We start from the raw sequence: 288,358 nt of genomic DNA, 5'->3' as shown, positions 1-288,358 counted from the left end.
GAGTGAAAAAACAGGGGCAGTGTCAGGCGCAGTGGTGCATGCCTGTAATCCCGGTGGGAGGCTGAGGCCAGAGGATCGCAAGTTCAAAGCCAGCCTGAGCAACTTAGTGAGACCCTGTTTCAAATAAAATATAAAAAGGGCTGAGGATGTGGCTCAGTGGTTAAGCACTCCTGGGTTCAATCCCTGGTACCAAAAAAAAAAAAAAAAAAAAAAAAAAGGCAGGTGTGGGGCAGAATAAGGCCCAAAGAAATAGCTACTAGCTACTTTTACAAACATGTTAAGATCTACTTGAAAGTAACTCATTCATGAATCTGTTTACCTTGGAAATGTCTACAGCATTCATGATTTCGCTCCTGCTGATTTTCTTTTGCACTCCAATGTGAAGGTAAATCAGGCAAATGCATACTTGTTTTCCTGAAGACTCTTGAACAAAGTTGTATACAAACCAATGCTAACAGCTGCATTAAAAGTAGATGAGAGACTTATTTAGGATGAGTTTAGCACCTATAAAATACTCAAGTAAATTGTGACTATTACTTTCATTCAAATAGGTGATCAAAGACATCCCCTCCTTTTGATCCTAGTTGTTCCGATTTCTTTTGCTTTCCATCAGCAGAATTCACCAGGTCTATAGATAAAATCTGTAGAAAACTCAGCAATCAACAGGAGACTCCACCATCTTTAAACTACATTGCTCTGCCTCTTTTTAGCACCTTATATTTCCCTACCATGACATTCCTGCATTGAAATCATTATGTAAAATGAAATGTGAAGGGAAGGACTTGTCAACCCCAGAGAGATCTGAGTATTTACACACCTGCCTCTTTCCAGTGGGCAGTTCAAAGGCAAAGCAATCTAGTCACAGAGGGAGGAGAGTAAAACTGAAATTATGACTATTCAGCGTCTATTACTTTGAAGACCAAAGTGTGTTTGATCCTTGTTCTGATACTTGCTTCCTGGGAACACTGTGCGGAGCACATTTGTGCATCTTGATGTCCGCTTTAGCATTTGCTCCTCAGATTTAAAGAAGGAAAATTCTGTATTTAACAAACGCCAAGTGACAGTGAGGCAAATAAATACTAACTTATAAATGTAGTGTTTTTAACTCATTCGATCAGTAGATGTCATTACAGAAGATTTTGAAAAGGTTAAAAATAAGAAAGATATTTTTTTAAAAATTATATCCATACACCCTCCATCCAAAAAATAACCATCAATTATGTTTCAGTGCATTTTTCTTTGGGTTTTTATTCATGCACAGTTTTTTTAAACAATGCTGTGATCATTCTAAATATATATATAGTACATATATGCTTTTGTGCCCTATTTTCACTTCCAATTATAACACAAGCAAAAAAAAAATGCCTACTTTGAAAGTTGATGTGAGTTCAGGGTTTAGTAAAAATATGTGTTCCATTTGAACTGGAAGTCAGATTATAACATTACTTTGAATATCATACAGTGTATTTCCTCGTCATCCACTACTTTCTTTTCTGCTAGTGAAGGTGAACATTACATCTTCCCTAGATTTTAGAGAATGTTATTTTCTGAACAGTGAATATGATTGCTAGCAGTTATTACATTTTATGACAAAATACATTTGAATTAAGAGTTTTAAATCTGTTATTTTGCGCTAGGTCTGACATTTATTATCATGAAATATGTTTATTAAATTCATTAGCATGTTACCAAACATCTAGCATTACCTTTGAAATGAAATTATTCTATTTCTTACAATAATTGACTTCTGTAAAGCAATGATTTAAAGACTCCATATTACAAATATTTATTAAACTCTTCAATGTTATATCAGTTTTCCTCCCACACACCCATACTGCAGTCCTGGTATGAGACACATAAGGAAGAGTAATCAAAAATTAAATTTTTCTTTTTAAAAACTGTCAAAAGCTTGCTACATCAGCATCCAGCGACAGGAGGAGAAATGTCTCCAGTCTACTACACTCCCCAGCGAGCCAGGTTTTAATTTGTTAAGAACAGGGGGAAAAAAGCCTATAAAAATCTTGGCAAAATACAGAGCTGCTAATTTAATCAATTTTAGTAGTTAAAGCAGTGATTTCAAGTGCTAACACAATCTGTTGAAAGAACTAATTTCCAAGGTAGGGGAGATTCATTTATTTCTACTTTTTCTTCCCAGTTTTCCAATCTAAGGATATGTGGGAAGCCATCATGCACCCACTGAAAGATCTCCTCCCAAGACTTAGGAGGCAGATTCTATCTCCAGTCCTGAAGGAAAAACAGACGCTTTTCCCTGAGTAGGAGGGAGGGTCTTCCAGGTGCAAGGAAGTAGACCTCAACTGATCAGCACCTGAAGTGACAGAGATCTGCCTGAGGGTGCAGAAAGAAGCCACAAGGAAAGGAATGCATTGCCCAGGAGAGAGAAGGGGTATCCCACCTGATTCTGAAATCTGCCTGTTCTGATGGCCTCTTTTCATTGAATTTCTTTTACTGCAGTATAGTGGTACCATACTTTGATACACTAACTGATATGTTTCTAATTCTTGGTACTTCGTTTATATGTGCACTGAAACATTTACTCTCAGTGAGGCATCCATTACCTGGGAAAGGTTGCTACAGCAGAAAAGACTTCTGTATATAATAAAACCCTGGAGATCTTAGAGCATGAACAATATAGAAGATCTCTGAGCCACCTCTGAGACCAAATAAAGTTTACTTGAACCAGAAGAATAAAAAAGGAATCAGAAGAAGAATTTAGCCAGGCACAGGTGTATACATGCAATTCTAGTGACTCAGGAGGCTGAGGAAGGAGAATCTCAAGTTCCAGGCCAGCCTCAGTAAATAAGCCAGACCCTGTCTCAAAATAAAAAATAAGAAGGACTTGGAATGTAGCTCCATGATAGAGTACCCCTGGGTTCAATCCCCAATACCAAAAAAAAGAAGCAGCAGAAGGAGAGGAGTTTAGTACTGGTGTGTCCCTCAGGAATGGTCTAGGGACCTTTCCCAAATTTGAGGAGGAATCCAGGATGGAAGAATCTGTGATGCAGCCCCAGGAGAGAGCTCAGGGAGCTTCCAAGACACCAGGGTCTTTTCACCCAGCATGGTGAGGAGGAAGAACCCCAGGCTGCCTGCCTCTGCAGGTGGGACAGAAGGCCATCTGCTTGGGCCTTAGTGTGGGGAGAAATAAAACGCTATCCACACAACTGAGAGCAACACAGACCTGGGGTGGAGGCTGGGTTCCCACCTAGTGGGGATGTTTAAGAGAGGCTACAGGACTGGGGTTAGCTCAACAGTGCAATGGCCACCTAGAATGCGTGAGGCCCTGGTTCAACCCCAGCAATGGGAGTAAGGGAGGGAGGGAGAGAAAGAGAGAGGGTGGGGGAGAGAGAGACAGAGACAGAGAGAGAGAGAGAGAGAGAGAGAGAGAGAGAGAGAGAAGGAGAGAGGCTCTGCTATGAGGAGAGACAATGAAGCAGTCATCTGGACTGAAGACAGAGGAGTGGAATAGGATGTGGTGCATTTGGCAGAAGCTGGCTTGACTGAGGAACAAGGACAAGACACTACCCGTCCCCATCCCAATGCTGTGGCACCACGTAAGTCCCCAAATCTGAGGGAAAGAGCAGTGGCAACCCTAAACTGACAAAGATTAAGTATCTATCCTTGGTAGAATGACACTCAAAAAAGAAACTGAATTGTAAAAAAAAAAAAAAAAAAAAAAATGGAAAAGTGGAAAAGGTCCATTTCTAACAAAATTGATATGTATCATGAGATTTATGACAGTTACGTGTGTCCCACAGAATTTCCAGTAAATGTACACTACAGAGACACTTTTTAAAATGCCATATGCATCTAAAAAGAACAAATTAAAAATAAATAAAATGTCATAAGTATTAGACCTTGAATAAGAGTTGGACATCATGTAGGAGTGGGAAGAAAGGAACATCTCTCTTATATTCTGATCTTCAGATTGCAATCACAGCTTTTCTTCTTCAGGGGTGTAGTAACTATTTTCCTTAGGTTTTTTGTATTTTTTTTTTAAAGAACGGATTGACTGATTCATCAAGATTCTAGAAATAACTGAAGGATTGTATTATACCACCTGCTTTCATTAACTGCTCAGTTGGTGGACTGACAGAGCACTGTAATAATTTCTTCTCAATTGCTGTGGTAAAAGAATCCCAAATGTCACCACCATCATTCACCTTTCTATCAACTTCTGTCTCTGCCTGACCAGGAGGACCTGGGATAAAGACAGTGAGTGAGGCAGGTGTTGTCAGGAATAGCAGATAAGACAAACCCGAGGAAACTTCAGAAGAGCATTTATTTCAGATCTTGCTTTCAAGCATTTATTTCAGATCTGCAGCCAAATCGTTGAAGAAGAATGATGGTCTCTTCTATTTTTAAAAGATTCTCAAAGAAGGCAATCTCTAATAACCTGATTCAATGTATGAACTATGTTTTGAAAATGTTCTTCCTTTTAACCAAATATAAACTCAAATCTGTCTCCCTTTGTTCTCTTCTTAGTGAATTGTGATTTAAAACACACACACACACACACACACACACACACACACACACACACACATATTATACAATTCCATTTTGAAATCTAGTTTTTGGCTTAAATATTGGATTTTGGCTCAAAGATAGCATTTATTCTGCCAGAGATGTTGGACCTTTTTGAAAAGAAACTCTGGCTTAACTGGGGATTTTATAAATTGCTCTCTCAGAGGCAGATTACTGATGACCAAAGTGGTGATTTTATCAGTGTGAGAAACCAGGCGCTGGGGTAGCTAGACTCTTCTCTGACTTCTTGTCTGTCCCTCAGAAACTGCCTGTGTGGAAAAACCCAGGAGAGGACTAGAAAGAGTTCTCCAGTCCTAGCAGTTATAAGGAGGGAAGAAAGAAACAAGAAGCAGAATCTGAGGTGGGATGCCTCAGTGTCACCTGATGGGCACTGACTGTGACAGGGGAAGCCAGAGCCAAGATTTTGGTGGCAAAATATCTTGAAGTCTTCACACAAACCTTGGATGAGCATTACTCTGAATCAAGGGTTTACGATGAATTAGAAAGAGTATTGTCCCACAGGATTTTGAGTTCATTGATCCATATGTCCCTATCCCAAATCTCAGGGTCCCATTTCTTCTCAGTCAGGATCCTAATATTGCTATGATAAACATGACATGATAGAAAACCCAACCCTCTTTGGAACTCTGCTGCTTTTATAACGAAGTCCTGCTCCAGTTCCTCAGCATTTTCTCCAGCACCCCATTGCAGGTGATGAGAGTTTCTATTTGCTGCCAAGGAGGGCCTCTGGTTTTCACACTTCAGCTCCTATGGGTGAGAAATGACCCTCAGCCCTTCATTGTCTTTCTCAATTGCATCAAATGCCAGGGAAACAGCCATTCAATTCCCAAGCCCTTATATAATTACAATTTCCCTTAAAACTCTCAAATGCCCCTGCAATCCAGCCCCTTTCACCAGTTTTCCATTCAAATTTCCTGCTGTTAGAAGTTTTAACAATTATAACACAACCTCTTGCCAAGGGTCAACATTCTGCACTAGTGACCAAGTCTTCATTGTAGGCTGAGGGCATGATCTTGTGTGAGACAGTAATTCTTAGGTAGTCACCTGAGAACCTCCATCTGCCAACATCCTCAGAAGATTGGGGAAGGAATGCCTCAGCACTAAAGGGGGAATCCTGACATAACCATTGCATCAGAACATCTGCTGAATCAGAATCTGCATTTTAACATGACTTCTATTTGATACTTATGCATATTAAAGTTTTAGAAGCATTGGCATATTAGCTTTCTATCACTATAATGAAATACTTGAGATAATTAACATAAAGAAAAAAGGTTTATTTTAGATCACAGTTTTGGAGGTTCCAGTTCAAGACTGTGTGAACTCATTGCTTTTAGCCTTAAATGGGTGTGCCAGAGGGCAATGTCAGGGAGCACATGGCCAGGAAGCCAAAGCCTGAAACTAAGAGGCAAGGGTTCTATAATTCCCTGTGGGGCACATGCCCAGTGACCTAAGGACCTCTTACAAGGCCTTTCCCCTTAAAGGTCCATAGTAATTACTAAAAGCCTAACACCACCCTGAGGACCAAGCCTTTTAGACATTTGGGGCTCATTCAACATCCAAACCATAGCACTGGGGGTGTAACTCAGTAGTAGAGCAACTGCCTAATGTGCATGGGGCCCTGAGTTCAATCCCCATCACTGCAAAAACAAATAACATCCAAACTATAGCAGTTGGCTTCAGGCTAATTCTCAAACTTCTTCTGTGTGTACCAGGCATCAACCAGAGGATTTGTTAGACCCTAGTTTCTGGATTCTACCACTTTTGACTCTGTACATCTGGAGTGGCATCGAAGAATTTTCTTTTTCTTTTCTTTTTTTTTTTTCAAAGACAAGGTCTCTTTGAGTTACCCAGGCTGTCCTCCAACTTGCAATCCTCCTGCCTCAGCCTTCAGAATTGCTGGATTATAGGCATGCACCACACGCAGCTGATTTTTTTGTCTCTTGTACGGTGTATCACAAGGACCTAAAACAGTGCCGGATACATAGGAGACCCTCATTAAATACGTGAGAAAATGCAAAATCCAAAATTATTATATTTATTTATATATTTAATTTTTTTGGTGCTGGGGATTGAACCTAGTGCCCTGTATATGGTAAGCACATGCTATACCACAGTACATCGATTTATTTTTAAAGGTAAGCATATGCATTAGAATTTTCCAAAGAAACAAAACTAATAAAGATTTTTGAAGAATTGATTCATGATTGTAGGAGGACAGCAGGCTAGAAATTCAGTTAAAGAGTTAATGCTGCATTATAATCTTGAATCCACATTCCTCAGGACAACAGGTAGGAATCTAGGTAGGGCTTTGATGTTATGGTCTTGAGAAAAATTGCTTCCTCTTTGGAAACCTCAGTGCTTACTCTTAGTGCCTTCAACTGATTAGATGAAGCCCATACACAGTGTAGAGAGTATTTGCTTTACCCAAAACCTACTAATTATAAATCTTACTTACACCTAAAAAAATACCTCTACACCAACTTCTAGACTGGTATTTGGTCAAACAACTGGGCACCATAGGACAGGCAAGTTGAAACTGAGAATTAACCACCACAGCATGGGAAGGAAAATAAAGTTACACAATCCCTGTTCTTGAGGAGTGATGGAAAAGACAGGAAATAAAAAAGAATAAAGGGGCTGGGGATATAGCTCAGTTGGTAGAGTGCCTGCCTTGCAAGCACAAGGCCCTAGGTTCAATCCCCAGCACTGCAAAAAAAAAAAAAAAGAAAGAAAAAGAATGGAGCAAATGCTATGTTATAGAGGCACAAAGGAAGTTCTGTGAAAGTAGTTTTTTGTTGTTGTTGTTTTTTGGGGGGGAGGTACTAGGGATTGAACCCAGGGGTGCTTTACCACTGAGTCACACCCCCATCCCTTTTTTTATTTTTTATTTTGATACAGGCTCTCACTAAGTTTCTGAGGGTCTTGCTAAGTTGCCAAGACTGGCCTTGATCTTGTGATCCTCCTGCCTCAGCCTCCCAAGTCACTGGGATTACAGGGGTGTGCTACCACATCTGACAAAAGTGTAGAGTTTGTGGTGGGGGCCAGCTGGGGAGGCTTCCTAAGAAAGTGGTCTTTGAGATGTTTCACAAGAAAAATCAAATTTTATAAAGGGTGTTTTAGACTAAGGAAATACAGAATTCTGGAAATGCTTGGTATATTTGGTAAATGGCCAAGAGAATTCAGGAAGCAAATGCTTGTTACCATAGCATCCACCTCCTGTACCTTCAATTCAGTGCTAACACTATTCTGCCTTAATTTGTCCATTGTATTTACTTTTCCATGGATAGGTTTTGTTTCCTCACTTTTTTTTCTTGGTACTGAGGATTGAACTCAGGGGCAATCAATCCCTGAGCCATATCCCAAACCTATTTTGTATTTTATTTAGAGGCAGGATATCACTGAGTTGCTTAGTGCCTCACTTTTGCTGAGGCTGGCTTTGAACTTGCTATCCTCTTGCCACAGCCTCCCTAAATGTGGGATTACAGGCGTAATCCTGGGATTACCACACCCGGCTTGTTTCCTCACTTTTTTATCAATCATAATTCACAGTTTGCAGAAAGTACTTAAAACTGTATCCAATTAAAACAGTTGCCTAAGCTGGACTTACTTGTCCCGGGTCTTGACATCTGATCTTGTCATCTTTCTTTGGGAAACCTCCAGCCCCTAGTTAAGTCTGTGTAATTTCAGGGGATTTGATCCTTCCCAGGATGAGGAGTGGGCATGTTATATGACTTTGGCCAATCTCTCTTAGAAATAGGACTTGGGTGGAGTGATTGGGATAGAAAAGAATCAGAACTGTTTTTTTACAATAGTTGACCCAAAGGAAACTGCCCCTAGATGCTCAAAGATTTCTTTTTCAAGGCCTGAGTGTTCAGATTCTCCTGTGAGTATGTGAGCTACTACACAAAAAATTTCTTGCTTGCTTAATTTGGCCAGAAAACAATAACTACTACAATCTTGTCCTTTAGATCAGTTCATGTAATATTGCAAAACACCACTGTGTACATGATAGAGGCTAAATTTACGTGGAGAAAAGTGTTCAAGAAGAAATGAACAGTTTAATCATAACTTCTCAATTGAGGCATAACATACAAAGTTATTCATTGATGTAATATTGGGCTAATCTGTAATTGGTTGAATTTTGCTATGTGCTGGGGAGATACAAATATGAGCCAGGTGCTGGCAAGAGCTTGTAATCTAATAGGTAAGAAAGGAGCCCCAAATCAAACAATCACTAATTAGAGGGGCAGGCTCTTCTGTAGTTCCAGCAAGCAGCAGCAACCAATTCACACTGGTTTAAGCAATAAAAGGGATTTATGGGCTCATGCAACTTGGGAAGAATGTGGTAGACTGAGGAACAAAATTGTTGGATTTGCTCACACACACAAAACAAAGCATCTCTAGGCTAATACCATGTTAGTTTCTTTTTCTAGGGCTTCATACATTTCATACATGCTAGCAGATTCTGACTCAGAGAAGAGAAAACTTCTCCTCACTTCCATGTATACATATATAAATGTAGAGCCTAGATTTAGACTCTGTGCTGAATTGGTTCTATGTCCCTGCCCCTGACAATCATCAAGGCTGCCACTGTAGAGTGTAATGTTTGGCAATGCTGGGTGTATGTTACCCCTTGCCCAGTGTCATGGGGTACTGTGATTGGTATCCACACCAAATTTCATAGCCAGAGAGGAAAAAATGTGGAGGAAGAGTGAAAAGGGACGTTGGGCATTCAAAACAAATGTCCATTACTTTTGCAGGGAAAGTGGTTTCAAGTACTTAGGAGTTCAGAGTCGGGAGAAAGTGTTCACTTCTGGGGTCAGTGAAGAATTCCTGTAAAAGGGATCTTGGACCTGAGCATTAAGATAGGATTTCAGGAGGTAGAGCTGATGAGGAGGTTTAGGCAAAGGAAGAGTCGCTTTTTTTTTCTTATACCTTTATTTTATTTATTTATTTTTATTGGTGCTGAGGATGGAACCCAGGGCCTCACACATGCTAGGCAAGCAGCTCTACCACCAAGCTGCAACCCCAGCCTCAGGAAGAGCCATTTTAAAAGGTATTGCAAGAAAGCACAAAGAAATATTCAATAAAAAAATTTCTCCCTTCCATACCAGTGTGTGCTGGCAGGGATGAGGTCATTCTAGGGACCTCTGCTCACATTAGATCTTCCAGTCCCACCGTGGGCTCATTGTTTAGGGGCCAGGGAGCAAGAAGTGGCCCAAAGTGAAAAGTGAAAGATCTGTCTTCACTAAAGCCTCTGGAAGCATCTAGAGATAAGATGGTCAGAGAGACAGTTTGAGTGGCCTGATATGAGAGTGTAGCTCAAAGGGTAAGAATGTATTCTGCTCTCCTTGGTAGGGACCCCACAAGCCTGCAACACTAGGAGGTTCAAGAGGGCAGAGGGAAGTTTGGATACACCACAGCTTCCAGCTGATGAGTATCTTGAATGGTTTAGGTCCAGACCTGAGGCTCAAGACATCAGACATCAAGAACCAGTGACATCTGAACAGGGGGAGCAGCACCACCGGAAGAAGCAAGAGACAGCAACTCATAGGCATGGTAGCTATGGACGTCCTCATCCTAAGTAGTCAGAGTGACATCAGAAGGTGTCCTCATAGCCGGGAGCGGTGGCACACACCTGTAATTCCAGTGGCTCAGGAGGCTGAGGCAGGAAGATCTTGAGTTCAAAGCCAGCCTCAGCAACATAGTAAGGTCCTAAGCAACTCACTGAAACCCTGTCTCTAATTAAAACATTTTTAAAAAGAGCTGGGATGTGGCTCATTTGTTAAGTGCCTCTGGGTTCAAAACTCAGTACAAAAAAAAAAAAAAGGTGTTCTCATAGAGTGGTGCTTAGGGGCGTGGCTTTTGGAGTTGGCTTTCCTAGGTTTTATCCTGGCATTGCCACTTACTGGCTCCTTCTGGTACCTTCTCCACAGGGCACTGTAAGGACTTGGAAGCTGGGCAGAAGAGAGTAGGGAAGGAGGATGGCACAGAAGAAAAGAGAAAAGAGCCACAGAAATAACGGAAGTCTTTGCAGCAAAGCAAGGAGGGACTGGGAGACTGTTGGGGATTTTTTTGTGAGGTTGAATTCATCATTTTTACTCTCAGGCCTCTGAGACCTCAGGAGACATGAGTTATGCAGGCCAGACAGGAATGAAGCTAGAATTCACAGAAGATTCTGAATCTTAACTGAGAAGGTTGAATTTCACTTAAGAGGCTGTAAAGAACAATTGGAAGGAACTGTATTAAGATTAATCCAGAGCTCAGTGCAAAGAAGTCAGAAAACGGTAAGCTCCGAGAAACAGAGGACAATGAAAAGATTATTGCCATAGACTGTGGGGGAGGCATAGGAGCTAAAAGAGGAGTATGGAAACGAAGGGACAGATGTGAAAAAGATGCTTGGCGACGAACTATCCCAGGATATATAAAGCATCTGCTTGCCTGAGTCTTCAGTGTGTCCAAATCCTAGTGTTCTAGAAACAGTGCAGACCAGCACCTTGCCATGTGCAATCCAATAAGTTATTGGTTTGTTGTTCATGTACATTGTTTTAAACAATTAAATGGCTTTCCCAGACCAAACTTCTAATTATTTCATTGAACGACACATTGAATAATTCTCTAGCACAAATATCTGAATTGATTTCCTATCCCCAGATCATTTTACATGTGAGGTCTCAAACTATTCCATCATCTGCTGATGCATTATAAATCCAATAAATTATTAACAAGGTATGTGATGAGTGGTAAATATACTTAACATTATTATTTCTGTACTGTTGCTAACAAATGCCCATTTCTCTCATCATAGGTTTATTTTCTTTTCATATTGAGTTAAAATATTTATTCTCCATACTAAGAGAAGCTAAATAAATGGAAAAAATCATCAGGAAAAGAAATATGGCAAACAAATTTACTAACAAATTGTATCCAGATCACCTGGATTTAAGAAAGATATATTGACATTAATTGCTTTATTGTTGCCATTATTTGCCACTATCCTGGAATTTGGAATTTTTTTTTATTTTAACAATCACTCTTTTTAAAAATACATTTTAGTTGTACATGGACACAATACCTTTATTTTATTTATTTATTTTTATGTGGTGAGGTTTGAACCCAGGGCCTCACATGTGCCAGGCAGGTGCTCTACCACTGAGCCACAAGCTGGAATTCAGAATTTTGATATTAATTCATAAGCAAGAGTTTAAAACATTAAAACTGTAGTGTACGTGCAAATCTAAGTCTACAATTTGTCCAGTTATCCAAGACTCAATAACACCTACCTTCCTACACTATCAGGAGTATTAAATAAAGTGGCTTTGTTAAACTATGGACTGTGACACATACGTAAAATGTGCCCTAAAACATAAAGCTTTGGAGTATTGTTAATTAACGTTCATTCTCATCCATCTTGATTGGGCCAGGAAGATAATATACACAGTGGGCAGGTACCAGGTAATCCACAAATACTTCATCACTGGCACCAGCAGGCTTACAGCACAAAGCAACTTTCTACCTAACAGACTCTTCCTCTACAGTGGTCTCTGGATCCATTAAAAAGCAGCATCAAGCCTGGCCGTGGTGGCACATGCCTGTAATTTCAGGCACTTGGGAGGCTGAGGCAGGAGGATTTCAAGTTCGAGGCAAGCCTCAGCAACTTAGTAAGAACTATTTCAAAATAAAAAATGTAAAGGGCTGGGGATGTGGCTCAGTGGTAAAGTGCCCGTGGGTTAAACCCATGGTACAAAAAAAAAAAAAAAAGAAAAAAGAAAAAAGAAAGAAATAAAGAAAAGAAAAAGAACAAAAGAAACAAATCAATTCCACACTATGGGAACATAGGCATTCTGATATAGTTTTGTTTTTTTTTGTTTTTGTTTTTTTTTTTTTTTTTGGTACCAGAAATTGAACTCAGGGTGCTTAACCACTGAGCTACATCCCCAACACCTTTTAGTTTTTATTTTGAAACAGGGTCTCACTAAGTTGCTTAGGACCTCCCTAAGTTGCTGAGGCTGGCTTTGAACTTGTGATCCTCCTGCCTTAGCTTCCTGAGCTGCTGGCATTAGAGGCGTGCACCACTGGGCCCAGCTCTCATACTTTTGAAGACAATGAAAACTGACATATCTTTCTAGGGTAGGGCTACTATGAAACACATAGGATCTAGGAAGAGTACCCTTGCAAAAATCCATTTCTAGAAATTCATCCTGTAGGCATATTTTCACTGTGCAATATAACATATGTACACAGATATCTATTGTAGTATTGTTTATCACAGTAAAGCACTGGAGATTGTTTACGGAATACTATCTACCCATTGAAAGAGAGAGAGTGAGAGAGAGTGAAAGAGAGATCGTAAGGCTCTCTATATACAAATATTCCTGTTATCTATCACTCTGTGATAACCCACCCAATAATTCAGTGACTTAAAACAGTTTATTATTGTTCTTCTAGTTCTGTGGGTTGGTTTGCTAGGCTGGACAATTCTTTCCGACATACAATGGTGGCTGCAATGGGAGTCTTTGGAAGGCTCTATTGGGTTGCATGTCAAAGGGCAAGAACACTTACGTTGCCTTGTGTCTTAGTTGGCAGACAGAACAGCTGAGAACTAGCAAGAATCAGTCTCTGTCTCTCTCCAGGCAACCTCTCCTAGGTCTCCTCACTGTGTGGAGGACTTCTGACATGGGATTCTCTCAGAACATGCATTCCAAGAGAAATTCCAAGAGATTGGAAACAGAAGCTGCCTGTCCTTTGAAAGCTGGCACAGTGTTACTTTGCTACATTCGATTGTGTAAGGAGTCACAGGGCCACACCGATTCAAGGGAAAGAGAAATGAACTCTATGAGGAGAATGATCAAGATTTTTGCAGTCATTTTTAATTCACAACTAATACAATCACTTCCTAGATATCTGGGGGGAAAGGGAGAAGTAAAACACTGTGTGTTCAGTAGTGTATGTTTGCAGAAAGAAAGAATATTTTTAATGTTTTGGTATATGCACCAATAATATCTACAATGATATATAAAAATCTGGGAATAGTGTTTTGAGGAAGGGGAATTATTTGGGTGATAGGGCTGGAGCATGGAGACTTTTTATTATATACCCTTTGTTTTTAATTTTAACCATATACATGCATTACCTCTTCAATTCTAAATCCATTTTTTTGGGACATAACATTTGATACAATTTATGTCACAAGTGAAATACATGTTGCTTGTGGTGAATAATTTGACAATACTTCATGTAGTCAATTTTTAAAAATTATTATGTTGGGGCTGGGGATATAGCTCAGTTGGTAAAGTGCTTGCCTAGCATGCACAAGGCCCCAGGTTCAATCCCAGCACCACCACCACAAACAAAACAAAACAAAAAAAAATCAGTATGTTACCAACCTTGCAGCTTCTTCTTCATTGTAAAAAGCCTGTCTATAAAGTGATTCTGTTCAACTGGAACCAGTGGTCAAAGCCATTATAACTGCATAATAGAACATAAAACACAAAAAATGTTAGATCTTCAGAGAGTAATAAAAGGATTAATCCACCTTCTTTACACTTTTCATAAGCATAGTAAATGATTAACAAATATTTCTTCCAACAGTTCACATGAATTTTCATTAGAAATGGTGCAAAATCAGATGGCACGGCACACATCCATAGTCCCAAAGATTTGGAAGGCTGAGGGTTGGATCTCTCGAGCCAAGAGGTTTGAGGTCAGCCTGGGCATATGAGACCTTGTTTCTTAAAAAAAGTGCAAAACTTCAAGTTTAACTATTAAGTAAGATTTGAATGAACAATGAACAGGGAAGAAAAGGGGGAGAAAGGAGAAAAAGAAAGACAGGATATCTTGTCCCTATGTTTGTGAAGTGCTTTTATAAAAGTACTGGAGTTACAAAACTAGGTGTTTGTGGGCTGAGGGTGTAGCTTAGTAGTAGGATGCACACACACACACACACTAGAGGTTTTACTTGGTGTGACTATGAACAGTTTCTTCACAGATTTTGAGCAAGGATAAGGCTTATTTATAAATTATTGGCATCTGAACTAATATTGCTAATTTGGGAGACATTTAAAACATAGGTATTAAGAATCGTTTCCCAGAAATTGTCAGATAATTGCAATAGAACAATAATGAGAGTGACTTACTGCTTTTTTAAAAGTCTGTTCATTTTTAATGATGGCATCTTAGTCCCATCCTGATGATGGGAAATAGTTCAACTTTCTTTCTTTCAAATAAATTAAGAAGTTGAATTCTTTTTGAGTTTTTTTTTTTTTTCCTGCAATGCAATAAAAATGTCGTGTTAAAATATAAGATTGCCAAGACTGATACTGGCTTTTGAAAGAATACTAATAACTTAGTTGCTAAGAGTTTCTTTTTATACTTAGAAAATACTCCTGCTATCCTTAAGAAGTATTTTGAAGATCCAAAGAAAGAATTTTGATTGTAGCTTTTATACAATGTTGCCATTATTTTTCATGATGCTATTGCCAAAAAGGAGGGTACAGCATATGAGTACTATAAGCAGCTTGTGAATATCTTTGCTTACAACAGAATTTAGAAAAAGAAATGATAAATGTGTGCCATTTAAAGTAAGGATATTGTGAAAGAAAATTGCGATGTTTTATGGCAAAATGGATTCACTAAAATAGGAAAGTTTTAAGTAAAATGCAAAAGTAACTCACAATGCCTTCTCTTAATTTGTCTTGATTCAGTAGAAATAAGGGGAAGTTGAATGTAATGTATATTTGTTGGCTTTTTGGCTGTCCAGCATCCTACCCTTCTTTCTTCCCCCTTGTTGTGTGGGTTCCCCCAGCACACACCTCCCACTGCAGAAGCCCAGCACAGAACTACGAGGTCTTCTAGATGCCCTTTGGTACCTCCGCTGCACTGACACATGTCCTGGCTTGGGCAATAAAATGCCAGGATTTTGCATTTTAAGTGAGTGACCCAAAGACTGGGAAAATCTGGGACTGGATTGCTCTCAGCGGCAATAGCATGGTACCGAGACTACACAGTCTCTGGTATCTTACATCCATGGCTCCCTGAACACAATTTTTTCCAAGCCCTCTAGTCATCTGTCATTTTGGTAAGTCCCTAATGCCTAACCACATATTGAGATGTGAATGCAGTTGTATGTAACAGAAACCAAAAATAATGGGAACTTAAACAAGGTACAAGTTTATATCTCTTTCACATCATAGTTTGGTTAGAGGCATTTATGATGCTATGGTGGCTCTTAGTCACTGGGAATCCAGAGTGCTTCTAGATTTCTGTTTTGCCATCTCTTAAGTATGAACCAAACTGTCACACATGTGATGGGATAAAAGGAAGAAGTGTATGCTTCTGTTCTTTAAGAATAAGTCCAGGAACTTGCACATACTACTTTCACTTACATCCCATTAATCAGGACTTAGTCATATGCTCCAACCTAGCTGCAGGGGAGACTGAGAATTGCGGCCCTTATTCTCACAGGTCATGACCCAAGTGCTGCACTACTGAAAAAAAGGGAAAAAAAAAAAAAAAATAGAAATTGAATAATAATAAGCTCTCTCACACACACTTTCCATAACTACTTTTTTTTTTTAACTTGAGAGAGCCAGGGATGGTTTCTGTTCCTATCAACCAAAAATCATGTCTGATTCGACGAGGAAACCCTAAATGGAATGACTTGGCAAGGCAGTATTGCATTGCAACCCCTGGCATCACCACGTGGTTTCAAGTGTAAATCTAAAATGAGGCATCATCCTTAGCTTTCATTTTCCTTCCATATTCAATCAACTACCCAAGCATGCACCAGGCCCTGGACTCAATCCCTGGAACCATTAAAAACAACAACTCAGTTCTGCCCCTTTTGCTTCACTCCTGCAGTACGGCCTTGGGTGGAGCATTTGTCACTCTCCTTACTCCCGCCCCCTCGTCCCTCCCATTCCACTGTTCTCCTGTGGCACACATTCTGAAATCTAACCCTGCATAATGTTTCCCCCATTTCCCTGCATAATATTTCAATTAATTCTTCTTAAGGATAAAATCCAAACTTTCTTGTGTGGTAGACAAGGCCCTTCACTGTGTATCTCTTTCAGTCTTGTTTCTTGACATTCGCCATTGCCCATATGCCTGGTACCTTGGATATTTCCCCATCTTTCAGATGAACCTGCTTTGATGAGAACCCATCCCTGCTTGCACATGCTAGTCATGTAACCTGGAACTGCAAACAGCTCAGTATGGAAGGGGAAGAGAATGCAGAGAAGCATGCTGTCCAGACAGATAAGAGACTGCACTACCCCCATTTAAGAAGTATTTTATGAATGGAAGATGCAGCAGAGTGACATGATTATTTGCACTGGTTTCTACTCCCAATCCTAAATAGTGTGCCAGACTCCAGCTACAAGTCAACATCAGTAAAATGAAAGGTCACTACACATCATGTGGACAACAATGGATGATGATTTTTTCTGACCTATGTGCATTTCAACATTCTTTGATCATATACCTCAATGTATGCCATCTGTATGAGCTCAAATTACTATCATCTAATATGGTTGGAAATTACAGATAAATGCATGAAGGCCATGTTTTGTTTTGCCAAAATTTTGCACCATCTACAGATATCAATTAAATGAGTGATGTAATAGCCAATCATTATATTCTGATAAAATAGAAAAAAGAAAACATAGTTAATATGTGCAAATAACATTAAGGATGAATATAAAGTAAGGTTTTTCAGCAATCCTTCTGGCTCAGCTGTAATCCCAAGTCACTGGGATTACAGGCATGTGCCATAGTGCCCAGCCAATGCAAATGTTCATAAATTTAAAAACATTTGCTCTGGGAGTTAGTGGCCACCCATGTAATCCCAGCAACCAAGGAGGCTGAGGTGGGAGGATTGCACTTCAAGGCCAGCCTCAGCAACTTAGCAAGGTTATAAGCAACTTAGTGAGATCCTGTCTCCAAATAAAAATAAAAAGGGCTGGGAATGTGGCTCAGTGGTAAAGTATCCCTGGGTTCAATTCCAGTAACATAAATAAATAAATAAATAACATTTGGAAGCTGACGGTGTAGTTAACATCGGAAAATAATCATTAGAATTACAACGATTTGCTAAATCATACCACTGATAGCATCTCGACCATTTTTTTTTTACAGCTATCTATATTTTAAATGGCAAAATGTTAAAAGTATTCGATTTAAAATTTTTTTTCCACATTTTTAAATTCGTGCATTATAGTTGAACACAATATTTGTTGTTACATGTTCACATATGCACACAATATAACAATATAGTTTGGCCAATAGCTTTTCAGCCTTTTGGCTAAGATTATGTGTACTATCTGTTCTTAATCAGTTTTAACATCTGATACATCCTCTATCCCAAGACAATATATTAAATGGATTTTTTGAACAGGAAGATGGAATAAGGGTTTGCTTCATCCACTCCACACCACACATCAACCTGGTATCACAGTATCTCCAGAATCTGTGTGCTCCACCCCACTTTAAAAAAAGAGTAATGTTTTCTCAGTGAAGTGATAGTAAATGGAAATGACAAGTATGGTGTGGTGGCAAATGCCTGTAATCCCGGTGGTTTAGGAGGCTGAGGCAGGAGAATCATGAGTTCAAAGCCAGTCTCAGCAGTATAGCGAGGCACTAAGCAACTCACTGAGACCCTGTCTCTAGGTAAAATACAAAAATGGGCTGCAGGTGCTGGAATTGTAGCTCAGTGGTAGAGTACTTGCCTAACAAATGTGAGGCACTGGGTTCAACCCTCAGCACCACATAAAAATAAATAAATAAAATAAAGGTATTGTGTCCATCTACAACTAAAAAATACTTTACAAAAAGGCAGGGGTGGCTGGGGATGTGACTCAGTGGTTAAATGCCTCTGGATTCAATCTCTGGTACCAAAAGAAAAAAGAAAAAAAAAAAAAAAAAAGAAATGATGACATAAGGACATACATTACAAAAGCTTCCGCAGTGGGATAATACCTATATGTAGCAGAAAGTCAGATGAAATAGGATTAACAGAAAGAAAAACAGTAGAATCAGACATAGTAAAAAAGTTCCTGGTGAAAGATCATTACAGAAATGGATTACTGAACATGTTATAGACTCTCACTGGGATGGACAATTACCTGTCTAGGATGACTTAATTATGGTTTTGCCTAGAGGCATGAGGCTGAGTTGACGACATCTGCACTAGGATTTTATAGTTCTATTGAAAAGAATATAAAACCTGCATAGTTTTAAATTTAAATTTATTACAAGGCTTATAGCAGAATGCATTCATATAAAGATCAAAGTGCTGATTTACAGATAGGAAATCTATAACCAAGATTTTGTAGGATCCAGGTTCTATGCAACCTTTATAGAATATTTCTCTATAAAAAGCCTGATATAAAAAGAATCATAAATTTGATAATTCTTAGTAATCTAGTACTTTCCTTCATTTAAAGGCATATATTATACTGAAATAATATACTGCATATAAATGATTTAGGTTGCTCTTTTATAACTAAATATAAAATTAATAATCATAAATCTAGCTTTTTCAGTAAGTCTAGGGGCATGAGAGGAGTTAAAATCAGAATTCTTGGTGGGCATGGTGGTGCATACCTCTAATTCCAGTAGCTCAGGAGGCTGAGGCAGGAGGATCACAAGTTCAAGATCAGCCTCCTCAACTTGGCAAGACCCTGACTCAAAAAAAGGGGGGATGGGGTGGGAATGTAACTCAGTGGAAAAGCACCCCTGAGTTCAATCCCCAGTACCAATAAATAAATAAATAAATAAAATCAGAACTCTTCATTATTAATTTTACTTACATGATTGATGCTGGCAAGTTGGTAATCAATGGCAAGTTAGTTTCACATGGAAAAAGATTCTTTAATCATTATTGATATAAACAATGAAAAAGGAAAGAGGAGCTGGGCATGTGGCAGAGTACTTGCCTAGCAAGGACAGGCCCTAGGTTTGATCCCCAGCACCACAAACAAAACAAAACAAACAAAACCAACCAAGAACCAGAGAGGTAAATTTAAAAAAAAAAAAATTTAAATTTTATTATTTTGCATTAAAGTGACAGAACAAATAGATCTGTTTAAGAATTACAAACTATCCACACACAAGAATATACCAATATACCAAAAATTACTCAAAATCTTTCAATTAAGAAATAGCAGCCTGGGGGCCATGGGATGAAGCTCAGTGGTAGAGTGCTTGCCTAGCATATTCAAGGCCCTGGGTTTGTTCCCCAAAACAAAAACAAAAACAAAACCAGACAAACAAATAGCAGTCTGGTATATTTCTTCCCAGTCTTCCACATTCATAATATACATTTTAACAAATATCATGCTGGACATTTGTCCCTTAAGTGTTTGTTTTCATATAATTTTAGACTCACAGAGAAGTTGCAAAAATAGTACAAACAACTCTGCTCTACCCTTCACACAGATTTCCCAAATGTTAACATTTGATCACACTTGCTTTATCCTTCTGCTCCCTCTCTGAACCTTTTCAGAGTAATTCGACATATGACGCCCCTTTACATTTCTTCATTCTGTATTTCCTCAAAACAAGGAATTCTTTTGCATTAAGCACAGTACAATGATCAAAATAGGGAAATTAATATTGATACAAGACTATTATATATGTTTCATCAAGTCTCCCAACAATGTCCTTTTTAACAAAAGAAAATCCTTGGTCATGCTTCATATTTGGTTGTATCTTTTTAATTTTCAGTCTTCTTAGTAATTGTTTTTGAGAGGGGGTCTTACAGTCTTACTATGTTGCCCAGCCTGGTCTCCAACTCCTCCTGCTTCAGCCTCCCAAGAATCTGGGACTACAGGTGTGCACCACCCCACCCAGCTTGTGTTTCTTAATACTGACCTGTTTGAAGAGTACATGCCAGTTATTTTGTAGAATGTCCCTTAATTTGGAATTGTCTAATATTTTCTAATGATCAGGTTCAAGTTATGTTTCTTTCTTTCTTTTTTTTTTTTTTTTTGGCAAAAACACTACAGAAATAATTCATTCTTCTCAATGGATGTATCTGGGAGGCACCTGATGGCAATTTGTCCCATTACAATGATGTTAACTTTAACTAAAACAGTTGTGTATCCTAAATTTTCATTTACAGTAATATTATTAAAATTTCTTATGTCCTTAAAAATTCTTACAAATATCATTTGTCTATAAAAATATTTCATTTATGAATAATTTGTTAAGTGATAATATTTCTATTTCATGTGTCTTTGCATGGGTAAAAACTTCCAGAATAATGTCATATAACAATGGAGTCAGTAGACATTTTGTTGCACTCCTGATTTTAATGAAAATATTTCTAGTATTTTACCATTAAGTATTTTATTGGCTGTTGGTTTGAAATAAGTTTTGTGTAATATTAGGGAAACATACTCTATAGGTGTGATTAAAATTAAAGAGCCAAGAAATCCAGTTGTTCAATTAATTAATTCATTCACTTATGACCATAAATCTTTAATTGCTCAACCCCATCCAACATAAACATGTTGCACCTATGTATGTTTGAGCTGTATTTCTTTTCTTTTTTTTTTTTTTTCCGTTGGCAATGGACCTTTATTTTATTTATTTATATGCGGTGCTGAGAACTGAACCCAGTGCCTCGCATATGCTAGGCAAGCACTCTCCCACTGAGCCACAACCCCAGCCCTGAGCTGTATTTCTTAATTATATATTTTCTCTTGCCCTCTGGAAATTGTGTCCTTTTTATTCCTTTGGAATTTGCCATTCAAAAACTGCTCTCTTCACTCCTCCTTAGAATAAATCTATTTCATCACCAATTTCAAGTTCTTCCCTCTCTCCTCTGGGCTTTGTACAGTTGCTGACCTTAACTGAAGGGTGAAAGAAGAGGACTGTATAGAGGGTAAAGAGGGGTGGGAGGGGTGGGGGGAAGGGAAAAAATAACAGAATGAATCAAACAACATTACTGTATGTGGATTTATGATTACACAAATGGTATGCCTTTGTGCCATGTACAGAGAGGCAACATGTATCCCATTTGTTTACAATAAAAAAAAAAAAAAAAAAAAAAAGAAGAGGACTTGGTAGCTACCTTTAATCTATCCAAGCATGGATTTAGGTTGTCATCATTTCTTTGGTAAATGTTAACTGGCCAAGAATGCTGTGCCAATTCAAGTCCTCCAGGAAGCAGATGCTGAGATAGAGTTAAGAGTCAAGAAATTTACTGAGGCATAATGCTTGTGAAAGATGAAGGATGAGAGAATAAGAATCTAGCAGGGAGAACCTCAGCAAAAGATGCAGATCTGACAATGTCTTAGACAACCCACAGGCAGCTGGGAGCAAAGACTACACATTACAGAAGCCTTGCATGGGGCTGAGATGCCAGGCCATAGTGCCCTGCTGTGTTCTATCACTGACTAGGGACTACCCAGGAAAAGCACACTGAGGAGCTGTAAAAGAAGGCTGTCAGCTAACTGTACTCCCCACAGCTAAAGAGTTCTTTTATGAGTGGAGCTCTGGGCAGCTCACCAGCATGACCGCCATGGGTGTCTTCTGTACGGCAGGTGCCAAATTGCCTTTTCCCTTCTGAGACTACCATGTGGATTATTTGGAGGGACTGTTGGAGCTGTCATAACTCGTTTCCCAGTTTTAGGAAATTTGGGGTTTTTTTTTGGCAGTGAATATAAACTTTATTTTTTTATTTTAATTTATTTTTATCGTAAACAAATGGGATACATGTTGTTTCTGTTTGTACATGAAGTAACAGCATACCATTTGCGTAATCATACATTTACATAGGGTAATGATGTTTGATTCATTCTGTTTTTTCTTCCCCCCACCCCTCCCACCCCTCTTTTCCCTCTACACAGTCCCTCCTTCCTCCATTCTTCCCCCCTCCCACCCCCCATTATGTGTCATCATCCACTTATCAGTGAGATCATTCGTCCTTTGGTTTTTTGAGATTGGCTTATCTCACTTAGCATGATATTCTCCAATTTCATCCATTTGCCTGCAAATGCCATAATTTTATTATTCTTTATAGCTGAGTAATATTCCATTGTATATATATACCACAGTTTCTTTATCCATTCATCAATTGAAGGACATCTAGGTTGGTTCCACAGTCTGGCTATTGTGAATTGAGCAACTAGGAACATTGATGTGGCTGTATCTCTGTAGTATGCTGATATATATCAGCATATATGTATAGGCTGAGGAGTGGGATAGCTGGGTCAAATGGTGGGTCCATTCCAAGTTTTCTAAGGAATCTCCACACTGCTTTCCAGAGTGGCTGCACTAATTTGCAGCCCCACCAGCAATGTATGAGTGTACCTTTTCCCCCACATCCTTTCCGACACCTATTGTTGCTTGTATTCTTGATAATCGCCATTCTAATTGGGGTGAGATGGAATCTGTAAAGCGTCTGTTCATATCCTTAGCCCATTTGTTGATTGGGTTATTTGTATTCTTCGTGTAGAGTTTTTTGAGTTCTTTATAGATTCTGGAAATTAGTGCTCTATCGGGAGTATGAGTGGCAAAGATATTCTCCCACTCTCTAGGCTCTCTTTTCACATTACTGATAGTTTCCTTTGCTGAGAGAAAACTATTTAGTTTGAATCTATCCCAGTTATTGATTCTTGCTTTTATTTCTTGTGCTATGGGAGTCCTGTTAAGGAAGTCTGATCCTAAAAAAACAAGTCGAAGATTTGGACCTACTTTTTCTTCTATAAGATGCAGGGTCTCTCGTCTGATTTCAAGGTCCTTGATCCATTGTGAGTTGATTTTTGTGCAGGGTGAGAGATAGGGGTTTCGTTTCATTCTGTTGCATATGGATTTCCAGTTTTCCCAGCACCATTTGTTGAAGAGGCTATCTTTTCTCCATTCCATATTTTTGGCACCTTTGTCTAGTATTAGAAAATTGTATTTATTTGGGTTTGTGTCCATGTCCTCTATTCTATACCATTGATTTACTTGTCTATTTTGGTGCCAATACCATGCCGTTTTTGTTACTATTGCTTTGTAGAATAGTTGAAGTTCTGGTATTACAATACTCCCTGCGTCATTCTTCCTGCTAAGAATAGCTTTAGCTATTCTGGGTTTCTTATTCTTCCAGATGAATTTCATGATTGCTTGCACTATTTCTGTAAGGTACATCATTGGGATTTTAATTGGAATTGCATTGAATCTGTATAGCACTTTTGGTAGTACGGCCATTTTGATAATATTAATTCTGCCTATCCAAGAACATGGGAGATCTTTCCATCTTCTAAGGTCTTCCTTAATTTCTTTCTTCAGTGTTTTGTAGTTTTCATTGTAGAGATCTTTTACCTCTTTGGTTAGATTGATTCCCAAGTATTTTATTTTATTTTTTTAGGCTATTGCAAATGGAGTTGTTTTCCTCATTTCCCTTTCAGCTGTTTCATCACTTGCGTATAAAAATGCTTTAGATTTATGTGTGTTGATTTTATAGCCTGCTATTTTGCTGAATTCATTGATGAGGTCTGGAAGTTTTCTGGAGGAGTTTTTTGGATCCTCTAAATAGAGAATCATGTCATCCGCAAATAGTGACAGCTTAAGTTCCTCTTTTCCTATTCGTATCCCTTTAATTTCTTTAGTCTGCCTAATTGCTCTGGCTAGAGTTTCGAGGACAATGTTGAATAGAAGTGGTGAAAGAGGACATCCCTGTCTTGTTCCCGTGTTTAAAGGGAATGGTTTTAGTTTTTCTCCATTAAGAATGATGTTGGCCATGGGCTTATCATAAATAACCTTTACAATGTTGAGGTATTCCTACTATCCCTATATTTTCTAGTGTTTTGAGCATGAAGGGGTGTTGTATTTTGTTGAATGCTTTTTCTGCGTCAATTGAAATAATCATATTATTCTTATCCTTAAGTCTATTGACATGATGGATTACGTTTATTGATTTACGGATGTTAAACCATCCTTGCATTCCAGGGATGAACCCCACTTGATCGTGGTGCACGATTTTGTTAATATGTTTTTGGATATGGTTTGCCAGTCTTTTGTTAAGGATCTTTGCATCTATATTCATCAAGGATATTGGTCTAAAATTTTCTTTCCTTGATGTGTCTTTTCCTGGTTTGGGTATGAGGGTGATATTAGCTTCAAAGAATGAGTTTGGTAGGGTACCCTCCTTTTCTATTTCCTGGAATACTTTGAGAAGTATTGGAATGAGATCTTCTTTGAAGGTCTTGTAGAACTCGGCTGAGAATCCGTCTGGTCCTGGGCTTTTCTTGGATGGTAGGTTTTTTGTTTTTTTTTTTTGTTTTGTTTTGTTTTGTTTTTTTTTTTGCGGTACTGGGGGTCGAACCCAGGGCCTTGTGCACGCAAGGCAAGCACTCTACCAACTGAGCTATCTCCCCAGCCCTGATGGTAGGTTTTTAATGGCTTCTTCTATTTCATTGCTCGATGTTGATCTGTTTAAATTGTGTATGTCCTCCTGGTTCAGTTTGGGAGGAGCGTATGTCTCTAGAAATTTGTCAATGTCTTCGGTAGTTTCTAGTTTGTTGGAATACAGATTTTAAAAGTAGCTTCTCATTATGTTATATATCTCAGTGGTGTCTGTCGTGATATTTCCTTTTTCATCATGAATTTGAGTAATTTGAGTTTTCTCTCTCCTTCTCTTTGTTAGTGTGGCTAAGGGTTTGTCTATTTTGTTTACTTTCTCAAAGAACAAACTTTTTGTTTTGTCAATTTTTTGAATTGTTTCTTTTTTTCAGTTTCATTGATTTCAGCTCTGATTTTAATTATTTCCTGTCTTCTACTACTTTTGGTGTTGTTCTGTTCTTCTTTTTTTAGGGCTTTGAGCTGTAATGTTAGATCATTTAGTTGTTGACTTTTCATTCTTTTCTGGAATGCGCTCCATGCAATGAATTTTCCTCTTAGTACCGCTTTCATAGTGTCCCAGAGATTTTGATATGTTGTATCGTCATTCTCATTCACCTCTAAGAATTTTTTTATCTCCTCCCTGATGTTTTCTGTTATCCATGTTTCATTCAATAGCATATTATTTAGTCTCCAGGTGTTGGAGTAATTTCTGTTTTTTATTTTGTCATTGATTTCTACTCTCAGTCCATTATGATCTGATAGAACACAAGGCAATATCTCTATTTTTTGCATTTACTAAAGGCTACTTGGTGGCATAACATGTGGTCTTTCAAGAAGGTTCCGTGTGCTGCTGAGAAAAAAGTGAATTTGCTTGTTGATGGATGGAATATTCTATATGTCTGTTAAGTCTAGGTTATTGATTGGGTTATTGAGTTCTACAGTTTCTTTGTTTGTTTTTTGTTTGGAAGATCTATCTAGTGGTGACAGCAGTGCACTAAAGTCACCCAGAATTATTGTGTTGTGGTCTATGTGATTCCTGAAATTGAGAAGGATTTGTTTGATGTACAGGAAGCACCATTGTTTGGGGCATAAATATTTACTATTGTTATGTCTTCCTGATTTATGGTTCCCTTAAGCAGTATGAAATGTCCTTCTTTATCCCTTCTGACTAACTTTGGCTTGAAGTCCACTTTATCTAATATAAGGATGGAAACCACCGCTTTTTTACTGAGTCCATGTGCGTGGTAGGTTTTCTCCCATTCTTTCACCTTTAGTCTGTGGAATGTCTTTTTCTATGAGATGAGTCTCTTGCAGGCAGCATATTGTTGGGTCTTTCTTTTTAATCCATTCTGCCAGTCTATGTCTTTTGATTGATGAGTTTAGGTCATTAACATTCAGGGTTATTATTGAGATATGATTTTTATTTCCAGTCATTTGGCTTATTTTTGGTTTTTAAGTTGGCTTGGTTTCTCCTTTGAGTGGTTTTTCTCTAAGGTAGTTCCTCCCTTTGCTGACCTCCATTGTTGTTTTTCATTTCCTCCTCATGGAATATTTTGTTGAGAACATTCTGTAGCGCAGCTTTTCTATTTGTAAATTCTTTTAACTTTTGTTTATCATGGAAGGATTTTATTTCATCTTCAAAAGGTTAGTTTTGCTGGGTATAGGATTCTTGGTTGGCAACCATGTTCTTTCAGAGCTCGAAATATGTTGTTCTAGGCCCTTCTAGCTTTTAGAGTCTGGGTTGAGAAGTCGGCTGCTATCTGTATTAGTCTCCCCCTATATGTAATCTGATGCTTTTCTCTCGTGGCCTTCAAAATCCTATCTTTATTTTGAATGTTAGGCATTTTCATTATAATGTGCCTTGGTGTGGATCTGTTGTGATTTTGTGCATTTGGTGTTCTGTAAGCCTCTTGCATTTAATTTTCCATTTCATTCTTCAGGTTTGGGAAATTTTCTAATATTATTTCATTGAATAGGTTGTTCATTCCTTTGGTTTGTATCTCTGTGCCTTCCTCAATCCCAATAATTCTTAAATTTGGTCTTTTCATGATGTCCCATAGTTCTTGGAGATTCTGTTCATGATTTCTTACCATCTTCTCTGTTTGGGCAACTTTATTTTCAAGATTAAATATTTTGTCTTTGTTGCCTGAGGTTCTGTCTTCCAAGTGGTCTAGTCTTTTGGTGATGCTTTCCATTGAGTTTTTTATTTGGTTTATTGTTTCCTTCATTTCAAGGATATCCATTGGGTTTTTTTGAGAATCTCTATCTCTTTGTTGAAATGATCTTCTGCTTCCTGCAGGTGCTCTTTCAGCTTATTGGTATTATCATTCATTGCCTGCATTTGCTCTCTTATCTCATCCTTTGCTTCATGAATAATCTTAATCATGTATAATATGAGGTCCTTTTCTGACATTTCTTCTAACATACTGTCATTGGATTATATTAATATAGAATCTAGATTTGTTTGGATCATTTTCTTCCCTTGTTTTTTCATGTTGTTCATGTATCTTCCCCTCTAGCAGTGCAGATCTGGGATATTGCAGATTTCCCCCATAGGCTTATAGTGGCCCTATAGGTTTCCAAAACCCTTTCTTTAAGGGGAGATTAATGTTAGCAGTGCCCAATTCAGACACTATGCAATCCTAGACCAAATAGCCCCTATGAGGACAATAATAAAATTGTCATAATAAACAGAATGAGTTCAAATATTATCTTCAGTAAAACAGATTTGCAATAAGGTCTGCAGTTTCTAGTGGAGGACAAAGAGGATGCAGAGGGATGTAGAATGTGGCTGTTAATGGGATAAGAAAAGATTATACAGAAGTTCTAGATAGTAGAAAGAGTGAGAGTGTAATCAAAAGAAATTGGATGTTAGCATGTGAAAAAGGGAGAAAGAGACTCTGAGGGAACAGGTAAACAAAAGGAAAAGAGAGCAAGAAAAGGAAAGAAATAAAAACTTAAATTATTTCTATAAGGAGAAAAAAGAAAATCTACAGTATAACAGTCATATAGTAGTGAAACCTCCCAATGTTCAGTAGCCTGATGCAGGAAAGGTACCTGACAATGAGCTTCAAGCCTCCAGCAGGCATCAGGATGGGTTTTGCCCCACCTAAAGATCAGAGCTACGGCTTCCAGGATTATCCAAGATGGCTGCTCTGGCTTCGAAATGTGTTGGCAAATGGGGAGCTGCAGCTCAGGGTGTGGACGTGGTCAGCTGGAGGTCCTGGAGGTGGGATGCAGTTGGTCAGGCAGGGGTCCTGGAGGTCCGGTGTGTTTGGTGTGGTTGTGGGATCCTGGAGGCCGGGTACAATCAGTCGGTATGGGGTCCCAGTGATAGGGCGCAGTCAGTTGTTCTGGGGGTCCTGGCGGCAGGGAGCAGTCAGTTGATGTGAGGGCCCCAGAGGCAGGGAGTGATCGGTCGGGCTGAGGGATCCTGGAGATGGGGCTCAGTCAGTCTGGCCAGGGGTCCTATGGGACCTGGCTGTTGTCTCAAAATGGCGGCAGCCACGTGTAATCAAACCTGCAGGTACTATGACAGAGAACTTCCAGGCAACAGCAGGTAGCTGGTGCTCCACTGGCGGTCTGCGATCAGTTTGCTGACTGTTGTCGGACGATCGGGAGGTGAACCTCGTGCATTGGGTGATGGATAGGTGTAAGGCAGGCAATGGACAGGTTAGAGGCAGGCAAATGGCAGATGATAGACGCCTGACAATCTGAGCAATCTGCACTCAAAAAAGGCGTCGATATGCTGGCACACTGCAGGTCATCACAGCAGACAAATGGGATAAACACCAGGGGATTGATAAGCAGCAAAAACTGCCTCACCAAGAAACAGATATCCTCTGCTTGAAACTGGAGTTATGGAGTGACAAGGAACACAGCCTCCCTCTAGTCTGCCATCTTAGATCCGGAAATTTGGTTTTGACTTCACTTCTTCCACCTCTTTCCCCCATCTCCCATAGTACTAATGGATTCCCCAGCCTCTTGGTATCAGGGAACCTTTAGACTGGGGTGGTCTCTTGAATAAGTGCTGCTTTCTGCAGGCTTTCTCCCCAAAACCCTTGGGAAATTTTTGTACCTTTGTCCTGATACAGAGAATGCAGGCTGCTCTACCAGATCCTGTCTCTGCCTAGGCATCTCTCTCCCATTAGCTCTTCTCATGTGCAGAGAAGCACAAGCAGTAGGTCAGGTGTGCTGCCTAAGCATGTTCACCAGAGATACTGAAATGCCAACCACGCTTTCTTGCAGGGACCTCCACAACACAGTCTACAAGAGATCCTCTAAGCATCTCCTACTTTACGTGTCTTGTTGTGGGGAAGTGGGGGATTGACTCACCCTTCACCATGAACACTGTACTCCCCAGCAGGCCCATGATACTCAGGAGTCCACAGATGTGCTTTCTTAAATGAGTGATAAGGGGGTAGAGTTCTGGAACACACTTCATGATTGAATGTATCCTAGGTACAAATTTATATGAAAATCATTCAAGTGTCATAGCAGGAAAAAAAGAGTTGAAAGCTACTGTTGCAAAGACAATATAAATAGAGAAATAAAAAGGAGTAAGGATCATAAGAACCCTCTTAAGACTTTTGGGAACAAATAGGTAACCAAACATAGGTAATTAGAATAGGGAACATTTGTACTTTGCCTCTCATGCACTTATTCCTTCTCCAAGTCACAGCTAGTGTCACTGCATACAGTTGCACAAGTTGTACAGTATACAACCTCAAGGGGTGCCAGACACATTGCAAAGTGAAGGTAACCTTTGGAGCTGAGCCATGCAGTCTACATGACATTCACAGTAGACCTGGCTCCAGTCCTAGTGTTCCTTTGTGATGCCCAGCTCACCCTCTCACAGTCAGCACCATCTGATAGGATGCTACTCCTGGTCCTAGAACTATAGCACATAAACAGATCTAATCCATCCCATTCCATGGCCTCGCAAGTCATTAGGAGCCACATCAAACAAACCTAACTAGTCTGATCAATTTTATCATAGGACTCTTGATGGAATGTACGATCTCAGGACATAACTTTCCAGAAGAAAACTGATTTTCTTTTTACACCATACTTAATGAGGACAGCAACTATCAATTAAATGTGTCAAAATGAAGGACTTGTGTTTTTTCCAAGCAATGGTGCTGGCATCTTGACTAACTTAGCCTCTATCCTGTCTGGTATCTCTTGTGCTTATTTGATATCATTGAAATTAGGCTGCAAATAATCTAGTAAATATATTTTTAGAGGAAAGTTTTTCACTGACCAAAATGGAGACTCAACTATAAGCATTGCCATAATCTCTAATCAGTCAAGGCTAGAATAAAACAGACCATGATGTATTGGGAGGTCATGAGTCCCCATCACTGTAGGAGATCAAACCCAGACTGGGCAACTGATTGCTCATAAAACCTGAAGTACAGGGGATTCAAATGCCCACTGGGTGCTTAGACTGTTACATTGCCAAGGTGATGTCTTCCATGTGGGCTTTTAAAATAGTAAAGATATTCAAACATATGCACACAAACAGAAACATGATATTCCAAGAATTAAATAGATTGTGCTATAGATTTGTCTCCAAATTTTTTTGGAAGCATAAGAGTGTGAAGATTCTTTCTTTTGCAGGGTATCATTCAACTGAATTGTGATGCCAGTACGTCAAGATTATGAACCAGATTCTCGGTGGTTTTCTTCACAATTTTGTTGAGACAGTCTATTTCTTTGTGCATTATGTTATTTTTATGTCACTAATTTAAAATTTTATGAAGCCTCCTCCCATATATTTTCCCCATATAGCTATCTAAAAAGCACATACACAACACAGAGACTAATTTTTTTGTCATTTATGTCTTTTGCTTTACCAATTTATTTACAGATTTATGGTTCATTGGCTTTCACAGTTTGAAAATTAATGCTAAATCAATACTTTGTATAAATTTATTATGATTTCACTATAAATTATTTTGCAATAGATTGTTTGACTGATGTAGTGTAAAACTCTATTGTATATAAATGAAAACATTAAGCAAGTTGAAGGCATAAAATCAGCTAGCTCCCTAATATAGCAGCTTTTGAGTGAGAAACTATATAGCATTTTTATGTAGCATATGGGAAAACTGTGCAGCATGGGAGTTTTTAGCATTAATTCTACAGTTGTACTAAATCTAACATGTCAGTCTCTATCTCCACTCCAGCCAGATTTAAAGTGCGAAGTTTTCACTGCTGCACTGAATGCTGAAATCTCTAACATGGTAGTGTTCGAGGAAGCCCATCTTCATAAAGCAAGTCTAGACTATTTAGCATCTATACGTGGAAATCATCTTAACTACTGGGTATTCTGAAATGTAATTTTCTTCCAAATTCAGGAGTATTTCCAAAATTGCTCTAATGTTTTGAGCACTCTATTATCATCTTTTAAATAAAAGGAAATTATCAGTACAATGTAGAGAAAAAATATTTTAATTCTGATTACATTTTCAGGGCTTACCTTTTATTTCTGACATAACTCCCTGCTTTTGACAAATGAAAAACTGGAAACTGCGCAGTTGACTCGCAGAAGGAAGAAAGCATGCATAATAGCCACAGTATTTTTAAAGGCACATATGTCATAACTCAATGGATTTTCACAAAGTGAACACAACCGTATAATCAAGACACAGAATGTTACTGGCTTTCCAAAAGCTCGCCTCCAATTTGTCTGCAGTCACTAGCCATTCTCCAAGGTAACCACTATCCTGATTTCTGCTGGAGAAGCTCTTGCCTGCTTTTATACTTTACACAACTGGGATAATACATTGTGCTTTTGAGAATGAACTCTTCCACATGGTTTAAGTCTATGACATGTAGCCATACTATTACATGTGGTCTGTTCCTCCTCTTTGCCATATGCCACCCCACTGCTAAAATGTTGTACAGTTCATCCATTCCACTCTTGGTGAACATAGCTTCTACATTTTAGTATTATAAACAGTACTGCTACAAACATTCTCAAGCATGACTTTTAGTGAATACAAGTAAATACTTAGTTGGGTATAAATCAAAGTGCTGTTTTAATTTCTATAGACGTGTGGTTAAAGCATCTATCCCCTGTGCTTGGCCTCACGGACAATGGCATCTTTTTCTTTTCCCCCATTTCCACCCTCCAGATGCTGGGGATCAAACACAAGGCTTCACATGTGCTGGGTAAGTGCTCTATCACCAAGCAACTTCCCAGTCCTAAAGACATCTTTTTTCTAGCCACAATGTTAGGAAGGCAGCCTAGAGCTTCTCTGATACAGGAAGGACATGACATTTAAAACATCCTGGTCCTTAAGGCATTTGGAACATAGTCAGGTCTTCATGGATTTAAAGCCTTAACTCGGAAGTATAAGAAATTAACATTTATATCATTGCACTTAATTTATATTTTAAGTCTACATTCTACCCAATAGCAGAGATAATCCCAGTGAATATAAAACACCAACCCTGCCTTTCCTGTGCTGCACCTCACAGTTTCAGAGGCAAATGTGATGCAAGGGCTCTAGTTGCCATTTATTCAAATCAACATGTGCTGAGACACTATCCTTCTTGCCTGGGACCTGCTGGGTATGGGGGTACCTTCCTGGTTCTAGCTGCAGGTCTCTCTAGGTCTGCTGATCCTTTTGCCTACAGGGAGCAAGTGGCCTCTGAACACCCATCCATACATTCATATATACCCTTCCCTTGGGCCCAAACCTTGCCAACCCATAGACACTATTAGCCCAGAGTAGAGTAGGTAGACTGGCTCTCCATCTAGCCTTCTAAATCTGTTGATGGCATGACCTCTACACGATGAATCTCCTGGGCCTTAGGTTTTTAAAAATCAAAAGCCCAGGTTTGGGTTGGGAATGTAGCTCAGTGGTAGTGCTCGCCAAGCATGCAAAAGGCCCTGGGTTTGATCCTCCGCACTGGGGTGGAGGGGAGCCTAGGTTTGTATAACCCAAAAGCTTTTCACTGATATCACCCTTTGCTTAAGGAAGAGAATAGTGATAACCTGAGAGGAATGGAGGCGAAGGTAGAAGGAAATATTGTTCCACCACTTAAATAAATGTTTCAGGGATGTAGCTTCATGGTAGAGCACTTGCTTAGTATGTATGAAGAGGCCCTTGGTTTTATCCCTGGCACAGAAAAAATGTGTGTGTGTGTTTCATTCTGTCATGTCCTTGAACTTCCTTCATAATTTTAAATACATCCATAAATATATGCTTTTTTGTTGTTTTGTTTTGTTTTGTTTTGGTACTGGGGATTCAACCCAGGGGTGAATTACCACCAAGTCATATCCCCAGACCTTTTTGTTTGTTTGTTTGGTGCCGGGGATTGAACTCAAGAGTGCTTAGGCACTGAGCCATATCACCAAAACTTTTTATTTTTATTTTTACCTGGGATTGAACCCAACCACTAAGATACAACACCAGCCCTATTTTGTGTTTTATTTAGAGACAGGGTCTCACTGAGTTGCTTAGTACCTCGCTGTTGCTGAGGCTGGTTTTGAACTCAAGATCCTCTTGCCTCAGCCTCCTGAGTTGATGGGATTAGAGGCATGTACCACCGTGCCTGGCATAATTTATTGATTAAAAAAAAAAACACTTTCACAATACCTTCAAGTTTACCATAATTACAATTAGACTTATATCAGTTGAATTCAGTATAGACTTTGAGAAAATTGATAGTTGTTTGTTCTTTCTGACAGTTTCACAATTCTGGAGAAGAAAAATTCAATAATAGCAAACTACTATGAGCTCTCATTTATCACCACAAAGCTTACTCCAGATGTTTTGCTACAAACACTGTATTTCCTTAATTTTTATAGTAACCTCATGAAAGAGGGTATTATTCCTTCACTTTCTAAATGAGCAAACTGAGGCACATGTAGGTGAACTAACTTGCTCAAGGTCATAAAACTAGGATTTGGGACACTCAACCAAGTCAATGCAAATAATCCCATTTTACACTGTATCATTGCAGAGAAAGGACAGGTTCTGAACTCAAGGCAAAATGGTTATTCTTTTCTCCATTAAAGCATAAAAATCCAATAAGAAGTGTTCTTTCAAGTAAGAAAAACTCACAGCTCCTTAGTACTTCTCTCTGGATCTTAGTTCCCAGATATATAAACTAGGATCTATGGTGTAAATAGTAGAATGAATTGATTGAACTATTTGTTACAATCCCTAAGGTTAATTTGTAAAATGCAGAACTATATAAAAGCTAGCTATCATTGAAAATGTTTGCAGAAGATTTATTAACTAAAGTTGATAAAAAGCGATAAATAATATGGGACATAAACACACATATACCCCACACATAGCAAACAACCCCAAGTGCTACCATACTTGAGCAGATATCTTTAATGAAACTTAAGTTTAGTTAATGCTTTCAAAAATAAAAGCAGCTGGTTGTTTTAATACTACCAATGATAAAGTTTTGATTTAAAAGCATGGGGTGAACTAAAAAGAATAAATAAAAAAATTAAGAAAAAAATTGGGTAGAATTAAAAGTCATTTTTGTTTCACTACTTTACCCTTTGGTCCTAAAATAAGGGGACAAACCCCACATGTTCACATTTTGCTTCTAATTAAAGAAAAACGTGCTCATTGTAAAACATTCAAATCTTATAGAACTATACAACAAATAAAATGAAATTTTCCTATAAAATTATTTTCCCAAAGATTATGGTTACCAATAACATGGTATATATTTCTGTAGATTTTTTTTTATAGGTGGCCTCTATCTGTGGACATGTTTTTTAAAAAACGTAGGGGTTGGGGTATATGCATAGCATGCATGAGACCCTGGATTCAATCCCCAGCACCAAAAATAATAACAATAATAACAACAACAACAAGAGTAAATAAAAAATAAGCTGGGCCTGCTGACACATGTCTACTTGGGAGGCTGAGGCAGGAGGATCATTTGAGCCTAGGAGTTAAGGCCAGCCTGGGCAACACAGCAAGACCCTATCTCAAATAAGAACAAGGTAGTGATATATGCTACAATAAGGATGAAACGTGGAAACTCAATGCTAAGAGAAAGAAGCCCATCACAAAAGACAACATCACATCATCTATGATTCCATCTATATGAAATGTCCTGGAATTATTCTGAACATACCATCTGCTTTCTGGTGAGACCCTTCCTAAACTAGATAGACAAGGTCCCTGAAATCTTAGAGCTCTCATTTGAATAGTCAAAGAAAAGAAATAAATCAATAAGAACGTTGCAAGCAAAGAAAACAGAAGTGCTACCCTGCTGTTCCAGACAGAAATTTTTCATGTTGGCTGTGTGGAAAGACTAGTGTGACCAACATAGGATGACTCAGTGGGAGTAAAAAGAATTGAGGACAAGTCCCAGCTAATTGGAAGGTGGAAGCAGGAGGACTGCTTGAGCCCAGGAGTTCACGGCCATACTGAGCAACATAGTGAGACCACCTCAAAAAAAAAAAAAAAAAAAGACAGACTATAGAGTGGTAGGCAGGGGGCTGGATCATATGAATAAATAAAGACACAACTTTTAGTGTTTGTAATAGAACCTATTATTTTTCATTCTTGATTTTTTTCATTCTTGATTTTTAAATCCCTTTTATTATTGAATTGTCAGTTACTTTTAGGACAGAAAATTTTGACCCCAAAAATACGAATATATTTAGGCAATCAAATGTATATCCATGTCTTGAACTGAAACATATATATACATTACTCATTAACAAAGACAGAAAAATCAGAACACAAGATTCCTACCACCTAGCCCCTCAAAGGAAAGATATTTTTCATTCAGAGTTTTGTATTTTGTTTCATTATTTACTTTCTCTTGTTTTTGAAAACAAAAATTTTTATTTTAAAAAAATATATATATTTCTTAGTTGTAGGTGGACACAATACCTTTATTTCATTTTTATGTGGTGCTGAGGCTCAAGTCTAGGGCTTCACACATACGAGGTGAGCACTGAGCCACCACCCCAGTTCCAAAAGTTTATTTTTTCCAAGGAAAACAAAACTCCTTTGAAAAAGTAGAAATGTGTAAATGATCAGCTTATATTGATGTAATAAAGGAAGTTTTCTTATGATGATACTTTAAGTTGAAGAAAATTGCCTGTAAGAAAAAGATTGCCACATATGTGTTTTTTTTTTTTAAATTCTGCATTCTAAATGCTAACTGTAGCTTCTCTTTAATAAAAATATTTGTGGGTGTTTATGGGCCTCCTCTGGAAAAATTACAGGTAGCCTGGTAGCTTTATATTTATATGAAAGCAAAAGAATAAACTGAATATATCAGAAATGGGGTAAAGATTAAAGATCATACTCAAATCAGTTGAGAATCAGTTCTAAGCATAAATGAAGCACAATTAACATTTTTAGAGAAAAACTTCATAAAAATAGATACCCTAAGTAATTATTTCTTACTGCTTTTTTTCTTTTATTTTCAATGCTGGGGATAAGACCCAGGGCCATGCATGTGCCAGGCAAGCACTCTACCACTGAGCCACATCCCCAGCTCTCTCCCTGCTTCTTATATATGCTATCACCAAACCCACTGAAAATTGAAAATAATTATGTCATGCTGTGGGTAAAAACTTTAAATAAAGAGTGGTCAGACGAGAGTCAAAATTTTATAGTATTACTTCACTGACAAGGGACTGCTGTACAATCTTTCAAAAATTGCCCAATTTATTTACTCTAAAGATTAGGTCACTGTAGAGTCATCTCTTTGGACCTTAATTTTTTCATCCATAAAAATAGGGACTTCTTACAAATTTAAGTTTGGACTTGTTACAAATCTCATTCCTAGCAGCAAATGCTTATACATGCCCACTTTCTTATTGATTAGAGCGCCCTCATGTGTGTCTTTGTTGTAATGTTTAAGATATCGAGAAAGCAGCAATACAATTAAGTGTATTTCTGCATTTTAAAAATTTTTTTAGTTGTTGATGAACTTTTATTTTATTTATTTATATGTGGTGCTGATAATTAAGTCCAGTGCCTCACACATGCTAGGCAAGTTCCAACACTGAGCTACAATCCCAGCCCAGTATTTTTGCATTTATCAGTGTCAAGTATTATTCAGTAAATGCTAGAGAGTGGTTAATTTTACTGAAGTTCCATTTGAAACTTTCTCCATGCCAGATTTTATTCTAAAACAATGCAGTTACTATTGCTTTGGTTTAAATTTAATGATTTAAATTAATTTAATTAATAAATTTAATTTATTTTAATGACTTTTCCCTTTAGACTTATGAGATAAAATTTTCACTATAAGATTACTTTATTATCAGGCCTAAAAGAAAACATATAGCCAGTTAAGTAATTTAATATGTGATAGCTTAACATCACATTTTTAGTGGTAGATAATACAATTTTTTAATACCTTTGTTTCATTTATTTTTATGTGGTGCTAAGGATTAAACCTAGTGCCTCACACATGTTAGGCAAGTGCTCTACTACTGTGCTACAACCCCAGCCCCAATAATAAAAATTTACTTATTCAAATCATTGAAAAAAGATTTTGTCCTAATGAAAAAGACTACATAGGAGGGAATCTCAATACCAAAAGGGAATCTCAGTTTGTCTTTTTTTTTTTTTAACAGAATGCCTTTATTTTATTTGTTTATTTTTATGATGTGCTAAGGATCAAACTCAGTGCCTCCCACACGCTAGGCAAGCACTCTGCCACTGAGTTACAGCCCCAGCCCAGATATCTCCATTTTTGAAAAACTGCACACACAAAATATAAAAATCTCAAAAATCCATTCATATTTTAAATAAAATTAATTCAACAAATATTTATTAAGCATCCACCACTATGTGCCAGGATTGAAATGTCAAACTGTAGTTTCCACAGACACTAAAATAAAACAAAAATGTAGTCCTTTTCCTCCTGTAAAATGACCTCATAAGAATGGCCTCACCCAAGAGATCTGTTGTAAAGATCTAATAGCATGACACATGCAAGCATGTTTTAAAGAATGAGGTGTTATTAAAATGTTTACAAGAGAAACCTTGGTGACTCTTGGTGAGCACATTTCCAAAGGATTGCTTTGTGAGTGGAAAATTCTTGAATGTGAGGTTCTTCTGATTTTTTTTTTTTTTTTTTTCAGGAACTGGTATTTATTATCAAAGTCATATTCGATGTCAACAAGATGCCACAACTACAAAAAAAATTGCGCACATTGCAATCTCAATGCAAACAGTCAAATGGAACCCCAGTCATTAAAAAAGTAATTCAAATTACCCCAAAAAGCAACTGAATTTTTTAAACATCTTTATACATCCAGCCAACAAATTAAAATGGTTAACAAGAAAAAATACAAATTCAGAGGTCTGGTATTGATGTTTAAAAAAGGCAACTGCTTAAGCATTTCTATCGATTCGAACATCAATCTCTCGGCCACTCAGCTTCATGCCATTCATCATCCGGCAGGCTCTCTCAGCCACCTCTGGCGACTCAAACTTAACCACACCGCACCCCTTGGACTTCCCGTTCTCCATCTTGATGTCGGCGTACAGCACGTGGCCACATTCGTTGAATTTGTCCTTTAGCATCTTCCATGTAAAATCAAATGGGAGCTCCTCCCTGCTTTGCAATGATCTCTCCTCTCTTCAGTGCATTACTTAGGATTTCATTTATTCGGCCCATGTTCATCCCAGATCCAAATCGCCCCATGTTTTCCATACCACCACCAAAGGGTCCCTCCATGCCTCCCATTTTATTTATTCCAAATCCTATGCCTTCCATTCCCATTCCTGCAGGCCCTATGTTTCCCATTCCAATGCCTTTGTTCAGGTGATTGGCATCAATAGGCTGCCCTCCTGGTCCTAACCCCATGCCAATACCACCAAGTCCATGGGGAAGTTGCTGTGGACGTTCAGGAGGGAAAAAGTCTCCCTTTGGTAAGGCCCTCTCATCCATTTTGACGTGCATTGGTCTATCAAATAGCAATTGGCCGTTAAACATAGATATAGCTTGCACAGCTTCAATGGACTGTTCAAAAGTCACAGTGCCTATTCCACGACTTTTCCCATCTTTATCCTCCAGAATGTCTGCTCGGACCACCACACCAGCCATACTAAAAACTTCCTTCAGTTTCTTCCAGCCAACTTTATAATCCAGATTTGCTACAAATACTGTGCTTCCAAGTCTTCCAGCCTGTAATGCATGGATAATCTCATTTGGGATGTTAGGATTATTTAGGATACTGGGTGGGATATTAATCATTCCTAGGCCACCTGGTCCCATACCCATCCCACCAGTCGTAGCCATCACCTTTTGCATTGCTCTCCTGGCATGTTCACCATCAGGATCTTCTTTGACTTTCAGTGGTCTTCCACTCAGACTATGCTTGTTTAGAACTTCAGCAGCTTTTTTCATACTCTCTTCCATCTTGAATTCAACAACGGCACATCCCCTTGACTTTCCTTCAGCGTCCATTAAGAGCTCCACGTATGTTACCTCACCAACTTTTTCTTTAACCAGGTCTTTAAGTGACTGCCATTTCACATCAAAAGGTATGTTTGTGATGAAGGCTCTGTATCTTTTAGTTGGATTGGCATATGGCTCAAAACGATTGCCTCCTCTTTTTATGTTTTTCTCCTTTCTCTTTTCATTCTGAGTAGGTCGTTCTCCTTCACCCTTCGGGCCCGGAGCCCCGTTGCCGCTCGGCACGCCGTGCGCGCCACTCTCCTCCTCCATTTTGGACTCCGTCGCCGCCACCTCTGCCGCCGCTTCGACCCCTGCCGCCATTTTCTCCTCGTCTGGGCTTTGTGTGTCTGATTTTTTAATTGAATTTTTCTTCAAAATTTTCATGACAGGAGAGAAAGTGGGGTGATGGGATTATGTCACCTAAGAAGAGAAGTCTGAACTATTCTTTATCACCTCTTAATCTCTTTCTCTCAGCAAGAATATGGCATGGGCTGGTAGGAGATGGTAGCAGTTAAGTCAAGAGGTCAGACTGGCTGTACTGGACTAGCTGGAATGAAGCAATTACTCCACTCTGGCAGAAGCCAGTTTTCACCTTCTAAAATGTCCTGAAACCAGATACCAGCAACCCTTGATATTCAAAAGAAGGCAGCATATGAGATGTATGAATGGCTCTCTGATCCTAGAACCCTAAGGAAAATTGATTAGCCACCTAGTGTTGGGGATAAAATTCAGGCCCTCTTGCTCTCCAGGCAAGTGCCCTACCACTGTGCTACATCCCCAGTCTCTCTCTCTCTCTCTCTATATATATATATATATATATATAATCTATATATTTATATATATAATATATAATAATATATTTATTATATATAATAGTTATTATAATTTATATATATAATTTTTTTTTGGTTGTAGATGAACGTAATACCTTTATTTATTTATTTTTATGTGGTGCTAAGGATCGAACCCAGGGCCTCACACATGCTGGGTGAGCACTACTACTGAGTCACAACCCCAGCTCCATTCCCAGTATTTCTTGAGGTTTCTAATGAGAAAAATTCTAAGGACCTAGAGTTTGTGAACATTGGGGGACTGAGAACACAAGAAGACTAAGGGGACAATGAGTAATCACAACCACCGAACCACCTCACTTCAAATTTTTTTTTTTTTAAGGATAGGATATCATTTTGTGTTATTGTTTTTTTTTTTTTAATTTTTTTTTTTTAGTTGTTGATGGACCTTCATTTTATTTATTTTTATGTGGTGCTGAGAATAGAACCCACTGCCTCACACATGCTAGGCAAGTGCTCTACCACTAAGCCACAACCCCAGGCCTTCACCTCAAATTTTAATCTCTGAAACAATGTTATATCAGATCTCAGACCTCAGGGAAGGAACATTTCTGCCCCACTTCCTCAAGGCTACCAATTAAAAAAGGCTTTCCCAGGCCCATTGACTCCTCCTAGGAGGAGTGTTTAATACCATGATATTACCAGAGTCCAAGATACCAGAGTCCAGAGATATTCATTGGGCCTTATTTACTTCTTCCTGACTCAGGTATCATTTCTTTTCTGCCTCTTAAGGGTTTCCTCTGTAGACTGTGTCATGTTTGTTGCAGGAAGAAAAGAGAAAAAGTTCAACATAACAGAGTTCTGTAGTGGGAGTTAATGAATTTTCATTCCTTGAATAGAGCTCTATATAGCTGCCACAATCTGGAATGTCCAAGGGAGGAGGGGCCCAGGCATTCCTTTCTCCCTGAATTAACAACATAATAATACTTCAGAACCTCCTCCTAGTCTTCTAGTGTTTATTCTTACCATAGTGTAAAAAGATTATGAGAAAGTTCAAAAGGTTTTTCTGTCATATCCAAACACGTGAGAAATGACCAAACTTTTCTAGGTTCATTTTCCTTATCCCAGAATGGAAGGAAAAATACTGAATTTATAGGGAATTGGAAGTTGTACATCTTTTTAAACAATATTTTTTTAGTTGTAGATGGACACAACACTTTTATTTTATTTATTTATATTTTAATGTGGTGCTGAGGATCAAACAGTGCTTCACATGTGCTAGGCAAGTGCTCTACCACTGAGCTACAACCCCAGCCAGCAAGTTATATATCTTGATGAAATCAACTTTCACTCTAAAGAAACAAAATGTTCACCGTATTAGTTTAAAAACAGAATAGTAAAAAACCTAACAGGACCCAAACAAATGTTTAACTTAATAGATGATAAAACTAGGATTCCAGGGCTGGGGATGTAGGTCAGCTGTAGAGAACTTGCCTGTGTGAGGTCTTGAATTTGATCCCCAGAACTACAAAAACAAAACAACATACATAACATCTAGCATTTCAAAAACATGGTTTATTCAATAAATGTAATAAAATAATGGGTTAGATCTCTTTTATTTTTAAAATATTTTTAGTTGTAAATGAACACAGTATGCTTGTTTTATTTTAATTTTTGGTGCTGGGGAACAAACCCAGTGCCTCACACATGCTAGGCAAGTGCTCTACCACTGAGCCACAACACCAGCCCTAGATCTCTTTAAAAAAGAAGGGTAAATAATTATTGTATGCCAAAATAAACTGCATATATGTATATAAATTAAAGATAAAATAAGAAACCATGAAAGTACTAAGGGAAAGATGGATGAATATTTCTGTGATCCTGCAGTAAAGGCCTTTTAAAGCATGTATTACCAAATGCAGAAGCTATGAAGAAATTTTCTTTTGGCTATAGAGGAGACTAAAAGACATAAAATAATACCTTTAAAAAAGAGAAAAGACATATTATGTTCTTAAATTGGAATAATTAATAAAAGGATGGCAGTTCCTCTTAAAATAATAGGTATATGCAATTCCAGTCAGAATATCTTGATTTTTAAAAATCTGGATAGTAGCCAGGCATGGTGACACACACTTGTAATCCCAGTCACTCAGGAGGCTGTTCTAGGCCAGTCTCAGCAATTTAGTGAGACCGTGTCTCAAAATAAAACAAGATAGGCTAGGGATATAGCTCAATGGTAAAGCACCCTGGGTTCGATATCCAGTATGGGCGGGGGGTGGTGACGGGGAGAAAGAAGAGTAGTAGAAAGGAAGCAAGCAATAGAAAAGTAGACAAAGGATACAAAAGGAAAATTGCAGGATAGGAAATATTATGTAATAATTTAGGTAACATGTTAAGTGGTGAATTAGTAATGTGACTAAACTGAGAAGATTCAATATCCCTTCTACTGGGGTTTGTTCGTTCGTTGTTTTTTTTCCCTCCCTCCCTCCCTCCCTTCCTTCCTTCCTTCCTTCCTTCCTTTTCTTTCCTTCCTTCCCTCTCTCCCTCTTTTTTGGCAATGCTGGAGCCTGAATCCAGGGGCACTTAGCACCAGCAACATCTCCAGCCCTTTTTATTTTATTTTGAAACAGGGTCTTGCTAAGTTGCTGAAGCTGGCCTCAAACTTGGGACCCTCCTGCCTCAGCCTCTAAGGACACGTTTACAGCTGGCACCACGGCTGGCCAAATGGAGCCACGTCTTTGCTCTTTTTCTCTCTTTTCTTTTCTTTCTTTCTTTCTTTCTTTCTCTTTCTTTCTTTCTTTCTCTCTCTCCTCCCCTCTCCCCCTCCCTCCCTCCCTTTCTCTCTCTTCTCCTCCGCCCCCCCCCTCTTTCCCTTCAGTGAACTCAAAGGTTTCACCAGATTTGTACTATTGTTTTTTTCATTAGTTTGTTGACTCAGAGTTCCCGTAATTAGAATAATAAAACTCAACCATACCCCCATATCCCCAGACATGGTTTGGATTCTAATTTCTCTAGAGTGACTGTTTCTTCCTTGAGATCAGTCCAGTGTTGGAAAGCAGACTTACATTAGTCTCCAGGTAGAAAAACCTTGCCCCAGGTACCTGCTTTATATAAGGACCCAGTACTGAAATTATCAGTATTTAATAACCACTTTCCTTCAGTCTAGAAATTTAAAAAATCTTTTGACAGATTAAAATATAAAGAAATGTGAGGGGCTGGGATTGTGGCTCAGTGGTGGAGCACCTGCCTAGCACATGTGGGGTACTGGATTCAATCCTTGACACCACATAAAAATGAATAAGTAGAATGAAGGTATTATGCCCATCTACAACTTAAAAGAATTTTCTTAAAAAGAAGAAGAAATGTGAGCAATAAAAATATTTAGTGAAGAGTGCTTCCAAGTTTAGTTGACCTTCAGTTGAGCTAAGAGATGGCTCAGATATTGCTGATATACACAAAATACCAATAATTAGCTGGTGTGATGGCCCACACCTGTAATCCCAGTGACATGGGAGGCTGATGCAGGAGGATCACAATTTCAAGGTCAGCCTCAGCAATTTAGCAAGACCTTGTCTCAGAAAAAAAAAAAGTCTGGGCATGTGGTTCAATGGTTGAAAGCCCCTGGGTTCAGTTTTCAGTAAAAATAAATATATAAGTAATTCAAAATTTCATGCCCTCATTAAATTAGACCAAATCAGTCCAAATCTAGTCCACTAAAAAAATTTATGAAAATATTTCCATTCCATTATTGGGTTTTATCTCAGGTAGGTTCCTATGAATATGAGAAAATTTTCACTATATATATGACAATGCTATTTTCACTTTTTACATAGATGAGGGATTCAGCACATATATTTACATAGGAGTGTTTCTATTGTTTTAGTGCCAGGGACTGACCCCAGGGATGCTTTACCACTGAACTACATTCCCAGCACCTTTTTTTAAAAATTTTTTTTTAGTTGTTAATGGACCTTTATTTTATTTGTTTATATGCAGTGCTGAGAATCAAACCCAGTGCCTCACACATGCTAGGCAAGTGCTCTACCATTGAGCCACAACCCCAGCCCTCCCAGCCCTTTCTATTTTTCGTTTTAAGACAGGGTCTTGCTAAGTTGCTGAGGCTGGCCTTGAACTCATCATCCTCCTGCCTCAGCCTCCTGAGAGGCTAGGATTACAGGCATGTGCCACTGCACCCAGCTATATAACAGTGTTTAAAATGTACAAGGAATATGATTGTCATGAAAAAAGATTTTATGCTCACAGATCCCTAGAATCAGTTCATATGCCACATGAGATAGGGTCACACATGAAAATACCAGCATTTATCCTGAGAGAAATCGGGTGGGGTGGTTGGGAAACACGGCAAGAGTTTTATCATGGCTTGGTAGGAAAGAACAGGCAAGGCAGGGTAAGTAAGCTTAGGTTTGTCTAGCTTGACTAATTTGGTGGGCTCTGGGGTGTAGGGGTTGTCTGTCACCTAGGGCAAAGGAATAGTGGTCTGCAGTGTAAGAACTCAATAAATGAGGGAGCTGAGGGACCTGGTCTTTGGATTCTTTAGTCTACTGTCTCTAGGAATTAGCTCACTCTGGGAGGGGCAGCCCCTCCCCAGTCAACAAAGATGCAGATTCCAGAGCATCAACAATACAGGATAAAAGATATGGTTAATATACATACCAATAATGCTGTAGTGAGTATAAGGCAGAAAATACATGCAATTAGGACAGACACCACACATTCATATAATGTAAATTCAGGGAGCATTTTAGCATTTGCATCTCTGCCAATAAACTGATAATTAAGCTCCTACAACTGGGCTTCAATAGTTCAATTTCTATAAAAAAATGAATTATAAATTTTTAAAAATTAAAAAGAAAAAAATTCTTTGTTGAAAAGGCACAACCATCAGCTAATCATTCTCAAGTAAAATATTTAACTCATGATGTAGTACAGCTAACTCCTGAGGCTAACAAATTCAAATGGCTTTGATGATCATATTGTATCAGTGGCCCTTTATAACCAAATACTTTTCAAATTTTACTTTTTTCTCTGTATCATTAATTGATGACTAAAGTAGTTCTGAGGAATCGTGACAAAATAAGTAAACAAAAGTTTTAAAAAATAAGTAGAAAATGACAGGTATTTTTCATCTAAAGAAATATAAATAAGTAGTGGCTATATGTAAGGTGTTTTATATTTTTGTCAGTATGTTGTTCATATTGATACAAATAGAAAAGTCAGAAAAAATGATGTAACTATAAATGTGGGTTTGTGAGTAAAATAATAACTTTCTCTAATAACTTTATTTATTTTTATGTCACCTGAGGATCAAACCCAGTGCCTCAAACATGCTAGGCAAGCCCTCTACAACTGAGTTACAACCCCAGCCTGAAATAATCTTAAACAGCAATATAGAAAAAAAGAGTATCTTAAGTATGTCTATCAATTTTGAACAATCATGAACTAAAGTGGACAGCTAATTGCTTTGATTTTGGTACTAAAGTTGGAACCCAGAGTTATTTTACCACTGAGCTATATCCCCAGTCCTTTTTATTTTGAGGCAAGGTCTTGCTAAATTGCTGAGGCTGGCCTTGAACTTCCAAACTTCTAATCCTCCTACCTCAGTCGTCTGAGTTGCTGGGATTATAGGCATGTGCCACACCGGCTTTATTTTTTTTAATTTTATTCACTATCCAACATCACTCTTCCTATTTGGGAAATATCTTCCATTGAATATGCTCTGGTGAGAATCAAGTTCCAGCTTTACACCATGAAAACCTGTAAGACTAGATATTCCACCTTTTCTTCCAGGCTATGCTATGAATGTACAGGAATCTAGGTTTGGTCAATCAGATTCTGTCACAAGGAACGTGAAATGTTGAGCGAAGTTCACAATGACCCAAGGACAGTTGGAATTGTTTTGATGATAGCGGTAAGTGTTCAGATGCTGTGGTGGCAAACCCTCACCAGGTTGTTAGGTGGCATACCCTCAACTGTGTCTTCAACAGCCTGGTCCCACTTAATTGTTGCATGTTTTCCAATGCTGATTCTCCAGCAGTCCTGATAATTTTGTGAGTTCCCCAGTATCCTTTCAATAAATCCTTTCACTGTTCGTCCATGAGAATTTATCAAATCAACCATTGCTTTAGCAACATGAGAACAGAAATATTTCACCAAATATTATTCCAATTCTACATGAGTAATTGACTCCAAAACAATAATACTAGTATGTTCACCCAAAACCTTTCATATTATAGTTTCATTGGATTTAAACGATAGACAAATTTTTCCAGAGTGTAAAACAGTCTTTAAGATCACAGGTAAGGGGCTGCAGATATAGCTCAGTTGGTAAAGTGCTTGCCTCTCATGCACAAGGCCCTGGGTTCAATCCCTAGCCCCACCAAAAAAAAAAAAAAAAAAAAAAGATGCCTGGTGCAGTGGTGCACTCCTGTAATCCCAGTGGCTTGGGCAATTGAGGTAGGAGGATGGCAAGTTCAAGGCTGACCTCAGTAATTTGACAAGGCCCTAAGCAACTTAGACCCTGTCTAAATAAATAAATAAGATCTGAGAATGTAGCTCAGTGGTAAAACACCCTAGGCTCAATCCCTGGTATTAAAAAAAAATCAGGTGAAAGTAAAGTTATTTGTTCACAGATACAATCTTATATATAGAAATCCTAATTATAAAAATTATTATAAAAATCCTAATTATAAATTTTTTATAATTATAAAAATAATTATACTAGAATTAATAAACAAGTCTGGCATAGTTGTAGGATACAAGATCAGTAACTTAAAGCCAAGTACTGGGGATGTAGTTCAGTGGCAGAACACTTCCCTAACATGTGTGAGGTCCTGGGCTCATTCTCCAGCACTGCCAAAAGAGAGAGAGAGAATTGTATTTCAATACAGTGGCAATGAACGACCCAACAATAAAATTTATAATAGCATCAAAAGAATAAAACACTTAAGAACTAAATATAATTAAAGAAGTATTAGACATACTGGAAACTACAAAAGACTACTGAAAGAAATTAAAGATCTAAATAAATGGAAAGACAGTCCATGTTAAAGAGCTAGAAGACTTAATATTCTTAACATGAAATTAGCCTTCAATTGAATTTCAGGTTCAAAGCAATCCTATCAAAATCCCAGTATCTTTTCTTGCAGAAACTTGTAAGTTTCAGATAAGATACAAGGGAATCTAGGGCAAACATTAATAATTTTTAGTGTTTACTTAGTATATTAAGAAAGAAGAGAAAAATCGATTCATATAAAATACTCAGTTAAAACCTGTAGGCAGAAAACAAGTGGAAAAAAAAAAAAATGCAAGGGACTCAAAATAGCCAAAACAATCTTGAAAAGGAAGAACAAAATTGAAAGATATTCTCAATTTCAAAACATACTACAAAGCTACAGTAATTAAGATAGCCTGGCACTGGCATAAGAACACATATATGGACCAATGGAATAGAATTAGAGCCCTTAAATAAATGCTTATGTTTATGGTCAAATTATGTTGCCAAAAAATGCAATGGGAAAGAGAAGTCTTTCAATAAATAGTATTAGTACAACTGGATTGCTATAAAATTTATCTGGACTCTGACATTACACTATATATAAAAATTAACTCATGCAGGTGTGGTGGCGCACGCCTGTAATCTCAGTAGCTCAAGAGGCAGAAACAGGAGGAGTGCTATTCAAAGACAGCCCTGGGCAATTTAGTGAGGCCGTCTCAACATAAAAAAATAAAAAGGGCTGGGGATGTGGCTCAGTGGTGAAGCACCCTTAGGTTCATTACCTGAAGAAGAAAGAAAGAAAAGAAAAGGAGAGGGAGGGAAGGGAAAGGAAAGGAAAAGAAAAGAAAAAAGAAACACCATCAAGAGGCCAGATGTAGGGCTGGGGAGATAGCTCAGTAGGTAGAGTGCTTGCCTTGCAAGCACGAGGCCCTGGGTTCGATCCCCAGTACTGCAAAAAAAAAAAAAAAAAAAAAGGCCAGATGTGGTGGCATTTGCCAGTAATCCCAGTTACTCAGGAGGCTGAGGCAAGAGGATTGATTGAGACCAAGAGTTCAAGGCCATCCTGGACAAATAGTAAGATACTGCTCAGGAGATAAAAAAAAAAAGTCAAGAAAGTGAAAATGGGAGCTAGGGTTGTAGCTCAGTGGTAGAGTGCTCACCTTGCACATGTGAGGCACTGGGTTCATTCCTCAGCACCACATAAAAATAAATAAATAAATAAAGATATTGTGTCCATTTACAACTAAAAAAAAGAAAAGAAAAAGAAAAGAAAATGAAATGGGGTTCAATCTCCAGTACAGAAAAAATAAATAAATAAAAGATGATCCATAGGCCAGGTATGGTGGTGCATGCCTGCAATCCTAGAGTCTGAGGCAGAAGGATCACAAGTTCAAAGCCAGCCTCAGCAACTTAGTGAGACCCTGTCTCAAAAATAAAAGGGGCAGGGGATGTTGTTCAGTGGTAAAGCACCCTTGGGTTCAGTCCCTGGTACCAACAAAAAAAAAAAGAAAGAAAGAAAGAAAGAAAAAAAGAGAGAGGCATCTTCATAGATATAAAAAAGGGCAATAAGCACATGAAAAGATGTTCAACATCAGTAGTAATTCCATTCCTAGGTGTGTACTCAAGAGAAATGAGCACGTCCAAAGACTTGTATATAAATGTTATTGTTCATAACAATCAACAAGCAAGAAATAATTCAATGTCCATCATCTGATGAATGAATAAATGAAATATCCATACAATGGAACATTATTTGTCAAGGAAAACAAAGTACTGATATATGCCTTAACATGAATAAAACTCAAAAACATTATGCTAAGTGAAAGAAGCCGTCACAATGGCCAAATATTTATGATTCCACTTGTACAAAATGTCCAGAATTGACAAATCCATGGAAAATAGGTCAGTGGTTGCCAGTGCCTGGGGGAATGGGCAATGGAGAGTGACTGCTAATGGATATGGAGTTTTTCTTTTTTGAAGTGAAAAAGATGTTCTAAATTTGTAATGATGATGATTACACAACTCTGTGAACACACCAAATCCACTGAATTGTATACTTCAAAGGATGAATTTTATGCTATGTGAATAATAAAGTATTAGTTAAAAAAACACACTTGAGGTTGCTGTCTGGTACACAGAGGTGACCTTCAGATTCGTGCTGGTAGCAAAAGGGGAAAAACAACTGCAAGTGCAGCAACTGCTACTAAAGAAACACCAGCCGTTTCTAATTTTACACTGTCCTACATTTTGCTGTGAGTTTCGACGCTTTAGATAATGCTACACTAGAGGCCAAAACAGAAATGCCTTTTACATTTTATTATAACAGCTAAATTGGGAAATAAACTCACCAATTGCTTTTTAAAAAAGGAAATGAGATAAAAACAACATAGATGTAAGCGAGCTTAAATAAACCTTTGCTCAGTAAGATGAATGTCTCACAGGGGAGGAAGAGTTTGGTAGTAAAAATAGTTTAAAGTGTTACATTATTTTAAAAGGCATTTTCTTTCATTTACTGTGGATGGCCAAACATCATTTTAAAACATATGGTAAATCTGTTGGATAGTAAAAAGAAATGACATCTTGTTTCCATTTTCCTATTTCTTCCATTTAATCTCTTTATTGTAAATCATTTTCCATTGTGGGAGGATATTAAATTTAAATCAAATTGAGGGTAAAAAAAGCAGTGGCTATGTTCACAAATTCATTTTTCTTAGCAGCACTGCCTCCTACAGCCATTTTATGAAGAATACTACAACTGAGTAGTTAATATTTTTAAAGATTGTTCAAATTGGTCTATTCTTCCTGGATGTGTACAAATTAGGGGTTTCTTTCTTGGCAAACAGTTATTTTTGTAAGTTATAAAGCTTCTTCATAGGCTGGGAAGATAGCTCAGTTGGTAGAGTGCTTGCCTTGTAAGCATAAGACCCTGGGTTCAATCCCTAGTACCACCATTAAAAAAAAAAAAAAAAAAAAAAAAAAAGGCATATTTGCAAAAAGAAACAAAAAATTTATAGAACTAAGATAGCAACATTTTAAATAATTTTAATATTCTTTCATGAGAAAAGATCTGGAACTGGAAAGCATTTAAGGAATGGTACGAAGTTTTATTTGTAAAGATAAATAATTAACATGTATAGCACTCACCATGTCTTTAGTGTGTTCTAAATGCTTTAGCCAAGTATGTATACCCATATGTAAACACATACTTAGGCATATGAATGCAGGGATGTGGCTTAGTGGCTTCCTGAACATGCATGAGGTCCTGACTTTGAGTACCAGGAAAACACAAATAAATGAATAAGTAAATATTCTTCATCATAATCCTATTAAGATATGGGAAACAAGACAAGTGAGGTTAAATAATTTGTCCAGGCCAAACTCAAGGGAGTTTGGCTTCTTAGTTTACACCTTTAATGATTACGCTGTGTGAGCATCAAGAGCTCTGAGGTGAACATTAAACAGCTAACAGATACTTCCTACCTCTTGTTCAGTATTGACAAGTATAAAATATCAAGTGTTTCCTTTGGACACAGGATACATCTAGCACTTACTGTAAAGTTCTTTTACAGGAAAGGAGGTGACTAATTTCTGTTTTTCAACCCTCTTGACATATAATAAATTTTCTAGATTTAATGACTGATTTTAATTCCAAATAATTTTTCGTCTATAGTATATTAATTAATACATTAAAAATATGTACTGGGGTATGGGGTTGTAGCTCAGTGGTAGGCAGTTTGCCTAGCATGTGTGAGGCGCTGGGTTCAATTCTTAGTACCACATATAAATAAATAAAATAAAGGTCCATCAACAAAAAAGTACTGAAAATAATAAATCCATATATTTATTTTTCAAAGGTGAATCACTGAGTCATGTGCCAGGCACTAGGTTCGATCTTCAGCACCACATAAAAATAAATAAAAATATTGTGTCCATCTACAACTAAAAAGCATTTTTAAAAAATAATTCACTAAGATGGGAAACATTTCATTCTCAAAAAAAATTTTTTTTCTCTTCTTCCTGTTGTAGTTGTGAACGTTAGATATTTTTTCCCATGTGGTCAAAAGGTACCTAAGTATATGATTGCAAATGTAAAAATAGGGGCCAGAAATTAGGTATTGGCTGTTTTTCCATTTTCAGTTGTGTTTTAATATAAATGCAGGTACGTAAAGCATCAATACAAGTCAAAATGTTTCAGTGAACAAGTTTCAACAGTTCAACTTTATAACTATTATAAATAAAACTGTTAAATTTTTCTGGACAATGCCAGCATATGAATTTTTTAAACAAGAAAATTTCTCATTGATGAAAAAAAAAAAGGAAAACATACTTTGTAATATTGTAAAAACAATCAACTCCATCCAACTAATTACTTTGGAACAATTCCCCAAAAACAAAAATTGCTCCGTTATACTCACATATACATTTGTAAGCCCATAAAATAATCTGATTGATTTTATTTAAAATATCAACTCCAGAACCAGATTGGTCTATAACATATTTCTTAAAAACATTCATTTAAATCATTTCCATTTTGTGCCAACTTCAACTGATTGGTAGTGGAAGCCTGGAATTTTGTGCTAAGAGGGAATCTGAGGCTGTTCAGGCTGCACAAGAATGACTTTGAAATCAGTTGTCAATATCTGCCATTGTTATGAGTAGGTGGAGTGGTAATATAGTGCTATATATTTACCATCCCTGAATTAGTGCATATAATTTTCGTAAATAAAAAAGGATTAATGGTAGTTCCTACCCTAATGGAACAGATGAAAAATGGGAATATAAATATGCCAAACCAATAAAATCCATTTTTAAGTAAAAAGTAATGTCATTTTATTATCCCCCAAATGAGAAACTAACACTCCAAAATATATCTCAAATATTTAGGGAACAAATATCTGAGCCATCAGCTGTGTCACATATGGGTAAAAGAGAAAGAAAATAAATACTTGTGTTCAAAGGAAGTGAAAGGCCAAGATATAAAGAAAGTAGGAGATATACCCGGGTAAGAGGAGAGGAAAAACAATCTACGAGGGAAGGAAGATGAGTATGAAAAGTAGGGGGAGAGGGAGAGAGAGAATGAATATGAAATGTTTTCCTATCTGGAGTAAAGAGTATTTAAAAACATCCAGAATTTAGAAATAAGAGAGATTACTGGGGTCCTTTGGGAAGCAGGATGCCATTTAGACTCTCTGGGAATTACCTGAGTATGTAGGGGTATGCACCTTAATTAGACTTTCTATGGAAACTTTACAGGGGTAGTGTTAACATGTTGAAAACTGATAATACAAATACTTCTTGTCAGAGAGCAATGCAAATGATTCTAGTCCTTAGCAAAACAAATACAAATCTAGTAGTGATTCAATTGTTTTCTATGTAGTAAAAAAATTTAACTCTCAGCTGGATAAGGAAGTGCCCACCTGTACGCCCAGCAACTCAGGAGGCTGAGGCAAGAGGATCACAAGTTTGAAGCCAGTCATAGCAACTCAGGGAGGCCCTGTCTCAAAATAAAAGATTTTTTAATAGCTAGGGATGGTGGGGTCTCATGGTGCACACCTGTAATCCCAGTGGCTTGGGGGACTGAGGCAGGAGGATCTGAGTACAAAGCCAGCCTCAGCAACAGCAAGGCGCTAAGCAACTCAGTGAGACGCTGTCTCTAAATAAAATACAAAATAGGGCTGGGGATGTAGCTCAGTGGTTGAGTGCCCCTAAAGTCAATCCCTTGTATCCTCCCATCCCCCGCAAAAGAAGGTAGGGATGTAACTCAGTGGTAAAGCACACCTGGGTTCAATCTCTAGGATCACAAAACAAAAAAATAAATCCAAATATTTATGTCTCCTGCCTTGTAGGAATTTGCAATCTGTTAGCAAACTTATTATAGCATTCCTTTGAGTGACTATATAAATTCTATCAAATTTTTCTTTGAACTAGGCCTAACATCTTAATGTTCTTTAATTAATGAATTTAATAAAATTAATATTTGTTTATAGTTGTGTGAGTCATTCTCTTTAACTTTTATAGATTATATTTTAGCAAGAGTTGTATAGGAAAGTAATGATAAGTTAGAAAGTAGAGTTGTGGTGGATCTAGCAGACTTTGGATGCAATAATAGTGGGTAACAGAGGGACAGTGCAGGAGCAGCACCATAGAGTTAATATCTATACTCTTTTAGGATGATGAGATGGTGACTGAGCATTTATTACTCTACTGAGAATGAACAGAGCCTCAGGGACCTGTGGGATAGTATCAGATTGATGAACATTCATGTCACTGGAGTTCAAGGAGAAATATATATATATTTTATATATATATATTTTATATATATATATATATATATATATTTTTTTTTTTTTTGCAGTGCTGGGGATTGAACCCAGGGCCTTGTGCTTACGAGGCAAGCACTCTACCAGCTGAGCCAAGTCCCCAGCCTCGAAATATTTTTTTTTTTCCGTGAATACTGTCAAATTATGACAAACTTGGTGGCTTAAAACAACAGGAATTTATTCTCTCACAGTTCTGGAGTCCAGATATCTGAGATTAAACAAGGCTCAGTAGGACTGCACTCCTTCTGAGGCTCTATGGGAGAATTCATTCCTTGCCTTCTTCAGGCTGTCAGCACCCTTGGCTTGTGGCCAATGTACACAAATGATCAACAACCCCATGAAAAGATGTTTATCACTAACAAAATCAATGAGATATCAACTCATACCCATCAGGATGGTTACAGTCAAATACCCAGAAAATAATGGGTATTGACAAAGATGTGGAGAAATTGGAACTGTTGTGTAGTTTGTAGGCTATTTCTAAAAATGGTATGAACATATCAATTAAAATCAGAAATTGTCAGATTGAATTTAAAAGCAACCCATAGGCAGGTTAGGAATACAATGACAAAAAATACATAAAACAAAAAAACTAATCAAAAGAAATGGAGTTGCTACATATGGACAGGGATAAAAAAAGCTATTTACGCAATGTTAAAGGATCAAATCTCCACAATGATATAACAATTCTAAATGGGAATGAAACTAACAACAGATCTTCAAAATATATAAGGCAAAAAAATGACAGTACAAAAATTCTAAAGGAAAATACATGAGTTCATAATTACACATGGAGACTTTAATACTTCTCTCTCAGGAACTGAGAAAAAGCAGATGGAAAATTGGGACCTGAACAACACTACCAACCAATCTGACCTCATAGACATTTGTAGACTATGCTACCCAACAACAGCAGAATGCACAATCTTTTCAAGTATATCTAGAACATTTACCAAGACACATGATATTCTAAGTCACAAAATGAAATTTAAAGAATTGAAATAACAAAAAGTATACCTATCTCTACATATATCAGAATTAAATTAGAAACAATGATAGAAAAGTATGAGATTCCCAGATATTCAGAAATTAATTTTTTTTTTTTTTTTTTTTTTTAAGCAGGGATTGAACCCAGGGGCACTTAACCACTAAACCACATCCCCAGCCTTTTGACTTTTTTGAGACAGAGCCTTGCTAAGATGCTTAGGGCCTTGCTAAACTGCTGAGGCTGGCTTCGAACTTGTGATCCTCCTGTCTCAGCCTCCCAAGCTGGTGGGATTACAGGTGTGTGACACCATACCTGACTAAACAACATATTTCTAAATAACACATGAACCAAAGAAGAAATCATAAGGGAAATTAGAAGCTATTTTGAAATGAATGAAAACTTAAATACAACATACCAAACTATGATATTCAGCTAAAACAGCACTTAGTGGAAATTGTATAAAAATATATGTTTATATCAGAAAAGAAAAAAATCTTTCTAGGTGCAGTGGTGTATGCCTATAATCCCACAGACTTGGGAAGCTCATGCAGGAGGATCACAAGTTTAAGGATAGTCACAGCAACTTAGCAAGACCCTGTCTCAAAATAAAAAGGGCTGGGGACTCGGTGGTAGAGCACCCCTGGGCTCAATCCCCAATATCACCAAAAATAAAAATAAAAAGTAAAATAAAAAGAACTAATAAATTCACCACATTAATAAGTGGTAGAGCACCCCTGGGTTCAATCCCCAATATCACCAAAAATAAAAATAAAAAATAAAATAAAAAGAATTAATAAATTCACCACATTAATAAGACTAAAGAAAAGAAATCATATGATTTTTCAATAAAGACAGAAAAAGTATTTGCCAAAATTCAACATCCATTCATAATAAAAATTCTCAGTTGCCCAGCATGGTAATGCATGCCTGTAATCCCAACAGCTCAGGAGACTTAGGCAAGAGAATCACAAGTTCTAAGCTTGCTTCAGCAACTTAGTGAGACCCTATATGAATATTAAAAGAAGGGCGGAGGATGTAGCTCAGTGGTAAAGTGACCCCCTAGATTCATTTTCCTGTACCACCAAAAAAAAAAAAAAAAAAAGTAAAAAAACTCAGTTGTGTTAGTCTGCTCTCACTGTGACAAAATGCCTGAGATAATCAACATAATAAGGAAAAAAGGTTTGTCTTGACTCATGGTTTCAGAGGTTTCAGCTCATGGTCTCTTGGTTCTGTTACTTTGGAACTGTGGCAGTACCATCTATCCTGGCAGAAATGTTTGGCAGAGAAAACCTGTAACTTTGTGGCAGCCAAGAAGAAAGAAAGATGAATGGGATGGGGTCCCAAAATCTCCTTCTAGGGCATGTTTCCAGTGACAGCTTCTTCCCATTAGGCTCCTCCTACTCCCCCCTCCCCCCTCCACCTCCCCCCTCTACCCCCTCAGGAACATGGGGAGGATGTCTACTCTTACCATTCTTATTCAGCACAGTACTGGAAGTTCTAGTTAATACAATAAAGCAAGAAGTCAAAGGCATATGGATCAGAAAGAAATAAAAAGACCGTTCCTATTCATAGACAACAAAGTCTATGGCAATCTACAAAAAGCAAAACCCAAAAAATTTCTAACAACTCATAAACATGAATAGTTACTGTCACTTAAAAACCAGTTTTTACTCTGAATTTTCGACTTCCAGATCCTTACAGCAATTTTTCAACTGGATAGTTTCACCTATTAGTCTTAGGAACTCCTAAGGCTCCTGATTTCTGAAGTTGATTTATTATTCTCTCTCCAAATTTGGTCTTTAAAACAATTCCCTCCTCTATTTGGTAATATCTCCAATTTACTTACTCTAATGTTTATACACTTCCAATATTGATTTATCTATCCACCCAAGCTAAAAAATAAAGATTCATCAAAGACTCCTTTCTTTCTCACCCCACATCTAATTGGTCACTTAAGGTATCAGTTAATATTTGTTATGAAACAAGCTGCCCCAAGTCTAGAGGCTTAAAACAAAATATTTCAAGGGTATGGATACAGGTTGGTAGGAAAAGTTGATGTGGGTAGTGGGAGGAGGCGAGGGGTATAACTGCAATAATCCCCCATTCTATTGATTCTTTCTCCTTTTAACTTCTCCAATCTCATTCTTCCTTTTGAATTCTACTTGACTGATAAGTTTAAGACCTTATCCAACTGAACTACTTATAAAAGTCTATTTTAGCTTGCATTGTTACACTCTGCTAGCATCCGAATTTTCTGGAAAACAAATCTGGTCACAGATAACTCCTGTTTAAAACCCAATATCTCTGCTGGACACAGATACAGATGCCTGTAATCCCAGTGACTTGGAAAGCCAAGGTAGGAGGATCACAAGTTCAAAGCCAGCCTTAGCAATTCAGCAAGGCACTAAGCAACTTTGCAAGACCCCAACTCAAAATAAAAAATAAAAAGGGCTGGGGATGTGGCTTGGTGGTTAAGCACCCCTAGGTTCAATTCCCAGTAAGAAAAATAAATAAAAATAATAAATAAAACCCTCAATATCTTTCTTTTGGCCATTAGAATAAGCTAGAGAATAAACTTCTCCATAAAGCTGTTGAAATCTTTTATTTTCTAGCCCCCACTTTTCCAAAACTGAAAAATTATTTTCGTGATATTTCTTTCTTTCTTTTTTTGGTATCAGGGACTGAACCCAGAGGTCCTTCACCACATCCCCAGCTCTTTTTTGTATTTTATTTAGAGATAGGGTCTAAGTTGCTTAGGGCCTTGCTAAGTTGCTGAAGCTGGCTTTGAACTCGGAATCCTCCTACCTCAGTCTCCTGACTATCTGGGGTTACAGGCATGTGCCATCATGTCCAGTGAGCCATAGTAGTTCAATACCATCACTTTCCACTTAATGTTGTTTCTTATCAAGAATGGGGGTTCAGGGGCACACACATGTAATCCCAGTGACTCAGGAGGCTGAGGCAGGAGGACAGCAAGTTCAAGGTCAGCCTCAGCAACTTAGGACCTTAGCAACTTAGTAAGACCACATCTCAAAATTAAAAATTTATATATACATATATAAAAGAGCCAGGGATGTGGCTTAATAGTCAAGAGTCTCTGGGTTCAATCTCCAGTACCAAAAAACAAAACAAAACAAAACAAAACAGCATCATTGCTTGTGTCCTGGCAAATTTCAAAGTATTTTCTAAAATGCCATAAATTTAATGAAGTATTTCTTGCCTGACAAAGTTATAGGTTTCCACCTTTTACTTCCATTGCATTTCATGTAATCTTTAATAATTATAGTGTTTAATACACTGTAATTATTTGTTTGCATATCTATCTAACCACTTATTTCACTGTGGGATAGAGACATGTTTTTTTATTATCTATTTCTCCCATGCTTAGTACAATTCTTGACAGTGTGCAGCATGTGCTTCTTAAATTAATCAATTAAAATTAAAATGTCCATTCCAGCATTCCAAATGCCAATGGAAAGAAAATTTACCAAATAACTGTGGGTCACTAAGTCAAATCTAAACTCAGAGCTCTTCTTCAAATACTACCTTTTAGTTGTTACTGAAATGAAGTACCAAATGCACTAATAAAGTTCCAATATTCACTGATATGCCTTTAATGTGTTATGTTAAAATAAGAAATCAAACATTAGATATGCTAAACTTACAAATATACCGAATATTCACAAATTGTTAATGTACTAATGCATACTGGTTCTCCATTATGGCTGAGGTTAGATTGGGAGAGATTAATTTTTTTCCCATTTCCTAAATTCTCATACATTTTAAGGTTTAAAATAAAAATATTCAGGGTTGGGGATGTAGCTCAGTGGTAGAGTACTTGCCTAGCATGCACCAGATCCTGGGTTCAATCCCCAGTACTGCAATAAATAATATGATAAAAATAAAAATATTCACCAGGCCCAGTGGTGCAAGCCTGTAATCCCACAGCTCAGGAGGCTGAGGCAGGAAGATCTTGGGTTCAAAGCCAGCCTCAGCAAAAGTGAGGCACTAAGCAACTTGGTGAGATCCTGTCTCTAAATAAAATACAAAACAGGATGTGGCTCAGTTGGGCAGTGCCCCTGAGTTCAGTCCCCAGTATCCCCAAAATAAAAAAAATTCATGTAGGAGGAATGGTAGGATATATATTTAAAGAAATTTTCTTGAAAAAATTCAGTTCAGAGCCTGGCCCTCAGCTTTACTGACCCAAAAATCTAATTTGTCAAGAAGCTTAATGAAGCTTAGAGAGACTTAAGAAAAAGGGTCGGGCGTGGGGTGGGGGGTAGTCAGCAGCACCAGTTAATGTCTTAATCGACAGCAAAACGCACACTGGTTTTGGATTTTTTTAAAAACGTGCTTTTCTACGCACGGGAAATGATCTGGTAATAGAACTCATTTGATTTAAGCATAGCCTCAAAGTAGATCATTGAGGTTAAACAGGGAATTCAATAGTACTGAGAGAAAATAATAAATAATTTTATGGTTAAGAAAATCACAACAGCAACTCTGGCAAGTAAATGGTTTTAAAGCAAGTATTGACCAATAAGACAAAACATCATTTTCCTTAGACATTTAACTGATAGCATGTATGGGTATGGGAATTTCTTTTCTCTAGCGAGAAGACTGGCCTGGTGAGTTCAGTCCACCTCACAAGGAATACCTAATTTCAAGAAATATAGGAAGGCTTTTATCTATTTGACATCATCTCTAGAAAGGCGGGTGTGGTGGTGCAGTCCTGTAATCCCAGCGGCTCAAAGGATCCCAAATTCGAGGCCAGCCTCCTCAATTTAGCGAGATCCTGTCTCAAAATAAATAAAAAGGGCTGGGGAAGTGGCTCAGGGATAAAGTGTCCCTGGGTTCAATCTCCAGACCAAAAGTAAAAATAAAAATAAACAAATAAATAAAAAGCAAATAGAAATACCAGGTAAAAACAAAAGGTAGGGAGTAGCAGTTCGGAATGGAAAGGCTATACTGGCGGTTGTGGGGAACACGTATGGAATATATTCACAACCACAAACTAGATCTACGTTTTTCTTCCTGTTAAAACTTTTTCCTCCTTAGTAACCTTTTCATCTAGAACAGAGTGGATTAAGAGAATTACTGGAAGACAGAAACGCTCCCCACACTCCTTCGGTCCCCGGCAAACCCTCCAGCACTCTGAGCCCGCTGCCGCAGGGCCTGAAAGAAAACCCAGTTCGGTTCCACTTCTGCGCCAGCCACAAGTGGGTCAGGAGTTACGCTCGCGAAACCCGAACCCGGAAACCCTGGCTCTCTCGCTCCGCCCAGCCCCGCTCTTCCGGAGACGCGCCGAGCCCAGCCAACGTGGCTGCCTTGCTCGGGTCGCGGCAGGCGAGACGCCTCGGGAGGGGCGGGCCCCGGGACTCCGGGGACGAGGCTGGGACAGCCCCCCAGCGTCAGGCCCCGCCTCCTGGAGCCTACACGCTTTTAACCTTAAAACGTCCAGCCCCGGAGGCATGTGCCGGGCTACACACGCGGCATAGACGCAAGACGTGAGGAGACGAACTGTTTAGTGCACGTGTCCGCGGGCCGTCCCCAAGCGCAGGCCCCAGCCGCTCGCCCGTCCCTCGGCGCTGCGCGGGCGGGGGCGGGCCGCGCGCCCGAGGACGTCCGGGGAGCGCGCGCGCCGCCGCCGAGCCAGGCCGAGTTGCTGGCGGTGGGGTCTGAGCGTGATGGCTCTGACTGGAGGGCTGCGGGCGGCGTGCGCTGCTGTTCCTGCTGTCGCTGCCGAGGCCTCCGTCCGCTCCCGGTCTTGAGAGGTCAGGCCTGGGGGAGGCGGGCGGCGGCGGCGAGGGACTCCGGGGAGAATAACCGGGGCGCCGGAGGCTCGGACGTGGGTGGAGACCTGTGCTCGGGGATTCCGGAAGAGTTGATGTTCACTTTGCTTCCTTTTTTCTCCTCTCTTTTATCTGTGCGTGGAGTGGGAGGGGTTTATTTTATTTATAGAAAACACACAAATCATTCTGTCCAAAGTCGCTCTTGAGAGAGTTGAGGAAATAAAGCGCAACGTGGCGTCGGAGCCTCGGCGAAAAGCATCAAACCCCAAACCGCCACAGGGTAACTGCACAGCGTACAAGCCGAGGCATGAGCTAGAGTGACATGGAGCATGCTCTGAGGTTAACTCTCGCTTCCTCTTAAGAGAAACGGGAAAAGCAGGCAGTCTGGGATAGGCTCTGCGTTTTGTCAGCTGGCATTCCGATTCCGACATCCAGCTGCTAGGAGACCCGTGCTGGGTCCTTTAGGAACCTCCCTGCCAACGTCATTTCTGATACCCCGCCCCACTTCCCGCAACACACACACCACGGATGGTGGCATTTTTATTCCATAGACTGTGACTATCTTCATTCAGACTGAAGTGTCACCTAGCAATTACATGGTGAATCCCCAACTTATCCCAATTTTGAAGATATTTAGGTAACATTCTTTTGGGAGGAGACATAATATTCCTGGTAGCACCATTAGTTATTGGAAACCTTATTTGCTTTGGGGAAGCTCTTTCAGCATAAAAGGAAATTTATAGTTCACCTAAGTGAAATGTTAGTATTGAGGTTTAATGGAGTTTTTTTCTTTCTTCCTAGCATTTCCAAGTATTAAAAAATACTGAAATCACTCTTCCTTGTGAAACTTGTTTGATGTAGAATCTATTCAGATGAAACTGCTCCAGTTGGGTGCTGAGTGAATTTGCCAAACTATTCAATATAAGTACTAGTATTATATTAACATCTGATATATATTAACATCATGTCTATTTTGCCAGTGTCTTCTGGCATTGGAGAAGTGGAGGCATGTGAAGGTCATCTTTTTTTGGAGTAAATGTTTCCTGAAATAATTTTTTAAGCAGATTGTCTATTTTAAATATTTTTTAGTTGTATATGGACACAATACCTTTATTTTTATGTGGTGCTGAGGATAGAACCTAGTGCCTCTGATGTTTGGGTCAAGTGCTCTACCACTGAGCTAAACCCCAGCACGGAAGCACATTCTTGGCATTGATGAATTTAGCAATAAGTAAGATAACCTGAAAATTCATCTGTTGTGACTACCAGTGATTCCTTTTTTTCTTTTGCAGTACTGGGGATCGAACTCAGGGCCTTGTGCTTGCAAGGCAAGCACTCTACCAGCTGAGCTATCTCCCCAGCCCCCAGTAATTCTTTTATAAAGTGAATAAAGAACGTCTAATGAGCTGTGTACTTACTTGTATTTAACTGTTCACTTGGAATATTTTCTGCTCTTTGATTATTTATTTATTTATTTTTAGGAGACAGAGCCTTGAAGCAAAGAAATCTGGATTAGAGAAAAAGTATCTAAGGGCCATGCAAACCAACCGTAACCAGCTACACAGTCCTCCAGGAACTGCAAGTGGTGAGGATGTCTCAGCCTCCCAGTGTACCCATACAAGACTGACAGGAGAAGGTTCTTGTCTTCATTCTGGAGATGTTCATATCCAGATTAACCCCATACCTAAAGAATATGCTGAAAATCCAAGCTCCAGAAATATAAGGTCAAGTGTCCATAGCTGTACCCATGGGTGTGCACATAGTCGTTTCCGGAGTCACTCCCACAGTGAAGCAAGGCAGCCTGAGGATACTACCACAGAGTCTGGGGAACATGGAAGTAGCTCCTTCTCAGAATTCCGCTATCTTTTCAAGTGGCTGCAGAAAAGTCTTCCATATATTTTGATTCTGGGTGTCAAACTTGTTATGCAGCATATAACAGGTAGGGGATAATAAAACAATGATTTGCTTAATTGCTAAATTCAGTTAATTTTCTTTATTGGAAATCTACTTTTACCTATGTACTTGTTACTTATTTTCCTGTTGGCTTTTAAAATTGTATGTTTTCTTTTAATTCATATTATTAGCTTATAATATCCTCTTTTTTTTCTTTCAATTAACTAGAACTTATTTTCTAACAGGCATTTCTCTTGGAATTGGGCTGCTAACAACTTTTATGTATGCAAACAAAAGCATTGTAAATCAGGTTTTTCTAAGAGTAAGTATAACAAGCAACTAAAATTATTAACTGTTTCTCTGTAGAATTATAGAGAAATAATTTTGTGAGAAATAGAATTAGCTTTTAAGAGAAGTAGGAAATAGGATATGTTAATCCTTGATATATTTAATATTGTTACCTGAATAATCTGGAATAAATTATCTGTCCTGATAATGAATTGCTTCACCTTATTCTCTTTGTATATTTGGTTCCTAATAAAGAAAAAGTAGGCCAGGCATAAGGATGCATGCCTGTAATCCCAGCAAGTAGGGGGTTCTGAGGCAGGAGGTTCACAAGTCTGAGACCAGCCTCAGCAATTTAGCAAGACCCTGTCTCAGAATAATAAATAAAAAGTGCTGAGGATATAGCTCCATGGTAAGTAGCCCCAGGAGATGGGGCAGGGGGGTAGACAAAGGATTAAAAGGCTTAGACCACACTATTTGATCTGGTTTGGTTAGTGCCTTTACATTATGTGAGCTAATTTAAACATAATCTCATTAAAAATTTCAACTGATGCACTATAAGACTTAAAATAACTTAATAAAATATAGCATTGACTAAATGGATATTGAACTGTTTAGCTCTTATTTAAAGAAAATTTAACTTGAAGTTTGTCTATAATGTAAGAGTTCTAGTCATAAAAATCACGGGGAAAAATAGGAAGAGTTTATGAAATTTCACCATAAGCCTACTTTAAGGGAGATATCATGCATTCTGCCCTGGAAATTTATAGAACTTGTCAAACTAAAAAACTTTAATTCGTGATTTTAAACTAGTACAGATTGAGTATCCTATATCCCAAAATGCTTGGGACCAGTACTGTTTGAGATTTGGGGGGATTTTGGAATATTTGTACATACATAATGAGATATCTTGGGGATGGAATTCCAGTTTAAACACAGAACTCATTTCTGCTTTATATACAACTCATAGCCCAAAGGTAAATTCATAGAGTATTTTTAGTGTGTCCGTGTTTTAATTGTAACAAGGTCAGGTGTAGAATTTTCCACTTGGGCCTTCATGTTGGTGTGAAAAAGTTTTGGATTTTAGAGCACTTGGATTGCTAACAGATTAGGAGGCCCAACCTATAAAACTTTTAATTAAACTTGTAATTAAAACTTTACCTTACATTAAAAATAAATTATTGAATATATATGAACCCTGATTTACTTAAAATGCATTTTTGAAATTGTTTTGTGGAAGATGCACAAAAAAGGGAGCCGAAGAGGTAAAGATTAGTTTGGGTAGGTCCTTTATGTTAGCTTGTAGATGATTCTGCTTCTTTGAAACATTGATCTTATTTTTCATATTGTGAAGAAATTATATTTTTATAATTTGTTTCAAGTTTTGTTCACTAAAGATAAATAAAACAATGTGATATATACTTTAAGATACTTTATATTTTAAGGCTAATCTAGAAAGTTCATGTTAAAAAAAACATTAAAGTTTAATGATATTTGAAATTCTGGCATAATTCAAAGTAATAAATTATAAAATTATTTACTTTTCAGGAAAGATCCTCAAAGATTCAATGTGCTTGGTTATTGGTATTCTTAGCAGGATCATCTGTTCTTTTGTATTATACCTTTCATTCTCAGTCACTTTATTACAGGTAATTAGTCCTAGTATACCTTTTTTTTTTTGTAATCATATATTTCATAGCTCTTTGCATGTATCTTACTTGCACATAATACTTATTGTAATTCAGCTTTTACCTGTCTTCTTTCATGATTGCGAGCTTTGAGTGACTTATTCAGACTTGTATCCTCAGTTCCTTGGCACATAGCAGGTGCTCAATAAATATTTAATTTTTTTGATAAGTGCATTTTTGTTTAATCAGTACTTATTAAGTACCAGTAGGTGGTTATTGTTGGTCTTTTTCAGTTTCTAGAAATAAGGCAAAGATTCATTAAAAGACAGTAGGTAACAGGTTTTCTGAATTTTCAGCTTTAATCAGAAAATAATTATGGACAAACATGGGATATAGTTTAGAGGTACAGCCAGTACATTCAGATGAATTGGATTTTGTGGTTGAATAGGTGGGAAAGGCAAGAATGGGTTTTCAGTCTGAGCAACTGGCTGGATGGTGGTGTCATTTTATTGAGTTGGGAAGGAACTGGATTTGAGAAAAAATCAGTAATTTTGTTTTGAACATGTTAAGCATGAGAGGTCAAGAAGAATTGTTAAGAAAGCAGTTCTAGATATGTCATGAGCTTAGGGTAAAGGTTAGAGCTATAAATGCTGGTGTAATCAGCATTTATATATGGCTCATATTTTAAAACCACAGGACTGAACAGAACTAACCTAGGTAATACAAATAACTATGCATGTAGTAATACAAAGAAAATACAAAGAGTGCCTACTCTTAGACAAGACCACAATCAGAGTAGCAGCAGCAAAGGAGACTAAGAAATCATTGGTGACAAACAAGAACAACCAGGACAGAAAAAAGTTAGAGATTTAGAAAGAACAAGCTAGGGGTACAGCTCATTGTCTATCATGTGTAAGGTCCTGGGTTCAATTCCCAGCACTATAGAGGAAAAAAAAATCTAGAGAGATAGTAATTTAGGATGAGTAAATGGAAAGAGAAGTTATCTTTAGATCTAGTGATATAAAGGACAAAATTAATTCAGTGGAAAAGAGGAGATGGAATCCTGATTGGAAGTGGTTAAGAAGATAATGGCAGGGCTGGGGTTGTGGCTCAGTGGTAGAGCACTTGCCCAGCATGTGTGAGGCACTGGGTTCAATCCTCAGCACCACATAAAAATAAAATAAAGGTTATTTTGTCCATCTATAACTAAAAATATTAAAAAAAAAAAGATAATGGCAGATGTCTAGTATTCAGGTTTTTTAGTTTATAGGCTAGAAAGGTGTCAACCATAATAAGCCAGGAAGACCTTTTTCTATATCCTTTAAAAGGAAAAAGTTCCTTTAAAATAAATAAAATGACCCTTCATTCCATCAATCTGAACCCTGATATTATCTTGCCAAATTCATTTCTACATATCAAATTAAAATATTTATAGCAAATTTAAAACCCCTTTCAATATTTTACCTTTGTGCATTGCTCTGGTAAATTTTGATGGTTTTCTCTTGGTAGCTTAATTTTCTTAAATCCTACACTGGATCACTTGAGCTTCTGGGAAGTACTTTGGATTGTTGGAATTACAGACTTCGTTCTGAAATTCCTCTTCATGGGTTTAAAATGCCTTGTTTTATTGGTGCCTCCTTTCATCATGCCTTTTAAATCAAAGGTAAGAAACTAACTTATGCATTACTGGAATGATGTTGGCAACAAATTAATGCTGTTTAATCTTTGCTTAAAGATTTTGTAATTGTTTTAGTTTGTTAAATAATCTTGGTTTGGCAACCATTTGTTCAGGGACTTAAATCAAAATATTAACCTATTTGGATAAAATCAGAATTACTTCAGAATTTGCTTCAGGGAGGGGAAGAATAGAAGTTCAGTAGTTAGACAAAGGGTAATGAAGGCAAGGGAGAGGGGACAGGAATAGGAAAGACAGTGGAATGATTCTGACATAACTTTTCTATGTACATACATGAATACACCACAGTGAATCACCATAACATGTACAACCATAAGACTGGGATCCTAATTAGAATGAGATGTTTATATAAATAAGTCAAATATACTCTACTGTCATGTATAACTAAAAAGAACAACAAAAAAGAATTACATTTGCTTCAGAAGAATTGAAAAATCAATCCCCCCACATCAAATATGAGAAACTAATAATTTGTACTTCTGTTCTCCACCAGGGTATTATCAATTGATAACTGGACTATATGCAGTTATTCAGTGGCTTCCCATACTCAATAGAAACAAATTTTTATAATCAGCAAAAACATGTAACTTTTACCCATAGTACACACAAAACCTTTTTTCTATTTCATTCTTAGAAATACTTTGCAAGCAAACCATGCAATGACTGTAACGTGGGAGAATCAGGTTAAAATTATCAGTCATAAACATAATGAAGACTAATTTCATAGTTACTTATATTACTGCATCATATACTCATGATGTTTTCAGTACAATGCAAAGTATTTGTGCTATGTATTTAAATGGCTTGGGTAGCTGTATTTATTTTCTTTCTCCTTTCTTTTTAGGGTTACTGGTATATGCTTTTAGAAGAACTGTGTCAGTATTACCGAACTTTTGTTCCCATACCAGTTTGGTTTCGTTACCTTATAAGCTATGGGGAATTCGGTAATGCAACTAGATGGAGTCTTGGGATATTGCTGGCTTTACTCTACCTCATACTAAAAGTAAGTAACATTATAATCTTGCCATTACATAATGATTCATGTAATTATTGATTTTACATACTACTTTTCTTCTTAACTGTCTTAAGGTTTATCTTCATATCAGTAGTTTGAAGTAACTGCAAATTCTTTATCAGTTTGTGGTGACATAGCAGCTATAATCTTAGCTACTTGGGAGGCTGAGACAGGAGGATTCTGAGGTTGAGGCCAGCCTGAGTAACATAGTGAGACCCTGTCTCAAAGAGAGAGAAAGAAATGGAAATCCAGTAGTTCTCAGTTTTTATTTTGGGTAGGAGGAGTGGAATTTCACATAACATGAATTATCTAAGGGGGGGATAAACAAGTAGAAAAGAACATACCCATCCTCAACAGCAATGTTTGTTGTACACATAATTCTCAAACTAGTAGAGTATCTTGTCCTGCTTCCTTTCAGCCTGATCATTTCAAATTGATAATCACTTTATGAGACTTTAAAATAAAAATGTTAAGATATGAATCAGATGTTGCTTTGTCTTTGACAGGTTTGTCTTGAACAAATTGTAACTCTAAGTTTTTAAATGTACTTCTTGTTGGCTCAACTCTATAATAAACTATTCATTAGTTAGACTTGAAATATATTTAGAATAAATGATTATCTCTGAATGCAGTGAGCATTAGGGAAATATGGGAATTGAATAGCATTATAAGATTTCAGCTTTCATCTTTGGGTTTGGCAGATAGGAAACTTGAATTTTAAAAAATTATCTCTTATTTCCTGTTTCAGCTTTTGGACTTCTTTGGACATCTGAAAACTTTCAGGCAGGTTTTGCGAATATTTTTTACACGACCAGTAAGTACTTTCTTTTAGTTTAGGAAAAACACTTTTTTTTAAAACCTTTCATTATAAAAAAATTTAGTTTAGCAGTATTATGTGTATGAATTTCATGAGATGAACTTTTTAAGATTATTTGTTAGTACTCTGGCACTTGGGGCTATAATGATTTAGGAGTTTTAGTTCTGTGTTCAGTTTCTTAAATTGTACATTGAAGGCCACCTGTTAATCATTGCAGTGTCTTTTTGCCTTTCAAATCACTGGATGTTTCTGAGGATTATAATCACTTCTTTAAAAATCTTTGCATGAACTTTTTTTCCTTTTCCTTTTGACACAAATGGTGGGTTCAGGTATTTCCATTAACTCCCCATTCAGTAGCTTCTAAGAGAATATTTCTACTGTAATTTATTATATATTTAAGGAAAGTTCATTACCCAAAATCATGTCCCCATTACTCTGTTCTATATGTACAAATAATTTTCAGCATGGAATTTAATGATTGAGACTTCAGTGTCAATTATAAACTTGATTATTATGTGATTCTGTTGATGTTACAGATTATAGAGAAAGGTTATTATACAGAAGGGTAATTTATATTTAGTAGCCTCAAAGATTCCCAATACCTAGGAGTGGTCACCAACTTTCAAGGCTTGATCTTCAGCTCTAAAGTCAATTAGGTCCTTAAACAGTTAATGGGACTGACTTACAAGAATGCCAACCTAATAATGAACTGTTAAAAGTAAAAAGGAGCCATGCATAATGTTGCTTACATGTAATCCCAGCAACTCAGGAGGCTGAGACAGGAGGATGGCAAATTTGAAACTTAGCAACTTAGTAAGACCCTGTCTCAAAATAAAAAATAAAAAGGTGTAAAGTGCCCCTGAGTTCAATCCACAGTATTTAAAAAAAAAAAAAAAAAAAAAAAAAAAGGATTGTCTAAAAAATTATTTAGACTATCTGCCAGGGTACCTTTCCTCTAAGAGTCAGCAATATGGAAACAAGTTTTGCTACATCTTATGCACACTTTTCTTTTGGAGAAGATACAATATATTGAGTTTAATTAATACAGTTGATTATTTGAGAATCAGCCATTTTAACACAATTGATCTGGTAAGGTTTGTGCTGAAATACCCTTAAGAAAATCCCCTGTGGGTTAAGGATGTAGCTTAGTGGTAAAATGCTTGCCTACCATTGTGAAGCCTTGGGATCCAGACCCAGCATCACAAAATCCAACAAACACTTGAGATTCTTCTCTGTGAGACAAAGGAAGTACATGGAATCAGTCATTGATACTTTTACTCGTCTCCCCCATATTCTGAACATGTATATATATGTTCTTTAACTTTACCATGGAAATGGTAGTCTTCATCTAAAAAGAGTCTCCAAAATGCCAGATAAAAGTGATGTTTTAAAAGCTTATCAACGTAAATATTTGTAATGGACTCCTTTACTGAAGGGAAATTGGCACTAAGATCATCTAACACTGTCCTGACTTACTTATGAAATCCTTAGCATCACCAGTTTCAAAAAAGCCCTTAATTTTTCGTATTTTTATCCTTTGTATTTTGTTGGCCCTAGACATTTATGTACAAGAAGTTTAGATCATAGCTGCAGATGTGTTAAGTCATTCTTTACCTAACTTCCCATGACTACACTTAGGTATTCTTAGCCATCCTTTTCCCCATGATTTTTACAGAAAGCTGATCTCATTTGTAACATTTTGATTCTTCCAAATTTTGCTAAGGAGTCTTAGTTGTCACATCTAGTTCATGACTAAGTTTTGCTGAATTTGGTGAAGGACTTAAGATATTAAAGGGATCAGAAGCTTTTTAGGACATTAGAATAAAGGGATATTCAAAGAATTACACTATTGTTCATTCAGTTAGTTTTGACAGTTATCCTATCCCAGTGACATTTTGCAGTTATTTTCTTTGTAAAATTTGGTTTATACTTTCAAAGTACTAAATGCTCTTTGTGATAATTAGGGGTAATTAAAAATTATTTTTAGTTTAGTGGCAAGAACCCTTCATGTTGAACTTACCTTGAGGACCTTTGAAAAAAATGGATTCCTGAGTCACATTCCAGTGTCTGGGCCTAGTGAACCTCCAGTGTGGAACCACAGATTTTTTTTCCCACTCCACGCTGGGCCTCACACCACACCTGCAGTCAAATATCATTCTGTGTATGTGTGTTGTACTGAGAATTAAACTAAGGACCTTGTGTATGCTAGGCTAGCACTCTACCACTGAACTACATCTCTAGCCCCAGACATACTTCTAAAGTAAGCTCTCCTCATGAATTACATTTAACCAGCAAAGCACTGGATAGATTGCTTAATTTGGCAGTCCTGGGTAACATTATACATTGACATGGGTTTTTATAAATATTTATAGTTCAAATTGCTTAATTTTTTATAGCCACTTGTGTTGAATCTGAAGCACTATTACCATTTGGGAATCCAGTGGATTTAATCTTCCACGATCCTATTATTTACTACTTAATGATTTCACCTTCATGTAGTCAAGATGTGGCTCTGCATATATGGTTGAGCTGTAAAATGTATCCTAAGGGAAAGTTTTGAAATGCCTGATTCCTGGGAGATTTGAGAAGTACAGCATCACCTGTGTTCGAGAAACAGGAAAAGAAATTTGTAACTGAAAACAGAATTTACCTTCATAGAGTTACGGCGTGGCTGCCAGCAAGAGACAGTGTTCAGATGTGGATGATATTTGTTCAATATGTCAAGCTGAATTTCAGAAGCCAATTCTTCTTATCTGTCAGGTAATTATATTTTTAAGCAAACGAACATAGTACTTTTCTATGAATTACAAGTCATATTTATGTTTGTTGAATGGCAAAAAAAAATTGCACTGTTTAGCGGAAGGTAGCATTCAGAGTACATACTAGTAATTTATTTATGATTAGCAGTTTGGTAGATTGGCTAAATCTTGTCCTTTATGTTCTGATGATTTTTGTGCAGGAGTATATATGAAGGGGTAGAGAATTCAATTGGGGCAGATTGGATTCCAAAGTGATTAGAAAAAAGGCTGTTTTTAAAATTGGATACTAGTATTTAAAATAGTACCAACTTCCAAATGTTTTGGAAGTGTATAAGTGCTTTTTCTTAGACTTTACGGAAATTACTGGTAACTCAAAAGATTTATTAAGCTTTTAAGTCACTATAATTACCAGTCTTAAAGATATCACCTAGGGATAGCCACATTTTATTAAAAAAAGGCTAAATGGATAGTAAAGTCAGAAGAATACTAGTGGCTCTACCACTAAAACCATAGTCTTCTTGAATGAGTAGTACTTCTCCATTTTCTCATTTGTAAAATGTGGCAATTAGTGTCTCCAAAATCTCTTTCAGCTCTAAAGAATAGGCTTCTCTACAATGATGAATGTAAAATGTTTGCCAATATAAAATCTAATTCTTAATTCCATTACAGCATATATTTTGTGAAGAGTGCATTACCTTATGGTTCAACAGAGAGAAAACATGTCCACTTTGCAGAACTGTGATTTCAGACCGTGTAAATAAATGGAATGATGGAGCCACTTCATCACACCTTCAAATATATTAAGTTGTACAAACTATTAAGGCCACAAACACTAATTTCCTTTGGTTACAGGTGACTATGGATAAAGGCATTTGAATGGATTTTCAGGGCTGGAAGAAAAATGTTTCCAAGTGGGTTTAATTTACATGTGTAGTCCAGTTTACAAGATCAAATGAAAAAACCCTGTGTTTTAAAAAGTATATAATATTCAACCTAAGGAATATACAACATTTGTTCTATCCTAATTATTTGGCAGATAATTGCAGTGTTAAATTATAAATGTGTTCTCTTGTTGATGTTACCAAAACAGAAATTAAAAACTACAACTAGTAGTTTTAAAGGAGTGCAGGTGGGCTGGGGATATAGCCCAGTGGTAGAGTGCTGGTCCAACACACGTAAGGTCCTGGATTCATTCCCTACCCCAAAAAGAAAAAAAAAAAAAAAAAAAAAAAATTCAGGTATTCTTTCATGACATTAAAGGATATTTTTCACAATATTTTAAGATACATATTATATGAAATAATTTTCTTCAGCATTGACTTTTATAATTCCCATTGTAAAAATGCTTAAATTTTTCATAAAATTTGTATTTTTCAATTCAATTTCTAAATGCTATATTTTACCTATTAAAAGTTACATTTTCTAGGTGAAGATTAATTTACTGAGGATGATATATTTTAATATTGTATTATTCTCTATGGTATGATGAGTAATCAGCAAGAATAAATTATTTGAATTCATTGTTTGTGGACCTCATACATGCTTCCTACCATCAGCTTTAATGTTCACAGTCTTACTTTTTGTACAGTGCTATTAAGTATCTTGAAGTAACTTAAAATAATTCATGTAGGGGCTCAGGGTGTAGCTCAGTAGTAGAGTACCTGCCTGGCATGTGAAAGCTTCTGCTGGATTCAATACCCAGCATTAAGCTGGGGGGGAAAAAGCTTGCACTCAGGAGTGGTTATAGCTTTGGATAGTGTGATATGTTTGCCTCTAGGTAATTTGTTCAGGGTCATGGAAAAGAAAGTAAGGTACTTTATCTCTCCCCTTGATACCTTTAAGGAGGAATATGAAACCTTTAACAAAACCCTAAAGGGCTGCTTACTGGTTATATGTACATTTAGAATACAAGGCTTCTGCCTATTTCTTTATTACTTTCTATCAGTTTGTACACAAGGAAAAGATGGTGGGAAGGAAAAGGTCAGGAGAAAGCAGAAAACACATTGTAGTATTGATAAGAAAAAGCCTAAACCAAAACATGTATTAATATGATAGTGGCCAAGTGACTATAATCACTTATGCTTGGAGAATTACCCAAACTTACAAAGGCAACTTTTCCCCTAGGTAAACACTGCCAGGTTATAAGAATAACTATTTTCTATCTATTCAGTTACAATATGTTTAATTGCCTTTTCTACTTTGAGAATCACCATAAATATTTAAGCAAGCTTATTTGGCCTGAAATCACCTTCCTGGCTTTGTGGTGAAGCTCAGTTGTATTATTTAGGTATACAGCAGGGAATAGGTGAGGAAAGCAATTTAGAATTGAAATTTGGCTGTGAAAAACAGCTGAAATGACATCTAGTTCAGAACACGAGACAATACTATTTAATGGTTATTCAAACTACTTTGTACTGACTAAATAACAATGGAGATTCGTGGTCGACAGTGGTGAGGTTTTACCACAATGAACTGAGAACTGGGAAAATGTAATAGGAGAGCTATGCCATCTACTAAGACTGATGATGAAATAGAAGCATTTCACTACTTTCTAGTCCTTCACCTCAGAGCCTAAGGGAACAGAGCTCCAAAAATCGTTACTCTGTGAATTCAGATAACAATCTCTAACAGATTATTGTACCAGCACTGAGACGCTACCATATTTTATAGAAAGGCAACGTCGGTGAAAACTTCTGTAGAGGTATTACCTTGGCAAGTGTGATATGAATGCTCACAGAAGAGAAGTGGTTTGTACAAAACGGCCATTTTACACTACAGGTGAGACAATTAAAACAGATTTGTGGGGATGGAGATGCAGAGCAGTGGTAGAGTGCATGCCTAGCATTGTCTAAGACCCTGGGTTCAATCTCTAGCAAGGAAAAATGAAAAAACAGGTTTGTGCACATCAAACTATCAAATGTAGCTGAGTTGGGCTGGGGATGTGGCTCAGTAGTAGAGTGCTTGCCTAGCATGCAGCAGGCTCTGGGCTTGATCCCCAGCACTGCAAAAGAACAATCAATCAAATGTTGCCGAGAAGCTGGGTGCAGTGGCACATAACAGTAATTCCAGCTACTGAGGTAGCTAAGGCAGGAGGATTGTGAGCTGGAGACCAGCACAGGCAACATATGCAGACTCTGCCTCAATAAATAAACAAAGTAGCTAAAAAGTATGGCTAAACAAATTGTTGACTGTTAGCATAAGGAGGTATTCCTAGTGCTTTGTTTGAAGATAGCTTCCACATAACTTGTTGCATGAACTTTTATAAAAAAACAATTCAAGTTCTACTATTTGATATAACTTGGAAATAAAAGATATATAACATCCAATATATAAAATCACTATTAAAACTTGTTACATATTTAAACAGCTTCAATTCTCAGCAGAAACAGTTTTTACAACTGTTATTCCTTACATACATTAATAGTTTATTAAATATGAGAACATGAATACATCTGACTTGTTAATGAGAAAAAACTATATACCTGATATGTTACACAGTTATTTCTTCCTCTGTTAAGGTAATAAAAAAAGTCACTTCTATTTTATGTTCATTCAAATTTGCATTTAATTTCTATTTACATTCATTCAATCTGAAACCAAATATCTTAATACAGTAAACTAAATACAAGATGAAAAGCAGAAAAGGTATTACCCTCATAGCACTCCTAATAAGGCAGCTGAAGAATTTATTTAATAGATGCAAAGCCAACTTGGGATAGTAGAAACATAATAATTTAAAGAGCAAACACAAACAGATGAACCCATCTTTTAGATGTTACTTCAGATCATCAACTGAGATAATACTTGTGCTGTAGTGTTAAGAATCACACAAGAAAAGTACTGTATTAATCAGCAACAGAACCACAGGTCATGTGGTGACAAATACTTTTATGATAGTTTTGTCCAGCTTGCTAGTGTCTACTCCTATGAAAAAAGGCAGATGTTTGGATATTGATATTTTTATTTGAGAAGTTAACCATTTTCAAAGTTTCAAAATCCATTCTTCATAAATTCAACATTTCTCATGGGAATAATCTTAGATCAAGCCCTTGTAAGCTAGGAACCATATGACTAGCTGAATATTCAGAAAAGTAAGGTCCTATATTAAATATGAAATCCAAGGCTTAGGATATTAATACTATCTAAGATGCATCTTGTTTATAATCATTTATTACCTATAGGAAAGAATGTTGAATTTATGTAGTCTCATACATGCATCCTTCTCCCCCACCTCAAATTATCTTCTATCTTGAAAAACAATATGGAAAAATCCTTGAAAGATTCAAATTATTTAAGACCATAAAGGGGAAAAAGAAATAAATAACATAATTTTCCTAAATATCTGATTCAAGTTCAATAATTAATACTTTACATTGTTAATCACAGCTGGTTTATAAATCCCAGTTTAGTTATTCTGTAATGCTACAAACCTTATAAAATCAAATTAGTAAACTTCAGTTCAGTGATTACATTTTAATTAAAAAACTGCATGTATAAAATAAAAAAATATCCTGTAATAGCTGATTTTAAAGAAAATAATCAAGTGATGAAAGAAAAGCACTTAATCACTTTTATACACTTACCTGGAATAACCATAAAGAACCCTCTTAGAAACTCAAGACTAGTAATATTGACATCATATATTTTAAACTATGCTTAAATTTTTACAAATAAATATAGGGTAAGCCATATTGCATAGGTGTGTGCTTTCTGTCTGTGGCACTAATGTGACACTTGACATGTTTTCACAGTCATAGTAGGGGTATCCATTTATGAAACAATTTCTCAATAAACTTGACACAGCATGGGAAATTAATTTTACTTAATGAATGTTAAGTTAGAAAAACTAAATATCTGTGTGGATGGTAAGTGTGCAATTAATGCTTTTTATGCAAAAAAGTTGCAGTGTTTGCCACTATTGCTGGCAGTACTAATTATGAAAACATATTAACTACAGGGTGGTTATAGCCAGCCAATCACAGTGCACGTTACTAGCAGATAGGACTGAGGAGGAATATTTTGGTGTAAAAGTTTCACTGGAATTTGGTCAGGCAGTCAACACTACAGTTAGTAAACACATTTGAAAACAAGTTATCAGGGTAGCACAAGCCATTTACAGTCTGAAATAATGCCGATACATATCACCATAGCTTTTTGGATTTTTTTTTCCCCAGACATCACAATTGTCAGAGAACAAAGATCTGCACTTTTTAATTACAATTTCTGCCCTTAATCACATTTAGCTTCTATTTTACCAGGTACAATTATAAAATTCTCAGGAGGCTGCTGCAATAAGGGGCTGGGGGTAAGAGGGATTTTTCTGTTTTTTGTTTTTTTTTTTTTAATGGTTTTCTGTCCAAAGATGAACTTTTATCAGTTCTTTCATTATTGCCACAATTGAAAGGTATATTTCCAATCATTTTTCATGGTTCTTTTGCTTACTATCATCACATCTCACTTGAATTGCTTTTTAAATAAGCAAAGTTTTTCTCTTTTCTGACTGAATTCAACATGCATAAAGAATTTTATGGCTTGGATCCTATGGCTCAAAAAGGTTTGGAGAACATAGCAAGCAGCATCTATTTAAAAACATCCTAGGGTTGCAAACTATTACAAATTGACTTTGACACTCAGAATGAAGACATTATAAAAGACAAAAATTGAAAAAAAGAAGTGATAAGACTCAACTGCATGATCATCTACTTATACCAGTATGTGCTGAAATATATTTTTATAAAGCTCTGCAGATATTAAACCCTTTGACCAGCTAAAGTCATGGAAATGCTCTCTTTAAGGCAGGAAGTATTTAAGAAAGGTAAAGTCACCTTTATTTATTCTTTGTACCTGTAAATCACTTATGTAGATTTTGTTACAATTTCAAAAACAGTGTCCTGTTAACATGTTCCCTAAATTAAGCCACTAAGTTTTCTTATTCACTGTGGAAGACATTCATCAAAAGGCCATCAAGTATTTTTACAATCAAAAAAGGTAGCCCCAGTATAGGAGAAAAAAATTAAGACCTTTTTCCTTTTAAAAACTGTTTAGGAAAAAAATGTTAAAGAAGGTAGACAGCAAAAACAGTAAAACAAAGTAAAACTTAAATTTTACCAATTTGCCATAAAGAGATTAGACAGAGAGTGGACCGTGGCAACACCCTCTTCCCCTGGATATTCCTATCTCCCCCATTTTGCTGCCCTCAGTATGCATTTTATCCTGACTCTCTTCCATCCTTCCTCAGCCACAGGCTGAACATATTTGGTGTCTTGAACCAAATACTGGTATAAGAATAGGTGGTGATTTTTTTCCAGTGCAATGCAGGCCCAGTACAAGGATGAAATGTAGGACATACAACTTATGCCCATTCCAAGGCTTCCAGTTAAGCTTAGCACATAGCAGTACTGCAAGTAGAAATGATTAAATAGATTGTTGCTGTTGTTTTCCTAGTATTACAGACAGGTATTGCAGCTGGGTTACTAAAAATAAACCCCAGGTCCACCCCAAGCCCTCAAACGAGCCACAGCTGTGGTTAACAATGATTCATTTGCATTTTATTATTTCATCAAGAGAAGAAACAGAAGCTGTCTGGCTTTCTTCACACCACCAATAATTTTGCATTTTAAAGTTTGGGATGTTTTCCATAATGAGCTGAATCAAAAATCTATTTGAAAAATATATATTTATATAAAAAAAAGATTCAGGTTGTTTGCACGTAAAACATCAATTGATAAGTTGTCTTTGATTCCATGTTGCTGGAAAAAGTTTGACCAAGCTTGCATGCTAATTTGTCCTTAGTTGCAAGTATTATAGGCAATTTCATACTTTGCCTAATGAAAGGAAAACCCTTCTCCGACACAATCAGAATTTGACAAGTGATTCAGAAGCAACATCCTATCCTTAATACTGCCAGTTTCCAGCCATCAACGTGAAAATCCTTGATAAGGTTGAGAAGATGTTGCTAGGAACCAATTAATTGATGTGCCTAAGAGTTCTGAAATACTATTTTGCTCAAGTTTTTTTTTTTTTTTTTTTTTGCACCATTGATTGATTTTTAAAAATCCATGTTTTTTTTTCCTCTGTCCAAAGTGTTCCAGGTAATGACACTGACTCTTTGAGACTGTCATTTTTATTCTTCTTGTTTCATCTTGCAGGATGCTCACACATCCCCTTGCCCCTGCTTTTTTTTTTTTTTTTTTTTTTGCCTCAAATTAAAGCATTGCTCTGTCATAGATTCATTCGCAGGTGCTCTGGCCGTTTGGAGATCATGGGGAAAGCTTGTTTTTTGTATGGCCCGGAGTTCGGCTGTCGTATTGGAAGTGGTGCTGATGCTTCCCCACTCATTGTCACATCCATCTGCTCTATTCCACTTGTTTCCATTGGGTATTCCACAGGCGTCTGAGGATTTGCCGTGCTGGCTGAAGCACCTCTTCCCCAGAAATCCCCAGGAGAAAATTTGACGGGGCTTTAAGACAAGGAAGAGCTATCATTCATTTATCTCATGGAGCATCTCAACAAGAAGTATCTCCCTTAGATTTAAAGGGTTGGGGACAATATAACACTTTTTTCACTTAGTTTGTTTTTGTGTGGACTAGCATATAGGCAAAAATTTTGGTTGTACCATCTTTTTCCTAGACTAATTCCTGGAGTGTCCTAACTGACTTCTAAGTCCCTGAGTGATAAACAGGTAGGTTTTTGTTTGTTTGGTTTTGCAGTGCTCAAGATCGAACCCAGGATCTCATGCAGGCTAGGCAAGCACTCTACCACTGAACCACATCCCCAGTGCTTATTTTTGAAATCATTTTACTCCCTCATTTCAAACAGCTTCCCAATGCATTTAAAAATAAAACACTTCTCCAAATTTCTGCCATTTTCCTCCTCACTCACCACACTTCAGAACACTGACTTCTGTTCTTTTGCCTGCAACATTTTTGAACCTCCTATTTTTGCATAGCTGGCTCTTGCTCCTTATTCCTAGATGGTACTTCACTAGGGAGGTCATTCTCTTATTCCTATGAGTAGCAGTCTCCTTGTTGTCTCTTCTGTTTGCTACTGTCTTTTTTTTTTTTTTTTTTTTGGTGTAGGGGAGGTACAAGGATTGAACCCAGGGACATTTTACCACTGAGCTACATCCTCATCCACCACCACCCCCTTTTTTAACTTTGAGACACAGTCTCCTCAAGTTGCTGAGGCTGGCTTTGAACTTGTGATCCTCTGCCTCAAGCCTTGAAAGTTATTGGGATTACAGGTATGTGCCACTGTACCCAGTTTTTTTTTTTTTTTTAAATAAAGGACTTATTACTACTTATAGTTACATATTTTTGTATGTATTTTGATCTTTGTTTATTGTGAATCCCATTAAACTTTAAGCTCCATCAGGGCAGGGACAATTTCCATGTTATATGTATTACATAAACATATAACATGCAGTTCAGCTCCTAGTACGCAATAAATTGTTGAGCGAATGGATAAAGAGAGTATTTGCCAGCATAGCAGCTTACTTTCAGGAGGGAACGTAAACTAGTGTGTGAGACTAGTCCTGTGCAATTTGAGATGATATAGATGCTATAATTACATTAACCAAAGAGAATATGACAAACTTTCATTTATTTAACTTGACATAAGTTTCTTAAGCAATGCTCTTCTAAGTTTAAGGAAACAAACAAAAGAAACCTGAGAATAACAGTCTGAAATACCTGACAGGTGTTCGTGGGCTGCCAATAAATCTTCGTGGTGATCGAATTTTTGGTTCAAAGGAAAACTTTTCTTTCACACTTTCAAGTACAGATGGAGCCACGTATGTAAAACCCTGAAAAACATTTCTAATAGTGACCTACAGAATGGCATTTTGTCATATACATCAATAAAAGGGGTGTTCAATCTCTGATACGATGAACACAATGAGACACAACTAAAATCACCAATGTTGGGCTAAGAGTACAGCTGAATGATAGAGTGCTTGCCTAGCATGGACAAGGCCCTGGATTCAATCCTTAGCCCTGCAAAAAATATAAGTGTGTGTTTTTTGTTTTTTTTTTTGTTTTTTTTTGGTACTGGGAATTGAACCCAGGGCCTTGTGCTTACTACCAACTGAGCTATATTCCCAGCCCTAAGTGTGTTTTTTAAAGTAAGGAAAATTGTCAATGCGTATACTCTCCCATTTCCTTGATATCATTTTCACATCTGTTAATTTTCTAGCCATTTTTTAAGGCATAGACCTCAAGAAGGCAGAATTCTATTGAGCTGATATGCCAGCAAACAAAATTCTACCCTATTATTAGGGGTAGGAAAAATATACATTCCACATTAAGATGTTAAACAAACTCGAAGAAATGCTAAGAAAATCCCAGCGTTTCCAGACACATGCATATAAGCAACCAAGGTTATCACTCCCAAAACAATTTCTCTTAATTAGACCACAGTAAAACTAGAATCTTCAGACTTGGCACAGGTGATCTTTCTGGTTTTACACCAATGATTAGAAAGATTTTTTTTTTCTTGTGGTATTGGGGATTAAACCCACGGGGCCTCATGTATGCTAGGCACTCCAATATTCCTGCATCCCCAGTCCCGCAAATTTTTTTTTTTTTTTTTTTTTTTTTGATGAACAAGTATCAACATTACAAAAACCCTCAACTGTAACAGGCAAAAGTGCAATTTTATTAGCTTTAATTCTGTCTTGGACCTTGCTATTAGGCTACCAGCTGCCACTATCCTTGCTGTCAATGTTCAATCTCTTAATAATCAGTCTCCGGGCTTATCGTTTCTCCAATTTATTATTGTAAATAAGTAAGCATATACATTACAGTAGGCTTAACAGGCTCTAGGTGAAGAGTAAGGTAAAATTCTATAATTAATATGCTTTGTGACTTCAGAGGCCATTTCTCCATATGTTCTAGTATATCAAAGTTTAACTACCAAGAAGTACCACTGCATCTTAATTATCTTTGAATTTCTTTTAATTCTATGATGGGCTCATATAGTAGAATTTAAATATTTGATGATCTGAAGTTGCTAGAAGCAAAATCTTCAGGTAGGTGGGATATCAATTTTTTATCCCCCTGGCAGTGCTGGAAATTGAACCCAGAGCCTCACACATGTTAAACATGTACTGTACCACTGAGTACATCTCCAGCCCCTATTTTTTAATTAATTTTTAAAGAGTTCTTGGGAAGGATGGATAATGGATGAGCAACAGGAGGATCAGTGGAGTGAGTGGAGAGTAGGGGAGGTGGAGAGGAACTGGGACTAAAATGGAGTGGGTCAGATTCCATGTTTGTATGGATTTTGTTGGGATAAGCTCAGCTACTATGTATAACTATAATACTCTTAATTAAAAGACAGACAGAGAGACAGAGAGAGACAGAGAGAGACAGAGATATCTTGGAAGGCAGGCACGGTAGCCCAAAACTAATCCCAGAAACTCAGAAGGCTCAAACAGGAGGATTTGAGGCCAGTCTAAGCAACTTAGTGAGACCCTGTCTCAAAATAAAAAATAAAAAAGGTTGAGGATGTAGCTCAGTGATAAAGGTACCCCTGGGTTTAATTCTCAGTACTGGGAAAAATAAATAAGTAAAGTAAACAGATGTTGTGGTTGGGGGCATAGCACATTTAAGTACTTCTACATGGAAAACTAAGTATTACCACATATGAATCACTCTATTTTGATGTCAAATATTCACAAATGATGTTATGAATTCCCTAGAGACTTAGGTTAAGAGTACCAGCAATCTACTGCTGGGAATAAAATTCTGGGAATAAAATTGAAAGCTTTTCTCCCATTGCTTTTGCTGGGTGGTTTTGGGTTGGGATGCCAAGCCAAACATCATTTTAAGTCAGTGGCTCAACTGAAAAAGGAATCACACACTGAAAAGAATCACACAGTCACATTTTAACTGCTAAAATGGAGTGTTAGATTATGAACATAAGTTTTGTAGGTACCAATGTTAATGTTATTGTGGCTCAGTGGTAGAGTGTGTGCATGTTTGAGGCACTGGGTTTGATTCTCAGCACCGCATATAAATCAATCAATCAATCAATAAATGTCCATCAACTAAAAAAAAAAAAAAAATGTTAGCCAGGTGACCTACATGAATTTCAAAATAAGCAAACTAGCTTTTACTTAAATTTCCCATGGCCACATGGAAGTTCTTTCACTTACCAGAAAGACCTGGTTGGCACTTTCACTGAGAGTTGAGTCATCTGGGCTGTCAACAGGTGTCTGACGTGTAAACTTTGAATCAAACTGACTCACATCCTCTTCAGATTGCTTTATGAAAACAAAAGAATTAGAAAATGATGAACAATATATTACATATGTCAATCAAATGTGTTTGTTGTAAGCTCCACATAAAGCTCTTTTCATAGGGGTTGACTGGAATAAAATATCAGAATAGTTTTTGGCAGAGTAAAGAGAAAATGCAGTTGGAAAGTATCAACAAATTACATCTTCACATTCTACATATGCATTAAAATAGATTTCAGTATGTAGTTACCATTCCTATTAAATATGTGAATATCAATATTTCCCTCTCAGAAATCTTCAGTTGTGCCTAGTTCACTGCCTAAATCCCTATTGACAGATAATTTGCTTACCTCTCTACTGCAGGTTTGTAATAAACCTATAAAACTATTTAAGAAGAGTAATACCACACCTGTAAGATGCTCCAGTTAGGGGCTGAGGATGGAGTTTAATAGTAGAGTGTTTGCATAGCATATTACAGGCCCTGGAGTCAATCTCTAGCCCACCAAAAGTAAATAAATAAATAATAAAGTTTCTTTTCACAGCCTCGTTCACTTCTTTAGTTTTCAAGGAGCAAAAAAAATAATAGTCTACATTGCATGAGAACATTTTCTTATGAAAGAATAGTATCACCTACATGCTAACCATCAGATGTATTTCTTTAATTCATTCTCTCTTTCCAAATATATTTCATTAGACTCTTGGGCTAAAAAAAGAAAATTAATGACCTTATTCACAAAATACATTTTTAAAGAAAGACATCAAGACATAGTAACAATGATCAATCCAGTAATATTGAGAACTCTTAGAGCCCAGTGTCTCCACTTTACAGTAGAAGGAACAAGCACTCCTTGGAGAAATGGCTACAGGTATAGGGAATAAAATGTACAAGATACACACAGAACATCAGTTTCCTTGTTTTGCTCTCTGGAACAACAGCACATAATGTGGTCATGTTAATTGAAAATAGGAAAAAATGAGCATCAATAAACTATAATGGAATGAAATGCAAATGTGTTAAAGTACATGAATTTATGATACTAAATTTTTTTTTTTTAATTCATTGGTCAAGTTTGGAAGACACTGGGGAACTAATTCATTATTTTGAAAACTGGGAAAGAATCAATTCTGCCTTTCCTGTATGAACTGCACCTTGGGTAACCAAACAAGTGACAAGTCTCTCTTAGCTGAAAAATTTCAATATATAAATACATGACCAGTGTAATTCCACATCATGTACGACCACAAGAACTGGATCCTAATTGGAATGAGTTGTACTCCATGTATATACAATATGTAAAATATACTCTACTGTCATGTATATCTAAAAACAACAAATTAAAAGAAAAATTTCAGCTAATATAGAATAAACAGGTAAAAGAATAAGACCATTTTGCAAACCATTAATGAAATCATGGAACTAGGCTAGATTTTTCTCAACCTCAACACTACTGGCATTTTGGGCCTGATAAATCTTTGTTGTAGGGGGCTGTCCTATACTGGTCCCCGTGTATTAGTTATCATCCCCTCCTTCAAGTTGTGATAAAGTGTTTCTAGACAGAGCCAAATTGCCACTAGCATGGGAATGGTGGTGCATGCCTGTGATTCCAGTGACTCTGGAGGCTGAGGTAGGAGAACTTCAAGTTCAAGGCCAATGTTGGTAACTTATCAAGACCCTGTCTCAAAATAAATAAAAAAGCTAGGGAGTGTAGCTCAGGGGTAGAGTACCCTGGGTTCCATCCCCAGTACCCCCACCAAAAATTGCCCTTGGTTAAGAAATAATGACATAGGCATTGATCAATGATCACTGAAAAAAATATGCCTACACATTAGGTCTCCTTATCAAAGCATATAATACCAAGAGTTTAATCTAAACCAATCAAGCACCTAAATCTAACAACTGGTTTTTGGAAATACAGGAATCATGAACAGGGTCAATGACACCATGGGGATAAAATGAAAATGTGAGGAATTCTATAGGACAGATGGACCAGTTTCTTCAATAAATCCCCAAGGGAAGATTTGAACAAGGCTATCTATAAAAGAAACAGCAAACTATGTATAGACTGTGACTGAAACCTTATTAAAGAAGCCAATAGGATTAAAGAAAAAAAAGGAAATAACTGGGGAAACTGTCAACTCTAGGTGTGATAATGGCATAGTGGTTATGTTTATGTTTAAACAAGATAAACTGATCACTTTTGATTCCAGGCAGTAGGTATATGAGTTGATTTTTCTCCTTAAAATTATATATGCCAACATTTTAAAGCAGGTCAGCTTATGCTCTACAACCAAATCATCATCATCATCATTATCTTCCTCCTCTTCCTTCACCTATATCCCAAGAAATAGAAAAAGAATCTATTATTTCTTTCAGTATCTGAGGTAGGAGAAACGAACAAATACTAACTCATTTACATATCAGTATACTGTTATGGATTGAACTGTGTTCTCCTATCCCCAAATTCATCTTCATAATGTGACCTTATTTGAAAAGGGTTATTGTAGATTGTGATTAGTAAAGATGAGGTCACTGGAGTAGGAAGGAACCCTAATCCAATATGACTGCTGTCCTTATAAAAAGAGAAATCTAGGCACAGATATGCACACAAGTAGAACATCATGTGATGTGCCTAAAAGCCAAACAATATGACAAAGATTGTCAGCATGGGGAAGCAAGGAATATAGTCTCTCTTGCAGTCCTCAGAGGGAACCAATGCTGCCAACTTGATCTCAGACTTGTGGCTTCCAGATCAACAGAACAATAAATTTCTGTCAAGCCACCCAGTTTGTGGCACTTTTTTATTGTAAGCCTAGAAAAGTAACTCATATATATTCTACATTTTTTTTTTGTACACACGGTTAAATAATTTATATCTTTTGTTTTAAAAAAGAGTGAAAGATCACTCAATATACTAACAGGGAACTAAATGCCTGAGTTGAGTAATGTAAATTGAGTTGAGTTTTAAATTTAGCTATTTCCTTGATATATTCTACATTTTGAAAAAAATATTCCCAGAGAAGCATATTTAAAATGGATTTGAATTAAGCAAAACCAAATAAAGCCAAAACAACAACAACAAAAAAGTCTCAACCTTTAAAAATTTTTTTTGATACTGGAGATTGAACCTAGGGGAAGATTTACCTCTGAGCAGCATCCCCAGTGCTTTTTATTTCATATATTGAGATAGGTCTTACCAAGTTGCTGAGGCTGGCCTCAAACTTGAAACCCTCCCACCTCAGCCTCCCAAGCTACTGGGATTACAGATGTGTGCTACCAGACCCAGCAAGACTCATCCTTTTGAAATTCTTTTTTTTTTTTTTGGTGCTGGGGCTTGAACCCAGGGTCTTGTGCATGCAAGGCAAGCACTCTACCAACTGAGCTATATCCCCATCCCCTTTTGAAATATTGAAATCAACTTAAAAATCGCTTAAATATAGTCACTGAATGTCACTGGCATTAGTTTTTGAAAAGACAGTACAAAGATTCTGAAAAGAGAGGACAAAGTGCCTTTGAAATTTAATAAATATAATGTTTCTGACTGCTCTGAAATTTTTTTCTTATCCTAAAAAAGTACCAGATCCCTCAAAGTACATGCTTTCATGTATACATACCAACAGAGGTTTAAAGGGAGGCTCCACCTTCCGAGCCAGAAGTTCTTCCCAATTAATATGTCGGAAGAATGGATGAGCCTAGAAAAGAAGAATCAGACAAGTCAGGGGGAATAGACTTTACCAAAATAACATATTAATCACCTTTTTAAAGTTACAAATCACAAAATAAGCTAAACTGACAAGTGACTATATTCAACCTCACATATAAATAAAATCAGGATTATCTTCTCCCAAAACACCAAACATGCCAATCCTTACTTGAACTTCTCCAGCGTCCCCAGGACCAGCTCCAAGTCGAGAAGCAGCATTTCTTTTCAGCAGCTTTAGGGAGAAAAAAAGGACTGTTGAGGAACCTTACTTAGTCAAACTGAATTCTTTTTTCTTTTTATAATTTGCTTTTTATTTTGCCGTGAACAAATGTAATTGATTAATAATTAACAAATATTGTTTGAGAACAAAAATAAAATCTTTAAATTTGTTCTTTGTTTCCAAAAACTGCAGGCTTTTTTTGGTTCAATATTTATGTATGATTTTTTTTTTAATTTAAAATACATGACAAATCCTAACTAGTTCATTGCAATTCCAGTTACTGAGGTCTATAGTCCTATTTAAAAACTCTACCCATGGGCCAGGGATATAGCTCAGTGATACAGCATTTGCCCAGTATGTGTGAGGCCCTGGGTTTAATTCCCAGCATGATAAAACAATAAAATAAAAAGAACCCTACCTTTTTAAGTAGATCTCTGGCTTCTTGTGTGAGGTAGGGAGGCAAATTGAGTTTACATTTGAGGATTTTGTCAATTGTTTTCTTTCTATTCTCCCCAGTGAAGGGAGGCTAATAGAAAAGAGAGAACAATTAGCATACAAAAAATATTAAATATCAATATTATCAATTTCTTGAATTAATCAATTATGTACAGAGATCAGAAATGTATGTTGTGAAATGAGCAAACTCCTAAAGACCTGTAGTTTTAAAGCAATGGTACAGAGGAAATAACCATGCCTTGTAAGGAAGGCTGGGTTTCTTCTGCTAACTTGCCATGTGACTAGCAATGGGACATGGGATTTTATGCTTTCTTTTCTCCTTTTCTAAAATAAGTTCATTAGATTATCCTACATCTATTTCACAGGATTGCCACGACATAGATCATTTAAATAAACATGATTTTAAAACTGTGAAATCCAGTAAGGCATGGTAGTGCACGCCTGTAATCCCAGCAACTCAGGAGATGATGCAGGAGGATCACAGGTTCAAAGCCAGTCTCAGTAACTTAGTGAGGCTGTAAGCATCCTAGTGAGACTCTGTCTCAAAAGTAAAAAATTTTAAAAAGGGCTGGGGATATGGCTCAGTGGCTAAGCGCCCTTGGGTTCAATCCCTGGTACCAAAAAAAAAAAAATACATGCAATCCCAGTGGGTGCAGTAGTGCATGCCTATAGTCCCAGCAACTTGGGAGGCTGAGGCAGGAGGATTGCAAGTTCAAGGCCAGCTTCAGCAACTGAATGCGAACTTCAGCAACTTAGGCCCTTTCTCGAAATGAAATAAAAAATAAATAAATAAAAGGACTGGGAGTCTACATAGCTCAATGGTAAAACACCCCTGAGTTCAATTCCCAGCACCAAAAACCAAAAAAAACAAAAAGGAATCCCATAGAATCATAAAGCATTACAAGTGTTAAACTACTAATAAACAAATCTTTGGGCTTTGAGAATAACTTTACTGGTGACACTTTCCATAAGTAAAGGAAAGGTCTCTTGTTATAGTAGTTTAATAACTACTTGGCACAGATCGTAACACATGCAACATTTAACTGTGCACCTACTGCTCCAGTCAGCATGTCATACATTAATGCTCCCAAACTCCACCAATCCACAGCACGATTGTGGCCACTTCTCATCAAGATTTCAGGGGCCCTACAATGAGAAAAACAATATGCCTAAAAATTCACCCATTTGCATATCATCTGAATTAGAATTTTAAAACCAATATAAAAGCGAATGATACTACAGAAAACTAACACACTATTACATTAAATCAGGTGGAAGTTAGATATTACCCCCAAACCAGTTATATTTTCTTTTAACATGCAGCTCACATGTATTCTATTGTTCCACAAAATGTGTGTGTGACTGTTCCATCATGAATAGATTCTTTGCATAGTCCAAAATCTGTTAGTTTCACATGACCTACAATAAAAGATTAAAACATGCTTATTCTGAGAATTTTAAGTATACATAGTGTTTGCACATATCACACAAGACATGAAAATCTATCCATTTAACTTTTCCTGCCTTAACCTTTTCTTGACCATGTCAAGAACTAATTAGGGGGGTGGGGGTTGTAGCTCAGTGGTAGAATGCTTGCCTAGCATGAGTGAGGCACTGGGTTCAACCCTTAACACCACATATAAATGAATTAAATAAAGGTATTGTGTCCATCTACAACTTTAAAAAAAAGATGCAGGAAATCAGCTATTAAAAAAAAAAAAAGAACTAATTAGGTACCACCCATAAGATGGAGTGCTAAGTCTTTACAGTTAGGGCAGAGTTATCTTTTGCCAATGACATAATCTAATAAAGATAAAACAGAAAAAGTGAAACAGCTTGTCTAAGGCTCTGACTTTACCTACATAGAGAATCCTCTTGCATTCTGAAAAAGAAAGGTATTGGGGAAGCTTCCTTCTGAAGTTTGGTTTAAGTACATGGAAACTAACAAACATATTCTGTACCTTTTAAATGGAAGTTGTGGGACTTTTAAGTTCACTGTGATATAGCTTTATCACAGTGAACTTGAGAGTTTTAAATGATGTCAAAAAGTCACTATAACAAAATAATTTACTCTGCCAAATGCTTCCAGTTAGAGTAGAGAAATGAAATCACTGACTACCAAATACTAGCAGTTAGGGTTAGATTAAAACTGGCACGGCTGGGGTTGTGGCTCAGTGGTAGAGTGTCTGCCTAACACATGTGAGGCACTGGGTTCAATCCTCAGCACTACATAAAAGTAAATAAATAAAATAAAGGTATAGTGTCTATCTACAACTAAAATTTTTTTTTTTTTTTTATTTCTAGAAAATTGTTTTAAGAAATGGTTAAAAAAATAAAATTGGAGGCTGGGGATATAGCACAGCTGGTAGAGTGCTTGCTCCACAAGCACAAGGCCCTGGGTTCAATCCCTACACCACAAAAAAATAAATAAATAAACTTGCATGGGATGATCATCTCTGCTCCAGAAAGTGGAGCTGCACCTTACACAAAGATCATTTTAGTTCATATTTAGCTTTACTGAGCTGTCATTTGATCAACACCAGGGACCCTGCTATTCCAGGTTCATATAAAGAAAAGGTAATGGCCTATTGATTCAAAAGTAAATATATACTATATAATGATATAGAAGAGAATTATGGATTTTATTTTCATAGAACTACCTGATGTACTCAAACTCAGGGATCAAAGAATTTTACCATTTCATCATTCCCCTTTTTTATCCTTTGTCTTAGAATTCAGAATCAGAATCCAAGTTTGGGGATAGGGATTTGGTGGGAAGTGGGAAAAAGGGAGAGAAAGGGAGAGACATTGATTCCCATGAGGTACTTGGTTAACAATCATTTCTCCTCAAAGGAAAAAAAAAAAAGCATTGTTTGAACATTTATATTGACCCCAGTTGTCCATGCACCATTTTGGACCCAAGAATTTTAAACAGTTAACTATCTCATGAATGATTTTGTAGACATTTAAGATAAGAAGCTTCTACCAGTTCCCTAGGTACTCTGGTCTGCTACTTGCTCTTTCGGAGTGTGAGTAAATTGCCAAGTCTACCCAACCTAGATGACTACAGTTATCTGTAGTAGCATGCAGTTATAATCAAGGCTCACTTTGATACACCTATAGCTATACAGAATATTAGTCTCTTGGGGCTGTGGCAAGAGCAATTGCCTAGCATGTGTGAGGCACTGGGTTTGATTCTCAGTACCACGTAAAAATAAATGAGTAAAACAAAACATCTAAAAAGATAGTTAAAAAAAAAGAATATTATTCTCTTGATGTTTATATTTGTTGTAACAAGCAAACAACGAGGATTAACTGATAATTACTAAACATTTTATTTCCAAGTCTCTATCAAATATTTTGGTTCAATCTCAATCCTTTCCTTCTTCTAGCATTAGAAAAATTTATCATAACACGTTGCTTCTAGCTGAGTATGGTGGTATGCACCTATAATCTCAGCAACTCAGGAGGCTGAGGCGGGAGGATTGCAAGTTTGATGCCAGCCTCAATAACTAAGACCTGGCTCAAAATAAAAATAAAAAAGGGCTGGGAGCCCTATGCGGTAGCACATACCAGTAATCCCAGCGACTCGAGAGGCTGAGGCAAGAGGATCTCAAGTTTGAAGCCAGCTTCAGCTACTTAGCAAGGATCTTAGCAACTTAGTGAAACTCTGTCTCAAAATAAAAAATAAATAAAGGGGGGCAGGCTGGGGATATAGCTCAGTTGGTAGAGCACTTGCCTCACATGCACAAGGTCCTGGGTTCAATCCCAGCACCAAAAAAAAAAAAGGACTGGGGATGTGGCTCAGTGATAAAGTGCCCCCTGGGTTAAATCCTCCCTAGTAAAATAAATAAATAAAGGTTAGGGATGCAGCTCAGTGGTGGAGTACCTTTGGATTCAACCCCTAGTACCACCACCAAAAAGAAGTACTGCTCTAATATTAAATGTATTTTCAACATTAAACCCAGTTTATATTGTTAATTTATACTTTTCAATTAAAGGGATAAAATTAATGTTTGGACAGACCTATGGCTCACAATACTTTATGTGCAGATTTAAAAAGAAAAGAAAGAAAGAAAAGCTGCATAAAAAGAAGCTCTTTGAACTGAAGAAATAGCTTATTTTGGAAAGCACTCGCCTAGCATCGAATCCCCCACGCCTCAGAGGGAAAAAAAAAAAAAAAGGAGTTCTTTGGTTGGCTGGGGATGTAGCTCAGTGGTTAAGCACCCCTGGGTTCAATCCCCTATACCAAAAAACAAAAAAGAAAAAAGAGCAGCTCTTGCCAGGCATGGTGGTGCACATCTCCAATAATCCCAGGAACTCTGAAGGCTTAGTCAGGAGGATTTCAAGTTTGAGGGCAGCCTCAGCAATTTATCAAAAGCCTGTTCGAAAACAAAAAGGGCTGGGAATGTAACTTGGTGGTAGTACAATCCTCATGTACCACCAAAAGAGTGGCTATAAGCTTCAATGTCTTTTAATCTCATCTATCCTAAGTACCTAAATACTTAAACTCAACTACTATTACGTAACAAATTCCAAGGAAGGAAATGCATAATAAAAGGTGATATTGGGACTCTTGAAATGGACATGACCCTTGGGGGGTCATTTTAAGATGATTATTTACTGTTTATAATATATCTCCACCTTGGTGATTGAGCATGATGTTCTCCGGCTTCAGGTCTCTGTAGATGATCCCCTTTTGATGTAAATGCCCCAAAGCCATGGAGATTTCTGCCAAGTAAAAGCTGGAAATAAAAGTGATTTAATAAAATTAAAAAGAGTAATCTACCCAAAGCGGTTTATGTATGGAGCAAAATTCCTTGAAAGAAACAGACATGCACCAAAGACCAAATTAAAGGGGTGAGGGGATGTACAGGGAAAAGAGATGGCATAGGATGCTGCCAAAGGCATGGGACATTTATGTTTCACTCATTTTAGTGAAACTATACAATTTTTTATTTTGCAATTAGAATATACTGCTAAAAATGCAAAGATATTCACGATATGCTAAACTGTCACTGATCATGTTCTGTTCTGTTCTGTCTGTGTAGGAATTGGGTCAACAGTCATTCAGATCAAAGCAAATTCCTCCCATCCACCCTCAACTTTAAAATCCCATAGGAAATAGGAACTTTATTCTCAAAGATCAAGTCTTGATTTAAAAAGTTACCTTATAACCTGACCCTTAAAACCCATTCATCCCTTATTCAATACAACTGTATATTTATAGACAGATGCCCACAGTATCTGCCCTCCCTCTTGCCAGCCAGCCCACAACTATAAACTGTGTGACACTCAAATTTATCTACCTCAAAAGAATAAAGGGCTGAATCAACCCTGTCTGGATTCGAAAAGCACAAGGCACTGCAATACTGGCTGCATAACAAGGTTGCAATCCTGCAGATTACTCCAGGATGGAGAGGGTGTGTCCTAGAGGACTGAGGCAGTTTCACAGCCAGCACGACCACAAATACAGCCTCCAACATGGCTCAGAGAGCCTCCTCCAAAAAAAGGCACTTCATCCCTAAGGCTCTTAAATGCAGCTTCTGTGTTAGAAAAGGCCTGAAATTAAACAATGGAATGCAGTTTGGTAATTAAGGTAGGAAAAACATTTAAGTGTTGTTTTCTATTCAATTAATGTGTAGGATAAACTGATTTATTGTTACCCAATACTGTCGCTTCACAAATGGATGTGTATACTTTTAATTTGAAGCAGAGGCCATCTTACGAATAGGAGGGTAGATCCCATTCTGGCTACATAACCAATCCACAGATGATATGTGCAGGCTTATCACCTCCCTAAGATTGCACCTTGGGAACTGGAAAGTCTAAAAAAAAGAGGAGATGATTTCTGATACTTTCCACTGTTCCACACATAAAGTTTCACTGGAAAACCACACTCACCCACAGCCAAGGCAGGCAGCTTACCAATTCAAGGAAAGAAAGTCGCAATGAGAATGGTTCCGTTAGGAACAACTGGTGTGAAGAGCGGTCCACCCAAGGCCTGGGGGCAAAGGAATGATGTGACCTCCAATAGCTGCCAGGTCTCAGAGCTAGTTCTCCCCCTTAAGGTTCTGAGTGACTGACTGGCTCCAGATACATTTATTGAATCATTTGGCTGCCCACAGCAGGTATGGGGCTTTGCTTTTTATGACGTGAATCATTACCTGAATCCATGCAACCACAAAAGTTCACTTACCAAGCTGTGTCTTCCATAAATATTCCCTCTCTTTCTAACTGCATAAATAGTTCTCCTCCTATAAAGGAAAAATAAAGACATTAGAAATAAAACCATTTTTAATTCAGACCCATTCTAATGAGAAAGTTTTTGCTTTCCTTTTAACCATATTAAAACATATTCACCCTTAAAAATTAAACAGAGATCCTTAAAATTATAGGTTTTAAAATAAAGTCTGGGGTCGGGGGGTCGGTAGAGTGCTTGCCTTGTAAGCATAAGGCCCTGGGTTCGAACCCCAGCACCCAAAAAAAAAAAAAAAAAAAACAAAAACAAATAAAGTCTGCAGAATTCTATTTTTGGCAGTGTTCATATTCCTCTATGAAACATTTAAGTTTTTTTTTGTTTTCTTTAAAATTTTTTTTTAGTTGTTGGTGGACACAACACCTTTATTTAATTTATTTATTTATTTGGTGCTGAGGATGGAACCCAGGGTTGTCGAATGCTCTACCACTGAGCAACAACCCCAGCCCTGAAACATATAACTTTAAAAACTAGAATATGCTTAGAATTCTGTTTTACATATACAAACTTCAAAATATATGTAGATTTCAGATCTGAAGTGAAAAAAAAGGAACCTTGATTAAATCCTCAACATTTTATCTATAAATTGAAAAACATTAGTATACTATTAAACCACCCTCAATAATTTTAGAGAATATTAATATTCCATATTCTCAGAATACTTAAATAAAATGAAATAACCTGGCAGTGGCTTTGTAAAACATGGCATAATTTGAGTATGAAAAAAATAATATAAAAGGATTATATTCTGCTGAATAATCTTAAAATCCATGAAATCATAATGATGTAAATAAATAATAAAATTTTAAGTGGCAGGAACAGGAAAGCTCTTTATTATAGTAGGATGTCAAATAATAACTGAAAGAGACATGACAGAATAAGAAAAAAAATCACTTGGTAAACATACAACTAATTTTTATAGGCAAAAATCAATGGATGGCCAGGTGCATGGGTGCATGCCTGTAATCTCAGCAACTCAGGAGACTGAGGAGGAAGGATCACAAATCTGAGGACAGTTTAACAACATAGCAAGACTCGTCTTTAAGTAAAAAAAATAAAAAGGGCTGTGGATGTAACTGAATGGCAAACATCCCCAGTTCAATCCCCATTACCACCCACCCCAACCAAATCAATCAATAGATGAGAAAAGTGAATATGAAAACTTGATGAGAGATGCAAATTTAAATAATTTCAAAGTATCTCCTGAAAAGATACTCATCCACAGACTCAAGAGGATGAGGCAAGAGGATTGAAAGCTCCAGGCCAGCCTCTACAATTTGGTGAGACCCTACCTCAAAACAAAAAAAATAAGAAAAAACTAAGGATGTAGCTCAGTGGTGAAGCACCCCTGGGTTATACCCAGTACCAAAAAAAACAAAAAAAACTAAAACCTACAGAAACCATCTTACAATTATGACCAAAATGAACATCATTAGTAATGGGAAAAGACATAAATATCATCCAATGCACCGAGAAGGACACAATAACACTTTGATGGTCCTGTCAAAAATACATAACATAGCCAGGTGTGGTAGCACATACTTGTAATCCCAGCAATCCCTCAAGGTTGAGGCTGAGAATCAAAAGTTCAAAGTCAGCCTCAGCAATTTAGCAGGGCCCTAAATAACTTAGTGAAACCCTGTTTCAAAATAATAAAGGAGGAGCCGGGTGCAGTGGCTCTAATCCCAGCAGCTCAGAAGGCTGAGGCAGGAAGATTGTGAATTCAAAGTCCAGACTCAACAATTTAGCACGGCCCTACACAACTCAGCGAGATCCTGTTTCTAAATAAAATATAAAAAAGGGCTGGGGATGTGACTCAGTGGTTAAATGCCCCTGGGTTCAATCCCAGAACCAAAAAACAAAAGCAAAAACAAATCCAAGAATAAATAAATAAACAAAGAGGGGATGTTGCTCTGTGATTAAACAACCCTAGGTTTAATCCCTAATACCTGACCCCCAAAGAAAGCATAACCTAAATCTAATGGTAAAGAAAATTCAAATAAACCCAAATTGATGCATTCTACAAAGTAACTGGCCTATATACTTAAAAAATGTAAACATCATGAGAGATAAAGAAAGACTGTCCCAACTTAAAAGTACTTAAAAGAGAGATTATTGTATCCATGTTAATTTCCTATTTTTGATAATTTTAGTATAGTTATATAAGATACTGTTCTAGATTGTAGAAAATAAACACCGATGTTTTAGGAGTTAAGGGAAGTCATGTCTATAATACCCTCAAAAAGTTAAAAAATTATGTAACTAGTGCTGGGATGTGGCTCAGTGGTAGAGTGCTTGCCTGGCATGCATAAGACCCTGGGTTTGCTGGGCACAGTGGCACACACCTATAACCCCAGTAGCTTGGGAGGCTGAGACAGGAGGATCATGAGTTCAAAGCCAGCCTTAGCAATTTAGTGAGGCCCTAAGCAATTTACTAAGACTCTATTTCTAAATTAAAAATACAAAGATGGGCTGGCAAATGTGGTTCAGTGGCTAAGTGACCCTGGGTTCAATCCCTGGTATAATAATAATAACAGTAACAATAACAATAATAATAATAATGCCCTGGATTTGATACCCAGCACCACAAAAAAGAAAAATTATGTAAGCATGTGCCTGCATGTGTATGTGTATATGTGTGTGTGTGTACATATACAGAGGAAGATAAAACAAAGTGATAAAAATTTGATAACCTTTGTAGAATCTATCTGAGGGATATATTCAAGTTTTTTGTACTATTGAGAATTTTTTATATGGGTTTAAAATTATGTGAAAATAAAGCTACAGGAAAAAATGGCAATAGTCACAAAAATGTTGCTAAATTCTTCAGCTTTCTGTCCAAGTTACAAGCTATTGCAAAATCTCTGTTTCTTAGAAATCCCAAATGTTATTTGCTGGAAATAGATACATCTGATCTAGAAGTGATAGGGGGAACAGAGCTCCCAGCAGATTGTAGGACCTGAAAATTGTGGACAAATCACACTGCAAATTGCATATCCTATCACTAAGGATACATTAAACCAAACTCTGAAAGATAGAATTCCAATAGTATACAATATCTCCCCCAAACCCCTACCAGTTCTGGGGAGTGAACTGAGGTGTGCTCTTCCATTGAAGTACATCTCCAACTCCCGCTTTTTTTTTTTTTTAATCACAGGGTCTCACTAAATTGCCCAGGTTGGCCTTGATCTTGTGATCCTCTTGCCTCAGCCTCCCGAGCTGGTGGGATTACAGGTGTGAGCCACCAGGACTGAGCATGTGGTGCATTATTTTGTTTAAATGATTGATTATGAAAGGATTAAGATAAAATTTTAAATATTGGAAAAAACTTAAATTTTCAAAGTTTTTTTTCATATTTGTCTACAAATAGAAACATTTGCTTATATCTGAATTCCTTACTTCAATGTACTCATCAACTTCAAAAATTATTTGAAATGGGAAAAAGCATTCTTCCAGTAGAAAATAAAATTTTAGCCCAGTTTCTACAGCAAATGCAAACAATTACACCAAACTGTGTACTGACCACTGAGATACTCAAGGATGAGGTAGAGTTTTCCACCGGTCTGAAAGGCATATATTAAATCCACAATGAAGGGATGCTTTACTTCCTCCAGAATATTCCGTTCTGCTTTTGTATGAGCTGTATCTTTAGCATTTCTTACTATCATTGCCTAAAGGAAAAGAGATGAACTATAAGAACAAAATAGTGAACATTTTTATTCTATAGTAACTGGAAATCTATTTTGTGCTTTTCTAGCCAATATGGAATAGTTCCTACTAGAAACAGAGATGGGGTAATAAAACACATTCACTTCTACACATTTTAATTACTTGGGGGTTTTTGTAGTAAATGTGTAAGTGAAAACCTAGAAACACATTTTCTTAAAAAAAAATCTATAAACAGATTAAGTCTATTCGTATTGAATGTTTACTATGCTTCAGGCTCAGTGCCAAGAAAGCAGAACTAACAGAACGAGTGCCCTATCAAGGAGCCCAGAGTATCAGGGAGAAAAGAGAATTCAATTGACCTAAACACAGAGCATTACTGGTGAACAGGGCACAGCATCTGACCTGGCAAGAAGTCTTTTTGGAGGTAACAATACCTAAGCTGTACTCTGAAAAGTTATTAAGATAAAAATGTGGACGGCAAAAAAGGCAATCCAGTGCAAAAGAGGCTTGACAAGATACAGTGTCATGTTTGGCTTTAAAAACATGCTAATAGGGCTAGGGTTGTGGCTCAGTGGTAGAGCGCTTGCCTGGTATGTGTGAGGCACGAGGTTTGATCCTCAGCACTCCAAGTAAATAAATGAATAAAGGCCCATCAATAACAAAAAAAAAAAAAAAAAAGTGCTAGTAGTGGCTGGACACAGTGGTGCACACTTATAATCTCAGCAGCTTAGGAAGCTAAAGCAGGAGGACCGAAAGTTCAAAGTCAGCCTCAGAAACCAAGCGAGGCCCTGTCTCTAAATAAAAAATTTAAAAAGGGATGTAGCTCAGTGGTTAGGTGTACCTGGGATCAATACCTGGTACCAAAAAAAAAAAAAGTGCTAGCATGGAAGTTTAGTGAAGAAATGAGACCAGCTAGAACGATAATATAGGAAACCAAGAAGATGTGTAACTCAGAAATCAAAGTAGAAAAAGAAAAAAAGAAAGGCTAAAGGTATATCATTTGTATTTTCTGAATAATTAGATAAAAACAACAATACCCTAGTTTCTGTTTAAATAATATGATAATAGTAGGCAAGTGCTCTACCACTGAGTTGTATAATACATGCATAATGTATTGTATAACCCAACAAATGAGTACTTTTTTGATGTTGTTACCAAGGATGGGGATGTAGCTCAGTAGCAGAGTGTTTACCTAGCATGTACAAGGACCTGGGTGCAAATCCCAGAACAAAAAAAAAAGGAGAAGATAGAAACATGGACTGGGAAAAAGCTTGAGATGCAGTTCAGTGGTAGAGTGCCTGTTTAGCACGTGTGAGGCTCTGGCTTCAATTCCCTGTACTTAAAAAAAAAAGGACTAAGGGAAGAACAACCCTACAAAACTAGACTGGAATTAGGGTGGCAATATGAAGATATGGTTTTCTTTAAAAAAAAAAAAAAAAAAAAACAACAACAACAACAAAAAAACCCAACTTCCTAACTCTGTCTACTGAAAGAGTCAGTTTAGTAGCAAGGAACATAGCTAACACCCAGATCTTGGTTTGTAAATAGCATTCCTTGCCAAAAGAAACCAGAAACCTTGCAGAAATTGATATTAGGCAGATTAGTCATGGAAAACTGCAAGGCAAATCTGAGGAACTCTATTACACCAGAAAGTAAGGTACTACTCAAAAACCAATGGGAATATGGTGAAAGCACAGAGAAACCCTTTGAAAAGTGATCTCAGTGCACTTTGGGACAATTGAGAACCAAAATGAATGATGAGAGAAATAGGTAACACATTGAGATGGAAAAACAAGTCCAAGTCCAGATTGATCCCTTTTTTTTTTTTTGACACCAGGTCTTGCTCTTTTACATAGGCTTGCTTTCAATTCTTGACCTCAAGTAATCTTCCTACCTCAGCCTCCCAAGTTGCTGAGACTACAGGTGCACACCACTGTACCTGGTTTTGAGTTAAAAAAAAAAAAAAAAAAATTTTTTTTCAAAGGGAAAAGTATATCTTTTTTTTTTTTTTTTTTTTTGTGGTGCTGGGGATTGAACCCAGGGCCTTGTGCTTGCAAGGCAAGCACTCTACCGACTGAGCTATCTCCCTAGCCCGGAAAAGTACATCTTAATAGATGAATCACAATATAGAAAACGATAAAAATAGAAAAGTCTCACCAGATGCAGTGGCCCACACCTGTAATCCCTGTGACCTGGGAGGCTGAAAAAGGAGGATTGCAAATTCAAGCAAAGCCAGCCTCAGCAACTTAGGGAGACCTTGTCTCAAAATAAAAAATAAAAAGGGCTAGGGATACAGCTCAGTGGTAAAGTGCCCCTGGATTCAACCTCTAGGACAAAAAAGAAAAAAAGAAAGAAAAGAAAAGAAAGATTTAAAAAAGAGAAGTCTTCATCTTATAATCACTACAGTAATATTTGAATTGGGCAACAAACAACTGATGATAAGATCACTAGGTAAAATATTATTAGGGGCCAGGTCTGGTGGTAATCCCAGGAACTCAGGAGGCTGAGGGAGGAGGACTACAAGTTGGAGGTCAGCCTCAGAAACTTAGCAAGACCCTGTCTCAAAATAAAAAATAGAAGACCTGGGGAGGTAGCTCAGTGGTAAAGTGCCCCTAGTTCAATCCCCAGTACCCCCTTCCCCCAAAAAAGGGTATTAGGGGACAGGAAATTCACATGATGTACAACAATCATCCCATAAACCACTCACTAGTTGCAAAAGGAAAAAAACAATTGTACAATGGAAAATCTAATGAATATTGTCTTAACCAAATGATCAGATTCAACTCCATCAAATAATAGAACAGACTGACATAATGTGCCTCCTAAATCCATTCACTGAGAACACAATAGAACCTATATAACACTCTTTTAAGAGGTGACTGATCAATTTAAATGTTATTTTCATGAGAAAATAATAAATCTAAATTAAGGGATAGTCTGCAAAATAACAGGCCTGGATTCTTCAAAAAATGCCAGTCGTGAAAGACAAAAAAAAAAAAAAAAAAAAAAAAAAAAAAAAAAAAAAAAAAAGGTGAAAGCTAGGTGTGGTGGCACACACCTGTGATCTCACTATTCCAGAGACTGAGGCAGGAGAAAAGCAACTTCAAGGCCAATTTCAGCAACATAAGTGAAACACCATCTCAAAAGTATATTTGAAAAAGGTCTGCAGATGTAGCTTAATGGTAGAGTACTTGCCTTGTATGCCTGAGGCCCTGGATTGAATATCAAGAACTGGAGGAAAAAAGGATGAGAAATGACTCCAGAGTAAATTAAAGAGAGGATAATTCAATATAAAGTGTGAGACTTGATTAAATTCTGGATATTAAAAACAAAACCGCTCTAAATTACATAACTGAGACAACTGGGTAAGTCTGAATATGGACCAGATATTAGAAAACAAATTGTATATCAATTTTAAATTTCTCAAGTATGATAACTGTAATGTGATATCAAAATACCCTTATTATTAGCAGATACATACTAAAGAATTCAAGGATGAAATGCTCTGAGGTCTTCAAACAGCTCTCAAAATTATACAACAAAAATTGACTAAAATTAAAAACTTGAATAATCATAAATATATATATATACACACATATATATGTATGGGGGCAGGGAATCAAGGAGGGGCAATCGTCTATGAAAATAAGATAAAACTAACATGTGGTGATCACTGCACTATTCTTGAAACTCTTTGGAAGGTGTGAAAATTTTCAAAGATATATTATTTTTGAACAGCTTAGAAGGTTTAAATTTTTTAAATCAGCAATTACAAAAATGAGAAGCCAAGGAATAAGAGATAAGATGAAAAAGTAGCAAAGTAGAATCACAGCAGTTAAGAGGGCAGACTTTCAAAATGCTGTGTTCTATAGCTTCAATGCAACAGAGAAATAAATTAAGGATGAACTAACTAAAGACCACAGGACTTAGCAATGGGGAAGTCAGTGATGACATAGGGGACAAGAGTTTCACTGAAATAGTAGAGTTATATGTCACAATATAGTGAGTAAAAAAAAAAAAAAAAAAGTTGAAAAAGAAGAGACTATAAAGAACTTCAAGTTCAGCTATGAAGATGCAATGTGAAAGAAACCCTGAGTGAAGGAAGGTTTTGTTTAGCTAAATATGTCAGAGACAAATATATAAATAAAGAAATAAATAAAGAAAGAAGTCAGGAGTGCTGGGACTGTAGCTCAGTGATAAAGCATGTGGTCAGTATGCATGAACCCCTGCTTTCAATCTCCAGCACCAAAACAAAAGTGCCTGAAAGGCAGAAAGAGAGATTAGCCTTGGAAATTAAGAAGAACACATGTTTCACTAGGTCTGGAAAGAAAACAGTAAAGACAAGTAAAAGTGGAAATCAATAAGCTATGGGGTAAAGGCTAGAAAAGGAAGTTGAAGGAAATCACATCTGATGGTCTCAAATAGGCAGTTGGCTAAAAGGAGCAAGAGGCTAAGTAAAGGTTTGAAACAGTTGTAGTAAGTGAAAGGAGTTATGTAAGGACATGTAGAAATAGTGTTAGGGAGTACTAAGCATCCAAATGAGTTGAGATCAGAAATAGGAAGTGAGGATTATGAATTTTTCCCAATAGCAAATCCACGTTTGTATAATTTCTGTCAGTGATGCTCAATAGCTGAGATAGAGGAATAAAGGCGCATTGACAACTGAGTTCACTCAGATTAAGACTTCCATGAACATAAGGTCAATGGGATTATCAAATGAATGAAACAGATTATGTGATCAGATTGAATTAAGAAAAAGAAATAAGAGGTTAAGACCTTGACACGGAATGGAAGTAAAAACTGATGGATTAAGATAATTGAAGACTCAGAAGTTAGGCTACAAAATAGTGTAATAAAAGATGTGGATGCGGGGTGGGGGTTGGGATGGGGACTTAACTAGATATTCAAGCCTTCATAAATTTGAAAACAAAACAAGGAGATGGTAGATAAAGAGAGAAAGAAGTGGTATAGGCTTAAATCTCAAAGGAGAAAGAGTTTTGACCAAAAGGCAGATGAATAATTTTAAGTAAAAGTTTGAGGATGTGGCTCAGTGGTAGAGAGCACTTGCCTAGCATGCAGTAAATAGGTCCTAAGTTTGATCTCTAGCACAAAACAGAACAAAACAAAGTGTATCCATTCTTCCTTTGAATTACATAGTAAATAAAGAGGCAGAACCTCACATATTAAATGGAAAATACTAGTATCTAGTATATCTCCTGGCATATAAAAGGTTCTTAATTGGTTCAATAAAGGGTGGAATGGGAGAAGAATGGCCATTCTTTTTTTTTTTTTTTTTTTTTTTTTTTTTTTTTTTAAGTTGTTGATGGACCTTTATTTTATCTATTTATACACAGTTCTGAGAATGGATCCCAGTGCCTTACACAGCTAGGAAAGCGCTCTATAACCCCAGCCCAGAATGGCCAGTCTTGTGTACTACAAACATTTGGCCAAAGGTTCTAAAATTTATAATGCCTGCATTATATTTTTTTGCTTCCAGAATATATTTTTGTTTCCATTGGTAGGGTAGGGACATGGTTGTTCGTAGCCTGTTCCTCACATTCCACCATGAGCAAATATTCAAATGGAATCATTCCTGTAATAAACAATTTGATAAAAATAGGCAGAATGTCCAGTTGCAAACAACTCAATAAATATAACAGGACATCTGTTTCTTCTCTGATTATCTTTAAGATCGGGAAGAGGCCTTACCACATATCTCTGTCACCAGGATAATAAAATGGAAAGAAAAATCTCAAAAGGAGTCTGAAGTCACCTAATCTAGGCATTTAGATATTAAAGCCTGGGGTTTGTAACCCTACGTAATCTCTTCACTTTCATTATTTTTGCTGTAAGCTTGTTTCCAAGGACAACCAACAAGGAAAGAGATAGTAACTGATCCTCTAGACATGCTTGGGGGAAGAAACCTCAGGAGTGGGAAGGAATAATAACTGTAGGAGAGGTGAGAAGCTTATATCTTAGATACCTGGGTCCTAAATTAAGATTTTTCAATATGCCACCACAACCCACCATCAGTGGGGAAAAACACAACCTTTCCTTCTTTTCATTAAAGACACTTCTGTCAGAAACATATTTCACTCAAGGGATAATTATGTCTAATATGGACAGCTCTGATTATCAGATATGAATAAGTAATATATCAAAAGGAATGGATTAGGAAGGCACAGAGATACAAACCAAAGGAATGAACAACCTATTCAATGAAATAATAGCAGAAAATTTCCCAAGCCTGAAGAATGAAATGGAAAATCAAATACAAGAGGCTTACAGAACACCAAATGCACAAAATCACAACAGATCCACACCAAGGCACATTATAATGAAAATGCCTAACATACAAAATAAAGATAGGATTTTGAAGGCCGCAAGAGAAAAGCATCAGATTACATATGGGGGAGACCAATATAGATTATCAGCAGATTTCTCAGCCCAGACTCTAAAACCTAGAAGGGCCTAGAACAACATATTTCAAGCTCTGAAAGAACATAGTTGCCAACCAAGAATCCTATACCCAGCAAAACTAACCTTCAGATTTGAAGATGAAATAAAATCCTTCCATGGTAAACAAAAGTTAAAAGAATTTACAAATAGAAAGCCAGCACTACAGAATATTCTCTACAAAATATTCCATAAGGAGGAAATGAAAAACAACAATGTAGGTCAGCAAAGGGAGGAACTACCCTAAAGGAAAAACCAATCAAAGGAGAAACCAAGTCAAGTTAAAAACCAAAAATAAGCCCAAATGACTGGGAATACGAATCATATCTCAATAATTACCCTGAACATTAATGGCCTAAACTCATCAATCAAGACATAGACTGGCAGAATGGATTAAAAGAAAGAGCCAACAATATGTTGCCTGCAAGAGACTCTTCTCATAGAAAAAGACATCCACAGACTAAAGGTAAAAGGATGGGAAAAAACCTACCATGCAAATGGACTCAGTAAAAAAGCAGGGGTTTCCATCCTTATATCAGATAAAGTAGACTTCAAGCCAAAGTTAGTCAGAAGGGATAAAGAAGGACATTTCATACTGTTTAAGGGAACCATAAATCAGGAAGGACATAACGATCGTAAATATTTATGCCCGAAACAACAGTGCATCCCTGTACATCAAACAAATCCTTCTCAATTCCAGGAATCAAATAGACCACAATGCATTAATTCTGGGTGACTGTAACACACCACTGTCACCAATGGATTGATCATCCAAACAAAAACTAAACAAAGAGGGCTGGGGAGATAGCTCAGTTGGTAGAGTGCTTGCCTTGCAAGCACAAGCCCCTGAGTTCAATCTCCAGCACCGCAAAAAACAACAACAACAACAAAAAAAAACTAAACAAAGAAACCATAGAACTCACATAGAACTCAATAACACAATCAATAACTTAGACTTAACAGACATATATAGAATATTCCATCCATCAACAAGTAAATTCACTTTTTTCTTAGCAGCACACGGAACCTTCTTGAAAATAGACCACATGTTATGCCACCAGGTAGCCTTTAGTAAATGCAAAAAATAGAGATACTACCTTGTGTTCTATCAGAAATCAATGACAAAATAAAAAACAAATTACTCCAACACCCGGAGACTAAATAATATGCTACTGAATGAAGCATGGATAACAGAAAACATCAGGGAGGAGATAAAAAAAATTCTCAGAGGTAAGTGAGAATGACGATACAACATATCAAAATCTCTGGGACACTATGAAAGCAGTACTAAGCGGAAAATTCATTGCATGGAGCGCATTCAAGAAAAGAATGAAAAGTCAACAACTAAATGACCTAACATTATAGCTCAAAGCCCTAGAAAAAGAACAGAACAACACCAAAAGTAGTAGAAGACAGGAAATAATTAAAATCAGAGGTGAAATCAATGAAATTGAAACAAAAGAAACAATTCAAAAAAATTGACAAAACAAAAAGTTGATTCTTTGAAAAAGTAAACAAAATAGACAAACCCTTAGCCACACTAACAAAGGAGAAAGAAAACTCAAATTACTAAAATTCGTGATGAAAAAGAAATATGACAGACACCACTAAAATACATAACATAACGAGAAGCTACTCCATTATACAACAAAATAGAAAATACCAAAGACATCGACAAATTTCTAGAGACATATGATCCTCCCAAACTGAACCAAGAGGACATACGCAATTTAAACAGATCAATATCAAGCAATGAAATAGAAGAAGCGATCAAAAGCCTACCAACCAAGAAAAGCCTAGGACCAGAAGGATTCTCAGCCAAGTTCTACAAGATGGTCAAAGAAGAACTCATTTCAATATTTTTCAAAGTATTCCAGGAAATAGAAAAGAAGGAAAGTCTACCAAACTCATTTTATGAAGCTAATATCACCCTCATACCCAAACCAGACAAAGACATATCAAGGAAAGAAAATTTTAGACCAGTATCTCTGATGAATAGACACAAAAATCCTTAACAAAATTCTGGCAAACAACATCCAAAAACATATTAAGAAGATAGTGCACCAGGATCAAGTGGGGTTCATCCCAGGAATGCAAGGTTGGTTCAACATCCGGAAATCAATAAATGTAATTCATCACATCAATAGACTTAAGGATAAGAATCATATGGTTATTTCAATTGATGCAGACAGAGAAAGCATTCGAGAAAATACAACATCTCTTCATGCTCAAAACACTAGAAAAAATAGGGATAGTAGGAACATACCTCAACATTGTAAAGGCTATTTATGCTAAGCCCACGGCCAACATCATTCTTAATGGAGAAAAACTGAAAGCATTCCCTTTAAAAATTGGAACAAGACAGGGATGCCCTTTTTCACCACTTCTATTCAACATTGTCCTTGAAATACTAGCCAGAGCAATTAGACAGACTAAATTAAAGGAATAAATCTAGGAAAAGAGGAAAACAAGTTGTCACTATTTTCTGATGACATGATTCTCTATTTAGAGGATCCAAAAAACTCCTACAGAAAACTTCTAGACCCATAAATGAATTCAGCAAATAGCAGGATATAAAATCAACATGCATAAATCTAAAGCATTTTTATACATAAGTGATGAAACATCTGAAAGGGAAATGAGGGAAACAACTCCATTCACAATAGCCTCAAAGAAAATAAAATACTTGGGAATCAATCTAACCAAAGAGGTAAAAGATCACTACAATGAAAACTACAGAATACTAAAGAAAGAAATTGAAGAAGACCTTAGAAAATGGAAAGATCTCCCATGTCTTGGATAGGCAGAATTAATATTATCAAAATGGCCATACTCCCAAAGGTGCTATACAGATTTAATGAAATTCCAATTAAAATCCCTATGACATTTCTCACAGAAACAGAAAAAGCAATCATGAAATTCATCTGGAAGAACAAAAGATCCAGAATAGCCAAAGCAATCCTGGGCAGGAAGAGTGATGTAGGAGGTATCATAATACCAGACCTTAAACTCTACTACAGAGCAATAGTAACAAAAATAGCATGGTATTGGCACCAAAATAAGACAGGTAGACCAATGGAACAGGATAGAAGACATGGAGACATACCCACGTAAGTACAGTTATCTCATACTAGACAAAGGCACCAAAAACTTACAATGGAGAAAAGATAGCCTCTTCAACAAATGGTGCTGGCAAAACTGGAAATCCATATGCAGTAAAATGAAATTAAATCCCTATCTCTGACCCTGTACAAAACTCAACTCAAAATGGATAAAGGATCTAGGAATTAGGCCTGAGACCCTTCACCAAACAGAAGAAAAAGTAGGCATGAATCTCCATCATGTTGGCTTAGGACCAGACTTCCTTAACAAGACCCTCATAGCGTAAGAAATAAAAGCAAGAATCAATAAATGGGATAGATTCAAACTAAAAGGTTTTTTCTCGGCACAGGAAACAATCAATAATGTGAAAAAAGAGCCTACAGAGTGGGAGAAAATCTTTTCCACACCACACTTCGACAGAGTGCTAATCTCCAAAGTTTATGAAGAACTTAGAAAACTTTACACCCAAAATACAAAGAACCCAATTGATAAATGGGCTAAGAAAATGGGCAGATACTTCACAGAAGACATACAGGTGATCAACAAATATATGAAAAAGTGCTCATCATCCCTAGTAATTAAAAAAATGCAAATTAAAACCACCCTAAGATTTCATCTAACTCTAATTAGAATGGCTATTATCAAGAACACAAGCAATCATAAGTGTTGGCATGGATGTGGGGAAAAAGGCACACTCATACATTGTTGGTGGAGTTGCAAATTGGTGCAGCTGCTCTGGAAAGCAGTATGGAGATTCCTCAGAAAACTTGGAATGGACCCACCATTTGACCCAGCTATCCCACTCCACAGTTTATACTTTAACGACTTAAAATCAGCATACTACAGTGATGTAACCACATCAAAGTTCATAGCAGCTCAATTCACAATAGCTAGATTGTGGAACCAACCTAGATGCCCTTCAATTGACGAATGGATAAAGAAACTGTGGTATATAAACACAAAGGAATATTACTCAGCCATAAAGAATAAAATTATGGCATTTGCTAGTAAAGGGATGAAGCTGGAAAATATCATGTTAATTTTCAGGTCAAGTCCAAAAACCCAAAGGCCAAATGTTTTCTCTGATAAGTGCATGACAATATATAATGGGGACAGGGGTGGCAGGGGGAAGAGAAGAATGAAGGAACTTTGGATGGTGCAGAGGAAAAAGGGGTGGGAGGGGGTGGGGAACAGAAAGCAGAATGAGACAGTATTACCCCATGTATATGTATGATTACATAAATGGTGTGAATCTACATTGTGTACAACCATAGAAATGAAAAGTTGTACCCCATTTGTGTACAACGAATCAAAATGCAGTCTGTAAATATAATTTTTTTAATAAAAAAAGGAAAAAAAAAGAAATGGATTTTAAAAAATGAGAGAAAGAAGAAATCAAATACTAATAATCTTAACAAATACTTCTTTCAACATTTCTGAAATACACATTATTATTCTGTAAATAACAGGTTTTACAGATTAAAAAGATCATTAAACTAAAATAATTCCAATATAAATGCCATATAGCAGCTACTTTAAATTGAAGAGTCATTTATATTGCTTAAATGAAAATCAGGAAGGAAGAAGAGAAAGACCAAAATAAAACAAATTCTATAATTTTTTTTAAAATGTCCATGATTTTTTTGAGGGGGCTAGGGATATAGCTCAGTAGGTAGAGTACTTGCCTTGCAAGCACAAGGCCCTGGGTTCAATCCCCAGCACCGTGAAAAAAAAAAAAAAAAAAAAAAAAAAGTCTATGATTTTTTTGGGGGTAGAGGGGTGCTGGGGATGGAACCAAGGTCCCCAAGCACACCAAGCATGTACTCTATGTCTAAGCAACACCCCCAGCACACTGAATATCTTCCCCATTCCCCATACTGGGGATCAAATAAAGGGTTCACTTGTACTAGGCAAGTTTTCTACCACTGAACTTTTCTACTTTTTTTTTTAATTGTCAAGGGACTTTTTTTTTATTCTTTAATATGCGGTGCTAAGAATCGAACCCTGTGCCTCACCCATACTAAGCAAGTGCTCTACCACTGTGCTATAGTCCCAGCCCCCCCTTTTTTTAACTTTGAGACAGGATCTTGCTTATTTGCCCAAGCTGCCTTCAAACTTGCAATGCTGCTTCAGTCTCTGAAGTAGCTGGGATTACAAGCCTGCATCACTAAGCCCAGTACATTGACTGTCTCTTGGGGCTTTTGTTTTAAATATTAGACACTTTTTAGAAATCAGTCCCATACAAAAAAAAAAAAAAAAAAAAAAAAAAGCCAGAAAAATCCCTAGTACCACAAAACAACAACAACAACAAAAACAAAAAAAGAAACTGAACATAATTATTCCATCTTCAGTTAAACTAGGAGACACAAAAACCCCACACCTCAAAAGGTACAGAGGCAGAATGTGGATAAAACAATGGTTTGTGACTTAGTAGAATGGAATCAGATCAAACCTAAGTGCCTACAAAGAATAAAAACACAAAAAAATTGATTCCATCTATAGAAACTTCACAAGTTTCAAAAATAGAGGCAAAAATATAAAGAAAAAAATTAGAAGACAGGCACAGAGGCACAAGTCTGTAATCACAGCAACTTGGAAGGCTGAGGCAGGAGGATCACAAGTTCAAAGCTAGCCTCAGTAACTCAGCAAGACCCTCAGTAACTTAGTGAGACTGTGTCTCAACATAAAATATCAAAAGGGCTTGGGGCGGGCTGGGGTTGTAGTTCAGTGGTGGAGTGTTTGCTTCACATGTGTGAGGCACTGGGTTCAATCCTCACCACCACATGAAAATAAATAAAGGTTAAAAAAAAAAAAAAAAGGGCGGGGGGCTGGGGTTGTGGCTCAATGGTAGAGCACTTGCCTGGCACGTGAGGTGTTGGGTTCAATTCTCAGCACCACATACAAATGAATAAGAAATAAAGGTCCATTGATCACAAAAAAAAATTAAAAAAAAAAAAAAAAAAAAAGGGACAGGGATGTAACTCAGTGGTAAAATGCCCCTGGGTTCAATTCCCTAGTACAAGGGGAAAAAAAATTAGGGGCATTAAAGACTGCAGAAAGTCAAAGATAAAAAGCTAAAATCTGAAAATCTGTATAAGGAACAGATAAAGCAAAAAGATTTGCATCCCTGCACTAAACAGTGAACTACTCCTAGGAAAGCATGCTCTCCAGAAAAAACAAAAGGGTAAAGGGTAAGATACAGAGTGAGGTACTAAAGTAAAAAATTGAATTTAGTCAAAGTCTACAAGTTGAAAGGTAAGTTCTCCATCTCTTCTCTCACTCAGTTCCAGAATAAGCTTTTACAAACAAGGATTTTCCCAAATGATATGCCTCAGAATTAAGACTTAAAGCACTATTGTTTGGAGGTTCTTAGTTAATTAACAGCTAACTATTTGAATGTCCTACAAAGAAGCCTACACAGATCAGCTTTTCAAGAGTACCACTCTTAAAAAGGAATAATCAGTGAAGGATAGCAGGCATCTAAAGAAAGCCTCTAATATAGACATAAGAGATGAAATCAAAGTCAAACAGAAATTCAAAAAAGAGACCACATGAAAGAAAATACAACTCAAGAAAGGAAGGAGGGAGGGAGGGAAGAGGGAGGGAGGAGGGAGGTGAGGGAGGTGAGGGAGGGAGGGAGGGAGGGAAGGGAAGGAGGAAGGAAGGAAGGAAGGAAGGAAGGAAGGAAGGAAGGAAGGAAGGAAGGAAGGAAGATTAAAACCTTAGCTGGGTGTGGTGGTGCACATCTGTAATCCCAGTGGCTCAGGAGGCTGAGGCAGTAGGATTGTAAATTCAAGGCTTGCCTCAGGAATTTAGCAAGGCTCTAAGCAACTTAGCTTAGACCATGTTTCAAAATAAAAAGTAAAAAGGGCTGGGGATATGACTCAGTTGTAAAGCACCACCCCTGGCTTCAATCCCTGGCACCAAAACAAAACAAAACAAAAAAAAAACAACAAAAAATAAAAACCTCAGAAGAAGCTGCAGATGAAGTTCAGTGATAGAGCACTTGCCAACAACGTGTGAGGACCTGGGTTCAATTCCCAGGATCTCAAAAGACAAAACAAATAACAAATCCTCCTCAGAGGGATAAGAGAAGATAATGACATAAAACAGACTGCTATAAACAGAAAGCAACAAGGACTAAGTGTGCTGGTGCATGACTATAATCCTAGCAAGAGGTTGAGAAAGGAGGATTCCAAGTTCAAGGCTGGCCTGAGGAACTTATGAGACTCTGTATCAAAATAAAAGACCAGGGATATAGCTCAGAGGTAGATTGCTCCTGGGTTCAATCCCCAGAACCCCCCCCCCCCCCCCCACACACACACACACACAATCAGCGAAAAAACTGATCTCGTAGTAGTTTGGAGTAGAATGATGGTCACCACAGACCAGAGAGAGTAGGGTGGAGGGAGGGATGGAAAAGGTTGTTCAAATGGTGTTCACTCAGTCACAGTTCTAGAAGCAAGAAGTTCTGGTGTGCTATAGCACAATACGGTAACTATAGGTAACAATAAACATCACACATTTCAAAAAGCTAGAAGAGCCAGGGGTGGTGGTAGACAGTTATAGATCCAGCTACTTGAGAGGATGAGGCAAGAAGATCATTTGATCACGACTGAGCCCAAGAGTTTGAAACCAATCTGAGCAATACAGTGAAACTCTGACCACCCCCACCCCCACTCCCATCCCCACAGCCACAAAAAAAAAAAAGAGCTAACAGAAAGAACTTTGAGTTTTCACCACAAAGAAATGACAAATGTTTGAAGAGATAAATATGTTAACTGGATTGAAACATTATGCAGGGTGGGGATGTAACTCAGCATCCTAGCATGCACAAGGCCCTGAGTTCCATCCCCAGTACCACACACACAGACACACAAAAACCCTAAACAATCAAATAAGTACAAAGGCATAATAAATACTCAAATATGCAATAATAAAGAAATTCTCAAATATGCAATTTTTAAAAAAAATTTACCATTATACTCTTTCTCAACATGCTATTAGCAGAAGGAAACAAGGCATAACTAAGAAAAAGGATGATATATATAACTATAATACACCAATACAAAAAAATGAAAAGAAAAAAAAGAAAAAGGATGATATGGGATCCATAAAACAGGATCCAATATTGAAGGAGTCAACAATCAATTCTAAGGACCATAGTGAAGAGACAGTCAGTAATGACAGGTCTGCCCAGAGATCTACCAGTCCAGATGAAAACAGGGGAATAGGTTTCTAAAGAGAGGCCTCTAAGAAAATAAATGGAACTGATGGATTATCTAATAAATCTGCCCAAATCTGAGATTTATAGAATTTCAAAGGTGTGAGACAATATTAGCAAAGTCAAAGCAAATGGAAATCACCAACATGGCTAAGTGATTGGACCACTACCACACAATGAATTCATGATAACTAGCCAAAACAGTACTTTTTCTTTTTTGGTGGTGCTTGGGATTGAACCAAGGGCCTTGTGCATGCTAGGCAAGCACTCTACCAACTGAGCTATATCCCCAGCCCCCAAAATAGTTCTTTTAAGTCTAGTAAATATTTTACTTTACTACTTGGTCTTCTTGTACAGAGCATATTTACAGTAATATACTGACATTGACTCTTTTTTTTATTCTAATCCCATGGGGAAGGGGCCCTGACTATTCATTTATTTATTTTGTGGTAATGGGGATTAAACCTGGGACCTTGCACAAGCCAGTAGAGCACTCTACCACTGAGCTACACCCCCAGCTCCTGACACTGACTCTTGCAAAATTATTTCTCTAGGCTAAGGTCAATAATTGATATTCTTATTTCAATTCCCCAAGCCTTTTCACATTATTTTATTGAACTAAAAACTTTTTAACATCAAGCATTTAAAAATAAAAAAGTTACACACACACCCACAAAGTCAAAGAAAATGAACCAAAATGAGAGGATATAGAAAAGGGAGTGAGGAAAAAAGACAGATTAAGATCCTTAATTATTATAATAAGTCAACACATAATTCTAAAAGTGAACTAAGAGATAGCAGTATATGCTAATTACTTAACAATATGGAGACTAGGTATGTGTGATGGCACACATCTATAATCCTAGCTACTCAGGAGGCTGAGGCAGGTGGATTCTAAGTTTGAGGCTTGCCTGGATAACTCAGACCCAGTTTTAAAATAATATTTAAAAAGGGGATAGAACTGGGCGTGGTGGTGCATGCCTGTAATCCCAGTGGCTCAGGAGGCTGAAACAGGAGAATTGCAAGTTCAAAGCCAGCCTCAGCAACTCAGTGAGGCCCTAAGCAACTCAGTGAGACCCTGTCTCTAAATAAAACACAAAAGAAGGTTGAAGATGTTACTCAGTGGTTAAGCACCCCTGGGTTCAATCACTTATATATAAAAAAAAAAAAAAAAAAAAAGGGCGGGAGGTGGGCTGGGGATATAGCTCCATGGCAGAATGCTTGCCTAGACCTGAGTTACCTGAGTTTAACCCCTAGCACCACCACTACCACCAAAAAAAAAAAAAGAGAGAGTGAGAGAGAGAGAGAGAGGGAGCAAAAGAGAGTGAGAGAGAGCACAAAAACAGAAGATTTACTTCAGAGAACTGAAAGTGCTTTCCTTTTCACACTCACTAAGCAGAAATAAAACAGGAATAAAAATAACAAAACATACCTCACATTCTAAGAGGATAATTATGTTATAAATTCTTCCCCCTGCCCTTTGGTGCAAGGGATTAAACTCAGGGCCTCAAGCATGCTAAGCACATGCTCTGCCACTGAGCTACAACTCCAGTCTCCAGAAACACACTTGTCTTCCCCACCCCCCACCCCCACCCTTTGGTGGTACTAGAAATTGAACCCAGAGCTTCCTGCATCCTAAGCAAGTGCTCTACCACTGAGCCACATTTTCAGCCCCTCAAAACACACTTTTTGACGGAGAATTTAAACTTTTATAGCAATAAAAAATATAGTGTGGAAGGGAAAGAAGTGGGAGGAGGGAATCACCTTTTTAAGCACCTTCATGGCAAATATTTTCCCAGTATTTGCTCCTGTTACTTTTCGTACTTGAAAAACCTGGATAAAGAAATAAGAATCTGTTATTAAAAGCCAAACTATGTGAGTTATACTCCCTTAATTCCTATTTATATGAAACAATTAAAACAGTAGTTTATATTGTAAAATCTAGCACCGTGAAGTAGTATGTGCAAAAACAATCAGCTAAAATAGACCACATTTTAAAATTTACTAGTGAAATCTGTTAAACATGGAACTTTCCTGTTCTGCTGCCATCTGTTGACAATGATGAAAAATGACCATCTAATGATGAAAACTGCTACTTTAACACAAAACTCAGTTTACTTAGAATAAACTATAGTCAGAGTTCCCAGAAGCATAAGAAACTTAAAAATTATAAAATACTTCATAAATTTATTCCAGAGATGCCACTGTTCTTGCTTCATGTAAAACTATATCACAATAGTTGATAGGAAATTGCCATTTGCCGATTGCATTAAAAAATTGCTAGCTATAAACATTTTCAAGCAACAGTTAAAATATATGAATTTGAAGTGCATGTGCTACACATTTAAGATGATCAAAGCATATGACATGTCCTTAAGCTAAAGAATAAACTACAAATATCACACTTTGCAAAAATTAATACTATTCAATAATATAAATAGTTATTAAACTAACTCCTAACCAAGATGTTACTTAAATTCTGTCTCTTGAAATACAATGGCTAAGTGTAAGTTTTCTTGGACAGAATATATGAAGGTGAGATCTTGCTTAGGGCAAAACTATGAAACTAAATTTTCCTGTTCTTTCTTATTTTTTCAGTTTCCCTAAATTCCATGTATACAGGTCACTGCAAGTCAAAGAAAATCAATTGAGATTAAGATCTCGGTAACGGATAATTTAATGTGCATGTCTCTTGAAAATAGCAGTAGTTTGTATTTAAAAGGATACTTATTAAAAAAAAAAGAAAGAAAAAAGATACATATACAAGGTATCATTTAACCAAAGGAAAGAAATCAATCCTCTGCTATGAGACTTTGCCTGGCACAGTGCCTATTTATTTAACAGATACTGACCATCTATTATGTGACAGATTTTTACCTGTGTGGTGGAGGGAAGAGGAGGGAAAATGGAACTATTTACATCCCTCAAGTCAAACCATATCCTTTGCTGATGGCTAACAAAGATTAAAGATAACTGCTAGAACAACAGTATAAAAAGTAATCTACCCAAAACAGACAACAGCTCTCATTTCAAAAATACTTCCTACCTTTCCATAGCCCCCTTTACCAAGTACCCGAAGTAGTTCAAAACATTCTGGTCTGATTTTCTCTGGCCCTCTGTTCACACTAGTTTCTGAGATTTCAAATTTCTCACAATGTTCCATGCCACTGGGAAGAAAAACACAACCAAAAGTAAATTTGCAAAATGTGACATTCTCTTCAGCACACTGTCAGAAAGGAGAAGGAAATGGAATCCAATTAAATAAAAGAAAAAAACATACATTAGAGTAAAATTAGTTATCTGCATTCTAAGTAAACTGACTTAATGACACAGCAGACAAAGATCAGGGTGGGTTGATAATTGTCTGCTTGTTCACAGAATGTGCTAATATTTATTTTCATAAGCATCAAGCACCCCCAAACTAAGGGAAATTAGAACAAGTTTATTAAGGTGACAAAGGAAAAATCTTCTAGTTATTCAAATTTGGTTCATTTAAAAGGTCCATGAGATTAACATCATTTGGCAACTTCAGCAGAAAATCTAGGCTCTTTCAAAAACTACCCAATTAGTTAATCTTTAATTTTTAAAAATATTTTTAGTTGTCAATGGATCTTTTATGTTATTTATTTATATGTGGTGCTGAGTATCAAACCCAGGGCCTTGCATGTGCTAGGCAAGCGCTCTACCACTGAGTCAGAACTCTAGCCCCTAGTTCATTTTTAGGCTACAAAAATTCTTGGCACACACCTGTAATCCCCACAATTTGGGAGGCTGAGACAGGATAATCACAGGTTTGAGACCATCCTGGGCAAGTTGATGAGATACTGACTCAAAATACAAAATTAAGCTGGGAGAGGTGGCACATGCCTATAATTCCAGCAGCTAGGGAGGCTGAGGCAGGAGGATCACAAGTTCAAAGCCAGTCTCAGCAAATTATCAAGGCCCTAAGGAACTCAGGGAGACCCTATCTCTAAATAATTATATTAAAAAGGGCTAGGGATGTGGCTCAGTGGTTAAGCACTTCTGGGTTCAAACCCCAGAATTGGCATAAATAAACACTCCAAAAGGGGTGGCAACTGTGTCCGTCATTTCTGTTTCCTATATGAGTCATCTATGTTCTCGTCTCCTCCCACACCAAGACTTTTTACCTGAGGGTAGGGTGCAGAGCAGATTAATCACTGTACTTCCTCAATACAGTTTGTTTAAAATGACTTAAGGGGCTAGAGTTGTGGCTCAGTGGAAGAGTGCTTGCCTAGCATGCCTGAGGCCCTGGCTTCGATACTCAGCACCACATAAAAATAAAATAAAGGTATTGTGTCCAAATAAAACAAAAACATTAAAAAAAATTACTTAAGATTGCATGGATCTGTTTTAATGATGTATTAAAGCAAAACTAGACACATTTGATTTTTTTTTACAATTTTTTCATAAAAAAGGTTAGAAATACAATTTAGATTCATTCCATACACTATGAATTTGAATGAATAGCTTTTTCTCAAAATCTATACATAATATTAAAACTCTGGCTATGTTATTATATTGATCAGATTTTGGTACTAAACTTAATAAACCAAGTCTATAAACATAACTGGATACTTAAGAACAAGTTACTGGAATCACTTGATGGCTATGAACTAGAAATAGTATAACCTACTTGAAAGAAAGAGAGCACAATGAAAATCTTTTCATATAAACTTACAGTTCATATGGTCCAACTCCCCCATGGTCCATGCTTTCATTTAACTGACCCTGAAAAATATGTTAAATTTTTAGAAATAAATAATCACATACACATAAAATTTAAAAATTTAACGTTTTGTCTTACAACTGAGAAAGAATGAATTAAATAAACCATCTAAAAAATTCTCTATACTTTAATAATCAGAAAATATGGTGGAAAACAAAAAAAAGGACACAATACTATGGGGGCTTAACTTTTAATTTTTTCTTCACTTTTAATTTCTTCCTTTCCCTCCATAATTTTTGCTTTTAATTTCACATGACAACTAGACTACAGAGGCCACTCATTCATTATCTCAAAACAAAATCAACTGACATTTCCTTCAAAATTAACATGTATCTATTAAAAATATATTTGTGTGTATTATGAAACCAAAGGCACGACATTCTGGTTATTATATCAAATGATTTACACAAAGTGCTATTCTGCTATACTTCTGTTAGGAAGCCTAACATAATGCTCTAAACTAAGTCTAAGATAATCACAACTAGTCTAAGATATGTAATGTACAACGGAGCTAATCAGGACAAAATAATTAAACAACATACTCAAATATTTAGAATTCATGCTGGCTAAATATTTATTCTGACTATAGAGTAAAGGAGTAGAAAATTTAATTAACCTTTACTCTCTAGCAATGAACAACCCCAAAATGAAATTAGGATAACTTCATTCAGAATAGCATCAATAAGAACAGCTTAGAAGCCAGGTGTGGTGATAGACACCTGCAATTTCAGTTACTTGGAAGAATGAGGCAGGAGGATCACAAGTTCCAGGCCAGCCTTGGCAATTTAGCAACACTCTGTATCAATCAATAAATAAATAAATAGGGTTGGGGGTGTAGATCAGTGATAGTCACACCTGGGTTCAATGCTCAGTATTCCCACCCCTCAAACAAGAAGAGCTTAGAAAAAAAAAGTAACACAAGTGGCAAGGCTAGAATAGTAAAAACCATAATACAGCTGGGCACAGTGGCACACAACTTTATTTACCCTAGCAACTTGGGAAGTTAAGTCACAGGGATTGAAAGTTTGAGGCCAGACTCTCAAAATAAAAAATAAAAAGGCAAAGAGATGTAGCTTAGTGATAAAGTGTCCCTGTGTTCACTCCCCAGTATCAAAAAGAACAAAACTATAAAACATCAATGAAAAAAAATTTTTAAAGATTTAAATATTCCTGTGTAGATTCCCTGTTTATAGATCAGAAGACTTAACATTGTTAAGATCACAATACTAACCAAAATGGTCTACAGAATTGACTGAATTCTATCAAAATCTGAAGTTCTGTTCTTGAGGAAGTTGACAAGTTGATCCTAAAATTCATATAGAAATGAAAAGGACAGGGCTGGAGTTGTAGCTCAGTTGCAGAGCACTTGCCTAGCATGTGCGGGGCACTAGGTTCAATTCTCAGCACCGCATATAAATAAAAAATAAATAAAGGTCAATCGACAACTAAAAATAAAATATGTATTAAATAATTATATAATACACACACACACACACACACACACACACACACACACACACACATACATAAAAAAATAATGCAGGGGTCCCAGAAAAGCCAATACAATCTTGAAAAAGAACAATGTTGGAGGACTAACATTTCTCAATTTGAAAATTTAAGCTGGATGTGGTAGCACATCCCTGTAATTCCAGCAATTTGGGAGGCTGAGGTAGGAGGATTACAAATTCCAGCCTCAGCAACTTGGCAAGGCCCTAAGCAACTCAGCAAGACCCTGTCAAAAACAAGGGGGTGGGGAGTTCAATCCCCAGTACCAAACAATAACAACAACAACAACAACAACACAAAAAAAAGTGAAAAAAGCTAAAAAGTGAAAAAAGGTAGGCACAGTGGCCCAAGCCTATCATTCCAGTGACTCCAGAGGCTGAGGCAGGAGGATCACAAGTTCGAGGTTAGCCTTGGCAATCTAGCAAGACCCTGTCTCAAAGAAAACAACAACAACAACAAAACTGGGGTTAGGGGTACTGGGGATTTAATCCAGGTGCAATTTACCACTGAGTTACATCCCCAGTCCTTTTTATTTTTTATTTGGAGACAGGATCTCACTAAATTGCTGACGATGGCCTTGAACCCAGGATCCTCCTGCCTCAGTCTCCGGAGCCATTGGGATTACAGGCATGCGCTACTGCTCCTGGCTCAAAATTTAAAAAATTTTAAATGGAAAGGGGTCTGGGGGTGTTGTTCAGTAGTACAGCACCTCTGGGTTCAATCCTCTCAGAATAATAATCATAATCATAATTTAAAAATTAGTAGGAATTCAGTTGTTGGTATAAAATATAGCTTTAAAATAAGAATTACTGAATAGTCTAATTATGAACACTTTCATTTTACACCAAAGAGTATCACTTTAGAAAGGGCTCTAAAAAATCAGAAGTCTTCAAGTTAAAATTTTAGAACAATTTCAAAGACAATTAGGCTAACATATCTTTCTTAAAGGTATCAGTATACAGCCAAGATACACAATGAAAACTGGTAGAAGTCTTAAAGAATAGGCGTTCAAAAGCCTAAAAACACAAAATTTAGTCATCATTTGTTCATGGTATAAATTTACCATTTTAGTCATAATTTGCTCATGTGTGAGCAAGTCAGGATGAAGTGTAAAACCAGGATGTATGTATGTTTCATGATTGGAGTGATGCAAATGGATAGGGCACTATCAAAGGGGAAAAATAATTCTCAGAAGTTTCAACTGTATAAAAATTTCACAAGGGTGGTGGGGATGGTTATGGTTAGTTTCTTTGGTCTCTGTTGCTCCATATAATCACCTATGATGGTTTTACATTAAAGACAAAAGACTAACTTCTCCCAGATGTGATAAAAGTGGTATTACATAATTGCTTTTTCTTTAATGTCCATTTTACTTAATTCTAAATTAAAGACCACAGAGTAGTTAACATTGAACCATAACTTTGAAGCCACCTCACAAGATATGCCCTGTGGCTATGTTTCATTTCCGGACCTGGTCAGGCCTGTAACACCACCTGCTTCTGTGCTTATAACCTCCAACCGTTACCTTCTAGGGCAGACACATAAAAGGTACAATTTTTTTTGCAACTCACTGTTACCTTTAGAAAGGTCTCACACCAGAAGAATGAAGCCAACATTTTATAATACATACTGAAAACATTCTTTCACAGGAAACTTCATCAAGAATTTTTTCTGCTCTCTTAAGTTTTATGATTCATTCAATACTTTTTCTGTGTGCCACTATGACTGACAAAACAGAAACCTGATCACCTAAGGTACTATACAAGATACACTGTTTCAAACTAGCCCACAGAATGAGTATTTGCAAAGTTTTAAATAAAAAATGTATACAAATTCAAATTAATATGCTTATACCTAATGAAAGAGTACATTTTATAAAAATTTAAATAAATCACCCTTAAACCAGATATTTGTTAAATCGATTATCCATGATTGGGGTATAGTTCAGTGGTAACGCACTTGGCCTAGCATGGGCCAAACTAGGGGTTTGATTCCAGTGCACACATGCATGCACACGCACCCTATAAAAGGTTTTTAAGAAATTAATTATCCACTTGTCTGAATGTCCACATATACTTCCTTATGAAATTCAGTAATTCAGAGGAACTGGGAGAAAGGAATAAACCTTGCCCAAAATCTCAGGCTATCTAAAAATAGTTGCTGCTTTATGTTAATTACATATCACAAGACAAGACAATTGCTGATGAGGTTTTTTCTTCTATAATTTTTCAAAATCACGAATATTTGAGTATATACTATCTATGTAATACTTAGTTTTTCAAAAATATTAAACATTCTGCTTAATAAAAATATGAACTCTGAAACTTGTATAGTAAGTGTTTTATGATTATTTCTTTTTTTTTTTTAATTTGGGGGCAATCTGGGGGATTGAACTCAGGGGCACTTGACCACAAGGCCACATCCCCAGTCCTATTTTATATTTTATTTAGAGACAGGGTCTGAGTTGCTTAGTGCCTCACCATCACTGAGTTTGGCTTTGAAATCACAATCCTCCTGCCTCAGCCTTCCAAGATGCTGGGATTACAAATGTGCATGACTGTGTCTGGCCTCTATGATTATTTTAAAATTTCAACTAGTAGAGTAAAAAGGATTTTATAACTGCATACAGTACAAGGTGTATAGCTCAGTAGTAGAGAGCTTCCACAAGGCCCTGGGTTCAATCTCCAGTATTGGCCAAAACAAAACAACAACAACAGAAAGAGCCGGGTGTGTTGGCACACACCTACAATTCCAGTGGCAAGTTCAAAGCCAGCCTCAGCAACTTAGCAAGGCCCTAAGCAACTTACCAAGACCCTGCCTCTAAATAAAATATAAAATAGGACTGGGGATGTAGCTCAATGGTTAAGTGTCCTGGGCTCTATCCCTGGTACCAAAAAATAAATAAACAAAGTAGAGTGGAACATCCTGTAATACTCGGGAGGCTGAGACAGGAAGATCCCAAGTTGGAGGCCAGCCTAGGCAACTTAGTCAAACCCTGTCTCAAAATAAAAATTAAAAAAAGGGCTGGGGATATGGCTCGGTTGGTAGAGTGCTTGCCTTGCAAGCACAAGACCCTGGGTTCAAATCCCCAGCGCTGTTTAAAAAAAAAAAAAAAAAAAAATTAAAGGACTGGGGGTGTAGCTCAGTGGTAATATGACCCAGTACAAAAAAAAATTAATTACAGTTTTCTACTATTCTTTTTAAGATGATACAGAAAGCAGAGCAGCATAAGATATTTTCACAATCTAATGAAATTCTTTGGAGGAAAACTTTCACTTAGTTTCAACTCAAAAAAGAATCCCCCATCAGAACTCTTACCCATTGGTTTTATTTATATGTTTATTATTATTATTTTTTAATGTGGTACTGAGGATCCAACCCTATGCCTCACATATGCTAGGCAAATGCTCTACCGCTGAGCCACAACCCCAGCCCCCATTGATTTTCACACACTACTATATTCCCCTTAAGTGTTCAATCAGGGTTTGTTTTGTTGTTTAATTAGATGACAGACATTCTTCTCCTTTATCCATAAATATATCAATTTAATCTCTTCATCATTTACTCTCTGAAAAATTAAGTTATGTAAAAACTTATACTTACTAATACAGATTCACTCAGTGGAACATAACTAAAAAGGCATATAGGATCAATGATTAAAAACAGTAACAACAACAAAAAACCCATGATGCTTCAGGTCTAAAAATATTACAGCTGCATTTATTATTAAGTTTCTAGGTATAGATGAAAGTAAACTTGAATAATTGGTTCCTTGGCAATGAGTAGTACTGACAAACTATACTGCCATGAATTAGCTAACTTCTTAATATACCAGGATATTTTGAGAATACTTAACACACTTTTCTTTCATGTAACTCTCACTTTACAGAAGAGAAAAGTGTCAAAGATTAAGCAACTTACTCAAGGTCACATTGCCAGTGAGTATGGCCAAAGGGATTTGAATTCACTTTTGACACATCGAGAAGAGGTAAAATATAACTAAACTAGTAAATGCAATAAAAAATCTGTGCAACTAAATGTGCTGAATGAAGTGAGAAGACATCACAGTGTGATTGGAGGCAATCATCTTTCTAGTTTATGCCTCCGTTTCCTTACTATAAAATGAAGAAGTGAGTCTACTCTGATACCGAGGTTAAAAGGTTTCCATAATAAACAAAAAGTATTAAAATTCACAATAGAAAACATTAGAAGATTTTTTAAGAATCTAAATTCTGCCCATATTTCAGATTTTAAAAAAAGAACTTTTATTTTAAATTTCAGAGTACCCTGTATGCCACTGAATCTCTTTGGGTTACCAACCCAGTCTCACTCTAACTCTTTTCCCTTGTCCATCTTGAGGAACCTCTTAAGCACAACAAACTCTAGCCAAGGGTGGAGGCACATGCCAATAATCCCAGCAACTTGGGAAACTGAGGTAGGAGGACTGCAAGTTCGAGACAGCCTTGACAATTTACCAAGGTACTAAGCAACTCAGTGAGCCCTGTCTCAAACAAAAAAAAAAAGAAAGAAAAAAAATTTTTTTTCAACTCCAAAAGCAACGCTAAGTAAGATATTTTACTGAAGGCTCTTCCTCAAAATCCTCTGCTCTTAATTACCTCTACTCTTTTTCAAAAGCTCCTCTTCCTAAGGTAATGCCCACATTTCTTGGGCTTTTCCATTTTTTCTAGTCCCCTCCACCACAGGATCCTACTTGCTATACCCAGAAAAACAAAAGTCCAGGAGTAAGGCTAACCTGGAACACCTACTGTTCCTGAAAAATATCAAGAACATGAAAAGTCCCAGTTCCTAAGGGGAATCTTAATAAAAAAATATTGTACTTTCAAAGGTGGATAAACCTGTAGTCTGGAAATTCCATCGATTCAACTAACAAAGATATAACACATCCTTTCTATCTAGTTTTCTCCCCTGCCCTACTCCAAAGCCACTGCCATATGGAACCAATGCAACAAACCAGAGTATGTTAAACATAATGAAATTAATCTTGCATTTTGTTTCAAACTGTATTTATTGTTCACTATGTCCAATTAAGAGGCTAACTAGAATTCCACACAAAAATATATCAGTTTCAAAAAAAATACATCTCAATACCCACCTTCTAAACTGTGTGACTTCGACTGAAACTCATTTGATTATGAAAAGAACAGTATTATGTTAGCCCACTTAGTTTCATGAAGTATTCAAAGTTCTTTACATATAGCATCTCAATCTGTGGTCAGCAGTAGGATACAATTTACTTGCCAGAGGAGGAAAATTGGGGGTGAGAAAAGAGAAGGGAAGCCCCTTTATGCAGTTACAGCAAACATCTGACAGCAGTCATAAATCACATATAGACAGTGGAATTTAGGACCATTTGTCCAGAAGCAGTGACAAACTAAATCATTTTTGCAGTGCAGGTGTAATTTGTGATTTTCCCATAGGCTTATCTTAGAAAAACATGTTTCATAAAGAATAACAAACTACTAATACAGCAAAGTAAAATAGAGTTGTGCATTAGGAAAAACAACTCTAAATTTAGCACCCTAAATTACAGCAAGGAAAGCCCTCACACCCTATTCACAAGTCTCAGTTCAAGCAATTTATTTTTGGCAAACTAAATCACAGCTGTCAACACTGGTTTTTTTCCCACCCCAAAATTACATAAATTATTCTGAAAAAAATACAGACATCTTCAACTTGGAGGAAATTAAGTTACAAATGCCGTGTGTCGTTATAGATACTTTAAAAAAAAAAAAAAAGTCACACGGAAGGGGGTTTAAAAAAAAAAAAAGGCAAACAAACAAACCCTGGAAGATGCAGCAGAGCCCCCTTGCTCCCGAAATAAAACTCCTGGTGGCTGTAACAGCAGCGGCAGTGCTACTCCCGACAGAAGTTTTCAGCTGTCACTTCTAACAGCTGAGCGCTTCCTAGGAGAGAAGCGACAGGCCGAGAAGAGAAGTGGTTGTGGGAGGTCTGAAGATTTAATACTTGAAATCTTACGCTCCGAGGGAAACCCTTCCGCGCTTCACCTGCACTTACGGGACACTTAGCCCCCCCATCCCCCAAACACACGCTCACACCACCCGTGCCCCGCCACACTCAAGTTCAACAGCTCCAGAAATTGACCACGCGCCCTTTCTCCACCTCTCTACAGACAGATTGCTGGGGGCTGCGCTGATCTAGGGATAAGGGCGCAACCTGCACCTGCGAGCTCCGCAGAGGCCTCATACCTAGGGCCAGGTCCTCCCCGCCAGGTCCCTTGCGCGGCCGCGCGGCACCTCAGCTCGTCCAGGAGACTACTCGCGCCCCCCAGGGTCTCCGTGCTCTCGGACACGCCAGGCTTCCTGGGCCCGCGCCGCCGCCCCGGCCCTGTCACCTCGGGCCCCCCGGGACCCCGGGCCTCACCCCCTCCTCCAGCTCATCCTCAGAGCCTGCGTCCTCTGGCTGGTCCAGGTCTATGTCAAACACTCCTGCCATGTCCTCAGCTTCCCTGTCTCGGAAGTCAGGCGCTGGGTAAAAGCCGTCCCGCCTCCGTCGTCGCCTCATGGGCCCGGACCCGCCGCAGCCACAGCCGCCGCTGCCGCCATCACCGGCTGCTTAGGCTCAGTGCGTCTGCGCCTAGGCCCTAGACTGGCTCTTCAAGTTCAGCGCCGGAGCATGCGCACAGAGATCCGTGAAGTCAAACTGTGGGCAGTGAACATGCGTAGAACTATCTCCAGGGTCCAGGTACTGGCAGAAACATGCGCAAAACACCAACCGAAGCCTCGCCGGGAGACTAAAGCATGCGCATTGTCAGCCGAAGCGTTTGATGGACAGTGAGCATGCGTACCATATCTGAAGTTGATAAGTTGAAATCGAACATGCGTAATTAACCTTTCTGAATAGAAACGACGGAGAGAATACAGCAAAACTCTTTCTTCAAGAAAAATACGCTTTCGTTCTCTGTAGATTTTTAGTTCTGAAAGTGAGCATGCGCATAGTGAGAGGGTTGGTCCTCTGAAGTTTGAACCGGACAGAAACCGCGGCGGGGTATAGGACTGTCAGTGAGTGAGTGGCGTTAACCCGGAGCTCCTGAGAACGGTGGGGAAAGAGTTTTGGCATTGCTATTTACTAGTTTGGTGGCTTTGAGAAAGTCAGACAACATTTCAGAGCACCAGTTTTTCTTATCGGTAAAATGAGGATAATAATACCTACTCTACAGATTTGAAATTATGGGTACATAATTGGCTCAAAACCCCTTTTCCCCGCCCATTTCCAGCGTTGCATGGGCCTGATGTGACTCTTTATCAAAAATAGTCTTCATTAAAAATAATGAAGTTCTAACTGGGCACGGTGGTGCACCCCTATAATCCCAACGACTCGGAAGGCTGAGGCAGAAGGATCGCAAATTCAAGGCCAAAGGCCAACCTTTGGTAATTTAGCGAGATCCTATCCCAAAAAATAAAAAGGGATGGGGATGTAACTCAGTGGTAGAGAGCCCCTGTGTTCAACTCTAGTACTGCCGGGAAAATGGTCTTTACTGTTTCATATGATCTTTATCCAAGTTCCATTTTTGCTGTATAACCTGAAGTAAACACAAAGGCCTTTTTAAAAGTGTTAATTATAGTTACCAGTTATAGGGTGGTTAGTGGAAAGAGATTAAGTTTTAATTTTACCGAAGAGAAGATTAATGTTAATTGAATGTACAATTGTTGAGCTAACTTGTGGTGTCCATGTGGTGTGAAGTGTTTTTTGCTATTTGGTTTGTTTTGTTTTAAACGCATATTTAAGCGCATATTTAGGAAAATAGTGAGTACAAATCAGATTTTGGAAACTATTGAGCTGTGTGTGAATGCATTTGGGAACAGAAAATCTCAAATCATAAAACTATATAAAGTAGGAGAAGAACTTCCTAAAGGATTGGCACCTTAGACAACATAGCGATTTCATTTAATATATAATACCATATACATAGGTGGCATATTTAAAATTACTTTTTATTGATTTATAGTTAATGCATATGATATCTCACTTGTTCTTAATAATGTGCTGGTTCTGTATTTTTTCTGTTACAGGTTGCTCACTTTTTTTTGAAGGGACAGGACTAATTTGTGGCTCAGCATGTCAATAGTAACAGTGCAGCTTGGTCAGTGTGGCAATCAGATTGGTTTTGAAGTGTTTGATACTTTATTTAGTGACTCACACAGTTCCCAAGGACTCTGCTCTAAAAAAGAAAATGAGGCATATCAAGCATCTTGCAAAGAAAGATTCTTCAGGGAGGAAGAAAATGGAGGTATGTGTGGTACACAATCTTTTCCTTGACTCTGATTTAAATTGCTTCAAGGCCGGTCCTCCACATATGTCAGAACCCCATCCCTTCCAATTTCACTAGGGAATGACTTTGCTTTTGGCCCTTTAGTTCTATATTAGCAACCTTTGTCTCTCCAGGGCATCTGTGCTTAGATTTTATGAATCCGAAATCAACCAAATGGGTTGGGGATGTAGCTCAGAGGTAGATTGCTTACCTAGCATATGCGAGGCCTTGAGTTTGGTCCCTAACACCACAAAAAAATAAAAAATGAAACCAAACAAACAAAACTTATCTCTTGACTGTAGCTTTCTTCTTCCTTCTTATGTCTTAGCATTTCCAACCAAGATTTCCAAAAGAGAACCATGCTTAACCAACTGTAATCCTGCTTCTGCACCACAACACACTGAAGCTGCTGAAAGAAGAGTTTCCAATGACTTCCTCATTACCATTTTACTTTTATTTCTTCCATTTTTAAAATTTTTTATTTGTTTGTTTATTTATTTTGGAACTGGAGATTGAATCCAGGGCCTTGCATATTCTAGGTAAACACTCTACTACTGAGCTACATCCTATTTAAATTTTATTTTTGAGACAGGGTCTTGCCAAGTGGCTGAGACTGGTCTCAACCTTGTAATCTTCCTGCATCAGCCTCCTGAGTAGCTGGAATGACAGACCTGTGCCACCACCATGCCCTGCTGCATGGTTTTCTTTTCTTCACTTAACTTCTCTACTGTATTTTGATAACATTAACTATAATACTATCTCTTTGATATTCCTTCTTCTTAGTCTCTCAACTCTTCTTATTCAATTGTTTTTTTCCTCAGAATGTCCTCTTCCCCTACATGTGTAGTTCTCTCTGAATGATTTCAGTTATAATACTACACTTTTTATACCACTGACTCTCAAAGCTGTATCCCAGCCTCTCTTTCAAGCTGTAGATTGATTAGTGAACATCTCCAGCTTCATCTCCCATATGAACCTCAAATGCAACATCTTTTCAAATGAACATGACATTCATTATCTTGCCTTTAAAACTTGCACTTATCAAGATCTGCTAATTTTGCTGGGTGTGGTAGTGCACACAGGTAATCCCAGCAACTGGGGAGGTTGAGGCAGGAGGATCTTGAGTTCAAAGTCAGCCTAAGCAAAATGAGGTGCTAAGCAACTCAGTGAGACCTTGTCTCTAAATAAAATACAATAGGCTGGGGTCGTGGCTCAGTAGTCGAGTATCCTTGAGTTCAAACCCCAGTATACACACACACACACACACACACACACACACACACTCACACACACAAAAGATCTGCTAATTTTGCCTCCCAAATATCTCTGGAAGCTGTTCTGCCTTTCTCATCTCCACTGTCATTGCCTTGGTTCTGGCTCTTCTCCTCCCTCACCTAGAGTGTTTCAAGACACTCCTAGGTTTCCTTGCCTGGAGTTTTGTATTTATCTCATCTATCTTCCATTCTGCTGTATTAAAAAAGACATCCAATTTTCCTCCCTTACTTGAAAATGTTCAGTGGTTTATCATTGCCTAAAAGATAAAGTTCAGTGGTTTATCATTGCCTACAAGAATTTCCAAGATCTGATCCCTGTCTGCTTTTCATTCCCATTCTTCATTTCTGCCCCCTCCTCCATCCTTTGCTTTGATGATTTTGAGCTGCATCTTGCACCTGTGGTATTTTGTACCTCTGAATATGCTGCTCCTTTGGCATGGATTCATTGGCCATATGGTGTACTGTGATTAAGTTGTTGTTGTGTTTCATTTCTCCCACAAGTCCTTCTAGGATTGGTTTGATGTTGTCTTCATCTCTGTACATCTCTGTACAGTACATAGCACATTCTAAGCATTCAACAGGTGTTTGTAGACCTGACCAAAGTGACTTTGTGTGTGTGTGTGTGTGTGTGTGTGTGGTACTGGGGATGTGGTACCTTTCACCTCACACATGCAGGGCAAGCACTATAGTACTGAGCCACATCCTTGCCCTTCATTATTCTTATTTTGAAACAGGCTCTAGCTAAGGTGCCTGGTCTGGCCTCAAACCTGCAATCACGCCTCAGCCCCCTGAATAACTGGGATTACAGGAGGTGCTACCGTACCCAGCTGAAGTAACCATTTTCTACCACACTGATTCATCCTGCTTACCAGACCCCTGGGTTTATGTCTACATTTACCTATTGCTGCAGTGTTTCTGTGTAATATGACAAATCTCTCTTTCCCCAATCTCTGAATTTTTTTTCCTCTGGACCTAAGGCAAGAGATGTATCTCAGTAACCTAGAAGTTTATGCTCTAAGTTATCCAAATATGACATATGAAATCTATTTTCTATTGATTTTTTTCCCCCTCTCTAGTTCCAATTGCCCGGGCTGTACTTGTTGACATGGAACCTAAAGTTATCAATCAAACCCTGTCAAAGGCTGCCCGGTCTGGGCAATGGAAATATGGTGAGCATGCATGCTTCTGTCAAAAACAAGGTTCTGGAAACAACTGGGCATATGGGTAAGAATAATTGCTCGTGATTTTCATTTTGGTTACAGCTACATAATCAGTTAATAGACCCTGTAGTTACAGTAGCACAGTTGATATGTGGAGCACATAATCTTGAAATTGCTGTTTTAAAATTGAGAATTTCACTTTACCCAGAAGAGACTTTCTTTCTGTCTCTGTACCTCAGATACAAGTTCCAATAAAACCAAGGATCTCACAGCAGGATTTTCCATCTTCACTGACCTGCTACAAACTAACTTCTCAATGCAGTATCCTTATTTGGCAGGTATATCAGTCCTAGAGAACACTACAAGGCAGAAGTTCCAAACTTTGCTGCACATTAGAATTTCATGGGGTTCTTTGGAAAATCTTGCTATCTAGGGCTCACTTTCAGAGACTATGGTTTATTTGGTTTGGGGTGAAGATCAAATATTGGGATTTTCAAAGCTCCCATGATGCCCAATATGCAGCAGAGTTTGAGAACCATTGCTTTAGGCCTGTTATAAATATCAAATATTATGTTCTACTGTAAACTTGTAGAATTACCTGGTAATTGAAAGCTCTACCTCAATGAATGGCCTATAAAGGAGAACTTTGAGGATCCTGTGAATTCACTCTGCTAGCAGTCATAATCATCTGTTAAATATGTTTGACTTGTATATTTTAGATTTTGCCAATCAGGGACCTGTACCTTTCATGAGAGTTCACTTGCAAAACTTTGAAAAGACCTTTTTTTTCTATATTACATCTCTGGTTAAATGGAAGGGTGTATGTGTTTGTTTGTTCTGCCATTGCAGTTACTCTGTACACGGACCTAGGAACGAAGAATCTATAATGAACCTAATCCAGAAGGAAGTTGAGAAATGTGACTCCTTGAGTGGTTTTTTCATCATAATGAGTATAGCTGGGGGCACAGGATCTGGGCTAGGAGCCTTCATTACACAGAATTTACAAGATCAGTACTCAAACTCTTTGAGAATGAACCAGATTATATGGCCTTATGGAACTGGTGAGGTAAGAACATATTAATGGAAAAATGTGTGTTTCTGTTCTTTGCAATTGAAACGTTTCTTCAGAAACGTTGAGTCATGAGTAATTATACAATATGATACTTTCATGAACAATCATGTAACTTTGCTTAAAAATTTCTAGACAAGTGAGTTTTTCTTATTTTTATAACTTCAAAAGATGAAGACCAGGGATATAGCTTAGTGGTAGAGCATGTGCTTAGCATGCACAAGGCTCTGGGTTCAATCCCAAGCACTGAATAAACAAAATTCCAAAGATGACTGTGCTGCTTCTCTTAGAAGCCCATTTATGAGTTAATTCCTCTCGCTAAAGTATGTAAAGCAGGGGCCTTGACCTCATGTTGGGGCCATTGCCAGCCTTCAGATAATTTCTTTCTTTCCACTGGGAGGAAATTTCTATACAGGCCAATTTCCTGTGATCAACCTAGTAGTAAGACAAGTTATTCTGTAGGAAGGAGGCATGATACTAATAGCTGATGTTTTTTGAGCCCTTACTGTGTACAAGGCACGGTTCTAAGTGCTTTACTTGCATTACATTATATCATTAATCTTTATGACTCTAGGAGGCTAGTGTAATTATTATCCCCATTTTTTAAATGAGGAAACTGAGGCATACAGACATTAAATAACTTGCCCAAAGTCATGCAGCTAGAAAATAACAGTCAGGATGTGAACCTAGACTTGTTACCTTTTGAATCTATACTCTTAACCACTATTCTCTCCTGTTTTTCTTATTTCTGACCTTTTCCTCCCCAGGTTATTGTTCAGAACTACAACTCCATTTTAACTCTTTCTCACTTGTACCGATCTTCAGACGCCCTTCTTGTTCATGAGAATGATGCTGTCCATAAGATCTGTGCAAAGCTCATGAATATCAAGCAGATCTCCTTTAGTGATATAAATCAAGTCCTTGCACATCAGCTGGGAAGTGTGTTTCAGCCTACTTATTCTGAAGAAGGCTCTTTTCACTACAGAAGAAACCCACTAGGTATTTATCCCCCTGTGTGCTATTTGTAGGAAAGTCTCATGCTCCGAAACCCTCAAAGTTATTTTTTACTGTCTATTCCCCTCTGCCTGAAGACACACTCAAGTCTCCTTCATCCCAGAAACCTTCCTTCAGACCTGCTTCTGTCTCTGAACTGCCTAACTGAAAAGTCTTGAGAAGTTGCTAAATTTCTCAAGAAGTAGCTACTACAAACTACATCATTCAGGATCTTTTCTTCTTCTTGTTTGTTTTTGGTACTGGAGGTTGAACTCAGGGACACTCAACCACTGAGCCACATCCCCAGCCCTTTTTTGTATTATATGTAGAGACAGGGGCTCACTGAGTTGCTTAGCACCTTGTCATTGCTGAGGCTGGCTTTGAACTTGCAATGCTCCTGTCTTAGCTTCCCCAGCCACTGGGATTACAGATATGCACCACCATGCCTAGCTGCATGAGTTCTTTATATGTTCTGAATATAAGTCCCTTATCTAGTATATGATTTGCTAGAATATTCTTTCATTCTTGGGTTTTCTTCACGCTTTCTAGATGATGTTCTTTCCCCTTTTTGATGCCTTGCTAATGGCCTTTTCTACTTTCTGTCTGTTCCACTGTGTGACTGTCTGCTCCCCCAAATCCAGTGAACCTGTCTTAGCCTGAGTTTCTGGCAGCATTTTGCCTTCCTTGAACTTCTTTCCTATACCTGTCAGGACTTCAAGGACTTCACTGTTCTCCTCCTTCTCCCTTCCTAGTTGCTCTTGTATTATCTGATCATTTTTACATTTCCCACCATTCTTTCTTCTTCAGTTCTTCTTCATGTGGCCCTTATCAATTCAAATCATCTAAATGATTGACTCTGTTATCTTTACCCCCATTTCTAATCTCCCCAAAAGTTATATGTCCCAGTTTTCTTTCCTCTCTCTTTTCTTTTTTGAGCTGCAAATGGAACCCAAGGGCCTCATGCCAAACTATATCCAGTTCCAGTTTTTTAGTTGCCTTCTGCTTCTTCAAATTTAGCATTTTTTTTTTAAATTTCTTTTTTGTTTAAGACTGTCTTGTCCTATGTTGCTGAGGCTGGCCTTGAACTCCTGGCCTTAAGTTTTCTTCCTGCCTCAGCCTTGCGAGTAGCTGACCATGAGCATGGGCCACCATGCCTGGCTAAAATCAGGATTTAAAAAATAATTTTGTATTTGTTTTTTCTAGTTATACTTGATAGTAGAATGTACTTCGACATATGAAGTACAACTTCACATTCTTCTGGTTGTACATGATGTGGAATTACATTGGTCATGTATTCATATATGAACATAGGAAAGTAAATGTTCGTAAAATCAGGATTTTTATTTAGTTGGTTTACCACTCTGTCCCGGTGCCCAGAGAATTCATGGCAAATAGTAAGCACTCAAGAAAATATTTGTAGGTGAGGAGTATATGAATATGAAGTTCACAGAAGTAGTGCAGGTCTAAGTCATAAATAGGTGTTATGTTTGAGGATTGTGGACTCAAAAGGGTCCCAGTCTACCATGTGGTGTGACTTTCTTTAGTTGTGTTCTGACAGAGAATGTGAGGAGTGAGAATGATCCAAGATTGGGATTTTCTCAAAAAGAAGAAGTCTGATGAATTTAGAAGGGAAGAGGTTAGTGGATTAGGATCTCAGTGAATTCCAAGAATGGGGAAGGTGACAGCAGTTGAATGAGAAAGCCGGAGGAGACCTGGACGGCTGGGGACATAGCTCAGTGCAGGAGTGATTGCCTTGCAAATGGAAGGCCCTGGGTTTAATTCCCAGCACTGCCAAAGGAAAAAAATCCTTGTGTTATTTGGTGACCATGGTACATTTACTCTAGACTTTGACTCTAGGTGTTTTACTGAAAAGGATTCTTAGGTTTAGAGGAAACTCCACTAGTGTAAACCCATTTTTGCAGCATTTTGTAGATGTTTATGTCAAAATTTTTCTTTTCTCTAGGACGTAGGACATGAGTTTTCACTCAAAATGGCATAAAATTTACATTTTATATTATGGTAACACATTCTTCTCTCTGCTGTAGGTGTTTTCTATACATAAATAAAGCAGCTATCAATGTAAAACAAATTAGCCTTTCTCCTTAATTCCATTTCATTGCAAATATGAATTTCTAAAGGTAGGCACATTCCTGTCTCAAGGAATTTATTAATTCTGTCTTCTTTCCAAGTAGGGTTTCATGTTAACAGGTTTTTTCTCTTTTCTTTTCTATTCCTTTCTTTCTTTTTTAATTCCAGTGCTAAGGATTAAACTCAGGCCCTTGAGCAGGGCTATACCACGGAGCTACATCCCTAGACTGCCTGATTTTGCTTATCAAATATCCAGAGGGCTGGGGTTGTGGCTCAGTGCTAGAGCACTTGCCTGGGATGTGTGAGGCACTAGGTTTGATCCTCAGCACCACAGAAAAATAAATAAATAAAGGTATAGTGTCCATCTACAACTAAAAATTTTTTAAAAATGATCCAGAAAAAAAATTTTTAGATGTTGATAGACCTTTATTTTATTCATTTGTTTACATGTGGTGCTGAGAATCAAACCCAGTGCCTCACACATACTAGGCAAGCTCTCTACCACTGAGCCACAACCCCAGCCCATAGAAAATTTTCTAAGGAAATATTTAGTGAACACAGAAAGACAAGAAAAGCATATTAGCTCTCATGCTTTGTTTTCCTGGGATCTAGCTAAATATTCATTTACATTTCCAATTACTTGGCTTCTGAATTCTTGTTTCCTTTCTGGCAAACTGTGTTTCTCACCCATGCTAAAATGGGTGCCAAAATGAAGCAGAGATGTGGTCTGTAGTAGACATTGTCTCTGAATTTTTATTATTTTGAAGTTTAAAGTTTAACCACTTCTGGCCTTTGAGAAAGGATTTGACCCAGAAAACCAAATCATGATTGTGTACAGGCCAATATCAATAGTATGGAATTAAAAAATTTACTTCAATCTTTCTTTTTCTTCACAGGAGACTTAATGGAAAATTTAGTTCCCCATCCTGAATTCAAGATGCTGGGTATTCGTAACATTCCTCAAATGTCTGAGAATTCACTGGCATATAGCACGTTTACTTGGGCTGGCCTCCTCAAGCATTTGAGACAGATGCTTATTTCTAATGCGAAAATGGAAGAAGGTAAAGGGTATTTTAAGATACATAACCCACAAGCTGGGAAAAGTGCCTGTCCTGGAGCTCTGAGTATAAACTGGCTTGGGCTAGTTGACATAAAGGTTCCTTCATCTTGCCAGGGAGGCTACTGCAGAAACTCACCAGGACATCACAGGAAGCCTTCTTCATTTTCATTTCTTTCCCACTTCCCTGTTCTGTCCTCCTGTGCTGGGGTCTGAACCCAAGGCTTGGTGCATGCGTAAGAGCTCTGTCACTAAGCTCCATACCTAGACCCACAGGAAGGCTTCTTTTTCTTATTTTTTTTTGAGACAGGGTCTTGCTAAGTTGCAGAGACTGTCATGAGCCACTGGGACCTACAGAAAAACTTAATCATTTCAGTTTTGATATTACCAAGAACAATTCAGATGAGTGCCATTATATTTTTTCAAATTTTTATTTTCTTTTAATTGAAGCAATATATGAATATAGTGTTAAAATCAAGTAGTTAAAACTCACTTAAGGGTTAGAGGTGTAGTTTAGTGGTAGAGTATGTGCTTTGCATGCATGCATGCATGCTCAAGACCCTGGATTTGAACCCCAATACCACAAACAAGCAAACAAAATATCATTGAAGTGTTCAAATGTATACTTAAGCTGGGTGCACTGGCACATGCATGTAATCCCAGTGACTCAGTAGACTGAGACAGGAGGATTGTAAATTTAAAGGCCAGCCTCCACAATTTAGTGAGACCCTGTCATAAAATAAAAAATAAAAAGGGCTGGGAATGTAGCTCAGTGGTAAAATACTCCTGAGTGCAAACTCCAATATCAGGAAAAAGAAAAAACAACAGTAAAAAAACACCACTAAACATATACTTAAAGTTATACATTGCACTGTATGTAAATTACATATGAATTTTTTAAAAGTGAAGTAATTTTCCAATATGAAGTTATATTGAGAACAGCAGTCTCATGTCCTACAACTGCCCCTTCCCCATGAAACTGCTTTTAATGTCTTTAGCTGTTTCTTCTGAAATCTGCCTCCAGATTTTTAAATACCTTGCTTCTACCCTTTTTTGTTTTATTTTCTTATTTTAGATATTCACCCTTCTCTTCTTAATGTGAAAACCGGCCATGAATCATCTTATACCACCTCTACATAAACACACCCACATTCGTCCCCTTCATTGCTCTCCATACAGTTATAACATCCTTTTGGGTTAGATCAGTTTCAGTGTTTGGATTACTTTCACTATTTAAATATTATTTATAGTTGAGCCATGTCCTGTGAACACAGATTACATCTTATTTCATGTATAATTATTTTCTTCCTTTTAGTTGTTAATAATTTTATTTATTTGCTCAATATTCACTGTACCTGTCACTAATCTCTCCTAAAACTTTCCCATAAAAATGAATCCCTTCTCAACACGTTTAAGCTTTCAGGAAACAGTTTGCTTTCTTTATCTGCTTGGGGACTTCTCTCTGGAAAACCCTCCTCCTCCTCTTTCAGTTGGGATTGGTTGCTCTCCAGGCTTGATAAGCAGCCAGCAGGGTGTCTCCATTTGCCTCATACTGTTATATTATTATATCCCCAGCTTCCTGGATTTCAGATCCTTCTCTTTTCAGTTTATTCCTTTGAGTTGGTAGACCTTACCCTTCAAGAGCTTCCTAAAATAGAGTACTGGGAAGGTAAAGACTTTGAGGCTATATAAATGTCATTATTCAGCCTTCCATTTGGCCAGGCATGGGCTCTGAAGTTATGGATCATTTTCACTCAGTATTTTGGAGACAGTGATTTTTTTGTTTGATTGTTTGTTTTTGGTACTAGGGGTGAACTCAAGGGTGCTTTGCCACTGAGCTAACATCCCCAGCCCTTTTTATTTTTTATTTTGAGACAGGGTTTCCCTAAATTCCTCAGAGCCTCACTGAGTTGCTGAGGCTGGTCTCAAATTTGTAATCATCCTGCCTTAGCCTCTTGAGTCACTGAGATTACAGGCCTGTAGCCCCCGAACACTTAATTTTTTTTTTTTTTTTTGTATTGGGAATTGAACCCAAGGACATTTAACCATTGAGCTAAGTCACCAGCCCTTTTTTTTTTTTTGTATTTTCTTTAGTGATAGGGCGTCACTAAGTTGCTGAGGCTTGGGCTGGGGAGATAGCTCAGTCGGTGGAGTTGCTGAGGCTGGCTTTAAACTTGCAATCCTCATGTCTCAGCCTCTCAAAGCCACTGGGATTATAGGCATGTGCCACCGTGCCCAGCTTTAATTCAATTTTGATACACCACAAAGAGGTACTGTATGAACAAGACTAATGAATGCAATCAAGAATCTATATAGAGGGCTAGGTTGTGGCTCAGTGGTAGAGCACTTGCATAGCACACATGAGGCCCTGGGTTTGATCCTCAGCACCACATAAAAATAGAATAAAGGTATTGTATCCACCTACAGCTAAAAAATTTTTAAAAATTTAAAAATTAAAAACAAAAAATCTGTATAGTACTCTCAGCAGCCCAGGAGGCCTCAAGTTCAAAGCCAGCCTCAGAAACTTAGTGAGACCCTGTCTCAAAGGGTTGGGGATGTGGCTTAGTGGTTAAGCACCCCTGGGTTCAATCCCTGGTACCAAAAAAAAAAAAAATCTGTGTAGTACTGTGCATTTGTGTAATCTCAGAGACTTGGGAAGCTGAGGCAAGTAGATCTCAAGTTTGAGTCTAGCCATAGCAATTTAGTGAGACCCTATCTTAAAATACAAGATAGAAAGGACTGGGGAGGTAGCTCAGTGGTAAAGTGTGCCTGGGTTGAATCCCTAGTACCTGGGGAAGAAAAAAACCTGGAATCTGTGCAGTGAGAGGGGGGCAGTAGTACTTGCCTGTAATCCCAGCTACTCAGGGGGTCAAAGCAGAAGGATGGCAAATTCAAGCCCAGGCGCAGCAACTCAGCAAGGCCCTGTTTCAAAATATTAAGACTTTTTTAAATGAGTAAAAGAACAGGGGATGTAACTCAGTGAAAGAAGTACAAAAAAAGAAGAAAGGAAAAAGAAGAAGGAGGAAGAGGAGAAGGAAAAGGAGGAAGAGGATGAGAAAGAAAAATGAAAAAAAAAAAAAAAAAAAAAAAATCCTGTCCTCAAGAGTCCCTGCATGGGGCTGGGGAGATAGCTCAGTCAGTAGAGTGCTTGCCTTGTAAGCACAAGGCCCTGGGTTCAATCCCTAGCACCAAAAAAAAAAAAAAAAAGTCCCTGCATGGGCTGTAGTTGTGACTCAGTGGTGGAGCGCTTATCTAGCATGTGTGAGGCACTGAGTTTGATTCTCAGCACCACATACAATATAAATGAATAAAATAAAGGTCTGTCAACACCTAAAATCAAAATATACTATATATATATATAAAAGAGTCCCTGCATTTTTCTGAGATGGATGAAAGACATATACCAAAGAATTTCAGAATGTTAGGGACAGAAACTTCGAAAGGCTTCTAGAGAGAATAAAACAGAATTAGGAATGAGAATAATATGGAAGGGGCTGGGGCTGTAGGTCAGTGGTAGAGCATTTGCTCAGTATGCATGAGGTCCTGGGTTTGAATAGTAAGCCTGGCTGCCACAGTCTCTTTAGCACTGGATCAGAAGAGCTTCCCCTTAGTGACTCAGTTTTTGGTAAGGTTCTCAGCATGGCTATGCCTGTCGCTGAGGCTAGGGCCTCTCTGCTTTAACCTTTTCAGAGCAAACACCTTCTAGGATAGAGGAAGGAACTCCCCTGCTGCAAGGAGTGGGGAGGGAGCAAGGGCTCTCACTGCTTCTCACATACAGTTTTAACTAATCCTCTTGTTGGTCCACTTTTAGAAATGCCTAGCCTACTTCTCGGACCCCAACAGTGTAGGGGATGAAGTTCCAGCTTTCCTAGTTGCTTATTCAGTAGCCAGTGGTTCATCTGCTTCCCCTCTTCCAAAATTTTGTTGATGTTATCTTCTCTCCTCTTTTTCCTTTTTTTTTTTTTTTTTTTTCTTGTTTATGCATTTTAAGAAATTCCTTATTGGGTCAGGGATGTTGCTCAGTGGTAGAGCACATGCCTGTCACGTGGGAGACCCTGTGTTTGATCTCTAGCACTGAAAACAAAACAAAAAGAAATCTTTTTTTTTTTGACAGTACTAGGAATTGAACCCAGGGTCTCCCATAGCTAGGCAAGTGCTCTACCACTGAGCTACAGCAAAAGCCCCCTTTTTTGTCTCAGTGGAATTTGGAAGAAAGAGGCAGTAAACTAGTGTTATGTTCAGCCTTTCGTGTTTAATTGGAAATCACTGTGTATTATTTTAGTAGCATTTATTATATTGCAAAGTAAAATAACAGGTTATAAATACCATGAAAGTGGATTTTCTCTACATTTGATTGTAATAGCATATGGATTTTGGATTATAGTGCCAGAGGTTTGGAGATAAAGTATTGCTTCCCAAAATTTTTGGCCATGGTACTTGTTTTTCTAGCAATACCTGTTAGTATCTCAAGGAACACAATGTTCCTTAGGGTAGTTTGAGACATTCTGCTCCAAGCTGTCTTAGGTCAGTAAACCACAGTTTGCTTAGTCATTTTCCCATGTGGGACTTTAGGGTGTCAACAGTTTTTCATAATTACAGATAGGTTTGAATATATAAATGTGCTTTTTGTTGTTGTTTTGTGGTTCTGGGGATTGAACCCAAGGCCTTGCACACGCTAAGTAAGCACTCTACTACTGAGGTCATCCGTAGCCCCTAATATTTTCAGTTTTTAAATATATGACTATGTATATGAATAAATTTATGCACAGGTCAGCTTGTAGGATCTAATTTTATAACTGTTCATATGTCATCAGATTTCTGTAAAGATTGGCCTCTTCTTTTTTTTTTTAATTGGTACTGGTGATTGAACCCAGGACCCAGGGACACTTTAGCACTGAGCTACATCTCCAGCCCATTTTACTTTTTATTTTGAGACTGAGTCTCATGAGTTGCTGAGGGTCCTGCTAAATTGCTAAAGCTGGCCTCCAACTTGTTGTGAGCCTCAGCCTCAGGAGTCTCTGGAATTACAGGCATACATCACCATGCCTGATTTTCAGTGATGAATATTTTATGCCTTTTTTAGGACTTATTAGTTTGCATAATTCAACCAGATAAGGATTTTAAAATTCTAAAGGAAAAATCAAATTTTACATGGCAAATAAAAATTTATATAAAAAATATATATCACAAGACATTTTTCTCTGCTTGTTCAAAGCCATTTATAAATCTATTATTTTCCCCCTCTTCCGGTAGGTATTGATTGGCAAGTCCGGCCTCCCATTTCAGGACTTCCAGCTCTTGGCAAAATGAGTCTCAAGAAGGAGCTGCGTTTTAACACTTCCATTGCTAATTTGGTCATCCTTCGTGGGAAAGAGGTACAAAGTGCAGATCTGGGTAAGCAGAAGTTAAGGTGAAAATTCAGTTTGTAATTTACATCTTGTAAGTGGTTAAAAAAGAAGTCTCACTGGGTGCACATGCCTGTAATCCCAGCAACTCAGGAAGCTGAGGCAGGCAGATCCCAAGTTGGAGGCCAGCCTCACTGTCTCAAAAACTGAGAAGGGCTGAGGATGTGACTCAGTGGCAAAGCACCCCGGGTTCAATCCCCAGTACTCAAAACACAACAAAACAAATAAATTTTAAAAACCCTCATATTTATTCTTATAGAAAGGAAAATTACAATAAAAACTATGGAAACAAGAAAAAATCAATTAAAAAATGGAGGAAAAAAATAAGAAATGAAAGAAAAAAAAAAAAAAACCGCCAAAGAGAAAGGAAAGTAATAACTGGGTTTTAATGTCAAACTGGAACCATTGTTAACAGTTTGTATGTGATTGGACACCAAAATAGAAGTGGTTAAAACAAGATAAAAGTTTAATTCTTTTCTTCCAAACTTCTGGTTGTTCTGACATCCTTCACTTGGGGCTTCCATGACACCTGCCTGCCATCAGATCATGTAGGAATGGGCTAGAGAAGTAGCTCAGTGACAGAGTGCTTGCCTAGCATGCTTGAGGCCCTGGATTCAATTCCCAGCACCACACACGCATAAAATCAAATAGGAATGGACAAAGAAGAACATTCTTCCCCACTCTGCAAGTTGCACATCACACTTCCATTTCTGTTCCATTGTCTGGTTTGAGTCCTGTGCCACACCTAGCTATAAGGGTGGCTCTGAGAGGAGTTAAAATTTGGGGGTTACAATTTGGGAGGCTGGGGCAGAAGGATTGCAAGTTTGAGATCAGTTTCTACAATTTATTGAGGTCCTAAGCAATTTAGTGAAACCCTGTCTCAAAATTTAAAAAACGGGGGTGCTGGGGATGTGATTCAGTGATTAAGTACCCCTGGGTTTAATCCCTAGTACAAAAAAAAAGAAAAGAGAGGGAGAGGAAGAGGGTCGGGGAGTGAAAGGGAGAGGAGGAGAAGTAGGGAGGGAAGAAAGGAGGGAGAGAAAAGAAAAGAGAAAGGAAAGGAAAAGAAAAGAAATAGATTGAGAGGTTAAAGGGCCTTGGGTAGCCAGGTGCGGTGGTGCAAGCCTGTAATCCCTGTAGCTCTAGAGGCTGAGACAGGAGGATCTCAAGTTCAAAGCCAACCTCAGCAACTTAGTGAGGCCCTAAGCAACTCAGTAAGAACCTGTCTAAATAAAATACAAAAAAAGACTGGTGATGTGGTTCAGTGGTTGAGTGCCCCTTAGTTCAATCCCTGGTACCAAAAAAATAAGTAAATAAATAAAGGGCTGGGGATGTATCTCTGTGGTTTAAGTATGTAGGAAGCTCTGGGTTCAATATGAGCACTGGAAAACTGGGGGTCCCCCTACTAAAGAAGAAGGGGAGAATAGGAATCATTGAAAAATCAATGTCTGTGACAAACTTTTTTTTCACCCAATACTAGGGATTGAACCCATTGGCACTTCACCAGTAAGCTACATCCCCAACCCTTTCATTTTGAGACAGGATCTTGCTAAGTTTCTGAGACTGACCTCAAACTTGAGATCCTCCTGCCTCAGCCTCCTGAATCAATGGGATTATAAGTGCATTAAGTGCATGCCACTGCCCAGCAAGGGTTCGACAAGCTTTTTTATTTTTTGGTACTGAGGATTGAACTCCGGAGCACTTGACCACTGAGCCATATCCTCAGCCCTATTTTGTATTTTATTTAGAGATAGGGTCTCAATGAGTTGCTTAGTGCCTCACTTTTGCTGAGGCTGGCTTTGAACTCAAGATCCTCCTGCCTCAGCCTCCCAAACCACTGGTATTGTAGGCATGCACCACTGTACCTGGTTTGACAAGCAATTTTGTTGCAGTTTTTTCTGGAAGTTGAAAGAGCAGTACTCTTATTAGTTTGGTTTTTTTTTTTTTTTTAGTTGTAGATATGGACACTATACCTTTATTTTTAATTTGTATGTGGTGTTGAGGATCCAACCCATTGCCCCCCTTGTCCTAGGCAGGCACTTAACCACTGAGCTATAACCCCAGCCCTCTTACTAGTTTTTATCTGTGACTGGTTTCCAGATTTATTTTATCCTTATAATAAAAACTGACTTTAGCAGTGTCAAACTTGCTATTTCTTATTACAATATAAAGAAAACCATGCAAGCTGGGCATGATGGTGAATGCCTATAATCCCGGTGACTCATGAGGCTGAGGCAAGAGGATCATAAATTCCTGGTCAGCCTCAGCGATTTATCAAGACCCTGTCTCAAAATAAAAAATAAAAAAGGCTGAAGATGTGACTCAGTGGTAAGGTACCCATGGGTTCAATCCCCAGTACTGAAAAAAAAAAAAAAAAGAGAAAGGGAAGAAAGCAATTTAGTCCTTGTAATATTTGCCTTTCTTTCTTTTCTCTTCTTTTTTTTTTTTTTTTTTTTTTTTTTTTTTTTTTTTTTTTTTTGCAGATTGAACCCAGGGGCGCTTAATCAATGAGCCACATCCCCAGTCCTTTTTATTTCTTGAGACAGGGTCTCACTGAATTGCTCAGATCCTTGCTAACTTGCTGAGGCTGGTTTTGAACTTCCAATCCTTCTGCCTCAGCCTCCTGAGCTGCTGGGATTACAGGGGTGTGCCACCACACCCCACTGATATTTGCTTCTTAAACAAAGAACTCATAATTTTAAAATAGATCATTTCAAGTCAATCAGATGGTATATTCACTTCATAGTCTTCATTTTAGATTTTAAAAAAGAAATATTTAAAAACTATACCTAAAGTAATTTAATTTCTAAAAATTTAGCCCTACCCAGTGATAGAAATGCATAAGAGATGTTCAGTGCAACGTTTTTTACACTAACAAAAATATGGAAATAATCTAATGCCCAATAGTAGGAAATTTCTTAAATAAATTATGGCCTATTCATCTAAGAACCTTTAAAGACTTCTTTGACAAATTTATGACACACTGATGAAGAATATACAGAATACAGATGACCTATGCGTAAAACTGAGCACACAGGAAGGTCCACAAAATTTTCATAGTCATTATCTCTGGGTGGGGGCATTTTAGCTGTCCTGATGATATTTAAATTTTCTTCTTAATACTTTTCTGAATGGTGTGAATGATTAGTACATATTTTTGAACAATAAATGTGGATCATTTATCTGAAAGCCATATAATGCTATGTTTACAAGGCATAATAGGGTTGGGGTATAGCTTAGTGGTAGAGCACTTGCCTAGCATGTGCCTGGCCCTAGTTTAAACCCCTAGCCATGCAAAAAATAAATAAATCAAAGGATGGATGAGAAAATGTTTATTCATTTGTTTTCACAATTAGTAAGCTAGGCTGTAAAGAATGGTTCATGTCGTTTTTACTCTAGAGGGATTTAAAGATCCAGCTCTGTACACTTCCTGGTTAGAGCCTGACACTGCCTTCAATGTGTGGAAAACCCAGCGGGCCTTTAACAGATATGAGAAGTCTGCAGCGCTCGTCAGCAATAGCCAGTTCTTAATAAGGCCTCTTGATATGATTGTGGGCAAAGCGTGGAATATGTTTGCTTCAAAGTAAGTAAGAAATAAGTCTATAGACCTTCTCTACCTTGGCACATAACTGTGTTAGAATATGAGGAAGGATCTGGAGTAAGCCCGGCTGCCATTTTATAGGTGTGAAGCCTTGGGCATGTGACTTCTGTGGCTCATCTGTACAGTAGATCTTAACTGAGAAACTCTAGTGAGGACTAAATGAGATAATCATGTAAAACACCCAAAATGCTGTCCAACTTAGTAAATGCTCAATAACAGCTCTACACTATTATCATTATATTGATATTGTTGTTGTTGACTAAGTGGGTAGTTTTTAAGCCAAATGAAATTAAAGTAGAAATTTCATTATAAGGCAGGGACAATAAGATAGTTTTTAAAAATAAGATCCTTGACTGGGATTGTGGCATAGTAGAGCACTTGCCTAGCATGTGTAAGGCCCTGGGTTTGATTGTCAGCACCCGTACAAATAAATAAATTAAAGGTTCATCAGCAACTAATAAAAATATTTTAAAAAATAAGATCCTTGAGAGAGAGAGAGATTCTGATTTTCCTCAGTAATGTGTATGGGAAATTCAACTCTACTTGATATGAGAAATGTTCTAGGATTTGACAATTATTTTCAAAGTAAAATTTCATTCCTCAAATGACTGAACAAGGCTTGTACTCTGATTAGCTAGGATTCCCAAGGGCCTGGGCATCCTGTATGTGGCCACCATAAACCTTACTCTTCATGTGAACTTTCCTCTTCTAGTCTTATTCTTTTTTTCCCTCAGTGTCTGATCTTTTTTAAATTTTTAAAAAATTTTTAGTTGTAGACAGACACAATACTATTTTATTATTTTATTTTATTTTATATTTTATTTATTTCATTTTATTTTGGTGGTACTGAGGATTGAATCCAGGGCCTTGTACATGCAAGGCAAGGACTCTACCAACTGAGCTATATCCCCAGCCCCCTATTTTATTAATTTTTTTATGATGCTGAAGATCAAACCCACTGCCTCACGCCATTGCTGTACTGCTGAGCCCCAGCCCCAGCCTTCATTCTTTTTTTTTTTTTAATTCTTATTAAGTGGCAGTAGCCATTATTATGTCAACCTAATTAATGTCTGCCCTTGATAGTCTTTTTTTGGACATGACTTCTGTCTTAGAACATTTAGGTTGGGGAGAGATTGATTGGTATAGGTTCAAATTAAATTTTCTCTTAAAGGCACTTGGGTGGCTTCACTACAGTCCTAAAATTGGATTGATGTGTTCCTAGCTTCAAGCCTTAGATGAAACTTCTCAGACACTTCTTAGAGTTTATGTTGAACCCAGGCCCTTTTAATTTTTTGGTTTGATACAAGGTTGCTGAGGGCCTCCCTAAATTGCTGTGGTTGGCCTTGAATTTTCCATCCTCCTGCCTCAGCCATTACAGGTGCATGCCACCTAGCCCTTGTGTGCCTCTTACATCATTCTGTTGGACAGTAAAAGGACAGGAAACTTGACAAGCCAGAAGTTCACAAATCTTGGGAGTAAACAATCAAATATAAAATTTCTAGGAGATTCTGTGATTTTTGAATGTTCATGAGGTACAAGTGTTCTATTCATTGCTTGATTTCATTTGCCTGAAGTTTTTTATTTCTCAACTTTTTTTTTTTTCCACTAGAGCCTACATTCATCAGTATACAAAATTTGGAATCGAAGAAGAGGACTTTTTGGACAGTTTCACATTGTTAGAACAAGTTGTTTCAAGTTACTCTAACATCTGATTTTGAATAAAGGGGAAAGTGCCTTAAGGAATTTTTGGACCAAAATATTTTCAATACTACTTTTTTAAAAGTTCAGTCTATTAAACTAACAAGACAGAATGCTGATTCCATTTACGTATCATACCCACAGAAATGAAGAAAAATATCTTTTTTGGTAGTAGGGATTGAACCCTGAGTGTTCTACCACTGAACTATATCCCCTGCCCTTTTTATTTTTTATTTTAAGACAAGTTGCTTAGGACCTCACTAAGTTGTTGAAGGTGGGCTTAAACTTGGGATCCTCCTGCCTCAGCCTCTCCAGTCACTGTGATTGTAGGTGTGCACCACCATGCCTGGCTCCTTTTTCTTTTTTTTCTTTGTTTCTTTCTTGTTTCTTTTTTTCCTTTTTATGTCTCTGTCTCTTTTTTTTTTTCTATCTTTCTTTTTCTCTCTTTCTCTCTCTCTCCCTCTCTCCCCCTCCCTTCCTCCCTCCCTCTCTCCCTCCCTCCCTCCCTCCCTCCCTCCCTTCCTTCCTTCCTTCCTTCCTTTTTCACTAACTTGTCCAGGCTGGCCTTGAACTTGGAATCCTCCTGCCTTAACCTCTGGAGCTTCTGGGATTATAGGGGTACACCACTGAACCTCAGTGCCCAGCTAAGCAAAGTTTTTAAATAGGGAATAACAAGTTTTCAGTGAAACCATCTACTTGGTAATTCATTTGTAAGAGAAGAAAAAAATGTTGCTCCTATAAGGAACTTTTGTTAAGATAGTCTTGCCATGTTGCCCAGGCTGGTCTGCTAGGCTGAACTCCTAGGCCCTGCTTGCAGTCCTGGTGGCTCAGCCTCCCAAGTAGCTGAGACTACAGGCACATGCCATAGTGCCCGATTTAAAAGAATTTTGGAAACACTTTGTTGAGATGTTGGAACTCTGAAAGTATCCACAAAAAGGGAATATTCTGTTGTTCCTCCTTACTCCAAAAAAGATTCACTAAACGTGACCTGAACATTCACAACACAATCATAAACTAAGAATTTATAGTTCTGAGCCAGATGTAGTGGTGCATGCCTGTAATCCCAGCAACTTGGGAGGCTGAGGCAGGAGGATCACAAGTTCAAAGCCAGCCTCAGCAATTTAGCGAGGCCCTAAGCACCTTAGTGAGACCCAGTCTCAAAAAATAAAGAACTGGGAATGTGACTGAGTGGTGTAGCACCCCTGGGTTCAATCCCCAGTAACAAAACAAAACAAAACAAAATAAAATAAGGAAGTGGGGATATACCTCAGGTTTAGAACACCCTCGAGTTCTTAGCAATTCTGTACTTACATTCATCTTTGAAATGTTAACCACAAGAGGGAGATGTTGTCATACTCTGTAGTATGATCATCTATTTTGAATATTCCACAACAGACTAAGAATTTTCTACTCTAAGTAACTTTTTTTTTTTTTTTTAATGTGATGCTGAGGATCATCCCAGTGCCTCACATGTGCTAGGCAAGCATTCTAACACTCAGCCCCAGCCAGGCGTGGTGCATGCCTGTAATCCCACCAGTTCAGGAGGTTGACAGAGTATTGCAGGTTCAAAGCCAGCCTCAGCAATTTAGCAAGGCCCTGAGCAACTTAGTGAGACCCTATCTCAAAATTAAAAATATAAAAAAGGGCTGGGGATGTGGCTCAGTGGTTAAGCACCGTTGGGTTCAATCCCTTGTACAAAACACACACACACACGCACAAGTCAGAGGAATGTAGCTCAGATGTAGAGTATTTGCCTAGTGTGCACGATCCTCAGTTCAGTCTCCTACACCAAAATAAATGGATAAATGCTTAAATACAAAAATAAACAATTGTGTACTTTTTTCTTTTTGATACGGGAGATTGAACTTTACCACCACGTTACACCCCAACCCTTTGTATTTATTTGTTTTTTTGAGACAGGCTCCCAATAATATGCCCAGGGTGGCCTCAGACTTGCAGTCCTCCATGTGAGCCACCACATCCAGCTTGTTTGCTTTTCTTAAACTCTCTGTGAGAACATTGGGTCAGATTTTGTTTTGGCTTTTATGTACTTTTCTTTTTGTGATGCTGGGGATGGAACCCAGGGTCTGGTGAGTTATATGCTTTGCTATTAAAGGAGTTAGCACTCACACCCAGATTTTTCACTAAGTTGAGAAAATCATCACCAAGGCAATGTTGTACTTGCTGAAAGTAACACACACAGATTTGGGTTTCACTCAGGAGAAACTGGCAACTTAAGTTTGAGGGGAATTGTGTACTTCGAAAAAAACCCATCACATGCAATGTATCAACCAATGTAAAATGGGAAAGCAACAGGGACATTTGCCCTTTCTGCCAAATCTACCAGTAGTGACTTTTATTTTTATATGGAAAAATGACAGTTCACAGCTTCACTGGTTTCTCCCCTTTCTTTGCATGTGGAAATGATTACCTTTTTACTGTTTTTCTTATCAACTGTTGCTATGGTTTAAAATACTGGACTATATCTTAGTTCTAAGGAATGTAAAAAGTGGTCTGTTTAGCTGCCGAAAGGCACACCCACTGTTGCATTTTGCAAACCCAAGTATACTTGAAAAATAATTAGATCACAATTGTTACAAAACAAAGTTAAATCAATTGCTTCACAGTGAGGAGATCCAAAGACCTAAACAATTGCTCAGATGAAACCAGCTTTAATGAAGATCTGCAATTTAAGGATCTCACCAGGGGTTAAGCTGATTGTGAGAAATCTTGCTAGAATTTAAGCATAAAGTCTCACATTGGAATCATTTGTTATTTGAGAAAGGAATTCATGAGGTACAAAGGGGGCAAGTGTATTTCTAATTTGGCAATTCATGGAAGCAATAGCAGGTGAATATTAGTAGTAAACTCCAGCCCAGCATGGTAGTGCATGGCTGTAATCCCATCCACTCCAGAGACTGAGACAGGAGGATGGCAAATTTGAGGTCAGCCTCAGCAACATAGGGAGACCCTGTCTTGAAATAAGATGAAAAATAAAAAGAGGACTGGGGATACAGCTTTATGGTACAGGGTTTGCATAACATGTGTGATTGAACCTGAGTTCGGTCCTCAGTGCCACAGAAAAATTTAAAAGGGCTGGGATGTAGCTCAGCTGAGTTCAGTCCCTAGTATTGCAAACAAAACAGTAAACTTCAACTAGCTCTGGGCCCTTTCATGTATATGAGTTGACTCTTTCTCTAAATTTTATTTTAAGATAGGGTCTTGCTTAATTGTCCAGGCTGGCCTTGAACTTGCAATCCTCCTGCTTCAGCCTTCTTGAATAGCTGGTATTACAGGTGTACACCACTGCGCCTGACTTGAGTTGACCCTTTTTATTATCAAGCGCTCCATCATTTGTTTTATGTGGGCATCTAAATATTTTTAAGCCTGTTTTACACTTTACATAGGAATTTTTTTTCCCTTGTTTATTTGGAAAGCAAAATTTTCGCTATTAGAGTTACTATTTTAACAGACAGGACCCAGTGTGTACCTGCAGTTTCAGCTACAGGGGAGGATGAGGCAAGAGGATCACTTGATCCTAGGAGTTCCAGAACAGCCTAGACAACACACTAAGACCCCATCTCAGAAAGAAAACAAAACCCACAAAGAAGCTAAGTCAAAGCTTCAAGATATAGGGTGGCATTAGGAATGTACTTTTGATGTGTGTGGAGAAAATGACTAGTCAGCCAGGAAAATATTAGAATCGTAAACTACTGGGTATAGATCCAGAAAATGTTGAAAATATAATTTCTGATATAGCCCAAGTGGTAGAGCTTATGCCTAGAATGTATGAAGGCCTGGGTTCCATCCATAGCACTCAAGGGTGGGGAGTAACTGGTTAGCTGGTATAATGTCATCAGTCAAACATTTTCCTGCAGAGCCAGGATGTATGCCTGTGGTTTGCAGGGTAATTCCTTATTTTCAAATCTTTTCACTCTTATCTCCCCTATTTGTGCCTTTTTTTTTTTTTCCTTCTCTTTCCCTGGTGCTCGGGATTGAACCTGGGGCCTTGTACATGCTAGGCAAGTGTTCTACCACTGAACTATACTCGCAACCCAAGAACTTTTAACTCTATTTCATCCTGTCCATTTCACTTTTCCAGCTTTGGGCTCCCCACCTTCCTAAAGGAGTCAATCAATCTGCAACATCATTCTCCTTTATTTCACCAATCACTTGGAACTCACTGTTAGCAGCTCACTGTTAACACCCAATTCATTCATTCAACTGCTATCTATTCTGTGCAGGCACTGAGCAAGAAGTTAAAGGATGTAGGGATTAATACCACACAGTCTACATGAAGAAGCTTACAAGGTAGTTAAATTTCTTTGGATTTACATTGCTACAATTCTAGCTTCCTTATTATTGCTTATTAACTTGTCTTTGCATATATTCTTTTTTTTTTTTTCCCCCAGTGCCCGCAATTGAACTCAGGGGCACATTATCACTGACCTATATCCCCAGCCTTTATATTTTCTTTCTTTCTTTTTTTTTTTTTTTTTGCAGTGCTGGGGATCAAAACTAGGGCTCACACATTCCAGACAAGTGGGCTACCACTGAGCCACATTCCCAGTCCTTATTTTTTGTTTTGAGACAAATTCTTGCTAAATTGCTGAGGCTGACCTCTAGCCTGTGATCCTTCTACCTCAGCCTCCTGAGTCTCTGGGATTACTGGTGTGTGCCACCACCATAGCTGTATTCAAAAATTTTATGGGAAAGGATGTGGTCTAAGAAAGAACAATGAATGGGGAGCTCTGGGCTAGGCTTTTAAAATGTTGAAATGTCTCCTCACTCTGTAGACTCCACTTTGCAGTGTGCATACCAGTGATTCTTCTCCTGACCACCATGTTTATCACACTTGAGCTCTTGTTCAACATTTTGTTTTAAAACATGCTCCATATGTCCTTATCCTACTTTTCTCTCCCCAAGTTTGGCAGTCGACCCTTTCTTTTGCCACCTACGTACCAAATATGACTTTACTCACTAACTTGTCATTTTTGGCAAACAATTATTTAAGGGACACTTTCTCATCTGCATCAATTACATTTTTTTCTCTATGGGTTTTAGGAATGTGAGCTAAAAAAAATCTGGCTTTATATTTTTAATTGAATAACTTCTTACTCCTACACTCTGAAATGGCTTGGCTGATGCAATGTCAGCCTTATTAACAGATGGAATCCCACTTCTGCAAGCAGGAATGCTTGCACCAGGAGTTAAGATAAACAATGTAAATATTTCAAGTTTCTGGGAAACAGTATCAGTTCAGCATAGGAGAAAATATGGAATCCAAGCTATGGAAAAGTGGGAGGAAGAGGGGAAGGACAGAGATGAAAAGGAAAGTAGGGGGAATGAATGAGGCCTGCAAAGAACTGCTAATGACTTACAAGCATTTCCAAAAATCCTGATGGTTTTTTAATTGCAGGTTAACCTAATGGTGAGTTTTTTGTTTGTTCTTTTTTTTTTTTTTTTTTTTTTTATACTAGGGATTATACTCAGGGGTGCTTAATCACTGAGCCACAACCCCAGCCTATTTTATTTTTAATTTTGAGAAGCAACTTCTCACCAAGTTGCTTAGGGCCTCCCTAAATTGTTGAGGCTGGCCTTGAACTTGTGATCCTCCTGCTTTACCTCTGGAGTTGCTGGGATTACAGCATATACCCCTTGCCTGGCTTTGGTGAAATATCTTTTTTTTTTTTTTTTAATATTTTTTAGTTGTGGATAGTCTTTTATTTATTTTTATTTGGTCCTGAGGATCGAACCCAGTGCCTCACACATGCTAGGCAAGCTCTCTACCACTGAGCTACAGCCCCAGCCCCTGATGAAATAGCTTAAGAGCTTAGAATGAATGAATGAAATTACATACCATGGGGTTGGAGGTGTGGCTCAGTGGTAGAGCATTTGCCTAGCATGTGTGAGGCACTGGGTTCGATTCTCAATAACACATATAAATAAATGAATAAAATAAAAGTCTATCAACATCTAAAAAAAAAATTTAAAAAAAAGAAATTACATATCACTTAGCAAGTAATTCCGTCTTACCAGAATTCCTCTCCTTTGCCAATGATGGATACTTCTGTGACTTTCTTTTTCTATTTGAATTTAATTATTTAGGTGGTGAGTAAACAAAAATTCGAAGATTCTATTATATGATCCAAAAAGGTAGCCATTAACCACATGTGGTTAGTGCTGTAAATATAAAATATACATTGGACTTCAAAGACAGTATGAATGAAAGGATGGAAAATATTAATTTTTAAAAATTTTTTCTAATTGTCAATGGACCTTTATTTTACTTATGTAAGTGCTGAGAATCGAACCTAGTGCCTCACACGTTAGGCAAGTGCTCTACCACTGAGCTACAACTCCAGTCCTGAAAATATTAATATTTTAAATCAATTATTTGAAACTTGATATATTAGGTTAAATTAATTATTCAAATTAATTTGTTTCTTTTCACTTTTCAGATTGCATCTGCTAAAATTTTTTAAATTAGATATATGGCTTACAGGATTTATCTGTGGGACAGGGCTGTTATAGACATTTCAGGAGCAAAGTCCTAGAATTGTAGGACTGGACTTGAACAAAGCTTGTCCTTATTAGGTGAGAGGGCATGGGAATATGATAGTAAGAAGCATGACATAAGTCAAAAGATGGGAGTTTCCTTTTTGAAAAACAGAGGACTTTGCTGAAGTTCGACTCATGAGATCAGTATGCAAGAGGCAGGATGTGAGTTTAATTCAACAAACATCCATTGAACACCTGCAAGGAAAGACATTGTGCTAAGATAGGGTGACACAGAAGTTAAACCCAGCTCCTCTGTTCAGGGAGGTCACTGCTTGGTATGCTTTTTGCTGCCAAGCATATGCCAGGCTATGTTAGAGACGCCATGTTTACTAAACTAGTGTCCAAAACTTTAGAAGAGCTGCCAAACTATAGGCACACAGCGAAGCCTGTTAAAACTCAGGTTATTAGCAACAGATTGCACCGTCATTGGATGAAATTTAGGGACCTGAAAACATATTTTAAAATATTTTATATCTGATGCCTGATATAATTAAAAGCCACTTAAGACAATGTATTAAAAGAATGAAGAATGGTTGTTTCTTGCCAGTTCTTGACTGAAACCTAACTCCTTGTCCTGGAATTCAAACCTTCTAAAGTTTGGCCACTCCTCCATCTCCTTCTGTTCTCCTTTATGTATGTGACAGTAATGGAGGCATAAAGAAATGGTTGCTTAAATGTCATTATGAAAACCCATGGATTTATCTAGATGATGTTTAATTTCTTTTAGGAAAAACTGGGAGAGAACAGTATTTCATTGCCCTGAAGATGAAGATGGCTGGCCTCAGTGATTCCCACTGGTTCCTGCTTTGCCCTCTAAGGTTTCCCAAGAACAAGAATGAGGCGGGTCACAGCATTTTTTACCAGGATATATACCAGCTGGGGCTGTAACTCAGTGGTATAGTACTTGCCTAGCATGTGTGAGTCCCTGGGTTCAATCCTTCACATGGTGAAAACAGTAACAAAAAAATCCACTAGTTTTCACAGTCATTTCTTATGAGGAATGGATTTCTCAAGGGGAGTTCCTTCTTCTTCTTCTTCTTCTTTTTTTTTTTTTTTTTTTTTTTTTTTTTTTTGTTTGATACTTAGGATTGACCCAGGGGTGCTTTAACCCTGAGCTATATCCCCAGGGCTTTTTATTTGTTTAAATCTTGACAGGGTCTTGCAAAGTTGCTGAGGCTGGTCTTGAACTTGGGATCCTCCTGCCTCAGCCTCCCAGCTCACTGAGACTACATGTGACCAGCACTTTGTGCACTTTTAAATTTTTTGGTACTGAGGATTGAACCCAGGGATACTTTACCACTGAGCTACATCCACAGGTGTGTGCTTCCCTGACTCAGCACATCCCCAGGTTGGCCCCAAACACTTGGACTCAAGATTGCCTGGACAACTGGTGTGTGACATTGCACTTAACTAAAATGATTTTTTTAAGGCTGTTAACACCCGCCTGGAAACAGTTTGAAGAACAGAGGCATAAATCTAGTGAGTCAGGAGGTAGTCACAAGGGGTGAAAGGAGTTAAGAAACATTTGTTATAAACTATCAGATTAGCAAGATGCAGGAACTACTGGATGTCCTGGGTTCATCCAGGAAGCAGAGGAAGGGAGAAATTAAAGACTAACTTTGGGATCTTACTGTGAACACTACCCACTCCAGGGAAGACCAGTAAATATTACACACACACACACCCAAAAAAAAAAATCTAGAAGTGGTCAAAAAGAAGTGCCTGAAACAGGAAAACTTGTATATGAAAGAACTTCTCACTTCCTCCTGCAGAGACCAGGGATATCTTTTATGCTCCAATGCATTCTTTGCATTTGAAGACGAAAATGTAGACCATGTGAAAAATTCTTTTATCTCTACATTTTTCTAAAAGCAGTTACTCAGCTTCCCCCTTTTTCTTTCTGAAATTGTGCAAAGCACTCTTGTTCACATCTTCTACCAGTCATCAAAATGTGCCTGATTCCAGGAGAGCCAGGAACAGTGACATCCTAATCCTTCAAGGCTTTGAAAACTATGTGCCCACCTGACTGTGGAATACCTGTGTTTTCTACATCTCTCCTCCAACCCAGGATTATTACACAAGTCTGTCCTGCTGAACCCTGATGCTCCTGCAGAGTGGTGTAATTATGGTCCTGTGTTGTTTATTCTGAGCGCCTATCCAGCCAACTTCAATAAGCAATAATTCATTTACTGAAACATATAAACAACCCCAGCACCAAAGCAGCCAAATGGAAAGCTGCCCTGACCACATGCTCTAGAAGGTGCAATGAAGTTGTGATTCTGCCATTTGGCTTGGCAAAGGCAGTTGGGAAGATGCCCTCCCTCTGAATTTGGAACACTCATGACATCTGGGCTCTAGGTAGCTGCACTGCTGTCTAGGCTAGCACTGCTGGAATCCTGGACTCCAGTGGAAGAAACACAGGAAACCACAGTGCCAAACTTTTTTCCATATAAAGACAATCTATCCAGGAATTACCATCTTCCCAGTGTCACAGGGAGGAGTAGCTGGTTAAGCCAGCAGGATACAACCAGGGGATGGAATTTTAAGTTTCCTGTGACTCCAAGGTCTAGTCACAGTGTTGTCTTTTCAACAGTAGTGCTACATAACAAGTTAAGATTTAGTTGGTCATTTATGAGGAAGTACAGAGGACATACTACTGTAGAGGATTCTCTGACAAAATCCAGCTTATTTGATCAGAAGATACAGGGTAGTCTGTGGAGCGAACATTCACTAGGAGAAGTTGAGAAACCTGAGATACAGACCCATTTATTATATGCTCTACTGTTTTACCTGTGGTTTTTCTCTCTTTTTTTCTTTGTGGCGGGGGAAGGTACTGGGGATTGAATTCAGGGGCATTTGACCACTAGGTCACATCCCCAGCTCTATTTTGTTTTTTTATTTAGAGACAGGGTCTCACTGAATTGCATTGCTGAGGCTAGCTTTGAATTCAAGATCCTCATCTCAGCCTCCCTGAGCCGCTGGGATTATAGGTGTGTGCCTTTAGGGTAGACAGGTACTTTTAAGGAAAATAAACAGGGAGTTAGAGCAAAGACTAACAGAGGATTAGGTAGAAAGATGAATTTTAGTTGCCTCTTCTACTCATCTTACTCATAGCTCCCCTATTCTTTCCTGGTTTTCCCCAGTAAGAATACCTTTCCTCTTCCTACCCCTATCCTGTCAATTCAAATGCTGACTTGTCCGGAAACTTTTTTCTGATCCTCCCTGGCCAGCAGTTCTCTTCCTTTTTTCATTTCCTTTCTTATGGCATTTGCCTCATTCTGTATCATGGAATCTACACACATGCATAATACTCTTTAAGACTGTAGCCTGCCGCCGCCTCCTCTCCTCCTCTCTCTCCTTCCTGACATAAACTGAGCAGCTTTCCTTTAGCTAGTGAGATGAGACCCTGTCTCAAAATAAAAAGCAAAAAGGGCTGAGGATGTAGTTCATGGTCAAGAGCCCTTGTTTTCAATTACCAGTACCAAAACAAACAAACAAAACCCTATAAAACTCATGAGTTAAGAGATTATATATCAATAGATAAGTCTCTGTCATTATACCAGGAGAGATTTAAAGAGTGAATATATATATATTTTTTAATGTGGCTAATACCACTACTGGATTTAATGATTTCAAAGAACTGTTATGAATATAAACAAACAAAAAACAGGTTTGGTCCCCTGTGTGGGGGCGGCCTGTATAAATAGAAATTGCTCTGTAATCACAGTTATAGCAAACAGCAGTACTCTGGGAACCCGCCCACACAGGAAGGTGAGGAATAAAACTGGCTTTTCTAACTCTGTGATATAGGAAAGCACAAAGCTACACAACTTTTCAAGTTGTGCCCTTGATTTTGTTGTCTTCCTTTCTCCATCAGCAACTTCATGATCACAAGATGAAACCAATATGCTGAAGCTTGGACTTTTGAACTGATTTCTACAGAACCGTGGTTAACAGCCACGATGCCAAGGTCTAGGCTAGTCTACTTCCTTGTCCCCATTCTCCCCACCCCCAAATTACTGAACCTCCCTGCCTTCAAGTCCTCATGGGGTTGCTGTAAGGATTAAATAGCTAAGTACAATACAGAGGAAATAACATTGAAAACAGCGCCTGGTACGAAGTAAGCAATCAGTATCAAAGTTCCAGTAATCCACAGCTTCCTGGTACAGGGCACATCAGAGGTTCCTGGGAGCTGATCTTTGCTACTGGGCAGTGTACAAAGAAAATACCACGGCAGGACGAGGTTGGTGCAATGGTTGGAGTGGAGCAGAGGTGTCTGAAGGGGCTTTATTTAAGAGGGTGGTCCAACAATGTGAGGTCAGGCAGGAAAGTGGCTTCTGTGAGGTTTAGCAGTCCTCCCCAAGTGTGTGACTACAGGAGGAGCACTAAAGAGTGAAAGGCAGTGTTAGGAGTGCAGCCCCGTGGTTAGAGCTCCTGTCAAGCATGCACCAGACCCTGGATTGCAGCCCCAGTTCCACCCTACCCACCCTGCCCCCCAAAAAGAAACAGGCAGAGGAAGCCCTCTTCTCTTTACTCCTGGACTTTTAACTATAAGTTAAACTTATAAATAAGTTATATTTAGAAACTTATAAGTAAGTTAAACTTAAAAATAAGTTGAGAAAAACATGAGCCAGGCTTCACGCTGCTGCCAGGAGGAGTGAACCTGATTTGCTGTGTGTGTCCAATACAATACGGTGAGGAGCCAAAGGCAAGCAACAATGATCCAACAGCCGCTCCCCACCTTCAAGGAAAGGCGGGACCATCCCTTTTCTAAAATCCCTAACTGCTTCATTCCCTGCAACCCCCCCCCCCCCCGCCCCCATTGGAAACAGACTAGAACAGAATTAATGCTGTCTGCCTGGGTCAGTTAAGAGGCCAGAAGGAAAAAGCTGCTCATTTGGTCCCCAAAGGGGACACATAGCAACAAAAGGAAATGCCACAGTTGGGATTAGATGGGGGGAGGGAAAAGTGTCCGCAAAGGCTTCATCGCATGTTCTTCAAAGGGCTTTATCAAAGGAACACGGGAACACTCAAAAGCAGAGGGCTGTGAGGTTAGCTTAGGTAGGTAGCTCCAGGATCCAAGATGCCCAGGATAGGCCACAGCCTTCCCCTAAGAATTCTGGAATGTAGTTTCCAATGCAAATAAAGACTGAACTGTAGAACCAGTGCTGGAATGTGTTCAAGTACTTCCTTTATGTCCTTTGAGTCACTTGGAAATGGTTAACAAACAGGTTGGACACCTGGGCTCATTACCAGGAAGGGGATTTCCACATAAACCCTGTACTGAAAATCCTCTTCCCTTCCCAGGGCAATTCAGTTCCACACTCTAGATTGAAGTGTGCCCTAAAGACTCCAAATTTCCTAAATCTGACTCCAGTCTTTCTAAGTTAGAGCAGCAACTGCTGCTGACACAAAGAAACAAGGAGCCAGGCAACTTTGTGTTTTTGAGAGTTTATTTCAAATTAGGAGGAACAGATGTCCAACATTTCAAAAAGCCACACATTTGTGGATTTGGCTGACAAACCTTCAAAGCTGCATTTCATTTCTGTTCCCATAGAGTCAGCCAGCCACTTGCAACTGACTCATTCTCTCTGGGCCACAGTTTGGGCCAGCCTCCTGACTATAGAATTAGAATTCCAGAAATCAAATGAATCCAGGATGTTTTGGTGGAAAGCAGGGGCCATCTAAAACAATTCCTTCCCCCTCTTTTAATTTTGTATTATCAACACCCACACAGCAAACTGTACAAGGCTAGTGGGTCAAAGTATGAACGAACAGTTGGCACCTGCCTATCCCAGCACCATGCAATTTTAAAGGCAATGAGCAAGCAGTTGCTTACAGCAGGTTTGTGCAAAATCCCCGGAGTACTGGTTAATATGCAAATACATGTAGGTTATTTGCTGCAATTCAAGGCCTCACCTCCAAGGCAAACACATTACCTCAGGGAAACTCGGCCTTGTTGAGGAAGGCCCAAGCCCATCTACTAGCCACAAATGACTCTTCAATTGCTTGCAGTTTAAAGTACATATGTGCATTCTTTTATTGTCTGAGAATAAAGAACACTTCAGATGCAATGGTTTTGTGTAGTATGTCATTTATATTTTGGAGAATATCAGAGAAGCTCTGATCAACATTAGAGATGGAATGTTAGTTTTTTTAAAATTGCTATGAAGCTGGGTGTGGTAACGCATACCTGTAATCTCAGCAACTCAGGAGGTTGAGCCAGGAAGATTACAGTTTTGAGGCTGGCGTGGGTAACCTTGGGGAGACCCTGTCTCAAAATAAAAAGACTGGGTTTGTAGCTTAGTTAGAGCTCCCCTGCACCACAAACAGAACAAAAACCCACCCTATTTACCCAGCAAGCCCTACTGGATCTTCTAGACTGAGCTTTTCCTAATGGATTAAAAGTCAATATTTTCTTTCCCCATTCTTTTACAGTACTTGCTAAATTGACGTTGTTGGCCTTAAACTTTTGTTTTCTTTTGGTTCCAGGGATTGAACACAGGGGTGCTCATCCCTTGAGCCACATCCTCAGTCATTGGCCCTTTTTATTTTGAGACCAGAGTCTCCAAAAACTGCTTAGGGCCTCACCAAGTTACTGAGGTTGGCTTTGAACATATGATTCTCCTGCCTCAGTCTATGGAGTCACTGGGATTGCAGGTGTGTGCCGCCAGTCCAGAGAACTTTTTTGTTCATACTGGCAATTGAACCCAAGGCTCCTTCCCACACTTACAGGGCTTCATGCATGCTAGGCAAGCTCTACCACCGAGCTACATCCCCAGCCCTCCTCAGTTCTTATTTTAAAAATTTTGAGACAGGGTCTTGCTAAGTTACTGATGGTCTCACTAAATTGCTGATGTTTGTCTCAAACTTGAGATCCTCCTTGGCTTAGCCTCCCCAGTTGCTGGGATTAGAGGCATGTGCCACTGTGCACAGCCTATCATTTCTTCTTTAAACAGGGAAAAATATTTCTCTCTTGGAGATGGGGTCTCGCTATATTGTCCAGGCTTATTTTTAACTCCTGGCTCAAGCTGTTTTCCCACCCCTGCCTCCTCAGTAGCTGGGATTATAGATGTGCCACTGTATATAATTTTTTTTTTTTTTTTTTTTTTTTTGGTACTAGGTACTAGGGATTGAACCCAGGGCATTTTACCATTGAGCTACGTCCCTATACCTTTTGAGACAGGGCCTTGCTCAACTGCTGATGCTGGGATTACAGGAGTGTACCACCATGCCCAAGTCACTTTAAAAATTTTAATTGAGAGATAATTATACATATGTATGGGGTAGTTTGATATTTCTAAGTATTAACATTCTCGTGTGTGTGTGGTACTGGTGATTGAACCCTGGGCCCATGTATGCTATACAAACACTACTACTGAGCCAGCTCTAACATTTTTATAAGGAAAATTAGAAAATATCAACAACTGAAGATGGAAAAGTTTAAAACATTTTTAATTATTTCATACTAAATTTTGTGTATTTTTTAAAATAATTTTTTAATTGTCAACAGGCCTTTATTTAATTTATTTATTTATTTACATGTGGTGCCGAGAATTGAACCCAGTGCCTCACACATGCTGGCCAAGGGCTCTCCCACTGAGCCACAACCCCAGCTCCTGTATCTGTGTTTTGTACATTCTTAAGTAGGCTATCTGGGGCTTTCTTATTTTGGTACTGGGTATAAAATGTAGGGCTTCCAGCATGCTAGCTAAGGGTTTTATCACTGAGCTACATCCATAGCACTTTTTAGAATTATTTTGAGACACAGTATCCCTAAATTGGTCCAGGCTGGCCTTGAACTTTGTGATGGATCCTCCTGCCTCAGCCCCCTGAGTAGCTGGGATTTCAGGTGTGTACCAACATGCCAAGTCAAAGTAAAAACATCTTTTTGTTCCAAACTCCACAATCCACATTATGCACACACATGCTCAGACTACAGAAAGCTATGGAAAACCAGACATCGTGTCCATGTCTACATTAGCAATTATGTGCACAAACTGCTGCTGTACTGAACTGCTAGACAAGTCACTGAGCTGGGACATGATAAAACACTGTAGATGGGTAAGGCACAAAGTGAGACATAAAAGAAAGAAGGAATCAATTCCTCAACCCTCTTTTATTTACAGTAATATCAAACCATCCACTTGCATATTTTCTGGTCTCCTACCAGCTGAAATTAGGTAGGCATATCTTTTGGATCATGTGGTTGTATCCATGTCAGTGGATAGAAGAAAAGGAACAAACCAATCCTGGAACAGAAGGGTATCACTGCTCCAGCTGGAATGCAGCAGGAACATCTGGGTGTATCACACCTGAACACTTAAAAGGAAAGAAGGAAAGCTGCTCTTCATTTGTTTTCAAAGCAAATTCATTTGAAACAGTGAATAAGTGGTCATCATAAATTGAATAATTAGTCTTTTAGACTTTTAGCCTAGGAAACAAATTCCCCCCCCCCCCGCCCCAGTACACTACCAGGAAACAAACTTATCAAAAAACTCAGGAGATTTAGTACAGACATTATAATTCCTATTTGCTTTCCTCTTTCCTTTCTTTAGACAAACACCAAATAAAATGTAGGTGAAGGAGATGAAACATAACAGGAAACTGACTTAGCAACCCCAACTTTAGCTAACCTAAAGAATCTTAAAAAAAAAAAACTTTGGTTAATATGAATCTAGAAGTATTTGGGCACTGCTAGATCAAGTAAGGGTCAAACTGCTATCAAATTGCTGAAAAACAAAACAATAAAAGTTGTTAAGAATAACCTTTTCAAAACCCACAGACAGGTTACTTCATCCTTTATTTATTTAGCTGTGGTCCTGAAGACTATCCCAATTTCCCACAGAATCTTCTCTCAATACTACTGCAATATCATGGTATAAAGGAACTCAAAAGTGCCATTAGACATAAGGACCAGTTTTTGAAAACCATGATGCTGAGTAATGTTTGAATGAGAATATGTGATATGGATGGTCAGATGAAAGATACCAAAATGTCAGACAGCCCATCGACTGGTGTTGCCATGAGATTCAACAGTCAACATCAGTCTGATAAGCTACCCGACAAGATGGTACAGCCATGGAGATGTCACGACGGTAGGCAAAACAAGCAGACATTCAGGTGGGATTTGAAAAAGCAAATCAAGCATTTCTGGCTTGCTGGGATTTAACCCCATTTCTATTCTATTTTGACACAATATTAGTACCCATTTTCCTAAAGAAAAAAAAAAAAAAAAAAAAAACACAAAAACTGTTTATTTTCTTCCTAAGCAAAACAAACAAGTTCAATCGGAAACATTCCCAAAGAAAATCACATTAAGAATAAAATACAGAAAGGAAACTGGGTTACACATAAAAAGTAAATTTCTGTCTGTTAAAACCACAGTACATGGTTGTTAAAATGAACAGATATGAAAAACTGGGTTAAATAAAAAAGAACTTCTTTCTGCTTTTTTTTGGTGCTGCTGAAGATGGAACCCAAGCTCTTGCACATGGCAGGCATGTTTCCCCAGCCCTCTCCAGGATCCCTTGATTTACGTATTATCACCTCTCCTGTCTTGTTTTCACAAAGCAAGAAATCCCCAGACTGGGGCAATCACAGAGGTGCCATTTGGCAGAGTGTAGTGGCTGATTTCAGCATAACAAAAGATACCATGGTGGTGGCTCTTTCATGCAAATAAATGAATGCTATGAAATTCTGATTGTGGTGGATTTGGCAAAGCCGTCAGTTGGAAGAAACTAAAAGGAAGTAAAAAAAAAAAATTAAAACGCTCAAAAAAAATGGACACAATTTTGGAATGATCAAAGATGTCTTTATAAAGTTTTTCCATGACTTCATTCTAAATATACAGAATAAAAAATGGTGTCAGCTCATTCATGAGACACCAACCAGATTTTCCTTATACTGTCTCAAAATTTAAAGATCAATTTCCCCAGGGGTGTGCAATGCATCATAAAATGGCCTTTTTGAGGGTGGGAGAGGAAGGTTTGGGCAGGATGGCATATTAAATTGTACCATGATAGACATGCAAGACTGTTATCCAATCTATATAATTTATATACATTTTGATGACTTAGAAAAACAAAGCAATCATTTCTGACAAGCCTACAAAGCTTGACATATTTAACATACTTAGGAACTTTTTGTGTGGCAGGAATACTCTAACTTTACCATGTGGGCCTTTTTAAAGTAACAAATAGGCCAATTTCATTAGGTTTGCGGCTGAACATCACATTCCACCTGAATAAAAGAACAATGTGGACTGGATTGAGGGTGGATACCTTAACGCATAAAGGAAAAGTTATGTTAGTGCAAAATATGGACTAAATTGCTTTCAGGAAAAAAGTTTTTAAAATTGATATAGGTTGGAAAAGGGACATTCCCTTCCTGGTTTAGAGTCCTCCCAATTTAAAGCAGAACCCATCCATTCTAATTTCTGCAGTTAAAAACTTTTCTCTGCTTATTTAGTTTTCTCCTCTGAGTTCAACCGCTGTTGGATTCGCTTGGCATAACTTTGTGCCATGGAGTTAATGATAGACAGGATAAAGTAACACACCATCACCACGACCAACTTCTCGAACATCCAGGACAACCAGTTTTCTCCCTGCAGGAAGAAATGCAGAACGATTCACATGACAAAGGCTTCATTTGTTCAACAGTAAAAAGGGGATCATCTACCTGGTTTTAAGCCAAATGATGAGAATTTTAAGCTTATAACTTACAAAGCCTAAATATTTAAAATGAAAAGTCTGTGTCTCCAGCTACCCTGAAATCTACATTCTAGCCAGGCCTTTTTATACTTAGCCACCGAGATTTCACTTTGTTGGATGTGAAGTCGATGTTGATTTATATAGTTTAAGATGATCTTTTTACTCTGAAGGAAGAACAGACTTTGGTTGAATTCTATCCCTAAAGCTGCCATGCAGACACTCACTGAGTACTGTCGAGATTGTTAAAAAGAGTTTTGTTCTGGGATTGGGAGCTGTGTTTAAGATAAAAGTTTAAGTCATGCTTGAACAACTGAGGGCAGCAAGGGGCCACATGAAAAGTATAAGGCAATTTACAAAAACAAGTGCGCTTCCTTGCAATTTCCCATTTCAGGTTATTGCTTACTCATCCTCTTCTAGTCATTTCCCCTTGCTTCAGAACTATTTACAGAAAAGGCAGGCTTAGTTTAAGTTACTGTCTTCAAGTTCAGCTATGTTAAAAACCTTTGTCTACTTAAAAAAATCATATTCTCATGACTGAAATGAAAAACAGCAGGTAGATACTCACGTTACCTCACTTAAGTCTAACACTTTGTTATGCTTTAAATTTTAACTTTTTAATCCAGTAGGGAGGTATATCTAATACATCTAAGATCAAGGCAACAACTCATTCTACATAACTGAACCATTACTTTCCATTAACCCTACCCTTGTTTTTGGAAGATGCCCAAGAAATAGTTGCACTTTTTTGTCTGATTTAAAACAAAGAAGATTTCTCAGGAGAAAGTTCACGATACTTCAACTTCTGTTCAGAAAACTGGCAAGCAAACCTCACTCTGCCTAAAAATGTGAGTGAGAGCTGTGAATCTAATTTCAGCCTGTAACTGCTCAAGGGAGAAAAACCTCAAATAATGTCTCACCTGTGGTGTGCCCATTTCGCTTTTGTGGTGAAGCTTCTGCCGCTGAGCTTCCAGGTATTCCTGGAATGGCTTCTGCAGAGACGGACCTATGCCGGGGACAGCACTGGAAGCAGGGTACAGAAGCCCAAGGCAAAGATACATTTGGGAAGAAAAGCAGAGAGACGTTAAAGAAATTCCACTTACCGCCTGGACTCAAAAAGCAGGGATAAAAAGAGGAACAAAATACAACAATCAATTGCCGAAATCCTGTGAACTCTTTTTAGTGGTAAAAATTCTTCCTTCAAACAAATCCTTAAGGTAGAAAGATTTCTTATTAACATGACTTGGAGAAACTAAGAGTTAGTGCTCATGGTGAGAACAGCTCAGCTGATACTGAACACTGGTGTGGTACAAAGAATAAAATGAATGACTTCTCAGAAGTCCTACATTTATCACCACCAGTTCCTGTAAGAACTGGTTTGAACCGATTAATAAGGAAATGACTTATGCTTGTGTCATCCCCAGTTAAAAAAGAAACTGCCCGCCCTCTCTCTGACTTGTCCCATCTTCTCAGAGGGGGGCGGTACTTTCTCAATCTAAGTCCTTATTAGGACAATCCGTGCGTCATCCTTATCCAAAAAGAATGCATTAGCAAATTTGGGAGGCACCTCCCCCAGTCAGAAGTCAGTGATTAACAAAGGAACAAAGAAGGAACTATGAACCTTGAATCATTTCGTGGTTTATGGTGAACGGATTGCACAGAAACTCCTGTACATTACTAAACAACTTGTTCTGAGATGACTGGGATAGCAATCTCTGATAAGGCTCTGTACTCACAGCTCCCTCTCACCCAGAATATGCGGAGGCAGTGCTGTTAAACCGGTTTGGCAACTGCAGCTACCAAGCTCCCGTTTTAGACATGCTCACAAGCATTTTTAAAATGGTAACTTGGGGCAACTTAGAAAATCAAACATCATTATCTTCTGTACCCTTTATTTTTCTCATATGTCACACTATAGCTAAAAAACAAATAAGCCCAATCTCTTTTCTAGGACTAGAAAGGGTATTCTGATATATACTTGAAATAGTGCATAACAGTCTCCCCAAAAGTATACTGATTCACATTAACTTCATCTCTTTTCTAGAAAGATACAGTTGCTGCTTTTTTTTTTTTTTTTTAATAAAAAGAAGGAACAGAAGAAAAAAAAACCTTTTTTTTCCTTTCTGCAATTGTATTTACTAGACGCTAACAAATTCTTCACTTCTGGTTATATTTTTCTTTGACCCTATTATTTCCATCACTGAACCCTCAAAGGAGTCCCTGTTTTGAGTCCATGTAATGGAAAAAATAAAAAACAAAGTGTAAGAAATAGTCTATACCCATAAGGAACTTAAAATTACTATGAAAATTCAAAATCCTCTCACACTCCTCTCTCACACCACACACACACACACCAAACCCAAATGAACTGATCCACAAACAAAAGATTTACAATACTAAATATGTGGTACAGAAGTTATATGCTAAAGAACTGGAAGGAGAGAACAGTAAAGGATGAGTGGTCCAAAAGGTCCTTTAATGAGTACTGAAGGATGTGTGGAAAAGGACTAAACAGACATTTATAGTAAAGGTGAAGGAAGCGCTGATTAAGTCAGAAGATCAATAATCAATTATCAAAGATGGACAGGGTGGTGAAGTCTCCATCTCTATCTTGGTCTCTAAGTGACCTCTAAATGGCATTATGATCTCAAGGTAGGCCAGAAGAGCTGTGTTGTTTATCAGCAATGTTTCTAACTACGAAAGGCAAGGACAGGACAAATCTGTTTTACAAGAAAGATTTAACTTTTACAAGTAACATTTCCTTATAGTTGGGTTGCAAATAGTTCAAACATTTATACAAGAAATAAACCAGATGACTAAAACAAACAAAATCCCAGCAAAATACATGCATAACAAGATTGGTTTTAAAAACAGCAGATGTATAAGAACTATTCTTTTCATAAGTTAATTCATTCACCTTAACACTAATATGTCATCATTTTAAACTACCAAGGAGGACTGTGGTTGTAGCTATGTGGCAAAGCACTCGCCTAGCTTGTATGAGGCACTGGGTTCAATCCTCATCAGCACCACACAAAATTAAGTAAATAAATAAAATAAAGGTATTGTGTCCATCTACAACTAAAAATATATTTAAAAATAAACTACCAAGGATAGTCATATTTAAGCCATTAAGACAAAGTAAAAATTAAGATCTCAATGTTAGAAAGATTCTAATTTTTGAGGGTAGATACTAGGGATTGAACTCAGGGGCACTCGACCACTGAGCCACATCCCCAGTCCTATTTTGTATTTTTTATTTAGAGACAGAGTCTCACTAAGTTGCTTAGTACCTCCCTTTTGCTGAGACTGGCTTTAAACTCTTGACCCTCCTGCCTCAGCTTCCCAAAATGCTGGGATTACAGGTATGTGTGAGCATGCCTGGCAAGAATCTAATTTAAAAAAAAAAAATTTTTTTGTTTTAGTTGAAGGTGGACACAATACCTTGATTTTATTTTTATGTGGTGCTGAGGATCAAACCCAGGGCCTCACCCATGCTAGGGGAGTGCTCTACTACTGAGCCACAACCCCAGCCCAAGATTCTAATTTTTTTTGTTGTTGTTGTTGTTGAGGTCAGTGAAGGACTGGATTTCCTTGAAAAATTTTTGAGAGACAAATGATCTGCCATTTTAAGTCCATTGTAAGTGTGAGAGATACACTTGAGCTGACAAGAGTGCATGATTTGCAAGTTTCAAATAATTATTTTGGGGCTAATACTGAGATACATTTACCAAAGTGCTATTTATTATATGCTTTGAGATGTTTTGGTAGTGTAGGGGAACTATGCAGATTTCCATAAGAGACCAGGAAACCAGTAGAAAATAAATAAATTTTAGTTGAGAGTAGTGACATATTACTGTAATCCCAGCTGAGATGGGAGGATCACAAGTTTGAGGCCAGCCTGGGCAACATAAAGAGACGCTGTTTCAAAAATAAAAAACAGCTGGGTGTGGTGGTGCATGTCTGTAATCCCAGCGACTCAGGAGGCTGAGGCAGGAACATCTCAAATTTGAGATCAGCTTCAGAAAATTTAGCGAGACCTTGCCTCAAAATGAAAAATGAAAAGGACTGGGGATATGGTTCATTTGTTAATTACCTCTGAGTTTAATCCTTGATACCAAAACCAAAAACAAACAAACAAACAAAAAACCCAGTTTTTTTGTGTTGTATGTGTGGTACTGGGATTGAACCCAGGAGCACTTAACCACTGAGCCACATCCCCTGCACTTTTTTGTACTTTATTTAGAGACAGGGTCTCACTGAGTTGCTTAAGGCCTTGCTAAATTGCAGAGGCTGGTTTTGAAATCGAGCTCCTCCTGCTCAGCCTCTTGAGCTGCTGGGATTATAGGCGTGCACCACCCCGACTGGCAAAAAACCCCAGTCTTAGCAACATATTAACTAAGACTATCATGAACAAACAAATGATCTGAATTAATCTGAAAGTTAACACATTTGGAATTTAGGTCTTAAGTGCTATAAAGCCAATTATTGTCAGTCTCCCAATCTTCTATTAGATGTTAATCAAAACTTTAGTTCTCATTTCTCCATCTCTAAAGACAATGGTGTAGGTTACTGAGGTCTCAGTTTATATGCAAAGATTTTATACTAGAGATTTTTTTAAATAATCATTAAAGCTATTTTAATAATGGAGCTGATAAAAATTAAAATTACAGCTGTCACTCTTAATATGCATATAATGTGATTAAAACCAGTTTGTGAGCTCATCCCTCAAACCATTTTCAAGCAGCAGTCCAGAAGCAAGAGCCCATTCTGACACTGAAGACTAACTTAAAGTATATACATTGGGGCAGGGTTGGGACACACCTGCATCATAGTTCTTTGGTTTTTTACAGTTGCTTTAGGAAATAACCTAAATGTCATGCTCCAAAAGCCATTCAAATCATACCAGCTTTGTGCATTTGGCTAAGAACTCTCATCTCTCCCTTAGTGAGTGAGTAAAGTCCTCTACCAGCAATTAGGCTCTGATTAAGTTCAAAGAATTATAGCTTTGTGATATAGGAAACATGAAGGTGGAGAACAAACTCAGGAAGAACTATTTTGCAGTCTGCAACTGAACTAAAATATACATAAAAGAGTCTTGTAAATAGCCACTTACTCTAGGTGAGACTGTTTTAAAATAAATAAAAAGGAAAAAGGAAAAAAAAATCAATCTCATCTAATTTTCCTTGTTGTAGACCTTCAACTTGGTGGGTAAAAAATCTTTGTGGGTAGTAGTTCACATCTTGGTATTTTTATTATTGGCACAAACCAGAAGCAAATATAATATTAAAAACCAAATTTCCAACAAATTATTCTAGTGGCAGTTCTTGCACTTTGGTTACTGATTAAGGAAAAAAAAAAAAAGTCAAAAAGAAAAAAACTCTTAGAAATGGTAGAAAGAGAGAGAGAGAGATGAAAGGAAAAAAGATTTCAAAATTCCAAATCCATTTACAGCTCAAAATCAGTTTCATGGGCCACAACTGTTTTCCATGTTCACATATTTAAGTGTCTGTTAGAACAGACTTGAGACAAACTATTCTGCAAACTTAAATACTATTAAAAAAATGCATTCAAAATAAAATTTGGGGGGCTGGGGATATAGCTCAGTTGGTAGTGTCCTCGTAAGCCCAAGGCCCTGGGTTCAATCCCCAGCACCGCAAAAAAAATAAATAAAAAAATAAAATTTGGGCAAAATTCTGTCAAGAGCACTAAATAATTTGCAAACAAAATGTATTATTTTTCTATAATTAAAAAAAAAAACTTTATTTTTATGTGGTGCTGAGGATTGAACCCAGTGCCTCACACGTGCTAGGCAAATGCTCTACCACTGAGCCACAACCCCAGAACAAATAATTTTAAATATATATGTTATTCTGCTTCTGGAAATCACTGATATTATAAGAAATCTGTATTCTGAACTCTCCTTATAATTTCCTCCTTATGGAGGTTTGCATTACTCTCTGTGCTCACAAATGCCAAAAATCTTCCCAAGGAAATATCACAATTGGCAGAGGTTGTACAGAAAGTGGGTGGAGTGATAACTTTTTCCAACAATTTATCTATTTTTATTTATTGGTTAATATGGAACACACATCCATTCCAAGCATGCATAGAATTTATTGGTCATCATTACTTCTGTTTTTCAAGGGTCTCCTTTCAAATTGTCTCAAACATGTTAGTTCACCACATATAAAAAAATGACAGTTGATTTCCTTTGAATCTCTTTTCCATCAGGAGAGAGTCATCAAACTAGTCCTGTTATGAGAAGATCTGAAATTTTCTTTAACGTGGTCATGATTCTGTTTGAATTTTTCTAGTCAGATGTGTTTTGTGGGGTTGGGGATATAGCTTAGTTCATAGAGTGCTTGCCTGTCAAGCACAAGGACTTGGGTTCAAACCTTAGCACTGGGGGGGAAAAAAAAAAAAAAAGATGTATTTTGTGTTAATTTATCTTCATGAAACTGGGGGGATGTACTTAATTTTGGGGGGTTACTGAGGATTAAACACACAGGTGCTCAACCACTGAGGTATATCCCAGGCTTTTTTTGTATTTTATTTAGAGATGGGTCTCCATAAATTGTTGAGGCTGACTCTGAACTTGTGATGTGCCTCAGCCTCCCACTCACTCCTCTGGGATTACAGGGGTCACTGAGCCTGGCCTTTGTTAAAAAAAAAAAAAAAATCTTTTGAATGTGATTATTAAAGAGCTGATACAAGGAATGAATGAAATGTCAAAGTTTCCACCTCATTGCTGCTTCTTATGAATGCATTATTAGTACTATCTTCATTCTACTACATCTTTATGTGAACATTTTCAAGCCTATGTTTTGTGGTTAGTTTAGTTAAAACTAGGAATGATAACCTACAAATCTGATTAATAGAGTACAGAAAATACAATGAACTACAATATGAAAAGAGTGAACAAATAAAGAGAATGACTCACAGTAAGCCCCTTTTGTACTGTGGAAAGAATTTTTATCTTTGTACTACCCATTACATGTGATCTTCAGACATATGGACTGAGGGAGGGCCCATAAGACATCCTCAATGTATGTACAGTCATATAACATTATAATGTATTGTTATCACAATAAAGTTATTATATTACAAAAATACACAAAAAAGAAAATTACAAATGAAAATAAAAAGAACATCTATTATTTTATTATCAATCTGACATCAGTGATCACTGGTTTAGATCATGAAGCTAAACTACAACAACAGGTGTAAACATTATACCCTATTCCCAAAAGGTAAAACACATTTTAAGGCCTAGTTTGCATACCAACTCAATGTAAGACTATTAGGTAATATACCCAGAGGGGAAAAAAGCTATTTCTACAGAAATGGGTGCCTACTTTTCTCTCATTCTTCTAATGAGCCTTTACAATCTGGATAGTCAAACCTCACTCGAGACTGGAATCCTGTGTCCACAGTTAAAACTTTTAATTATGTTCTGAATGAACATATATCTTTATATGAACGTTTTCAAGTCTATGTCTATGAAGGTTAGTTTAGTTAAAACTAGGAATGGGCCTTAAGAATTTCCTTGATAGATGAGGGACCCTGTGTGTAAATCAATAAATCAAATTTATCCTCTGGCTGCAGAGAATTCTGTCATTTGAGATTTGTCTGAGAAGCACAGAAATAGAATCCTAAATAGAAATAGTTCTCTTCTAACTGAAACCCAAAGACATTACCTGAAGAGAATGAATTTTACATTTAAGGTAATAGTGGAATGTATTTTCGGGGATGAAATAAAAGCCCTTTACCATCCTTATTCCCATTGTATACTGATATGCCTTCTGTGTAAAAGAGGTGACCACAGTGTGGCAGAAGTTCAGCAACAAGATCAAGTAGCAATTCTCTTTGTTGGTAAGTCTGGCATAAAATTATCTTTTTTAGAAATGTGTATTTTCGTCAAACATTGCAGAGTTAAATTTTCCTCCCCACACTCCAGGCAGTGATCTAAACAGGCTTAACGGTTAGTATTTTAATGAGTTGTCATTTCCTGTCTGATAAAGATTCTCACAGTATTTAACCACCAGTTTCCCTGGGGACCAACCAATCCTAGAGCTCTGGCTCACAGTGACTAAGAATGGACCTCAGACTCCTGGCCTGATTCAACAATGATAGATTATCCTCTTCAAGAAAATGTCTTCCTCCTAAGGTGGACAGTTCAGGAAAGGGAGGGGGGCAATTTATCCTATAATTTCTCTGAAAAAGCCAAAGACCATCTCATGCCAACTCTCATTAATATTTATAGCGTAGTCATCTTGCCCTCAGAATTCAGGCGGGGAGGGGAAGACACAACTGTTACCTAATCAATCTAGGAATAAGAACATGAACTGGTGCTAACTGAAAATCAATCTATACTTTTACGTAGTAAAAATAAGATCTAGTAATACTGTGTGACTGGAATGAAAGTGTCATTATCTTACCATTTAATTTAATACAAAATATGAATCTTTGAAGCTGATACTGTTAGAAAAAATTGGTGATTCATGTATTCTACTTGTTTGTGGATTTGAAATGTGGTAGCCTACTCAAATCAAGTTCCTTTATAACCCTGGAACTTGGAAGAGCACTGCAACATAAAATAAATTCAGGGTCAAAATTATGTATATAGTGGAAAATCTAGGACTTTCTTATACATGTTGGTAGTCTCCGGCACCTTTTAAAATTCTTTGTGATTCAACCTCAGGATCTGAGATTAAAACATCTTGAATTTCATTTGCATCCGTGCCCCTTTCAAATGATTAAAATCTCTTTTGTATTCAATTTAGTCCATTATATGCAGAGTGGTATTATAAACATATGATACCATCCATTTCATCAAGGTTAGTAGAAAGAAGACCACTGCTTTATCCTGAAACTTCAGGTGTATGATTGTTATTGCCTGACAACAAATTTTGATCACAAAAGAATTTCCAAGATCCCTTGCTTTTGAACATTTCAAATTGTTTTCTATAACCCGAAAGGACTTAAGACCTCTTTATAATTTAGTAGCTATTCTTTGAAATAAGCTATCATTAAAAAGCAGCTCCAGAAAATAGAACCTTGTTTCAGAACGCAGACCCATGCAGGATTCAAGCAGACACTGATGTTAATGAATGAGGCCAGAGCTAAAGGAGTGTAAGACCGAAGTAAAACTGATAGGCTGACAAGACAAAACCTTGTTCAAAGTCAACTGATTTCATTTACAAAAACAAGTCTGATGGCAGCTTTGTGTAACACATTCTCTGGCTGGCTTGAAGATCCTCTAAGTTCTAACAATGAAAAATCAGCAGCAGGGACCCACAGACCAAAAGGTCAGCAGTTTAAGCTGAGTGTGGTGGCACACACATATAAGGTTGAGGCAGGAGGATCACACATTTGAGGGCAGCCTGCACAATTTAGCAAGCCCTGTCTCAAAGCAAAACAAAACACCTAAACAACAACCAAAAAACTCCACAAACAAACAAAACCCCCAAACCCCAAAACACGAACAAACAGCAGAGTTTTCAGAATTTTAAATTTAAGGTGAGACAGCAATAAGTGCTTACTGGCCTTAGGATCACTGAAAATGGAATGATGATGAGTGTACCCTGAAAAGTGACAATAATGACTGGAATCTCACCTAAGATTACTTATTCTAAAGCTAAATAAGGCAGAAAAATCACTACATGCAAGTAGAAAACTAGGGGGGAAAAGTTGTGTTCTTTGCTCTGAAGGAAAATCAATCTAGAAGGGTGCGGGTAGAGAGAAAGAAAATGCATTTAAACCTAGGGCACAGAAGCCACTAGGTTCCTCACTAACAGTAATAGCAGCAGTGATCAGTCATAGCATGCCCAGGTGGATGCACATGAACAAGGGTGTGGAAAGAATTAATGCTATCAAATTCAAATAGCTGCTGTTTGAGACTGGCACTTTAGCCCAAACTCTAACCTCCAAGGGGGGCAGATAGCCCACTGCCTTCTATAGCACTGCCTCAATGTCCCCCTTCTCCATCTCAGAACACTTTAGAATTTTCGCTTTCAGTTTTCAAGAATGAACTCGTACTGGATGCAGTGACGCACAAGTGTCATCCCAGTGGGTCAGGAGGCTGAGGCAGAAGGATCGAGAGTTCAAAGACAGCCTTAAGCAACTCAGTGAGACCCTATCTCTAAATAAAATACAAAATAGGGTTGGAGATGTAGCTTAGTGGTCGAGTGCCCCTGTGATCAGTTCCCAGTACCATCCCCCCATAATAAAAGAACCCACAAGGTTTATTATCTTCATTTATATCTATCTACCAGTTATATGAAATTAAGTTCTGTGTCTTGGTTCCCCCTACTACACAACAGTAGTAGTAATAGTACCTCACAGATTTTGTTACACATAGTAATTTTAAAAATTGAAGTAAAGCATTGGGCATAGGGGGTGCTTATTAAATGTTAATTTGCTTTCCACAGCCTTCCTGCCTTCTTTTCTTTCCATTTTTATTTTACATCTATGTCTTTTTGCTATAGCATCTTTTCCCTCAGGCTAAAATGTACAGTGGTTTCCCCTGTTAATGAATGAATGGATGCAACAAATATTTATAGAGCAATTAAAATGTGACAGGAATAATCTTGGCCTGCCTTTTCCTTTACCCTACAGTTTCATGTAATCCAATATAGCTCTGTTTTAGTTTTGATTCTGAAATTCTGAAATGCTCTAATTATGGTCAATAGTAACTTCCTAATTCAATGTCTATTTCTCTCTCATCTAACAGTCTAACTATGCTGCCTTTCAATATCTATGACAAAAACACAGAAGGGTTACGTATCAAAGGAGAAAGAGACAGGAAAGGCAAGGAATTTTCTTAAACTGCAGAAGAAGGTTTTGTTAAAATTTGAGTATATAACTAAGTCTTAAGTTGGGATCTTAAGGTCCTTTGTATCCTTTTTTTAGATAATACTGTTTGTGGTTCTACACTTCCATAACTTTTCTGATTATTTTACAATGATCAATGTAAGATAATCAGGTACATGAAGCACTTTATATTTTAAAATGAAAGACTATATTTTCTTTCTGTAGAAGAAAAAGTCTAGGCTCACAAAGCATATTCTGACCACTCTCCATAGAGTAAGGAACACGAAACAACATTCAGATTCAAGCACTTAATTACTCACTGGTTGAAATGATCTCTCTTGCCACAGGCAAGCGAGACTCTGAGGTCAAACATCAAGTTAACTCAGAAATAGGAGACAGCAAAGAAGAGCATGGAACATTCTGTATCTGGTAAAAGTTTCTGTTCCAGTCAACCCCATCCCCCATCCCTCCAGTTCAATGATTGAGTTATGGAAACTTTTCTTGTGTGGTAAAACTGGGGACTTTGTCTTCCAATAAGATCCTGGCAACCTGACAATGAGCCAATGTTCTGCATATGGTTTGTTGCGAATCACATGCTTAATGTTATTTTCTGGGAATTCTCATTTTGTATTTGGTGAGAATACTGGAACATGTCATTTTAATTATGATTTTTAAAGTTAGATTTGGTTATATTCTTTAAGAACTATCTGCAAGTCTCTCTTAATAGAGAAAGTCTAAGATTAAATAAAAATTAGATTTAAATCATAATTTAAATAAAAAGACCACCACCAATGTAATAAAGTCTTTCAAGTTCTAAAATTTCCTGGTTCTCTGGTTTTATCCCCTGACTTATTTCAAAGAGTAAAAAAAAACATTATATGACTAATCTTTTTTTACAGAACCTTTCCTCTACCTGCTAAATATACTATAAACCAGAAGGCTATAACCTCTTTCAGAATATATAACTGATTCATTACATCTCTTCAGATTTACATGTATAACTAGACAAACCCTTTGATATATAAAGACAATAAGGACACCTTCCCTTAAATCTAATGATTCTAGCAACTACTTTTTAGAACTGTCCCCCAAAATACATCTGTTAATTATTTCTAATTGGGGGAAAGGCCTATATTCAAACTCTGGAACCTTAGGACTGTCAAACAATGATATTATGCTAAAAGTACCACAAACTAAAGGCATGCTTAGGGTATCATATTTAGGTAGGCCACTCCATACATACGTTGAGAATAGAGGCCCTTTGGGATATTCATCAACATAGTATTCAAATCTCTGTAAAATACTAGACCTAATCGCCAGAAATAGAACTGTCAACAGTAACCCTTCCATGTTATGTGGGGACAGGGGTGGAATGGGGTGGAGGAGAACAGGCTGGCCTAGAAGGCTGCAGGCACACCTGAGGGGTTAGTCTGCCCAAATTTGACCCTTGACAAAACTAAGAAATAGGGTATATCTTATGTCTTGTTCCAATGTCTCTTGTTATTCATCTTTTCCTCTTCTGAGTTGTTGCTTTCATCATTCTCTTAGACTCTTTCCTATGCCCTCATCCATACTGCACTAAGAAATGCTCATAGGATCCTGGGTGTGGTGGTGCACAACCTGGGAGGCTAAGGCAAGAGGATTGCAACTTTGAGGCCAGTTGCAGCAACTTGGTAAGACCCTGTCTCAAAATAAAAAATAAGGACTGGGGCTATACCTCAGTGGTAAAGAAACTCAGAGTTCAAGCCCTAGTAACAAAATAAAAAAAATTATACAGCAGTTATTTACAACCTCTCTGAGCCAACTTTTGATTAGAAGTAACAGTAATACTACTACTATTAATAATTATTATAACAATCACAAAGGGCCCACTATGTTCAAAAAATAGTTTCCTCAAGAATTATTTACATAATCTCTGCTGAAAGAATGTCCTGGTTAAGGGCATTTTAGTGATCAGAAAGTAAACTAACATGGAGAGATATGCTTTCCCTCAATCTTCTAGGTGACAATAAATAGAAACTTTGGAAAGCAAGACATTGAGAACACAGGCGATATCAAATCTGAGACAAAAGGCATTTTAAAAATCCACATGCTGTGAAATGTTAACTCACTGATATGAGTGTGTTCCAACTAAACTATAAAATATTTTGTTTCAGAAAATTTAAAATTGTGACTGGAACTAGAAATGTTATCAGTGGCCTTCTGAACTGGAGAAGAAATGGTACTCAAAGAAACATAATTGAAAGAATAGCAACTACAGAAGCATATACAGAAAGAAGTTAAATAACTGGTCTGTGGCAGAGTTCAAATTCAAATCTAGAACTATACCACTCTCTAGCTGTCCTTACTATTGGAACTCAATTTTCATTATTCCTTGCCTTAATATCTCACTTTTAGTTTAAATATGAACTGATGCTAACCTTTTTCTTGCTTATCTTTTAATTTTTTTTCTTTACTGTTTATCCCTCTCCTAATTGTGGTCACATATTTTTAAATTCTTCAAAAGACTGCATTTCAAATTTTACTAGTTTAGTTTGATGATTATGCTATGCTATTTGGAGTTTTAACAATGTGAAGGAGAGAACAAACAAAGAAGTTTTTACAGCAACTTAGAGGCAGTACTCTTAGCTCGGCTCAACCATGGATCTTTTCTCTTTCTGTCTCTGTCTCTTTTTTTCTTGTAGTGTTGGGCATTGAACCAGGGCCTCATGCATACTAGGCAAGCCCAACAATGGATCTATTGAATCAATTCAAATATTCTGTTTTCTGAAAATAACTGCTGATCTATTCATTGTGTTATAAAATAATAAATTTAGGTCTATTAAAAAAATCATTCTTGGTGCTGGACATGGTGGGAGGTAGAGGTAGGAGGATCACTTGAGTCCCGGAGTTCAGGGTCAGTCTAAGCATCATACTGACACAATATCTCAAAAAAAAAAAATAAAATAAAACAGAGAGAGAGAGAGAGAGAGAGAGAGAGAGAGAGAGAGAGAGAGCGAGGGGTGGTGGTGGGGGCTTCTCTTTAAAAGTTAACATTCATTCTAGGTTTGGTGTATATATTTATTTATGTACTTATATATGTGTTTATTACTTTTATTATTATTTTCCACTCAGATAAACAGATAAAGGTTTATATAGGAAAGCAGAGACACATTCGAGGGAGAACATGGACCATCTCCAGAGGAAGAGACAGCCGAATTAATTAAATTGATTTAGTGGTGCTAGGGATTTAACCCAAGGACTCACACGTGATAGGCAAATACCACCACAGAGCTACACCCCTTGCTTTATTTTTGATATTCGTTTGAATCCTTGTATTTAAAAGCATTTCCTACTTCAAAATGTAGGAAAATAAATCATATCATGTTCAATTGCAGAATATGATTAACAGATACTGTTATTACTTACAAATACTAAAAAAAAGCCATTTGGCATCTGATCATGAAGTATTACTATCACTTTCAAAGTCTATTATTATTTTGTAGTACTGTGGACTAAATCATGGGTGTTTTATCACTGAGCTACATCCCCTACCTGTTTGTTTATTTATTTATTTTTATGGTATTGGAGATTGAACCCAGGGATTCTTTACTGGTAAGTTACACTCCAAGTCATTAAAAAAAAAAAAAAAAAAAAAAAAAAAATATATATATATATATATATATATATTGCAGTGCTGGGGATTGAACCCAGGGCCTTGTGCATGCAAAGCAAGCACTCTACCAACTGAGCTATCTCCCCAGCCCCTTAAAATATATTTTTAGTTGTCAATGGACCTTTATTTTACTTATTTATATGTGGTGCTGAGAAGCAAACCAAGTGCCTCACATATGCTAGGCAAGCATTCTACCACCGAGCTACAAACCCAGCCTCATTTTTAAAATTTTGAGACAGGGTCTTGCTAAGTTGCTAAGTGTTTCACTAAGTTGCTGAGTTTGGCCTCAAACTTTTGATCCTCCTGCCTCAGCCTCCCAAGTAGCTGGGATTATAGCATGCCTGGCAACATCTGATTATTCATACTGCTTAATACATTATTTAGAAAAAAAGCTGAGGTAAACCCAGAAGACAGTACTGGGAAAACAATGAGAATATCAGGACATTACAGCATGTCTTCTGAAAATGATTAAAAGACCAGACATCAAACTGGTGTAAACCTGCAATTCCAGCAACTGAGGATGCTGAGGTAGGAGAATCACAAGTTTGAGGTCAGCCTCAGCAATTCAATGAGCACCTAAGCAATTTTGCAAGACCCTGTTTTAAAGTAAAATTTAAAAAGGGATAGAGATGTAGCTTAGAGGTAAAGTATCCCTGGGTTCAATCACCAGTACAAAAAAAAAAAAAAAAAAAAAAAAAAAAACAAAAAACCATGACATCGATCATCTAATTCAATAAAAATCTGAATCCTGTAGGCTAGAATATATTAGAACAACTTCATGGAAAAATCATCTTTTTTTTTTAAAAGATTTTTTATATGTACATTTTTTAGTAGTAGGCGGACACAATACCTTTATTTTACTTATATGTGGTGCTGAGGATCAAACCCAGGGCCTCATGTGTGCTACAAGTGCTCTACCACTGAGTCACAGCTCCGGCCCCCAAAATTATCTTATCTTTCAGAGATAAGAATCACTGAAATTTTGAGGGACAATATTAGTAAAAATTTTTTTAAAGAAACTTGTGTTTCAAAAAATATAACATGTTCCAACTTAACTATTGCCCTAAAATTAAAGGCACTTTAATTTCTATTTATTGTGAATAAATAATGTAATTTCTTAGAAATTTCCAAGGCTGGGTAAGCAAACAAAAGAATCCAGATTATACAAAGGACTTGTTACAATTTTTATTGGCCAGATCTTTATTTGGACAGCATGTGTTCAATTTATTCAGCAGATATTTTCTGAGCACCTGCTATGTGTAAATCAAGATGACAGGTGCTGTGAACATAACAGAATAAAAACAGACAAGGTCTCTGTCATTAAGAAACTTATAGTTTAGGAGTAGAGATAGTGTAAATATACCCACAAACATAAATGTAAAAATGTAAATAAAAGTACAATGTATTACATATTGTGGTATAGAGAAGTCCCTGGTAAAGGGGCATATGATCAACTCAGGGAAGGTTTTCTGAGAAGGCAATAGCTGAACTCTAAAGGACCATATCTAGGTCAGTGATTTTCAATGGGGGTGATAGGTTTACTACCCACATAACATTTGGCAATGTCTGGAATTGTTTTGTTTTTAAATTTTAGATGCTGGACATTGAACCCAGGACCTCATGCTAGCATGTATTATACTACTGATCTGTCACTTAACTCCTGGAATCATCTTTTCTTTAAAAAAGTTTTTTTTTGAGCTGGGGAGTGTACCCAGGGGTGCTTTACCACTGAACTATATCCCCAGCCTTTTCTATTTTTTATTCTGAGATGCAGTCTAAGTTGCTAAGGTTGGCCTTGAACTTGCAATCCTTCTGCCTCAACTTCTGAAATTCTTGGGATTATAGGTGTGTGTCACTGTGCCTGGCTGAATCATTTCTGAATGTTAGAAATGGGATGTACCAGTAGATATACTGTAGACATAGGACAAAGATGCTACTAAATAACTTAAAATGCACAGGATGGTTCTTCATAATAGTTTCTGGCCTAAAATGTCACCAGTGTCAAAGCTGAGAAATCTTGAACTAGGCAAATGGAAAAGCAAAAGGCAAAGAATGACCATTAATGGAGACTCAAGTATTGCAAAATGGTTTCAGCAGAGGGGACAGATGATAATAGGGCTTTATAAACCTTATCAAAGAGTTTTTGCACTATTTTAAGAATGAAGGGAAAAGCAAGTGAAGGGTAATGAGAAGCAGAGCTGAGGGATGAAGATAGTGGTGGTGACATCTTTTAAATTAAAATTCCAAGGTTACTGATCCTAGTATGGTAAACAGATTGGAAAGGAGTAAAACTGGATGTGGGTAGATCAGAGAGGTAGTTCAGTAACATAACCTCTTAAAAACTCTAAAGTCTGGAGAAACAAGGTGACGAGGTTATAGAAATAGCTGAAAAACTTTATTTTATAAATGTTCAGTCTGGGAAAAGAAGAACTGAAGAAAGTGGGTGCTTCGTGCATGGTCACGCCACAACATGTGGGTAGTGTGGTAGTTAACAATGTGTCCTTTCAGAATGCTCTGAAGTGGAGCATAATCTCTAAAAATGGATGAAATGTTCTTCTTGCATTTAAAAAATAAGGGACAAGAATATCTCTTATTTTTCTTTGAATGTGATGTATGGTGACATATAAAACACTTTATCTGTAAGGATTGAGGCAGCAAAAAAAATTGGAGTAATTAAATTTTAATGTGTGTTATGATCCACATATAATCAGAAGTTTAGGAGTTAAAATCAGTGGATCCATTGAGTATATTCTCACGAACATACTTTTCCTTAATTACTAAAGATGAGCTATAAAATATTTTTTGAGGATATCTTTTATATAGATTATAAAATATATTCAATAAAAATAAAAAATAATGCATATTATATATAAAAGAGTGAATATAAAACCAGCTGGGTACAGTAACACAAGTATAAATTCCAGCTACTTGGGAGGCTAAGGTAGGAGGATTGCAAATTCAAGTCTAGACTTAGCAATTTAGCAAAACTCTGTCTCAAAATGAAAAATAATAATAATATAAAAAGGGCTGTGGCTGTGGCTCAGTGGTACTGTGCCCTTGGATTCAATCCCCAATATTATAAAATAAAATGAAACCCAATACATATTTAAATAACAAAAATTTCTATACATGTTTTGTTATATAAATAGCTTTTAAAAGATGAAGATTTTTATTAAAAATCATCAAACTGCACTTCAACAGGACACTTTTCTATCATGGGGCAGACGTACTTTTAAATGAAAAGAACAGCTACCTTGTAAGCAGTGAATGAAAAAAAATATGAAAGATAAAACAAACAAAAAACCTAATAAATTTAGGTGGTATCTCAATTTAATACCTGATAGTATTCATACTGCCAACAAACCAAACAAAACAGGTATCTCTTTACTATTTTAAAAGAGTGAAAGCTATGGTTTTGTGACATTATCATTTGAATCACGTTAAAAGTGGTCTTATTCACATCTTAAAACTAAACAAAAAATAAAAGCATTTGATAGTTTATAGTCTAATTTTTTGAGAGAAATAACACATTCATACCTGACATTTCAGTAATTTATCATCCTACTGTGCCTTATTTAACAAAATGTTAAAATTTTATGTAAGATTTATTTTTAAATTAAATGCAACTGTGTAGCTGGCATCTAATTTTGGCTTAAAGTTATAGCATTGTACTAAAGCACTGTTAAAGTATAATGATACACACATGACTTTTACACGAAGAGAATTTCCTATTTACTTGGAGGGCTTGCATGCTCAAATGCAAAAGCTTCAAAATAAAGAGCTATCTCAAAAATTATATTTCAATTCATTTGCTCCAAAAACTGATACTAATATTAGTTCTTAAAGAATTACTCACCCAATGAAAGCCACCATCTGCTCCACTATGTGCTTGCTGAATGTTATTATAACAAAGAGTTTCTGTAAAGAAAACAGCAGTTAAAATAAATATTTAGTCATTAAGAGAATCAATATAAATTCACAATTCTGATAACAGTGTTAAAAAGATGAGTTCTTGCCCCTAAATGCAATTTAAAAATTTCTGTAGGAAAAGAAAAAAAAAAAAGACATCATTTAATTCAAATGCTACCTACTTTGGCTTTTTTTTTTTTTTCTGTGGTGCTGGGGATTGAACCCAGGGCCTTGTGCATGCAAGGCAAGCACTTTACCAACTAAGCTATATCCCCAGTCCCACTACTTACTTTGTATCTTAAAGATGCTTTTCTGAAAGCACGGCTCTAGTCTCGGTAGGATACAGGATTGTGTGAGGGAAAATATGAGTCATAAAACCCAAGACTGGGAGGGAATACTGAACACTTGCTTGTTTTATGTATCTCAGAACCCTGTACACAACAGAAGTCATAAGTTCCCATGTAACCCCACCTTGGAAATCAAAGCTGATTACTCCAACAACAGGGGTCTGGGCTAAAACTTCTCCAGAGGATCTTGAAAAGACCATTCATCCACCTTTCACAGATGGTTTTTATATAAGTATTATGAAAGTTCCATTTCCAGTTCCTGAATTAGCCTGGCCTTTAGGTGTAGGTTTAAAGAATTCTTATTTAGACCTAAGACATTTTTGGTTTGGTATAATGAAGTATGGTCTCTCCAATAATTAAAGACACTGATACCTTACTAATACAAGAGAAGATGCCTTTAGGGTAACAAGTAACAGATATTCTCAGCTCAATTCAAAACCCTGAAGAAGTTTCCTAATTTTTCTACAAATAGTAGAAAGATGGTAAGTACAGAAATACACATTGTCAGGTATGGTGGCACATACTTGTAATCCCAGCAGCTTGGGAAGCTGAGGCAGAAGACCACAAGTTCAAGGCCAGCCTCAGCAACTTAGAAAGGCCCTCAGCAACTTAGTGAAACTCTGTCTCTAAATAAAATATAAAAAAGGGCTGAGGATATGGCTCAGTGGTTGAGTGTCCCTGGGTTCAGTTTCAATCCCCAGTAACAACAACAACAACAACAACAACAAAAAGAAAACACAAACACACACACACACACACAGCTATAAATGCAGGTAGTAGTAAAAAGAACAACAAAAATATTATAGTTCAAAGAAAGGAACGGTCATACTTAATGGTGTGGTTAATTAGGGATTCAAGGTGTTAGATTTAACTTTAGCTTTCAAGGATGGGTAATAATTCTTCAACTAAATATGAATAATTGTGGATACTCTCCAAATTCCTGATAACAAACTCTTTAGTATTCTGTTATTGTATGTAAAAAATTACTTAATGTAACCAAAGGGAGGGATAGGAAATAAAATAAATAAAAATAGTCCTTTTATCCACCCTTGATAAATCTGAGGCAGGTAGGTAGGTTAGACTAAAGCATATTGTTTCAGGTAGAATAATAATAAGGTAATGTTATACAAACATATACGACTATTGTGAAGCTAACAAGACAATTATTATAGATAGATACTTTAGCAAGAAAAGCATTAATAAATGGGGGTCACCAAAATCCAGTTATTTGGGACCTCAATATTTTACTAATCAACAGAACTAATTTTTTAAAAGTATTTTGGAGGAAATCAAACAACATTACTCTATGTAAATTTATGATTACACAAATGGTATGCCTTTACGCCATGTACAAACAGAGAAACAACATGTATCCCATTTGTTTACAATAAAAAATAAATAAATAAATAAATAAATAAATAAATAAAAAGTATTTTGGAGGAGAGAGTGAAATCTTTATTTTTTAATTCTTTTTTTTTTTTTTTTTGTGGTACTGAGGATGGAACACAGTGCCTCATATATGCAAGGCAAGTACTCTACCACTGAGTTACAGTCCTAGCCCAGAACTAATGGTTTTGACTTTCAGTGATTTCATCACCATCAGCTTTCCTACTATCATTTCCTAACAGGCAAAATAAGCCAATGCCCAGATAATTGCACAATTTCATTGCTTGAAAAACAAAACAAGATTTTCTTTTTATACGTAACAGCTTAAAAATTCAGTGTGCTGGACAAGACATAAAATGTGTCAGACATTTAAGCACTTATGTCTCAGAGTCTTCCAGACTGGAGATCTGAGTGGGGTTTGACCAAATAAGCAAAAGGCACAGACTACCAAACAGCCTTCTCAATAATGTGCACAGAGGAAACAAAGGAAAGGGCACAGTAGGAAGACAAATGGGTAGAAGGAACTAATGAAGGAGAAATGAACAAAGAAGAAATCACCTGTTAAAGAAGGATCCTTAATTAGAAAAAAGTATCTTAGATTCAGTTACCACAAATTAATGAGTGCTTACTATATGCCAGATACCATTTTAAGGCATTAAAATAACTCTGTGAATCAACAGACAAACATTTCTGACCTGAAGCTCATAATTCCATGCATGTATGTGTGTTGGTGAGTGGGATGGTAAAGAGGCATTAGACAGTACCCATGTTAAGTAAGTTATATGGTACACAAAGTAATAAAGTATGTTCACTTTTTATTTGGGAAAAAGGCAATGTATCTAAGGATCCTATATATCTATAGGCCACCTGTCTAAGTGGAAGGGAAAATCATGATTTAACATTTCAGGTAGGCCGATTTGAAAAATTTCAGGGAGGATTAATAGATAGCAAGGCATCAATAAAAATAACAACATTTGGGGCTGGGGATATAACTCAGTTGGTAGAGGAAGAGACAGGATTACTATTAGAGTACAGAAAAACTTGTGTGGGGATGTTTCCCCTATTTCAGAAATGGCTAAAATATTTATATTACTCACTAAAATTGCTTACCCAAGGAATGAGAAATGCTTGTTACCCTACACTACATCTGGATGTACATCAAGTAACATGCCTTTATAAAGTATGTCACTGTGATACAATGGAACATAGCAAACATATCCCACATCTTGGTTTACTGAAGGAGCTCAGATTGTTTCCTTTCAGAAATATAAATGGATTTTAGATTTCTTTCTTTTTTTTTCCTTCCACATATCAGGCACAGGGAACAGCTTTGACTTTATAGAGTTTTGGTTGAATTACAGGGCCTTAGACAAATATTTCACCTTCTCTAACAATGATACCTTTCTTTGTGCAATGTACATACTAACTACTTCATAGGACTGTTTGACCGTGAGATAACTGATGAAAATTACCCTGCACAGGTCCTGATAAGTAGTAGGTATTAAACAATTTAGTTTCCTTAATTACATAAATATTTTATAGTTAAGAAGGCAATGTAAAAGAAAACACTGGAGAGCATACTGAACTTGAAGTCAAAAGACTTGAGTTTAAATTCCAGTTGTTATTTATTCTCTTAGGCAATTATTGCTTATTAACAATTCCTAAGTGTGACAATTAAATGGGTGTAGTAATTCCTCTATTCCAGGATTACATTAAACACTTAAAAGTATGAAGTACTCTATAAAAAATTAAGAATTACTGTAACTTGAAAAATCTACTTACAATGTTTAAAAATATACTAGATTTGAATCATTCTGAAATGAAAGGTCTGATAAGCTGTATATCTATCACTATAGATATGGTACTTATTGCATAATAAATTTTGCAAAAATTCATAGAAAGCTACTACATTCAAGAGGTATAAAACAGGATACATAAAATTTTATGAATTACTAGATAAGTTGTTACAAAAAGAAGCGAAATAATCCATTAATTTAATTAGGTATTAAAGACTCCAAATGGTAATTGCAGATACACTGCAAAATAATAAAAATAATTTATTACTTAGCATATTTCATTATTTTAAAAATTCTATTATGGTATTTAAGTATATATACTTTTTTGGGTACTGGGGATTGAAACCTGGGACATTTCAGCACTGAACAACATCTAGTCCTTTTTATTTTTATTTTGAATTGCTTACGACGACATTGCTAAGTTGCTGAGGTTGGCTTGAACTTGTGATCTTCCTGCTTCAGCCTGCTTCGCCCCCAGTGGGATTATAGGCATGTGTCACCACACTCAGTTTATTATGTTATTTTAAATTTTAAGCAAGTAGCCCTACAATGTTAAAAATCTTATGTCCAGCTGGGCATGGTAATGCACGCTGGTAATCTCAGTGACTTGGGAGGCCAAGGCAGCAAGATCACAAGTTCAAGGCCAGCCTCCTTAGCAACATCAGCCATGTAAGGGAGATAAGGGAGACCCTGTCTCAAAAAAAAAAAAAAAAAAAAAAAAAAAAAAGGAAGGGTGGGGACAGATATAGTTCAGTGGTAAAGTGATCCTGGGTTCAATTCCTAATAACCTACCCCCATCATAAAAAGGTTGGTCCACTAAACAAAACTTTTTGAATCCCAAACTATAGAAATGATCCCTAAAAGTATAGTCTTTACTTTGAAATTTTGAGTGGTTACTATAGCAAGACTAGAAGACAGATTGAATAAACTCTTCTCAATGCCAGAACCTAAGATTAGAATCTAGGGAGGTAGAAGCAGCTGAAGTATATCAGGAAGAATCATAGGGGATAGATATAAACATATTTTTTGGTGTTAGGTGTTGAACACGGGTCCTAACAAATGATAAACACACACTCTACCACTGAGCTATACCCCCAGTTGGTTAGATGTATTTTTAATTATTATGGAATCTTATGAGGACAGAGACATTACTTCACTATTTTTGCCTTTTTTTTGGTAAATACTTCTCTGTGTTGCAGACCATACTGATTAAAAACAAATTATTTTCTTCCTTTCAGAAGGGAAGAATTTAAAAAAGAAGGAAACAATTTATATCACAGTTCTAGGAGCACATATCCATTTCTCCCTTATTTAGATTCTTGGCCTCTCTCTCTCTCTCTCTCTCTCTCTCTCTCTCTCTCTCTCTCTGTGTGTGTGTGTGTGTATGCATCCTACTGTGACTTTGAGGACTAGCAGATCTCACTGCTCTAACCACAACCCACATTTCCTCACCTTTTCAGCAACCCTTTCTTCCCCATTCTCTTCCACATTAATATCTGCCTGGTTTTCGGTAAAGAATATTGGTTCTAAGAGAGGAAGTGCTATACAAGTATGTGAAAGAAAATAAAAATTAGTGAAAGGTAATATTCTCTCAGGTTGTGGTTAGTAAAGAAACCATAATCTTTGGACCACGCATGTAAATATGATGTGCATTCTCCCACACAGGAACACTATTTTTGTTTGATAAAAAGTCAAGATAGTTTCATGGGAACGAAGGAAAGAACAAAGAGGAAGAAAGAAAACAATAGGATTCATTAACCTCCAAATGACATTTGCATGCTTTATTATTTGAACAAGCTACCAAGCAAAAGAAGCAGAACTAGCAACTTAATTTACTTAGGAATGAGTCTGTTTCAGTGCTCTGTAATGTGGTTATCATCATTAGATAATGAATCCAAAGAATATTACCTGGATATGCATTTTAATTATTGCTTTTCCAATCAGTGTTGCACCGAAGAAGGTCCAAAATGGTACAAGAAAATGTCCACATGTTATTCCAGCCAGATCAAACAGAGGATTTGGAATCTATCAACAGAGAGAGAGAGAAAAGGACTTCCATATATTATCCAAAGAACAACTTCATTTTACCACCCACTGGCATGTGGTATTTTGCTGTTTACGTCTTTTTTTTTTTAACTTTTTAAAAATTTGTTTTTAGTTACACATGATAGTAGAATGTACTTTGACATATCATACACACATGGAGTATAACTTCCTATTCTTATAGTTGTTGCTTAAGTCTTGCTTACACACAAAACAAGGTGTGGGTTCCCAGGTTCCCTGGTCAGAACACCACACTGTTCAGGTTAGTCAAGTATTCTAATATGTCTCTAACCTGGGTCACTTATTCACCCCAGGGCTGTTTGTTGTTCAGTATGCTTACAGCAAGCTAAGGTGCCCTTTTGTTTCTATTACTTATGGTTAATGCCCCATACATATTTTTCATCACAAGAGAAGTAGATGAAGCCCATGGGTCTGCAGGAATTTAATTCCATTCAGTAGATTCTTAGTGATTTGTTGGTTGTTTTCTATGATAAGGTATGAGTGAAGCCTTAAGATTATTTCAGTAGTGGGCTGGGGTTGTGGTTCAGTGATAGAACACACTGGGTTCGATTCTCAGCACCACATATAAATAAATAAATTAAATAAAGGTCCATTGACAACTAAATCAATCAATCTATCTATCTATCTATCTATCTATCTATCTATCTATCTATCTATCTATCTATCTATCTATCTATATTATTTCAGTAGTGACTAGCATTCAAAAATCTTTATGAGACTATAAAGATATAGACAGCCAGGCATGGTGATACATGCTTTAATCCCAGCAGCTCAGGAGGATCACAAGTTCAAAGCCAGCCTCAGCAAATCAGCAAGGCCCGAAGCAACTTAGCCAGACCCTGTCACAAAAAAAAAAAAAAAAAAAAAGGGGCTGGGGATGTAGCTCAGTGGTTAAGTACCTCTGGGTTCAATCCCTGGTATCAAAAAATAAAAAAATAAAAAATCTTTAGCCTGAACTATAAATATTATCTAAAAGTGCTTACATCATTAGCAAACATTTTAGTAAATTCACAAATATATTTATAGGTGATGTGCTTATATTCTCAACAATTAAAAATTCATTATTTGTATTTTATTTTAAGAGAGCTCAAGGCTATGGGGCCAGGTAACATATTTTAGAAAGGAAATCACACGTAGAAATATAAGAGCATACAGATTCAGATGTTTTGAATACTCATTTCCAGAGAAAGAAATGATTCACATTAAATACCTTTCCAAACATTCCCACATTTTAAGAATGATAAAAGACAATTTTATATAAAAATGCAAAGAAACCACAAGCTATTTTTGAAAGCTTCATCCATTTTTCTCCCAAAGCCCTGTGGCTATTGGTTGAACCATTTACAAGCCAATTGATTTATATAATATTATTAGTAAACTCTGAAAGAAAACCTAGTTGTGTAAAAAATATTGTCACATATGGTCTCTTAAAAACAATCTCATGACAAAATTAGAATTCTAGTATTCTTTTGTTAGTAACACTTGGATTCAATAACTCGTTTTTGTTTTTCTCATTTAATTCAAATGCTTTATGTAATTTCATCTCTTGCAACTATGTTGTAAGTTTGTATATAGCATTACATCTGCCATATCTTATGTTTTCTCATGCTACCCTCACAACTCACAATTATAATTTTTTCCCCTTTATTCTCAGGCTCCAATTCCTGTTGAGATGGAAATGAATTTAAAGAATGCAACATATGCAAATTAGAACAGACAAAAATGAGAGTTTGTTAACCTGTTGGATATGGCATTCTACATTGGAAACTCTAAGAAGAGCATAATCAGTGTATTTGTTGATATGCATGTTATTTATGCTTTATTCAAGTGTTAGGTAAATAAACTGAAAAGAAAATTAGAATTAAAAGAACTTTCAGTTGCTTTGAAATCTCCCTTCAACTAGGAGTTTTATTTTAGCTTAAAAGTTGGCAACAAAAATTTATTCATATGTATATTTTAAAATATCTCCATGATGCTGATATTGTATCATAAATATTGGCACTAAATGCCCTACTTTTTGGCTATTTGCTTTAGTAACGGGGAGGGCTGAAAGATGCTGTTTTCATGTTCTAGAACATAATGGATAAGAGGTTATACATCAGCAGACAATAATAATTTTAATTTTATTTATATTCATAGCTTATATCGTACCAACCAGATGTCCAGTTATTTTGGCCAAATTGACCAGTGAGTGAACTATCAACAATTATGTACAAGCTAAGTACTCCATCCCCAAAACAACTGTTTCTATTATGTTAGAAAAGGACCAGGATAAACACCAACTCATCAAGGAATGTCAATTTCATAAATTTAAGACATTTACAACATTAAGAGGCTGGCCCAAGCAACCATTTTTGGAAGAGGAGTACTGGGAACCCTGGGTGTTTACTACTGAGCTACAGTCCCTGTCCTTTTAACTTTTTAAATTGAGACAGGGTCTTGCTAAGTTGCTGAGGGTTTCACTAAGTTGCTGATGCTGGCCTCAAACCTGCAATCCTCCTGCCTCTGCCTCCCAAGTACTTCGAATTATAGGACTGCGCCTAGTTTAGCTTGGGTAACTTTACCGGACCCTGTTCAAAGTAAAATTGGGAAGGAAAAAAGGAAAAAGGGCTGATGATACAGTCCTGTGGTAGACAGCTTGCCAAACTTGCACAAGGCCCTGGGTTTAATCCCTAGTAACAAGGGAAGGAAAGAGAAAGAGAAGGAGGGAGAGAGGGAGGGAGGGAGGAAGGAAGACAGGAAGGAGAGAGGGAGGAAGAAAGGAAGGCGGGAGGGAGGGAAGAAAAAGAAAAGAAAGGAAGGAAGGAAAGAAAGAGAAATTAATTTTTAAACAAAAATGGCTTCTTGGTTTAATAGTCAATGAGTTCCTCAACCTGCCACAGATTTTTCCATAACCTAGTTAGGTGTTAAAAATCACAATACAGATTTTATATGAATTCTTTGAAATTAATACTTGGAACTTTGGAAAAAGACTTCCTATCTACAACTTTGTAGAAAGAATAAAACTATGGTTATTTGGTTAAATGCATTTCACTATAAATTCTTCACAGGAAGGATGGATTTTGTCACTCTTTTCTTTTTTTGTGGTACTAAGGATTGAACCCACCCCACCTACACTAGGTAAGTATTCTATAACTGAGCCACATTCTCAGCCTATAGTCTCTTTTGTTCTTACTGAATCTAGTGTTTTACGTCTGAACCATCACTGTGTAATGAAATACTTAAAAGTCAATATACAAGATTGTGAATCTATCCAACATATATGAACATATTCGTTTATATAATGAATAAGATGAAAGACTCACAAAACTCATATGCAATAAAATGGTATCATTTAGTGAAATTTCTCACTTTTAATATAATTTACTTACTGAAGCACAGGCCAAAATTCCAAAAAATCCAACCTTCTGTACTAGGTTTTGAACTGCCAGTTTAGCCCGTGAGGCAAAGTCCTGTAAACAGAAGGATTTTCAAATATTAATGTAAAGTACAGGAAGAAAAGAAAGACAGCTCCTTATAAAATTTATTGTATTATCTCACAATCTGATAGCATCGACTCCTTCAATGAGTGAGATAAATAATTAATAGCATCACAGTAGGCTGTTCACTGGAAAACATGCAAATAAAATTTTCCCACAATATTACATCCTTAAATTCAGTATATTCAAGAATAAACCCAAACACCACCACTCTACTTTTAGGATTCTCTCTGAATTTTCTAGGGATGAACAAAATGTTGTAAACTAACCACAAACCAACTCATTCTGTTACAAATAATGGCCGACCATATCTTTTGATCTTTCCTTCTACAATTTGCCAGACTCAAATGACAACAGGGTAGGAAATCAGGATTTTTCAAGACAAACAATGAAGACCCCTTGGTTGGTCATTAACCAGAAGAGGGAAAAAATGGTTATGTGGCATTAACTAAGCATTTATTATTTAAAAAGCAAGAAAATGCCTTACATTTGCACAGCTTGCACTGTTTTATAAACTGTTGTCACAAACATTTTACTTGAGTCTTTCAACAATCTTAGAGTATAGGTAGAGCAGACAATTATATCCAACCTATAGAGCACAAAACCATTACCTTTATACAACTCATAAAAGTTAAGGGCTCAAGATAAAAAGTTATTAAGGGAAAAACATGAGACATGATTTAATCTTTAGAATCTGAAATCTGTGCTTTTTATTTTATTATGCCGCCCCTTTCTAAACTGAAACCTGTATTGAGAATTGGGCTAGTTGATTTCCATGATTTTCTTATTTCAGTATGTTGATGGTACAAGTTATTTATATATATCTATATCTATCATGTTTTTTCTTCATAGAAATCTTTAATTGGATTCTATTTTTTTTGGTTTTAAAATAGCATACATTCTAATGAAAATTCCAACGAAATAGTTCACATGATGAAAAAATTAGGCAAATGTCCATTTTTTAAAAATATTTTTTGGGCTGGGGAGATAGCTCAGTTGGTAGAGTGCTTGCCTTGCAAGCACAAGGCCCTGGGTTCGATCCCCAGCACCACAAAAAAAAAAAAAAATTTTTTTTTTTTAGTTGTAGGTGGACACAGTACCTTCATTTTATTATTTATTTATATATGGTGCTGAGGATTGAACCCAGTGCCTTGCACATGCTAGGAGAGTGTTCTACCACTGAGCTATAATTCCAACCCTGTAAATGTCCATTTAAAATAGTCTTCACTTCATAGAACTTCTCTCTTTAGTTAATGCTACAAAAAGGTGACAATATAGAGGCTAGAAGGCTATTTCACAGAATTTGGTATAAGGTTTAAAGCTAGGAAAGCAAATGAGATAAAAATACACTTCTCTAATCCACACAGTATAATGTATTCCCAATTAAAAAAATACTTTAATAGATAATATTATATAGAATAGCCCTACCAAGTTACCACAATAGTCAATACATAAATTAAGGGAAAAAAATCTCTACTTGCTAAGGATGGAAAGAAAAATTAAATAAACTATACTTAAGAAGATATTATCATTTATACACTTTCAAATTTATATATGTTTTCAAAGTTAACCATTAGCTCAATTCCACAACAAAATTATGCAATTTAAATATTTCTTTCCAAAGAGATTTTTTTTTGGGGGGGGGGTGAGACTAGGGTATTGAACCCTGGGATGCTTAACCACTGTGCTATATCCCCAGTCCTTCAAAAAAAAAAAAAATTTTTTTTTTTTTTTGAGATCGGGTCTCACTAAATTGCTTAGGGCTTCTCTGAGTTGCTGAGACTGGCATTGAATTTGGGATCCTCCTTTCTCAGCCTTCTGAATTGCTGGGATTACAGGAGTGTGCCACTACCCTTGCCTAGAATTCTTTTTTTTTTTTTTTTTTGATATTAGGCTTACTTTTTCAGTAGGTCTATTATGTCAGGTTTAATATTTTAAACAACTGAATGACTTCAGCAAAGGGCATTTTCTATTTTTATTCAGATTTCTAACTTATGATGATTAAAGTTTTTCTTCTCTTTCTTTCTTTCTTTCTTTCTTTTTTTTGGTGATGCTGGGGAACCAACAGTGGGGTCTGGTGCTTGCTAGGCAAACACTCTATCACTGAGCTACATCTCCTTCCTGACAAACTATTAAGTAAATGAATTTTCCAAGTCAGATGAATGGGGGAATAGTTTTCCAAGTATATGGTAGGCAATCACTCTATCACTGAGCTACATCACCAGCCCTAGAATCATATATTTATTTAAATCAAGTGATTGATAGAGATACATAAAACAAATTTAGACTGGAAAGAAGTATAATCATACTTTTAAGGCAATTTGTATAAAGAAAAAATGACTAAACATTGTATACATCACCTAATATACTAATACTGGCCTACCACATCTACCTTTTTTTCTTTCCTTCTACAAAAAAAGATACTTCAGTCTACAGAAGTTCAAAGAAACATGTTTCCTTTTGTAAAGTTTTTTATCTTTTTGATATAGGAGTTTCACTACATTTTCCAGGCTGACCTTGAATTTGCGACTCTCGTGCCTCAGCTCAGGCATTATAGGTGTGCCCCACTGCACTGGTTAAGAAACATGCTTTTTTAAAAAAACCTGAAAAAGATGACAATTCAGTAGAGGGACCATTGCTAGCAAAGGAGAATAAAAAGTAAGTAGTAATTTTTTTTCCCTTTGGGGTAGAATCTCTGAAGAGAAATTAGGCAAAAGCAAAGAAAATTAGACTCCCTGTTCTTTTAAATGCCTGAGTGCCCATCACCAGTGATCCTTAAGGGTACTTCAAGGATCTTATATTTGAGTGAAAAGAGTTAATCTATCCAAATGAGTAAAGTAGAAACCCCCTTTAATCTCTTTTTTTTTTTAATTTGAAGCTACTTTGTATTATGAGGAAAGCTAGCAAAGTGCCTTTTTAATACAGATTTTTACTTTTTAGAAATGGTGAAAATCATCTATTAAAAATGGATTTCATGGATTTCATGTATTTAATACACAGTGACCATGGTACTTTCAGTTCCTATAATTTTTCCCCCAGTCTTTCACAATATTCTCAGAATTATAATTACATACCAAAATAACCCATAAACATTAATTGAAATTAAACTAATATGAAATCTACACAGTTGTTTTCGTCACAAGAAATAAACAATAGCTGAATATGTAGTTTGATGGATTATTTTCTTGATTTTTTTCCATGACAGTGTAACAATAAAAACATACACACTCAGAGAAGCACTGTTAATATTTGTACTAAACTAAAATACTTTACAATAACTCATGAAGTAACTCATGCTTAGATTTCATAAACAATTTTAGTTTATTGTTTTTTAATTTTAAACTTATTTTAATATTGAAGTCATATAAGTAAAGCTTACTCACATGGCTTTAAAGGCTTTATTAAAAAATTTTTTTGGTGGGGGGGTAGACAGAATTCATGCCTTCAAGTGTTCTATCACTGAAACATTCTCAGCTCTAAAAATTTTATTGAAACATTACTTATTGTCCAAAATATTTTACATATTAAATATAATTTTACTTTTTTGTTGATCTATAGTTTTAAAAGTTCTTTATTTTCTTAAAACCATTTCAGTACTTTTTCACTATCTGTATAATTTGGCAGCTCTTTTCATGTTGATTTTAGAATAATATTGCCCATGAATTAAAATACTTATATTCCCATGTGAATAAAAAAAAAAATTGCAGTGCTAGGTAGGGACAGAACCCAGGGCCTTGCTTATGCTAAGCAAGTGATTTGCCACTGAGCTCTATCACCACCTCAAAATATCTCTTTATCTCTCTTTCTCTCTCTTTGTACCAGGGATTGAATCCAATGGCACTTAACCACTGAGCCATATCCCTAACCTCCACCCCCTCTTTTTTTTTTTTTAATTGAGATAGGGCCTTGCTAAGTTGCTTAGGGCCTCACTAAATTGCTGAGGCTGGCCTCAAATTTGTGATCTTTCTGTCTCAGCCTCCCATTTCCATGGGATTACAGGTATGTATCACCACACCTGGCAAAAACTCAGTTTAACAGAACCATTTAACAAATTGAATAAAATTTACTGTTCTATTTTAGTCTAAGTAAAAATAATCCAAGTCAAAATGTGTACCAATAATAAACAACATTTTTGAGAAAAAACAGAAAAGATTACTAAACAAATCGGTATGTTAGGTATTCAACAGATCACATTAAATAACAAAGGGAAAAATGCTTAATTTTATAGTTTTGTACATGGGAACAATGTAGCAAGTCCAATATGGTTACTTCCTCAAGTGTCATTCTTCATTTTTTCAAAAAACTAAAAACAAATTCCTTTTAATAGTTTCATTTCTCTGTATTTACATTTCACAACTTTTACCTATTTCACAATTTTAAGTGCCTCAGAGAACATTCTCATTCTCTAGATGTTTTAAAAATAAATAACACATTTACAATTAGTGATTATGTATCATTTTCTCCTTTCTTCAGAGAAAGAAATAATTTATAGGTAAATAAAATTACTTTTACCACCATACCCACAGTGACTAAATATAACCAATCCTATTTCCCTTTACCCCCCACCCAAAAACTGAGGATTGAACCCAGGGATGCTTTACCATTGAGGTACATCCCCAGTCCTTTTTATTTTTTGGTGCCAGGGATTGAGCCCAGGGGTGCATAATCACTGAGCTACATCCCAGCTCTCTCCTTTTTTTTTTTGTAAATTTTTAAATTAAATTAAATTAAATATTTGTTTGTTTACTTATTTATTCGGTACCAGGGATTGAACCTAGGGTGCTTAACTACTGAGCCACATTTCAGTCTTTTTATTTTTTTGGTTTTAGGAATTGAACTCAGGGGCACTTAACTACCTCCCCAGTCCTTTTTTGTATTTTGAGACAGGGTCTCACTGAGTTGCTTAGTGCCTCACTAAATTGCTGAGGTTGGTTTTGAATTTGCAATCCTCCTGCCTCAGCTTCCTGAGTCACTGGGATTACAGGTGTGCACCACTGTGCCCAGTTTATTTTTATTTTTTAAAACTTAAAGACAGGGTCTCACAAAGACACCCAGGCTGTGTCTCAGATTTGTGGTCTTCCTGCCTTATCCTCTGGAATAACTGTGGCTATAGGCATATGCCACAGTGTCCCACCATCCTTTTTTTAAAATAAATACCTCAGGTATTTATCATGAACTTGGTCAGTGACTCATCACTACTTTAAGACTGATTGCTACAATCCATCTTCCTGCTTCGTCTCCCAAGCTTCTGGGATTACAAGCTTGAACCACCATGCCTGGCATCAACCTACTTTTGAAAGAGGAGGAGACAAAAGGAAAAATTTCCTAAACATTAAAACAAGACCAAGGAAAATGAGTTACAGTCATTCCTATCACTGAGAGTTTTAAGGACTAAGAAAGAAAAATAGACATAACCTTAAAATATAAATATTTCTGTACCACTATTCCCTTCCTCCCTCTCTCCCTCCTTCCCTCCTTTCCTTCCTTCTTTCTATCAGGGACTGAACCCAGGAGCACTTCATCACTGAGCCACATCCCCAGCTTTTTTTATTTTGAGACAGGATCTTGCTAAATTGCTAAGACTGGTCTTGAACTTGCAATCCTCCTGAGTGTCTGGGATTACAGGTGTGTGCTACTGCTTCTGGCTACGTTGTTTTTTTCCTAAGAAAACACTTATGATTAAGGAAGAGGAGAAACTACAAGGCTAATAATTATAATGTTTCCAAATGCTAATCTTTTAATCTAATAATATTAGCTTGAATCTAAATATATAAAATAACATTTATTGGGCTGGTGTTGTGGCTCAGGGTTAGAAGTGCTTGCCTGGAGTGAGGCACTGGGTTCAATCCTCAATACCACATAAAAATGAATAAATAAAATAAAGGTATTATGTTCATCTACAACTAAAAAAAATTTTAAAAATAAAATAACATTTATCTTCAAATAGTGACAATAAACCTTATTCATCATGATTACCACATGAAAAGACCTCTTTAAAAGCATCAGAAAAATCACAGAAAATGTCAAATGAATATAACATTTCTGGAGAAAAATGTGTTTATTTAGTATCTTACAGAGGTTTAAATTGCCTGACTTTATAATTCCTTATATGTTAAAATTTCTGCTGACCTAATGTTCTTGGATTTGGTCCTGAAGTGGCTCCACAGCAATATTAAAAATCACTGAGCAACTGTTTCAATAATTCCTCATGAAAAATAAGTTTATGTTAAAATACACTGTATTTGTGAAGTTCTTCTGCCACCTTAAAATTGCTTGCTGGTTCCTATGTCCTGGTTAAGTATGTGTGCTGAGCAACTAAAACTCTATTAAGCAGAAATGAAATTAAACAGTAATGATTTAATATTATAAACTATTTCAGCCTGAATGACTATGAAATCATAACTTATTCTTCTGTCTCTGACCCAACATGGTGGTGCATCCCTATGATCTCAGCTACTTGTAAGACTGAGGCAGAAGGACCACAAGTTGGAGATCAACCTTGGCAACTTAGTGAGACCTTGTTTCAAAATTTAAAAAATGAACAGGACTGGCAATGTAGCTCAGTGGTAGAGCTCCCTGGGTTCAATCCCCAGTACCAAACACAACAAAATAAACGAGTTAAAAAAGGGCTAGGAATGTAGTTCTTTAGTAAATTGCCCGAGTTTAATGTCCAGTAACCAAAAAATAAAAAGTAAAAATAAAGAGCAGGCTGGGGGTGTGGTTCTGAGCACTTACTATATACAAGGCCCTGGGTTTGATCCCTAGTACTGCAAATAAAAAATAATAAAAACATAGAGCATTAGAGTACAAAAAATATTTTATCGCATTCTTGATTTCCTCAACAATGTTAATTACTTATATATTTTTAAATTTAATTTATTTTAATTTAATTTAATATTTATTTATTTATTTATTTATTTTGTGGTGCTGGGGATTGAACCCAGGGTCTTGTGCTTGCGAGGCAAGCACTCTACCAACTGAGCCATCTCCCCAGCCCCCTAATTACTTATATTTTAATATTGCACATTCAAGTAGGTCTCCTCTAAATAAAGCATATTTTAAAGAGTCATTTAATCTTTTTTTTTTTTTTTGGTGCTGGAGATTGAACCCAGAAACTTGTGCATGTGCAGGTAATAAGGCAAGCATTCTACCAACTGACCTATATCCCCGGACCTAATCTGTTTTTTAATTATAACATTTTAATATATCACTAATGTTATAATTTTAATACATCATTTAATCTGTTTTTTAAATTATAACAATAATGAACTCAAACACACATAGTATAAAGATAATTTCTGGTTAGGGCATACATTCTAGAATTATAATAAAAGTAGGAATTTTTAAAAATTTTGAGTTGTAGATGGACATAATAACTTTATCTATTTATGTGGTGCTGAGATTGAACCCAGTTCCTCACATGTGCTAGGCAAGCATTCTACCATTTGGCCACAACCCCATCCAAGTAGGAATATTTTTAAGATCTTCTTTCTTTCTTTTTCTTTTTTTGTGAGCTGGGGAATCAACCTAGGTCTTGAGAAAGTTATATCCCTAGCCTAAAAGTAATGATATTAATGAAATAAGTATCCACAGGAGATTGATTCTAGTTTCTTATATAAAGTGGTATATAATATTTGCATATAACCTAAGCACATCCTGCCAAATACATTAAATCATCTCTACATTACTTATAATACTTAGTATAATATTAATGCTATGCAAATAGTTGTTATACTGTATTGTATTTTAATTTGTGCATTTGTGTGCGTGTGTGTGTGGGGAGGGGGGAAGCTGCAAGGCTGGGAATTGAATCCAGAACCTCACGGGTTCTAGGCAAATGCTCTATAACTGAGCTATATCTCCAGTCTGATTTGTATTATTTTTGTCAATGCATTTTTATATTTTATTGCCGTTTTCTAAATCTGGCTAAATATGGTTGATGTGAAGTGCTGACTTAAGTTAGTAAATTTTAAATTACTATCTATAAGATGCTAAATTATAAAATGCACATTTACCAAGAAAGAATGATCAGAACTGAGTTGTGAAACTACTGAAAATGAGAAATTTTAACATCCATCTGATAGTTTTAACAGCTGGATGCCAAGCATAAAATCAGAGATGAGCATTAGAATTTTTATGTATGTATATATCAGAAATTAGGGTAAAACAATAATTGTTATAGAATATATAACATGAACACAATTCAGAAAGGAATACAAATTTTTTTGGAGACTTTTTTTTTTTCTTTTTGTAGTACTGGGGAGTGGACAGTGGACAGAGGAGTATTTTACCACTGCGCTATATCCCCAATCCATTTTTTTGCGGTGCTGGGGATTGAACCCAGGGCCTTGTACTTGCAAGGCAAGCACTCTACCAACTGAGCTATATCCCCATTCTGCCAATCCATTTTTTTTTTTTTTTTTAAACAGATAAAGCTTGTTTTTATTTCAAGGATTGAGACCACCATGTACAGACACAAGAGGGGAGCTTTATTTCTTGGTCTCTTCCTCCTTGGACAGAGTCTTGATGATCTCTTCCTTCTTGGCCTGTAGGCGTTCCTCACGGCTCTTGCGTGCCTCCTTGGTCTTAGACCTGCGGGCCTCAGCCTGGTCAACCAGGAGCTTCTTGCGGGCCTTATCTGCCTTCAACTTGTGGATGTGTTCCATGAGAATCCGCTTGTTTTTGAACACATTCCCCTTTACCTTCAGGTACAGGCTGTGATACATGTGACGGTCAATCTTCTTAGATTCACGGTATCTCCTGAGCAGCCTACGCAGAATCCGCATCCTCCTCATCCAGGTTACCTTCTCCGGCATTCGAGCATTAGCTGTGCCCTTTCGCTTACCTATGCCCATATGCCTGCCCTTCCGGCGAGCCAATGTATTTTTCCGGCATCGAGCCCAGGAATGGACAGTCACTGGTTTGCGGATGATTAGCCCATCTTTGATCAGCTTTCGGATCTGCTGACGAGAGTTGGCATTGGCGATTTCATTGGTCTCATTGGGGTCCAACCAGACCTTCTTTTTCCCACAGCGGAGGACGCAGGAGGCAAGCCTCTTCTGCAGCCTGAGCATACTCATGGCTGCGGCTGCGACAGCGAAAGGAAAGACTCTGCCAATCCATTTTTTAAAAAATATTTTTTAATTGTAGATGGACACAATACCTTTATTTTTTATTTATTTATTTTTATGAGGTGCTAAGGATCGAACCCCATGCCTCACACATGCTAGGTAAGGGTTCTATCACTGAGCTACAATCCCAGCACCCCCAATCCTTTAAATTTGTTTAAATTTTGAAAATAGTAGTTCTTATTCATATATACATAAATATATAATATAATTATATTTCTTTAAATTTCACTGTGAAAATCCAGTTGTAACAAATAGCATTTTTATTTTATTTTATTTTATTTTATTTTTATGTGGTGCTGAGGATGGAACCCAGTGTCTCACACATGCTAGGCAAGCACTCTATCACTGAGCTACAGACCCAGTCCCAGCATCTTCTTTTTTAACAAAAAGAATAAAACTGTGAGACCACATGTTTGACACAAGTAAATACTATCTGCTATGGTTTGAATGTCCCCTGTAGTAGTTACAAACTTGATATGCCCATGTGACGCTCCTGAGAGGAACCTTTAAGAGGTGATCAAGGTCAAGTAGTCTGTTCTCATAAATGGATTAAAGCCATCGGAGTGGGTCAATTATAAAAGGAAAGAGTTAGACCCCCTTTTTCCTCTCTTCTGTCATATGATGTCTTTTACCATGTTATCATATAGTAAGAAAGCCCTTATCAGACATAGTTCCTACATGGACTTTGTGGCATTCAGAACAAAGAGCCAAATAAACCTGTATTATTTAAATTTACCCACTTTGTGATAGTCTGCTATGGAAGGAAAAAAACAACCTAAAATACTATTTCTAGATTATTTCAGTTACAAAAACCCATAGGCTCTACAATGTGAGTACAATATATTTTTGTACTGTGGTCCATAGTTAAACCCAAAACACCCAAAGTCATTGGTCAAAACTAACTGACCAAAAGTAATTAATTTGTGGCACTTCAAAAGTTAAGTGAGAATAGGGCTAGAATAGAACCACAGTAGAGTGTGGCCTGTATATGCAAGATGCTGGGTTTGATGCCCAGCACCACAATAAATAGATAGTTAGATTAAAAAAAAAAAAAGTAAGACCAGTACTTTTTTCTCTTAAAAAATATATATGAAGGTGAGGTATGCTGGTGCACACCTGTAATCCCTGAGTCAGGGTTGAGGCAGAAGGATCTGCCAGGTTTAGCAACGTTGTGAGGCCCTAAGCAACTTAGTGGGATCTTAACTCAAAATAAAAAAATAAAAAGGTCTGGGGATATAGCTCAGTGGTAAAGCACCCTGGGTTCAATCCCCAGTACAAAATACAAATAATTCATTTTGAACAACATACACTTGAGAATACTGTGCTAAAAAGAAGCCATCAACTATTTCTGGGTCAAGATCAGGTTTACAAGCATTTCTGTATGTGGGGTGGGGAAAAGGGAATAGTACAAATATTTTTCAAAGTAAGGTACAACATATATACAGTATACAAATCTAAAATGTACATCTTGATGAAATTTTACAAAAAACATACCCATGAAACTACTGCTGAGGTCTAGAGACAAAACATGACCAGAACCCCCAGAAACCCCACTGGTGGCACTCCTAGTAATTATTTCTTCCCTCAGAATAACCACTATCATCAACTTTGTTACTATGGCTTTAGCTTTTCCTATTTTTTAAATTTATATAAATGGAATTATATAATATGTCCTCCTTTATGCTTGGTTTCTTTAGCTCAACATTATATCCAGTTGATTCAAGCATAATGCTGCATGTAGCAGTAATCAACTTGTTCTCACTGCTGTATGTTATGCTATTGTATGAATATACCACAACTTATTCTATTGTTGGTATACATTAGAGTTGTTTCCAATTTGGGGCTATTATAAATAATGTGGCCATGAATGTTGCTGTACAGATCTTTTGGCACAACTTTCTCATGAACATAAACCTGCAAATGGAATTGCTGGACCATAGGAAATGTATATGTTTAATATTAGTGGATAGTGCCAGTTTAAGAAAGTAATTCTAATCTGAATTACTTTTAATATTGCTTCTATGATGCCAATTTATAATAGATCTCAGTGGAAAAAATCTAAAATGTGTTTCCTCTTTTTTAGATGGCTCTAAACAGTGTTTGCGGTAATTAGCAGCTTTGTTAATGTAAACATGAAAACTGAATATAAAAAGCAAATAATTACATTCAAATTTGGGTTAAGTAATTGATGCGTACCCATATTAGGGAATGGGAGGATTAAAACCAGTGTCTCTCACTTGATTCTGTCACTGAGCTACATTCCCAGTGGCCCCCTCCCCCTTCAATTTTATTTTGAGACTGGGTCTTCAGGATCTTACTTTGTTTCCCAGGCTGGCCTTGAACTTGAGATCCTTCTAAGTAGTAGCGGGGATTACGGATATGTAATTTTGTCCTTGGATGTATGCCATGCAGTGTACTGACATAAACTATAACAACTATGTTATTAGGTGATAAGATTTTGTGGGACAATTGTTGTGTGTGCTATTCACTGAAGATGAAAATGTCAATATGTGGCACATACAACATATTGTGGTACTATACTTTTTTGGCATGTGAGTGTTAGGGAATGAACCCATGGCTTCACACATGTTAAGCATATAGTCTACCTATACTTCCTATTCTTTTTTTTTTTTTTTTTTTTTTTTTTTTTTTGCGGAGCTGGGGATTGAACCGAGGGCCCTGTGCTTGTATGGCAAGCACTTTACCAACTGAGCTATCTCCCCAGCCCCTATATTCCCTATTCTTGAGAGAAGCACTGCATTACTAATGATTATACCTATTTCTGGAGATCTCTACACTGCAATTTAAAATCAGGATAGCCATATTTTTACATAAAAGATCCAATATAAGAAACAAGGAAAGGAGACTCAGAAATCTCTTGACAGATTCAACAAGAAAGAGTTGTACATCTACCATGATAAACCAAACACCTTGGCTAATTAGAAATAAAACATCTTTGTCATGGAAAATAAGCATTAACAGTTATTCTGCTGTCCTTGTTTTCCACTAAACTCTGATCTTGGGCCAGAACCCCTGTGAATACTCTTTAGTTGTAAGAGTGAGTAGGTTTGTATTTAATATGCTAGCAATTTGCAAATCGATGAGCAAAAACATAGAAGCAGAAATAATCTATTGGTCCAAGTTTCAATGAAAGAGGATTTTCTAAAGGCATTTTACAAAAGGTTTTTGAAACACAAACCTGAATATAACCCCTTTAGTTTAACAAAGATAACCGAATGCTTACCCATTGCTTACTTTTTTCATATCTGTAAACAGGTGTAGAAATGTAAAGAGCAAAGCAGACACAAACAAAATGATATTTCACTCCAATGTCCAAAGCAAACTAAGAAGAAAAACCTCAAATATGTATTCCTTATTGGGCTTTTTATTGATTGGGCTGCATTAACCTCTTTTTAAAAATTTTTTTATTTGTTCTAATTAATTATACATGACAGCAGAATGCATTTATACATTTTGATAAATCATACATAAATGGAGTCTAATTTCTCATTTTTTGACTGTACAATATTGTAGGATCACATTGGTCATGCAGTCATATATGTACATGAGGTAATAATGTCTGTTTCACACTACTATCCTTCTCTCCTATACCCCCTCCCTTCCCTTCACTCCCCTGTAACCAATCTAAAGTAACTCTATTCTTCCCTAGCCCCATCCCCCTCTTATTGTGAATAAGCATCGGCATATCAGAGAAAACATTTGGCCTTTGTTTTTTTAGTTTGGCTTATTTCCCTTAGCATGATATTCTCCAACTCCATCTATTTACCAGCAAATGCTATAATTTCATTCCTTTTAAAGGCTGAGTAATATTCCATTACTTACACTCTACTCACACACACAACACACACACACACCACATTTTCTTTATCCATTCACATCTGTTGAAGGGTACCTAGGTTGGTTCCACAGTTTATCTACTGTGAGTTGAGTTGCTATAAACACTGAAATGGCTGTGTCACTGTAGTAGGCTGATTTTAAGTCCTTTGGGTATAAAATGAGGAGTGGGATAACTGGGTCAAATGGTGGTTCATTCAAAGTTTTCTGAGGAATCTCCATTCTGCTTTCCATGACAGTTGTGCCATTTTGCATTCCCACTAGATGTATGAGTGTACTTTTACCCCACATCCTCGCCAACATTTGTTGCTTGTATTCTTGATAATTGCCATTCTGAATAGAGTGACATGAAATCTTAGTTTTGATTTGCATTTCTCTAATTGCTAGAGATGTTGAACAGTTTTTCATATATTTATTGATTGACTGTATATTTTCTTCTGTCACATGTCTGTTCAGTTCCTTAGTCCATATATTGATTGCGTAATCAGTTTTTTTTTTTGGTGTTACATTTTTTAAGTTCTTTATATATCCTAGAGATTAATGTTTTATCTGAGGTGCATGTGGTAAAAGATTTTCTCCCAATCTGTAGGCTCTCTCTTCACATTATTGTTTCTTTTGCTGAGAAGAAGCTTTTTAGTTTGAATTCATCCCACTTAATGATTCCTGATTTAGCTTCTTGGGCTTTAGGGGTCTTGTTAAGGAATAAGGTCTTATTTTCACTTGAAAAATACTCTGGTTTCAATTAAAATTGCTTAATCATCAAAACAAATACATTTCTATTTTGATTTAATCAGAGTGCTAAGTAAAATATGGCTAGAATATCTTTTTTTTTTTTTTTTTTTTAAATAATGCTAGGGATTGAACCCAGATCTTCACATATGCTAAACAAATGCTCTACCACTGAGCTACATTCCCAGTCCTCTGTAGTCTTTCTTGTGTGGAATAACTGGCTCAAGATTTTTTAGAATTTTTTTCTCTTTCTATAGTTTGTTACAAAAAAGTAATTAGAATAAAAAAATTTAAGAGGTTGGATTTAGATATTGTCACTAAATTTATTTTTTTTAAGTAAGCAAGCCTAGCCAAAAGATGACAAGGTTACAGAAATGCACACATAAAAACAAATGAACTCAGAAATGCACGATGAACAGATAAGTTTCCCAGTGGCTACTCATTTAAGCAGCTTGCATCAGATCATTCTAGTTCAGTTACTTAATCCTACAGGAATAGGTTAAAGAATTAGAAGAATCAGAAGAAGAAGGATTCAAGTCTGAGAGTGGGGTGGCAAGTGAAGAATTCAGAATAAAGTGGAAGCTTCCTGAGAAAGCAAATAAAAGGAGGCATGGAGAATTCCATTGTAAATTGTGCTGAAAAACTACAACTACTGAACATTCTAAGTGCTGCCTTTTCTTGCTGAACAAAATGCAAGAAAGTGACCTTTGATACCAAAACCTAACTGCACTAATAGTTGAAATATTCTGCAAAAGAATCCATCAAGAGATCACTTGAAATTGCTTAATCTTGATGGGACCTTGTGGTAAAATCATGAGCCAGCTTTGAAAGATCTAGCAGGCTTGTCTTTTCAAAAACTGTTATTGGGTGTGGTTGGTTGATTCTGAAAGGAGAAACTACAGTAAACCTTGGTAGCTTTGACAAAGTCTTTAATGATAAAGAATGGGTTTAACATGTGTCTCTAATGTTCATTTTGATAAAATTCATCAGTTTAACTCTATGCAAACAAGCAGAGATCCTGAGAGCAGGAAGCTTTTCTATGGAACTCCTGATGCAACACAAACCATAACAGTAACTGCAAAGCTTAATGCAAACCCTCTAGAGTCCACGTTGACAAATTCTTTAACAAGCCCTGTGGTTACAGGGAAGCTGGTTTCACTCTGACTCACTCCTGCTCAAACAGTTTACTGGAAATGAAGAGGAGGGGGAATTTTCAGAGAAGTCATGTGATGGCCAGACAAACCACAACCAGTGAAGGTTCAACAGAGTCAAAAACAGGTCCCAGCAACAACTGACACAGTGTTCAAACGGCACTAAAGCATATGAAAATAAGTCCTGTTTGGTTTCTGATCACCTATACCATGAGCTCTTTGATAAATCTGTGTATGTAATGGAACAGATATTTCAGAGGGGGGAAAACCCAGCAGGTATTAACATGGTATAGGCAACTGCAAACACTTCATAAGAAAATGTGCTTAATAAAAAATAACATAAATGGAACACTAAAGCACTTGAGTGTATAAATAATCATTATCAAACGCTCTAAATGCAAATGATCAACACACATATTTTATCTTTATCAAAAGAACCTTAAAAGAACCCTTCATTTTCACTTTGTATTTTGTCAAGGATATTCACTAGGAAAATTCTAGATAAAAAGGAACTAAGAACCTCATAACTGATGAATTTTTTTTGGTATTATATGTTTTCACTAATAAAATAATGCAAATAATTAAGTTAAACATTTTTTTGGACTTGATTTTTTTTTTTTTTTTTTTTTTTTTGTGCTGGGGATCGAACCCAGGGCCTTGGGCTTCCAAGGCAAGCACTCTACCGACTGAGCTATCTCCCCAGACCCTGGACTTGAATTTAATACAAACTAGTTGGGGAAAAGTTAGCTAGAATTTAAACTTAATTTGGGAATTTACTCTCAATATACAGATTAAGTGGCAAATATTAATTGATTTAAATACTGCCATCCTAAAGAGAACCTAAAAATGCTCATTTAAAATAAAATTAATTCCAGAAACTACAAAATAGCCTTTGAGGAAATGATCATCCTAAGATAGTTTACAGACACATGCATAAGACTCAATAGAAAGGTAAGCTAATAAAAATGAATATGGAGAAGAAACAGCATTCCTCTAAGGGTAAAGCTTTAGGAGTTCTAAATTTCTGATTTTACCTTCTGATAGCAATGATAATAAAAAACAGTAAATTTCACACAGCAACCTAACACTGTGAAAAAAGAATAGAAGTAGCATGTCATTTGTACAGATGGCATTTGGCAATCTGATAGCTATCTTATTAAAAAATACTCTTCCAAGTAATAGGCACAACATTCCTACTCTGTTGTGTAAGCTTTAAATTAAAAAATTCCATATCTACCCCCAGACTCCCACTGTATCAGTAATACTGGTTGCACTAATCTTTTAGGATACATCAAGCAAATAAGTTACTGTATTTTTCAAACTTCTAATGTGTCTTTAATTTTTCTTTTTCTTTGGTTATGCATTCTATTATTGAGTTATCTACCCTACATTTTTAAGGAAAAGCAGAATTTTTCCTTAAGTATGGTATTTTATAGAAGTTTATTTTACTCAATGTGAATTAAAATTTGCAAGTCATTTAACTTGGATGTCTTTTTTTTGAGGAGAGGTGGTTTACTGGGGATTGAACCCAGGGCCTTGCTACCCTCAGCTACATCCCTATTTTGAAAAGACAGGGTCTCAGTGCCTCCCTGAATTGCTGGGGTAGACACCGAACTTGTGATCTTCCTGCCTCAGCCTCCTAAGGAGCTGAGATTACATGCCTGTGTTGCCATCCACAGGATAAGCAGAGGTACTTTGCAGAAATGTATTTTGGTTACTTTATATGGGAAAAGATTGGGGAGAAAATTAGTAAAGGGTAGAACAATTAGGAAGTCACTGGCAATGTTCAAATAAGATCTGACAAAAGTCTGAACCAGTAATGTAGAACGAAAGGAGAGTGCAGATGATGAAGACACCATGGAGGCAAAATCAACAGGCCATGAAAGATGACCACATATAGGAAGTAAGCAGGGAAATCAGATGACTCGAATTTTATTTGTTTTGGTGTAGAGGATTAAAACCAAATTAAGAGTCAAATTTTAACCGGAAGTAATAGTGAAGATGGTGATACCATTAACAGAATTTAGGAACAAAGGAGAAAAAGATCACAAAGAGAATAACTAAACCTGGTATGAAATATTCACAAAGCACATGAATAGCTAGCTGTCTAGACCTAACTTTTATAAATGATACTAGAATTGCTCAAGGACATAGGAAGCTACATTTCTTCATGCCTAACTCCCATAGACATCTAGTGAAAATATGATAGAAAGCCAAGAGCAAAAGGAAGTCAGTTTAATGGAAAAATACTGCTTAATCTCAATCATGTACACATGAAAATAAATCAGGTAGCAAAAGGAGTCAGAATACAAATGAATGCTTTAGTCATTGTTTTTCTTCCCAAAACACTTATAATATAAAATTCAACCATTAGTAAAACTTGAATTTAAGCAAAAAATTAGCCTTTTAAATTTGTTACTTAATAACAATTTCTTAGTAAAATCACAAGCACCCTTTAACCTACTTGGAAAAGCACATGGCAAAGAAATCAGGGCCAAGTTTTTTTTTTTTTTTTTTTTCCCTTTTCCTGCTGATAAACTCACGTTACTAGAGTTTTACCTTCAAGTATAAAAGCACATTTTCTAACTTATTCTTAGGCAATCTTTAAATAACCACTTATAGTTACTCATTTTGCTTAATTTACTGTTTTTAGTTACAGTTGATCCAACTCATCCATATTTTATTGCTCTTACTAAATTGGAAGTTTTACAAAACAGCCTGGCACAGTGGCATCTTTAAGTTTATGATGTTGGAATAAGAAAAAAAAAAATCAAAAAAATTTTATCTAAAAAGTAAGATTGAATAAAACACACAAAATAAATGACATGGAAAAAACACTGGGAATTAGAAAAAACTAATGGCAGCATATGACAAAGGGCCTCTCCAGAGATATGTCAATCAGTAAGAAAAAAATATACTAAATATAAGTCATGGATACATGAATCAGTAATATGAAATTTTTATATTCTCCTTTTTGTTCATGTTAGTTAAGAGTTTTATTGTAATAAACATACTTTGTAATGAGAAAGTTTAAAATATTTGATGATATGGAAAAATGTTCACAGCATATTTGTTTTTGGTACTGGGGATGGAATCTAGGGGCACTTAATCTCTGACATACATCCTCAACCGTTTTTATACTTTTAAAATTTTTAATTAACTCACTAAATTGCTCAGTCTGTCTTCAAATTTGTGATTCTCCTGCCTTCATCTCTTGAGTTGCTGGGATTACACACACCTGCTGAACACAGTGCATGTTTTTTTTTCAAACCAGTGACAAAACTTAAATAGAACATGATTTTAATCTTATGGATGTAAGTATTTATAGAAAAACACTGAAAGGCAAGTGCCCTAATTTTTTACACTGAGCTCTATATTTCCTAATGGAGAAAACAAATTTTTTTGTTTTGTTTTGTAATTTGGTGGTTCTGGGGACTGAACCCAGGGCCTTGCGTGAGCAAGGCAAGTACTCTACCGCTGAACTATATAAACGATATTAAACTATATTATATTATTATATTATATTAAACTACATAAACTATATTAAACGATGTTTAATATCAGTCGTAATGTCTATAAAGGAAGTCAAGAGTAAAATTTATGATTTAGCTCCCACCTCCTCAACACTAGGGGTTGAACCCAGGGTCTCATGTGTGCTAAGTGCTCTCTACTGCTGAGCTGTATCCCCAGTTTTTGTTTTTGTCTATTTTGTGTAAGGGTCTTTCTAAACTGCCCAGGCTGTCCTCCCAACTTTCAATTCTCTTGTCTCACCCTCTGGAATAGCTGGGATTATAGGTATATGCAAACAACTGATTCGAGTTTTCATTAAAAGTTGTATATGTAAGGAAAACAATCTGGAGGATGATGATTATTAGCCTATTTTGATGAGCAGGTACATGGGCTTTTACTTTATACTTTATGTATTTCTGAAATATATGAATAATATTATTATTACTTATATTTAAATAAGTATAATTTAAAAGTATGAAATCTGAGCCAGATACAGTGGATTACACCTGTGCATGATACCAGCAACATGGGAGGCCGAGGCAGGAGGATCCCAAGTTAGAGGCCAGTCTGAGTGACTCAAGATGCTATATTTAAAAACAAACAACAGGGACTAGGGTTGTGGCTCATAGTGGTACAGCGCTCACCTAGCATGCGTGAGGCCTGGTTTGCTCCTCAGCACCATGTAAAAAGAAAATAAAGGTATTGTGTCCACCTACAACTAAATATATATATAAAAAAATGCTCATTCTCTAAAAACAAAAACAAAAAATAACAACAACATAAATACAACATAAGAAAACAAAAAAGAAAGCAAAGAGCCCAAGACAATTCAAGATTAAACATCAAAAATGTTTTTAGGACAGTGTATTTAAAAATAAAATAATAGCTGGGCAGGGTGGCACACACCTGTAATCCCAGCAAATCAGGGGACGGAAGCAGGAGGATCTCAAGTTTGAGGTCTGCCTCAGTAACTTTGCAAACCCCTATCTTACAATAAAAAATAAAAAGGGCTGGGCATGTGACTCAATGATTAAGCACTCCTGGGTTCAATCCCAGCACCAATAAATAAATAAATAAATAAATAACCTCTTAGATTTTTAAGTTTATGTGCACAGTAAAAAACCTTAGAAACAAAAACATGAATGTATCACAGCAGTGCACACAAAGGAGATATAACATATCTTACTTGGATATAGTAATAATCCACAGCATTAGCAAAGAATAAACAAAAAGAAAACACTTTTCTTTGCCAAACCATCACAAGGAATTCTTCACTGAAAAATGAATTAAAACTTTGGTACTTTCAGATAAATAAATCTCTCCCACTCTTTCCACCACAAAAACATAAAAAGAAATAAATAAAAACTAAAAATCCCACAGAAGCTTTAGTCAAAAGCTGGGAGAAAATATGTAGGAAAAATTATACTAACATACCACTGAAATTTACAATAAGCCACAAAATTGATGGAATCTGGTTGAAAGAAGCATGAATAGAAATTTTAAAAGGTCACATCAAATCAAATATAGAAGAAACAAATTTCAACTAGCTCTGTATTAAAAAAAATTTTTTTTAGTTGCTGATGGACATTTATGTTATTTATTTATTTTTATGTGATGCTAAGAATCGAACTCAGTGCCTCACACATGCTAGGCAAGCATTCTACCACAGAGCTACAATCACAGTTCTGTATTTTTTATTGCATTAACCTGGTTGAAAATATGGCTAATCTGCAGAACGGTGCATTGCACGGTTCTTAAGAGTAAGAAAACTGGGTTGGGTTTTGGCTCTGAAATTCACTACCAGTGTTCCCTGAGAGTGTTTCCTTATTCAAATTAGGGAAAACCCTGGTACATCGGTATGTGCCAGTAGTTCCAGCTTCTAGGGAGGCTAAGGCAAGAGGACCACTGGACTTAGGCATTTGGTACCAGCATGGGCAGTACATTGAGATCCTCTCTACTTTAAAAAAAAAAAAAAAAATCAGAAAGAGAAAAAACAGGGACAATACCTTTTCACATTTGTTTTAAGTTATTTCATTCAAATGTTCTTTATTTATTTATTTATTTTTCCTGCTACTGAGTATTGAACCCAGGGATGCTTTACAACTGAACTAAGTTCCCAGTTCTCTTTATTTTTTATTTTGAGACAGTGTCTTGCTAAGTTGCTTAGTGCCTTGTTAAGTTGCTGAGGTTGGTCTCAAACTTGTGATCCTCCTGTCTCAGTCTCCCAAGTTGCTGGGATTACAGATGTGTACCATGTCTGGCTTCTTCTTCTTCTTACAGGTGCATGCCTGTAATTCCAGTGACTCAGGAGGATCATGAGTTTAAACCCAGCCTCAGTAACTTATTGAGGTCCTAAGCAACTCAGGATAAAAATGGCTGGGGATGTGGCTCAGTGGTTGAATGCCCCTGAGTTCAATCCCTGGTACCAAACAAAACAAAACAAAACAAAAAAAACAAAAACAAAATAACTAAAAAAAAGGACCATAAAAGAGGAATTAGAGAAAAAAATTATTACTATAACAGTGGTTAGGTAAAGATTAAAAGAAGAAATGGTCACAAAGTCTTCAAGAGTTCAAACTGTAAGAATAAAATGAAGCATGATTTACTTCTTCATCAAATTCCAGAACATCTGAGTTTTTAGATTTGATCTTTTAGATGGCAATAGCTTACGGGATGCATTATTTATAATCCCTAAATAAAAAAAACTGCAAAGAATGAAATGAGTCATCTAGTCTGATGTTCTAGCCAATGTAATGAGTGCTATGGATGGGATCTTTGAAAGATATTACATAGAGACAAGGCACTCAGCACACATCTGTGAGCAATATGAATGGGTGCTCTTGTTTTAAACCACTAAATATTAGGGTGATGTGTTACTTAGCAACATATAACTGGTAATAAGACACCCTTGTATCTTAAAAATAACCCCAAGATGTAGAAAACAAAAATATGAACTCTAATAAAAGAGGAAAGGGACAAAGAGAAGAAAATATTATACCTGAGAGGCTACAGAGGAAGATATTGCAGAGAAGTCCAATAATATTCCCAAGAGAACCCTAGAAAGGCTCTTCAGCAGAACTACAGAAAGGGTGGGGTAGGGCTGAAAACAAGGAGATTGTATAAGAAGTAGACTCAGAGGTCCCACCTCTACTTAGCACAACCAGGCAACCTTTTCTGTCAGTCCCTCAGGTGACATCAAGTACAGTCTTTAGACAAAGTGAACCAGAGGTCTAGGTTTCAGATATATCTGTGCTTGAGTTTGGGTAGCTATCCAGAGACTGAACACAAAGTGGATTAAGTGAATGTCTACACATAAATGGAGACCTCTAACTACTATTCCCCAGTTGAGCATTAGAATGCCAGCAGCAAGGCTTACATTCCCAGGCAAGACATTGAAGAATATGTCACTGGAGAAACTGAACTATTCCAAAGGAAAGATCAATAGATACTGACAGAGTATATGGAGGTTCTCCATAAATAAGCCAGCCCATGACTCCATTATAAGATAAGGGAGGCCTACTACCACCATACCTGCCTGGCCTTTGCATAATTTCCATTCAGCTTTTATGTGTCTTATTCTTATATACAGACAGATAAGTAAGGATCAACTCCAAACAGAAGAAACAGAAAAGACAATGAATGCCTGGAGCAATAGGGAACTTGAAGAAACTGAAAAACCTTCAAAAAGGTAAGATAAAATATTCCTTAGAAATACACGCTATATGTAATACCTGAACAATATTTCAACATAAGACCTAGAAGATTTACTTGAGACCTTATAGAAAGCAAAACAAACTGGCCAGTAATGCCAGCTACTTGGGGAGGTTGTGACCCAAAAGGGTCACAAGTCCTCAGTAACTCAGCAAGACCCTTCCTCAAAAGAAAAAATTTAAAAAGGGCCGAGGATGAAGCACTGTGGTAGAGCACCACCAAGTTCAATCCCAAGTACCACAGGGGAAAAAAAAAAGAAAGAAAAGGAAGGAGCCAGGTGCCGAGGCACATACCTGTAAACCCAGGAGCTCAGTGAGACCCTGTCTCTAAATAAAATACAAAAATGGGCTGAGGATGTGGTTCAGTGGTTAAGTACCCCTGAGTTCAATCCCCAGTACAAAACCAAACAAACAAAACAAAAACAAAAAAGGAACAAAAGGAAGAAAGGAAGACAGATAAACCAAGATACGTACTGGGAGCACAGAGATAAAAAGAATATTAAAAGGATTGGTACAGGATGCAACATCAAAGTAACTAGAATTACAGGAAACAAAAGAAGGAAAACTCCAGAAAAATTTAAGAACATTTCCTAAAACCAGTGAATTCTAGTTTTAGTTTTCTGAGCATGTGGTGGAATAAATTTAAATGAGGCCTATAATGATAATGAATCTAAAAGCTTTTAGTGAGAAAATACCAAAAACAAAAACAAAACAAAAAACTGTCTATAAAGAGGACTGAGAAGGACACTAACCCTCTCAATACCAATACAAAAAGCTTGAGGACAAGTCAATAACGCCTTCCAAATTTGAAGTACCTAAATGATTTTCAATCTAGAGTCCAAAACTTAGTTCATCATTAAAGGCTGAATGAAGAACACACTTGTTCAGACATTTGGTTTTGCATTTTCTATTTATCACCCTTTCTCAGGAAGCTACTGCAAAACGTGTTCAACCCAAATAAGAGAGAAAAATCAAGAAAGAAGATAGGACATTCAAACCAATAAAGGAACAGCCCTGCACAAGGCCAAAAGAAAAGGAGTGAAGCATAGAGGGCTCCAGTGTGATGATTCCACACAAAAAAAAAAAAATTGATATTATTTTATAGGTTACCAAGTGGGAAGTGGTAGGTATCAAGAGGTGTTTTTCTCAGAGCTGGTGTAAGGGAGAGACTATAAAAACCAGAGATTTAGGGCTGGGGCTGCAGCTCAGTGGTACTTGCCTAGCATGTGTGAGGCACTGGGTTCAATTCTCAGTACTGCATATAAATAAATAAATTAATTAATTAAATAAATAAATAAACAAAATAATAAAATACAACTAAAATTATTTTTAAAAACCAGATTTAAATAAATCATGTAAATGAAAATTAAAAAAAACCCTCATAACTCCCAAAGAAAAAAAGTCTTAAAAAAAGGAAAAGCAATCAAACTATATTAGTTGGTTTAAGAAGAAATTATACTAATTTGGTATCCCTGACAAAGTATAGAAGTTTATAGTTGCAAGTCATCATACAATTCTACTCAAAACTATTCATTTTACATACATGAAAAAGAGTCCTAGGGCTGTTAAACGATGTACATTAATTGGTGTCACAACACAGAAATATCAGTTGTCTCAAGTGGATGTACATATCTATCTACTTCTGCAGATGGACTGGCTGCAATAATAGTTTCTTTTCTTCTTGTTTTTTTTTTTTTTTTTTTTTTTTGGAATTGAGGATTGACTCCAGGGGTGCTTAATCACTGAGTCACATCCCCATCTCTTTTTATTGAGAGACAGAGTCTCGCTAAGTTGCTGAGGCTGGCTTTGAACTTGTGATCCTCCTGCCTCAGCCTCTCAAGTCACTGAGATTACAGGCACGTGTCACCACACATGGCTTTGGCTGCAATAACAAGAATATATCAGTGATGCTGGTATTTTGAGGTTTGGTTCTAACTTTAAGCATGTGAAAATAGGGAGGTAACAACTTCTAGATCTCCAGCATTCCATAAAATTGGAAGAATGGTACCTTTCCATATCATTTCAGACTTAAGACAAGGGTCAAATTATACATTGGATTTAAAAAGTATTAAAAATAATTTTATTGCTTTTTAGTATGTGTGGTACTGGAGCTGGGTTATGTGTGGTGCCGGGAATGTGTGACTGAAGGCTGAAAGCATGGTAGGTGAGTGCTGTACACACACCCCTAAAACAAAAATAATTTTAAAAGTTGTTCATATCAGTAAGAATTATTAGCATTAATGTAAGTATTATCATGTCAGGAAGAGAGACATATTATTTGGTTGGCAGATAAGACAAAGCAAATCTAAGAACAACTTGCCTCTTCCTATGCAGAACAGCTGTTCATGGTTCTTTATTTCATTTGGTTTTTATTTGGCTATTATTTGTTTTCAAGGAAAAGCTATGCTTCATAGATTTCCATTTAATTATGCCATTAAAAAAAACAAGTCCAGGGCTGGGGAGATAGCTCAGTTGGTAAAGTGCTCGCCTCCCAAGCATAAGGCCCTGAGTTCAATCCCCAGCACCACAAAAACAACAACAACAACAACAAAAAACAAGTCCAGGGGCTGGGGTTTGTAGCTCACTAGCCTAGCATGTGTGAGGCACTGGGTTCAATTCTCAGCACCACATATAAATAAATGAATAAAATAAACATCTATCAATATCTAAAAAAAAAAAAAGTCCATCTGATGTTAAAATATGTGCTTTTTTTCCACCTAGGATAATGGTTTTCTGGGTTTCAGATTTCAAAGAAGAAAACTATAAATTCGTTTTTTTAAAAAAATTCTGTAACTAGGTAGCCTGAGGCAGGTGGATCACAAGTTTTGAGGCCAGCTTCAGCAACTTAGTGAGATCCTCAGCAACTTAGCCAGATTCTGTCTCAAAATAAAAAATAAAAAGTACTGGGGATGTAGCTCAGTGGCAAAGAACTCCTGAGTTCAATCCCTAGTACCAAAAATAAAGGTAATATTCTGAGAGACATAAATACATAATAAATACAATTTAAAAAAGGTGTGTGGTATGTGTACTGATTTGGGCACATCTATTCATATCACACGAGAAAAAATTTCAAAGGTTAATTCACAAATCTGGAGGGCAGATATATTTTATACAAAATCTTTCAAACCTCTCCTTTAATCTTTTTTATTTATGTCTACATTGCTTTTTAAGGTCATTCCTAAAGAATAATTTAACAATGTTCTTAGGGATAATAATTTAACAATGTTTTTCTAAGAGTAAAACAACTACTGTGTAATACTTGTTATGGGGCGCAACTTAAGAATAGACCAACCACCACTGAGAAGTCCAAATTTGAGAGTCTTTATTAAGCTGGCCGGCTGACTGTCTCACACAGTGCCCCAAAAAATGGTTATTGGGAGAACAGCCCTGACCACAGGGTTATAGGGGTTCTTATACCAAAAATCACATCTATCATAAGTGTCTGTTTCTATGATTTGAAATTACAAACTAACATCATGAGATCATCAACAGAGGGGGAAGTGGGTCACCTAGGTACAAGCTGAAGAATGATTACTAACATCCACACAATTACCGTTTGCATGGTACACTGGTTAGGGGCAGTAGATATCAAAAGAGCAATTTTTCATTACATAAGAATTGTCATTTTGTATTGCTAAACATGTCACACTAAGTAACTGATGATGGATACAGAGGCAGGTTGTTCCCATGGGAGAAGCTTATTTCTTACATAACATGGAGTCTCGGAGTAAAATGGAGTCTGTTTAGTCATTTCCCTTAGAGTCTGGCCTATAACATTCTCATGGAGCCAGATCTGTCAGCCCATCACAATACTGAGATAGATGTTGGATGATAGATGATAGATCAGATTATAATCAGATAAAAAAAAAATCTCAGCCTGCTAGGCATAGTGGTGCACAACTGTAATATTAGCAATTTGGGAGGAACTTTAATCTTAGCAATTTGGGAGGCTGAGGCAGGAGGATCCCAAGCTTGAGGCTAGTCTCAGCAACTTAGTGAGGTCTTGTCTTAAAACAACAACAAAGTGGACTGGAGATGTAGTTCAGTACTAGTCTACCATGCATGAGGCTCTCAGTTCAATTCCCAACACCAGACAGACACACACACACACACACAATCAGAAGTTCTGTTTTTGACTTAAAGCCTGGTCTACCTATTTTGTTCCTTACATACTCTGTCTGTCTCTGTCCCTGTCTCTCTTTTTCTATAGTACTGGTGATTAGACCCTGAACCTCATATATGCTAGTCAAGGGCTTGATGTCTGATGTAGGCCTCCAGCACTGTTATCATTTTTACTTTGCAGCTTTTCTGAATATTCTATCCCAAGTTATATTTTATTTTGTTTTTACTTTGGCAGATTTCTTCCTTAGAGTACTAACAATTTTACCTTAATGATAATTTCTTTAGGGATAAGAAGAGTGTTCTATTTTTCCCCATTGTTCTTACTTGTGCAGTCTCTGCATGTTCCAGCATCTCTTCAAATTCCTGATATTCTTCATCATCTGGTTCAGCACCTGAGAGGCGAGCTGCCCTTGCCATGAAATACGGAGGTAGCTCTCCAATTGCTGTGCCGATACCCTAGGTGAAAAAACCAAAACACTTATAAGTAAGGTTCTGTTTTTAACAGAGTGAACATTTAATAGACCAAATTTACACTTTTGTGTATTACCAAAAGCATCTGGAGATGCAATGCACTGGGGGAAGCACATGCTACAGAATCAAAAGGGTAAGAAATTGAATCCTATCCCCTATTTTGACTACATGAAGCTCTCAGACAATTCCTGGCACGCTATAAACAGGAATTTAGCATCTCTCTTTAGGTTCTATTATTTTTCTCAGGCTCTCCCCCATTTTTGTCATATACAATGATCTGGTAGTAAGATTTTACTGGTAGAGCTGTCACATTAATATTCTCTATGAAATCTTCTGGCATTTCAGATGTCGCTTTAATAACAATACAAGTTTGTATATGTGTGTGTGTGTTGAGTTAAAACTTTAAATAGTGGTCAGGAAGCTCCTCAAAAACTCAACTAATTAGGATGGACAGATTTTCACTAAAGAAAAATGTTAAATTTTCTTACAACATTGAGTGACTCATATTTCAGTCAAATCACAGACATTTATTTTCAAAGAGAATTTTTTTTTCCTAATCAATTTAAGGCATGGGACAAAACCAAAGTTTAATGAACCAGGAATTTGGTTTAAACATAAAAGACTTAAACATAGGATAGGCAAAATCAAACAGGTACATATCTCAAGGAAAGTTCTCAACTTTGAGCCAGGTTGACATCATTCTCTTCTACCCTGAGACACAGTGAATGAAAAAACTTTGCTAGTTCTCATAAGCAACTTTAACCCTTTCAGTTTGCTCTGTGGTTCTGCCTCCAAAGCCCTAAAAACAATCCTTAAGGGATGTTATCAAATTCAAACATTTTGTGTCCTCAATGTGTAGAATTAACAGTCGATAGTGGGAACATTCCTTAACATTGTAAAGGCCATTTATGCTAAGCCCATGGCTAATATCATTCTAAATGGTGAAAAACTGAAAGCATTCCCCCTAAAAACTGGAACAAGGCAGGGATGCCCTCTTTCACCACTTCTATTCAACATCGTTCTTGAGACTCTGGCCAGAGCAATTAGACAAACCAAAGAGATTAAAGGGATACGAATTGGGAAAGAAGAACTCAAACTATCCCTGTTCGCTGATGACATGATTATATATTTAGAGGAACCTGGAAATTCCACCAGAAAACTCTTAGAACTCATAAGTGAATTCAGTAAAGTAGCAGGTTACAAGATCAATGCCCATAAATCCAACGCATTTTTATACATAAGTGATGAATCTTCAGAAAGAGAAATTAGGAAAACTACCCCATTCACAATAGCCTCAAAAAAAATAAAATACTTGGGAATCAATCTCACAAAAGAGGTGAAAGACCTCTACAATGAGAACTATATAACACTAAAGAAAGAAATTAAAGAACACCTTAGAAGATGGAAAGATCTTCCATGTTCTTGGATAGGAAGAATTAATATTGTCAAAATGGCCATACTACCTAAAGTGCTATACAAATTCAATGCAATTCCAATTAAAATCCCAATGATGTACCTTACAGAAATAGAGCAAGCAATTATGAAATTCATCTGGAAGAATAAGAAACCCAGAATAGCTAAAGCAATCCTTAGCAGGAAGAGTGAAACAGGGGGTATTGCAATACCAGATCTTCAACTCTACTACAAAGCAATAGTAACAAAAACGGCATGGTATTGGTACCAAAATAGAAAGGTAGATCAATGGTACAGAATAGAGGACACGGACACAAACCCAAATAAATACAATTTTCTCATACTAGACAAAGGGGCCAAAAATATGCAATGGAGAAAAGATAGCCTCTTCAACAAATGGTGCTGGGAGAATTGGAAATCCATATGCAACAGAATGAAACTAAACCCATATCTCTCACCATGCACGAAACTAAACTCAAAATGGATTAAGGACCTCGGAATCAGACCAGAGACCCTGCAGATTATAGAAGAAAAAGTAGGTCCAGATCTTCAACATGTCGGCTTAGGACCAGACTTCCTTAACAGGACTCCCATAGCACAAGAAATAAAAGCAAGAATCAATAACTGGGATAGATTCAAACTAAATAGCTTTCTCTCAGCAAAGGAAACGATCAGCAATGCGAAGAAAGAGCCTACAGAGTGGGAGAAAATCTTTGCCAATCATACTTCAGATAGAGCACTAATCTCCAGAATCTATAAAGAACTCAAAAAACTCTACACCAAGAATACAAATAATCCAATCGACAAATGGGCTAAGGAAATGAATAGACACTTCACAGAAGATCTACAAGCAATCAACAAACATATGGAAAAATGTTCAACATCTCTAGTAATAAGAGAAACGCAAATCAAAACCACCTTAAGATTCCATCTCACCCCAATTAGAATGGCGATTATCAAGAATACGAGCAACAACAGGTGTTGGCGAGGATGTGGGGAGAAAGGTACACTCATACATTGCTGGTGGGGCTGCAAATTAGTGCAGCCACTCTGGAAAGCAGTGTGGAGATTCCTTAGAAAACTTGGAATGGAACCACCATTTGACCCAGCTATCCCACTCCTTGGCCTATACCCAAAGGACTTAAAATCAGCATACTACAGAGATACAGCCACATCAATGTTCATAGCTGCTCAATTCACAATAGCCAGACTGTGGAACCAACCTAGATGTCCTTCAATTGATGAGTGGATAAAGAAACTGTGGTATATATATACAATGGAATATTACTCAGCCATAAAGAATGATAAAATTATGGTATTTGCAGGCAAATGGATGAAATTGGAGAATATCATGCTAAGTGAGATAAGCCAATCTCAAAAAGCCAAAGGACGAATGATATCGCTAATAAGTGGATGATGACACATAATGGGGGGAGGGAAGGGTTAGTGTTAGGGTTAGAGTTGGGGTTAGGGAGGGGGGCAAGTATGGAGGAAGGAAGGACTGTATAGAGGGTAAAGAGGGGTGGGAGGGGTGGGGGGAAGGGAAAAAATAACAGAATGAATCAAACAACATTACTCTATGTAAATTTATGATTACACAAATGGTATGCCTTTACGCCATATACAAACAGAGAAACAACATGTATCCCATTTGTTTACAATAAAAAAAAGTAAAAAAAAAAAAAAAAAAGAGTTATATACTATTACTGGACCATAGTTATGGTTATATCTTAATTTGATTCTGCTCATGTTTTTCCATATTAACAAGAAAACAAGAATGGTGATCAAGCAGATATTCTATTTTTATGGAAATATGTGTAAGGGAACATAGTTATGCAGGCAGGTTTCCCAAAACATATCCTACACTCAGAAATTTAGTCAATTATTGCAAATTAGATACTGAAGTATCATGATTTTACAATTCTTACAAAACAAATGTATAATTCTTTACAAAAATTCAAATATAGGAGGCTGGGGCTGATCAGTGGTAGAGTGCTTGCCTAGGATACACGAGGCCCTGGGTTCTAATTACCCCCTCCCCCCAAAAAAAAAAAGAGAAAGAGAGGAAAAACCAAATATAGAATATTTGTATAAAACACAAATATAACACTCTATTTATTTACATACGGAACAAAAATCATAGGATGCTAAAATTTGTTAATCTGTTTAATTAAGGGGAGAAAATGAGTTTATTAATTCAAGAACCTCTTTTAAAATGCATCTCCTACATACCAATTTATTACCCTAGATCTGTTTTGGAGTTGGAAAAGAGTTAATATGCATAAAACATACAAACCAGGTAATAAAACACAGCATCTTCATGGAATGCTAATTTATTCAAAGATTTTGGGAAGGAGAAAATTTCTGCAGTAAATTTTTCTATTTCTTTTGGTGCGAGGAATTACACCCAGGGGTGCTTAACCCCTGAGCCACATCTCCAGCCCTTTAAATTTTTTATTTTGAGGCAGGGTCTCTGTGAGTTGCTTAGGGCCTCACTAAATTGCTGAGGCTGGATTTGAACTTGCAATCCTCCAGCCTCAGCCTCCTAAGTCACTGGGATTACAGATGTGTGCCACCACACCTGGCAGTTTTTGTGCTTTTAAGTTTTACCAAATGGATTCACAAGTAAGTCAGAAGCATTGTGCTTTTACATTGGGAAGTGTTAAGTTTCACAAGGAAAAATCTAGAGAGTAGAAATTTTATATAGTTGGACTTCTCAGAAACTATAGTTTCATATTATCAGTATGTTCATACTCTATTATTATTATCAGTATGTTCATACTCTATTATTATAATTTTCTTTTACATATCTCAAGTACAAACATGAATTACAGATTAAATAGGCAGAGAATTCAAGGCTTTTAGAGCAGTGCTTTTTTTTTTTTTTTTTCGGTTCCAGGAATTGAACCCAAGGGCACTTAATCACTGAGCTACATTACCATAGCCTTATTTATTTATTTATTTATTTATTTTTGCAGTACTGGTGATCTAACTCAGGGCCTTGTGCTTGCGAGGCAAGCACTCTACCAGCTGAGCTATCTCCCCAGCCCGCCCTTTTTATTTTGAGACTGGGTTTAAAAGCAACTGTATCAATGCTAATGAAATGAGGAAAAAAGCAAATAAAATTTGTGCTGTGTGTGGTGTGCACATCTGTAATCCCAGCTACTGGGGAAGCTGAGGAAGGAGGCAAACTCGAGGACAACCTGGGCAACTCAGCCAGACCCTGACTTGAAATAAAAGGAAAAGGACTGGGGATATAGTCGATGGTGGTGTCCTTACCTGGCAAATATGTGAGACTTTAGATTCAATCCCTAGCACCTCAAAACAAAACAAAAGAAAGCAAAAAAGAGAAAGTGAGAGAGTGAGTGAGAGAGAGAGAGAGAGAAACACTGCTTGCAATTTCCATTGAGGTCAGTTTTCCAATGGACTTAATAAAGAATAAATTCCTGAAAATGCTATAACGATGAAACTTGAAAACATTGTGGTAAGAGTAATAAATCAGATATAAAATGATTTCTTTTATACGATCTATACAGAAAAGGCAAATTCACAGAGGCAGAAATAAGGTAGAACAGAAGTTACCAGGGTCAGGAAAGAAAAGGGAATGAGGAGTTACTGTTAATTGGCACAGAGTTTTTGTTTCAGATGAGAAAACAGTTCTGGAGGGTCAGATGTAGCTCAGTGGTAGAGTGGCTGCCTAGAATGCATGAGACTCTGGGTTTGACTCCCAGTACCATTCACACACAGAAAAAAGTTTTGCAAATGGAAATGGATATTGGTGATGGTTATATAACACTGTAAATTTACTTAATATCACTGAATTATACACTTAAAAATGGTAAACTTTGGGCTGGGGACATAGCTGAGTGGTAGAGCATTTGCCTAGCATGCATGAGGTCCTGGGTTTGATCCCTGGCACCACTAAAAACAAACAAATAAATAAATAAGTATCAATAGATGTGACTTTTTAATGTATATTTTACAATGCTGTAAAAAAAATTAAAAAAAACCACATTAATATAAACAGATGACCTAAAAAGGGAATGCTATCTAAGTCATCACATATGCTCTTCTTTCCCCTTCCCTGCAGCTACTACCAATCTCATCTCCTTCTCCCTTTCACTCATTAGTCTTAGATTTTAATTGAAACACGACTTCTTCATGGAAATCTTCCCTGAATCTCAGAGAAGTGCAAATTCTAGCATTAATAGGACAAATTCTAATATTCTAGTATTACTGTATGAGTTCTTTTTCATTGCAGTTTTCATAGTTTGTACTTAAATATCTGTTTTTCCATGATGATTATTTCCCCTCCTAGAATGTGAAGCTCAATGAGGGCAGACACTTCATTCACCCTGAATCCCCAATGCTTAGATACTTAATCACTAATTTAGAATTCATGAATTAAAAGCATTTGTACAAGTTTCAAATAATGGTGCTGTGCATTCCTGTTATTCCAGCTACTTGGGGGATTGAGGCAGGAGGATTACAAGTTCCAAGTGAGTCTCAGAAACTTAATAAGACCCTGTTTTAAAGTAAAAATGAAAAAATAGGACTGGGCATACAGCTTATTATAGAGCACTTACCTATTATTCATAAGGCCCTGGATCAATGATTGCCACAAGGAACAAAAAACAAACAAACAAAACCCACTGCTATAGTTTAGATCTGGAATATCCTCCAATGGTTCATATGTTGAAGAGCTGGTCCCCAGCTTGGGGTTATTAGGCAGTGGTGGAACCTTTAAGAGGTGGGACCTACTAGCAGGTCTTAGGTTGTTAGAGGCATACCCCCCTCTAAAGGGGGATTGGAGAACCCTGGTCTCTTTATTTTTTTGCTTCTCAGCTGCTAAGAGGTAAACAGTTTACTACCTGTACTCTCCGTAACATGCTGCCTCACCACATGCCCAAAAGAAATGTGACCAACTGACCACGGACTGATACGTCCAAAACTATGAACCAAAATAAAAATCTCAGGTATTTGTTATGCAAACTGATGATGGTACCTGATGGATTAAAAATGTCAAATAATTAGCCAGGCACAGTGGAACATGCCTGTAATGCCAGCTTCTCGGGAGGTGGAAGCTCTAAGCAATTTAGCAAGACCCTGTCTCAAAATAAAAAATAATAAAAGGCTGGGGATGTGACTCAGTGATTAAGCCTCTAGTACCACAACAATAGGTTCTAGGTGCTCCAAAGCAACATAGGTTGAGTTTCTTTATTTTATAATTGGAAGTGCTATGTATGTTAGTTAGTAATTATATTTTTATTGATAGTGAAGTCTATGAGTATATTTTAATTTCAAAGTATAAATTAGATAAAAAATTCAAGCAAGATATTTTTTAAACTAAGCAAGCTATTCCCCTTGGCAGGGGAAGGGGCAGGGGACATATATGAATGTAGACACAAATGGGATCAAAACTATTACAGAATAGACTATAAGAATCAAGGCCACTACATACCCTAAATCAGGTTTTTCCAACCTTGGTACTGTTCGTTTTTTAAGTGCGTGCCATCAATAATATATAATTCACTGCCATTTATTATATTCACAATGCTGTACAACCATCATCATATCCAATATTTTACATAGAACAAAATTCTACTCATTCCGAATGCAGTGGTGCATGCCTGTAATCCCAGCAGCTTGGGAGGTTGAGGCACTAAGCAACTCAGTGAGACCCTGTCTCTAAATAAAATACAAAATAGAGTTGGGGATGTGGCTCAGTAGTCGAATGCCCCTGAGTTCAATCCCCAGTACCCAAAACAAAACAAAACAAAACTCTACTCATTGAGCATTAATTTCTCATTCCTCACAACCCTAATAACTCCATTTTTCTATTTATTAATAAGAATCTTCTAGATATTTCAAGTACATGGAATCATAATATTTCCCTTCATATGTCTGGCTTATTTCAGTTAATGCAATGTTTTCAGTGTTCATCCATTTTGTAGCACTTATGAGAAAAATTTCTATTCCTTTCATGGGCGAATAACATTTCATTGTATGTACATGCCTTATTTTGTTTATTCTTTCATCTGTTGAGGAACACTGAGTGGTTTCCACATTTTTGCTACTATGATAATGTTCCTGCACTGTAAAGTACAAATATCTTTTTGACTCCTTGTTTTCATTGCTTTTCAGTATTTATGTAGGTGTGGAATTGGAAGAGGGTCATATGATCATTCTATATTTAACTATTTGAAAAACTGCCAGTTCATTGTCCATAGCAACTGAGCCATTTTTTATTCCCACCATCAATTTACTAGGGTTCTAATTTCTCCATGTCCTCATCAACACTTATTTTTTATTTTATTATTTTTAGTAATAGACATCCTAATGTACATGAAGGGATACCTCCTTGTGATTTGGATTTGCTTTCTCTACTAATTAATAATTCTGAGCATCTTCAAATGTGCTTAAGGTCCATTTGTTTATCTCTGGATAAATGTGTGTTCAAGTTCTTTGCTCAATTTTTTTTGAGGTGGGGGTGGGGGTGCATGCTGAGAACTGAACCCAGGCTTCAAACATGAACAGCAAGCACTCTACCATTGAGCTATACTCCCAAAACCCTCTTTGCCCATTTTTTAGTTGAGTTGTCTTTTTTTGTTATTGAGTTGTAGGAGTTCTTTAAATATTTTGGATAGTAAAAGTATATCAGATATATAATAGTAAACGTTTCCCGCATTCTGTAAGTTGTTTTTTCATTCTATTGTTAGTGTCCTCTGATGCCAAGAGATTTGAAGAAATCCAACTCAGGATTTTTTTGTTGTTGTTGTTGCCTGTGCTTTTGCTGTCATATATAAGAAACCACCGCCAAATTCACCATTATTCAAATCTGATCCTATTTTCTTTTTCTTTCTTTCTTTCTTTTTTTTTTTTTTTTGCTGTGCTGAGTATTGAACCCAGGGTCTTGTGCTTGCAAGACAAGCACTCTACCAACTGAGCCATATCCCCAGCCCTGATCCTATTTTCTTCTAAGAGTTTTATTATTTTAGATTTTTGATGCATTTTGAGCTAATTCATACATATGATATAAGATAAGGGTCCAACTTCATTCTTTTGCAGGTGGGTATTCAGTTTTTCCAGTGGTATTTGTTGAGCAGACTATCCTTATAATATGTTGAGAATAATAGGACCAATTAAAATAATAAGGTGAGGTGTGCTGTATGTTTACACAACAAAAGACAGTTCCAAAGAAGGAAACAAGAAGAGCAAATAAACATTAGATCAATTAATCAGTATTTATTGAATTTCTTTATTATGGGCAAAGCCTAATGCTGACTGTTCTAAGGGCAATACAATTAAAGTATAGTCTATATATCTTAGGAGTCTAAATTTTTTGTGGGGGAAAAGTAAGCCACTATACTACATGAAATTAAGGCATGCATGAAGCCAGGACAAATAAGTACTACAGATAATATGTGTTATGGAAGTTTGAAGAAGGCTGTTATTACTGCCAGCCTGAATGGAAGTTTTTCTTTTGGCATTAGTGTTAATCTAGTCACATAAACAATTTTTGAAAGAATGAAAGTACAATATTAACAAAAAAAACTGAGGTTTATATACAAAGCCCCATTTCTAGCATGTTCCAAGTATATTCTGTTACTCTAATAGTAATTTTCATTAAAAGACAAATGTCAGTAAATTTATAAAACATGTAACTAGCATAAATTTGTTTCTAGTGTTTATAAAAGAGTAACAGGAAATTAACTTTTCCTTTCATAGTCAACAAATTCAATGTATGGCATTTGCTTCATAATTCCTTTAAAGCAAAACATAACTGATAACATTTAAATGTGTTTTAAAACTCTGCCTCTTTACTGGGTGCAGTGGCACACGCCTATAATTTCAAAGACTGGGGAGGCTGACATAGGAGGATTTCAAGTTTGAGGCTAGCCTGGGAAATCCAAAGACCCGTCTCAAATTTTTAAAAAGGGCTGGAATGTAGCTCAGTGGTAGACTGTCTTTGGCTTTAATCCTCAGTACTACAAACAAACAAAAACCACAATAACAACAACAAACCCCCCTGAAACTCTGCCCCTTCTAAGAGCATGGCATTCATGGTCATTTTAACAAGATTTCTTTTGGGGGGTACTGGGGATTGAACCCAGGGGTGCTTTACCACTGAGCTACATCCACATCTCTTTTTATTTCTTACTTTGAGACAAGGTCCTGCTAAGTTGTTTAGGGCCTCGCTAAGTAGCTGAGCCTGGCCTTGAACTCATAGTACTCCTGCTCTACCTCCTGAGTCAGTGGGATTACTGGGATTAAGGGTATGTGCCACCACGCCCTGAAATAAGTTAAGATTTTGTAAATGATGTGTTCCACAGTCTTTTATTTCCTAAGAAATTACCAGGAGAAAATTGTTACAGGAATAGAAACTTAAACCCAAATAAGATAAAAAAATAATTCGGGCTGGGGAGATAGCTCAGTTGGTAGAGTGCTTGCCTGTCAAGTACAAGGCCCTGGGTTCAATCCCTAGCACCACAAAAAAAAAAAAAAAAAAAAAAAAAAATTCAAATGGTAACAGAAGTCTTTAATTGATGAAACAAATTATGTCTCAATGATGGTACCTGAATACATTTAGGCATATAACAAAAACAAAACAATTTATGGGATTAAAATACATCTGCCATTGAACATGATGCTCAATAAATTTCTTAACATGGACTTAAGTAAACTTTCAATTGAAAGTAAGATCACTATGTATACTTATATAGTCTGAAACCACCACTATATAAAAGCTTGGTTTATATGAAGAAGTGTCTAAACTTACTGTAGCATTGTAACAAACTCTGAAAATAAAATGAGTCCTTTTAAGAACTTTTTTTTTTTTTTTTTTTTTTTTTTGAGGAGAATATTGAAGATTAAACCCAGAACTTTGCACTTACTCAGCAAGCACTCTATCACACTGAGCTATATCTCCAGGTCAACACCACATTTTAATCTAGAAGTGAGACATAACAACATTTAACACTCTAGCATTCATATGTAATTACTTAAGTATTTATCAGGTATATTAACACTATGAAAAATTTTACAAAATTCTATTACCTATACTCATTTTCCCTGCTGCTGTCTACTTGGCATCAGTTATTTTGTGGTATATATGACTTCCTGACCTTCTTGTGAATATTATTCACAAATAGGAGAAGCTCCACAAGGGCTCTTCTGCCTTGGGAATAGATAGCTGATAACTTCATGAATTCTTTACTGACTAGGTATATGTTTGGATTCCTTTTCAAAAGGTGTAACATAATATCAAGACAGATCAGTTTTAGACAAATATAAAAATGCACATCTTACCCACATGCATGCCTCAATCCTAACTTTTGAGATGATACTCCACAAAGAAATGGCTCCTTCGGTGCCCTCTTCATCTGGACAAATAATTTGATCAGGATAAGGTGGCTCAGGGAAATTAACTGAGTTGCATTCATAAGCAGCTAATGTAACTGAAGCTATATGTGGGCCCTAGAAAACAAATATAAGAAACCTTGGATGAGAAATGTTAATGAAAAAGGATTTGTCAATAGATGTTATTTTAATAGTACATTAATCACTACATATTCCAAGAAAAGCTTAGCTTTTGAAGAACAAGATTTTGTCTAAATATTTCATGGTGAAGTTAGTAACTTGATAAAGTAATCTTTTCCTATAATTTCTTTCTAGCCTCATTTTTTAAATGATTTAAATTCACTGAGATTTAATTTACATAGGTCCACATTTCAGTACACTCTGACAAATACATTCAGTCATATAACCACAACCAATCAAGATACAGGACATTTCTACTACTGTAAAAAGTTCCCTTGATCTCCTTTGTAGTAAACCTCCCCAAACTCATCTTGGCCCATGGCAATCAGTCATGAAATTTTTAACTTGTTTTTTATGGTATTTACCTATACTTATTTGTCAGAATGTTATCCCTTGTGAAAAAAACTTTCCAAGCCTGTTTTGTTAGGTACAATTTGAGAATACCACTTCTTGTCTTTACTTAAAAACAGTTGGGGAAGTAACTATCTCACTTACCTTTTCCAGATAAACTATAAATATTTACTTGTGAGGGGGTAGGGTATGGCTCGTTGGTAGAGCATGCACTAGCATGCATGAGGGTTTGACCCTCAGCACCACATAAAAATAAATAAAAATAACGTTATTGTGTCCATCTATAACCAAAAGGATTAAATTGCAAAACCAGTATCAGTGAGTTTTTCTTTTAATTTTTTTCTACAGAAACTTTTGTGCTGCTTTGTTCCTTTATTCCTTTATTTTGAAATATTACAAATGAACAATATAATTTAGATTAAAATGTACTAATATTCAGATGTGTGAAAAAGTCTAAAACACAATGGTTATAAAAATCCAGATGAGGGTCTACACAAGAGTCAACTAGGGAGGGGTTTCAAGATGGCGGCCTAGAGGGTGGCTGCATTTCACGTTGCTCCAGGACTCAGGATTCAAAAGAGGAGATATTGAGACGCTTGGGACCAACTCAAAGCAGCCGGGTGACTCTCACACCCTGGGGAGGCATCCCAGATGGGACGGTGGTCCCGGAACGCAGGAAACTTTGTGAAGTAGAACTGCCGGCGAGACACCCCTCCCCCCCGCTGGAGCAGTGAACTCAGACAGCTGGGAGCGCTGTAAAGGAGGCCGCTCGGCACAGCGCTGGGACTCGGAGCAACCACTGGGGCTCCGGCGGCTGCCCAGGGGAAGAGTAGCGAGGAGAGCTGTGTGGACTCAGGACACCGGGGCCTGCCCTGAGGAGGAGGAAGAGGAGCGTGGCCACTTGGATTCGGAGTGACTGCACCAGAGCTACAGGCGGTTGCCAGAGGAGAAGCTGTGCAGTGAGCTGTTTGGACTCAGAACGACGCTTCTGAACACCGGGGCCTGCCCTGAGGACGAGGAGGAGGAAGAGGAGCGCGGCCGCTTGGATTCGGGGTGACTACACCAGAGCTACAGGCGGTTGCCAGAGAAGGGGCTGCGTGGCGAGCTGTTTGGACTCAGACTACTTCTGAACCCCGGGGCCTGCCCAGAGGAGTAGGAGGAGGAGGAGCGCGGCGGGTCCTTTGGACTCGCAGTGACTGCATTAGCGCTCCAGGCGGCTGCTCAGAGGAGAAGGCGAGTGGTGAGTTGTTTGGACTTAAAGTGACAGCTCCTGAACACAGTGGGGGCTGCCTGGAGGAGAAGCGTGGTGGGATGCTTGGTCTTGAGTGGCCGCACCAGAGCTCCGGGCGGTTGCCCAGAGGACCTGTGCTGTGGGTCACGTGGACTCAGAGCCACTCAGAGCGACCGCTCCTGAACACCCCGGGGGTTATCTGGAGAAGGAGGAGGAACGGGGAGGGTCACTTTGACTCGGAGTGATTGATTGCCCAGGGCTACGGGTGGTTGGTGGAGGTGGAGGCACGCAGTGAGTTTCTTGGACTCCTAGTGACCGCACCGGAATACTGGGCGGCTGTCTGGAGGAAGAGGCGTGTGGCGGGTCTCTGGGATTCAGAGCGATTGTACAGGGCCCCAGGTGGCTGCTCAGAGGAGGGGCCGCATAGCCAGGCGATTAGGTGCAGAGCAGGGTCCCAGGATCTAGGAGGCTTCTTGGTGGAAGAGTCGCACAGAGACAGGCTTAGGGCGGAGCGAAGGTTCCAGGCCTGCGGGCAGATTCTCTGAGGAAGGGCAGCCTAAGGAGAGTCATCTGCAAAGGGTGAGGCTCCCAGGCCCAGGAGGTAGGGCCAGGCCCCTGGGAACTTTGCAGAGGAAGGCAGCCCAGCCCAGGCGGTAGCTGTAAATTGAGGGGAACCTCTAGGAGGGAACTGACCAGCGAGACCTCCCCACCGGGTGAGTCTTCCCTGCTGGGTGAGGTTTCCCCACAAGGACGGTAAAACCAGAGACTCAGGCCCAAACAGGCCTTGCCTCAGCCCACAGCCTAGGTCCCCTTTGGATGACCATTGGTCAACAAGTGGAGGCACCTCTGCCCACTAGCAGGGATTATACCCCACGTGAAGGCCACCACTCCTAGAGAGGCAGCTTCCTTGTGGAGCACCGCATTATCAACTTCCTCCAAGACTTCAGCCTACTGAAGGCTAAGGGGGGATATATATAGAAATCTTCAGGGACATTGTAAGTCAATAGAGGAAATCTGCAATATCTCAGCGGTCCTCTGATACCTGAACAATATGAGAAAACAAGGAAAGAAAATGCTGCAAACAAATCTAGATGTTACATCAATAAAACCCAGTGACAGCATGGCAGAAGAAATGACAGAAAAGGAGTTCAGAGTGTACATAATTAAAATGATCAGAGAAGCAAACGATGAGATGAAAGAGCAAATGCACACACTGAATGATGAGATGAAAGAGCAAATGCAAGCATTGATTGATCGCACCAATCGACAGTTAAAAGAGCAAATACAGGAAGCAAAAGATCATTTCAATAAAGAGTTAGAGATATTGAAAAAAAACCAAACAGAAATCCTTGACATGAAGGAAACAATAAACCAAATTAAGAACTCCATAGAAAGCATATCCAATAGGATAGAACACCTGGAAGACAGAACCTCAGACATTAAAGATAAAATATTTAACCTTGAAAACAAAGTTGAACAAACAGAGAAGATGGTAAGAAATCATGAACAGAATCTACAAGAACTATGGGATATCATGAAAAGGCCAAATTTAAGAATTGTTGGGATTGAGGAAGGCCTAGAGAAACAAGCCAAAGGAATGAACAACCTATTCAATGAAATAATATCAGAAAATTTCCCAAATCTGAAGAATGAAATGGAAAATCAGGTTCAAGAGGCTTATAGGACTCCAAATACAAAAAATTACAACAGACCCACACCAAGGCACATTATAATGAAAATACCGAACATACAAAATAAAGACAGAATTTTAAAGGCTGTGAGAGAAAAGAACCAAATTACATTCAGGGGGAAACCAATACGGATATCAGCAGATTTTTCAATCCAGACCCTAAAAGCTAGAAGGGCCTGGAACAACATTTTTCAAGCCCTGAAAGAAAATGGATGCCAATCAAGAATCTTATACCCAGCAAAACTTACCTTCAAATTTGACAATGAAATAAAATCCTTCCATGATAAACAAAAGCTAAAAGAATTTACAAAAAGAAAGCCAGCATTACAGAACATTCTCAGCAAAATATTCCATGAGGAAGAGATGAAAAACAAAGAAGCAAATCAGCAAAGGGAGGAATTATCCTAAAGGAATTGTCAAATAAAGGAGGAAACAAGTTGTGTCAAACAAATAAATAAATAAAATTTAAAAAATGAACCAAATGACCGGGAAACCAAATCATATCTCTATAATAACCCTGAATGTTAATGGCCTGAATTCATCAATCAAAAGACATAGACTGGCAGATTGGATTAAAAAGAAAGATCCAACAATATGTTGCCTGCAAGAGACTCACCTCATAGAAAAAGATACCCATAGACTAAAGGTGAAAGGATGGGGAAAAACATACCATGCCCATGGACTCAGCAAAAAAGCTGGAGTATCCATCCTCATTTCCGATAATGTGGACTTCAAGCCAAAGTTAGTCAGAAGGGATAAAGAAGGTCATTTCATACTGCTTAAGGGAAGCATAAATCAGCAAGATATAACAATCATAAACATCTATGCCCCAAACAGTGGCTCATCCATGTATGTCAAACAAATCCTTCTCAATTTCAGAAACCAAATAGACCATAACACAATAATACTAGGTGATTTTAACACGCCTCTCTCACCACTGGACAGATCTTCCAGACAAAAATTGAACAAAGAAACCATAGATCTCAATAACACAATCAATAATTTAGACTTAACGGACATTTATAGAATATACCATCCAACCAAGAGCGAATACACTTTCTTCTCAGCAGCACATGGATCCTTCTCTAAAATAGACCATATATTATGCCACAAAGCTAATGTTAGCAAATACAAGAAGATAGAGACACTAGCATGTATTCTATCAGATCATAATGGATTGAAGTTAGAAATAAATGAAAGAGTAAAACACAGAAACTATTCCAACATCTGGAGATTAAACAATATGCTATTATATGATGAATGGATAACAGAAGATATTAGGAAGGAAATTAAAAAATTCTTAGAGGTAAATGAGAACAAAGAAACATCATATCAAAATCTCTGGGACACTATGAAAGCAGTACTTAGAGGGAAATTTATTTCATGGAGCGCATTTAATAAAAGAAGTAAAACTCAACAAATAAACGACCTAACACTACAGCTCAAAGCCCTAGAAAAAGAAGAACAGAACAGCACCAAAAGTAGTAGAAGACAGGAAATAGTTAAACTCAGAGCTGAAATCAATGAAATTGAAACAAAAGACACAATACAAAAAATTGGCAAAATAAATAGTTGGTTCTTCGAAAAAATAAACAAAATTGATAAACCTTTAGCCACACTAACAAAGAGAAGACGAGAGAAAACCCAAATCACTAAAATTCGGAATGAACAAGGAAATATCACAACAGACAGGATTGAAATACAAAACATAATTAGAAGCTATTTTGAAAATCTATACTCCAACAAAATAGAAAATTTTGAAGGCATCAACAGGTTTCTAGAGACATATGAATTGCCTAAACTGAACGAGGAGGACATAAACAATTTAAATAGACCAATTTCAAGTACTGAAATAGAAGAAGTCATCAAACGCCTACCAACAAAGAAAAGTCCGGGACCAGATGGGTTCTCAGTCGAGTTCTACAAAACCTTTAAAGAAGAGCTCATTCCAATACTTCTCAAAGTATTCCATAAAATAGAAGAGGAGGGAACCCTCCCAAACTCATTCTATGAAGCCAATATCACCCTGATACCTAAACCAGACAGAGACTCATCAAGGAAAGAAAATTTCAGACCAATATCCTTAATGAACATCGATGTAAAAATTCTCAACAAAATTTTAGCAAATCGCATACAAAAACATATTAAAAAGATAGTGCACCATGATCAAGTTGGTTTCATCCCAGGGATGCAAGGTTGGTTCAACATCAGGAAATCAATAAACGTAATTTCACCACATTAATAGACTTAAAATCAAGAATCACATGATTATTTCAATAGATGCAGAAAAAGCATTTGATAAAATACAGCACCCCTTCATGCTCAAAACACTAAAAAAATAGGGATAGTGGGAACATTCCTTAACATTGTAAAGGCCATTTATGCTAAGCCCATGGCTAATATCATTCTAAATGGTGAAAAACTGAAAGCATTCCCCCTAAAAACTGGAACAAGGCAGGGATGCCCTCTTTCACCACTTCTATTCAACATCGTTCTTGAGACTCTGGCCAGAGCAATTAGACAAACCAAAGAGATTAAAGGGATACGAATTGGGAAAGAAGAACTCAAACTATCCCTGTTCGCTGATGACATGATTATATATTTAGAGGAACCTGGAAATTCCACCAGAAAACTCTTAGAACTCATAAGTGAATTCAGTAAAGTAGCAGGTTACAAGATCAATGCCCATAAATCCAACGCATTTTTATACATAAGTGATGAATCTTCAGAAAGAGAAATTAGGAAAACTACCCCATTCACAATAGCCTCAAAAAAAATAAAATACTTGGGAATCAATCTCACAAAAGAGGTGAAAGACCTCTACAATGAGAACTATATAACACTAAAGAAAGAAATTAAAGAACACCTTAGAAGATGGAAAGATCTTCCATGTTCTTGGATAGGAAGAATTAATATTGTCAAAATGGCCATACTACCTAAAGTGCTATACAAATTCAATGCAATTCCAATTAAAATCCCAATGATGTACCTTACAGAAATAGAGCAAGCAATTATGAAATTCATCTGGAAGAATAAGAAACCCAGAATAGCTAAAGCAATCCTTAGCAGGAAGAGTGAAACAGGGGGTATTGCAATACCAGATCTTCAACTCTACTACAAAGCAATAGTAACAAAAACGGCATGGTATTGGTACCAAAATAGAAAGGTAGATCAATGGTACAGAATAGAGGACACGGACACAAACCCAAATAAATACAATTTTCTCATACTAGACAAAGGGGCCAAAAATATGCAATGGAGAAAAGATAGCCTCTTCAACAAATGGTGCTGGGAGAATTGGAAATCCATATGCAACAGAATGAAACTAAACCCATATCTCTCACCATGCACGAAACTAAACTCAAAATGGATTAAGGACCTCGGAATCAGACCAGAGACCCTGCAGATTATAGAAGAAAAAGTAGGTCCAAATCTTCACCTTGTTGGTCTAGGATCAGACTTCCTTAACAGGACTCCCATAGCACAAGAAATAAAAGCTAGAATCAACCACTGGGATAGATTCAAACTAAAAAGCTTTCTCTCAGCAAAGGAAACTATCAGCAATGCGAAGAAAGAGCCTACAGAATGGGAGTATATCTTTGCCAATCATACTTCAGATAGAGCACTAATCTCCAGAATCTATAAAGAACTCAAAAAACTTTACTCCAAGAATTCAAATAATCCAGTCGACAAATGGGCTAAGGAAATGAATAGACACTTCACAGAAGAAGATCTACAAGCAGTCAACAAACATATGGAAAAATGTTCAACATCTCTAGTAATAAGAGAAATGCAAATCAAAACCACCTTAAGATTCCATCTCACCCCAATTAGAATGGCGATTATCAAGAATACAAGCAACAACAGGTGTTGGCGAGGATGTGGGGAGAAAGGTACACTCATACATTGCTGGTGGGGCTGCAAATTAGTGCAGCCACTCTGGAAAGCAGTGTGGAGATTCCTTAGAAAACTTGGAATGGACCCGCCATTTGACCCAGCTATCCCACTCCTTGGCCTATACCCAAAGGACTTAAAATCAGCATACTACAGAGACACAGCCACATCAATGTTCATAGCTGCTCAATTCACAATAGCCAGACTGTGGAACCAACCTAGATGTCCTTCAATTGATGAGTGGATAAAGAAACTGTGGTATATATATACAATGGAATATTACTCAGCCATAAAGAATGATAAAATTATGGCATTTGCAGGCAAATGGATGAAACTGGAGAATATCATGCTAAGTGAGATAAGCCAATCTCAAAAAGCCAAAGGACGAATGATATCGCTAATAAGTGGAGGATGACACATAATGGGGGGGAGGGAAGGGTTAGTGTTAGGGTTAGAGTTAGGGTTAGGGAGGGGGGCAAGTATGGAGGAAGGAAGTACTGTATAGAGGGTAAAGAGGGGTGGGAGGGGTGGGTGGAAGGGAAAAAATAACAGAATGAATCAAACAACATTACTCTATGTAAATTTATGATTACACAAATGGTATGCCTTTACGCCATGTACAAACAGGGAAACAACATGTATCCCATTTGTTTACAATAAAAAAAAAAAGAGTCAACTAGGGAGTTGGTTAAAAATATAGATTTCCATGTCCCCTAAATGTAGATTGGTAGATAGTAAATATTAGCCATTAGCAGTTATGAAGAAAAATACTTTTTTTGTAAGACAGAATTACATGAATGCACACATACATGAGATTTTGTCACTAACCACATTGTGTGACTATTTCTGAATATAAAGGTTTCTCTTAAATATTTCTCCACTGACTCTTCATAAATGAGTCAGACTCAAAGAAAAGTGGTCTCTTTAATACATGAATTTCTTTTAAGACCACATGGTAGAAGATTTTGTGGTTCAAAGACCAGGTACATAACATGTAAGGATAAAAATAAAGTATTAAAGAAATCCTGTAACCAAGATAACAATATTTTTTATATCATGTTAATATATGTAAAAAAGCTGTTCATAAATTCAAGCCACATTTATCACTAAATATAACAGGCATTTTCTAAAAATCTGAAAATGAAGTTCTATACTTAACAATGAATTATTAGATTTTCTCTGGACCAAAATAATCTATGTGAATTTTTAGCCTTTGTTCTTTTTTCTTGTGTTTTAAATCTTACAAATGCTTAACTATTAAGTTTTAAAATAACTACAAAAGATTTTTGACAGAATGCTTTTGAGTATTTAGGCTTCTGAACAGTTATAATCAACCATGAAACCTACAGCTTATTTCTTTGAATATTATGTGCATAAGAGATTTCAGTTGGGGTAAAATGATTATTTTGCAGTTCTACAAACAACAACAACAAAAATTCCCAAACCAAAAGAAAACACTTCTCTGTATGAATTTAAGGTTTGTGGTATTAAGAATACTGCATAGTGAGTGAAAAATTCTTTACCATACAGTTACAGCCATTAGATACAATTTAAAGAAACAAAACAAACAACACCCCGTTAAATTCCATCTTTGCTATTAGAAAACACAAAACAGACATATGATACTAAGTTAAAAAAAAAAAAAAAGAAAAAGAAAATTAAAGAATTTGACCATGCTATCCCTATGTAATAGTTTTCTTTGACAATCAGTAGTCTATAGCTGAATACTAAAAATGAGCTGTAAAACAAAAATAAAAACCAAATAGAAAATGATCCGGAGTCATAGCTCAGTTGCAGGGCACTTGGCAAGCTTAAGCAAGACCCTAGGTTCGATTAGCACTGCAAAAAAAATAAAATAATTAAAGAAAGATATTTTGGGGATATATAGGAAGAGAAAAACTGCATTTCTATTTAAAAAAATTAAAAATATACCCATACAGATTAAATACATGTTAATAATGAAAAATGACTTTTACATAGTTCAAATTTTTAGTGATTCTAAAAAGGAAATTTCTAACAATTTGAGAATATTTTCCCTAAAGAAGACTGTTCATTCACTCAACTAAAGTGATATATACTTTCCATAACCGCACTATTAAGTCATGATTACTCAGCATCAGAGGCAGATGTGGTGGTTCCCAGACAAAATGCACACTAACAGCTCAAGTTTCTTGTCCTTTGTTCATTTTCCAGAGTCTGTTTAGCCTATATGTTGACATTTTAGCTTAGAGTATATTAGCTGAGTTTCTTAAGTTCTTTTCAACATTATAACTTAATGGTTCCTAAATATAACCACTCTGAATTTAATAAAAGTTTATAGAAAAATCCAAACAAAAAACTAAATTATGTTTTTGGTTAAAACAATTTTAAAAGTTTTTAATACCTATCAGCTTAATATAGTAATTGAAATTCTTGGGGGAGAGGGTTGCAGAAAAATACTAGAAGAAATGGGCAAATGTTTTTCAGGTTGTTAAAAAGTATCAACTCATCAACCTATGATCTAAGAAAATGAAAAAAACTTCAGTCAGGGTCAATAAAAAATAAAATAAACTGCTGAAAATCATCACAGTCAAATAGTAATCAAATTGCTGTAACCCAATAAGGAGGAAAATCTTAAAAGCAATGAGAGTGTATAAACATAATGCATTACCCATAGGGAAAAATGGATAAGACTTTATCATCAGAAATAATGTAAAACAAAAGACAACAGAATTACTTCTCTAAAATGCTGAAAGAAAGAACAAACAAAAGAAAGGAAGAACCTGTGAATTTAGAACAAAGGGAAAAATACGCTTCAAAAAGAAGAGAAAAGTGGGCTGAGGATGTAGCTCTGTGGAAGAGATCTTGCCTAGCATGCAGAAGGCCCTAGGTTCAATTCCCAGTATTGACTAAAAAAGAAAGAAAACAACAACTAAAAAAACAAAAACAAAACTAACGAATGGCATATTTAGAAGAAAAAATATGGCACAAAAAGTATAAAGAATGTGAGAAGGAAAATAGAGAATACTACTTACTATAAGGTTATTACATTACACATGAAATGATAAAATAACAATTTGAAATTCACCTTGATAAGTTAAAGCTATACATTGCAAACCTCAGAGCAAACACTAACTTTTTAAAAAAAGTGTAACGAATAAACCAATAATAAAATAAAATTTTTAAAAAGTTCAGTCTAAAAGAGGGCAAGAAAAGGCGAAAATAAATGGGAAAAATAGCTTGAGGGTAGTAACCATATTGATAACTATGTTAATTGTAAATGGATTGAACATATGAAAGAAAAGATAGAGATTGTTAGACTGGTTTATATATGCTGTCTTTAAGAAATATATACACTTACACATCAAGACCCAGAAAAGTGAAAGTAAAGAGTCAGAAAATGACAAACCATTTAAAAATAATCCTAAAGAGATGGAGTGGCTATATTAATATTAGAAAAAGTAGACTTCAGAACAGAGAATATTATAAGGGATGAATAGGGACATATCATATTGACGAAAGGGCTAATTTTAATCTTATTTTTCTCTTGAAACAGGGTCTCACTAAATTGCCCAGGCTGCCCTGGAACTTTGGATCTTCCTGAGCTGCCTCAGCCTCCTGAGTTGCTGGCATTATAGGTGAATGTTTCTGTGCACAGCTATAATTTTAAATGTGTAATGTGTATACATTCAATAACATAGTAGCAAAATACAAACAACAAAAACTGACAGAACTTAACAGAATAATAAATTCCTGATTATAGATGTAAATTTCAACACCAATTTTTCATGAATTGATAGAAAAGACTGATGACTGATGTGGAAGAAAAGACTTGAACAACATAGAAAACTCCATCCAATGATAGCCAAAAGCACATTTTTTTTCAAGCAGACACAGAACATTTGCCAAGAGAGATGGTAAGCTGTGCTATAACATGAGTCTTAACATATTTAAGGGGATTTGTCAAGTGACAAGGTAAATACAGTAGATACTTCTTAAGGAAAAGCAGCAAATGAAGGTTCATTTTAAGAAAATTATATTTTTGTAATTCAGTGTAGTCATTCTAAGTCAACAGTAGGGTTTAGCTATTTGTGATATATTAGACATCTGGTTTTGTTTCCTTTTAAAACCCCATATATCTAGTCTCATGAGCTGTATTATACTATATTTTCCAATGGAATAATGTTGCCTTATCCAGGATAAAAGATGTAGTGCTTGGCCAGAAAGACTATGTCTGAGTGAGAGCAAACCATAGTTAGATCAAAGGATAAGATTTCCAGTAAGAATAGACATAGGTATTTGTGAAAAAGGATATTTTAACTTTTTAAAGCTCTTTTTAAATAAACTCAAAAAGTTATATCTCCACAATTGATATTCTTTTGAGTAGTATAATAAAGTAAGTTTTAGTGGTTGAAAAATACCAGCTCAAGACAATCTAATGGAATTAACTTTCACTCTTTCTTCAGTATTAGCAATATTAGTTCTAAACAGGACAAATTTAGAATTTTAAAAATGGTCTTACAAGAGGTAAATTTATTATTCTTATTAAAAGTATAACAAATAAAAATACTCTGGCAGGGAAGAGAAGTTTTAAGTAGTGTTTTGATAATAGTGTGGCATGTATATGACTACATAAGCCCCAAAAAAAATGTCCTAATGTCACAAATTACAGTTCTGTCTTTTTTTTTTTTTTTTTTAAACAACTCCAGGGATTGAACCCAGGGCTCCAGGGCATGCATGGCAAGTGCCCTACCACTAAGTTACTTCCTCAGCCCTTCTTTTAAAAAAATTATTTTAAGACAGCATCTCATTAAGTTGTCTGGGTTGGCCTCAAACTTGCCATCCTTCTGCCTCAGCTCCCAAATAGCTGGTATTATAGGTGTGTAACAGGGCTGGGCACAAATTAGGGTCTTTGTTAGGCAGGATGAATTCATTCATATGCTAATTTGTGGGAAAAATTGTATTAGTAATGATGAATCAGTGTGTGCATTACTGCTTCATTCGAAACAATTTTTCTGGATCTTGAACTTCTCAAGTTCTTTGAATTTACACTAGAGAGGCTGATGATTTAATATAATTGTACCTCCCTCACACACTTTACAGCATTTAAGAACCTGACTAGGTTATATTCATGTCTATGTTTCACCAAGAAATGTAGTATATAATTCTTTGAAACCACAGAGAAAATGGGATACCTTGGGTTGTAGAGTCATCTTTTAAAAACTAAAATCTGAAATGGTCATATAAGTTAGTTATGAGCCTAATTTAGCCAAGCCTCTTTACCATCCAAGATGAAGAATACAATATAATGTTAAGAATGCAGAGTGTGTGTGTGTGTGTGTGTGTGTGTGTGTGTGTATGAGTATCCTTAAGGAAGACAAGTAGACAAGAGACAGACATTCTTCCACTTAAGGCGGCTCCCTAAAAACTGATAAAACATTCCTAAAGACTGGAGTTGTTTGCACAACATCTGTAATGTCAATTCATAGCCTAATCCATCATCTATATACACAGAAGTCAAGTAAGATCCCAAAGGCAAAATTTCCAATTAGTTTTGTCTGGAAAGTTCAGGGCAAAGGTAATAAAATCAAGAATCCTGTGCTGATTCACTGGGAAAACATTTGTTTGCCGTACTCCTTCGCTAAGGAACAAAAGGAGTCAGTGGTTAGTCTGGAATGTGATTCATTAGGAATATCTGGGTGATAAATAAATGAAAGGGGATGACAAATGGTTGTCTGTAAGTCTTGCAAAACCTTCTTTTTTTTTTTTTTTTTTAAAGGGACTTTAGAATTCCTTTTGCATAAACAGGAATTCTACTCCTCAAATTTTTTAAACCACTGCTTTTCTTATCAGAGTCGGAAAACAATGTATCTATGATTATGATCCACAGCAAATAATTCTAAGTTAAGGTGTAAAACTAATGACCCTAAATGAGCATTGAAAAGTTTAGTTACTATTTATTTTGTTTTTGTAAAGAAACTCCCAAGTTATACCCCTGGTCCTCTATAAAAGGCAATACAGTATAAACAAAAGTAGTAACCTGGGCATTAGTTAATTTAGTTAATTTGAGTTTTAGTTTTCTAAATCTGTTAGCCACTTAGTAGGTATAGTCAGATTTCTCTGTCATCTTCCTCATTTAAAAACCTAATAATAAAACAACATCTGTGCTACCTAGGGCAAGAACATGAGATTATATTGTAAAAATGCAAGTATAAAACTGCTAGCTAAAACAAAAGAAGTATATAGTATTAGTTCATGCTCTAATTAGTAAGTACTGTCTCTGAAGAATTAATCCTTATATAAAAACATTTAGCATTTCTTCTCTAAATCTAAGCAACTTTAAAGATGTTTTTAAATTGACAGATAATAACTATAAGTCTTTATAGAGTTCAGTGTGATACTTTGGTATATTTATATGTCACATATTGATTAACTCAAGATATTTAAGTTATCCATCATCTCAAACATTTATCATTAATGCTAAGGAACTGTTGATCATGCGGCTGACTTAAGTAGTCAGAAGAAATGGATTCATATTTATAGTTATAAAAATTTGTTTAAAATTTATATCCAACAGATTAGATGTATACTAACTAAATATTCTTAGATCTCCTTTAAGCACACGTTAATAAAAAGTGACTTAAGGCAGGAAGTTATCCAGTCTGTGCATACCCCTTTTGCTTGGCAAAAAAACAGGCCTAAGTCTTGGAGACCATGGTTTCTTCTTTTGATGTGGTGATGCTCATAGGGGTCAAAATATGAGTCATTCCTTGAAGAAGACAGGGAGAAGAGCTATCATGCCCCCATCAAAAAAACGTCAAACAGACTTTTTTCTAAGAAGGGCCTGCTGGTCTTCCCACAAGTGCCTTGAGTCACTCACTTCATTCTTACAATCACAGCCATTATGTCTATAGAAAGCAATATTGAGTCACACTAGAACCTTAACTTTTGGTAATTTCATCCTTTTCATACACAGGAGATCAATAAAGCAATAATCAGAATTTAAGCAGAAATGAAATTGAACAAGTTGGTTAACAATTTTTAAAAGGAATTATCGCATGGTAAAAAAATTACTACAATATTTCATTTACTGATATATATATTTTCACATTTCATTTAACTCCATATCCATGCTGTTTTCCAATTAACATTTACTTTTAGCAATAGCCAAGAGGAAAAATGTATCAGAAATGTTTACACCTAAGGAACAATAGCTTTAAAACAGCATAGAATACTATAAAGTACTTGTTCACTAAAGGAAGCAGGGTGCTATATACAGAGTTGTTCGAAAATTTGAAAGCAATCAAGATGTCAAGATTTTTTAAAGGTACAATTATTACATGTTTTAATAATGAAATAACCCCAAACTTTAAAATAGATCTAGCATCCAAATCTAACATAGGGGCAAATATCTGACAACTATCTTTCTTTGTATTTAATTTAAATAGCCAAGTTTAATTTTTCTATGAAAATCATCTTATTAAAGAAACAGTTCAAAAATATCACAAAAAAGAATATAGTTTCTGATAAAATTTGGTATACTCTACAATATAATTGACTAGTTCCGAACTTTTCTACTTCTAAGCCACCTCTAGGAAAGATAATTCTAATATGAAAAACACCAAAAAACCCTTCCAATTTGATTTACCATGTGAGAAAACCTGATGGTTAAAATATATGTCAAAGAGAAAAATTATCTGTAAAATATATTCATCCTTCCATTTTATAGCTAAATGTTTGGTTGCTTTTTAACATTATGAAATGACTGTTGGTAGACAGTCATGGAGCTGGAGCTCCCTAGATGCCTTGTTTTGGTTAGACCTTTGAGAAGCTCACAAAGCTCTGCCTAACATAGGCGCTAAGGAAAAGTTTGGGAGTGTTTGGCCCTGGGTAACAGCAGAGGACTTGGTGTTGGTGCCTACCAGGAGTCCTTAGTCTTTGGGATGAAGGGAATATCTCACATCATTTGGAAAGTGTTATAATAAGGCACATGTTGTGCCAACACTGTGACTCTAAGGCCTACCACCTTTACAAGTCAACTTGTGGCAAATGTGTCTGCCCTGACAGGTGTAAGAGAAAGTACACCTGGAGTGCCAAGGCTAAAAGAACAAATACCACTAGAACTGGTAGAACAAAGCTGTATACAGCAGATTCAGGCATGGATTTTGTGAAGGAATAACAACCCAAGAGGGAAGCTGTTGTGGTATCAAGCTCATCTTGAGAGTTTCAATGATTAACCACCCAATAAATAGCCTTGTTTAACAACAACAACAACAACAACAAAAAAAAAAAAAAAAAAAAAAAAAAGAGAGAGAGAGAGAGATTGTTGGTAGTTTTTCTTCTCTTTATGTTTTTGTTAAATCTTTCTCCCAGGAAATTGCTCCATCTAGTGTCAAAACTGTACATATATCACAATACACAGTACTGTAAATTGTAGTGAAGGAATTCTTCCTCATTGCTAAGTAGAAAACTATAAATTGTTAATGGTACATATAATTTAAAAATGGCTCTTTAATCATGTAATTTGATGAATCATAATATATCTGCATAAAAAGGAACATGTCTGAGATACATTTCTCATTAAGTACAAAAAGTTCCTATTTTTATTAACCTGTTTACAGAATTATAAATCATACTTCTCTGTTAATGGCAAATAATTACAAGTTAATTACTAAAATAATTTCATTACTTCTCTCAGGTGTTTTATTTTTCACCCAGTATTGGGGATCTATTACAATGCAATAACCCTGGGTGGTTACTGTTGTTGTTATTATTATTATTTTGTGTGGTACTGAGAATTAAATCCAGGGGTGCTCTACTACTGAGTTATATTCCTATCCTTTTTTAAATTTTAAGACAAGATTTCATTAAGTTGTTGAGGTTGACCTTGAACTTGTGATCCCCTATCTCAGCCTCCAGAGTTGCTGGGATTACATGGTACATACACCACTGCATTCTGTTCTATTGTTTTTAATATCTAAACTTAAAATTTTGGGAGCTTGGGATGAGCTCAGTGGTACACATTTGCCTAGTAGTCTGAGGACCTGGGTTCAATCTCCAAAACTGGGGGTGGGGAGGGGGTGAAGACAGCTAACTAGCTCATTTAGTTTCACAGATTCAATATGCTTCTTTTGGTATACTATATATAGTCAATGATGCAGATCAAATACAGCTGCCTATTTTCATGAAAAAAGTTATATTGGAAAACTCCCATTCATTCATGCATTGTGTATGGCTGTTATATAATTACAATGACAGATCTGAGTAGTTGCACAAATACTGTAAGGCCCTCAAAGTCTGAAAAACTATTATGTGATCCTTAACAGAGAAAGCATGCTTTCTAGTCCTAAGGTAGAACATTAATAAGGCAGAAATTATGACTCATCCAAATGGGCTGCACAAAGGTCATATCCACTTTACGCAAACATTGATGTATTGCTTTTACTCAGGGTATAATTTTCAGGACAGTGGAAAGTAAGTAAATATTCCTCATGTACAGAACCTGTGAAAAGGAAACCTGCTGCATGCTTGCTAAGTGTGAGATGATTCTGTCAGAAGATTTCAGGAATTAATACTGAAGAGAAGAGTACTTGAAAGGTGTTAGCTTAGAAAAATCTGCCAGCCACAGCTTTTTTTTTTTTTTCATCTGATCTATGCATAAAAACATGAGCAAAGTAAATGAATGAAATCAGTAGCATGTATTACTTGCTGGGCAAAATTTGCTCACATAGATATCAAACAATGAACAAAAACATGTCTGCATAAGCAATAAAGTCAAGAGAATTATAGTTCATACTTTATATTTAACTTCTAATTGGTTATTTAATAACACTATAAAGATAAGTAAAGATCATATTAATACATTGAATAAATGCTTAAAAAAATCACTAATCAAATCAATCATTGTGCCTGTTATTTGTGTAAACCGAAGGCAAAGAACACATTAAAATATTGTTTACATAGCAGGAAACAGACATAGTTTAATTTGTTGGAGTCACAATAAAGATGTACTGATGTTTAACATAAAACTATTTTGCAAACTATGCTCAATATGAACTATGAGATATAGTATATGAGATATAGTATATAGTATATAGAAGTCCAATTATTCTATTCCTTCTTGCATAAGGCTTCATGATTTTATTTTACATTAAATTATTCAACATGTACTTATTGAGCATCCTATTACGCAACAGGCACTGTTTAAGACACTTGCAATACAACAGGAAGTGAAGAAAACTCCTGGTCCTCAAAGAGCTCTTATTTTAGAAGTGAAGCTCACATTTTAGTATAGCTTTTCTTTTCTTTTTTTTGATATTTTGTTTTAGTTGTAGGTGGACACAATACCTTTATTTTATTTTTATGTAGTGCTGAGGATTGAACCCAGGGCCTCACACATGCTAGGCAAGTGCTCTACCACTAAGCCACAACCCCAGTCCAGTATAGCTTTTCTTATTTTAGCTAACTGCAGTTCCATACTCTATCCATTCCCCAATATTTGAAACCTTTCCTACTGTCTTTTCTTTAGATCAGGCACTCATCATTACAGTTTACCTTGAACTATAGCCTTCTAAATGTACTCTTTTTTAAAAAAATATTTTTTTAGTTGTCAGTGGACCTTTATTTTATTTATTTATTTATTTATTTATTTATTTTTTGTGGTGCTGGGGATCGAACCTAGGGCCTTGTGCTTGTAAAGCAAGCACTCTACCGACTGAGCTATCTCCCCAGCCCTGTTTATTTATTTATATGCAGTGCCGAGAATCAAACCCAATGCCTCATAGGCAAGTGCCCCACCACTGAGCCACAACTCCAGCCCCTAAATGAACTCTTTACTTTCAGTTTCTTCCCCACAAAATCTACATTTATGATGCTGCCAGAGTTGTGCTTCTAAAATACAAATGTTAATGATGTTTGAATTACTCTTTGGGACATATAAAACCTAAATTCTCTAGTATGATTTTCAGAGCGTTCAATAATTTGGAATCAACCGATGTTTTTACATGGTGCTTTTTTCCATTTGTAAGAGAGTAGGAAATTCTACATTCTCTTGTTTTCGTATTTCTGCCTTTCCATCTACAAACTCATTTCACGAAGTTTCCCTAGTTCTTCCTCCAAGCAAATTTTTCCCTATTTTAGAGGTTCTATAATAATTTTATGATAGTACTTGTTACAATGATCTGCAGTGTAATTGTTTATGTAAACACGTCTTTAGTTCTATATGTTTAATTACTTTTGTAATTCCCATGGTACTTCAGAGTGTTCTGCACAGAGTAAATGTTCAAGGTGATTTTTTTCCTGTGCATGGTGCTAGGAATTGAATACAGGGCCTCATGCATGCTTTACCACTGAGGTATGAAAAACCCAGTCACCTCTTCAGGGTTTTTGAAGAGAAATGAGATAAGTTAGTACAGGAACAATTTTATGAAATATTTATTTATTTACTCATTTATTGTGGTGCCGGGGACTGAACCCAGGGCACTGTGGAGGCTAGGCAAGTGCTCTTTAACTGAGAAACATCCCCTATCCCAAATTTATTATTTGAGACCATAACACAGCACATTTGTTTTCAGTAGAAGTATGAAAAAGGATCAGAAAAATGAAGGTTATTTCTGCTCTTAGATGACTGACAAAATGACAGCATGATTCTATAGTCTTGTTGGAGATGCTTTGAAAATGTTATTTTCTCCACCTTTCCTTTTTGGTTCTGGATATTTTTATTAGTTTTCTCTTAACTCTGTCAAATTAAAGCCCATTAAACAGGTTCTTAATTTTAGTTATTTAAAAAATATATTCTAGAATTTCCACTTGGCTAATTTTCTGTCAAAATGATCAAAGTTGTTAGGCATGGCAGCACAAACCTATAATCCCAGCAACTCGGGAGGGTAGGGCAGGAGGACTTCAAGTTCAAAGCCACTCTCAACAATTTGGTTAAGCAACTTAGCGAGACCCTGTCTCAAAATTAAAAAACAAAAAGATTTGGAGATCTAACTTGGTGGTAAAGCTACCCTGGGTTCAATTTCCAGCACCAAAAAACAAAAAAACAAGAAAACTTCCCCAGGACTGCAAAAAAATAAAAATAAATCAAACTTTTATTTACTTGAACATATTAATTTTGGATTAATATACGAGTACATATCTAATAACATTGGACATTATATGTATGCACATTCAACCTTTTTCTTGCTTTTTAAAAATGATTTATATGTATATTGGTATACATATTTACTATATATATATTTTATATATATTTTATTCATTTATTTATGTGTAGTGCGGAGAATCAAACCCAGTAACTCACACATGCTAGGCAAGGGTTCTACTACTGAGCCACAACCCCAGCCCCTCTAGTTTTGTTTCTGATGAAATTAATTTATGTCCTTATATATCTGATTACTTTTGCTTGAGTGCTGGGACTCCATATATGAAAATGGATGACTTTATTCTCCTCCAGACTTTGCATTTAGTGAGTGGCTGGGCCATTAGCAATTCTAAACAGATAGTAAGATTATTTAAACCTGAGCTTCAGTATTTACGAGGGCTGATTTATGTATAGTTCATCCTTTCTTTTAATGTGTAATCCAAAGCCTTTAAGGTTTATCAGGGCCTGTCCCTGGCCGGCCTTTCCTCTCAGTATCTTCTTTGACCTAGATATTTGGTCTTGGAATTCTTCTACTCTTCCAAATCTATGATGTCTTTAAAAATATATTTAAAATTGTATCCACCTTTTCAGGTACATATTACCCCCATTTAAATTGAATAAATTGAGGTTTAAAAGTTAAGAAATAAGTCAACTATCACACAGCTAATAATAATCGAGTAGACATTCAAATACTATTATCTGTATCTACATGCTCCATTTCCTCTCATAATGGAAATGAAAGATTTTAGTTTAATAACAAAAATACTTTTGATCACTTGCATATTCTTGATTGAAGAAAATGATGCAATTAAAGTTAGTCAGTTTGGCATTATACCTGAGTACAGGCAGGCTGCGTTATGTTCTCTGTGGAAGACATAACTCACAATAGAAAAACACATTACAACAGAAAAAAGACTGATAGTTGCTGAACTAATTAATGAATGTGGAAAAATATTAAGTAAACATTTTCACTCACATGTATTAACTGGTCTGATATACGTAAAATCTGTAGGATTTTTTTAAAAAAGTATCTTTTTTAGTTGTAGATGGATGTAACACCTTCATTTTATTTACTTGTTTTTATGTGGTGCTGAGGATCGAAACCAGTGCCTTGTGTGTGCCAGATAAGTGCTTTACCACTGAGCTACAACCCCAGCCCCTGTAGGCTTGAAGTATAGAAAATTAATAGAATATGTCTCTTAGCTAAGCAGAGTCATTTGATGGTTTGATTTTTGAGTGAAGTTACTCTAACAAACATACATTTATACAGAAAAGAACCTGCAAATAAAGTACAGTATATTGGTAATATTAGCAGTGCCACCTAGTGGTAGCCAAATAGGAAAAGAATTTCTAAAACAATAGTTCTTAATTTTTTTACTGATTACAGTCTCTTTGGAAAATCTGAAGAATATCACAGGTCCTTTTCTGCCAGAAAAATGCTTATTTGCACAGACATACAATAACAATTATAGTGTTTGGGGGGAATTAGAAGGCTTTCTGATCATTTGCTGATCATTAATATTAAGAGAACAATCCAACTTATCTAGCAGTCCAACTAACTACCCTGGAGCAATGGGGAGAAGAAATCTGTTTGTTTTCCTTTGTCTCTCTTCCTTTTTGCCTATCAACCTCTATTCAGGCATAAACAACATCTAACTTTTCATTTCTGGCTAGTATCTGGTCTCTTTCAAACAGATTATGCTGTCTTCAAATCAACTGACAAAATTTGATGGTAGTCCAAACTAGTTATTTTTCCCCAGTTGATTTTCTTGAAATTTTATGTGGCTCAAACAAATACTCTTCCTTGTAATGTTCAAAGAAGTGATGAGGACTTCCAGGATATCTGAATTTCAAGTTACAAACTTTCAATTATACCTTTAAATATAAATGGTGGCACTCATCTGTAATCCCAGCAACTTGGGAGGCTGAGGCAGGAGGACCTCAAATTTGAGGCCAGTCTCAGCAACTTAGTGAGACCCTGTCTAAAAATAAAAAAGAATAGGGATGCAGCTCAGTGATAAAGCACCCCATATTCAATTTCCAATCCCAATTTTTTTTTAAATTAAAAAATGAAAACAAGTGAACTTTTAATGATAAACTGAAAAATCGAGATGTTTACATTTTAAAATTTTGAAAAATCAAAGCCATTATATAAATAAATGAAGTTTAACAGATTACTTCCCAATTCCATATACTTAAATATTTTTGTTTGTGCTTTATTGGCTTTTGATCTACTGCTGATTGCTGTAGTCTAAAAAAAGTGTGTGTTTTTTTTTTTTTTTTTTTTACAAAATCCAACACTGATTCATGATTTAAACAAACAAACAACAACAACAACAACAAAACACTTCTCAGCAAACTAGGAATAGAGATGCCCTTCCTCAACTTGATTAAAGACATCTATAAAAATCTACACCTAACATAGGTTAACATACTTTAGTGTGAGAAAGTAGAAGCTCCCCTCTTAGGATGAGAACAATGCAAGATATCCCTCTCACAACTCCTATTCAATATTGTATTGGAAACTGAACTAATACAGCAAAATAAGAAATGGGAATAAAGATTACATAGACTGAGAAGGAAGAAATAAAACTATCTTTGTAGAGGATGACTGTCTACATAGAAAACCCTAAACAACTGTCAAAAAAGTCTTGAAACTCTTACATGATTATAACAAGGTTGCAAGATAAAAGGTTAATATATGAAGGACAGATTTTTCTGTACCAGCAATTCATATGCATGCTCTATCGATCACACTTTTAGGAATTGACCCAAATGAGTTAAAAAATCATTCCAGGGCTGGGGATATAGCTCAGTTGGTAGAGTGCTTGCCTTGCAAGCACAAGGCCCTGGGTTCAATCCCCAGCACCGCAAAAAAAAAAAAAAAAAAAAAAAAATCCAAACAAAAACTTGCACCAAACGTTGACAGCAGCTTTATTCATAATTGCAAAAACTTGGAAATAACCAATTATGTTTTCAATAACTAAATGGATAAACAATTGTGGTAATACATTCACAAAATGGAATAATAGTAATAAAAAGAAATGAGGTATTAAGCCACAAAAAAAAAAACACTGCAAAATCTTAACTGCATATTGCTAGAGGTTTGAAGATGGGGTGAGAGTATGGAGGAGGGTAGAAATAAATAGGTGGAACACAGGACATTTTTAGGGCAGTGAAACTATTCTACGTGAAACTATTCTATATGAGACTACAATATATACATAACATTTATGCATTTGTTAAAAGCTATAAAACTGTAAATACAGTGAACCTTAATATAAACTATGGGTCTTAGTTTAATAATGTATCAATCTATCACCCACACAATAGGCAGAATTAAAAATCTATAAAAAGCAGATTTGGTTATTTTATATATACTTTATTTTAGGGCATTTAAAAGAATCCTAAATGCTACTCACAGAAAAATGCTACTGATAAAAGAACAATAAAAAAAATTGGGGGCTGGGGCTATAGCTCAGTGGTAGAGCACTTGCTTCAAACAGGTGAGGCACTGGGTTTGATCCTTAGCACCACATAAAAATAAATGAATAAAGATACTGTGTCCATCTACAACTAAAAAAAATTTTTTAAAAAGATTCAGTTTATCTAATAATGATAAAAGTAATTCAATCCATCCTGGACCTCAGTTTATTATCAGCACTACTAATACCACAAAACTTTTATATGTAATTTTTCATGCATGCGACACAAGCTCTGTATCACTGAGTCACATTCCCAGCCCTAATATGAGTTTCTTAATCTGGTTTTCCCAAGAAATCTCAGGACAGGTGGCGATAAGGACAGAAAGGTATCCTGTAAGCTGCCATTTCTTCTTTTCCCTTCTCCCTCAACTTCTTTTAAAGATGAATGTTATGCTACTAAGGATGTAGTAGTTATTAGAAAAACAGCGATATGGATTACTTCTCTAGGATTTATGTACGTATTTCAGTTAAAAGCAGCAAGCAAACATGAACATAATTCTAAAATTCCAAGTTTTTTTTTTTTTTTTTTTAAAGATGGGGGTCTTGGCATTTTGTGGAGGCTGGCCTCAAACTCAAGAGCAACCTCCCTAAGCCTCTGAGTACTTGTGATTATAGGTGTGCAGTGCTGCGCCTGACTTAAAATTCCAGTTTTAAACTCCTATAGACTTGGAGAAATTATTATTATAGATTAATTTCTAAAGTGTTCTTCAGATTATTAATTCAGCACTCTTCTAAATGAAGCAGACAATTATTCCTTAATACTTACCATACCTGCTATGATAAATTCATTGTAGTTATAGAGATTGCATTTGTTTGCAGTGATGAATTTTATTCAGTAATCAGTTTCACTGTGACACTCTTTCACTCATTTTTCCCCAATGAAGATCAAACTATTTACAAATATGGAACTGTTTTCAATTTATTATTCAGGGACCGGAAAAGAGTGAAACAAGCAAGGCATCTAGGGCACAAAATTTAATGAGGTAAAAATTTAATGAGGTACTTACTTATCAACCCTGTACTTGCACGACCCTGAGAATGCCTATTTATATCGTGCCCTAGGAGTTGGGGAAATATAGTTCAGTAGTAGAGTGCTTGTCTGGCACATCCAAGGCCTGGGTTCTATCCTCAGCACCAAATGAATGAATGAATGGATGGATGGATGAATGGACAGACAGAAAGATGGATAGATGAATAAATGGATAAATGAATAAATGTGTGCCTCAGGTGTCTTGCTCACCCTTTCTCCCTAGTCTTACTCTGATATTATTTTGGCATATTTGTGAATGATAAGAAAAACTTACCTTTACTCTGTTTTATTTCAATTAGAAAAAGAATTTTTTCAGAAGGGGCACTTTTATATTTTGGTTAAAAAGGTTTAAAAAAGCATTTAGTTTTATATATGTAATACTTCATCAATTGTATTCAATAAGAATATTAAAATAATATCTAAGTGTATATATGGTGTTTAAGGACATGAGGGAAGACATCATCTCTCTGTTGCTGGATTAATACAGAGAGTAAACTGTACAAATTCATCTTAATTCTTACATGGATATTAACTTCAAGTACTAAAGCAACAATTAATTTGTGTGAACATGAGAATCATTATTCCAAAATCTAGAAGAAATAAAATCGTCTGGCTGACTTAATTTAAATAATAGCATTACTGGCTTAAGTGTTTTTTGTTTTTTGTTTTTCCTCTTTTTAAGTTCTTGACTCAAAAGGAAACTCAAAGCAAAATTCAACGATAAAAATGCTAACAAAACACAAAGGTACTACAAATCTTAGAACATTTAACTTCTGAAATAAAAGTACCAATAAAAAGAAAATTTCTTTCATCTTTGCTCATTAAAAAGTTATTCTTACCAGATAAAGCAGAAAGGTGTGCAGTCCTGTTCCAAGTCCAACAGAAGACAAAATTCCCAAGCCTATCCAGTAGGCATACAAAAGAAATTGTTTCTCTATACGTTGCACATACTGAAAAACGAAAGAGATGAGGTGAAAACTCTGAATTCTTGATACAGAAATGTGGTATATATAAACTACCACCATGAGGAAACAAACCAACTAAATTAAGTTTCAATTAGGAAGAAAATAGTAAAACAAAAAACTCTTCAGAGGCCTAATTTCTTTAGTATGCAATAGCTAAGATGACAAAAATTGCATCCAACTGGAATAAAGCTCTTACTTCTAACATGTCTTATTATTGAGAGGACAAAGGAAAAAGCAAACTACAATACGATAAGAATTTTAAAGCTACTGAAAACTTACAAAACTTAAAGAAAGCATAATACACAGTGGTAAAAAGGAGGCAATTATATTTGTGAATAGAATACATTCTTGATTATCCAACTTAACAATAGGGATAATAAAAATTTTGTATATTTAAGATCAGGATGCTCCCCCGCCCCAACTTTTTTTCCCCTTTTTGTTGTACTAGGGATTGAATCCAGGACCTTGCACATGCTAGTCAAGCACTCTATCAGTGAACTACATTCCTAGTCCTTTATCATTTTTAATTCGAGACAGGGTGTCACTAAGTTGTCCAGGTTGACCTTGAACTTGGGATTCTTTTGCCTGAGCCTCCCTACTCACTGGGATTATAGGTCTGTGCTATCATGCCTGGCCTATGATGCTTTCCAAACAAGAACAAAATAAAGTCCAGTGGGAGACAGATTTGTTGAAAGAATTCCAAACTTGTTTCTAGAGAAATCTCTCCATTTTTGGCAAGTTAAGTTAGCAAGTTAGTCTACTGCAAAGATTAAATATTATTTAAAGAAATGTATTTAAACTATTAAAACTCCTGAGATTAGAAGTAAACGGCTTTAAAGTATGAAACGATTCTATATTAGAACCATTTCCTATTGGAACAACGTTTTATTATTTTAATGTCCTGTTTTCTCATCGGTAATTTACCTGTACACCAGAGGCTAAAGAATCTGTCTTTCCAAATAAAACCTAAAAACTTTCTTTTCTTCTTTCTTTCTTTTTTTTTCCCCTCTTATTTTTTTGTTACTAGGAATTGAACCCAGTGGCACTTAACTGCTGAGCCACATCCCTAGTCCTTTCCTTTTTATATTCTTAAATTTTGAGACAGGGTCTAAATTGCTTAGGACCTTGCTAAATTGCCAAGGCTGGCTTTGAACCTGCAATCCTCCTGCCTCAGCCTTCTGAGTCGCTGGAAATACAGGTATAAAACCTAACTTTCAACTTGGGACAAGGCCTGTTTGGCTGGATCGTAAAAGTTTTATAGAAAACTTTAATAGAAAATATAAAAAGTTTTATAGAAGACATAAAAACTTTGGCAGAGTTAAAAGGCTTCATGATGCTTTGATTAAACAGTTAGGGAAGTTACATTTAAATATTTAAAGATAATAAGGAATCAGAGATACCAAACAGAATACTGACAGCCATGAAACAATGTAAGAATATTTCCAGTTTATAGTCTTAAGACATTAAGATATCAGTTATCCCTGGGCACTGTGGCACACACCTGTAATCCCAGCAGCTCCAGAAGCTGAAGCAGGAGGATCACAAGTTCAAAGCAGCCCCAGCAAAAGTGATGTGCTAAGCAACTCAATGAGACCCTGTCTCTAAATAAAATACAAAATAGGGCTGAGGATGTGGTTCAGTGGTCAAGTGCCCCTGAGTTCCACCCCCAATACCCATTTCCCCCCAAAAAGATATTAGTTATTAGATGAAATTAAAAATACATAACTGAGGGGCTGCGGCTGTGGCTCAGTGGTAGAGCGCTTGCCTGGCATGTGTGGGGCACTGGGTTCCATCTTCAGCACCACATAAAAATATAAAAAAATAAAATAAAAAGTATTGTATTTATTTACAACTAGAAAATATTAAAACAAAACCAAAAACAAACAAACAAACAAAAAAAACCACAACACACACACACACACCAAACACATAACTAAGCCTAAAACGGTGAAGGTACAAAATCTATGAAACCCACATTAGTCCCATCTTGAAACTTTCTGGAATTAGAAAATGTGTAAAACTAGAAACAGAACTGTTAAAATCTCCTACCTGTTGATGTGCTCCTTCAACGTAATATGTAGTTATAAGCACAGCAAGCAGCAGTAAAAAAGAAACCACAATGCTTTGACGATGCCATAATCTTAAAACAAACAAACAAAAAAATCTCAGTCATCTTACTTTCAGGATTCATCATTCTTAAAATAATGTGTTGAAGTAGGTTTGGGTGCAGAAAGGAGTCAAGGAAAGACACTTGGGCATAGAACCCAATTTCTTACCATAAACCCCATCATATCCTTTCGTTTATCTAAAGCCTGATCTTGTTTACATTCCAACTTCTAATTCAAAGAGAAGCATTATAGTATAATAGAAAGAGAAATGAAGAAAGAACAACCAGGACCTGGTTTAAAGATGATTAGTACTACACTTTTAAGCAAGACATTTAACCAATTTTGTCTTTTTTTTTTTTTTTTTGCTTTTAAAATGTACTTATTTTAACTTCTTCATGGAGTAGATGTTGGGATCAAATGAGATGAAAAATGTTATAAAGTGTTTTATAAATTCTAAGTACAATAAAAATGTAAGATAATAATATGGATAACTTGGAAGGGCAAGCAAGAAAATGTTAAGATGTGTAAAGGTTCAACTTGCTCTCTATGATACTTGAAGCAAGGCTTACAAGTACTAAGCTTAAAGATAGAACAAATTTTCATGGCAGAGTCCTTTCTTATTGGCTCAAACTATCAGTAAAAGTGCCACGTACCCTGAACTTTGTCCTGCTTCAGAATCAGTGTATCTAATCACACAGGCCGGTTTTCTTTTGAAAGTAAAAATAATCATATTTTCAGTATTCTCCCTTACAAGACTCAACATGTGACAGTGGGCAAGTATAGTAACCATTGAGCAAATGGATTTCATCATTTATTTTTCTTCAAACTAAATTCCCTAATCTATTTTTCTTCACATTATAAAGAAGGAAGAACTAAATATGGTCTTAGGATAATATTCTAAATTTAACTAATCCACTTTGATGAAGCAGATGGCAGGGAGTAGGAGATGGTTATGGATTTCTAAAATTAGAAAATAAGGTTTGTATAAAAGTAGAAGACTCTTTACTTTGAGGTCCATTCCTTCAAGATTATAAGGATTTCCAGAGAAAAATACTGCAAGGTAATGAGTGGCTGCCTCCACAGGACAATATTCTGTCTTTCTTCTCGATCCCTCCTCTTCTTTTCATTTATTGAAGAGGGGTCTGAAAAACAGTAGCAGAAATTAAGAGAATTCCTAACATTTATGCTTACTCATTTGAATCACTTAAAAAATTCATCTACTTCCCCATCCTATATCTGAAAGATAGCACATAAAATCTCAAAAGTAGAGTTGATGGTGTAGCTCAATGGAGGCCTAGCTCATGAGAGCTCATGTGAGGCCCTGGTTCATTTCTAGCACCATCCAAAACAAAAACAACAACAAAAACCAACCCCCCCCCCCCCCAAATCTAAAAAGTAGAAACAATATAATTTACATCTGGGTCATAGAAGTTTAAAAAGTTTAGGTACTAAGGTAAGATCAACTCTTCTCTAGAGGAGGCAACCTTTGGAACACAATTAATATGAACATAGGTGGCCCACTAAGAGTCTGTCTGAAATCTGTTAATGGAAAGCTAAGGATCGTGGTAGATTCCCATTACTTAAAGCTCAATGGCATTTCATTTGTCTGTATATCAGCCTATCTCTTCTCTTTCAATTAATGGTAATTTTGCAGGCAATTGTTTTAACTCATCTTAGAGAGGGATGGTACAAAGTATGAGTGCTTGGAACTATACTGGATGAAAACAAAATTTTATCCATGTCCCAGGTTATCACTGATGAGTTCTAGATCTTGAGAAATGGCAACTGGTCTAGACTCAATAATACTGAGGGGCTCAGAAAGGAGATGAAACATAATAGTTTCCTTTGGGTTTTTTTTTTTTTGGTGCCAGGATTTGAACCCAATGTACACTATCCATGTGTTCTACCACTGACCTACAACTTTAGACCCACAGCTGCCACTTTTCAATCAGTGTTATTCAGAGAAAAACTGAGGAGAGAAAAGTGCCTGCCCTTTGCAAAGTCTCTGACCTGACAACATCTGTGATTAAGTAGTAAAACTTTTTTTTCCTTTAGTACTGGGAACTGAATCCATAGACTTGTGGGCAAGCATGCTACCACTAATCTACATCCCCAGCCCTTGACAGATGTAGGAACCTTTTGTAGAGGGTATCCTAAATAATTGTACTGAAAATTCCAACCACTGAATTTGGACTAGAACTAAACATTTTGGGATGTGTCAAGTCTGGGCTAGGTGCTTCTGTCTCAGTCTATCTCCGCCCCCACCGCCCACCCCAGGATTGGGGAATTAATCCAGGGGCAACTCTACCACTGAGATACATCTCTAAGACTTTTTAAAATTTTTATTTTGAGACAGGGTCTCACTAAGTTGCTCAGGCTGTCCTCAAACTTGTGATACTCCTGCCTGTTTCCTAAATTGCTGGGATTACAGGCATGTCCTATAACACCTGGCCGCTTCTATTCCAACCTAAACATTATTTCTGCAATTATTTTACTGTCAGAATAATGTACTCTTGTACATTACTAGAGTAATGGAATGGTTCACTTTCTATGAAGAACGCTGTATAAACTTAGCATTATAATTCAAAGTACTTTAAATTTCATAATTTAAACGCAAACCATTTGGTTACAAATCAGGCTCTGCCATCTGCCATTTATACGATCTTGGGCAAGTTAGCTAACATTCCTATGCCTCAGTTTTCTCTTCTGGAAAATGGGGAATAACAATTACTTTTCAGGTTCATTATAAGGATTGTGTTAAAGATTTCAGAAGAGTTAACACTAAGTTTTCAATTAATAGGTTTGCCATTATTATCATCATCTATACTATACCTGTGAAATTTCCATTATGTTGTTCCTTGTTCATTGCTACACGTCTCTGGTCACAATTTTTTCCATTCTCTGCCATTTCATAGATCAGTAACTCTTGAGAAGCTAATAAAATAAAATCCAGCAATAAGTTATATTCTTCTGCTGCATCCAAGACTAAATAAAACTGAATACAAAATATCAAGGCAGTAATACCCATTTGCATAATGTGTTTATACTTCACTTTTTACCTTTTTCAACCAAGGTTTAAACAAAATTTTAAACAATTTATACAGAAATCCTAATATAACTATGATAAAAGGTTGTAGTTTTCAATATTTTCAGATACTTATTCCAGTGATTTCCCAGATTAAAATATGGAGGTGATTTGTTCACCAAATAAGAAAACCAAGTACTAGCACATTCAAATATTGATAAGTTATAGGTCTACATCCTTCTAATTCCTAATACCATATCTACTATTTGAAATTTACCTTTTTATAATTTTTACCTTCAGGCATTTAATCTTTCACAGTACTTTTATCATTACTAGGAAAAATGTATTATATCACCAAACCACAAATTTTGATACATAGATTCAAGCCCATAGATCAGTTATATATGGGCATAGAAGATAAAAAAAATTATGTTTATGATATGTAAAATGTATTCTAGTTCTATCACACTTCATATTATAGGTGAGTTTTTACTTTAAATCATTGTAATACAACATGTAAATTATTCTATGCCAAACACCAAATTGCCTGTGACCATATCATTCATTCTTCAAGTGTTAATAAAGCAAATCTTTCTATTCAAAAAGCACCTCACTTCAGTAAAGGTTATAATGCCAAGTTCTTAGTACAATCTTAAAACTTGTTCAGATTTTTATTAAAGGCAACTGACAGCAAAATTAAAACTTTTGTGCTTCAAAGGACATCTTCAAGAAAATGAAAAGACAATTCAGAGAATGGGAGAAAATAATTGTAAAGCATGTCTTTTATAAGCTTGTATCTAAAATATATAACGAAAATCACCATACTACAGTGATACAGCTACATCAATGTTCGTAGCTATTTAATTCACAATAGCTAGGTTGTAGAACCAACCGAGATGCCCTTCAATTGATGAATGGATAAAGAAACTGTGATATATATACACAATGGAATATTCTCAGCCATAAAGAAGAATGGCATTTGCTGGTAAATGGATGGAGTTGGAGAATATCATGTTACGTGAAATAGGCCAAGCCCAAAAAACCAAAGGCCAATGTTTTCTCTGATAAGTGGATGACAAAATGTAATGGAGGAGGGGGTGGGGGTGTGGAGAGAAGAATGAAGGAACTTTGGATGGTGTAGAAGAAAATGGGCCTGGAGGGGGTGGGGGAAGGAAAGAGAGTAGAACGAGACAGACTGTATTACCCTATGTACATGTATAATTACATGAATGGTATGAATCTACACTGCATACAACCATAAAAATGAAAAGTTGTACCCCATTTGTGTATAATGAATCAAAATGCAGTCTGTAAAAAGACAAATTTAAATAAAAAAATTAAATAAAATATGTAACGAAAGGACTGAGGACATAGCCTAGTGGAAGAGTACATGCGTTGCAAAACCAAGACCCTGGGTTCAATCCCCCATACCACAAAATCCAAACAAATAACATAAAATATATAATAAACTTGTATAATTCAATAACATGAAAATCCAATTTAAAAATAGAGGATATGAATAGATATTTCTCCAAAAAAAAAAGATATGCCAATGGCTAATAAGCATATGAAAAAATGTCTAAGACCTTTAGAAATCAAGAAAATGCAAATTAAAACACAATGAGATACAACCTCATACCTGTTAGAATTGCTATATTAAGATGGAGCTAACAAGAAGCGTTGGTGATGATGTGGAGAAATCTGAACCTCATACACTATGGGAGGAAATGTAAAACGATGTAGCTGTTTTGGAAAACAATCTGGCAGAATGTCCATAGCAACATTGTTCTGTATAGTCAAAAGGCGAATACTACCAAATGACTATCAGTTGATTAGCGGACACAAAAATGTGGTATATCTAAACAATTAAACATTACCCAGTCATAAAAAGAAATCAAGTACTAATACAAGATACAACAATGGACTTTGGAAATATGCTAAACAAACAAAGTCAGTCACAATACAATATGATTTACATTTACATGAAATGTTCAGAATAGGCATGAACACAACAGAAAGATTAGAGGGAGAGAAAAGTGGAGTGGCTGTCAATGAGTTGTGAGTTTCTGGGTGGTAAAAATGTTCTAAAATTGAGTGTGGTAAACATAGAACAACCACTGAATTGTACAGTTTAATTAATTAATTTAATTATTTGTCATTTTGGGGACTGAATCTAGGGCCTCATATGCATGCTAGGTCATTGAGTCGGTTGAGTCATACTCATGCCCTGAACTGTACAGTTTAAATGAGTGAATTGTATGGTGTGTGAATTGTTTCAATGATGCTATATACAGAAAAAAAAAGTCATCAACAGGAACTACTGAAACCTACAGATATATTCATAGGAAAAGAATGGTACACTTTTCTATGAAAACTCATTATAATGTCTATATTTAATAGCAGTTCCAAGCTTAAAAAGGATTCTCATGAACAACTACCTCAAAAATTCCTATTGTGTGAGCTGATTTAGTGACGGTTCTGAATTCAAAGTCTGATTTAGGAGTTTAAAGGATGTTATTTTTAAGAAACTCAAGAAATCACTTAGTAAGATACTTGAGTAGCTTTGTTTGCTCACCTATTAATTTAGCAAAATTTCCCCCAGTGTTGGGGATAAAACCTAGGGCCTCCTATATGCTAGGTAAGTGCCGTACCACAGAGCTACATCCCAGCCCCTTAAATTCAGCAATCATAACTGAAGAGCCAGGTATCATGCTAGATTTAGCTGATTAAAATATGATATAGAAATGGGTTTTTTAGTTGCTACTATCTTATTCCTTGACTAAACATCTAATTATAATTATTTCTAAAAATTTATGCCTCTTACAGGAAAACAAGTGAAAGACTAAAAAATGAAACAAAGAACATACACTCATCACTCCAACAGCAGGTCTCCTCTTTTAGATGCAACCCATTTGTGGATACCTTTGTTTTGTTGCCTTTATTTCTCAATGTGCAAATAAATATATCAAAATATGTTTGATCTTAGTTAAAATGCCAAGAAGTGATTATACATCAAGAAAAAAAGCATAGGTTTGAATTAACTGAAGTAAGTAGTTATAGGATTTTAAAAGTTTGAAAAATCTGGATAAAATAGTGGTACCCATGTGCTGTCGTATGTTTATGTGTATACTGTGTAACTATAAATGCCAATACATCAAAAGGATAGAAAATGTATGAAACAATAAACCTGGAAACTATCTAAACCAGAAAAACAACTTCACAGCCCATGCCTCACTGCTACCATACTCATGCCAGTGCTGTTCATTCTCCTAGTCTCTAATGGGCACTAAAGTAAGCTTATATATGAGTAAGATGAAGAACCTGCCCTCAAGACAGTCAGTCTGGTTGGAAAGCCAAGTGAACATGAGATCAATAATGATAGAACAAAATGAAATCAGTGTTTTAACAAGATTGGATGGCAAGATAATATATAATTTAAAAAGGAAGAAAATAAGTTTTAGAATTTAACAGATCTAGGTTTAAAAATGTTTTACAAGTAACTAATCAATGAACTTGGGCAAGTTTGGAAATTTCTTCAAACACTGGTTTCTTTATTTGTAGAACAGAGATAACATGGAACATATAAAGGGTTATCGTAAATATTAAAGTAATGTATATAAAACACTAATATACCTCCTGACTTTTCACATGAACACAATGTACTAGTTATAATGATGAAGATGATGATGAGTAAGGAAATACAATGAGAGTTCTGAAATCAATCCATTCAGAAAAAGTCTGATGGCAGCTGGGCACGGTGGTGCAGGCCTGTAATCGCAGTGGTTCAGGAGGCTGAGGCAGGAGGATGGTGAGTTCAAAGCCAGCCTCAGCAAAAGGGAGGCACTGAGCAACTCAGTGAGACCCTGTCACTAAATAAAATACAAAATAAGGTTGGAGATGTGGCTCAGTGGTCAAGAGCCCCTGAGTTCATTCCCCGGTACCACTTCCCCCCAAAAAAAGGTATGATGGCACATCCTGTAACCCCAGTGACTCAGGATTCTGAGGCAGAAAGATCACAAATTCAAGGCCAGCCTGGGCAACACAGAAAGACCCAGTTCCAAAATAAAAAATAAAAAGGGCTGGGAATATAGCTCGGTAGTAGAACACCCCTGGGTTTCAATGCCCAGTTTAAAAAAAAAAAAAGCAGAAGCTGAAAGTTTGATTCTACAAACTTAAGTCAAACTTCTGTAAAGATATCATCAGAAGCAAAGCAGTTCAAGCAATTACAGAACAAGAAGGACACATGCATGGTGGTGTACACCTATAAACCCAGAAACTGGGGAGGCTGAGGCAGGAGGATCACAAGTTTGAAGCCAGCCACAGCAACTTAGTGAGATCCTGCCTGGAAAAAAAAAAAAAAAAAAAAAAAAAAAGTCCATATATTTCAGTGGTAGGGAGCTCCTGGATTCAATCTCCAATACAATATAATAAAAAATAAGTAAACAAATAAATAAAGTGCTTTCCAGGATCCCCGCAAGAAAGATATGACAATATCTTAAAAGAGAAAATTCAGAGCTGAGAATATCTTCAGTAGTAGGGGACTAAGTTAGCATGCATGAGGCCCTGGGTTCAATCCCTAGCACCACATGCACATACAAAAAAGACAAAGTTGTTTTGTGAAAATCTTTAAGATCAGAGCATTACAATAGGTTTACAAAATGAAAATCTATCCCACAAATCTGGACTTTACTAATAAAATAAACTGAGGATATCTGAAATAAACCCATACAAAGGAGTTAAAGGTTTTCTACCTTCCAGTTATTTAACTAGTACTATAAAGGTTAAGGGTGTGGCTCAGTGTTAAGAGTGACTGCCTGGCATGTGTGAGGACTTGGGTTCAATATGCAACATCACACACACACACACACACACACACACACACACACACACAAACAAATTTCTATAAACACTTGAAACTGTGTGGGTTCATATTCAACCAACTACTGTAGGCAGTATCTTTTGGAGATGAACAGCCAGCATTCATCTATATCACACTAAGTAAAACTTAATTAATTTGGGATGGAAAGATAAACAGGGTACAAAAGGGTTTGTGTTATGAAGAAAATTCTAAAACTTTTATCATCCCACAAAACACTCTGATAGCTGACCTCATTTCTTCCTATTTGCTCCTTTCCACAGTGTCATCTTTGAGAGATAAAGTTTTATCCAAAACAACGTGGGTCCATTTGAAACCAAACTTATAACAATGGTATTACACAATTATTTGAAGGTTTTGTTCTCAAGGTATTGCAACAGGCATTTTTATTTGAGCAAATAATGTGTTCTTGTACAACATGCTTAAAAAAAAAAAACAGCTGACATTTCCTTTTCTAAAATTCTCTTGGAAAACATAAAATAATAGCCTGGAATTTTATAAGAAATAAACTACAGAACTAAATTATTTTCCTTTAATCAGTCTACTTCTTCACAAATGAAATAAACTCACAAAAACAATTTTTAAAAACTTCAGCCATTTCCAAAAGAAAGAACTAGAACACCAAGTCAAATAAGTAAAGGAAAGAACCGCTGGGGTTGTGAACACAGTTAAGTTTGTAAAGGCATTAAATTTTTTTTTCATTTTGACCATTGATGATTAGAACCAAATTTGAGCCAAACAACAAAAATAAAAGAACCACTGGGGTTCTAAACAGTTAAGCTTATAAAAGTATCCCACCAACACCTTTTTTTTTTTTTTTTTTTTGCATTTTAACCATCTCCAAAAGGATTTTACTTTATTTCTTGCTTTTAATTCCTTTGAAAACATAATTCCATTGCCTCCTCGTCCCAGATCACACATACAGGAAAACTTGGCAAAACTGCAATGTCTCTGGAACCACCTGCATTCTCTACCTTTTGTGATACTGAGGAATGAACCCAGGGGTGGTCTGCCACTGAACTATATAGCCCTAACCCTTTTAATTTTTTTTTTTTTTTTTTTTTTGAGACAGGGTTTCACTAAGTTGCCAAAGTTGGCCTCAAACTTGAGATCCTCCTGCCTCACCTCCCCAGTATTTGGGATTATAGGTAGGTGCCACCATGCTGGCACCACCTACCTGTATGAGAAGATCTGTCTGAGCAGTTAAACATAGCTGGAGAAAAAAAAAAAAAATCATACAACTATACAGTCAATTTAAATTCACTTATTCATTCAATAGTGCCCTTTAGGTGCCAGTTATTATTTGAGATGCCAAATCTCAACTTCAAATTGATAGTTTTCTCACAACTACTTCACTCCTTGTTCTTTCTGCATTTTACCACATTTTCTCCTTCCTCCTCAGTTGTCAACTGCCTTTTTTTTTTTTTTTTTTTTTTTAAAAACACAAAAGCAGAGGGAGAATTCTCCAATGCTTCTACTACTAAACCTACTCAAATATTTACACTTTCTCCCATGTCAGCTCTCTTTCTTTATAGCTATGGCACTGTCCTCTATCTCTCAAAGGCCATTGTGGGAACATACATTCTGGATATCATCCCCTCTCACGTTCTCAGGGACTTAGCTCTTCAGTTCTCTTTGTATCTAGTTCTCTCTGTATCAATCTTTCCTTCTTTATTCTCACCAAAAGATAAGCATTATCTAGTACTTCCCATTTCTCAGTCCTTCACCATGCAGTTTTCAAGAGTTGCCTACATAGACTCTTCACTTCCTCATCACCAAATCTCTACTCAATCCACTGCAATGTGACTTCTGATTCAACAAATCAAAAGAAATTTGTTAGATCACTAATGACTTCCATGGTGCCAAATCCAAAGGACACATCTTACTGAGCCTCTTAATTTTACTAAAACTTTCCTTGAAATATTCTCCTGTTTTTCTACTTCTCTGGCTACTACTTTGATAGCTCCTCCTGCTCTATTTCCTGGAGTTCCTCAAAGATTGGTCCTAGACTCCTCACTGTGCTCTTTACACTCTGTTGTAATGATGTCATCTATTCCCTCAGTCTTAAATACTGTATGTTGGGAATTGAATTCCCATATTCAACTGACAAATGGGTATAAAAAATGTGGTATATCCAAAAACTGAAATATTATTTAGCCATAAAAAGAAATTGAGTACCAATACATGCTACAGCAATGATGAATTTTGAAAATAGCAGGTGTTAGTACTCAATCTACAGAATGCTTCTCTTTGCAATATTAGTAAATTAGTATTGTGCTTTGTGAATCTGATTAGAAAAATTCTATAACCTCAAGTTTGTTCAGCTAAGTTTACTAATTCAAATTTCTAAAATACAAAGCTGAGGATCAGATTCTGAAATTGACATCATATCAAGTTCCACGTGTCCTAAGAGGACTTAATGGCATGGACAGCCTACTTTTTTTGTTTTTAATTTATTTTTATTGTAAACAAATGGGATACATGTTGTTTCTGTTTGTACATGGAGTAACAGCATACCATTTGCATATTCATACAATTTACATAGAGTAATGATGTTTGATTCATTCTGTTATTTTTTCCTTCCCTCTCATCCCTCCCACCTCTCTTTTCCCTCTATACAGTCCCTCCTTCCTCCATTCTTGTCCCCTTCCCACCCCCCATTATGTGTCATCATCCGCTTATCAGTGAGATCATTTGCCTTTTGGATTTTTGAGATTGGCTTATCTCACTTAACATGATATTCTCCAATTTTATCCATTTGCCTGCAAATGCCATAATTTTATTATTCTTCATAGCTAAGTAATATTCCATTGTATACATATACTACAGTTTCTTTATCCATTCATCAATTGAAGGGCATCTAGGTTGGTTCCACAGTCTGGCTATTGTGAATTGAGCAGCTATGAACATTGATGTGGCTGTATCTCTGTAGTATGCTGATTTTAAGTCCTTTGGGTATAGGCTGAGGAGTGGGATAGCTGGGTCAAATGGTAGGTCCATTCCGAGTTTTCTAAGGAATCTCCACACTGCTTTCCAGAGTGGCTGCACTAATTTGCAACCCCACCAGCAATGTATGAGTGTACCTTTTTCCCCACATCTTCTCCAACACCTATTGTTGCTTGTATTCTTGATAATCGCCATTCTAATTGGGGTAAGGTGGAATCTTAGTGTAGTTTTGATTTGCATTTTTCTTATTACTAAAGATGGTGCACATCTACTTTTTATCCAGGGAATACTACATACTTTGCTACCTGTTTTCAAATTGCAAGAGTGATTACTTAATCTAATATTGACACATTATTAATCTCATTATCATCTTCATCATTATAAAATGACCCATTTTATAGGGAAAAAGGACAACTTGGTACCTGAAAGCTATCAATACATCCTGATTAACTTGAGGCCATATCAGGGCAAGATGCATTTTTAACTATGTATTTCACTTGTATTCCACACTCAGGACTGAACTCATCCCCCTTATTCTAATTCGATTTGCCTTCCCAGTTCAAAGTAGTTTTAATTTTTTAATAGCTAAAAAAATCTGCTGGGCACAGTGGTGCATGTTTGTAATTCCAGTGCCTTGGGAGGCTGAGGCAGAGGGATTGCAAGTTCAAAGCCAACCTCTGCAACTCAGCAAGGCTCTCATCAGCTTGATGAGATCCTGTTTCAAAATAAAAAATAATAAGGGCAGGGGATGTGGCTCAGTCATTAACCACCACTGGGTTCGATCCCCAGTACAAAAAAAAAAAAAAAAAAAAAAAAAAAAAAAATTCCTAACACCACTTAGCAGTCATGTCTCCTTGGGTTAAGTAATTTAAGTTTTTACATTTGAGCACATTTGTATATTATCTCCATGACAATTTTCATGTCATCCTTAAATTTTTTTTTTTGTTTTACTTTGAGACTGTCAGTAATTTGGCTTCTCCACTTCAAGAAAAATAATATATAAATGCCTCACATAGTGCCTGGCACACAGCAGGCATCAATGTTAGTTTTTTCCTGCCCTGTTTATGAATGTCATGAATGCCCCAAAATAATTATACAAATACCACTCTGAGTATTCATGGATAAGCAATTGCTTTCTAAACTTCTATAATATATATAACAGTCTTCATAACTGGTTCCCATAGCCTATGTAACAGAAGCAGTCACAGAATCAGAAAAATCTTAGTTTTTTCTATTGGATTATAAAAATGAATTATTTTTCATTCATCTGAACATTTTGAAAAGTACCAAAAGGACAATCTGCTAAATATTATCATGGGGTAAAAGGTCTCCAATCTATATAGTGAGGGTAATCTAAAATAATCATTTTTAAGAAGAGCTGCTTTTTACAATTCAATGAGATAGCATCAATTTTGGGAATTTGTCATGAAATATCAGATTACTGGATCCAGGAGAAAATCCAAAGTATTCCTAGTCTGTTTAAAAGAATGAAATGTAAAAAATAAATAAATAAGTAAAAATAAAAAATAAAGAACGAAATGTTCTCAGACAGGAATCTAACATATAGTCTTGATTTTCAGTGGAACTTACTTTGCTGTGATAATACATGTATGGTTTGTAAGAATGAGGCTGTTAAAATAAACTATACATTATATGTAATTAATTTATGGATAAGGTGAGAAAACAAATATGACAGAAGCATAACTCAAATATCAAATAATTTTCATTGAGAACACAGATCCAGTCAAAAGAAATACTTTTTTAAAAGGCTATACCTAGATTTTAAAAGGAGCTGAAACATTTAAAATAAAAGGTTAAAACTAAAAATATGTGGTATTTTTGTTTGTTTCTGGCAGAAATGCTTAGAAAGCACTGATAAAACCATCTTACAAAGGTTCATTGTAGGCTGTACATCCAGTGCTAAGATTACAATACTCCATTCATTTTAAACATTAGCCACACTTGTAATGCAAAAACAATGTGAAGCTAAATTACTTAGTTCTCCAAAGCAAAACCCAAACATTTAAATATGACACAATAATAGCAACTACCTGAGTAATGTAACAGTTGTTGGAAGAGTTAACAAGGTGAAAAAAAAAAAAAAAAAAAAGAAAGTAAGAGCAGTGAAACCACTGATTCTAATTTTCTTGGCAACATTATTAAAAAGCAAACCAAATATTATGCCTTTTAAAGAAAATCATCTATTCAAATGAATTCTACTTTCTCATAAAAATATTAAGTTGGCTTTCTTAATGTTAACACAATGTTTTTCATATAAGACATACAAGGACAGCAATTTAAGTATGACACCTTTAGTAACCTTTCTTTTTAGAAGTACCTATCCTTAATTGGATTATTTAGTACATACAACTACTCCAAAGGAGCTACAGATTTTCTAAAAATGATTAACATTAAGAAATTATAATTTATTTTTAAAAATTGAATAAACAATCTATGTAGTGTATCTTGACCAGTGAGGCTTTAGGCAGCCTCACAATGCACAAATACAATGCACAATATCAGAGTGGTTATCAGATCATATGACTTTCTGAGCCAGAAACAGTATCTATCACATGATAGTACCAGTTAGAAAATGAATTTTCTAAGGATTAGTGATGATTTGAATGGGAAAGTATGAAAAAATTCCTTGAATCTTTTTGAACTTTTAAAAATATTGGGGAATTAAGATAAATTAAAACCTCAAATCAGGATACAATTTCAAAGCATTCAAAATCTCCATAAATCTTCCAATACTGGGTCTGCAGGTTAGGAGGTTACATATTTCTGGTCTAAATTGTTCCTCAACTTAGTCAAGTGTAAAATAAATTCAACTTCAAAAAAATATATTCAACTTATCACAAGCTTCTAATCAATGAAAAGACCACTGTTCTAGATCAAATATGTGAGGTTTTTGTTTGTTTTTCTGGTATTAGTGATTAAACCCAGGGCCTGGTGCATGCTGGGCAGGTACTCTACCACTGAGCTATCTACCTCAAGCCCCAGATCTAATTTTTAATTAAGTGAAATTTTAGGTAAAAAATCCCAATAAAGAAAGACACAACTTGGAAGACTTTAGGGTCTCTTCTTATGAGAGACTGACAGGTTTTAGAGAAGGTTTCTTCATCTAAATTCCAATATGTAAAAATGTCATTTTATTGTTCTTTTTGTGAACACATGATTTTATTTTCATGGAGAAAACACACAACTTTTAAAATTACATATTGAAAATCCTGTTTTGTCATTTATTCTTAAATCCACTTATAAATGCTCAGGCAGCTTTTCATAACCAGTGCAGTCTTCACCAAAAAGATAGGGAAATAAGAGCAAGGTGAAGAACTAGCATAGGGGCTGGGGATATAGCTCAGTTGGTAGAGTGCTTGCCTAGCATGCACAAGGCCCTGGGTTTAATCGCCAGCACAGAAAAAAAAAAAAAAAAAAAAAAAAAAATCTAGGATAGGGGAAGTAATACTAGAGTTGGGAGATTGTAAGACCTTGGGAATGTCACTTCATGTCCTTGATTAGACTTTTAAATAAAAGTAGTAAGTTCAAATTTATATAGAAATATAAAAACTTAGAACTGCCAAAACAATCTGGATAAGGGACAAAGTTGGAGGATTTGTACTAAATGCTTTCAAAACTTGCTATAAAGTTATAGTAATCATGACAGTGTAGTTTTGGTAAAAAGATGGACATAGATCAGTGGAACAGAAGAGATAATACAGAAACAGACTCATATATGTAGGGACAACTAATTTCAACTAAGGTACAAGGCAATTTAATGATAAAAGGTAAGTCTTTTACACAAAAAATATAGTAGTAACTGAACAGTCTTATTTAGAAAACCAACATTTGTCCTTCCTTATTTCTCATTATACACAATAATTAATTTGAAAGGGATTATACACCTAGAGGTAAAAAGTAAAACTGTAAAGCTTCTAGAAAAACAGGAAGAAAATCTTTGCAATCTTGTAGTAGACAAAAATTTCTTAGGCTATAAAATACATGGACATAAAAGGAAAGAACTGATAAGCTGGACCTCATCCAAACTAGAAACTTTTGCTTTTTGAAATACATTGTTTAGGAAAAAAAAAGGTAAACCACACCATGAGAGAAAATATTTGCATACTTAGACAAAACACTTACATATATACACACAATGCTATAATAATAAATGAAGGCAGTGTTGTGTCAGTGTACAGGTGAACATTTGGAACTCTGTATTATAGAGATGGCAAGATAGAACACTTAGTGTAAGAGAGAATATATGATAAACTATAGAGAAAAAATCAGTTATCCAGGTAAGAGAATTTGGATTCCCAAGTTTGAACCATGAAAAAAAAAAAAAAAAAAAAAAAAAAAAAAATTCAAATAGATGAAGGATTTACAAAAGTTTAAAGCAAAACTTGTAGGAAAAAAAAAAAAAAACAAACTTTGTCTTAGGATAGGAAAAGATTTCTTCAGATTCACCAAAAAGCTGTCCATGAATGAAAAGACTGGTAAATTGGAAAACTGAAATTAAAACTTAAATTCCTTCCAAGCATCTTAAGAAAATGAAAAGATAAACCAAAGAAACATATTACTGATAAAGGATAAGACAGATTATATAAAGAATCAGTAATGTCAAGAAAAAGACAAATAACTATAAAACTAAAACAGGTAAATGACACAGAGGTGTGTGTGTGTGACACCTTTTTATTTTGAGACAGGGTCTCACTAAGTTGTTTAGGCTGGCCTCAAACTTGTTATCATTCTGCCTCAGCCATCTGAGTGGCTGGGATTACAGGTGTGTATAATCCAAATGCCTGGTTTTAAGAAGAATTTTATGTATGGCTAATAATTAAGATATCTACCCTGCCCTCACTGAAATCAAATAATATAAATCAAGATCACAATGAGGGGCTGAGGAGGTGGCTAGCAGTATAGCACTTGCCCAGCACGTATGAGTCCTTGGGTTAAAGATCACAATGAGATTCATTTATAACCAGCAGTGTATAACATCTTAATCTTAAAACTTAGTGACTTAAAAAAATTATTTAATATTTATCATGACCAGTCAGTTAGGTTATATAGTACTAGTCTGGACAAGCTTGGCTCTTGAGCTGGCAAACGTCACTCAGCTGGGATTCCTTTGCATGGTCCTCTCTTCTCCAGTTGGTTAGTCCAGTTGGTTTCAAGACTCCAAAGAGCAATAAGAGAGGACAGCCCGTTTTTCAAGCCTGTGCCTTTGTCATTCTTGTGAATGCTGCACTGGCCAGAGCAAGAAACAAAGTCAAGTACAGACTCAACAGATGGAATAACAGACACTAGAAATGAAATCACATTGAAAACAGGTATGTATACAACACATAAAGAATTTGTGGCCATCCTGCAGCCCACTGCTCAATTTCACAATCTATCACATCATTTTTACATATATTCCTTTGGCAAAAAGTAGGAAATATGACTGACAATAGTAAAGTTAAGGAAACAACCCATAAAACTGAATGCTGGCCCACACACTAGGCTAACAATTCTACTCCCAGTTGTATAACTGGTATAGTTTTAATGATTCCTTCAAAATTCAGGTACTGCCAATATGATAGTATTAAGGGTTTTAAGAGGTAATTAGGCCCTTGTGCACTTTTTGTCATTCTGCCATGTGAATGCCACAGCATTTCTTCCTTCCTGATGGCACAATGTTCAAGTTTCCATCTTGCAAAGAGATGCTAGTGGCTTATCTTTGGACTTCTCAGTCTCCAGAACTGTGAGAAATAAATTTATTCTTTATAAACTATCCAGTAAAACTGACTAAGAAATTTGTACCAGGAGTGGGGTATCACTATGACAAATACCTAAAAATGCAGAAGTGGCTTTTGAACAGGGTAACAGTTAGACACAGGAGCAGTTTTGAAGTGAACACTGGAAAAAGACTATATTGTGGCTAGGCGTGGTGGTACATGCCCATCATCCTTACTACTTGAGAGGCTGAGAAAGGAGGATCACAAGTTTCAGGCCAGCCCAAACAACTTAATAACAAGCTATCTCACACATACAAAAAGGGCTGGGAATATAGCTCAGTGGTAGAGCACTTCCCTGGTATGTGCTAGGCCCTGGGTTCAATCCCCAGTACCAAAGGAAAAAAAGGAATAAAAGCCTAGATTGTGATGAACAGTGCATTAAGGGTGATTCTAATAAGGGCTCAGAAGAAAAGAGCTATAGATTTTTCTCAGAGATTATCAAAGTGTCTGTGAATAGCTGGACAGTGAAGGCCAACCTGATGAAGTCTCAAATGAAAACGAGAAACAAGGTATTAGCAAATTGGTGGAGCCTCATGCAGAGGCTGAGACAGGAGGATTGTAGGTTCAAAGCAACTTAGCAAGGCCCTAAACAATTGAGTAAGATCTTGTCTCAAAATAAAATATAAAAAGGGATAGGGATGTGGTTCAGTGGTTAAGCACCCCTAGGTTCAATCCCTGGTACCCAAAAAAAGAAAAAATAATAAAAATCATACTTAGAGATGAAACAAAGGGTTTGGTCCAGCAAACTTTTTTTGTGGGGGGTAGAGGGTAATGGGTATTGAACCCAGAGGAGCTTTACCACCAAGTTACATCCCCAGTCCTTTTTATTTGCTTAGGGCCTCACTAAATTTAGACTAGCCTTGAACTTGGCTCCCAAGTTGGGATTACCCTGCACTGGCCAAGCAAACTATTGATGAGGAGACTAGTAGAGGGTAAAGGAAGCCAGGTGCTATTCATCAAGACAATGGAAGGTGACCCTAAAAGAATTTCAGAGCTCTCAAGGCCGCCTCTTCAATGGAAGACCCAGAATACCACAGTCTTAAGGACAGAAAAGTTGAAAGTAACAACAGCAAAAGCCTGAAACCACTCAAATGTTTATTGTCAGAAGTAAAAAATAAATTAAGGCTAACTACCATAATGAAATATTATTCATCACTTAAAATTTTTCATTTATTCTTTTTAAATTTTTTTTGGTGGTGCTGGGTATTGAGGACTTTGTGCACGCTAGGCAAGCACTCTACCAAGGAGCTATATCCCCAGCCCTCATTTATTCTTTTAGCAACTTTTACTCAGTGCATACTATATGTTAGGCATAGTCGGAGGAGCCAGAGAGACCGCAGAAAACAAAAATATTCAAACAGTGATTAGTGCTGCAGTAAAAAATAAAGCTGGTGTGTGTGAATGTGTGTGTTTGTATACAATCATCAACAGGGTAGACAGAAAAGCTTTCTCAGAGAATTTGACATTACAGAATAGGCATGAAAAGTATAGGGAAAAGCACTGTAGGAAAAAGTGCAAAGACTTTGAGGTAAGACTATGCCTGGTAAGCTTCACTTGCCCATAATTATTCAAGTTACGAGTGAATTTAAATATTTAAAAGTAAAGGTTTTGCAGATATATAAAATTGATTTCAATTTTAGTGAGATGTCATTTTTACAAATAAAAAATCTATAAAAATTTCTTATATAATGAAGTTCAAAGGCACTAAACTATCTGGCAATGCAAATAATTACTGGAATACGTATATATTTACATCTGAATTGCATATGATCTCTTTTTTTTTTTTTTTTTTTTTGGTGCATATGAGGCAAGCATTCCACCACTGAGCTATATCTCCAGTCCCTGCATATAATCTTTAAACAAAGTTTTATTAGTTAAATCACAGAAAATAGAACTTTATCTTATAGAAATCCGATAGCCTTTTCTGATTACATAGGACTAGAGAACACTGCTCTGCCCCAGTAGTACTAGTACAATCAGTCCTACTGTTTCACAAATTCTGTATCTACAACCAATTGCTGACTGAAAATACTCTTAAAAAAAAAAAAAAAAGCATCTGTACTGAACATGAACAGATTTTTTTCTCCTGTCATTATCCCCTAAAAAATACTGGTTAACAATATTCATATAACATTTACACTGTAGGTGGTTATTATGAATTATTTAAACTATACAGGAGGATATGCAATGGGTTGTATGCATCCATAGATTTGGGTGTCTGAGGGAATCCTGGAACCAATCCCTGTGAATATCAAGGGATGACTGTACTACAATTCCTATAAAAGATCTTAAGAATTTATAAGGGGCATGGGAACCTTGGATATTCTCTGGACTAAGGGAAACCTGAAAATTCCTGCAAGGATCTATACTTAACAATGAGTGAAGAAATGATTTGCCAGATGAATCAATCTGACTTTACTCAACTGTATTTTGTCCTCATTTAGACCGGAAAGCAGCATTTGACAAAGTCAACCATTTCTTAAAAGAATTCTAAGTATAAACTTTCATGAGCTTAGGGACAAAAAAAAAAATCTCGCACCCCTCTGTCTCTTACAGTATTCTCCCTGCTACATGTAATGAATTTTATTAGTTTTTTGTTTCTAACCCTTCTCCTTAGAAACAATCCTTGGTTTTCTTTTCCAGAGCTTTTTCCTTTACCTGGCTGAGGACCTCTACTTTTCCCTGTCTCCCCAAGTGACTCATTTGGTTCCAGTTTAAAATATCATCCTGAGTTTGTATTTCTGGCTCTGATCTGTAGATTTATGTAGGTAATAGTACCATTAGAATGATTCCCAAGTATCTCAAATTTAACACACCCTGTCTACCCCATACCTACCCACCTTAAAACAAACATGCAAACGACATGGTTCTCCCCAAATCTTCCCTCTCCCAGTACCTGGCACAAACACCCACCCAGTTACTAAATACAGATGCTTAGTCATTCTTGACTCTTCTCTTTTCCTCACCACTGATCTAATCCAGGACCAAGTTCTATTTCAAATATATTTAGTATCCACACACTGCTCTCCATCTTCTTTGCCACCTCTCTAGTCCAGCACATTTTCATCTCCCACTTGGATTACTTCAGTGCACTCATAATTTCTCTCTCCATTTCTATTCTTATCTCTTTCAATTCATCCTCCACACATGAGAAGTTAAATTATTATGAAACATATTACTCCTTTACTTAAAACTGTAGAATGATTTCCCATTGCACTCAAAATCAAATGCAAACTCAATCCTATTACCTGCAAAGTTCGACATGACCTAGCCTCTGCATATCTTTCTTATCTCATCTCCTGTCACTGTATTCCAAGTCTATTTGTGTTTTAGCCCCAAAGAGGCACATAGCCACATTGTTAACTCTCTCTCAGAACCTTACTTGTTTCCTTCATAACATTTCTTATTTCCTATTGTTTTCCCCAGAATCTGGTATAAACCCTAGGATACAAGATGTTCCTTCATTGCCAGGATGAATGACCAGATAAGACAACAGATGTCACTGGAAAATGATCTTTGCATGCAAAGAAAGTGCTAGAAGATATCATTAAATATCAAAGAATAGTTGGTTTCAATTGCCAAATTTTGTGCTATAGATTACAAAGAGAATGTCACCTGTAAATGACAATAAAAAAAAAGTTAAAAGAATGGCTACAAAAATGCCTCTTTTGGTTAAGAATCTCACATATATTGTAAAATATTCATGAAATGAAATGTATACTCTAAGATATTTATTTACTAAAGTTTCATTAATAATGAGCAAAGGATAAGCAAGCAGCAACATAAAGATAAGCTTTCAAAAGGGGGTTGGGAAAGAGTTCTTTGCAACAGTTCAGTGGGTCACATGATGATAATGATTACAATCACACTTAACAATGTATTAGGCACTGTTGTAAATGCTTTACTTAAATTGATTCACTTAACCCTAACAATAAAGGTACTGAGACAGAAAAAGTTTAAGTAACCAGATCAGGAGTCACACAGTAATAGAGCTGGAATTTGAACCAAGGTTTTATCTTCCTAGCTCTTAACACCACCTGCGTAGTCCTTTAGAATAATCTATAAAGATCAAAGTTATTGGGAAAGAATCCCAAGAAAAAAAGAAAACATTCCAATTATCTACTGAAAAAACAAGAAACAAACTTTAGCAATTGTTGAGTGGACTAGCTGGGATTACTCAGTGGATTGCCCTTGCTTAATTTAAATATGCCTAAAACTTTAAATATGACCTAGAAAAGTATCTCTCATTCAAATTTCTAAGAAACAATGTTTTATTTATTTTATTTTATTTATTTTTTGGTACAGAGGATTAAACCCAGGGTCACTTAGCCACTGAGCCATATCCCCAGTCCTTTTTATTTTTTATTTTGCAACAGGGTCTTGTTACGTTGCTTAGGGTCTTGCTAAATTGCTGAGGTTGAGGCTGGCCTTGAACTTGGGATCCTCCTGCCTCAGCCTCCCAAATTGCTGGGATTACACGGGTGCACTACTGCACCCAGCTAAGAACATAATGTTTTAAAATGAGCTTTATATAAAGGTTTACATAACATATAACTACTGTTCAGCAAACTTCATCTAACGTTACTCCCAGGCTGAATAAGGAGTTTATTCAAGCAATATACTCTTAGAAGTGTATTCTCAGGGCTGGGGGTACAGCTCAGTGATAGAGCCCATGCTTAGCAGCACAAGGCTCTGGATTCAATCCCCAGCACTCCCTCCCCAAAGTCTACTCTCAAAACTATTTGCAAATCTTTAAGAAAGTAGATTATCACCTAACAAAACACAACAAAATTATGCTTCAATTCATCCTGTTTGTCATGGGACATTAGGGTAGGAAAGGAGAGAGACTAAACAGGTTTTATGAAATCAATGAAATCACAGAGTTCCCAGCAAGACAAGGAATTTACCTACAACAAAATAGCTACAGAAATGACTACAGATAACACATAATTAACACAATGGATTATTAAAATCACAACAGCTTGGGGAAATTTTTTATCTCAAGCTAAGAAATTAACACAGTTCTCCCCAACTCATTAGCAACATTCACTCAATAAAAACATGTATTACAAGGATCCTGTCATTTCCATTTGCCAGAAAGAAATCTTGATACCTGATAGTAATGAAGTGTGAACTCAGAATATTGATTCTGAAGTAATTTTCTTTCCTTATCTATTTCATTACAAATCTTTCCAAATAGCTTTTGTTTTACTACAATTTATAAGACTATACCAGTTAAAAAATGTTTATGTTTATGTGTTTACTCTTTAATGCACAAAAGAAAACATTGTCCTGTAAACCAGGAAATATATCCAAGCCATACAAAATGCTTGGAGACAATCTTAGCAGAATACAAAGAATACTTAGGACCTTAAATCCAGTTCAGGTTCTGGCACTACTATGCCAGCTGACCTTGATACTAGGCCCTAATTTTTTTCCTCTATTAAATGAGAAAAATCTAACTATATGTTCACAGAAGCTCTTTCTAAATACTGGTCTTAGTTAAATAATAAGGTTTCTTAATATAAGTAACATGGGGCTATTTCTAATCTTTAGTTAATAATATACAGGCAACTAAAAACTTTAGATTTATGTGTATTTGGAAATTCTCACATGACCATACAGGATGACCAAGAAAGATCAGATTTAAACTTCCAAAACCATACTCATCCTCCAACCACCTACTTATTAACCAATGTGACTTAATCAATGAATCAGAGTATCAAACCATTCTTGGCTAGCTTTACTGTTCAAAAGTAGGGGAAAGATCATCTCAGAAGTGTGTGATAATATTTTCAGATAAATAGGAGGACACAATAGGGCTGGGGTTTTGGCTCAGTGGTAAAGTGCTTTCCTAGTACATGTGAGGTACTGGGTTCAATCCTCAGCATCACATAAAAATAAATAAAATAAAGGTACTGTGTCCATCTACAACTAAAAAATTTTTTTAAAAAAAGAACACAATACAAATCATCAAATTTTAAAATTACTCAACGGAATAGTATTCTACACTGATATACTTCCAGCTGTGTAGAATGAAAGTATCATCATATTTTCACTTATATAGTAATTTCACACTTACTATCTCACTATTATATAGTGATTTCACATTTATTATCTCCTGTGACAGACCTATAAAAATAAGTAAGGTATACTTTTATCAACACAATCCAGGCCAGCTAAGAATGTCAGGTATCCTGCCAATAATTTCTCAATAAGTGTTGGAGCCCAGACGTCAATCCAGATCTTCTGGTTTAAAGTTTAATAATCTTCAAAATCCTAAAAAGCAGTGATTCATTTAAACCCAGGAAGAAGTTGGTAATGTGAGAAAAATCAGTTAATCAATTGAATTGAACAAAAAGATTATAAGAACAGATTTTACCTTTATGTAATCAACGAGCAAATTTACTGGAAATTAAACTAATGTTACATCTAACTTTTATAATTCCACCTGTCCAAAAACCTTGACACCTCATTTCTAAGAAAGGTATGAAAAAAAATTGCTAACTCAAAAATAAGAGCAACATGTGAATTAAACAACAAACTGATTAAACCAGCTATAGAAAACCTGTTAAAATGCATCAAACCATTTATTTAAGTACTTCAAAAACCTGGTTATATGTGTATTTTTTTTCTGGAAAACGAGCCACAGGAATTTAACAGAATTAACTGTGTGTATTCAAGTAGCAAATATCCCTCAAAAAAAAAAAAAAAAAGCATTATTGATTTACAATAATATAGGCAAAGAAATAAAATATGAGATTTCCACTTCAGTCATTTCACACCTACACGAATTGGTCACATTTGTCTGGGTTCCACCATCTCTCTTCCAAAGGTCGATACAAACATAATATAGAATGCATAAAGCGCCGCCTAGTAAATGGTAGCTTCTTCCCATCATCTATGCTGAGAATACAGAACTGAATTGTAATGTCAATACATTTAATAGGTAGTAGCAGTTAGAATATTAAATTCTCTATCATTACAACACTAGAAATCCTTAAAAACAAGCGTTTCCAAATGATCAATGCAATCTGTCTACAAAATCTGACACGCACCAAAGGACAATTTAAAGACACTAGTCAGATAAGAATAGATGCTGCCAAGATACACAGTGTCCAGTCTGTATATTATTAGATTTTTACTTGAAGTTGCAGAAATACAAAAGATGACTGTAAAATCTATTGGAGGTCTTAAGTAATAAAGCAGTATGACAGAGGACACATAAAGCTTCTCAGAAATTTAAAGATAAAGTCGACCTTCATGTTTTATTGCAAGTACTTCCAATGTAATGGAATACAAGCATTGGGGGTGAGGGATTTGGAAAAGGCAGAAAACTCTATTTTTCATGAAAAGGTCTACGAAGGGAAGGCCCATTTCCTTGGTCACTTTATACCACGAGGGTTTTAGATGACACTTGTACGCCTGGACTTTGTTTAGGAGCGGAAAGATTTAACATCATGCACCAATGATTGGGGAGGGCAAGAATCAAGCTGAAAGGTCCTGAGAAACAACTCTGTCGTCAGCAGGGAAAACCTTCTCCATTTACTCCAAGGTCCTAGACACCCCAGGAGGAGGGTTCTTTACAGAAGCCGAGTACGGCTTCCAGGTCTGTGGAGAAGAAAGCGAACCGTCGGGAGTTCAGTGTCTGGATTCAATGTCCGGTAACCAACCACGGAGAGGTGTCCCAAATAACCTGGCTACCGCCAGACTGAGGCAATCAGAGACAGCAGAGTCCTAAAATACTCTTGGAAGTAAAAAACACCGGGCCCCACATCTGCATTAAGAGAGCTGGAAGAAGCCAAGCTCTGGGTATAGTCTCAAGCTTCCTTCCCCAATTCCCAGCTTTCGTTTACCTACCCGCTCTGACTCCTGCTTCTCCAGATCTCAGGATCCTGGAAGCGGCTCCCGACTGACTCTCACACCCGCCGCGGGGCTCTGGCCAACCGGAACTCGCTCACGTCACTTCCGGTCCGGTTCCCCAGCCGAGACCGCCTCCTAAAGAGAAACGTTCCCCACTCTTTTGGGCAACCTCGGCTGATCCTCGCGGTATTTCAGTTTGGCTCTCTGTCCGGACCCTTGCGGGTGTGACGAGAGGAAGAATGACTGATCTCTCCTCCGTTCTTGATCCGGAACTAGTTATCCTGAAATCCCGGAAGAGGTAGTTCGCGCGCGAGAAGTGTGTTCGGTCTCCCGAAGTGGAAAAGGGGAAGGCGCGTGTGAGGAGGAGAGGTAATTTAGGTAGGTCGGTTCCTCCTGGGGCAAAGGAAAGGGATGTCGTTCTCCATTCTTTTTTCAGCTGGAACGTTTCTTCCCAAGTTACTTCCTGACCACCCTCTTTCGTCTTCGCCCGGTGATCGCCAGATCCCTATGCCTCTTCAGCAGACCATTGTTTGGAAGAAGAAATCAGGATACTGGGAAGAGTTAGGACCCAGAATTGCTAGTTTCCAACAGAGCCACTCGTTTCAGGCCTCATCGATGCACTCTCTCCAAATGTGAGAAAATAGCGAACAGGCCTCACACTCTCTGCTAAGTAGTGCATACGCGTTTCCAGCTGTGGGAAGAAAAGATTTCTAAGAATATAATCGAAAGTTTTATTCTCCTATGTCACATAATGTCTTGAGAGGTATTTGATAGTTCTTTGTAAGTGCTGCAGAAGCTTCGAAGAGGAATTAAGTCTGATTGGGGGAGGGTGATAACTTCACAGTGTCATTTCAGCTCGTCCTTCCCAGGTGAATAGGATGCTTTTATTTGCGTGTTTGTTTAAAATGGGGAAGACTGGAAAATAATTTCGGAGGAGATTGCCCCTTGAAAGAACCTAATAATTTGGTGTGGCTGGATGGTACAATGTGTAGCAGAAATTGTTAAAGGATAGAGTTGGCTGTAACCAGAATTGTGTAGTGCTTAGAGTTGGTGCTAAGGAATTTGTTTTATTCTGTACGCGTTTAGCTGATGATTTTTTAGAACGTTTTAGAAGTGTATTTATAATGGTAGTATGGGCTAGGATGAACTAGGATAAGAATGAAGAAAATGGAATGATTAGGGTTGGAAAAATTAAGCTTGGAAGACTTTGACAAGAGAGAATTAGTGGGGCTGGGGATGTAGCTCAGTTGGTAGATTGCTTGCCTCGCAAGCACAAGGTCCTGGGTTTAATCCTCAGCACAGCAAGAAGAAGAAAAAAAAAAGAGAGAGAGTGAGAAATTAGGGAACAGTAAGTAGAAATTGTGGGATGGGTTTAAAACGTAAGTTTAACAGGATTTGGTGACTGGATGTAGGAGGACATAGGAGGAGGAAGAGAAGTGCAGGATACTCAAATCAAGAATACAGGAAAACAGGGGGCGGGTGTTGTGACAGTGGTAGAGAGCTTGCCTAGCATGTTGTGAGGCACTGGGTTCCACTCTCAGCACGGCATGTAAATAAATAAAGGTCCATTGACAACTAAAAATATATTCTAAAAAAATAAAGAATACAAGAAAAGAAAGTTTGAATGTGCAAGGCCTTGGGTTTGATGCTTGGCACCATCCCAAGCAATAAATAGATAAAGAAAAGAATATTTCATGGTCCTTTCAGTGATGAAATCTAGCAAAAACTGAAGGTTCAAGTTTGGAGCCAGGGAGACGCTGTAGGAGTCTGTGTGTAGGATGATTTGTGAATAAATGAGATTGTTCATCTGACAAACTTTATTGCTTGTCTTCTCCACTAGAATGTTAGCTCCATGAGGAGTGGGACTTTGTTTTTGTTTGTTTTCCCAGTGATCTCCAGGCTTCAGAATAGTGCTTGAAGCACATTAAGTCCTCAGTGAATATTGATAGATTGAATGGAAAAAGATCATATAGACCTGTGGTATCCAAGTAGAACTCTCTTCAATGACAGAAATGTTCAGTAATTCACTGTATGTCAGAGTAGTCACTAGCCACCTTCAAGTTGTTATTAAGCATTTAAAATGTGGCTAAGTGTAACTAAAGAACTGATTTTTTTTTTAGTTTTAATTAATCAAAGTTCACATAATCATATGTGGCTAATGTCTTCTATATTGGACAGTGCAGACATAGACTGAGAAGGTAAAATGTGTAAGCTTGTGAACACAATACATGTATCAGGAGCAAACAGAAGATGTAGAGTTTGGAAGGGAACCAAAAAAGCTGTCAGGAAGCTGGGTGTTTTGGCTCATACCTGTAATTCAAGTGACTTGGGAGTCTGAGGCAGGAGGATTTCAAGTTTGAGGCCAGTCTGGGCAATTTATCCAGACCCTGTCTCAAAAAATAAAAAAGGACTGAGGATGTAGCTTAGTGGTAGAACACCCTTTAATCCAATGTACCATTTAAAAAAAAAAAAAAAAAAGCTGTCTGAGAGGTGGGATTATAATTGGGTAAAAGAATTCAGTGGAGGAAAGTTTAAAGTTTTAAAAGTGACCAATGAGTGGCAGAAAATCCAAGATGAGACCTGAAAAGAAGCAACTACATTTGATAATTAGGAAGTGTCTGGTTCCTTGTTATTTTCAATAGTGGGCAAGGGAGGCTTCCAGGTACGATGATTCAGAGAAATAGATATCTGAAACTGAAGTTTGGAGATAAAGGGAAGAAGAAAAGTGAGTGGTTTAAAGGTCAACAAAGATTCAGGAAGGGTTTTGTTGTTGTTGTTGTTGTTGTTGTTCTTTTGTTTTTAATGCAGTGCTGGGATTGAACCCTGGGGTAAGGCAAGTACTCTACCAACTGAGCTATATCCCCAGCCCTTTTTTTTTTTTTTTTTTTAATAAGGTTAGCAAATGCTGTTCTGTGGGGTAGGATTAATGGGTAGAACACAGTTCACTTGGTAATGGGCACAAGAGCACTAGTGGAATGTGTTTAGTCAGGCAAGGTAATTAGAAGGCACCAAGAGGAGGGTTTTATAGGGCACGCATGTTTTACTGTGCTGTCTAGATTGCTAATGATTATCTGTGAGACTAAGAATAGTGTCAGGCAGGCTGGAGTTGCAGCTCAGTGGTAGAGGCACTGGGTTCAATTCTCAGCATCACATATAAATAAGTAAATAAAGGACTCACTGACAACTAAAATATATATATATTAAAAAAAAGAATAGTCTCAAGCACTGAGCTTATTTTTGTGTTCATAGTAAGTATCTGGAAAGAGAGACAGACTGATAAACATTTTAGAGTAGTTAGGTGATGGTCTGGTTGGGTTAATAGATTAAAGCATCCTGATTTTGTAGTTAAGAATCCATTGAGATGTGGGACATGAGCAGTAAACTTGGAAATTCATAGAATATTTGCCCATTGTTTTCACTGTCTTACTGGTGTATGTGTGTGAAGATGAGAAACTTTTTATTATGATCATAGGTATGCTGTGTAATGCTGCTGACTTCGTTACTGTGCCTAAGCAAGTTCTCTGATCCTCATTTTTCTCATCTGTAAAATGAGGCTTACATCTTCCTTTTATTTTCATAGCAGCAAAAATGAGATAATGGACTGGATGCAGTGGTGCACATCTGTAATCCCAACCACTGGGGAGAATAAGGCAGGAGGATCATGAGTCCAAGGCCAACTTCAATGTTTTACCTAAATCTTATTTCAAAATAAGAAAAAAGGCCTGGGGACATAGTTCAAAGGTAGAGTATCCCTGGGTTTGATTCCCAGTACCAAAAAACAAACAAAAAGGAAAAAAAAGCAGAGATAATGGAGATACCACCCTAAATAATAAAGGGAGAGAGATTCTCTAAAGTTTAATATGTTTATTTGGATACCATGTGTGTATTCGAGGAGGTTGAAGCATGGAAACAATTTAAAAGACTAAATGAAGAGAGTATATGTATTGTTTTGAAACAGAAATCCTTAGTTACAAGAGTAGTATCAGTCCAAGGTTGAACAGACAGTTACTGAGCAGATGTCCTTGTAGAAGTATTTTTATTTTATTTTATTTTATTTTATTTTTGTGCAAGTCTGACATTCTGGTACTCTCTTGTTTTGGTTCTTATCAGGCATATGTACATGAGATCTCCTCCTTCATTACCTCCCTGCATATGTTGCTTATTTTCTTAAGTTTTGACCAAAGCAACACCTTTTTTATTCTGACAACTTTCACAGGTGTAAAGGTTTTAGTTTGTTATCCATATTGTATGTAGAGCAGTTTGCTTCTCTGGGTAGTGCCTGAGTCTGATGTTTATAACATTTAATTACTTTGCATCCTAGAAAACTGTGCAGAATCCTTCTAATTGTTGACATAGAGGTTAGTATTCCTTTTTTTAAAAGAAATAGTTGAATTTTCAGTTTGGAGTCTGATTTTTTTGTCAAAGAGAAGTCCTGCTGATATGTAAGCATCATATAGTAATTGAAAGATACATTATAAGATAATATGGACTTTATAAACTTTTCTACTTAGAATTTGCCAAGGGAGAGGACTGCTAGGCATCAAATCATAAAATACTATGTTGGTGCAGCCCTGCCAGCTATATTGAGGCACTCAAATGAAAGGACTGAAATTAGGTGTGTTATAACTTACATGTGACTCTCTGACCACTAACTACTCCATGTGTCTTACCTGTGATCCCTAAATGTCATTTCCTCAGGATTTAGCTTTAGTCCTGTATTCCATTCTACCTACTTTTCCAAGTGGCCTTGTCCACCTGCATCACTTCAGTAACTTCATTTATATGTTAGGATCTTTCAAATCTTTATTTTTAGCCCAGGCTATTATTCTAGCTCTGTTGTACTTATTTATTTATTTATTTATTTATTTATTTATTTATTTATTGGATATCTGTAACCAGAATGTCTTTTAGTCAAACCAAAACTAAATGCAGTATCTTCTTTCAAACCCACTGTTTCACCAGAATTCTTTGCATCTAAATAGTATCTCTATTCTCCATTTATTCAAATCTAGGTGTCATTCTAAACTTCTCCCTTGATCACCAGACTTTTAATCAGTTATCAAATCAGACAGGCATGCTTTGGCCACTTTTTTCTTTTCCATTTCCACTACTCGTAGTGACCATCTCATCTAGACTACCAGGAGAGGCATAGTAGAGTATTATAGAGAGAATGGGCTCTGGAATAAGGCTACCACTAAACTAGCTCTAGAAACTTCAACAAGCTGCTTATACTCTACTTCAATCTCCTATCTGAAAAATGAGGCTAATTGTTATATATTTACCTTAAAAGGATGTTGGGAGCATTGAAGGAAACAATTTACATACAGTGTGTAGCCACTGCCTGATTCACTTAGTGAATAAAGTTGATTGTTATTCATTTAGTGAATAATGTTATTACCATCATTGTAGTCTCCTAATTGATTTCCTTATATCTATTTTTGTCAACTTATGAATCTTTCATTGAAACCTAGGTGGGTTTTTTTAGAATCAAAAGTCATCTTCCTAACTCAGCTTCCCATTGTCTAGGAGGAATTCCAGATCATTTAAAGTGGCTTATAAAACCTTCTTTGCCCCTGGAATCTGCCCTTCTTTCTGGCTTATCCTTTGCCACCTTTTATCCTCCATCTTTCAGCTAGCTGGACTACTTTCAGATTATTTGACATGCCATATTTTCCTACTCTGGCTTTCCCATACCTTGTTCTTTCTCTGCCCGAAATTTGTCCTCCTTTCTTACTCCTTTTTTTTGTTGCAGTTTCAATATCTTTTCCTTAAGGGGGGCTTCCATGACCTAAACTGAGCTAAAGTCTTTTATGTATTCCTCTAATACCTTTACATAATCCATAAAGACATAAAGGAGATCAGTGGTTGTCAAGGGCAGAGGGAAATAGGAAGTGACTGCTAATGGGTAAAGGGTTACTTTTGGATTCATGAAAACAATGATGAAGGTAACACAACCTTATGGATTTATTAAAAACCAATAAATGGTATAATTTAAAAGGGTGAATTTTATGGTATGTGAATATAACTTTAAAATAATTTAACATTTGCTATGCTATCCTATCCTGAAATGAAAATCTTTGGAATATTGTGAAATCTACCAACTATGTGATTTCAAAAATGTAATGTTCTTTCTTTAACCAAATGAAATTTTGTTTTGTAATTTTGTTATAAAATTTGTAAATTTTGTGATAAAATAAGTATTTCCAGGACTATCATCCATACCATGTAAATTATGCACTACATAGTTCCAAGGACACCATTTTCAAGCACTAGGAATGTGGTAGCTTCTTTATGTAAATGCTTAGACACTACTCCACTAGGAAAAGAAACTGATGGTTGCTTATACTTATACATGGAAGCATTGTGAACTCAACAGCTTCAAATGTAGTCTGCTATAGATAATTTTATCGGTGATTCAAATATAATGAACGGCTTTGCTGGAGTAAGGAGTTTCTAAAGGATAAAAGAAGAACTTCCTTGGTTATCACATGATAATTATACTTCTAGAAAACTCAGCATATTTTAAAACTATGCCAAAAATACTTTGTTTTCATGTGTAAAATGCAGTTGGATTCTAATGTCAGATACTAGTAGTTTTTTACCTCTACTAGGGTACCATTGGCACAATTCTTGCTGTCTTTCTTTTTTTTTTTAAGCCAGGGATTGAACTCATGGGTGCTTAACTACTGAGCAACATCTCCAGCTCTTTTTATTTTGAGATGGGGTCTCACTAAGTTGCTGAAGCTGGTTTTGAACTCATGGTCCTCCTGCCTCAGCCTTGTGAGCCACTGACATTATAGGTGTGCACAGTCACCCCTCCTGGCCCAATGGTCCAACTCTTAATCTTTAAAAGTCTTTAATATCTTAGCACAGGCCTAGTAAATATCAGTAGTGCACCTCACCTCAGGAGAATTATTGTGACAATGGGGAAGTGCACTGAGGGATTGGTACCCTCCTTTTAGAACCACTGTATTATAAAAACACAAATAAGCACTGCTTGCTAGAAAAGGAGTTAGTTCTCTTTGGTTTTTAGGCATATTGGTAAAACAAATTTCCTTTCTCCACCAGATTTAGGGAAATTGAATTAATAGTTTTGAACCAAAAAATAGTGTTTATATCAAAATGACCTTAACTGTTTCACTTTTCTAATACACAGGGGTGAGCGGAAACAGCATGTATGCACAAGAACAAAAATGTATTTTGCCTTTCTACTCAACGACCTCATAATTCTAAAATATTGTTTGCTGCTTGTAGTCAAGGTGTTTATCTGATAAGCATGTAACCTTTTTCTGTTACATAAAGTGATGACTTTTTTTTTTTTCTCTTAAGATGCTCTTTAAGTCTTTGGTTATGGAATACTTGGCTCATCCTGGTACATTAAGCCTGGCTGCTGGAGTTGCTTGTGGCGTGTGCCTTGGTTGGGGCCTCCGGGTACGCTTTGGGATGCTATCCAAAAACTCAACGAGTGAAACAGAGAAAGGGACCGAAACTGAAGCAAGCATCTTGGGAGAGAGTGGGGAGTACAAAATGATTCTTGTGGTTCGAAATGACTTAAAGATGGGAAAAGGAAAAGTTGCTGCCCAGTGTTCTCATGCTGCTGTTTCTGCCTACAAGCAAGTTCAAAGGAGAAACCCTGAAGTGCTCAAACAGTGGGAATTCTGTGGCCAGCCCAAAGTAGTAGTCAAAGCCCCTGATGAAGAAACCCTGATTGAATTATTGACCCATGCAAAAATGCTGGGACTGACTGTAAGTTTAATCCAAGATGCTGGACGTACTCAGATTGAACCAGGCTCCCGAACTGTCCTGGGGATTGGGCCAGGACCAGCAGACTTAATTGACAAAGTTACTGGTCACCTAAAACTTTACTAGATGGGCTTTTGCGTGATCCTATCAAGAGTTTTGGAATCCTGTCAAATTCTAACATTAAAAGCTCATTTCTTTCCCCAATTTAAATATTCTTGAAATGAAAATAAAATTTATTCTTGTGTTTTTCTGTCAAGTAGTTGGCAGTTACAGAGTTGTTTTGGGCTTAAAAAATACTGTTGGTTTAAATGGTCATGGTAGTTCAAATAGTAAGTGCTAAAAAAATATTGGAGAGAAACAGGTCACAAAAAAGTTAGATTAAAAGGGGGCAATACATGGCGATTTGGGAGGCTGAGGCAGGAAGATCATAAGTTTCAAGGCCAGCCTTGACAACTCAGTGAGATGTTATCTCAAAAAGAGGGGAGAACATGTAGCTCAGTGATAGAGCCACCCCAGTATGCAGGGAGGAAGCTGGGGTGGGGGAAGGATAACAGTATTATCCTATGCATAGTTAGATTTCTTTGTGTGTTGATAGCTCTTCTCTGAAACTGTGCATGCTGCTGTTCCCTTTGGAAGAGGTAGTTCATGGGTAGTTCCACTGAATTCAAATCATAGTTCCCCTGCTATTACATTTTGGATGACTGATAGCCTGTTTTATTAATATATCATGGTATAGCCACCCACAATAGTCTCACAGTTTAAGAATCTAATCATTTAGATTTTTTTCTAAGGTTTTTGTGGTACTTGGGATTGAATCCAGGATCTCACAAATGCTAGAACTACACCCTCAACCCATCTGGATTTTTGTGTTTCAGTTGCAGCTGAAATTTCATAGCATTGACATAACCCACTTGTGCAGTGTTACATGCTCTTTTTAAGTCTTAGCAGTGGTTCCAAGTCAGCCTAAAATTCCTTTACATTCCCCATCCCTTCTAACAGTGAAGCCATTGTAACTTGTGAAGTGACCTCATGGAGCTAAGTAAATGTAGTTTATTGCCCCAGTGTTTCTTAAGGATCTAGACAATTAGTTATTAAGGGTACATTTCTCTCCCCCCCCCCCTTTTTGATCCTTACACCTAAACCATAATTCTAGCAATTACTATTATAACAGCTGCCCAAAATATGAAGTTCCCAACTCTCCAAATCCACTTGGCTTCCATTTTTCCCCATTTTTCCAAAAGGTCAGGAGAATTCTAATACTAGTTTCTAAATTCAGTATATCCATAAAAATTATGATGCCAGGGAGAGTTCTGGTAACAAGCCCATGTTAAGTTGCTCCATCTTCTTTGTTAACTGCAACGAAAGCATCATGACAGTACACCTCAGATCACTGGTAGAAATGTGGGCAGATGCAGTCTCACTACATTGCCCAGGCTGGCCTCAAACCCCTGGGCTCAGGTGATACTCCTGCCTCAGCCTCCCCTGTAGCTGGGACTAGAGGTGTGTACCACAGTTCCTAGCCTTTGGGCAGAACTCCACTGCATTCATTTTTAAAAGTTCTATAACTTGGTGTGTTTTGAGTTTACACTGCCACATGACAGCACAGGAGAAATTGCAACTGAATTATGCCACAATAGCAACTGTTTCTAAACAATGTTTATACCAGAGTCAAAAGTGATGCAATAACATGTAATGGAGTTGAACTCAATCCTTAAATGCAGGACTCTGGTTCAGGCTATTTCTGAGGCTTGCCTCAGATTGCTCCAAATTAAAAGCAGTGCGTTCCCAACAGGATGCCCTTTGGGGGGTGATACAATAATTCATGGCATATCCTCTTGGATTAGTACAGAAATTCTAGTAGTATCAGGATATCATGCTATTTTTCTAGTTCACTTGTACCAGATATTTTATAGGACTCAACCTTATAGCTCTTAAATTATATGCTGCTAAAACTATTTTCATAACATTTTTCTTTTACCCTGAACTGATGATGACAAAAGCAAGATTTGGAGGGGGTTACTGGGGATTGAACCCAGAGGAGCTTTACCACTGAGCCACATCCCCAGCCCTTTTAATTGAGACAATTCTAAGTTGCTTAGGACCTTGCCTAGTTTCTGAGGCTGTCCTCAAACTTGCTTAAAATTGCCATCTTGGGCTAGGCATTTTATGATATAAACATAACCTGCCAAATAATTTTGAAAAGTACTTAGTTATACAAAGAAATAAACACTCAAACCTGGGTGTTTGGCAGTCATTTCAAGGAAAAGTTAACTGTATTTTGGAAAACTTTGATCTGCCTCTCCTTCAAGCTTCCCAAAACTTTCTGGGCTGGGAGAGCAGCTCAGTGGTAGTGCCCTTGCCTAGCACGGGCAAGGCCCTCGGTTCAATCCCTAGTATTACTAAAAGCCATATGCCGAGTATGATGGTATGTGCCTGTAAACCCAACCACTCACAGGGATGAGGCAGAAGGATCTCAAGTTTGAGGCCAGCCTTGGCAACTTGGCCCTGTCTCAGAAAAAAAACAAAAAACAAAAGCATTGGGGTAGTTCAGTCATAGAGTACCCCTAGGTTCAATCCCTAGTATAAAACTCAACAATAACAACCCCTTCCCCCAAATTTAAGACTTTCCTGGTGAGATCAGGGTTTTCCACAAATGTGTCAACATTTGGCGGAAAAACACCTCAGTATGTTCCAAATAACCAATGCATAACTTTTTTATGTTAACATGCAATGGGTTTATTACATTTATATTGAAATAGACTAATATTTTTAAAATTCTACTTTATTTCTAATAATAGTAAATCTCTAGATATGACAGGTTTTTGTTTTTTGTTTTTTGTTTTTTTTTTCTGGCTCTTCAACAATTTGTATAATTAGTATTAAGGATCTAGAATGAGAATGTCTACCTGACTAAATTACAGAAAAGCCAGGCAGGACTATTTGGAGATCAATCTTTTGTTATTGTATTAATGGCCATGTTGAAACAGTTGTAAACTAGTATCACAGACTTGTGTGTATACTGGCTATATCTGGATACCAAACAAGATCACTGAATCTTGTTTGCCACTTTTAGTTTCCCATTAATCTCTCTCCCCTTATTTCACCCTGTTCAGGTTCATTTGGAGGAGGTACTTTTAGTACCCCTATATTGTTTTCAGTTACTTTTTTTTTTTTTTTTTTGCGGTACTGGGGATTGAACCCAGGGCCTCATGCTTGCAAGGCAAGCACTCTACCGACTGAGCTATCTCCCCAGCCCTCAGTTACTTTTTCTAAACCATCTTTGTAGTAAGATTTATTAGGAAAGATCCTTGGCTTAAAAAATAGTTCATAGCAATTCACCTACCACTTACACACTTAAAATTGCTG

General features: G+C 36.7%; 7 protein-coding genes and 1 long non-coding RNA gene across 19 annotated transcripts; 3 read left to right on the top strand and 5 right to left on the bottom strand.

Moving 5' to 3' along the window:
• Positions 1–38,146: 38,146 nt before the first annotated feature.
• Positions 38,147–39,661, bottom strand: LOC306657748 (heterogeneous nuclear ribonucleoprotein M-like). The gene is given in 3 exon segments (XM_079134044.1): positions 38,147–38,470; positions 38,472–39,048; positions 39,166–39,661. Coding segments are annotated over 3 exon segments (1,272 nt in total). The 5' UTR covers positions 39,643–39,661; the 3' UTR covers positions 38,147–38,252.
• Positions 39,662–59,847: 20,186 nt separating this feature from the next.
• RNFT1 (ring finger protein, transmembrane 1) lies at positions 59,848–71,841 on the top strand. 3 transcript variants are annotated; one of them, XM_079131445.1, is made up of 9 exons: positions 59,850–60,209; positions 61,709–62,166; positions 62,366–62,442; positions 63,954–64,054; positions 65,543–65,696; positions 66,574–66,732; positions 67,493–67,527; positions 70,220–70,321; positions 70,990–71,391. In XM_079131445.1, the coding sequence occupies exons 2-9, from the start codon at positions 61,764–61,766 to the stop codon at positions 71,060–71,062; spliced, it is 1,104 nt and encodes a 367-aa protein (XP_078987571.1). In that variant the 5' UTR covers positions 59,850–60,209; positions 61,709–61,763; the 3' UTR covers positions 71,063–71,391. The 3 variants fall into 3 exon arrangements, with proteins under 3 accessions (XP_078987572.1, XP_078987571.1, XP_078987570.1); XM_079131444.1 differs by having other exon boundaries at positions 59,852–60,209; positions 67,493–67,558; positions 70,990–71,841; XM_079131446.1 differs by lacking the exon at positions 70,990–71,391 and having other exon boundaries at positions 59,848–60,209; positions 67,493–67,558; positions 69,958–70,226.
• Positions 66,741–70,343, bottom strand: LOC306656377. 2 transcript variants are annotated; one of them, XR_013762493.1, is made up of 3 exons: positions 70,212–70,343; positions 68,730–68,793; positions 66,741–67,197 (listed from the first exon to the last, which is right to left on the bottom strand). It is a non-coding gene; the product is annotated as an uncharacterized lncRNA (long non-coding RNA). The 2 variants fall into 2 exon arrangements; XR_013762494.1 differs by lacking the exon at positions 70,212–70,343 and adding an exon at positions 69,582–69,950.
• Positions 71,363–123,524, bottom strand: RPS6KB1 (ribosomal protein S6 kinase B1). 6 transcript variants are annotated; one of them, XM_079131426.1, is made up of 15 exons: positions 123,302–123,522; positions 115,346–115,395; positions 113,693–113,813; positions 112,411–112,479; positions 95,719–95,866; positions 92,136–92,193; positions 90,581–90,681; positions 87,265–87,355; positions 86,992–87,082; positions 85,899–86,006; positions 85,430–85,492; positions 85,172–85,249; positions 81,476–81,583; positions 79,011–79,123; positions 71,363–71,516 (listed from the first exon to the last, which is right to left on the bottom strand). In XM_079131426.1, the coding sequence occupies exons 1-15, from the start codon at positions 123,440–123,442 to the stop codon at positions 71,510–71,512; spliced, it is 1,347 nt and encodes a 448-aa protein (XP_078987552.1). In that variant the 5' UTR covers positions 123,443–123,522; the 3' UTR covers positions 71,363–71,509. The 6 variants fall into 6 exon arrangements, with proteins under 6 accessions (XP_078987552.1, XP_078987547.1, XP_078987550.1 ...); XM_079131421.1 differs by lacking the exon at positions 71,363–71,516 and adding an exon at positions 75,636–77,779; XM_079131424.1 differs by lacking the exons at positions 71,363–71,516; positions 123,302–123,522 and adding exons at positions 75,636–77,779; positions 122,703–122,798.
• A 170-nt stretch (positions 123,525–123,694) lies between these two features.
• Positions 123,695–155,772, top strand: TUBD1 (tubulin delta 1). Of its 4 annotated transcripts, XM_079131440.1 has the most exons (10): positions 123,696–123,976; positions 124,155–124,308; positions 124,951–125,168; positions 127,540–127,687; positions 128,473–128,689; positions 129,460–129,691; positions 132,670–132,834; positions 138,084–138,224; positions 141,635–141,818; positions 143,446–143,921. In XM_079131440.1, the coding sequence occupies exons 3-10, from the start codon at positions 124,997–124,999 to the stop codon at positions 143,546–143,548; spliced, it is 1,362 nt and encodes a 453-aa protein (XP_078987566.1). In that variant the 5' UTR covers positions 123,696–123,976; positions 124,155–124,308; positions 124,951–124,996; the 3' UTR covers positions 143,549–143,921. The 4 variants fall into 4 exon arrangements, with proteins under 4 accessions (XP_078987567.1, XP_078987566.1, XP_078987565.1 ...); XM_079131441.1 differs by lacking the exons at positions 124,155–124,308; positions 143,446–143,921 and adding an exon at positions 150,823–155,772 and having other exon boundaries at positions 123,695–123,976; XM_079131439.1 differs by lacking the exon at positions 124,155–124,308.
• A 2,780-nt stretch (positions 155,773–158,552) lies between these two features.
• VMP1 (vacuole membrane protein 1) lies at positions 158,553–277,384 on the bottom strand. The gene is made up of 12 exons (XM_079131443.1): positions 277,247–277,384; positions 255,595–255,696; positions 253,769–253,904; positions 252,704–252,794; positions 250,529–250,639; positions 225,657–225,824; positions 214,788–214,919; positions 188,148–188,228; positions 184,621–184,737; positions 179,131–179,192; positions 161,725–161,827; positions 158,553–160,701 (listed from the first exon to the last, which is right to left on the bottom strand). Exons 2-12 carry the CDS (start codon positions 255,668–255,670, stop codon positions 160,558–160,560), a joined length of 1,221 nt encoding a protein of 406 aa, XP_078987569.1. The 5' UTR covers positions 255,671–255,696; positions 277,247–277,384; the 3' UTR covers positions 158,553–160,557.
• Positions 196,691–197,358, bottom strand: LOC306657747 (large ribosomal subunit protein eL19-like). Its single transcript, XM_079134043.1, has one exon. The coding sequence runs from the start codon at positions 197,333–197,335 to the stop codon at positions 196,745–196,747; it is 591 nt and encodes a 196-aa protein (XP_078990169.1). The 5' UTR covers positions 197,336–197,358; the 3' UTR covers positions 196,691–196,744.
• Positions 277,385–277,415: 31 nt separating the features above from the next.
• PTRH2 (peptidyl-tRNA hydrolase 2) lies at positions 277,416–285,248 on the top strand. Its single transcript, XM_079131480.1, has 2 exons — positions 277,416–277,627; positions 284,579–285,248. Exon 2 carries the CDS (start codon positions 284,579–284,581, stop codon positions 285,116–285,118), a length of 540 nt encoding a protein of 179 aa, XP_078987606.1. The 5' UTR covers positions 277,416–277,627; the 3' UTR covers positions 285,119–285,248.
• The last annotated feature ends 3,110 nt before the right edge of the window (positions 285,249–288,358 follow it).

This window comes from Sciurus vulgaris (assembly GCF_902686455.1).
Source record: "Sciurus vulgaris genome assembly, chromosome: 3".
NCBI classification, from domain to species: domain Eukaryota; kingdom Metazoa; phylum Chordata; class Mammalia; order Rodentia; family Sciuridae; genus Sciurus; species Sciurus vulgaris.
This window is presented reverse-complemented; position numbering and strand designations above follow the sequence as displayed.

Coding starts and splice junctions, on each gene's coding strand:
- VMP1 (XM_079131443.1), bottom strand. CDS start 255,670: ATGGCAGAGAATGGAAAAAATTGTGACCAGAGACGTGTAGCAATGAAC. Junction 253,905..255,594: donor ACATAATGGAAATTTCACAG/GTATAGTATAGA, acceptor ACTGTTTTTCAG/ACCCCTCTTCAATAAATGAA. Junction 188,229..214,787: donor AACATGCAGAGACTGCACAA/GTAAGAACAATG, acceptor TTCTGTTTACAG/GACTTTGCCTCACGGGCTAA.
- TUBD1 (XM_079131439.1), top strand. CDS start 124,997: ATGTCAATAGTAACAGTGCAGCTTGGTCAGTGTGGCAATCAGATTGGT. Junction 128,690..129,459: donor GGCCTTATGGAACTGGTGAG/GTAAGAACATAT, acceptor TTTCCTCCCCAG/GTTATTGTTCAGAACTACAA. Junction 141,819..143,445: donor TGGAATATGTTTGCTTCAAA/GTAAGTAAGAAA, acceptor TTTTTCCACTAG/AGCCTACATTCATCAGTATA.
- RPS6KB1 (XM_079131421.1), bottom strand. CDS start 123,442: ATGAGGCGACGACGGAGGCGGGACGGCTTTTACCCAGCGCCTGACTTC. Junction 113,814..115,345: donor GGAGTTGGACCATATGAACT/GTAAGTTTATAT, acceptor TTTTCTTCCCAG/TGGCATGGAACATTGTGAGA. Junction 85,250..85,429: donor GGGACGCTGGAGAAGTTCAA/GTAAGGATTGGC, acceptor CTTCTTTTCTAG/GCTCATCCATTCTTCCGACA.
- LOC306657747 (XM_079134043.1), bottom strand. CDS start 197,335: ATGAGTATGCTCAGGCTGCAGAAGAGGCTTGCCTCCTGCGTCCTCCGC.
- RNFT1 (XM_079131444.1), top strand. CDS start 61,764: ATGCAAACCAACCGTAACCAGCTACACAGTCCTCCAGGAACTGCAAGT. Junction 62,443..63,953: donor TAAATCAGGTTTTTCTAAGA/GTAAGTATAACA, acceptor TTTACTTTTCAG/GAAAGATCCTCAAAGATTCA. Junction 65,697..66,573: donor TCATGCCTTTTAAATCAAAG/GTAAGAAACTAA, acceptor CTTTCTTTTTAG/GGTTACTGGTATATGCTTTT.
- PTRH2 (XM_079131480.1), top strand. CDS start 284,579: ATGCTCTTTAAGTCTTTGGTTATGGAATACTTGGCTCATCCTGGTACA.